Consider the following 236,105-nt stretch of genomic DNA (forward strand, 5'->3'; position numbering starts at 1 on the left):
TCAGCACCCTACAAAAATGCACTTAGAGGTAGTAGGTGATGAAGAGAGTTGCAGAGAAAGTCTGCCTGTGAGAGTAATCCCAGGCAGAGGTAAAGATGGAGGATGCTAACTGGATGGAAGAGAATGATTGCTGGGAGAAAACCATAACAAATTCTCAGCAGGAGGCAAGGGGATGTTCACACCCCTGATCAGTATTTGATCTTCCTCTCCCAAAGAGTTTGTGGTCCTTCACCTAGGATGGACAAGCTGCTTGTGTCCCAGAGGTGTCTTCAGATCCTCAGGCAGCACAGCCCTCCAGCCCAGCTGTCCTGAAGGAGCTAAGAGCCAAACCCTCTGAGAGGGCAAGAGGTGGAGTGGTTGTGAGCACTTCCAGGTATACCTCAGGTTTTGTCCAAAAAACCCAGGTGTCAAGTGTCGTGCTGTTCTGATGCCTACCTTGGTTTTCATGTGCACAGACAGCATCACCACAGCATCACAATGTGTACTCATTCCCTGCCCCATAAGCCAACCAGCACCAAAGCCAAGTTGTGAATAGATGGACCAGTGGCTCAGTCCTGATGTTCTCTGCTTGGAAAAAGTTGCCAGGCTTCTTTGGTGCCACAAATGGTCATGATCCAGCTTGATCCAGCTTGTTCTAGAGGGTAGCGCAGCATGTGTCTGTTCCCAAAAGTATACTCCACCTCTGCTCTGTAGGAACTCAAGGCTAAAGTAAAAAGGGCATATGGGTCTGTGTGCTCAGGAGACAGCTGCGTGATTCAGGGCAGCAGGTCATAAGCAACATTCCTTAATTCATAGGCAGGTACCTTGAGGCCATGATGACTGATGTCTCCTTGGGAGGACAGGATGCTGGCCTGGTCATGTCTGTCCCAGGTTGCATAAGAATGGATGTAATTAACTGAGCTGTGTGGCCATGGGTCTCCAAAGTAATCCAAAATAAGTTGTATATTCCTTATGATTAACACAATCACAAGAACATCATTGGGGCAATGTGTGGGGATGTGAATGCCACCCACTACCCCTCCTACCGTGCTGCTGTGAAAATCTTTTTTGGGTGAACAGTCCCATTCAGTAGGTCCTGGCCCAGAGCAGTATGGCTGAAGGCCAACTTGCACCACTTGGCCAGAAGACACAGTTTATTGTTTTGCATGGAGAAAAAAAAAATGACCAGAAACCCCAAAACTAAAAAAAAGGACAATGTAAATGTACACAAAATCTCCCAAGATAAGTCTAGGTGGCACATTGCATGAATCTCACAGGCATTTGAAACAGCATAGCTACCTCAAGGCAACACTTCACCAAAATCATTATTGTGCTGCCAAGAAGCAGGAAATACTAGCTTGGTACTATCCTATCTACCGACTTAGCTATACTGCTCTTGGAGCTAGTTTTGAACATGGATTCTCTTCTGTCTCTTTCAGACTGTGCACTGGGCTATGTAGGCATAGCCTTGGGTCCTCCTGCCCTGTCTCAAGGGAAAGAAAACATATATGGCAGACTGTGAGATGTTCAGACATTGTGAGTGGGTGAACAGAACGAGGCTCAAGTGAACGTCACTTTAAGCTAGTAATCATTTCTGACTTACAAGGAGCAAACTGAATGCAAATATTGACTACTTAGTGACTTCATTTGATAATGTTACTAAAATTGATGTACAGAATGGACATATCAGATTTTACTAGAAGGAGCCAACAGCAAGCCAAATTCAGTTTATGATCTCTTCATTATAAAACAAAATCCACAAGTACCTTCCCCACTGCTTATTGTTTTTACAGACTATAGCCAAGCTGCCATTAAGCTGTATGTAAGTCTAACAGGGAAGGCTGGCTCTAATTTATGTTGCTATGAATCATCCAGTATGAATCATTCTGCTATTGTATAAATATTTATAATGACAAGGACAGAAATGGCCTTGAGTTACTTCACTATGTTCAGAGAAACTCTATGTATCTGTTGTGGAAACCACGGGGATACGAAGGAACGCACTGGTCAAAGTGGATAAGACTGCCCATTGCAAATGCAGCATGGGCCTGAATCAGACAACCTTCTTTGCAATTTCCTTTCTTCCCTTCTCCACTTTTTTTCTTTTTCACAGGCGATTTCTCTGATAATCCTGCATGCTGGTATTACCAGCAGCACACAAGTGTGTCTAAAACCTTGACGACAGTAATTAATGTATTCCATCAGCACCCATGTTCCACAGCCAGCTGTTTTGTTGTGAAATCTGCCAAGCCCTAGAGGCAGAAAACTGTGCCCCCTCCTTTCACTCCATGCAATGTCTGGTGTAACTTTCACTTAACGATTAGTGGCTTTATTCAATCCATCAGCATAGGGCAGGGGTTACACTACTCTCAGGGGCATCCAGCAAAACCTGATCTGACAGAAAGCACTCTGCTGAAGGAGAAGTGCCTATCGGAAGAGTAGCTGCAGGTGGAGAAATGAGAGAGGAAAGAGGGGAGGCCTTTTAGGGAGAAAAATACCGCTTCTGTTCTGCTTAGTTATCAGAGCATACAATAGGATGCCTGGGAAGAAAGGTCTTGGCTGTCAGAGTAGGCAGATAAGATAGGAGCTATGCTTGATTATTGCAGTGACCACCAAACTGTGCATCTGGGTTTCTGTCTTATTCTATTCCAAGCAGAGTCTGAGAAACCGGTTTTGTACTATCAAGCCCCTATAACTTCGCTGTATGGAAAGCTCCATTGTTAATGGCAATCAAATTAGGAATGGAGTGTTTTTATATACCATACGTATTTGCCAACCTATAAGTAGAAAAGGAACTTCTGATCATCTATAAAGAAAACCACTTGTTTATCCAAGATTTAGAGGAGCTAGAAATGGAAAACCACTTTAAGAAATCCTCTTCGAAAAACCTTTGCACTGACTAATGAGTTTATGAGTCATTAAAGTTACTGCTGTCCTTCTCTGATTCACAGCAAGAATGTGAATACAAATGAGTTTTCCATTACTGTTGTCTCAAGTAAAGGCAAAGGGAACTCAGGTAAAGAGATGGGACTTGAACTTTGCCCTCAAAACAGGTAGGTTTATAACCTTTCTCAAATCAGTAGTATCAAGGCAGTAGCAACAAAGTATTCTCCACCAGGAACATTAAACTTCAAACCTGGCAGACATGAATGTTCCATAAGCTCTCTGTTTTCTCTGGACCCATTTCCCAGCCAAACCTACTCGGAGGCTCTCCATGACTCTGTGTTGGCTGCCTTAGAAGTCCTTCAAATCCACCACCTATTTCCTTCCTGAGCTGCGCTGCAGGCTGCAGTTAATGACAACTGCACTCCAGGTCCCTTGTTTGCAGAAGCCCTCTCTAGCTTAACTCTTGCACCTTTCGTCTTCTCTTTGCACAGTAAGTCTATGTGCTTTATTTCCACCTTTACAACTCTGCTCTTAATTCTCTCTCATCCATGAATCAGGAAGGCTTCTGTGTTACCAACACTGATTTACTGGGTGGATGAAGAAGCCGTGCATCCTTCCACTAGAGCTGCTGTCACTGCATATACACCCGCAACATCTGAAGCAGTTGTCACTGCTCAGCCTCCCAGCTCATGTCAGTGCTACGCTGCCAAATGTTGCCGACAGCAAATGCTTTCTATCCTTGTGAGGCTAGATGTTTTCTTATGCTGTTGTCTCCTTCTCTGAAATATCCTGGACTGTCCACATTTAGGAGCTTTGCTTCTTATCTCCCAGGTTTTTTTTTTATTTTCAGGACTCCTCTCTTTTAGCCAGACTTCGTGTCTTCTTCTTCTCTTTTACCTAACACATGGCAAAGTTAAATTACTTTCATAAAATCATGGGGGAAAAAAGGGAAAGCAATAACTTTCAAATTTCTAGAAGAAAACTGAGCTTGACACTTCACTGTAAAACAACTAGTGATGCTACCATGTGCATGTGTAATTTCTTTCATAGAATTTCCAAAGTTTGCCAGACCAAAGTCCGGAGACCTGGACCAAGTTGACCGAAGAGTGTGCAACCCCATTTGATCCACCAGTCCTTCGCAGAAAAAGCAGAAATCGGCCCTTACCAATCATTACTGTAGGTGACAAATACCTTCAGTAGATAGGTGCGGTATTTAAATATAGGTAAAGACTCCCTCCTGTGGAGCTTATGAACTCTGCAAAACCCTATCAGGTTTTGAAACTGCTCTGCAGGGGAAGCTGTAAGTACTAAACAGCATTCAGGACAGGCATTATTAACTTTGGGGACAAATCCCTAAAAAGATGTAGGCAGTCAGTCTGAGTCGGTGGCATCTAAGTCTAAATTTGTTAGCCTGAAGAAACAGATTCAGCTGCTGTCTACATCAGTGGGCAGCAACAGTGAGGTGGCTATGCATCACTAAACCATTTTCAGAATGAATAACGATGGCTGCGATGCTGTCTGTTGCCACATGCCTGATCTCATGCTTTTTGCACTATTAATGTCATGAGAGGTGCAGGGTCAGGGGCAGCTGGGGGCATCTGTGGCTCGTGGGGGAACTTCTGCCCCACGTTCACGCTTCTGACGACTGCTTGGGCCTTCACAGAGACCCTCTTCCAGTCAACAGGCATGAAGAGCAAAGAGGGCACCTGTGACAGACTGCGTGGATGAAAACTGGGGGTCTGCAGCTCACATTGTAACACTTAAAGTTTCTCAGGTATCTCCATGTGTGTGCAGACCCTGCTCCGGCACAGCCAGCGTGGCTCAGTGCCCACCTCACACCGAAGGTCCCTTCCAGCTCCAGAAACCAGGCACTGCTCCACACCTTTTCCCCGGCACTGGGGCTGACAGGTGTCCCCTCAGGTGGGCTCCACTCCTGCCCCATGGCCAGGGCCACCGAGAGGGGGCTGGCGGGCCTGGCCAGCATGTGGACACCACTGTGGCTGCTCTCTCTCTGGTTCACCCCAGAGCCCTGGGGCTAGGGGAGCCATCATTGCCCGACCATCCCCACCCAGCAGGCCTTGGCAGCCTGTGCGGCAGCCCCAGGCCTGGGCCTTGCCTCTGCCCACTGGGGCTGCCACTGCTCCTCCTGCCTCAGCCACACTGCTGCCCCCTACCCTGCTGTCATGTTGCCCTGGCAGCCTGAGGGCTGTCGCAGGAGGAGAGAAGGATGCTGCCTCCTTGCTGCCCCTGCCTGACTCCTTCCCTCATGCAGGAAAGGCCCAGTCCTCAGTTCCCTGGAGCAGAGACACTCCTCAGGCCACCTGTCCCGCCTTCATCGCCCTCCCTCTGCCATAGCAAAGGGACTGTTTCTGCCTCCATGGCGCAAAGCCCTGAGGGAGTCCCAGCACAGGGCAGCCTGGAGGGGCTCTGGGTGAATCAGCTCACGTCCCTGCAGGGCAATGGACAAGGCTGCCAGCGAGCAGAGGCACAAACACATTGCCTATTGCTGAGCAGACTTTGCCATCAGTTTCTCTTGTGTCACGGTCTTGGTCAGTATTTGAGAAGAAACATGGGATGGCCACAAAGAGCTGGATGGTGGCTGAGGGGAGAAGCCCTTGAAATAGCCATGGCTCAAAGCAAGGCAGGACGTGATGGTGGGAAGCCCCCAGTGGTGCTTGGTACAGTGGGGATGAGCTTGAGGGGAGTTCAAGACCAGTAGCAAGCGCATTTCAGCAGCCCAAAGGACCCAGCTTCTTTAACTCCTTCCTGATCTGAGGCTGGCCATTTAGGCTTCCCAGAGGCAAAGGAGGCCTTTGTGTACTTTATTTCTCCAAGAAGATTTGCAGTCAGCTTTACTATACACCTGCCACCCTGCCAAAAATAATGTAAACAAGGTCCTTCTGTTTAGTCTGTAGCCAAGAAAGTCTCTTATATTTTGAACAACTCTGGCCCTGATGATCAGGGCTTTCTGAATACACCTTTTTTTTTTTCTTTTGCTTCTGCTGCATTTAATGGCTTATATATGGTGTGTTCTCCTGTATTTATGCACAGCCTCATTTCTACAAGTCCAGGGTCAAACTCCAAAGCATGGCTCAAAGGACTGCAATACTACATTTAGGGGTATCTGAGTTTGAAAGTAAAATGTGCTGGATACACTTAACAGCCTTGCAGCAATGTTGGTGCCTCTTGTAAAAAACCTGTGTAGCTCTTTGAAAAGAGAAGGATGCTTTTACTGCTTCCTTCAGCTACCTTCTTTATATGGACATTTATGTGCTGCTGAGGAAGGGATGTGCACCCAGTAGGTAGAAGGCTAAGTTTTCAAACATGATAATTGCTTTTGCTGCAGAGAATTGTGTTAGTATGATTTAGCATTAATTTCACATTTCAAAATTCCTCTATTTTAATTTTTTTTTTTCCTTGAGCAAAAAGCATCTAAACACATCATACAATGGGAAACTTTTTTCACTTGCAAAACTAAGAAACATACAATGGGATTGTGGTCTAACTTTCTAAAAAATTTTACCTCCAGAGCTGAGACCATGCACTGAAATGGGAGATTATAATAAAAGTCCAAACATAACCTTAATGATAGATTTTGCTGTTTTGAAAGCTATAATATAGAGTAACTACTTGTACCAGCCCAGCATTTGGGGGACTTCTTTTGTCTCCAACACTTACGAAAGTTTCCTTTGAGCTAGGAAAAAATCTTTGGGTTCCTTAACTAAATCACCAAAAGAAAAGAAAAAAAGGAATAAAATTACAAGAAAAAAAGGCTTATCGACTCCATCTAGTTCAACGAGCTCCCAAAATAGCAAGAGAACTCTGCCCAACCTCTAATGCTACAAGATTCACTCATTCCCTGACTTGATCTTGTGTTTTTCATTCCAGTCTGGGATAGAAAATTTCACTAGCCCCATCTGGAGCTGCATGTCTTGTCATGTATTGTCTGCTCTTTCTGTACTGGGAACACCTATGATCATAGAATAATAAGAGCAATGAAGAAGACCCAGAGGAGGGAAAGACAGAGAAAAGCATGGTTATGTGGAAAAGCCAGAAGATAGGCGAAGCTGAAGGGATACACAAATTGAGAAGGAGAATACAGGACAAGGAGAAAAGGGGAGGAAGGTGATGAGAGGAATAGAGATGGCCCTCAGAAAGAAAAGGAGATTATGGAGAGGTATTTTACTTTCCCATCCATCTGTTAGAAACAGAGAAAGCCATAGAATTGCACTCTTCATTTCACTGTGTACTCGGTGGAATTCTCCCATCTGGTTTGACATACCAGCTGAATCTACAATCCACCCTGTAGCCTCTACAAATACGTCAATCAAAATGACCTGCTGTGAAAGCTGTGAGAAGGCACTCTTTTGTGTTATCCTCACATGCATGTTAGACCCACACAGAATCCGTGCTGTATCTTATTTTCAATCACAGGACATTGGAAAGCTCCTGCAGATGTTATTTTTGCCATGCAAGTAAAGGAATATTGTGATGTGACTAAACCATGAAAGATGAGGAAAAGCCATGAAATGGGGTCTGGTGTGTGAGCTAGCAGAAGGGGATCAGTCACACATGGGAGGCTCTGACACAGGACAAGCTCAGCACTCTTTTACATGACTCACTGATTCTGGAACCATGGAGACAACCAGCTTTGCAAATATTGCTAGAGAGCTGATGATGAAATGGCTACAGTCAATCCAGATGTTCCTATAAAGAAGCCCTTCAAGAAACTCCTGAAGCATCAGTGATGGCCAAAGAAAACTTCCCCATTATACCACAGAGCAATTTAAACAAGTTTCACCATCCAGCTGCAGGAGCTTTCTCGGGGTTCTGGGCTTTCTTTCTTTTGTACATCTCAGATGTTCTTGGACCCACAAAGTCAGTTCAGTGATTCAATAACAGGTCTAAATCCCTCACCTCACAGGAAGTGGGAGGAATAGCGTCACTGTATTGCAATGTTAAGTTTAGATTTAGTTAAATTCTGAGGAAGCTGCCAGACATATACAGCCTGCTTGGTCTGCCATTACCAAGCTGGGCTTTATCCAGATACCTACAGTTATATATGCCAGTCCTAGAGCTATCTCTTACTTGTGTAAGTAGTACACGCAATAGGTAAATGACAATTGTTCAGGTTTGCACATCACTATTCAAATTATGTAGACCTGGACTCCCTGTTGGTACTGCAGATAACTCGAAACTTTAAGCTATACAAAAGTAATTTGAGGAATTTGCCCTGTAAAATGTCAGAATTTTTTTCTCACCTTATGACCAAGCTTCCAGAGGAGAGACAGAGCCTGATTAAAAGCCCTGTGTTTTCTTAAGATCATTCCATGCTACTACCTTTTCATCTTCTACCATATGCTTCCTTCACATTTCTATTCCCATCAGATAGAGTGGGAGAGAGTCCTATCTTTTCTTTTATTTAAGCAAATAATGCAATTAATTCTAACCCCATGCTGTAAATTGACCTCAAGTGATAAATTCTGGCATTTCTGTGAAGAGTATTTTCACATTTCTGGTACACAGTGGGACATGTGCAATCAGAATTATTCTGTGAGCATGCTGAGGGGGAGGACTGTAGTAGGACATCCATCATCTTGTGGAGCAATGATGATCAATAAATAGAGTGGCAGGGTGGAGACTAACAACAAAATATATAACAAATACATAATAAAGAGGCATTATTTGTACCTCTTTCATAAGACAGGTAGAGTCAGGAGCATAGTTTTCTTGGAAGTCCTTCATACTGACTCAGAGAAAAGCATAAATGCCCAGCAGCCTTACTCCCACCTCCTAATTCTGAACATCAGATGCTGATCCCCTTTCATTAGTATCATACTCCTGGTACGTGGTCTTCTGCAAAAACAAGGTGGCATATAGTTCCATTTAGGGCTCTTCTGTGAAGAAAGGCACATTATTTCAGAATAACCAGAACCTTACCAGACGATGCCTTAGGAAACGTTGCTACTATTTCCTTCTGACAGGTAGTCACAACTTAAATAAATGTGTCTGGGTGGAAAACTGATACAGCAGTGAACACTTGTGTATGATCCCTGGTAGAGTCCTTGGATGCTTCACTGCTTAATTCATTTCAGCTTTAACCACGTTGCTTTACTGGCCCTGCTGAAATTAGTTAAGTATTTAATTGGCCTGCAATTAGATCTTAATCATCCATCTCAAAAGTACAGGGAGACAATTTGAGCCAACCTGATGACTCACTGTCATGCTAAGCAGGTCACACTTGTCCTAAAGGGTGTGTAAGGGGGGGGAGGGAGGGAGTTCACCAGCATGAAGCTAAACTGATCTGTGCTGATCTCAGTCAAGCCTCTGTCCAGCAGTAAATCAGATCCTGTGACACAAATAATCAAAATAGAAATCTGATGTTCAAGTGTCTTTGTGAGCTGTTCATTCTTTAGACAGCAGACTGCTAAAATGATGCCTCATGTAAACTGAGGTGGAAACAGTTTTAGTAAGGCCTACTGTATCAAGCAGATTTTCTGTTCATACTGAGAACATTGAAAGTACCACAGGAGTTGGTTTTGCTGACAAGTCCTGATACAAGGAATGCCAGCTCTCTCACGCATGTTGTGAGAAAACCAAGAGTCTGTGTTTTAGAAGAAATAAAGAAGAAATGAGAAAAGCTGACTGGGGTTCAGTTTGTGCTTTCTGTATTTACGTTGGGTTCTTGAGCATTGGATAAATAGATTTACAAAATCTGAATAAATAAGCAGCTTCTTGACCTCTCCTCCTAGAGGATATTTCACTACAGTATCTTCTCCAGGAGCGTTCCTTGCTACCCTGCTTCACAAAATTCCACTCTCCATTCCCTATCAAGATAACCAAAGTGAAGTTTTAAATAGGGGAAGCGCGGGGCCAGCTACATAGCCTCATACAGGAGAACTGCTCTCCCTTTCCTCTTTTCCTGTCATATGATCAGATGCACAGCCACCACATGCCAAAAATACTAGCATCCCACTTCATGTAAGGGGCACACATGTGGTTGCACAGTGGGGAATAACATTCAGCCATGTGACCAGCTCACTCCTTGTCACTTGATGGAAGGAAGGGCTGTGGGGACTTCAGAAAAGAGGATAGCAAAGAAGAAACTAATAGAAAAATTAATCCAGCCTGCAACACACCTCCAGCCACCTCCAAAAACACTTTCAAGTGACACTTCCTCCTACTGATGGGCAGCTAGAAGGCTGTCTTAGCAGAAAATCCTTGACCATGTCTTTGTCATCACGTGGCTGAACTATAGCAGTGTCATAAACTTTGGGAAGAAGCCTTTATCCCAGCTACATACAGAGGGGAGCAGGCTATCATTTCATCCAAACAGATTTGTGAGACATGATGTCTGATCACCCTGTGCTGTGGGTGTGTAGTCTAAAGATGTGCAAAACCAGAATCAAAGTGTAGGAAATTAGGATCAATATCTTCTTTGCCATCTGCTGCTCTGCATACCTGTCATGCTTTTTGATATAGTCTTCTCAAATAAAAACACATAGCAGTATGTTCTTCTAACTTTTTAAAATAAAGGAAAATTACAATAAATGTGACAATAAATGACAAAAAATGAAGCAAACTTTCCCCTTCCAGCAGCAGCTTCTTCCATTCCTATCTCCACTGTTCTGGACCACTTCCTTTACCCATGCATTCTCTGAGCCATCTCTGGTACTGTCTATGGCATGCCTCCTTGGATTTCCATCCCTTCTGTGCAAGGAAAGTTGATATCTTAATTTACATATTTTTGGGGTAGTTACAGGTCCTATTGAACAAGGTGCAAGGAGCTGTATAAGCAATAAGTGGTATGGCTGATGCTAACAAAGGGGAATGCACCTCGGCAGATCCACTCCTGAAATGCCTCATCTGGGATCAGATCATGTGATGGCCTCAAGCTTAACATAACTAGAGCACAGATAGGAAAGTTTATATATCTGACAATTCATTCAGAATGAATCTTACATAGCAGGCTATGAGGACCAAGACAGAAGCCTAAGCACATACAACTTGCAGGTAACAAGTCTTTGCATCAGATAAGACCCTTCTCCTCCCTCCAGCCTCTTGTCTCCATCATAATTTTATCTGGACAGGGACTATTTTGTGTTCTTTTTATGACACTTAGCATAGAGAGATCTTTGTCCCATCACAGAGGCCTCTGAGGTAATAAGTACAATGATGATAGTGATATACATTGAATAAAATCTATTGTGCTGGTCCCATTACTTTGCATGTCCCTGAACAAGCAATGGGAGATGTTGGGAGCTGCTGCTTTAGCAAAGGGTGATGCAAGGATGATTGTTCCTGTGGGACCTTGTTATTTATACTTTTGCCACCTCAGTTTGGTAAATTTTTGAATTGCATTTCCCTATCAGACCATTGCTTCTTTGAACTTGCAAGTGTCAATCAAGTTCCCTTCAATGAGTTACCTTCCTCTTCATGTCACAGTGTTTCCCTTCTGACCAAAAATTGATCATGGATTCAGGTTGACAGCTGCAACCAAGCCGCTGAGCTGCACTCAGAGTTGTGAGAGAGGAGCATCAGCTGAGCAACTCCCCAGACAACATGTGCTTCAGTGGGGAGAATTCAGCGTAACATGGTTGATGTTTCACAGAACAAACAACATCAGTTCAACAAACCAACCTCATCAATTTGAGGGCATGCATCAATGTTTTTGCTTGGTCAAGATATTAAATAACTAAATAAATATTCACTATTTCTGAATCACTTTTTTTTTTACAGGAGAAGTTTGGTGGTTAAATTTTTGTGTTTTGATTTGGGAACAAAAATGAATGTTGAAATGTTAGGATCTCCCAGAATGTCATGCAATGTAGATAACTGGTGTGTCATACAGAGTCCAATTACAGTTCCTTCTGATGGAAGCTGGGTGCTAGTAACCAATTGATGAGCTCTGCTGAATTTTTCTGAAGTGGAAGAACAGGCATTACGTCTGTTCCTATTACCCGTCACAAGCTGGCTTTGAAGCTTTTGGGCCAACCTGAAACACCAGTCTGTGAACTGCAGCATCTGGGCATAGAGGTGCTTCCTATCCTTCCACTTCTGCTAAAAAAGGTGGTGTCTCGAGAAAAGGACCGAGGCAGAAATGCCAAATAAAAGCAGTATCTTTGGCCATCTCAGCAGACATTCAGTGTACTTCATCGAATGAAGCCCTTGTGCTTGCTCAACTGCTGGACTTGCATTCCAGGAGAGACATCTGATCCCCTCAGGTGAAGGCTATTGCCAAGATATTTCTGTGGTTGGCCTTTGGCTTTGCAACACAGATGTCTTAGCCCTCTGCTCACCTGGCAGTGTGTGCTTTTTTGTTCCCTGACATCTGGCAGAACTCTGTGATATAACTTTGTGTAATATAAGTGCAAAAGAACACTAATAAAAGAGGAATTTGGGTTTGTGTTTGTGTGAACATTCCAGTACTTAGCTTTTAATTTCTGCACAAATGTTTGGACTGAGCTGAGGCAGGGTGCTTCCAATATAAAAATAAAATATACCTGAAAAATTCTAATTAATTCACTGACAGTAAGAATGGCCTCTTGATATTTATAAGCTATCCTGATACACTGAAGTGTTAATGATAATTATCTGCATATAAAATTAACTGAACAGTCAGAGTTTATATCAGTGCTGAATCACTTTTCTATGTGGCACCTTGTGAACCACATTTCTCAACAAATTTTACTGTGATTTTTTACAAAGAAAGTGGAAAAATCTTGATTTGAAGAATACTCACATCTCAGCTGATCAATCAAAACTACCAAAATCAAAAATGAGATTATATGTTCCAAGAAGCTGTATATTTTATCATTTGATTCCATTATATTTTTAAAGAATTGTCTTTTAAAAAGCATTCAGAAGAATAACTTTTGGGGAAAAAAACTAAAATGGGCTACTCATAAGCCATTTGCTACTAACATTTTCCAACTTGAGATCAGACTTATGAGAGCTAATGTAGAGTATATTGAAATATCTTAAAGGACAGTATGACAGAACAGCAAAGTAATATTTCTTTCCTACTGGGACACTTAACCACAAACTGATTGAGTCCAAAGTATTCTCAATGAGCTGATCTTAGAGCTGGGAATGAAACTTCAGGCTTCTGGCTTGAAATCTGCCATTTGAACACTATTAAAATAATGAATACAAATAACGGAGCAACAAATAGTACTGTTTCTGCGCTAGGCATCCCCAGATGATACTTGCACTTAGCAAAAAAAAGGAGACATTTAATTATATGAAGATTTTCTGCAGTACAAATTTCAGCCATTGATAGCATCAGTGTCTGAAGACAGCAGCTGTGCAAGCAGCAGAAAAATTCACTCTGCCTTGATGTCTGATCAGAGTGAATTCTTGAAACATTGTCTTCTGTGAACTGTGTAAGAGGCTGAGATTCCCAAAGAAACAGCTATGTGTCCAGCACTTGACAGCCTGTGTTCCAGAGCACGTATCTTGTGAACAAAGCAAGGTACATGCAGATACTGAGATACCGAGATCCCTCCTGTGGGTGTTTCCCACCAAGCTGGGAAGCTAACTGGCATAGCCCAGGTGTCTCTGTTTCACACAGAAATGCCACCAGCACCTGAACAGACCTAGTGCCTGAAAAAAGGTCATCAATACTCTGAAGAGCCCCATGAATAAAAGAGCAGCACATGACTGTAGACTTTACTTAATAGCATGAGTATTTAAACCTCTGTTTTTTCTGCAGTAAAACTGTTGTTATCTGAACTCTTCATCTTGGTTCCAAATATCTAGGTTTTATCAAATTCACCTATTTTTGAGAAATTACAAAATAACAAAATCCATTTAGAAGAAGACAAGGAATAAAATCCTTCAGGAAAGTAACAGTTCCCTTTAAAAACCTGGAATGAGGCTCTGATCTTCAGTGCCAGATTGTAACAATGGCAAAGGAAAAAGTCATCAAGGAAAATGCTGACTTCATATCACACCTGATGGTAACAAACCCAGCTGCAGTTTCAAGCAGGGGAACAGTACTTCTCCCTCATCACTTTAAACTCTGCTCTGTTTTAAAGTTCCTGCTAAATTTGACAGTTTAAAGGGGCATTTAATGGAATTGCTGCTTGTACCTCATGTTATGCTTTAGCTCTAGAAGGAAAACTTGCCAGTTTTGCTGAAGTCATGCCAGGAGTGTGGCAATGTGTGCTATGCGTGATTAGCCATTTGGGACAGAAGCGAGATGGTCACTTGCACAGACCTTTTATAGCCATCTGAAGATCGAATGACCTGCTGTGGTTCTAATCAGGGCTCAGCTCTGTGGGAACTGCCAAAAGGAAAAGGCCAAAGGAGAGAGAGAATTCAAAGTGCACATCATAACAGCAATCAAGCAGGGCCATAGTTACAGCAAACCACAGAAATGAGCAGGGTAAGAGAATTATCCAACTATCACAGGCACATTAACGCTGGTTGCATTCCAGAGCACTCATTACAGCACTCCAGTGTGGCTCCCTGTACAGGTGGTCAAATAATGCTCATCAAATAAATGATTTGACAAATTTTGCAGAGTTTCAAAAATAAATTATCCAAAAAAGTGTGCTTTTTTAATTATTCCCACAGCTGCGGTCTTGCGAGTCTAGAAATATGTTCAAACTTGCCTCTTTCCCTCAGCTTGCTCACTCTCTACATTTTCTTAATTCATGCTCCCCAGGTGCACTTTCTGAGCAACCCTGTTAAAATAAGTCTCTGGGTGCATATTGCAGCCTTCCTAAGCAATTCAAAATAGCAACGCAGCGTACCTTGTCCAGTTCTCCTGCGCACCCCTAAGTTTTAATAATAAATCAGCATGTCAGTACACATGACAAAGCCCAGAACCTTGAGGGTTTCTCCCAGACAAGTCAGGCATCCAGTTGTACTTCATCAACGCTTCACTGAAGCTAATGGCACTGTGTTGATTTATACTGGGTGAGGATCTGCTCCATCATCACAATGACTCAGGTCAATGCACATTTGAGTAAGAGTCTTGCTTAGCTGCCTGCCTGAGTTTGCTTCTCTGTTGTCTAGTACACTGGAGTTTGTAAACACATACGATCCCACAAATTTCTAATTTCCCCTGATAAACTTGTTTGAAAAAACACACAGAGCATATATTTATTGAATTTAATTGATTTTTTCCCTTTTATTTGTGGAGCCATCAAAATGGCTATTTGTACATGTCCGTGTACACTGACTGCTTCTCCCAAATAACTATAAAATAACAGGTCAGCAAATTTCTCCTTGTTCTTCTGAGTGACTTTGAATGACAACCATGTTTGTACAGCCAAGATTGTGCAGTCACCTCTGAATGCTAGACCTGACTGATTCAGTTCTCCACAGCTCTTGCTTGAAGGCCCTTCAGGTGAGAAATCTGTAGGCCAAAGTAATTCTTTTTTTTTGCTATGGTTAGGAACAGAGACATAATGGCAGGAAGATCATTTATTCCCTAGAAACAAACAATTTAATTTCCTAGCCCTGCTGGACCAACTCCTTCCATAGCATTAAGTGTACGTTTAATTAACAAAAATAAGTCAATGTAGAAACAATTTGAAACTATGCAGATAGATACATTTATTAAATTGTTTGATTTTGATTTACAAGAGGTCCCAGACACCTGGCAGATCAGCTCCTGCTCTTGCTTCTATCCAAAGCTTCCTTCTCTTGAACAGGGAATTGTCAGTCGATAGGGGGAGGATTATGACCACTGGAAGCAGGAGCGTGGCCAGGACCAGGGCCAGGCTGAAGAATTTTGCTGCCTGGTGAAACAAAAGTGAATGTTCACTTTTGCTACTTTTAGGATTAAATGCAAATCCCACCTGCCTGGAAAGGTTTGGCTTTTTTTTAAATAATACTCTTTTTGTGATGCATTCATTTAGAAAATCAAGCCAAACTCAGCATTTCCTCATAGCAAGGGAAGAGGACAAAAGTTTTTATCACTTACTACAAGGGATGTACAAGCATCAGGGTTATTAGCAAAATTATATTGAAACATCATATTTAGAGTCAGAAATTACCACTTCACTGCTATGCACTAAAAAAAGTGTATTCTGCACATGCGAAACACACACGAATACAAGCCTCTCAAAATTTCTCATCTCTTTTTGACTAAATTTGACTTGACGAATCAACAGTGGCTAAGTGAGGACAATGGAGAGATGTGCACTATTTCTTTAAATCCAGAGCAGGGCAATAGTAAGCCTGGAGAGTAGCTTTGGAGATAGATCGATTTTCCTTAATCTAATAAAGTTGAGATGGAGGAGGAGGTGCCTGTACTGATCCATATCATTCTGGCAGTTCAAGCCCCTCACAAATCCTCTATCAAAATGGGTGTTAAGCAATGTTACAGTCTCAGTGGGAAATTAAGTTGTGGATTGTTCTTATGATTAGGACAGGAAGAGTGGTGTGTGCTGATGGAGGCTGTGTTGGTGATTTTAGGCACATGGCCAATATATATTTGTTAGGATCTGGACAAGATGTGCCAGTTCACTCTATAAAAACCCCTGAGCAGTGCAAGTAGTTCAGTAAAGTCAGTGGAAAATTAAGCATAAGGAAAAAAGGGTTCAGAAACAGAAATTAATAAAAATGAACATGTGTATCTAAAATGGAATAAAAATGTTAACAACAGAAGAGCATTTTGACCTGTCTGATTCTGCATGCATTGCAAAGGTTCTTAAAACACAAAATCTTATGCATTTTACCTTTCTTTCTCTTTCCTCAGTTGTGTATTTTTTTACCTTTTTATATCTTGCTACACAGGAGTGGATTCCAACAGCACTTTTATGATCCAAGGACAAGCTTTCAGTTCTATCAGAATATTCAGTCTTTAAAATACAGGAGAGGGAGGGGAAGGGAAAAGGGTCTAGGGGTGAGAGATGCCAGAAGGCACCAGACTGGTTTTTTCCAGATGCAGAATTACCATCTATTTTGATTTTTATAGGCCAGTCTTGAAACACAAAGGGCATCCTTGCATCCTACACGATTGCAATTTGGGACTGTTAGACTTGTAGATCCAAAGGTTGCAGTCCTTTTGGGGGGCTCTCTCATCTTGCTGTTCACACACATGAATTGGTTGGATGTGGGGTAAGTAGGTCTGGGCTCAGGTGTAACTGGCATGCAGTCTCAGGAGTCTCCCTAGAAGCCGAGGGCAGTGCAGCAGTGTTTCTGGTGGTTCTCAGCTAAGTGGTAAGTCACTGCAGGTACAACAGGTGCTGACACAGCTTCACGGCTGTGAAAAACTTTCCTTCCCTGAGCCACATACACAAGTCCTAAGGGAGAACAGAGTTGGAGAGACACTTATTTGGGGCAATGAAGGAGTCAACAGGAAAAGAAGGCAAAAAAACATGTCAAAGGTAAATGAAGCAGAGTAGGTGTGAGCACAGATGCTAGAGAGGTTGTTAGGGAAGAAGACCCCATCAAGATCCTAAAAGGGCTGAAAGACAAGTGAGGAAGAAATGGAAATAAAGGGGAAGAAACTTAGAGAGAGGACTATAAGAAGGCAGTGCTTCATAGAAAATGTGCCATAAGAGCAGCTGAGTGGGTGAATAAGGGCATTGGGCCAGCACTGAAGAGGATGAAAGCAAAAAGAAAACTACACTCAGACCAAAACATCACTGATGCAACCAGTGAAGTCATTCAACATAAGGACTGGGCACCATACGGTGAGGGAGAAAGAGGTGGACAGATAAAAAATTCAGAGAAAGAAATTAGAGAACTTGGAAAAGGAGCAAGGAGGACGTCCATCAACAACAGTCAGCCAGGGTCCTCAGTGCAGTAGTTGAGTCAGTCTTGCCATCAGAAGAGGACTTGGTCTCAGTGACAGGGAGCAGGACCAAAGAGAGCCTGCAAGGTCTAAATGAGCATTTTAACCATCAAGCAGGGATTTGAGAGGAAGAAAACAGAGGGAAGAGGTAAGAGGCATAAAGCTGGACAGACTACATCAAGGAGAAGGAGAGGGTGTAGGGAGAGCCTGGTATTTAGAACCTCCATATTTCTTCCTTGAAACGATGAGAGAATTTATTTTGGAGAGATTTATACTTTGTGGAGGGTAAAGGGGCTGTAGATGACCTGTCTCATGCAAGTTACATTTGAGCCATCGGTGTCAGGTGGCACCGGAAGGGTTAACTTCAAGTCCCACCAAACGGCTGTACAGCTGGTGAAATGCATCTGTCAACAGAACTATTACTGTCATCCCCAGATCAGCACAATGTCCTTGACCCTGGAGGTCAACTGAGAGGCATTAGCTGTTACACAGACAGAGCTGTCATGCTCTGGTGGGAACAGAAAGGTTACAAGACCAATTGGATCAGCCCAAGAAGTAAAACAATCCCTCCTTATCCAATAGTGGCTTAGAGGTGCAGGTGAAGTGCAGTGGGATGGAGTTACTCCAGCGCCTTTTCCCTTTGGAAACCTAGATTTAAACACTCCCTTTCAAACAGGCAGGGAGAGGGACTCTGGTTATCGTCCTTCATAGTCCCCATTTATGCGCATCACAAAGCTGTTGTGTAGTTTGCTGGGTGCAAAGCCTGCACTAGCCATTGATCAGCTCAAGGCTGGAAGGGGATGGAAAGCAGATTTGCAGGGGGGGACCCCAGGGGAGGCGCAGCTGGGGGGAAGTAGGCAGCGTGGGACAGAGGTTGTAGGACTACAACAGTGAAGAGCTGCAGGGCTCTTCACTGTTGAGCCCTGTGAAGAGCTGCAGGACTAAGAAGTTTGTGCTTTTAACCAGAAGAAGACGAACACAGGCATTAAAAATTTCTCCTTTTTGAAGTAACTGGTGGCATTCCCATTGACTTCAGCGATGTTTTTTTATCATTTTGCTTACAGTGCAGTCACAGTAACAGCTTCTTGGTCATAACAGAGCTAAAGGGCTCTTAAAGTCACATTTCTCTGAAGGGATGTGAATTCTTAAAGCTAAGATTTTATTAGTGAACAATTTCATTAAACCTCCTCTGATGATATATATAGACATATAATCCCATGTTGTTCAATTGCCAGGCCTGGCAATTACATCCCAGCTTAGCTGAAGTATTATCTAAATTGCTCTTTTAAACGGGTGATTGGCAGTGGAATGACAGCATTTCCCTCAATACTAGAATATGGCAGTATGGAAGGGAGATGAGAGAGCTATGGAGAGACAGAGGAAGCAGAGAACAAAGGCAGAAAAGGTGAAAGGAAAGGGAAAATAATCAGGTTCTCCATTTTTTTTGTAAATTGATTGTAAACTGTTAATCTGGCAGCACATTGTTCAGCTTGTAGAATTGCCTCCTCTCTTGCTCCTCTAACTTACCCCCCCCAAGTATTTTTTTTCTTTTGAGGCAACCTGTATTAGCAAGACATTTTTGCGTTACCTAATCAGTGACAACTTCCCACTGCATGCCATGCAGGGAGAGGACTCTACCCTTTTGTTTGTCTCTGGGTTCTGCAAATCCTGCAGCGTTCATGAAGTTAGCTCAGTACTCGCAGCAGGTGGAAGCTCCCAGCCCCACAGCAGCTGTGCACAGCCTTAATCTTCAGGTTTTCACACACAGTCCTCAACCTCCCCTGCCCAAGCCTCCTTTCCCTGTTTTTTTTTTTTGTTTAATGCAGAAAGCAGTAACCCTCTGGCCCAGCTAGCCTCCCGCTATCAGATTCCACCGGAGGAATTCTGGGCACGAAGCTTCACAGGGCAAACAGGTCTCCCACCCTCTCTAAATGTCTCCCCCTCCCTCCCTCCCTCTCTGTCGCTGGGAATCCACCCTTATCCACTGCAGCGGGGACGATATTTTTGAATTGTGTTTATTTGTTGGCACCCTGGTGTGAAAGCGCTTCCCATCAACTGCATATTAATCTTGTCAGCAGTTTGTGAACATTTTCCTCCCTCTCTGCCTTAACTAATTTATGACTTTTAGGTCTCTTGCTCCCTTCCATCCCCGCCTCTCACTGTAATTAAAGAGAAATTAATCATCCTGATTTTTGTTAAAGTGACTCCAACCATGTCAAAATGGTAAGAAAGGGACTACTTTAGCCCTAGGAAGAGTGAAGTTAGGAAAGCTGTAAATTGACTTTTAGAAAAACATAGGTAGTGATACAGGTATCTAGCCATTACATGTTCACATGATCTTTGAAACTCCTGGGTCATTTGTGTCTGTACTTTTTCCATTGATCCATAGCCGCTGATTGGAACCTCTGCTGGGTTTTCCTTATCTTGAAATCCCCAGGGACACTGCAAATACCCAAGACTGTATTCTCCATTATCCTGAAATCAGCCTTTTATTCACTATACCCATCAATACATTAATACTGTTACTTGATTACCCAATTAATTCTGTTACTTGATTACCCAAACATGCCTGGGCTTTTTTTGCAATCCCAGACTCCTGGTCCCTATTTCTTGGGTACACAGCCCACAGTGATTTTTATTCAGGGTGGCTTTGGGGAGCTGAATTGAATTTAGTTGCGCTGAGCAGTCTTCTTCAGGAAAAGGCACTATTAAAAGCTCTCTGGCTGATGGGGGCAAGTGCAAATGGTGTGATGCTGTTAACGGGGGCATTGAGTAGTTGGAATTATAGAGGAGGTAACTGAGAGTGCCCACCACACAGGGAGTGCATATCCTGCCCCGCCCCGCCCCCCATCAGAGAGGAAGGAGATCCCCTCATCCCCTTAGCAGGGTGGAACTAGCAGAAACCCTGTTCCTTTTTTTACTCATTTGATGGTCACTTCTGATGAGCTGCTCCAGCCTTTCACTTCCTTGGGCTAGTGAAGATTCACATGTCCACATCAGTGTGGACCCAGATGGGTCGTGGACCCACTACCAGAACACTTAACTATATCTAGGATGGATACTGCCAGCTTGAAATAAGCTCTAGCTGATTAAAAGTGGAGCTGCTTGCTTATATAGCACCCCAGGCTATATTATCATCTTATTTTCCCAGGAACCTGGCTAAATAGCCCAACCAAATGCAGAGCTTTGGGCAATACCTTCTAGTTCCTCTATCATAAGAACCCCAGTTAACTGGAAAACTCAGCACATGCAGCCTCAGCCTTCCAGATCTACAACACAGATGGGCATAATTCAGAGAAGCCCCTGAGCTAAGCCCATCTGTAAGCTAACTAAATGTCCTCTATAGCTGTTTGGCATTCATACGATGGTAGTAACTCTCAGCCTTTACCACCTACATCAGGGTGTGACTTTTGCAGGGACCTAGCCACTGTGCCATTACAATTCATACTGTCATTACTTCAGAAGCAGATCACTGTTATGTGCTAGGAAGGGGGCTATACTTGAAAAAAAATCTGCAGAGATGGGAGTGTGAAGTGAGTACTTGCCTTCTCAATGAGCATATTCCTGAGACCACAGGTCCCCAGGGCCCTGGGATTTGTATCACATGCCTTTGACCCAAAATAGCCAGGACCAACCTGTAGAAAGCATCCCCTCTTCCCTGCATCCTGTCCCCACTGAAGCTAGGGAAGGTGCTTTGACAATCCAGACCCAGAATCTCCAGATCTTATTTTATCTTTCCTCCATCATGTTGTCCAAAATTGCCCAGATCTGTCAGCCTTTTTGGTACACCATATAAATTGTTTATAGGATTGTTGTTTCAGGAAAAGGGTCAGCTATAGGATAGAAGAGAAAGAAGGAGCTTTTATCTGGGTGAAGGAAAGTGGACAGTGGTTCAGATTTATAGTGCTGGGCTGTCAGACTAAGAATACTTTATGATGCTGGCTGATAGACATTTTGTAAGAATTTGATATTGCTAAGTACTTGATCACTGCTGTATTTGCATTTCTATTGTTTTTACAAAGCATTTCACAGTAGGCAAATAGACATCATCCCAAACTGAAAGGCCAATGATTTGGCTGAAAAATTAGCAACTTGCTTCTTGGGGACTGAAAGTAAACTCAGATTTTTCTCTTTGTAGGCCTGTTTTTTCTACCACACAGTGGAGCTGTCTGCTTCAGGCAAACTCTGCCTCTCTTGGAGTGTCAAGAGAAGGATCGTGCTAAGCACTGAAAAGTGCAGCAAGGTGAGTAATCTTCTACTGGTTGAAGACTAGAAATGCAACAGGCAGAAGACATGTGACACTCTAGATGTTTTAAATTCAACTAATTCCATAACTCAGCCTCTTCCTGCATAGATTTGCTTCATGTCCGAATAGTCGTCTCCTCTCTCTGCTAACAGAGCTACGTCCTTCCCTTTTGAGCTCTGATAGTGTCTCTGCTACCAAATTTACATCAGTTGCAAGTGTGCCACTTTGTTATTTATGTCAGCATCATCCTGGTTGGGATTAATAAGGCTTTGTGTACCGCAGGGCTGCAGCTATTTCTCTTATTTATGTTAATGAGTCCTGCATAAAAGATTTTGCCAAAGTCAAAAAAAGTGTAAAATTGATGACATAATCATGGGACAGTCTACAGGAATATTAAGGAGGATTAGGATACTATCAACAAATCAGGTTTTAAGTATTGTTCCGCTGGGCAAGGAGTGTTTTCAATTAATTTGTAATTAAATAAGGGAAGCAATTTAGTGAACTCAGAGAGATATTCCAGCAAACGGTTTATCTCATCAGTCTGAACCTCACATTCCTCCAGAACAGGATCATTGTTTAGATCTTGGGCATGTTATATGATCCAACCTATAGGGGTAATTTAATAAAACACCAATATTTTCCTTCTATTAACCCTCAGTGTCATGCTGAATGGAGAGAGCTGCCTCTGCCTCCCTTCACAGTCCCCATTAGATCTGCACCCTCTCTAACTGGATGGACAGGTGTTATCCCTAAGCAGCCTGGGGCTTTCAAACATAGACAAACCAGACACATTCTCCAGCAAGTTCGCAGCACAGCAGTAATATATGGAGGCATGGAGATGAAGCAAGGGAGGGACAGATAGAGAGGACAGAGAACAATGAAGAGGAAACATACCCGGCTTTCACAGTGGAAAACATAGTGTCACTTTAAGAGATTTCCAACTAAGATGATGGGATTGGCTCATATTTTCTCAAAATGTTCTTTATAAAATCAATTCTTCAATAAGACCCAGAAGTATAAGGTAGTTTAAGAGGACCTGAGAAGAGATGAGCAATCCCAGATGGGGTTCTATGTATGAATATATTCAGGGCAGGCAGAGCAGGGATTTGTTGATTGCTTAAAAGGCTTAGTGCAACAGCTGGGCACATTTTGTGTATGACCAAAAATAAGAGTACAAATGAGCAATGGTGTCCAGATATCTGGCCTTACAGCTATTGTTCTTGGATTTTTTTTTCTCATAGCCAGAGTTATTCCACGGAGCAGATTGAGGCAGGAAGAAAATTATGACATGAGGGAAAAGGAGCCAAGAGAAGAGATTTAGGAGATAATTATGAGGTAGAGTAGGAAAGAAAAACAAAATGAGGTGCAAAGGGAGTATAAGGAGATAGAGTAGGAGACGAAACAGGTACAGAACTGAAGAATAAAGATGTTGGGGACAAGGAATTAGAGAAGGGAGTGAATGAAGTAGGAGAAGACAAGACAAGCAGAGGGGTGAAGAGAGTACTACATCATAACTATGTTGTTAAAGACTTACTGCAACCGCTGATAAAGAAAAAAAGACATAGACACCTTTGGTATAGATTTCTTCCTTTTCAAGTCTCCTTTCACTTAGAGTTCTCCCACCCTCTCTGTCCCTAGCTTGCCCTGGTCATTGTCATATTAATGATAAAACACTTGTCTGGAAAATTGAACTTAAAAAATTAAAAAATAAAAAAATAAAAAAATAAAATTATGGACATTTTTAGTTTTGCTCATATTGAACACATTCTGATAAATTTATTTTAGAAGCTGTAGTGGTACTAAAGTTCAAAAGGAAAATGTGGTCCTTTCAGAAGGAATGTCTTTTGAGTCAGGAGTGTTCCTCTTTTTCTCCTTGTGAAAACTACCAAAGCTTGGCCAAGGTGCAAAGGTCTCATTTTGACATGCACAGGTCAAAGCTGTGCAGCTGAAATCATCAAGGATTTTGTGCATGCTTTGCATGCATAAGAAGTCAAGTAGGTTGCTTCTTATAGACACTGCTTCTAGACTTAATAGTGGTAGGACAGACTCCCTCAGGATTGCGATGAGCTGCAACTGGCACTCAGAAAACATGATGGAGAGGACCTACTGAATGGAAGCGGATGTGGGGGAGAGAGGGCAGGAATAAAACCCAGGTGATACAGAGCAGGAAATTGACTGGAGCGTAGAAATTGCAAACAGGAGTTGTTTGGCTAATGCTCAGGGCAGGGATCTGAGGAAAAGGGAAGGCTATATTCAGAAGAAAAGAAGAGGAGGAATCTGAGGAGGAAAGACTCAGCTTGAGAAGAAGGCTGGAGCCACAGGCTATACTGGAAACCTGCCAGATGAGGAGGTGTGGCAGAAAAGAGATCAGTTCTAGTAGTTGTGTCCAAGGTAAAGGAGTCGATCTAGATAAACCCAGAGGCTGGAGAGGGACTAGAGAGTAAGGAAGGCAGAAAAGAGGGTGAACGCCAAGGGTGAATGAAGAGTCTGAGAAGCTGGAGTGGTATGGGGCAACAGGGATTGTGAGAAATGCAGGTAGGGAGAAATTATTGTAAACTCGGAGTGGCAGAGAAACAGATTGATCAGGGAACAAGTCAACACTGGTGACACAAATCAGAGAAGGGAGTCAGAGACAAGCTGAGTCAAGAAACTGAGGCAGGGATGGGGAGAAGGGATTGAACTACATGTATCTAAGTACGGGGAAAAGCCGGAACTGCAGCAAGGACCAGGGAACAGTGATGGGGCACAAGGATCACAGCTTGTTTGGAGCTGGCAGAGGGGATCCCCTTTGATCACAGTCCCCATCGGAACAGAGTCCACATCTCACCACTCCTTCCCTGCCATGGAGTCTCTCTGAAAGCCAATAGTATGTGGTAGTAAGAATTGTATAACCTCATCTATTTTTAATGGTCATTCACCTACCAAATAGCAAACCTCTGCTGTTACCAGTTATTCCAGTTAGCTCAAGTGACAGGGGCTGCTGAAAGTGATCTTAAGTTATCAGTTGTGGAGTTAAGGATGTCAGTGTGATCCTACATAAATGGTTTATTTTTCCTCGAGTTCACCTTTCCTGTTTGAGGCCTAGGAACATAAACTCAGAAAAATATTTTAAGAGAATACTATTAACCTGTTAAGGTCAAAGACTTTTAAGTTGTTTAAAATAAGGTCAGCATTGTGAGGCATGTATCATGTCCAAAGTATGAGGTTATACTACTGTAAGAATTTAACTCTGTTTTTCTTACTATTTATCCTGTGATGCTATTTTAATTTCTATTTTTTATCTAACAGTAAACTCAATGTCCAGTTTGATTTTTAGTACCCTGAGACACAGTGTTCAGCCTATCTGGAAATGGTTCCAACAAGAATATAATTGTCTGCTCCCTTCTTCAGCTACGCATCCTGCAGAGAAAATGCCTATGACAAGAAACATCTCATACAGCTTTTGGGGGTTCTCTCCTTCTCTAGAAATATCTCCTTTCCCACTCCAGCAGCTGTGGTTCACCCTGTCCCTCTCAAGCTCCTAGAGATAGGTCCCTTTAAGCTATACAGTGGCCTGGGTACTTTAAAGCTAAATACTGCTTGAAGAATCAGATCATATTCTCCAATTCCCATTTAGTAATGGCTCCTTATCTGAGTGTGGTTCAAGCAAGCCCAGCTTCTCTGCCCATACCTGAAACAACCATGTGCTGCTATGTCTAATATGCCTCAGAAACCTGGAAAGAGATTGCTTTCCTTCTGGAGAGACCAGGCAGGACTGGGTTACAGAGCAATGTGAAACTTCAGGCGCACAAGAATTGCCTTGGTTGTGGTGCTGGGATTTTGTATTTATAGGCTGCCCAACTCCAGGCGTGGAACGCAGCCACAGACTTTGCTTGTTTGTCTTTGTTTTGGTTGCACTAAAACCTATAAATTAAACAGAAACCCCAGAAAAGGGTTTCTGAGCTTAACTGCTGCTGAGGTTTTGCCCAGCTGTACAACCTGTGGCTTTCCCTCAGATAATTATGGAAGGACCAGAGGCTTGATCCTCAATCATATATGAATTTTCTCCTCTGCAAAAGGGGAAAAAACAGTTCTTAAGAGGAGCCAAACAAGACCAGAGGATGTACCGTAGGAAACAACAATGCATGGAACCCAAGTTATAGATTAGGCATGGCCTGGCTGGCATAATTTGCTTCCATTACAGATGATAAAGCCAGAAGAAGCCATTGTGATCACCTGCTCCAGCCTCCTGCATAATACAAGGCATAAGACTTGCATAAATTAGCTTATCTTAGAGCTATAGCATCTGTTACAGGAGGAAAAAATATCCAATCTTGCATGGAAGCTTTGCAGAGAAGGGCATTCATCACAATGCTTGCTAACTGTCCCCAGCCATTAGCTGCATTCCACATTAGATATGTGTGGCCTTGTTTCCAGTCTGAACCAGTCTGTCTTCAGCTTCGCCCACTGCATATCATCATGTGTTTGTCCGCTGTACTGAAGAGGCCCAGTCCTCAGTCTGCCGTACCTGTCACGTTTGAATGATAGAATGACTCCACTGAATGGTGTCATCTCAGCAGTGCAGCTCCGTGAAAGACCATGGACTTGAACACCAGTCACGAATGACCCCCCGTCTCCTTATCAAGGTTTGCAGAGCATCGCTGAGAGAAGTCCATTTCTTTTAAAGCCCATGGGGACTTCTAGCGGGAAAGACACGATGACTTTCAAAACACTTAAAATTGTTTATAATCGAACTGGTCACTTATAAATAGCTCTTGCTCATTGTCATGTGGCCAGCTTAATTAAGTAGCACAGAGCGTGTGCGGTCACTCACCTCAGATAGAAAAATCTGTATTGGGCCTTCGCCCTAATGTGAATTTCCTGACCTGACAGATGGGGATTGAGTGTCTGTTTATGCCAAGAGGAGTTTGCTAACATTTTTCCTCTAATTACTAATTATACCAGTGAAAGGGGCTTTACAGCCGGAGTCCTGGAAATGTGAAACTTGATCATCAGAGATTTGCAGGAAAGATGGAAGATTGATGGGTGACATCAAACAGCTGACAAGGAGGCCAGGGCAGCCAGACGGACAGCAGCTGCTCCAAGGGGCTTCAGGGGTTGGAGGGCAGCTGCTCAGGGGGGACAGGGGTGCATGGGGGAGCAGCATGGAGGCGGCTGACCCATTTTAACAGTTCACCCCTCCCCTCAGTCATTTCAGATATGAATGGGTCTAATCTCCCCGGGCTTGAGGCTGTGTGTGAGAGTGCATCAACAGGTGGTAAGGCAAAGCAGCAGGACTGAAGGCAGCTGCCACTGCAGAGGGGCACCAGCTCCAGTTACGGCAGAGGGCTCCACAGGGTGCTGTGAACACTGGACCAAGGAAGAGGAGCTGGAGGATGTAAATCAGGTCCTCTGGAACTCAGGTTTCACAGATCCAAGCCTAAACATCAGTGTGTCCATTCCCTGAGGTCCCAGGAAACTTATTGTCCCACCCAGCTATGGAGTGAGGCCAAGGTCACTGCGACAAGATCCTTACAGGGCAGTTTCCTTCTCTGAAGGAGGCAGGAGTTGCATATTCTCATCAAGCTGCATCAATTCCTGTTTAGGGGTCCAAACCCAAATCATCCTCTGACTTGACAGTGGGATCAGCATACTTTCAGAGCATACTCCGAAAGAAGTTTGGCCCAGGCTGGGCTGTGTTACCCCTACCCTGTTAGCATCTGGCAGGCTGGAGACTGTCACTGCATCGCAGCGCTTGTGCAAGCTCAGTCTCCAGTGGTCCTGCCACGGTGTACTTCACATGGCCTCCAAACCACTGGTTTCCTTGGCATTCTTGGGAATAACAGGGATCAGCTGCCAGAGCTTCCCCTACACACTCCCTTGTCTAAACTGCAGATCTCCTCCCAATTACAGCCACTCTGCCAGTGTGACTGTCCACACAGAGACTCCCATGCTGACAGGAGGCCGCCTTCTACTGGAGGAGTTAAACCACCATCTTGAATGACATTCCCTGAGTGGACATAAGAGTCCTGGTGCTGGCACAGCTACTCCTGCTCCCGGCATTATTGCCTGCTCCCTGGTGCCACCCTGAAGAGGATTAATTATCATGCCATGAGCCCACATCACTATGCCAGCAAACTGCAGCCCGTATCCTGCCCAAACCCACTATTGTAGAAAGCGAGCAGAGGGACCACTGGAAATACATAAATTGGGAGTCTACTGGGGAGTTGAGAGAAAACAGGCTTTCACTGTCCCAGAGCAGTAGGCATCTGGTTGATTTGTGTAATGTTAATTAGAACTTTATTCTTGAAAAGGGCCAAGCAAATGGTGTTTGGTTTTGCATTCCATGAATGTGAAAGAAGCACGCAGCTAAATAGCGAGCAGTCCTTACGAAAATTGCTTTTTGCTGGATGTAAGAGAGCGCACAGCAGCAGTAACATAGGAATGAGCAGATCTGTGATAACAGGAACTTTTTCACCAGTACAGTGAGCTGACTTTCAAACTGATACAGTAAATAGTGCACATGTATTAATACATAAATAAACTCTACTGCCACCTAGCCAATAATCGAGGTAGCTAACTACCACAAGCTCCATCTCAGGTAACAAGCCTGCCTTTCACCAAAGTTGGCAGAATATTATAATAATTATGAGTGTTTTCCAGAGCTCTAGGTCATGAGTGGAAGTTTCAAACAACCAAATGATCACATAGGAAATACTATAGTTTCATGGTTCAGGATGTACACTCTCATCCCACTGTTTCTGGTCCAGGTGGGTAGCCTTCATCTGAAGTGCAGTTGGAGGGATAGCACAGGGGATAACTCTGTAACACATATATTCTCTTCCATGAAGGAGCCTAGTTATCTATTCTACCTAGGAAAGGCTTTGGTCTCCCACACTGATGTTTGCATTTCTATGCTTGTACTTTTCTTCTCATAGATACAAAGTACTGAGCACCAGCTAGCTTCACTGTGTGAAGAAAACTGGTGTAAAGAATCTAGCCTGAGTTTTGCAGCTCCAGCTTTACAAATGCATACAGAACCACACTGAAAATATGGATATTTAACATTACAGCTAGCTTTGTAGTATCTTATTCTATCTTTCTTTCTTCAAATTATGTTTTATACATACTACTGTACAGAAGTATGTACAGTCCTGTATTCTCCGGCGGGGCGGGGGGGGGTGACACGATGACGACATAGGACCAGCCACAGGCTTTTTGAAGCACCCATCATCAAATCCTCATAAATATCCCAGAAAGCAGCTGGGCAAGACATCCCCAGCTTGATTTTTATCAGACTGATAAGCTGTTCTTTTAAAAAGCCTAATGCAAATTATTTCCAGGGCTTCCCTTCTAGGTCAGAAGCCTTTCAAAACTCGATTAAAACATTCTATTTCCCCACTGACTTGAGGATAACAAATGGATGAAAATCTGCACATATTGTTTCCTCCCTTCAACAATTCTTTAAATTCCAAATATATAAGTGGAGGCCTAGAGCCCAGTGTGGGAGGATGGGCAAAAAAATGGGTTAAGGCAGGTCAAGGTATTTCAGTTTAAAAAGACATTAAACACATAGCACAGTCCCTAGTGGTAATATTGCCATGCCCCACGAGTATCATGCCCCACCAGCAATGTATTTGCATGGACAGAACTGGAATTATTTTCTCCCAGCTTCAAATGCCTGCCTTTCAGTGCCTTCTCACCCTTCTCACACTTCCGGCTGCACGGATTGCTTGTTTGTGTGTAGCAGCAGCGATGCAGTGTGCCCCAGGGTTTTCGTTTTGAGCTCTGTCCCTCCTGTGTTCTCTCCATGCCTTCACATCCCCTCTGTAGATAAAATCAGGAACAGGAATGTAGTCATTCTTTCGGAAAAAACACACTGTTCCTGTCTAGTTGATGGAATAATCGATGATGGCATAAATGCAGCCTTGAGGAAAGCCTCTCAAAGGCCAAGCTGCATCATCAATAGTCCTTTCTCACGAACACTCAGGCAAAGAATTTGGTTTATGGCACTATGAAGCTTTCCATCATTTTGCCATATTTCTGAAAAGCAAAAAGGATAGTGCTTTCTACAGGGAACTCCACTGTGCTTGGCAGTAAAACTCTCCAAGTCTCTGATTTGAACAGCTTCCTAGTACGTGTAGTGGATCAACTAACTAATGTTTAATTAAAATCTATTAGAACCACTGGATGAGAAGTGCTGCCAATCATATCTACTACATGTTGCTAATCCACTCATTCTGGGCAGAAAAGAAGGGTCAGCCAGCTCAGTCTGCCCTGTTTTGCCCTATTAGACAGCCCTCTAATTAGACGTGAGTATACCTCCAGTGATCCAGAATGTGTGGCTGAAGGTATGTGAGCCGGGTGCGTAAGCTCAGATCATTCAAGGTATCTGGGGAGCTAACTGCCTACAGATCTGGGCCTCAGCCTGTTGTTCGAAGCATCTAGAATTACTCAAACAGTGATGGCAAGGTCTGAATGAAGTAAGTGTTGAACTTTAGTAGTCAATATTTTCCTTGCTTCAGAACCGATCAGCTTTTCCCACAGCTAGCTTACTGTCCCAAAATAACAGTGATATATTTGCACCAGCTTGGAATCCCAAGTAATAAGCACCAAAAAGGAACATAAAGTGCTGATTGAATCTTTTGTGCAAAAGCTACATTATGATCTCCAAAATAAAATTCCATCACCTGCGAAATGAAAACTACCCTAGGAGTGATTCAGTTTCAGAGTAGCCTTTTATTACACCCAAACTCTCACACTTCTTGGTGGCATAGCTCTGTCTTTCTAGTGTTGTCTAACATTAGACCAGAAGGCGGCCTTTCAATTTCAGTTCATTAATTTTCTGTCCTGGAAAGCAATAGTTGGTGTTGCAGAATCCAAAAAAACGTTCAAATAAATCTTGCAAATGTCAGACTTTTGTGTAAGAGGAAACCAGACAAGTTGCACTTCATTGATCCATGCTGGTAATAATGGCACTCAAGGTTTACTAACGGGAGTCTGCAGTAAAAATAAATAATTCATCAGTGTTTTCTTTAAATTGTTATTGCTTAGTCACCATGGGATTTTGTGGGATGACGAAGAAAAGCAAAGATAATTCAAGGCAAATGGAAGAAGACGTGTTCACCAAAAAAAAGCTTTCTGTTGGCATTTAACATATATTTTAAAGAAAGCTAAGAAGTTCTGCTTTCTTTCATTTTGCTCACAGTCTTACTTTTTCATACCTGATGACAGACAGTCACAATGACTTTGTGATGTTTGTGTACTCAGAATATATCTTTGTAGAAGAGAATTAGGGTTTAGACACCACAGGCGGTACATTGAGCCAAACTGTTGAGCTCAGCTGTTTATATCAAATCTCCCCACATTATTTGCAAATGCTGACTAGTACCACTGTTAAAAATCACTAGATACAAAATAAGTATTAAGGACGGCATGATCTGAAAACGCTGGCACAGGCAGGTCAATACACTGGGAGCATGGCCAGATTTTAGCTAACTAGTGTACCTTTTCCATTGATGGCCCTCAGCATCTTGCAACCCTGCCACAGTAAATGTTTTGCTTTGTCTGAAGTAATGAAATGGAGAGAGATGGAAAAAGGCCTGGATTTCATTATGACTGATGTTAATGTGAATTAAGGAATTTGGCTGATGGGAATTAGTGCTAATACAGTTTGTTAACTAAGAAAAGTGCTAATTAGAAATCCTTTTAAACTTGATCTGTGTAACGATATAATGTAAACACTTGCTGCATTTTATTTGCTTAAAGCTTACTGAACCCATATGAATGGGTGGTCATGGCAGAAGCTGTGCTATGTTGATGCTAAGGTGTTACCGATTGTTCTTTGTAACTTTTATTTATTATACAACACCTGCCTGTAGTAAGTGGACCTTTTACATTAAAGCAGGTGTTAGCATCTGATAGGGATGAAAATATTGTTTACTCTTCCTAAAATTATGTCATTTGCTCTTTAAATAAAGAGTTAGGTTTCTGAGAATTTTAAATTAAATCTGCTCTCCTTCAAATAGCTAGTTTAAGAAATGCAGAAAATCTGACAGAGCCTTGTTTTTGTTGTCATTTGCAGAAACAAAGACAGCACAAATTCTTTCAACTTCCCATATTTGTTAAGACTCACTAAAATCTTGCACATAGGATACATATGCAGACTTTGTGGGGGAGGAAACTGTCTTTTTTTGTGGTTACTTTGCATAACTGCACAGTGTCCATCCAAAGAAGCTGAGGAATAATACACTGTTACAGATAATTCCACAAAGGTAAGCCACCTTTCATAATACTTTCCATCTCTCTTGGTAGGAGGGTGCAAGATGAGGCCCTGGCAGGCAGAGACTGCTCATAGCCTGCTCATCCCCATCAGCTGGTTTTCACTGTGTTTTCCTAATAGCTGGGGCTACTGCACTTGCAGGAGGCACTATACAGGATCATGGCTAGATCCTGATGCCCTCAGGAATAAGTAAATGTTCAAATTGAGTTTCTATAGGATGACTGGCCAAATTACAGGTTGTGAATGCAACTCATTAACTACCACAGTACCCAGCCTTCCCATATTATTTTATTTCACATGGCATCTGGGAAATGGTGGTGGTGGGGTGCTCAACGAAGTGCGAGGGAGGAGGCACTCCAGCACAGCTGATGAGGGAGAGGACCATATCTGCATAAATACTTTTGTTGGAGCACTATGCCAGGAGCTCACTGGTGGTGGGGCTTGGCAGGTGTGTCACAGATTACATGGACCAGCTGCATCTAGAAGCAAGGACTGGCAGGAGAGAGGTGCTGGTCCCTCAAATGTGAGAGATCTGCTCTTGTCACTGCTGGGAGATGCTGTCTTTATGGTGCTACAGTCTGCTGACACAGGCAGGGGTATATGCTGGCCAGGGGTAAGTATTTCAGGGGATTGGGGTCCAGCTTGAATTTTGGAGATGCAGAATGAGAAAAGCCTGTTACATAGGAATGGTGCAGGTGGGAAAGAAAGAAGTGTAGGATGCTGTTCTCGTCTGAGGCAAGGAGCCTATTAGTTAGACTTCAGGTTTATGGAAGAGTAAAGGATTTAGTGATGATAGGGTAAGGCATGACAGTGTTTTAGGATATAGTCCTAGGACTGGGAATTTTAATCGTGGCTGTTCTATAAAGCAGATTTTGGGTACAAGTATGACCGAGAGAGACAGGCACCAAAATAGGGTGGGAAATAGCCATTACTCCATGTACTTCTTTCCAAAGCCTACTTATTGAACTAGATCTACTGGGGAGTGTATGTGCTCAGAGAAATAGACGGGAAAGAAAGGTGGGGGAATTAAAGTTGAAGCAACAGTTTCAGAATAGCATATATTGTTGCAATTTAGTAATTCTGCAATTAGACATTACCCTCAGAAAATTCAGTTAAAAACCATCTGAGTTCACAGAATTAGGATACCAAGGCCAAAGAATTATGGTTCTAGCCATTTAATTACTCCAGATTGCATGTATTTTTATAAATAATCTGTCCTCCTTTAAAAAATAAACAAACCCACCGTGTCTTTCCACCACTTATTATCAATATTTTCAGTGCAAACTCTGGCATACATCTCAGGTCTGTTTACCCTCCATGGTGTTAATGTTTGGTTTTAATGGATTAGAAACATTTTTGGTTTTGCACCAGTAATGGTATAATGTTTCATATTCCATTTATTTAGGCTTTGCTTTGTTTGGCTGTTGAGAAAAGTTAGTGGTTAGTGCTCAGCACTACTGTGTAAGACTCTGTTTCTTGATGGTGGCAGGAGTGAGGAGTGCTACAGAAGCAGATCTACATGGAGGACCCTCTAACCTTAGGGAAACTACTCCTTTTGTGCCAGAAGAAAGCAGGCAATGATACAGGATTTGAAAGTGCAGGAGAATGGGGTGGGAGGTTTGGCTTTCTGCAAGGGTGGGAAAATGTTTTCTTTGGATTTATTTCTTCAGGGTGAAGAATAAAACCTTGTGATCTGTTTTGGAAAGGGGCAGAAATAAAGCCTGAGATATCTGAAGTTGGACTTTTTTGTTGACTGGCAGCACTGAACTGCTTCCAAAATTCAGTTACCTAGAGACAGTAGAACTACAATACCAAATGCAGAGGGAGCCTTTCTTCAAAGGGACTGTTGCACAGCATCCAGCTGGAATTTGGAAGTCATTTCACTGACAGATGATAATGGATTTCACTTTGAGCTTTGCCAGGAATCCTTATACCATCAGCTATAGAGAGGAAAAAGCATTCTCCTCGCACATGCATGCACGTGGGAGAGCAGACTACGAAAGCATCTTTTCCAAAATTAAATGCAGGGCCTTGTAAGTTAGTTTTTCCCGCCCCTCCAGTAAAACAAAGTTGGTGGAGACTCTTAAATGTAAACTTATTTGTATGTATAAAGGAAGTTTGATCTGTTCTGAGTGTTACATTTGTGATAAACAAGAGAGGCTACATACATTTGTAACTCAGCTTGATGGGAAATATTTGAGCGAAGGAAAAAACAATGACTGGCCAGGCCAACGCTAAATGCTAGAGCCAGAGGGAGAAGGCAATATCTACAACTTGCTTTGATTTTGGCCACATTATTAGACGGACAGGCTTAAATAGGTTAGCTCTATTGATTTGTGCATATAGTGGCCTAGCATCAGGCAGGCCTTGCCATGTGGCAGATGGACTTGACTGAATAGTATTGTCTTTACAATTTAGCTGTTCCCATTCTCTCTAACCACCCCTGCATGTTCTCACAGTTCAGCAAGCATCTAGCAACCTTTATCTTATTAGGAAGGCCTGTTACAATCTGAGGAGGAGAGTTTATTTTACTGTTTCATTATGGTTAGAACTTGCTCTAATTAAGAAATTACTGACCTTTGGCGCTAGAAAAATTGTAAGAGCACCATGCCACATTCAGAAGGGGAGTGCATTAATATATTTACGCTCAGCTTAACCTTTGACCCTTTAAGGGTGCATGCACTTATAATTTACTGATATAGAAATAAGCTTTCTAGATCCTAAAGCCAAGACAGATATTTGGTCCACATCCATGAGGCCAATGTAGTCCATATGGGAAGCTTTATGCAAATTATATAAATGAATTTAGAGACTGAGAAACACATTATAAGGAATCATTTGGTGGCCAGTGCAGCAACTGTAGGCAAAGACCTCCTACATCCAGCTTGGTAGGTGAGAGTTCAGGGAGGCTGGGAAACATGCCATAGCTGCCTAATCTGTGTAACTTGTGAGATGGTTGTGTCCTGGGGGGTTGCAAACTTCAAGCAAAAGCTGTTACCAGCCCAGATGCTGCAGTGCTATAAAACTGGAAAGGAAAGCAAGATGAGTTGGAGTTGTTTCGCCTGGAGAAAAGGAGGCTGAGGGGAGACCTTCTCACTCTCTACAGCTACCTGAAAGGAGGTTGTAGCAAGGTGGGGGTTGGTCTCTTCTCCCAGGTAACAAGTGACAGGACGAGAGGAAATGGCCTCAAGTTGCACCAGGGGAGGTTTAGACTGGATATTAGGAAACTTTACTTCACTGAAAGGGTTACCAAGCATTGGAACAGGCTGCCCAGGGAAGTAGTTGAGTCACCATCCCTGGAGGTATTTAAAAGACATTTGGATGAGGTGCTTAGGGACGTGGTGTAGTGGTGGTCTTGGTAGTGTTAGGTTTATGGTTGGACTTGATGATCTTAAAGGTCTTTTCCAACCTATGTGATTCTGTAAGTTTTATGTTCTTCCCCTTCTTCCTTTTCGAGGGGAAAAAGGACTGGACAATCACAGAATCATATGTGATCGCTGTTCTCTTAAAAATGTTCTCTCTCAATGTTCTCTTAAAAAAAAGTGTACATTTTTTTAATACCTTTCTTCTTCTTTTAGAAATATAAGGAATATGAAGGACTGTTTTCCTTAGCAGTGCTGAAGGCCATGTTAGCTGTTCTAGACAACCTTCTGGAAAGTTTTCTAAAATGGAAACAGCTTTCTGAAGCCATAATTCAGGAAGTCTCCCCATTTAAGAAATATTTAAATCTTATGAAAGCAATATAAAGCAATTAAGTGTGTTCTTAAAGACTCAGGCAAAGAGGACTCTCTGCTCACTTCTCAACTGAAGGCGAGAAGTTGATGGTTCTTACTGAAAAGATCATTTTTTCCAAATATTTGTCAAGCATTTAAAATAAGCATTAAAAAAAAAAAAGCAAGCATGATTAAAATTAATTCCCCTCTCAGTCAATCAGGCTTTAATTATTTAAGATCCAAAACCTTTACTAGTTCGTTAGTCACTGTAATCTTTCAGGAAATATCAAGGAGAGAAGACATGACTTTTACAACTAGTAATGCCTTTCCACTCCCCACGCTTTACTGGAGAACAAGTAAGTGCAAATGATCTTTAAGTCACCCTAAAATAAAAGGCAACCAATGTTTCTTCTTCCTGAAGGAGGTAAAGAGTATACCTAATTTTTAAATATTCCTTCTATACTATTATTAAAAGCATGGGCACAGGAACATGTTATTGTGTCTAGCTACTCTGCAGTATTAACCATGCACGATTTCTTACCTTGCTGTGTAAATTTGGAATACACAGGGTTGTTAACCCCTCTCCCAGGGAAAGGCAAGCTACCTTCTATTTAAACAGAGTATTATTCAGAATTGCAAATGTATAGTAAATTCATGGCTTTGTTTATTCCACTCTCATTTGTTCATGTATTCACACACTGTGTTTTCTAATTAGCCAGAAAATAAAAGGCTGACTTTATGATTTTTAGGTTGCCACTCTCCCTGAAAATCTCACCATAAATATTCTTGTCATACACAAAGTCATCACAGATTTGCCTATCAACTCTTGCACTAATGGTAGACCCAATTTCGCTACATGGAAATGTCAAGCTTACATGTGCGCATCCCTTTTTTGTGCAGAAGGTACCCCAAACTGTGTATTGTCTCTCTGGAGCCTTAATTTGCCTATTCTTCTCATCTGTGGCTTATCAGTATAGTTGAATTATATTCATTTTTGGTAATACAAGTTTTAGGATTGCAGCAACTTCATCTTTTAGTTCTCAGAAGGAAGCTGGAGGTTTTCAGATGGCTTGGAGACAACTGGGTGTTTTGTAGTCCAGACCATTTGGAGCAAACAAAGGCTGTAGTTTCCCAATATCTTTTGTCTCTTTTGTCTGTTGGAGGATTTAACCAAGAGGGTTTCAGTGATCTGGTTTACAGCTTGGCCTACAAGCATCTTTGGCATGACAACCGAATGGACAAGGACAAGCAGCCAAACAGGAGACACCTTTAGCTGACTTAATTATTGGAGTACCTATTTTAGGACTACACGCTAGGGCCCTTTGTAATAGGGAATATATACAATTTATTTCTCCCCTTTGTTCGGGAGAGTGGTGGAGGTCATTTTAAATGAACTGGTATAAGTTCCCAGTGATCGGCTGTCCTACTTCACCTTGACTTGCTATTTGGTATAGCATCCAACAGCAGTAAACAGCAAGTTACCTAGATGTGTTTACTAAGATGGTAAACAGCAGAACAAAACTATTTCCTTCAAATAATTGTTATTCACCCAAGCAAACACACAATAGATATAAACAGGCCAGTTCATGGTTCTCACAGCTACTGTTCATGTTCTCAAAGCTGTTTATAGGCTGACATCAGTCTTGCTGGTTTTTAACCTTCTTAATGACTGTGACCACACAGATCCAGGTGTGGGCGTAATTAAGCAGTTGTCATCTCCCACAGACATCATGGTAGTGCATATTTCTAGCCATACCATCAGGACCTGTGTGCACAACCCTCTCCCATTCGCCCTCCTGAAGCTTACATCCAGCCCTGAAAACTGAGTCATGAAAAATCAGAAGGGTGGTTCATAATAAGGCTATTTGGCACCATTGTCTGTGCATTCTGCCCTATACCTCTGTCCTGTTTTGCTGCATCAACTGCTGATCCTGCCCCGTTCCTCCTTCCCGTATTCTCTCAGGGCACCTCAGCAGGCACAGGCTGCATATCCACGATTTTAATGAAGAACAAGGGTATGGTGGGAACGTCACACTGCCTGTTTCTTTGAACAGCTGAAGTCTGATTTTTTTTCTGAACAACAAAAGAAAACCTCAAAAAGGGAAAAATGGACACCAGCCAAGAAACAGGGCGGGGGGAAACGTTTATGGATGTTGGCAAATCTACTGTGCAGCTTTCCCACGTTATAAACTGCATCAGTGTCTGCAAACCCAAAGAAGATACCCTTCTGCAAACTAAGATTATATGAGACTCGCCTGTTACATCCCCTATGAACCTAAATGCCTACTTCTCCACTAAAACTGTGTAGTTAAAGGTGTTTTATTCAGCACATACACTAGTATCATCCCAGAATAAAATTCTGACTAAAGCAATAATGCGCTGCACAGCAGGGCTTTAAGGCTCTGACAAAATTAAAATAAAGATTTGGAGGCTCTGAGCAACCCTGGTCGGTATAAAGGGGTGGGGGAAGGGCAGCATGTGGTTTGGGGTATTTTCACCAAATGTTAAATCACACAGAATATTTCACTCGTCTCCAGTGTGAGATCACGACATGACTCCTCTGTAATGAATTCTTTATCTTGGCAGCTCTCCTGCTTTCTCCCAACTGTGCCTCCCTCTCCCCTTCTGGTCCCAGTGCTGTAACATATGGTAGTATTTGGAGAGTGATTTCGGCCTGGGAGCAGGCCTGGCTGCCCACACCTGTGCACTCCCCCGTCTCGCTGCTCCGCAGGCGGCCGCGCTCAGGTCACGCTCCAGCGCCGCGGCGTGAGTTCACTCCTTCGCCCTCCTACCCGGCCACGCCGAGAGCTGCTGGCGGGCTGGTTTCGTGCAACCTTTTGGATGCGACATTTAATTTGGTGGCTATGTGACCCGCTGCCGTTCCCGCTGAAAGGCCCGACCCCTTCCCACGCGGCCTCGGTGAAGCCTCTCCTTTGGGCAGCCGTGCTGGAGGTGGCTCCAGGTGGCGGCCGCAGCTGCCCGCCCGTGTCGCAAATGACGATGCAAAGCGGCTGAAAGACAGCAAAGCTCCTGCCGACCCACTAAAAGCCCCGCTAGCGCTCTACGGCAGCGGCTAGGCGAGAAGGCGCCGTCGGGGCCCGGGCGGGACACGCACACGCAGCCCTACCGAGCACGGAGGCTCCCGCGGGCGGGCGCAGGGTCCTCCGGCGAAGGGGCCTGGCGGCTGCCTGCGGGCGGGAGACACATGTGATACGAACCGCCCGCCGCCGCCTCGCCGGTTGCCGCGGCGAGGGTGCGGCCGGAAAGCGTCGCCCCGCGGGTAGCCAGTTGCCACGGCGACGCGCGGCCTGCCGCCTGCGCCGCCATGGGCCCGAAGAGGTCCAAGACCGGTGGGGTCGCCTGGACGGGGGCCGCGGCCAAGAGCTGGGAGGCCGCGCTAGCGTCCGCCCACCTCGAGGAGGTGAAGGCAGCCGAGGGGCTGGGCAGGGGAGCAGGGGCCGCGGCCGCCTGGGGCGCAGCGGGGCCGTCAGGCCCCGGGACTTGGGGCCGCGGGCGACCGGGCCCGAGGCGGCCCTCGCCGCTCTTCCGGCCAGGTTGTGGCAGTGTCGCTGCTGGGGCTTCCGCGGGGTCCTCAGGGTCGCCCCGGGGAGGGCTGTGAGTTGCCCGACGTGCGGCGGAGCTGCCCCCCGCCACTGAGCAGCGGCTCAGCGGGTTTCTTGCTTTTCCTCCTCGGCACTTTTCTTTCTGGGGCTCTGGGTGCCAAGTTTCGGCTCGGAGTGAACTTTTTATAAACTGCTGAACAACGAGGTTTGATGGAGGTGCTGACACAGCATTAACTGTAGCGTTGAAAATGTGAGGCTGTAATTTTCTTGCTTGAGTCTGTGCAGCTAAAAGGCACCCCACCCCCCCCCCCCCCTTTACAGCGTGTGAGGATCTAAAGGCATATTTAGGTTTCCAGGTTCTATGTAAGCAATGTAATTCTAATAAATCTTGACTTGCAAGAGAGAATTTGGTTTCAAAATAGGGTAGTAGTTTAGCAAACAATAATATTTATCTAGCATGTGTTTATCTAGTGCTGCTTCTACAAGTGAGACAAATGACTTCCATGGCTTCCTTGTTTGGTGGGTTCCTGTTGTGCCCTAAATTAAAAAAACAAGGGGGGTGGTGTTGCTTTGGTTTTGGTGGTGGTTTTTTTTGTGTTTTTTTTTTTTTTTTTTTTTAACGTGCCAGCAGTTCTGGTTAAGTATGAGGACTTTTGAATTCAGGAAGAAGCTTTTAAATTGGCTAATCAGTTTTCCCAAAAATGGCACAGATGTCCAAAAATCTCTAAAATACTTGCTTTTACTTTTATTTGGTAGTAACCATATAATACAAGTCTAGCCAAACAAAATCACTTCTTGAAGTAAGCTGCTCAGCTAAGGCTGTTTTTTCCCATTTTCCCCTAGAACGTAGACTCTTCAGTAGAGTTTAAAGGTGCTTGAGCCCTTTCTTGCTTGTGAATCTCACCCCTACTTTAGGAGAACCTCCATGAAGCATGAGAAGGGGGTGGAGGTTCAGTCTCCATAACCTACTCAGTTCCTGACCTTTCTCCCGAGCTTACTAGCAAGGTGCCAATTAGTGATTTTATTTTTTTTTTTTACGGTAGTGTTTATTGTGGTTGTGGATATTGTCCAGTGAATTCACTGAACAAAGTGCTTTGTTTACTCTGCTGCTTCTACATGTAATTTGTTACATTTGTTAAGTGCAAACCATTATATTGAAGTACTTCAAAAGGTAGGAAATAAAATGCTCAAAATTTAGGAAATGCCAAAATTAGGATTATTCAGGACCACACATTGAGGCAGATGGAAAGAAATGTTGAATATGTTCACTGAATGGGGCAAGAGTTCTGCAGGAAAAAATATGTGATCACCTAATTAAAGATTATCGTAATGCCTATACCCATGGGGGCTGAATTAAGATTCCTTGGTTTCTTAATTCTGGTATTGTCCAACTGTCTTCTGTTCCAGTTAAGCTAGTTCCACTTTCTCTGTCTCGCTGTTAGCAGGCAGAGTCTTGGGAACGTGGGAAAAACTGTCTCCCTGCTGCGGTCAGCTTGAACTCAGGCTTCTGTGATGTTGGGCAGCCACTGAAATTTCTTATTGCAGGAAAATTCTTATTCAGCTCTTATAGTCATGGGCAGGAACATACTCGGTGCAAAACTGTCAAATGCCAACAAATCTCTTCTGAGCATGTGTGAATCAAGATTCATCAAGTATGGTCGAATGTGGGTATACTTAATGTAAATAAATGTGGTCTGTAAAAGCACATCTTTGACACAAGTATGGCTATGCTGCCAAATTTTAGTTCCTTCCTCTCGAACATGGAGGCAACTGAATATCTTAATTACTTAATCACATAGGGTTTTTTATTAAAGGATAAAAATTATTTTTAAACCCCAAATCTCATTCTGCAAATAGTCTAACCACACTATCCTTGCCCCCCCTGCCCCAGTAATCTTGCAGCATACAAGATTTAAACTCAAATATATAAAGGTCAGGAAGTGAAAGCAGCCTGTAAAAAACAGTGTTGAGTAACTTTAATGTTGTGTGTGTGTCACCAGACACACTGCACAAAATTATTTCTTACTCTTCCTCAATATTGTATGTGATATACCATATGAATCAAATGATTTGGGAGATGACAGGAACTGCTATCAATTAAATAAATTTCTCTCCTGGTAGTTCATGTATAATGAATTTTTAAATCTTTTACTTGTATCAATTTAGAGAATATTCTTTCCCTTTAGTGGAGTCAAAGGGAATTTACTAGAACTGGTTTTAAATTGTACCAGATAGACTGAGCAGTGAAATTTCACATTTTAATGTGTGTTTATGGCTTACAATATTTTATTAGTCTGATCTATGAAAAGGAGTCATTTTACCAGTGGTGTTAAGATTTTATGGACGCATATGCTAACTAAAATATGATTTAAATTGTATTTACTAACCAAATAATTGCTTTTACTAAACACACTGTGAAAACTGGCAAACAGACAACTTAAAAACATGTACAGAGGAAATACGGATTTTGCAGAGCCTCACATTATAGTTTATATACATATTTTTTGTTTCTAACGTGCTACGCAGAAGAACATGGAGCTGCAAATTGTATTTGCCTTCAGGTATTTGTGAAGATATTTTGATTGGGTTCACTGCAAAATTAAATTACAAAATATAAATTAAGATTCTTAGTTATTTTTAAACGTTGCATGCTTTCAGTAGTTAAAGGGCAATATTTGCTAAGTGAAGGGTGAATTCTGGGCAAATACAGCCCTTAACAATTGCAATAATTGTAATCTACTATATCTTCTTATTAGCTACTATAACTAAGCATAGCAACTGTAAGCTGTATTCTGCTCTGACTTTTCATCTGTATGGTTTCTCTCATTTTATTGACATTTTAGGGTCTGAAAATTGGACTGAAATTAAAGCTTGTAAAACCATTAAAAATGTTCTGAATAGGATGGCTCCACTTTTGATTACTTTTCCTACTGCTTCCTCTTTGGAGAGGAATTAACATTCAATTGAGTTTTGATACTCTCTCACCTGCCCAGACTATACACCTTAGACTATACACCTTTGATACTCTCTCACCTGCCTAAAACCTTAGGCTCTTAAAACCAGGATCCATTAGTAATATGGGAGTGTGTCAATCAGCAGATAAGAAAAGTGGACTTGCGGATTTCTTAGCAGTGATGCCCTACACAATCACTACATTAGGGCTACAAAATTGCTGATGAGCAATGTTTCCCAGTAATGCCAGCTGTATTTACTGATTTACAAGCTCCCTCTTTGTTGAAAGCAAAGAATGCTAGAGGTAATATTGCCCTAAATGTTCATAAATCACTAATAAATCTCATTATTTCTGAGGCATTACTTAAAAATCAGGAGATTAAAGAACTCTTGCTGTTTGATGCTGAAGTGTTTGGAGTTTAAGTTTTCAAATGTTTGTCTTCAGCTGTTACAGTTAAATTTGAAATTGTGCTGTAATGAAATGAACCTACTAGTTGTGGCCCTAAGAGGGGGGGGGGAAAACCAACCAACCAACCAAAAAACCTGCATTAAATACCACAAGAATAAGTGATGAGGCAAAATGACAGATACTTAGATTGCCTCGAAAGGGGGTGGGGTGAGATGGCTGTTTGATGCTTTTCCTGGCCGAAGGAAACTGGTCAAAGGAATCTAGAAACTGGTATTGCAAAAATAAACAATATACCTGACTTATTTTAAAATGTCTTCTCTAGAACAGCTGCCCTTTTGTTTTCTCTGCCTCATTTCCTAGACACAAGATATGTTTAAAAAGGAAACAAAATTTTGTGAGCTACATCTGCTTTTTTCTTCAATGTGAATTGAAGTTAGAGATTTTTTTTTTTTAACATATCTATGCTATTCCAATACTACTGTGACAAATAAGATGTGTAGGCTATTTGTACTGTTTTTTAACAGTTGGAAAAAATCACATTACAGGGGGATGCAGTGGAGGCTTGAGAACAAAATCAGGAGATGATGAGACACCTCCTGTGTTTTGTGAAAACAAGGACTTTGGAAAACTGCTAGCTGTTTACATGGAGCTTTTGGAGTTAGGTGGATCTTGTTAGGATTGGAACCTTTTCACCTGAGGGACATACAAGCTTCCCACACAGATGGTTATTTCTAACACTGAGAGAGATTTTGATGCATTTCAACTCTTGACGTGGGCTAAGAGTTTTAAAATGCGCGGGGATAGTGTCATTTGTGACAATGATTGTCACTGGATGTTTTCCAGTGAGGGTGGTCCAGCCTCTCCTTAATTGGGGCTTGTTTTGGATTGTTTAAGGAATATTCTGTTACCAATGCTCCATTTCCAGCTTCAGGGTTTTTTTCATTCATGTTTGAATCAGCCTTGTTGATTCTGTGGGCTATCTACTCCCTGCATTTTGGTCGTCTTCATTCACAGTACGTAGTGCTTGTGTTATACTCTCAATGGCAGCTTCTCTAAACTGTTTCCATGCTTTTCCAGTAGTTATTTTTATGTTTTTCTCTATCCTGTTCTTTAAGCTGGGAACCTCATTTGAGGTAGCCTTAGGGTCACTAATCTATCCATTTCAGATCCTTTCTCAGGTCTCACTTCTACAATAACATTTGAAAGAATTAAACTCAGTAGAGGAGCAGTTGTATATTGAGGGAGAAAATATTTTTAAAGTAACCATATACATTTTACTACTTTTCCTTCTCGTTTTTATGTTGTGATTTTAGGTGGTGAGCTGTAGAAGCAGGGTCTGTTTCTTCTCTATGCTTTCAGTGCCTTGAACATTAAGGATACTGTTATAGTATTGATAATATAAGGGCAATATTGCAAAAATAATAGATTTTTAAGGTCAGAAAAGAGCATAATCAATTAAACACCCTAAACTATGTACTAATGCTGGACATTTGCTGTCCTTATTGACTTCAGTTGTTGTTCTCAATGTTCAGCTTTTCTGAAAGATGATCTTTGAGGGCTTCAGAATTGGTCAGTCTGGAAATAGATGACATGCTGTTAGTGACTCTGAGAGCTCTGGATCGTTATTCCCTGTTAAAGTGTGTGTAGCTATTTCTGGTATTTATCTAGCTCCAGTTCTTAGGTATTGCACCTTTTTTACAAAAGGAATATTTTTTTCTTCACTTTGCTGCTAGGGAGGTATGGGCTATCTCTAGTACTGTTTAAATTTTTACTCAAAAGACCTTTTATCGAGTTGCGTATACTTCTGTAGAATTAAGTTAGGTGGGGTTATAATTTTCACTACCAGTTATCTTGTAGAGGCTCATTCCATGTATTTTATTTTTAATATATTAGCCAATGTTTTGCCTATGCTATAAATATTCACATAGCTCTTCTGTGGAGAAGCTTTAGCAGCTTGTTTCTTTGAAGCAGAGAATTTAGTGGGGGAGAAGATGTGCCACACTGATGTCAAGGGCATGCCTTTTGCTGAGGGCATACCTTTTTCTGAGAATTTTTGGGTAAATCCTAAGTTTTTTTAAAAATTCATTTTTCACAAGCAGGATTTAACCCTGATGTTTTGCTTTGGTGCTTTGTTTCAGGCTGCTGTGAAGGTGGGCACCACAGTGGAAATCAGGAAAATTCTCTCTCTGTTGCTTTTAGTGCCTTCCCAGGGAATGCACAAGTATTGTGAAGGAGAAAGTCTCATTGCTCAAACTCTGAAAGTGCCTGGGAAGTATTAGAGGGGCTAGAGAATAAGAATTTGGAGAAGGAATCTGAGGATGGAGAAAGCTGGAAGTGGGATCAGATAATGAAACTAGGGACCAGCTGGGCAAGGAGACTGAGGATGAGAGCTAGGGGAGCAAGTAACGGATGTGGGAAGCATTAGGAGAAGTGGTAGAACTCAGGTGAGGAACAGAGAGTGGAAACGGAAGAAGTGAGCTAGGGACAGTTGTGACCAAGGGGTGGAAAGATCAAGAAGAGACAGGACTACAAGGAAGATGGGTTTCACAGACATTGTTGCAGGATGATGTTAATCAGTGCTAAGCAGGTGTAATTCGTGGGCACCAAGATACCAGCATGTTTTATGGAGGAAGAAGACATAAGGCAGAGGTTTTAGGGCTCTGATGGAGATTTCTTCTCATATATGAAGAACTGCAGGAAGTTGTGGGAGCAGGCTCTATGTTTCTGCTGGACCATGCTTCCCCTAGCATCTAGGGTAGAACCTGACGTTCCTGAGTCTTGCTGCTCTTGTGCTGTCAGCATCTGTCTGAGAGACTTACTGGGCCTCATTCCTGTCTTTTGGTGGTCCTCACTGAAGAGGACAGTGTAGTCGTATCAGTTGCTCCATTAGCTCATGTTGCAGGTGGATGGCTGTTCTGTCTCTGCTGGCAAGCCCTGGGAACACCAAGGTACTGCCACATGAGGGCATTTCAACTTCAGTTCTGAAAGCCTAGAAAATTATGTGTTGGCACACAAGTATGGACATCTAAATGGTCTCTATTCAAAGAATGGTAACGCTTTTGTGTCCAACTCTTGGCAGCTATCCAGTGACAACTTTAACTTGAATTCAGATTAACTGTGACTCCTGCACATGTGTTTTAATGATAATATTGGAATACCTAGCTCTTGCATAGTGCTGTGCACTGGTAGCTATCTTGGCAACTTTAGGCAGGAGGAGGTATCATCCCCTGTCCTCCCCTCCAACTAGAAAGGGGAAAAAGAAGTGTACTTAGTGCAGTCCCCTCACAGGCCACCGCTTCTTCATTGAACAGTGCCTGCTGCCCCAGGGTCAGCTGGACACTCTCATAAATTCCATCATGTTTGCATGCTCCTAGGGCATCAGTGATATGCTTGCACTCTCCTGCATTTTGTAATTTTAAAAACTTAAGGTTTATTTTGTTCTGCTGTAAAACATTAAGGAAGTTTATGATGTGTGGAACTGTAGGGGCCCTTTTGGATTAGCTATCTGCTCTGTAGCTACTTGCAGTTTCAGAAGACTACACTTAGTGACCCAGGTGATCTTTCCATCTTTTCTGTTTCTCTGAATATTCTGTGGTTAAAAAAATGGGACATGTATGTACAATCACATTGTGCTATATTCATGTGATGTTATGCTTTGTCACCTTAAGAGTATGACAAACTGTTTCCCTCCATGCAAGCATTTGCTAGTTTGAAACTTACGTCAACTGTTGCTTTCTCCCATCCCAAGTCATCAGTTACTCAAATTGCAAACATTTAGGTACACTTTTTTTCAGCTAAGAGAAGGAACGTGTGAAGAAGGGTACAGTAAAACTGGAAAAAGAAACTTCTCCTTTTACCATTTACATCTGACTCTTTTTTTGGAACAGTCCTTTCCCTCACTTTACCATCAACTCAAGTTTGTTCCTCTTTTCCACAAGGACTTTGTACATAATATACATGTATGAGAATATTTTCATCAAAATCCTAAAGTTACCACCCTCTCTTAAATTTGTCTTTGAAATCTTTCTCTGCTGTGATGCACATTGGACTGGTATGTGACTCTGCTTAGCCTGGTCCTGATTAGCGTGACAACCTTGGTCTTACTGAAGCTCTTTCCATATTTACCTTTATGCAGCTTTATTGATATCCTTGCAGTTTACACATGCAGATGTGCAATGAAAAAAAATAATTTGGTGATTCCTGAAGAGTGTACAGCAGAACCATTGGAAGTGCTTATTGTTCAGGTGCCACTGATGCTGATAGAGAATACTCTGGAGGGAGATGTAGATGTGCTGGAGATAGCCACTCACTTTGTGAAAAGGATTCTGGTGGGTTAAAGCAGAAGAAATAGAAAAGAAGAGTAACCAGTAGAAGTTGCTTAAATGACATTATTTTGAAGTTTTGTGGATGTGTATCACTAAATAACATGTTCCAATCTTCTCTTGTTCTGCATTTCTTTAATGCTGAAATAACTTTTTTTTTTTCCATAAAAATACATGTATTTTACTGCGAATGTTTGAAAACTGCTAGTGTTTTTCATTTGGCAATATTGTAGTGAAATATAACTTGCCATTGATAAATTATTTTTCTTAGTTCAGAATACTTAGTGAAACCATGTAAGAACCATGGTATGCATAAATATACCCTCATAAAACATCATACAAATAATGCTACAATTTTGAGAAGATAGTATCTGGGCGTTATCTAATGCCCAGTATGAGGGAGCTGAAATTTGTTTATTTTTTTCTACAGCAAATAATCACAATAATACATATATTCAATGGAAATAATTCATATATTCAAAATTCACTTCTTGTTTGCTCACTGAACTGTCAAATCTGCAAATGACATTTAAAAGTTACTTTATCTTTGTGTGACACTAATGCAGCGTTTGCCTGCGGGGAGGTTTGTAGAGGTTGTTAGTGGGCATTTGTGTTTTCCGTAGCATAATGCTGCCACCTGATGGCAGAAAGAATTGGGACAAAGTAGTATGTGCTTTTTCGGGTTGTATACAGTTTATTTCAGTGTGATTAATATAGTGATGTTGAATATGTCTTAAAGGGAGTAACCATCTCTACAGGATTACTCCTTGAAACTGCAGAGAAGTGCTTTTGTTTGCTTGTGTTTTAATACCTTAAATATTTTGTTTTGGAAAGTAGGATAACTGGAAGCCTAGCATCGCTTTTGTTGTTGGGACAAAAATTGAAGATGAAATCCACACCAAAGCCCTGTCTCTTGCTGTGCAGGTGCCACAGCGGAAGCTCTTCAGTGTGGTAACGCGTGAAGACATTTTCAGACAGGTATTCCAAGAATGGCACTTTTAATAACAAACTAAACCCTAGATCTCACTTCTAGATAGTAACTTCTTTGGTCCGTCATAACTAAAAATTTCATATTCATTTGAATTACTCTGTGGAAGTTTTAAAAATTGCACTAATTCATAGGAGTTAAAAATGCAAAAAGAAAAGCTTATTGTATAAGCTGGTCTGCTCCCTGTAAATAGCGAGGTTTTGTTACAGACTTTTCTTCCAGATGCTGATCACAAAAGTTCCCTCCCTACGATGTAAGTAAGATGATTCCTCACTATTTTGGAGTGTGAGTGTAGTGTTTTCAAAAGGGAATAACAAGTAAAATAACTTGTGTAAACTTAAAATCTTCTCACAGTAGAATGCTTTATTTGCTTGCAGATCAGAGAATCTGGGAATCAAAAGGGAAAAAAGGTTAAGGATGTGCCTATGTACTATGAGGTAGGTTAAAACATGTATTGCAGAGTCGGTGCTCTTTTACACTGAGGTAAATACAGATGTGTAATTGTGTTATGCATACCTGAGTAAGTGTATATCTATTGGATGTAGCTGTTAAAAACACTCAACCATCTAGATACTTAAACTGCTTGCTTTTTGTGATACCAACAGTGTTCTGTTAGATGGCTAATTAAGTGAGGATCAAGATGTCTTTTTAGGGATACGAGTTTTATTATGTTAAGAATATGTTATGTGGTCATATTTTGATGGTGGTGTCACAAATTACAGAAAAACTATTAGACTTTGCTCTCCCAGGTGCTCCCAGCAGTTTAGACTTATACCTTCATTTATGGTAATGCAATCCCATAAATGAAACACCATCTCTGTGTGCTAGTATCCATTATAATCTCAGTTTGATATTAAATTCTAACCCGGTTCCTCTAGTGGGGCATGTCAGCAGGGTTAGGAATCATGCTTAGTACAAAGAGGACTTCCTTCTCCCTACCTTGTTAATGTTTACAGCTTGTGAGAGGTTATAAAATCCTGTGATTAATTAGAAGATTGTTTAAAATTTTCTCAGGTAGAGTTTTATGGCCCTACAGACCAGGAGCATAAAGAATTTTGGATCTCTCTAAAAAGATCTTGTTTGCATTTTAGTTCTGCAATGACTAATAAACTTTTTATGTGTCTCAGGTTTTGGTGGACTTTATAACAGGTCTTTTTAGTTGCAGTCTGTTTTTCAGTAATGCCAGACTACTATCTGAACAAGTCCCTTCAGAATTATTTACCACTGACATGACTGTGAATTTTATGCAATTAACCCTCTTTGTTTAGGACTAGCCTCCCAGGCAAACTCACTCTTATATTACCTGGGATGTAAAACCCCTTCAGTTCTACTGACAGAAGGATTTTGAAGTCTGGCGCTAAGCAGAAGCTTTGAATGATACCTGTATTTAATTACTAAGAGCAATTTTCCGTGTGAAGTGGATACTTATTAAATTCCAGCTGTCAGTGCTGTGTCTCATTAGCTACTTACTTCACTCCTCAAAGACATTTTTTTCCTCCCCTCCTTTAACAGTGAATATAAAATGCCTGTTCTGACCTTTTGCTTGGACTCAGTTTCCGTTCTGGCTGTAGCAAATGAAAAGATCGATCATGTTGCCACAAGCATTAAGATCCTGCCTCTCTGGGCAGAATTTGCTCCTGAGCGTTCACTTAAAGTCCATGTTCAGTTTGTGCATTCAAAGCTTTCACTGCAGTAAGGATAAACAAGTATGAGGTTAGCACAGAACACAGGGTTGTGAAATCTTCTGAGAGGAGCATTTCTACGCTGCACACGGTTCTCTTCTCTGTGGTAGGATTCAACACATTGGCATTTCCACAAGCACATGTTCATTTCTAGGGAGACTGTACATGAGATTCCTGACATTTAATGGTCTTTGAACATAGGACATGTACATGTGTGTGAATTTGGAACTGATGACATGCATAGTAATGTGGTTATTAATGGTATTAATAGTAACATTGTTACCCATGTCATTGGTCTTGCACATTGCATCTACTGAAATGCAGGGGTTTTTAATAAATTTGGTGCCTGCTTTATGTCAAGAAACTTTAACAAACTGCTCTTGGTATATTGCAAGCTAATTATATATCATATTAAAATAAATCCTTTTGTCTATTCTAAATTATTTTCCTTCAGGGTTTCTATCATCTTACCGTGTTGTATTTCCTCTCACTCTTATTGTACAAAGTGAAGAGGATCAGGGCAGGGTTTATGAATATGTAGCTAAAAGATTTCCAAATCCAGGAGAATTATGCGTCTAACACCTTTTCTGTCTCTTAAGTGACTTAATGGGAGTAGGAGTCCTGATTTGTAATTTTGTGCTAATTCCAGCACTTAGTTAAATGATGTTATCTCTCATAAAGATGCCGTGGAAATTTTTTTTTATTTGTATATGGAAGGGAAAATGTTACACTTCCTGTAAAATATCAACAGATTTTATAATGAATCAGATTAATTTTTCATGTACAGTTCTTGCAACAGACAAGACCTAAAACTACAGTATGTTTGAATAAAACATATGCATTTCATAAGCAAGGTATGTATCTTCTATTGTTTAGGTACCTGTTTGTTTTGTCAACTTTCTACTACAGTTGGTAATGTCATGTGTAATTAAGGTGCTTTACCACTACTAAATATTACAGTGTTTTAGTTTCCAAACTTTGAATTTTGAAAATCTATTCAAAATTCATGTGGTTCTCTCAGATAAGCTGAGATACTTGCGATAAAGGGTCATGGAAAGATGAAAAAAGCACAGGTGGCAGGGACCAGAGCAGTTTTATTTGGATGCGGATCCTGGAACACTACCTTCAAAATGTGTCCTTGTGGTTGTGAAGCCAGCAAAACTGAAGTCTTGTAACGGCAGCATCCTTCCCCGCACTGCTCTGACTCATCTCCTGGACAAGTCATCCCATGTAACCAAAAAGGCTTGATTGCAATTAAACATAATAATCTTTATTCCACTATCTGTCAAGACTTAATATATTAATTCTGCTTTCTCACAGCGTAGTTCCTACCTATTGTTGTCAGACTGAAAAATATTGTCAAATCAGGGGCCAAATCTAAATCCTGGCCCATTCTCATGCTGGAATTCTGTAAGACTGGAGCAGAATAAATCAGCTGTAAATAAGTATTTCCCAACTGTTAATCACTGGGTAGATAGCTAACTCTACTGATGTCTGCTCCATTTTGAGGATGGGAGGCAGCATGAGCAGTGTGCACTGCACTCCAGAAATCCTTGCTAGACTTATGATTCCTTGAGGACAGGTACAGGTGAATACAAGTTAGAAAAGCTCCTAGGCATGGCAGAATTTTATTTTTATATATATATATAAATACATAAATAAAATTTTATATATATAATATATACCAAATTTTTTTTTAATATATATATATATATAAACAAACCTAACAAGTAAATTCATCTTCTGCTAGGCTTCGTATAGTATGCTGTGAAAGAGTAGAAGCATACTTTAAGTAGAAAAGATGGACACAACCCAGTGGAAGAGGCCATTACACAAGTGGAGTGAAGTCTGTGATAGCAGCAAATCCCATAACTTGCAGGGGGTGGGGAGAGGAGGTGGCTGGAGAAGGCATTCATATTGGAAAGGAAAAGGTAAATGGACTACCTGGGCTTTCGACCTCAAATGTAGTGGAAGCGTTTGATGTAGTTGAAAGGAAAGTTTCCTGCAAGTGATCGTGGTGGTGGGGGGTTTTTTTTGTTTTTTTTTTTTTTAATCCTGTGCCCTGTCTTTAATGAGGCCTTTTTTCTCCTCTCCATCTTTCCTTCCCCCGTGAGACACAGAGTTTTGAAAATAAATAAGATTTTCCTTCTCCCTTCATCTCTAGTTAAATTGCCCCAATGCTTTCTGTGTTCTTCTCAGTCTCGGCTGAGAAGTGCTTGGTAGTTAAATGCCTTGTATTTTAGGCTTACATCGTTACAGCTTACACAGTTCTGGCTTACAAGAGGAGTTAAATGGGACTTATGTCACTTCTCTGAGAGCTAACTTTTCAGGTCAGGTGTGAAAACTTTGGACTTGTTTTTCAAGTGTAAATGTGATCTGTTTTCCCAAGAGACCATAGTGAATGCTACAAAAATAAATATATACATATGCACAAAGTAAGATCACGAAATTGTTTTGATTCTTCTTTTTTGGTGAGAAAAGCTACTGAAAAGAAAATTTGTAAACAATGTAGCCCAAGAGTTGGCTTTCTTACCAATGCTGCTATCACCAGTTTGTTTTATATTCTGTGAAATTAGTAGATAGATAGATTCGATTGGCAGCAGAGACTATTGTGACCTGTACCACCAGTCACACTATTTTTTTCAATAAAAATCTGTATGTTGAAATTTTTAAAATCATGCTTTTTCTAAATGATTGAAAACAATTGAGAATCTGCTACAACTTAATTTGTTTCTGGGGAGGACTTCTTGTGATAAAAGTTACTTCTAGTTTCAGTGTAAATATATGTTTCAACATATGGCTTACAGCCGTATTTACTAAATTAAATAAAACCTTGCAATTAATCTTCTCTGTGTAGAAACTTTGAGATTGTGTTCAAATAGTCCCTTAATTTTTCTCTTTATTTAGCAATGTGTAATAAATTCCTTACACTGAGAGCTAATTTTGGATTGATAGGTTCACCCTTGACCAATGAGTCCTTCCCAGAGTTACCACTTTACAGATTCTCCATCCTGTAAGTTTGGCCTGTTTTCTTTCTTCTGAGATACAAGTCTTGTAACTTAACAAAATCAAATCGTATTGCTTTCTCGCACTATACTAACTACATTAACCAAATTTCTTTGTATGAATGAGTTTTCCACTACATTCGTTTTATGTCCCATGGTTATTGTGTTTTCTGGAGATCTTATAATTGAAGACTTTGTGTCTTTTCCCAGATCACTGACAAACAGAGTAGTCTCAATATGTTGTATGTTTCAGACCCAACAAGAAACTCACCTGTTTGACGATGACCTTTGTTTGTGTTTTTAAATCTGTCAGTTAATGAGTTTTAATCTTTGTCACTGCTTTATTAACTATAGAATGCTTGTTTCTAAATCAATAGTCAAAGAATACGTAGGGAATTGTGCTTTTCACTGTATCAGAGTTATCTGTTGCAAGTAGAATTACAGTCTTGCCTGAGAAAGCTATTCTCTTTGTGAAAAGACCACTTTTTTTTTTTCCCCAAAAAAATAATAAAATTGAATTGGTAATAATTATTTTACCCTCCTTTTATTTGTTGTTCATTGAATCCTCTGTTAGAACATTAAGGAAATAGTATCAGCTCCTCTGTTATTCTGCAATGATCAGCATTACATCGCCAGTACTTAAAATACATATGTTATTCTAGTTTATCTTTTTTTAAGCATTCATGTGAGATCAGCTTTCTTTCTAGTTTAAAACTGCCCTTGTTCTCCAAGAGTTGCTTAAAGATTATATTCATCATATAAAGCTCCTCAGCTACCTATTTTTAATACTTCTTTGGTTATGTTGCCCAGGTCTACTCGGTTTTGGTATGCCTAGCTTTAAAAGCTGCCTTTTTGCAACTTTCCATCAATACGGTTGGAAATAACTGCTTATTAATTAAGTGATACAACCATGTTCTCTGTTGTTTTTCCAAACAGAGCAGAAAAATCACTGATTAGCCCTACTTTTCCTGCATCTTTATTGACTCTTCTGCTGTTTCCATTTAATACCAGACCAATGCTGGTATAATAATAATGATATTTTTTTCCTGATACAGTTTTTACAAAAAAGTAAATCTGTTATTGTCCATATCTCTTCTGGCATATGTTGTCTTTCCCTTGTTTTTCTTGCTTTTCTTCCTTAAATCTGAAATAGTGGGGACTGTTAAATCAGGCTGTCCAGGATCTTGTTACCCATCTGATTGCACTGAATTATCTCTGTTTGATTCTTGCTTGTGACAAGCAAGGAAACATTAGCTAGCATATTTAAACAGAAGAGAATATAGAATTACAAATTGTTCTGCTTCTTATCATTGTTGGCTGAACAGAGGACCTGTTTGATTTTCCTGTTGACCTGCTTCTAGATCTGCGTGGCAAATGGTTCTGGTACAAAACCTCACTTTCTTTTACCTCCTTCCTAACAGGGAAGGATTATCAACTCAGATACTTCAAACTTCAGGACTGATAAAAGCAGGAGAAGTTCCAGTTTTACTGCCTGAGTCAAGATACGTAACAGTCAACCCATATCGCCAGGCATATTGCGATATCAACCTAGTTGTGCGGTTTCAACAAACAAACCAGAGAGACCTCCAAATTAAATCCTTCTACTGCTAAGCATAATACACACAGTTTTGCCATCAAAATCCAGTTCAGTTGAGTGCTTGCATATAAATCTTAATTCATGCTTTGTACAGCTCATTTTGAGAACTAAAAGATTATTGGTTAGAAATAGAATCTTGCATTGTTTTAAAATTTATTTATAGGGTACATGGGCTTTTTTCTTTGGTTTGTTTTTTTTCCCCTAAGACTGTGCTGTCAGAATCCTTGGGAAATTGTGTAATGTTCACAGTACTTCTTGCCTTAATAGACTGCAGCAGAGACCGAAGGATCTTTGGGTTTTCTAGGTGTAAAGGAAATATTCCTCCCCTGTCACTTCCAACACAAAGTACATAACCCAAGATATTAAGAACTTCTGCAGGATAGTAAAACATAGCAATGAACAAGCTGAAGTGGAAAAATTTGAATTAGTTTAGCCAGGAAACAAGGGATTAAAGCAGGCTTTAAGCATTTCTGTGAATTAATGCTTTGCTACAAGTGTGTAGAATGTAGACTTATGAAGTGAGGGTTGCTGCTGGTAAGGCTATTTGAAGTGCTGATCATGTCATGATGTGAAGGGAAGGTCCACTTTAGACTGGAATTGAGAATGTAGTTCCTGGGATAGGTGCTCTTACCGTATTATGAAAGTTTATATATATAAAAATTATGCGTGTATTTTATTATTATGATTATATTATATAAAATGACATATTATTAGATAATAAATATAATTTAATATGTATTAACAATACATATGTGCATAATTATTCAAAGCTACCTTATTCTATTACTCCCTCACCCCAATGGCACGAATTTCGTTCAAGAAACCAGTTAAGAATAGCTATTCTGTTTCTAAATAACTTTTATGTCCTCTCTTCAGTAGGTCTTAAATAACTCATACCTTTCTAATATCTTATACCTTTCTATTGTCTTATGTAACTTTTTTTTTTAGGTTCTCTCATCATTGTCTCTAACAATATCTTTGGGTAAAAAAAAAAAAAAAAAAGGAGGGCACTCGGGACAAGGAGTATGCATTTATTTTGTGTTAAGGATGTTATAGTAAATTCCTAGGGCAGAAAAATCAAAAGTTTTGGTTTTAGCTTGATGTGAAAACAAAACTCTTAACGTCACAGACATAACGCTTCTGGCAAGGAGTATTTTCACCCAAGAAGGTACAAACTGTTGTGACTCGTGTGGCATTAGGAGGGGAGCAAAGACTGGTTAGTAGCCTGGATATGTGTCACTGAAGAAACATGTTTCAGAAATAACGCTAGTCAGGAGTACTTTTAAGGAAGCCTTTTAGTTTCTTGTAGAAATATATAATTAAAGGTGAAATATTTTTGTGGAAGTGTATAGATTTTGACAAAATACCATCAGAAAGGTTGTGATCAATAACAGGCTTTCTCAAAAGTAGAGACAGTCATATTAAAATCCGGCCTTCTCAGTCTAAAAATGTATGTCAATAGAATTCTATTTTGTAATAAAAGTTAGAAAGTTTTTGTTTTCATTCTGCTGTAGAACAAAATTAATTTTAAAAGTAGTTGTAAAATGGAACAGGTCAGGAGCCAAAACTTGTCTAGTGTCATTGTTTTGATGAGAAGGTTTGACAGTAAAAACAACTTTGGCAGTCATGCTGAATGGTCAGAAGGTTAGAAAGATTTAATTTTATTTTTCATTCCAGTACAGAGCAAAACAAATACAACAGTCTTAAATGTCGTAATAAAATGGAACAGTTCTCCAGTCAGCCTTTGTCAAGTGCTATTGTGTGGATGTAAGTTAAGAGAATTTTATTGCAGAAGAACTTGGCCCTTAGACTGTATAGATATGCAGAGGTTTAATGCTCAAGAAACAGGTGGGAACTATTGTTAAATGAAGATGCCTTTTAGGGAGTTACTGGCTCCAGGGAACGGTAAGGGACTTTAAATCCTGCTGTGGGCACTATCTACTCATCTGTTTTCAGCTCTGTTGTACCTGTTACCAAGCTCTGACCAGGTACATCATAGTACAAAATATAGTATGTTTTGTAAATGATCCCACTGCATGAGGTGGTACATTTACCTGAGATATTTATTGTCTTGTCTTCTGAGGAGAGTTTAACTACTCTGCCCCTTGGGTCCAAGTATTTAGGTCAGTTTACTTAAAGGATGTTAAGGAAAAAATTTGTTAACTTAGGTTTAGCAAGCTTCACAACTCCCATTGGTATTCAGCAATTTGTGAATATCAATATGAATGAGCCTTATGGAAGACTACCAGTGTCTGCGTATCAGCTGAGGTTAGATTTACACCCCTCTTTATTTCACAGGAGACCTTTACAAGCAATTCAGTTTGCTCTGCTGCTAACTGAACAGGGACAATTTATGGCTGTGCAAAATTATTCCAAACGGACACTATCACACCCCAGGCCACAGATCTTTGGCATCTTTAGATGAACTGCAACTTGGGTTATCTGCGTTCCTCCTAGATAATGTTAAGGTATTCCAGGATTTCCTACATCTTGACGATTTTACTAAGAAGTCACTGAGAAAAAGCTACATGAGCTTCTACCTGTCCTGCTCACCTTAATTCTTACTTCATAATGCCTTTCACTGGTGGACTTCTTAGTGCTTGGTGAATTGCTCGGACAGATAATTGCCCTGCTAGCACCAATATCCAAGAGAGTAGAATGTCATTGGCAAATACCTTCTTACAACTTGGCCAAATAGAAAAAAAAGAACATGTCCTGACAAAGAAAAAACATGCACCTGGGTTCATCTGCCTTTCTAGAACAGCAAAGATCTCGCCTAGTTCTGTGTTCTATATGCCAGTCCAGTATTGATGTCTTAATGACCTAGGTCATCCTAGTGGCATTAGAGGCATGTGTGTGATCAGGTAAATAGTTCTAAGCATCGGATAACAGCAAAGGGATTTTTATTTCAAGTATAGGAAACCCATGCCATCTAAAAAGAATAAAACATTACCCAGATTAAAGACATACCACCATGTCTTTGCATCAGCCTTTGCCATTGTCAGAGCATCAGATGCTACTGCATGATCAATAGGGGCATATGTAGTCCTTTGAGTTATCAAATTATATGCCTTCCATATGGGATTTATTTATTCCATGAACTGTTGTTGCTAGGAACCAATCAGTCCTAGAAATTGTAGTTGTTTCAATCAATTTCTAAAGTCTCTCCAGTTCAGTATGCCTTCCCAGGGACCCCTCTAAGGACAATATGTCATGTTAAGAAGTACCAGGATTTCTAAATGCTGAAATTGGGGCAAAAAGTCTTGAGCTCCTGCAGGAAAACAATCTGTGTCTTCTAATTTTTTGTTTCCTAAAATCTGAGAGGTTGGGCTCTATTATTTACATGAGACAATTGAACATGTTCATATTTTCTTTCGTTTCAGAATAGCAACTCTTCTTCATAATCCTAATTCTAGGATTCTAGAAGCAATGCCCTCCACATGTATTGTTATTTTACTCCTGTTAGTTGTAGTTATTTGGCCTGAGGCCCTTCATAAAACCCAAAATTGCTGATTATTTATTTTCTAGGAAAGAAATTGATACCTTTTGAAATTCATCTATCTATTTAAAACCTGCTTTGGAACACTGGTGAGACCTTGGTTTTGCTTTCTAGATTACAAGGTTTCCTGCATGCATGCAACTTGGTATAAAATTTCCTGCTTTTTCTGTGTAGGTTTTGTTGAAATCTCTGTGTAACTAGAGCAAACAGAAATTATGTCTCTAAGAATGTCATCCTTCGATTGGTAGAGGGACTGTCTGGAGTAGCCAAAGGAAAAGCTGTTCTCTGTTTTGTTGCCTTCAAAAATTTCAGGTTACTATAACTGGTTAATTAAGGACAATAGAGTGTAAGACATTTTTCTCGAGTAGAGCAACTAATTGCAGAATCCTTTGTCACCAAAGGAAAAAAAAGTTTAAAAAAATGTCCAAAGCCCTGTTGCAAAGCTGGACCAAGGTGGAAAGATCCTGCCTAGGAGTTATGTGGTGCCAAGCCCATGAGGCCATTGGGACTTCCCGGCCCATGAGTTCTGAGGCAGCTTAGGAAACTCTGGCAAGATGTAGCTAGATGGGTTCTGCCAGCACAAGGGTTGATGAGACAACTTTGCTTCTTAAATCTTTTTGTTCGTGTCTGATTGGGTTCTCTTCCTAGCCAGATGCAATGTTAGAGAAGCGTGACTAAATCCTTTAGCTTTGTAATGTTCATTGTGTGGATCCAGTTGGCCGGAATTACTGGAGGCAATTTACTTCTCAGAAGAATAAAATATTCTACTCTACAATGGAAAGACTTGCTGGGCAGATTCATACCACTGAAATGTAAATATTTCAGGATTTGATCATAGCAATATATCTCTTCTTCTGAGCACAGATCACAGCAGACTGGCCTGTCCTCCCTTTTTAAAAAGGTCTGGGTACTGTAGGAGTTCTTCAGAAATCACTTAAATGCTGTTTCAACTGTCTCCCCCCAATCAGAGTGTTAAAAGGAAACAGATGTCTGAAGGGTCACATGAGAATACCTTCCCTATGCATAAAACTCCTTCTTCCTGAGATAGCAATGCTAGTGGCTGATCTTTGGAATCACTGGATACTCGTATTGTATTTTGTCTTCCCTTGAAGCAGTTCTTATTGGTAGCAGTTAGGTGGTCAGGAAGCCGTAGGAGGTACATCTCCTAGATGGTGAGAGCTCTTGTATGAGCTCTTTAATAAAGCCAAGGTGAAAAGTCATCCTAATTTTTATGTAATGTATTTTCTCATTTTTACTTAAATTAGGTTATTCACCTGTTTGTATTTCCCTTAAAACATTGTTTAAGTACTTGTAACACTAACACACATATGCTATACACATGTCTTAGAAAGTTCTCATTCTGCATTGCTGAGATTAAACCAGTTAAGGCATACCCTCAGGTTGCACATTTTCTGTAGAGGGAGGTTTAAAGAATAGACCTTCTTACAATGGATATTTCTAACTAGGTTTCTGCTAACCAGATCAAGCTGTGTTGTGATTTGGCAAAAAACAGACTCGCTCATGTGAGTGACAACATATTTTTGTAGCACCCAAGAAGCCATTGCTGCTGCTTTGAGAAATGTTCTCACAATAGAAAGGCAGATATTTAGTACACGAACAGTGTACGTATTTGCTCAGTATTGCTCGATATTGAAAGTGTCCTGTTCTTATTTTAGTAGGTTTGTTTGAAAAGGACTCTGAGGGGCAGAAGTAGTCACCAAATCCACTTTATTTTTTTTTTTTAATTCTCTGCAATACGTGTTGGTAGAGTCTTCATTGATTAATGAAGATGATTCATTGGCTTAGCTTAGGTTTTACAGTCTACCTTGTGGATACATAAGCTCTATATGGAGCTCTGTTCAGATATGCAATTGATTTACTGATTTACATGAGTCCTTAAGCTCAGTTTGAATTGTGAGTCATTAATTCACCAGTGAAGGATAATGATTAAGCAAGTGATCTTTTGACATCATAGTTGGGAAGAGGTTCTGAGAGGAAAAATTAAATTAGATGAATGGTGTGATAGTAGAGACTAAATTGCCCTTCAACACACTGCAGGTGTGATCTGAAAGAAGTTGTTTGAGTCAGCTCAGTGCCTTTCTGGTATTCTTTCAAAATGGTTGATAGTAGTATGCTATAGTCAATTAAATGACATCAGCAGATTCAGAAATATTTAATAGTATGTGTAAAGAAGTCGTCTTTGGACAAAAGAAATTTATCAGTATGACACACATGGCTTTTGTTCCATAGTCCGTCTTGAAAGCTGCTTGTGAGGGATTCACGATACTGATGGCAGATTGTAATAAGTGAAAATTGCTTTTTTTTTTCCTGCTTTTATTAGCTTGCTCAGGAAAATACATTTGAACAGTAAATAATAACTTGGTTGGTACATGTAATCCATATAGCCTCTTGACTGATGGCTCTCCTGCTTCAAATGGACTTGAACTGTGTCAGCTACTAAGGGATTTGAATTACTGAGGAGTTCTTCTAGGAACCATTATGTTTCTTTCAAGAAGCGTTATGTGAGTCTGAGGTATATGTGATGGCCTAGATTTCTTACAGTTTCAAGAACAAGAAGGAAGACGGCTTTAGAAAGCTCACACCAGATATGGGAGAACTACACTATGCAATGGGCTGACCACTGTTCATAGCAAGTGATGCTACTGCTTCCAAGTAGTGATAAAGCTGTGAAAGTTGATAGTGCAATTTATCACTTTGAAAGCTTTTCTGATTATCATTTGGCAGCCATAATGGTTCTGTATATTGAAAAGGAGGCATTTCAAAGAAAGATACCATAAAGACTCTGGCTTTAAATGTTTCCCTAACTGTTAAGGCCCGTCTCCTATTTCAATGGCTCTGGCATCTGCCAATAGTATGGTGTCACCTACAAGCACTCATGCAGTGTTTGAATGGCTTGAAATACATGCCCTTTGCACCAGGCAGCTAAATCTCTGCATGGTTCATACTGCCACCATATGAGATCAAATACTGCATCACTGAAGCCTTTCTGCACTTCACAAATGTGACCCCTGCTGTGTGAGGAATGCTGTTTCCTCTTCCTTTAAAGGAAAAAAGGCCCTACCTAACTGAGTTTGTCCATCCAAGTTTCCATGGTTTACTCACATAAGAAAAAGGTCATCACTGGTGGGATGAAGTATAGCCAATCTGAAATGAATCCACCTCATAGTATCCCAGAAAATTCCTTCTGTACTCCTACCAAGTCTTTGTCTTCAGCTTTTTTTATTGAGGCTCTGTGGATTCTTAACTGTTTATGCCAGGTGCCTGCATAACTCACAGGGCCACAAATGAAGTAAGCATGCATAAGTGTAATAAATTTAATTTTTTATCTACTGTGCATGGTTTGATCTATGTTCTGTCTTTAAACTAGCAGTGATGAAGGATTGTTTTTTATTTGCTTATGCATAAAGCAGATTTTACATTGCTGTATGAAAAACTATTTGCTTTCTTTGCATTGCCAAATGTATTGTGCTCATTTTATCTTTGTCTTATTTGTCTAACCTCTCTCCACAGTCTTGGAATTAACAGGAGTTAACTCCTGTTAAATAGAGTTTGGTTTGTACTTCTCTAGTGCTTCACATAAGAAAATTTGTCCTTCCCACCCACTCAGTCATCCAGCTCACTAGAGAACTTGGACAAGTCTCTTCATTTCTGCATTCTCTATCTACAAAATAGGAATAATCATGATGCATTGCTTTTGACTGTTAAAATGCTTTGAACTTCTCAGGAAGAATTGGTTGTAAAAGAGTCTAAGCGTTCCTTCCTTCTTCCATGAACAATAAATCAGCAACTGCCATTGATCTGGGTTACTATATATACACTTTTCAAGAATCCTTCCAGAATCCCTCTGTTTCTCCTCTATTGTGTTTCAAGAAATGTGCAACTCATCTACATTAGGCAATTGGGAAGCATCCCTTTCCATAGGCTATTAACACCACTTCTGGAGGGGAAAAAAAACCCAAAAAGATAATTTTTCTCTCTAAGGGAAATTACTATGATATTTCTACAAAATCTCTTTCTTTCAGAGCACAGCTTTTCTGTAGCTAGCTCTGGGTGACTATTTTTTGTTGGAATAGCTAGTAGTTTCTAGTACGCCTACAGTCTTTGGGAGTTTTTAAGTCTGTTCTTAACATGTCCTTGATTTTCCACTGTGACTCTGAAGTCAATGGGAGTCTTTCCACTAAGCCTTCTATGGTTGGCTTGTTGAAATAGCAACCAGTAAGTAGTCTTACTCTGAATATGAAAGATGTAAAGCAGAACTGATCTTAACCATGATGTATTTTCCTATGTGTATGTTAAGGAGATCATAGGTTTATTAGTGTTGGAGGGGCAGGATTGTTTTGGGAGGGTTTATAAATGCAAATATTTTGGTTGTTTTGTCTCCTTGTTATGTGATTCAGAAAAATATGAATTTTAAGAGATTCCTTTTTCTGTACTTTGCTTTCATTTGTATGAAACAATAATTTGGCATATAATAGTCTGGATTCCATTTTGGCTTTGTTTTACTCAGAGAAGCATTTTTAGTGGCTACGTTTGCTTACCTAGGTTTTATTTGAGAAGTGAAAATTTCTAAGCTGGGCAAGAAACTATGAAAGCTCAAAGCTAATGGTGGTGTTTGCATTAGACAAGACACAGTTCAGTGAGATGCAGTGTGCACCTTCATTGTCTGAATGTTAGCAAGTAAAATTGACACCATATGTGCCCAACTGTAATTGCTCCAAGAGGGGAAAAGAGAAACATGTCAGAACATTTGAGTAACACCTAATTCAGCCCATGGTTATAAATAAAGCTGATGGTTGCTTAAAAACAAAAGTAGGAAAATATTATGGTTATATTATTCCTCAACAGCGCTTCCTACATAGGTGAACTTTATTACAGAGACAACACAAGTGAAAAGAAACTTATAACAACTTTTTATGGTATTTTTATGTTATTTTATTTTTTCGCAGTAAATAAAATGGTTATGAGGCTCCAAGGAAAACGGCCCAGATGTTAGTGAGTTGTATGAAATTTAGTGGAAACAAGCTGTAAAAAACATAGTCATAAAACAGCCTGTCAATGCCACACATCTGGACAATGCAGCTGTATGTTCCCGCTGCTGTCATCACCCTAAGAAAACTCAATAGCCTTATTTCACCCCAATTAGGCTGCATACCAACAGAATCAGAATTACGCAGGGAGGGGGTGTATTTTCCCCAAGACAGACCCTCTCAAATTCCCTTCAAGAGGTTTTTATCTTTCTTTCAGGGCTAGCGCCTCAGACACTAGTCACTTTGTAAACAGTGGTCCAAACTATTCCCCTTGATTTGCTATCTGTTAAATGCTTTTTAATTTATTACTTTATAATAGGTAATTGTTTAATGTTGCTTCTTTGTTTAAAACCTAAAAAAAAAAAGTCATTTTACTGTGAGAACTGTGTGTCTGTTGACCCTTACATAAATCATAGAAGTTTTCTCCATTCTGGTTTTATCTCATACTTTAGCAGCTATAAGTTCATTTGAGGTCTTAGGAACCAAAGAATAGCTATGCATTTTACTGATATGGTTTTTTTCTGAAAGTGTGCCCATTTTGACCCATGCATTGTACAGTGTGAGATAGCACTTCCTCATTTCAGCATGCAAAATATGTGTCAAATACAATATTAAAATTATGTAAGTAATAGTTATTTTGGGGTTTTTTTCCTGCAGGTGATAGAAGTAGCCAAAGCCATTCTGGGTAGTGGTGAAGAAATTCCTGTAACACTAACTGGAAAGCTGTTGAAATTTCAACTGCTTTGTCTCAAACAGAAGGACCTTCAGAGAAGAGAAGCTGAAAAGAAGGTACTATAGTATACCTCAGGGAGGATGCTTAATTAACTTTATGAAGACACTTCCATTCTAGTGCTGTTTGCATAAATTCAGCTTTCTCCTCATGCTTAACTTACTTGATCTGTAATTGAAAAGAAATGTGAATACAAATTTATCTTTTTAAGTTAATTATATTTTGGAGAAGCTCTCAATTACTCAAATGCAGGTGAGAGGGGAAAAAATAGGAAAAGAAAAATTATTGTGCAAGAACTTTTTTCTGGAGTAATAAGCAGTAATATCTTAGCTGATTCTTTGAACTAATAGAAAATAAAGCTAGAAACTGGCTTCAGCTGAATATATCTCTGCTGAAGTAAAGGTAGGAGAGGTTATTACTTGAGAGGTACCAAGGATAGATATAGAGCAGCACTATGGAGAAGTTATTATCATGAATCACTTCTCTGGAGGAAATTTGGAGAAGTTGTCTATTCCATCCTCTGGCACTAAGGCAGGATAAAATATACATAAACTATTCCTGGCAGCTGTTTCTTGAACCTGTTCTTAAAACCTTCCATTGCTGTGCTTTCACTTTTCTACGGCAATCAGTATTACTGCCTCAACTATCTGCAACATAGCCATTTGGAAAAGGTTTCTAACCTTATCAACCCTGCTCTAATTTAAACCTGTTACTGCTTCACTTGTCACTGTGTATGGGGACAATAGTTCTTACTCTCCGTTCTGCAGAAATCTATTACATATTTAACTAAACAAACCCAAATATATGTCATAGTTTCTAGTTTTTGATTATGCTTGTTCCTCTCTTCTGAACTCTCTCCAAATAGTTCATATCTTGAAGTCTGCTTCTCAGAACTGGGTACCACATTTTCCAGTGTTCCCAAAACTCGCTTCCACATATTCTCCAAGATCATCACTACTAGCTCCAAGATTGCCTCAGTCAGATTGCTTATGGGTTCTAGGAGGAATTTCACCAAGCTTGCACAGAATGGCAATCAGATCAGACCTCTAATTGCTTTCTAACATCTGTAATTAAAAAAAAAAAATTCAGTGGTACATTTCAACAACTTAACAGTTGGTCTTTGCTATAGTCCTTTTCCAGCAAACTTTCATGGAGCTGAAGACCATTACCAGAAAGTCATATAGTTGCTGCAATAGTTTACCATGTTAATTGATCAAAAATTATAATGTAAAATGTGATGACATGGAGACCTAAGCAGTCTATGCATGTAAAAGATGCAAGAAGAAAATGGTTTTGTGGATTTTGTGCAATTGAAAAGTCTGTAAATTTCTTTATCAATAATTCTATTTGTGGGAATAGTTGGTGGATGAAGTATAGGACACAAGCACAAGAACATTAAATACTAGGTGATAAATTAAAGTTGTGTCCTGTTCCCATAGAATTCAATTGCAAAATTGATTAGCCAAATGATAACATAAGCCACAGAAATATTTAAAGAGTATGAGGAAAAAAAAATGCATTTTCAGTCTGGAGAGAAATTGAGAGGCTGAAGCTATTGAGCAGATTTTTTTTGTAATGAATGGAGAAAAAAATACTTTTCTGTTAGATATCAGTCAGTGCTGATAAGTAAACTGTAAAACAAGAATTCGAAGTTTAAAGATTAGGCACTTCAATATTAAAATGGAACCTTTAGCTTTGATTTGGCAAGATTACTCTTGTAAGTATAATTTTATTTCCCTGGGGAATCTGAAGATAGTTGGTATTGAAGGTTGAAGAATCTCTGGAACTTATAATTTGTTCTCTGTTTCAGCCAAGCAATCTGAACAAAGTTGTCAGCTCCTCTGGATTATATCTATATCAAAGCGTGACAGGCAAACACAAGAGCAGCAGTTGAAGGACAAAGACAGAGTCAAGAATTGAGAGGGCTCTTGGCTATGAGGATGCTCTGCAGTACAGAACAGGCAGAAACTGGCTTTTAATTTAGAATTCTAACTCTAAATTGTTTGCCATTAAAATTTTTAGTCCTTTCCAACTAACTCGTACAGTACAAGTTCCATTCCCAACAACTTGGGGGTTGAAACCAGGATTTTACTAGCAGAACAGTTCTCAGAAAGCCAACATAACTGTCCGTTGTTTTTTAGAATAGACAGCAATTAATAGAATGGATTGGCAGAAGAAAAACAGGAAGTGAATAAACAAAAAAAACAATTATGAAATTTCTGTATTTCAGTAGGAACAGAAGCTTGTCATAAATTGACAGGTGTACGCATTTAAACTAATATGCAGAAGAGAAGTGTCTCTGAATTAGAAAACTGTTTGAGGTAGTAAGATTCTGTAATACGAAGCTTAAAATAACAAAATTACCGAATGTAAAGCTAATGGAAGATTAGAGACTCCACAAAAAGCTGCACCTTGTAGGGAAAGAGAAATATGACATTGAGGGGAAAAAGAAAGAGTCCTGAAAGGGAGAGGATTTTACTTCCTGCGGTATTAAGGTCAACTAGAGTTCTTTGTTGGAATCTTGGCAAGATCAGAAATGTCTCTGCTTATTTGAGACTTAATTACATAAAGTGATGCAGATGCAACAGATAAAGCTGATTGTGAACTTTGTAGACTGATGATTGTATCATCTGTTTTGATGTGTTCATCAGCTTAGAATCAAAGTACTATCAAAATCTTTGGTTTGAAATGTCCAAAGTGGAATAAATTTGAAAGAAAATAATGAAAGCATCCAAATCCCCCATTTCACAGCACAAATAGTTTTAAGAATCTCTTGAAGGCATTTCTAAATTTTACAGAAAGGGAATACATGAAGAAGGGAAAGCAGGAAAAGATTTTCTGCTTTGGTTTTGAATTTGAACTAAACACAACTTCTACAGCTGGAAAGTCTGCTTTTCCAGGTGAATCTAGGGAAAGCAACTGTGTAGTCAACTGCCTTATCTCATTTGCATGGAGAGCTTTTCTCATTGCTTTAATAGCCTTTAAAGTGACACCAGCAGGATGGTAACAGTAAGTTACGTTAATATTGTTTTATTGTATTTAGTTTAGCTTTACAATCCTTAAATGTCATTCTTGCATAGTTAGTGCATAGTTCTGCTGCTGGGTAGAAATAAGGTGGAGGTTTTCTTGCTCTTACAGCACCTCGCTTTACCGTAATATATTTTGGATTATTTTAATTTTAGACTGGCTCTGAGCTTTCTGGATTTATAGTGTGAGGCTTTGGGATACTTACAATATCTTTTTTCATTCTTTACTCTTAAGTTACTGAACTTAATGTAGGTGGTTTTGTTTGAAAATAATGAGAATGGCTGAGTAATATCCTGTGTGAAATGAGCACAAGACTCTTGGTTCTAGTTTATAGTAGACAGATATTTACATCAAAGATAAATAGTGCTGATACTATTTTACACCATACTCAAGTGTATTAACAGACATGCTAAAGACTTAACAGAAACTGAATTTTTGTCTTATTTCCCTTCAGTCCAGGGAAGGTTTCTGGCTGATGCAAGTGCTGTAGTGGCAGTAACTAAAGCACAGTGATTCTTTACTCGTCTCTCTACCAGTATGCATTTCATTGGTTTTGTAGGTATAATGTCTACCTACCTCTCACAGTTACTTTTTAATGTGAAGTCTTAACACTTAACATTTAACATTTAGTAAGAATGTAATAAACTGAATGGTATGTTTGAGAAGGATAAAGCAGAGTGTTCAAGACAGCTTCACCACATCAACATTATAGTGGCTGAGAGGGAAAAGTATTCAAATAAGAAAATTGAACCACTAAAATTTTACAGCAGTCTGCCCTTTGTTCTGCACAAAGGCTACAATGAGAACTTAGTTTATTCATCTTGTCAGGCAGAAGAAGAGCAACAAAAGGAAAAAGATGGAGGGCAAGAGAAAGCTAAACCTCCCAGCAAGAAGGAGAACCTCGCTAGTGCTAAGACAGCTGAGAAAGAAAGGAAAGGAAAAAAGACAGAAGTAGGCCCTCTGGCACCAGTCACTGTTAAAAAGAACACCCAACTGAAGCGACGGGGAGAAGTGGAAGAGGAAGACAAATACATTGGTATGTAAAAAAATGTTGGTATACTCCTGATAAACTTGCTAGAAATCTTGCAACCTAGCTTCTAACCGAGTACTTTGTTTTGTTGCCTGTTGAAATGTCAAGATTTATTTGGCAATATTAAAGCATTGCCACTTTGCATTTGAACAGGGCACTGTGCTCAGTATTAGGATAGATTATACAGTCTAAGAAATAAAATACAGATGAGGTATATGTAGCATGTCGACATCAAAATGTTTTAGCATGTGTAAGACTAAAAGAAAGTGGCTAAACAAATCCTACAGAAAACCTTTCTTACAGAAAGATTTCGGAATAACTAAATGCATTTGTGTCAGTATCCAAGGGCGGCTTTCTCCTTGTATTATAAAGTATAACAGAGCTGTCTACCATTGTCTGGGGATGAAGCCAGGTTCTGTACAAAGAGCAGTATGATTTCATTTGCTGTAAAAACATGTGGATAGAACTGAGACCTGAAGAAATCTACTCCAGAAATGAGCTATGCAAAGTAAGGAATAATATGCTAACTAGTGCTGAGAAAAATCTTTATTCTTAATACATAGCACCCATGGTTACAAGTTTCACTGGAACAAAGAATGTTGGAGAATGTGCATAGCTCTCCTCATTAGATCACAGTTGTATTTCATTTGGACCATAATATGTTTGAGCTACATCAACATAAACAGGATCTCTCCTGCTGGAGAAGCACTTGCTGATTTTTGAATGCTTTAGTGTACCTGCTATTCCCTAGTTGAACTGCTGCAGGCTTTCCTCACTCTTTCATCAGACCTTTGTCTGCATCTCATTTGAGATCAATGGCACTCTTCAAGCATCTAAAAAAACATCAGTCCAGGTGTTTAGACCAAATCTTGAATCTTAGTGAAGCTGACAAAAGTACACAAGAACAGAACAGTGGCTATCTGTGCATAGCTCCTAATTTTTTCAGATAAGGTTTGCCTGTAACATCATTCTTCTGATAATTTTAAGGTTTTTCAGGGCCTGAAAGAAGTTTTCAAAGAAACATTTATGCCTTTAAAAATCCAAGCTGAAGTCATATACAGAACTCATGTCATCTTACTAAAATTTGTACAGAATGTACTGTACAGAGTGGCCTTGGGTGGTATTAATGTGCTTCCACTAGGCCCCATAGAAATAATTTTACCAGCTCCTATGTTTTTGCTCCCTGCTGCCGTGAGAGGTGGGCAGAAAACATCAGGTACCTGTATAAGATATCCATGCTTTGCTGCCTTGTTAGTCACAGCTAATGAGAAGACAAAGTAAGGAAAATACAAATTGCCTCCAAAAACTGAGCCATGAAAAGTATCCTTGTTTAGTATGCTTAGTAGCTTTATATTATGAACTAGTAGCACTGCTGTTAAACTATGATTTTTATTGACTGGGATTTGTCTCAATCCCAAGGATATTTACAAAATAGCAATAGTTGCAGATTGCCTCAAAGGAGAAGTTGTTGTGGTATTTTGCGCTTGGTCAGTTGTGCTGTATTTAATTTTAGTCATGACTGTACTGAGCTGAAGCCATTCTGAACAATTTACCACATTCATTGTGCATCCACACAGTTGGGCATAATAATAAACAAATTGATTCTGACTCATACAAAAAAAATTGTATTCCATGGATTGATTTGCAGTCTGAAGACAATAAGGAACTACCTAACAACAGAAAAGGTAATCTGACCTTGCTGCTTCCTTTAGTCATGCTGAGGAAGACAGTGAGGAGGAACCTACAGCCCTAAGAAGGGACAGCACCCTGCAAACCCTTCACCCTAGGCTACAGGAAAAACACAACTATTGTTTTATGGAGAGGTAATTGTTTCTTCATTGTTCCTGACAGTTCCACCTACAAGTCCCTACCAAGAGAAAATTAAGTATTGCCAATACGTCTGGACACCATTCTAAATGAACATGAAGTGTGGTGAAACATCTGTGTCAGGAATTTCTATCTTGCCTCAAGAACATGGCAATTAAGGTTCTCAAGGACCTCACGCTTAAGCTTTGTTTTGTGTCTTGGGGCAAAGTAGTGCCAGCTACATTTCTCAGTGTCAAGAACATGTAGATCAATGAAACTTTTCTACCGAGAATGTAATACTCTAAAAATCTTCATGCATATTCCATATTTTACAAGAGTCTGAGCAGAAGACACAAAGAACCTTGGATGATCTTAAAGCTGATACAGTGAAAACTGTTTTCATCACTCCTGGCCACTCTAACGTAGCTATATAAAGAAAAAAAAAAAAGAAAAAAAAACCAACACAAAAGAGAAAAGTGCCACAATTTTTACTGAAGAGTAGTGTGAGCTATTGCTTATATATGACCATGTCTTGAACTCAGAGACAATCTCTATCTGTTTGAAGTAGCTAACAGTCATTTTATCATTCATCCCTAGCACATTATCACCTCTCTGAAAGGGAATATTTCTGCTTTCGAGTAATCTCGAGATTACTTGCATTGATGTCTTTCATCATTTAAGTATGAACTAGTCACTGATTATTAGAACTGACTGATTATTATCAACTTGTCATGATTATTAGCATAATCATAATTTTAACTGTTGAATGGCAGGCAGTCTTTTCAGCATGTATGCATTGGAATTTTTGGATCTCTGTAAGTCACTATGCAGACATCTGTCTTTTTTGTTAGAAATCATTAATGCTTAGTAATTGTATGCGCTCACGCTTTTTCTTCCTGCAGTAACTGAGGCATCAAAATATGTAGTTTAGTTTCAGTACTAGCAGTGATATAATGGACTAGTTTTCTTCTGGTTTTGCTTTTGCTTTATGCAATATATGTACTGGACTGTGGTGGCTGCTTCCTCAGTCAGTCTTTCTCCAAATTCCTAAGTTCTTTTATGTTTACCTAGTGTTACAAGAAGAGGAGAGACAACCATGTTGCCAGCCTGTTGCTCCAGGTGGTAGCAGCATTTGCACAGGCCTGGCTATATACCTGAGCACAGGCAGATGTCAGTGCCAGGCTACCTTTTTTTCCTGACCTTTTTTCTCTCCCTTGAATGAATGAGTCCCATGAGCTGAGGAGTTACCAAAGGACTTTTAAGTGTGTTGTGTTAGTAAGCGTAAGAAAGAATCTTAATACTAAATAGAATATAAAACTGTGTTTTGTTGTTAGTGCAGGATCTGCATTAATTGTATGTGTTCCACAGTCAATGGAGAGCTACAGGAACTTTAGCAGGCAATTTCTGTTGTCTTAGGATAAATAACCATGCTGGATGAATTAAATCACCTGATACCTGTCTGAATACCTGTATTTCTGCATGGGCTGTAAAGGGAATCTATGCAATTTACTTTGAGTCAAGCTTCTAGAGGGCTCATTTTTACTTACATAATGCTTAACCTTTTGCTTCGGTACTAAAACGTTGCTGTGCGTATTTCTACAGAAGTAATAAGCCCAAACAGAGCAGGCACTCAATGAAACATTTCATCTGTAGTTTAGGATGAATTTGGATATGCCCCTTGCCAACTAAAAGGACTAGTGTGAGCTGGTATTACCAGCTGATGAGGGTTTTGACAGGGAGTCTATCTAGCAAACATGAACTTGTTGGGCAGGGAGCAGTCAGCAGTGAGTCAGCTCATACCTGCAGCTAATCCTTCAAAACTATTACAGCTAATATCATCTCACAGCTAAGACACAGTAATTTATTCCGTGTGTGCTCCCTGGCCAGCTTTATGCAGAATGAAATAGGATAGTTTAAACTACCATTAGAGCATGTGAGTATGTCCTGACACTAAACTTCTTAAAGAGAAGCAATTACAGAAATGCTGCTACAACTAGCATTCTGGTTATAATCACCTTCTCCAGTTTTTCTCCTGGTGCTTCTCCAAACAAGTTTTACTTCTGACTTGTATTCTTCCTGCTGACTTCTAGGTGGTTTGCTACAGGAGACTTCAGTCTAATACACATAAAACTTTGAAATTTATGTGTAATTATCCCAATGAGGCTATAAAAGAACTGTTTCTCTGACCTTAATTTGCAGTATCCCTATATAGTCAAGAAAAAAATGAATTTTGTTTAGCTGTTGAATGTCCTTGCTCTAATCTGGCTTTGTTGTGTTTTGAACAGATGATGAACCAGATGATGGTGCCCATCATTACTTTATAATTTTGGATTTCCACAACCCTCAGCTGTTGCCTGTGATGTCTGAGCTTGGGATTAACATTTCAAGTGTAATCAGAATTTCATCTGAGAATTATAAACCGTTGCAGACATACTTGGAAGCAGCCAAACTTCAGGAACAATCTTTACTTTCACCTGAAGGTAATCTGGTCATAAGAACAAAATTTGTGTAGAAAGGAGACTATTTCATATCCAAGTAAAGACTGTTCCTGCTGTGTTTTTCTCCCTCTCTGTGCCTTGTTTGTGCATACTACCTGTGAGCAGCTGTGTTTGCTAGTGCAAAAATAGTATTGCCATTGGTTTGGTCACCAAACCAAATGGTTTTCCAGTGCAAAAACTTGCCTCAGCTCGACAGTGGAAAGAGGAATTGACTAAGCAGGCAGTGGTTGCAGCCATAGTTTTCTGCAGTAGCCACCAAAGAACAACATTTTATCAAATGCGTACTTCTATGAATTGTTAGCCAGGAAGGTATGTTGCTAAGCAAACTTGGCTCATTTGATAATTTCAAAGGAAGTGCACAGCTGGCTACTTTGGGACTGTGGCCCCAGCCAGAGAAGAATATACCACAGAATAACACCCTGCAATTGTACTCAGCTGTCCCCAGGCTGTAACATCTCTCTTGAACTGGGATCCTGGTGAACAGCAAGCTAAATATGAGTCATCAATGAAAGCTAACCATACTGAGCTGTAGTAAAGAGCCAGTAGATCAAGGGAAGTGGTTATTCACAGTTACTTGGCTCTCATGAGACTAGAGTACTGGGCTCCACGGTACAAGACAGACACTAATAAACTTGAGTGAGTCCAACAGACAGCCACCCTATGAGGACTGGCTGAAGGATCTTGGCTTGCTTGATCTGAAGAAGAGAAGGCTTATGGGGCACCTAATAGCATCCTTCTAACACCTCTGAGATGGTTACCAAGAACACAGAACAAGACTCTTCACTGAGGTACTTGGAAGAAGAAATAGAGGTTGTGATCATGAATGGCTTTTGGAAATCCCAGGCCCCAGAGGCAAGGGGAAAGTCTGAAGCAAGGAAGATATACCCTTGGTGGAAGAGGGTCAGGTCAGGGAATACCTAAGCAAACTGGACATACGTAAGTCTATGGGACCTGATGGGATGTACCCATGAACGCTGAGGGAGCTGGCTGGGATGTCATTGTGAAGCCACTCTTAATAATTTTTGAACGATCATGGCAATTGGAAGAGGTGCCTGAGGACTGGAGGAAAACAAGTGTCACTCCTATCTTCAGAAATGGTGGGAAGGAGGACCCAGGGAACTAAAGGCTGCTCAGCCTCACCTCAGTCCCTGGGAAGATTATGGAATAGCTAATCCTGGAAGCAACTTCCAAGCACATGAAGGACAAGTAGTTGGTTCAAGTCAGCATGGATTCACTGAGGGGAAGGAATTCTTAACCAACCTGATAACCTTCTATGATGAAATGACTGGCTTGGTAGATGAGGGGAGAGCAGTGAATATTGCCTGCCTTGACTTCAGTAAGGCCTTTGGCACTGTCTCCTTATAAAGACGCCCATGAAGTATGGGCTGGATAAGCAAACGCTGAGGTGGATTGAAAACTGGCTGAATGGCCTGGCTCTGAGGGTAGTGATCAGTGGTATGAAGCATAGCTGGAGGCCAGTAACTAGTGGTGTACCCCAGGTAGCAATACTGGGTCCAGTCCTGCTCAACATCTTCATTAATGATCAGGATAGTGGGGCAGAATATATCCTCAACAAGTACTCTGATACAAAACTTAGGAGGACTGGCTGCAACATCAGAGGGTTGTGCTGCTGTTCAGAAGGACCTTGACAGGTTGAAGAAATGGGCTGTCAGGAACCTCATAAAATTCAGCAAGGGCAAAGTCCTGCACCTGTGGAGGAATAACCCCATCCACCAGTTCATGGTGGGGGCTGACTGGCTGGAAAGCAGCTTGGCAGAAAAGGACCTGGGGGGATCACTGGTGAATGCCAAGTTGAACATGAGCCAGCAATGTGCCTTTGTAGTAAACAAGGCTAATGGTATCCTCGGCTGTGTCAGGTCAAGGGATTTGATCCTTCCTTTCTACTCAGCAGTGATGAGGCCACACCTGGAGTCCTGTGTTCAGTTCTGGGCTTCCCAGTACAGGAGAGATATGAAGCTACTGGAGAGTCCATCAAATGACCACAAAGATGTTTAAGGGACTGGAGCATCTCTCTCATAAGGAGAGGCTGAGGGAGCTGGAAATGTTTACCCTGGAGAAGAGAAAGCACAGAAGGATCTCATCAGTGTGAGAGCAGTGGAGTTGTACCAGATGCCCTCCAGAGGTCCCTTCCAACATCAACCATTCTCTGATTCTGTAATTTGTAATTAAAATCTGTAAATTTGAATAAATTAAATTCTGTAAATTGAAATAGAAGATTCTGGCAAGGTATAAGGCCGGGGGAATTACCCCAAAGACAATCAAGCATTGCAACAGGTTGCCTGTAGAGGTTGTGGGATCTCTGTCTTTGGAGATTTTCAAGACTGAGCTAGATAAAGCCCTGAGCCTGTTGTCTGAATTTCATGTTGACCATGCTTTGAGTAGGACATTGAGGTCCCTTCCAACCTGAATTATTTTAAATCTAAGTCGAAGTCTGGTGATAAATAAGTGTAGGTGAGAAGACTGAGTTGGTAGCCATAATTGTTCATACATGTGTCTGACTAATAATTATGGTTCTAATTATAACTGTGCATATTGACTTTCTGCAGTGTTCTCTGTGGTGCTTGGAAATCCCTTGTGATGGATTCTGACACTGTTGAGATGGCACAAACAACCCAGTAAATGAGACGAATAGTGTCCTGGGTGTGTTGGGCAGGAGAGAGGTTTATGAGGCTTGTTTATGTTGGAGTGCTGAAGGATGTGAGATGGGATTGTGTGACTCGCTGCCATTCTGACCACTGATGAATACAAACCATTTACTTATGAATGTTGTGAAGGCTGAACAGTGTGTTATTCCTTCCTTCCCATTCGTGTTGACAAAATGAGATACTGCTGTTGCCTCATGGCAAATGCTACAGGTTAGATTGTGTGGGCACTGGAGAATCTGTCCCCAAAGGTGCCAAGGTGAGCTAACAAGAATCACGTAGATTTAACCTTTAAGACTTAGGCAATCACAGAATCAACTGATGGACTCAAAGTAATGTCATGTTTGAATTCGTTTGAGCCATCTTACCTCTGGGAAAAGAATGAGAGGAAAACATAATTTCCAGATTCTTATAGTTTAGAAGTTTTACAAGTTCTTATAGAACTTGTAAAATTTAAAGGTAATGTCTTACTAGAGAATAGTTGAAAGTGCAGAGAGCAGAAAGTATGGGTTTGTTTATTTTCATTTTATTTACAACACCTGCTGGGGGTGAGGGTGTAGGGGCAATTTTCCCCAAATACGTCTGAAGTTATATTATCTTTTCTTTGTCTTGTATGTATAATAGCAGGAAGACTTTAGTAAACTTAGATAATTAGTAAGTAAAATTTGTGAGGAAACTTTTTAAAGGGGAAAAAATGTAAATATAGATGATAGTATCTTGTGTAAGTAGTATTATAGGTAGTAATGCAAGTTTTCCCCATTACTAAGAAAGGATAGGTTGCATAGTAAGAAAACAGCTTGGCTAAACCATGCATTCTTTGTGGACCTCAGATATAAGGAAGCATTTGAGAATTAGAAATAGGTCAGGTCACTAGGAATGAGAATATATGTTTATTATGAGCCTATTGGTACAAAATCAGAAATGCTAAGATACAAAATGGGGTGCAGGAGGAGGACCAAGGGAAATGTTTGTCTGCTGCTCGACAGAGAGGAAGAACTGTCAGGAGGTGATCCTGAGAAGGCTGGCAGTGGTTAATGTTTGGGGGCAGCTTTTGGTACTTCTTGCTGGCATGTGTGTTGTGGGGGAGTTAATCTGTTTTCACTACAAATACCACTGAAGACAGGTGATAGTTATAACTAACCACTATTAATGCTGGTAGCAGAAAGATTCAGCTTCAAATTGTGGAGGAATAGGTAAAATAATTGAGTACTACTTAGGTAAGGTAGAGAACTTTTCAGATTAGCTGATTCAGATTAACTTAAATTGTATTCTGTTTAAAGATGTGCCTGCCATTCTCATTTATATTCAAGAACTCATAAAAAGCAAGTGAGATAGTGGAAAAAGAGCTGTGAGGAAGAGGGAGAGGAACACAAATAGCCAATTGTGTTGGCTGCTTAATTTTTGTATCTGCAAATACACTGGAACAAATTTATAACCACTTAAAAGAAAAATGAGGAGATGAGTAACAGCTAGTGTATGCTGTTCAAGAACAAATCATGTCAGACAAGTTTAATTTCCTTACAAAATGTACTGGCGTTCTCAGCAGAGGATTAGTCTGTGTTATATATTTGGGTTTTAATAAGCCCATTTCACATAGCCCACAGTGAGCAAGGTAGGTCTTGATGAAAATAAATATATAATAGGTGCACTTTCATTCAAAAATCTTGGCCTCTGTAGGGTAACTGTTAAAGGTTTAGTATCAAATAGAAGGATGCATGGAGCGGACTCAAGGGAGTTTGTCCTGGGTCTGGTATTATTTGGTGTTGTCATAGGTATTGGAATAAGGGAGTGTGATTCAAATGCAAAATGTTCTTGGCAGAATGGAGAATAATAATCAGGAAAAAAGACTATTCTGTTTAATATGGGCAATATAGTATGCTTATACAGGAGTAATTAAATGTACAAATAAAGGCTAGGAAACACATGGCTAGATGACAGGTTTGAAAGATAAGCTATCATGCTGATTTTAAAAAATGAACATGTCAGCAATATCACTATGCCACTAAAAAACAAATACCATATCCAGATTATAAATGAGAATATGTCCTAAAAAATACCTGAAATAATCTTATAATGCAACTCAATAGTGAGGTAAGACTTTAAGAAATGTGTGCCAATCAGAAAAATTCCAAATGATTGAAAAGAAAATTATTGGGGATCTATAAAATTTTGCCTATGAGGAAAAGAAATGGAATTGTTATCCTTAAGTTTAAAAAGAGAAGGCTGAATGATGTAGTGGAGAAATGATAAAAGCTTTCAAGTTTGTAAAAGACTAGAACAGAAAATGAAGAGTTTAAATTGTAACAGAGAAAATACAATTTAGCAGGAACAAATTTTCCACAGATGAGGTTAGTGAAGTACTGAAGTAGCCTGAGTAGGAATATTATTGAGTCTTGGAAGCTTTTAAGATTATATTAAGAAAAACATTTGTCAGCAGCAATACAGGTATAGTTAATTGTGCCTTGGAGCAGGCATTAACTCAAGTATTTAATAGTTGAATGACTTACAAAATACATCATGGTTGATCATTTCCATAATGTACAGAGATACTTTTTAGAAGGGAAAACATTAACCTGTAAATGCAATCACGTTAGTGTTTCTGTTGTTCCTGTCACGAATGCACATGAATGCACATGAATCATGGATTAGGAACCACAGCTTTCATGTTCTTTTCCTTCCCAAGAGTTTGCATCCCATAATGGCTTTCATTTTGTGATGCTACCAAGTCAAGCACTCTTAGTACCCTTTCACATGGTTAGTTTTCTGTTCCTCTAATCACTCTAGTAGCTATGCTACTACTAATTCAGCTTTTCTGAGAGCTAATGAGAGAACTCAGACCAGTCTCTCAGTCTGACAAAATGGAATTAATTTTTCTCCATTTCTGCTGGAAATGTGTGACCTGACACATCCTAGTGATTCTAGGATTTCTGTTTTCACAGTGATGATTCAAAATCACTATGCAATGGCTTAGTGTATACTAGATGCTTTTCTTCCACTGTTATATGATGATAACAGATTTTTTTTGTTGCTGTTGTTCCAAAATCATGTAGTGTACTGCTGGGTACTGTCTCATTTCTGTTACTGAAGACTTCAAAGTAATTCAGTTCCTCTGTGGGGTTGTGCCAAATCTCTTCTGTATTGACAGTTTCTCCCAGCTCCTGCACCTTCTTTTGGGATTAGTCATGAAAACTTTAATTCATTCTGAGACAGTTTGCATGATGAAAATATACTTGAGGAAAGAAAAGCCTTAGGACTGCAGGTAAAAGAATTAAGGGGAGAGGCAGTAGTCAAGGGCAGAGCATCTAATGATTGATCCTGGCAAGGAGTGATGTTTCTGTGAATGGGGAAGCCTAAGTGTCATACACATTTCTGTGTGTGTTTTATTATTAAACTATGGGTCAGAGTTAGTAAAATGTTGTTATTCTTCTATTGTAAAACAGGAATGTCTAGCTACAATGCTATTAGCACAGTGCCATTCACCTTTCATTCAAAAATGCAAAGAGATTAATCCATTGACTGAGCAGCCCTAGATGCTGTTACACTGCTGATATGTGCTTTCAAAGCTGAGTTTGTTCGGGAAACATTGTCATGGGTGAGGTATTGTCCTGAATTAGAGGATATCTTTCATGAGCAGATGAAAAACAAAGAGAAAGGATGATCCTGTGACTGAGATGAGCTGTTAGGAGCATAAAAGTGTTTAAGGTCAAGGAACCATCTAGGTCAGTGATCTATCTCCAGAAGTGCTCATAAACTGATGCCCGAGGGAGAGTAAAGGAAAGGAATGGAAGGAAAAGAGTAGTAGGAAAAGCATGTATGAAACTTCTCAATGCATACATCACCGAGACACCAGTTATTTTCAAGTCAGGGGATTTTCCTGATGCTGATGATTTTCCTGATGTTTTGTCTTTTTAGTAAACCTCAGCGGATATAGTTTGTTTTCTAAGTACTTCTTCAGTCTTCCCTTGAACTCATGAGAATGTCTTATACCTACAGAATTTTTTGGCAGAGTTCCCAGGTCTTCTACCCATTTTCTGGAGTCACTTAATGGGACATATCTTCCGAATCATGATAAAACCATTTTATAAGTTAATTGGCAAACATTTCTGATGGCTGCTACAGGAGGCATATATAACTTGGAAAACCTTAAGGAGGACAGCATTTTTGGAAGAATCCACAGCCTCACTGAATTGTTTTGTTTTAAACCCATGGGGCCACTAGAATTACACAAGTGAGGTATTTGGCCTCATACTTAGGTTTTAGAAGTGCTGAGCACCCCTAAGTCCAAATGAAGGCAAGTCACTGCAGGTTTAGTGTCCTTACATCTCTTAAATTAGGCTACAAAAAGTATGGTTGATCTTGTATTCCAGAGTGTGATTGTAAGGTTGGCATTAAGAGAGAACTTTTTTCTTTGTAGCTAGAGGACCTTTCAAAATTGACCATTACTGTGCAGTAAAAATGGAAACCATGCAACTTCTAGGCTCGCTATTCATAGTCATACTGTACCTTAATCTCCTTTTTCCCCAATTTCCACATCAATAAAATTGTGATAATAAGGCTTGCTTATCCTATACTTAAAGAACAAGTTTGTCAAGGTATATGCTGGCAGCTTTGGAAAAGTGCAACCTAGGATTTTACATTTCCTAGGTTTCAAACATTCACTGCTGTTGTTTAGTTTGGGGGGGAGAGGCAGGGGGGTGGTTCTGTTTTTGGGTTTGGTTTGGGTTGGGTTTTTTGGGTTTTTTTGTTTGTTTGTTTTTTTCCTGAAAGAACTATCATGTTTTACTGAGGCTTTATCTTCCTGGACAAAGTTGGGTATCAGATTTTTGCTGAGCCTCTGAGGATGGGAATATTTTATCAGTACTTATGGAAGACTAATATATGATTTGTGCTTTCTGTAAAAGGGAGACATTGTACCATGATTTATCTAACACTTATAAATTTTAGTTGTAGAAGCAGAGAAAAGAAAGAAAGGTGAAGCTATCAAAGACCTGGAAACATTTTGGAAATACCTGGATCCAGTTCTCAACAGTGGAAAGCATGGATCAAGTCTCTTTGATGTTGCCAGACTTCATCACCAAGTTAAGGAGAGTGCCTTTCCCCCTGATTGGTCTGACAAAGAAATGCTGGTCAGTAGATTCTGCTTTCATGATGCATGGTGTGCTTTGGGGTTTGTAATGTTTAAGACCAATTTAGAAATGACAGGAATTTTAGCTTAGTCTTCTATGAAACAGAACCGGAGTAGTTAGTATATTTTGTAATCTTGAAAAAAATTATTTCCTATGTATCCAACAAGTTTATTCAGCATGTATTCATAAGGAGTCCTTTGAATAAAAAAATACCTGACTTGGAGTTTCTTAATATTGTAGGCCACAGCAGCAGTTTTAAAACAGTTTGAGGTATAACATTTATTCAGCATCTTTACATAGACCCAATTTGGATCTCATTAGAGTCAGATGTCAGTATGAAATAACACAAAAATTACATTTTTGTCCTCATAACAGCAGGTCTACTTTCTGTATCTCAGAACCATCACATGAGAACAAATTAAAATGATTACAAGAATGCTTTTTGATATAAAATGTCATTTTAGCATACCCAGTACCACTTGTCCAACCCAAAACATGACCCTGGCTTATTACTCATTAGTCTGCTGAGTCAGGACTATTACCAGGCACTGGAAGAGAAAGTGAACCAATAGAAACTTTTTCCAATCTAGGTTCTCCAGGCTAGTCTGGTAAAAGGGTCCAGTATTTTTCAATCTACAATGGCAGCAGTAAAAAATATAAACTGCTAAAGCAAAATAAAGCAACATGCCATAATTTAACCTGCTGTATTTGTGGTCTATATTATTAGAGTTAAAGGACAGACTACACTCTCCTAACACTTACAGTACATTAAATCCTGTGTATAAACAATCTGGTGAGCTAAGAAGTACCTCTGATCCTGAAGGGATCAGAACCGAGTTTGGCTAAATCCACAGCGGTTTCCAAGGCATTCACTAAAAATGCCTCAATTGTGGAAACGTGTAGGCTTGCTACTTACAACATTTAGTTATCATTATACTCTTGATCTAATCTTAAAACATGAAGCCTGTTTTGGGAAAGAAGTTTTTTAATCTTGTCTGTCTTCCCCATAATCATATCTTATAGGGGACTGTTGCTACTCATGAATATCCTGCGAGCAGCTATATTATAGCTGAAATAAAAGAAAAATGATCTGTCACTGAATTGTTTCAGCAGATTGTAGTTGTAATTTCACATTCTTCTGTATCTCAGAATTCAGCAGAGATCTAAAGAAGTAGGAACATTTGTAAGTTTTTAAAGAAACGGATGGGAAGAATATACGTTTTGAAATCATAAGTGGATAGAGTAAATCTGTTCTAGTGGAATTCCTGGAGAGTCTCTGAGCCCTAGCTTGCTGCGTCTCTGAAGTCCAAGATATACAGAAGGAAAACTCTTGTGACAAATTCTTAGACATTGATAGAAAAATAATAGCTCTTGTGACAAATTGTTAGACATTGATAGAAAAATGATAAAGTATTATATACAGCAAGTAATTGCCACTTTCAGATTTAAAATATTTAGCAATATTTTCAAAAATTTTTTCCTTTATTGAAAAGTCAGTAGTGGTTAGACTCAGAGGACTTTTGACAAGCATCTGTGTCTGTCCTGAGAAGAGGAGAGAGCAAATAAATTGAATCACAAAACTGTAATTATACATATAACGTGGCTAAACTTTGCATGTGTCCCATTGAGTAGAGCCAGGTTGTGTTACTTGTAACTTTGTAAAAATTCAGGTTTTGTTTAAAGATTGTGCCTTCAAAACACTCCGATACTTCAACTGAAATTTTCATGTGCTCTAGTGATCTCTTGTAAGTAATATATGAATGGAAGGGTTTTATACCCATTTTTCAGAAGACTATTGAATAGGAAAAACAAAGGTGCAAGAATATTAACTCTGAAAATTCTGTTTTCACAAATAGAACTTCTCTCCCAAATATCTTCTCTAGTCTTTAAATGTTATGAAAACTGAGACAAGTATTCCATAACTGATCACTGATTTGCAGTACTTGTTTTGAAGTGCCATAAAGAGGGTCTGAGTTGAAGAAAGCAGATGCTTAATACTTCTTAAGGGTCAGTTAATATATTAGTGCTTAATGACAGTTGTGCTTCTTCAGCATGTTTCATTTTAGGAAACTTAATTGAGACATCCAGTGTTGATAGCCACCTCTTAGAGGCAAACTTCTTAATACAAGAGACTTCCCCTACTTTCACAAAAATGAAATAATCACTCAGAAAAGGGCTGTTGAGAGAAATTGTCTAAAAATTATAATAATTTCATCTTTTCCACAATGTCTAAGATGTACAGGGGAAGAATACATCCATTAAAGCCACTGAAACTTGAGTGTGGCATGTGGTCTCACATAGGGCTTTGGTATTTGTACAAAAGCATTTCACATTTAAAATAGCAGTTGGTATTATTCTTTTTATTCTTCCCAAGCCTCAGTGAAAACCACAGTACACCACCTCAAGAACCTTGACTCTTTCCTTGTCAGACTTTTGCAGATACAGCACTCTCCCTTTGGGCATTTGGCTGGTATGCTGACATTCCTTTGCTTACACAACTATGGAATTCAGAGTTCAGTACTTGAGGCTTTCCTTGTTTTAAAAGGGCAACAGAAAGAAAGAAAATAGTATGAGATGATATTGATTAGTTGGTTGGGGGTTTTTTAAGTTATTTTTTATCCTTCTAGGGCAGGAGAATAGTTGACCTTGCAAATATGCTGCAGGTTGATGACCAATAGAAACATGCACATAGGATATAAAACAATTATTTTAAGTTACGTCTCTTGTTCCTTCCCATCCAAAAAAATGACCTAAATTCCAGTTGCAAGAGAGCAGAGCTTGAATGGCTACTGTTAAGACAAGTTAGACTTTATAACAATAAAGCAGTTGGGCAATACTCAGTCCATACTGTGGTGTGGCAGTGTTTAGGCAAATAAAGATGAGGAGGCCTTGTTTTCTCAGAGTTACTCTAAAACATTTTGAATTAGTGGAGAAAACATCCCTTGGAAGATTTTTAAACTGTTGTAGATCCGCTGGTTAGAGAGCTAATGACTCGTGGCTAAGTTACATGACACTTTTGTATGCAAACTTCAACCTTTGTACCTGATTTTCTGTCATAGCTTGCATTTGGCACTGCGCTGTTTGAAAGCATTGCTTGTTTAATGTATGACTGCCTGGACTGGAGAAGACAACATTGTAACTACTTGGAAAACACCAAGTTTATTAATGTGCCTGCATTATCAGAGAGAAAATTGACACAACCACCTGTAACTGAGGCAAGGATCCTTTGTGCTTTACCATGCTTCTTGAAGAGAATAACTAGTTACAGGCTAGAATTGCCTGTCTTTAATTCTGCGCTCTAAAATTTACCTTGGACCATCACTCCATGTGTAATTTTTTGTGAATGAAATTGGGATTTTTGTCTTCAGCATTTAAAACCTATAAAATGGAAAAAAAAATAGCAGAGCATTGGGGAAACAAAAAAAGGAAAATTTGAAGGATCATACAGGTGCTGGCATAAAGTACCACAGGTGTAAAAATGACCAAACTAGCTTCAGATGACACCTTCTTGTGTCTGGAAAAATCACTATGGCTGCACGGAGCTACTGTCTTGTTGCAGATCTGTGAACTATCAAAAAAAGATTATTAGTTCTATCCAAGATAAGTTTCTGTATTTTGTTCATGGTAGACAAAAGCTTAAGTGGGCAGAAGAAAGTGGCTTGTAGGACACAAACTAGTGGCAGGGAAAAAATGGGCTTACTCCATTTATAGCAGTATTATTGAATGCTCATTTAAAGCATTCATAAAACTACATTCTTACTATCTTGTTCCATTCAGTTAGGTGGGATTCGCCTCCCCTAATACCAGCCATTTAAAAGTTTAGCATCTAGTCTAGAGTAAGTAGCAAAAGCTAAATTAAATTAATTTCTCCAATCCTATTTGTCCAATCCTCATTTGTTCCATTGTTTCTGAGGTTTTTTATCTTTATTTTTGTTCTTTAGGTACAACCAGCATCACAGATTACACCTTCAAAGAAAAAAGGGCAAGCAGAAGAAATTCCATCAACAGTAATTTTGTCACAGGGTATGTCTAAAGGATTAAAGCACTGGTCTGTAGCTGTTCACTCAGTCATACCATTCATTCATCTGACAGCACAAATCCTTGAAATTATTTGCACAGTAAGCTGAAGATCTGATTTGATGTTGTGAGAGTAGTTTCTTGGTGAATACATTGTGAGTCTCTGGAAACTGCAGTGGCGATAACTAAGTTCTTTAGAAAATCACTTTTTCTATCTATTCCTAGTCACAGTTAGATTTGAGAGCTCTACAGTAATGAACCTAGTTAGTGTTTTTCAGAAAAATTGTCTGAAGGTTGAACTGGTTTGTAACAGAAGTGGGCATTTCTGAAGAAATCAATCTTAATGTTTTATCTCTTATTATAACAGAGGAAGAAGCTTCTATTTTGGCTACTTCCGTGGACATGAGGTATTACAATGACTTAATGAGTCAGATTCCCGAGGAATACTTTTCTGTACCCTTAATGCTGAACTGCATGTTGGAACAGGTGGGAATATTCTCTTTATAATTCCTGTGGCTAGTTCAGCTTAGACCTGGTATAATGAATTGATCAAAGATCGATAAATCCATCTGTTTCAGCCTAAAATAAAAGACTGTGCTTGAAGGCACCAAGGAGGTTCAATACAAAGGAATCACAACTCAAAAGTGACTTCTTTGGTGTTCTTTCATGTTGTGCACTTACCCTGTATTATTCCAAAATTTTGTTCAATAAAAGTGTTATTCCAAAATTTTTTTTTCAAGACTACAGATCCAATATAATCAAATGAGGAAAAAGATGTAATTTCTTAGCTAAGTCAATAACAAGTTTTCATCTCCTGCAACAATGTTATTGATACTGAACTTTTACTGTTTTACTCAGTATAAAGGTTTTAGGGCAAGCCTAACATAGAAGTGGCGTATATCAATGCTAGTGCTAGACAGATCTGACTTTGGTTGAGTTCAGGCACAATCTATGAGTTAGCAAAGACCCACAGTATGACTTGGAAATCTTCCTTCTTTTAGAAATAAAATTTCAGCACAATCTTATTTTTTTACTTTTTGCAATTTAATCTGAAAATAGACTCAGGCAAAAATACTCAAAATAAGGTCCAGCACCTGATACACAATCAGGTTTTCATTATCCCTGTTCATTAACAATTCTTAACATTTCAAGTCAGAAATATTTTCCTTCTCATCCTTCCAAAAGTGAATAATAGGAGAAAACATTTAATTCTGTTTTCCATAATCTTTGTTTTGGGCAGGAACTAACATGGAGAATTGCATTTTTACTACTTGTAGAAAAAAAAAAACTATGGTTTTCTTTCCTGACAGAATTTATGGATGTGTGTTTAGCTTATAGCAGGATCTGCTTGGTAGTTTTAATGAAGTTAAGCGGCAGTCATACTGTAATGAAAGCTAACATATATCATCTTTGCCAGGTTATTGCAAGTGAAGAAGACCTTACACCACCTAGTCTGGTGGTGCCAGAGCCCCGGGCAGATGGGCTACATCATACTATTGCAGATCATATAGCCTCTGTCCTTCCTTCTCTTTCACTTTCTGAGAGTGAAAAAAAGGTTTGTGTTGTCTTTTGTTCATTTCCTAAAATGATAGATAAATAAATCTCACTGGGGTTTAATACATCTTTCTTTTTTTAACAGAATCTCTATGACTACTTTTCTCCTAAATACAGTGAAAAAAAGACTGTCACGTGCAAGTACCCTCTCTTATTTAACTACCACGATACCCTAGCTCAGCGGTTGCACCTGCTGAAGGTATAGTGCTACCTATCATATATAAATAGTTCTGAAGTCCACAGGCAGTGAATACTCAATGCACTAGAAAGGATGGAGTGGTGTTTTTACAAAGCAGAACAGTATAGCCTAGATTTTTCCTGCTAAGATAGACACACTAACACATGTTTAGTCTGCTTAAGAAGCAATGAGTTACTACTGCTGACAGAGAACACATCACAAACACAAAGCATTATATTGATTTCAGTGATTTGTTTGCATTATTAATAAGAATGTTTAGCCTATGGCATAGATGAGAGATATTACAGAACTCCGTTGATTTACTGTAGTCAAACACTGATGAAACTGTGGAAAATGAGTTACTAACTTGGTAACAGTGATTTAGCACGCAGACTAGATTAAATACTAAGATGTAGAGAAGTATAAGAAAAGATACAGAGTTTGTTAGTGAACACAAGTGTGCTCAGGTTGGCTAAATAGTTGGAGCATAGTGTATACCCAAGACATTGCCAAATTCTAACAAAGGCAGAAAGGTTCAGAGACTGAAAGGTTTGGGATTATTTCAAAGTAACAGTTCCCAGACTTTCTGAACCAAAAAACCACTAGGAATTCCTGAAAATTTTCCAAAGCCAGGGTGCAGTTTTACCATTAAACTTTGAAAATACTCTGAAGGCAATACAAGTGATAATAGAGTTCTAGATTTCACAGCTAAGGTGTATCTGCCTGGCTTCATGAATTACAAATTGTCTGTGGAATACTTTGGCAACCATTGATTAAAACAGTATTCAGAAAAAAATCGAGCTTGACACATTGGAGGTACTCAAGCAGAAGGCAGGACTGAGTAATCACAAAGAGAGATGCTCTTACCAGGCATATGCTTGATGTATATGATGCACTTGCTGCAGAGGAAATCCAGGATATAGCACAATGTTTGAGGAGTGGATAGAGGAAAAAGATTTGGAAGATACGGTCCAAGGAAAAGGTACTGTAAGTGTGTAATATTAAAAAGAGCAAAGCTGAATGATACCAGTAAGTCTCAAAAGATAAATCCTTAAATATATAGGGATGCTGCAGTAACAGACTGATCAACGAGTTTACAGACTTCATTACTATGAGAAGTAGCATGGACCAGCTGAAAGATACACGGAAGGTACCTGCTGCCTGTCTGAATAGATCAGTACATATTTCTGTATTCCAGAATTTTTGAGTCTAGCTAGCACAAGCAAATATCTTCTAACAAGTGTCTTTTATTATGCCATCATTTATTCTCCTATGTATCTCATTTTTTTTCTGCCTCAAATATCTGACGCCATGATTCAATAACACGCTGTGAGCACATGCTCAAATTTAAGTTTATGTCTGACTGACTTAAGCACACGCTTATGTCTTTTGCTATAAAAAGAATCCTTTATTCAAACATCGTTTTTAGAAATCCACTGGTGTGAAAGTTTACTTTAACTCTGGTACTTTGGGTTTTGTTCCAGGTCCAGGAGAACTTAAATCCAGAAAAGATTGAATGTGAAATGATGTATAAACTGCCTCTTACAGAGCTTATCCGTTTCACCCTTCCTTCAACTGAAAACAACACTAAATGCTTGGCCAGAGTTCATGAGCTCATGCATTATTGTACCAGTGGTAAACTGATTTTCTTTTTCATTGATATAACTTTGATTTTTTTCTTCTGGTTGATGATCCTATTAAATAGCAGGAATTTTGGTACAAGGTGTTTTTCAGCTGCCTAAAACCTTTGCAGAATTTCCCATTTTCACATTCTTGCTTATACCTTAGCCTACTCTACAAGTTAGGGCTAACTTTAGACCTCAGTTTCATGGTTAATGGGCAAGGCTATAAAAGTATTAAATATTGCATGACTAAGAGCTGGAAGTATGTTAGAACTCATTTATTTATTTATTTATTTATTCACAAACATAAAATCACTTACTGAATCTGAGGAAAAAAAAATAGTTGTACAAATTGCTATTTTTAGAAGGCATTTTGGGAGACACTGGCATAAGCTGTATGTTTATTTACCAACGCCCTTTTGGTGGAGGAGCACATGTATCTTAGGTAGAAGATTTTTATTGGACAACAAATGGCTTTCAGAATGTATTCTGTGTAAGCTGTTGGTGTTAATAATGAAACGGCTTCTATACTAGTCCCTTTATCAAAGCAAGAATACATTCACTTCTTCAACCATAATCATTTCTGCAGTTACCTTTTTGTGGAGTGTGCCTACCACCATGATGTACACTGTGAAACAATGCCAAAGGCTGCATAAATACCCTTAGGTAGTTTTGAAAGTTTACGCTAGATTACTAAGAAATATAAACATCCAAATCCCTTTGGTTACATTTATGCCATCATATGAGGCACAGGATTTGAAGGTACTTTCCCAGCTATTCAGTCCTGAAATCCCTTGTGTTGGATTAATTTACACTCGCTGCATTGTTTCTAGTTGTTGGTATGTTGATTTTGGACATTAAGCTATTAAGGTATTCTGTATTGCTGTAGCAGTCCAGCTGATGGGTATCAAATTTGATGGTCTTCACTGGACCATACTATACCGCCAAACTCTCCCAACTGTTAACTTAGCTAGCAATGTCTTCACTTTTATTGAGAACGTGATTGATTTGAACAGGAGACAAGAGATCCAACATTTTCAAGATGTGTGACATGCTTGGGTGTTTAACTACCATACAGAGAAAACATTTCAAACTGAAGATACTCTTTGTATGATTTGGGCACTGAACTACCTGTATTAAAATTCAGTCGTCCTCATGATTATCATTATATGGACACCAGTGCATACAACCATGAATAGGAATTATTGCCTTTGCACCTTGCATACTTCTGTATAAATTATGTGTAAAACTTTGTCTGAAGGGAAAAAAACATTTCATACTTGGTTTGAGAAGCTACAGATAATAAAATTTATGATAATGGAAGCCTTTTCATGAACTAAAAATAAAGTCTACTCAGTATTTTAAAATCAACATCATTTATAAAAAGTTAATGAGCCGAAAGGTATTCAGATGTAGAAAACACTTCATTTAAGATGGATTAATAGTTAGGCATATCATTTTGCAATTTGTAAGCATTCAACTTCGAATGCAGTGTAAAATGTAGCTCACATAATTTGATCCAATACCATTAAGGAAATTGTTGTTGGCTTTTGCACAGTTGCCAAGAACAATACACTTACATAGTCTTCTATTTATCTTCTGCTGAGCCATAAGGACATTTTCAGTTAATGATTGTAATTCTTTTCTAGAACTTCTGAGTTGGGCTGAAGTAGAAAGAGCCTTCAGAGTGTTTACTTTTGAAAGCCTGAGACTGACTGGGCTGAGTGACTCTGGTCTCCTGGAGAGCTCTGGATCTATGGTTGGAGGTGATTCTGAAGTGTCTTATATCCCTTGGGATAATCCAGCCCAGTTTGCAAGACATCTGAGACAACTGTTCCTTATGGAAAAGACACTTAGTGGGAAATCTCCAAGAGGCTTTGGTAAAAACCTCTCTGTTTACATTACTCCTGAAGAATTTAAATCCACTATTTATTTTGCCATATCATTTGCTATTTCAAGGCTGTAATTTTTCTTACTTGTACAAATCACTGAAGTTCAAGTATTGTATAGTCTGTACATTGAGTATCTATGTAGGATTACTAGATAAATACAAAAGCTGGCTATTTTGTATGACAACATTAACAGTTTATTTAAGCAACTCTTTAAAATGATATCTGTAGAAAAGTATGTATTAGAAAACTGTTTTATTGCTTATGACATCAAATATATTTTAGAGACATAAAATACTGAAGACATGATTAAATACCTTTCCGAATACAGGCTCTTTTGAGTTACGATGGCAGCCGAGTCTTTACAAACTCAGTAGCAACCAGAGTGAAATCAAAAGTGATGTATAAAGTTAATTAGATGATTACTAGTGAATGAGTATTAGGAAGTGGAAAGGGTATATAACTCCCACATGAGGACTCTAGAAGGTGATATAAAAAGTTGAAAATTAAAAAAAGGTGTGCTATATATTGTAATTACACATCCATACATACTTTTTCCTGCAATTTTTTTTTCTTGCTTCGTTTGCAGTCTGTGCAATTAGTATAACTTTAACAAGTTACTATGTGACATTTGAGCCATTACAACTATCCCATTCATATCAGAATGGGAACATTTTAGATAAAAGGATCAGAGATGGAGATCTCTTGTAGACAATGCAGAGTGAATTTTCTGCACGTTCTACATCTTCTCCTTCTGCAGATTCTAACATACTGAAAAGTTGTTGGCCTGGAGCAGTGTTGGCCAAGAAGCAACTTTAAAAACAAGAGATTCTTTTTCTGGGATGTGAGAAAAATAGAAATTAGGTCAGTTTAAGCTGCTATACCTTTAGATTCATGATGTTGCCCATGCTTTCCTATTATAGACAGCTAGGCAACCAGCTCAGATGAGATCCTTTTTGGAGCAGATGAAATGAATCCTGCTTATCTGCCTCTCTTCCAACTTTTGGGAACCTTTTTTGGGTGTTAGTTCATTTTACTTTTGTGCTAGTCACAATACTAAATATTGCAGTTACAAACATAGCCTCCAACATTTGATCACTTCTGCAACACTAAAACAAATACCAGGAAGATAAAACTTTTGCTTTCAGATTTCTTAAATCTTCTAAAGGCAATCAGTAAACAGGTCTAACTTCCTAGAGAAGCAGAGCCAGATATATGTCTGGAAGTTGAGCTGGTTATGAGCCACTTACGAACAAATACTCTCCAGAATGTTTTCTCCCAGGAAGAGTATTTTTCTTGTATGTGTGAATTTTGATCAAATTTTAGTGACCTCTGCCCTAACTCTAGGCATAAATAATTCTATTAAAAGGAAATTATTTCAAAGAATTAGGAGAGCATAGAAGTTAGTCTCCATGTGATCCTATTCATATCAGGTGCCCATTGTCACAATGATAGTTTATCAGGAATGACTGGTCGTATTCTCGGCAGAAGTAATATGCTGTCAGTAGCTTGTAGAACTCTATACATCCAATTAATTTCAAGTTTAAAATTTTGCATTTTTCAAAAATATGTGAAAATATCAAAATAATTGATTTTTGCCACCTTTTTTATGTAATCTGTGCAAAGGAATGCTTGTTATTGATTCTCTTGTATAGTAAGCAGGAAAATGGTTCTTCATGTATGAGTCTTGAGGACACTTCTTAGAGTATTTTTAATTTTTTTGAACATGCAAGGCCAGCATAGGACAAATAAGAGGATGATTTAAGTGGGTCTTATAGAGAGTCCTTTTTTTTTTTTTTTTTTTTTTTTTTTAATGAGCTGTCTGGCATTCGTTGTCCCTGGATTTTAAAGTGCTCTTTTAGGAAAGAAGTGTGGCAGAGCTGATCATGTATTTATTGGACTAGTGTCATAAAAGGAAGCTTCAACTTGATGGCAATCTCATCAGGGAGGCTAAGGAAATTGCATCATTCCAACCTTAGTGTTTAGGGCTGAAATTTCTAGAACACTTCTTAAAATTCTGCTTTCAATTTCCAGGACATAGAGAAACAAATGGCAAAGATGGAAGAGATGGTCTGGCTGATCCTGTTTTGAACAAAGAATTGGATCTTTTCACTTCTGATATGGCAAGTGTGAGGAATCAGAGGATACTGTTCAGTGCCAGGACATGTTACTGGGGATTCCTTTGCAATGCTGACTGCAAGTGTTAATTTTGTGATGTTTGGCAAATAGTGCCATAAGCACTATGAAATCACTTTCTTCGAGTTTTAAGGTGATGGGTCTTGGTGAAGCTACTAATGACAATTCTATGCTGGTTTCACTGAATATCAGGGGTCAAATACTAGCATGAGAAATTGAGAGAAATTGCCAAACTGTGTCACACTAATAGACTGTGTAGTTTGACATCCTCAGAAACACCTGCCTGCCATACAGCCCTGGATAAATATAGCAATTTTAAAATTACTTCATAGGACATGTTTAAATATTTATAATTGCTTACAGAACTCAAAAACATATAACCTAATAATAAAAATATTTGGATTATGTTTGCCATAAAAAAGCCAAGACCAAAAACTTTTGGGAGTAATTGTGTTTTTTATTAAATAGTGCCATACGGGTCTACACATGTGCAGCATTATGCAATTAACTCTGATGCAACATGGGATGCTGTCTATTAAGTCAACAAGATTACAGTTAATTTAATACAACTGACACTGAAATGTTGATATTCATTATTTTGTTTTGGTGTATTTTGAGGTGAGTCCGAAAAATGATAGCCTAGGACCATTGGAAGAAATAAAAAAGACACAGAGGCGTTGTTTGACAGACTGGAGTTTCGCTGAGCATTTTCAACCCCATGTTCTTCTTCAGGTATCTGAACTGACAATCTTATACATACAGTCACCCCTCAAAATGCTGTACAAAGAATTAGTAGCAGAGTATAGGGTATTTCCTTACTAGATAATTGATTCAGTTTTATCCCTTTTACATTTTTGCCAAAACCCATTGTTCTTTAGCTGCTTTTCAGTTTCTTATGTGAAATTTAGTTTGTAATGGGTTTTTATTTCCTGGTTTGGCTAAATTGCAGCTATCCTTGTTGGTAGTGAGTCTTTTAGCTAAATGTGTGATGGAGACACAATGATCTTGCCCTTAGGGGGTGATCCTCCCTGGCAGTTACGGAACTCATTAGTGCAGTGTATGTGAAAGCATACTTTTCAAATACCTATGCAGTATATGTTTTATGGGCAAGCAGAAAATTTTATTGTAATGGTACTTCACCCTTTCAGAGCTACAAGCTTCATTTCTATAAATCTTGCAAGCTAAAGACTAAAACTCATCTTGCAGAAAGACAGAACAACAAATGTGAAAGATAAGTTCCAGTGTAGATGGCTTAAGTTGGTAGGCATTCTCTTGGGAGGAGTGGATTATTAGTTCCTATGCTGCATTGAGTTTCCTATCCTGCAATTCTTATTTAATCCTGACACATGCTATACATGGGTGAAGGAAATGCTGCTTGGACTTTTTCAGCACCACTTTAGCATCACAACTTTAAAGTCTGCTCATTCATTTTGGTACATAGGGAATTCCTTCTTATGCAACATAAATAGCTAATACTAACTGAACTGGCAATAGTTAGTGAATCTAGTCAAAAGATACTGGTGGAAAATAACTGCAACAGAAAATAACGTTTTATTGCAACAGAAAGTAGCATTTTGTAAGAATATTTCCTTATACTACATGTCACACCTGAACATAATTTTTACACCAGCTGATATTAAGGTTTTCATGTTTAAAGAGAATATTTCTTGATATGGGATTATTTCAGTTTTACCTCAGTTGCACACTTCTGTAAAAATAATAGTTTCAAAGAAGGCTTTCTTCTAGCTATAACTATAAAATAAGTTTCAGCCTGCAGACAATGTAAACACTGAAAATGACGGGGCAGTACAGAACAGAGTGGAATAATGGAGAATACAGTAGATCTCAGAGATGTGCAGGTCTCATAGTATAGCAAATTGAATACCAAGTAGACTTAACTGAGCTAAAAAAAAGTAAATTTGTTTTCTTTTTACCTGATATATGATAGTTCTGCTTTTATTTACTATTTATTTAAGTACTTTATTATTTAAATTTGTTTAAGTATTTATTTAATATTTAATGTATTTGTTTATTATTTAGCTGAACTTTTTCATTCATGGTCAATCTCAGGTGGAGCATTATGACTGCCTCTTCTCAATATGAATAGCGGTGGAGTTTCAATTTCCACCTGCCTGAACACTTCAGATTGTTGTAATCCAAATGCTTTGCGTACATCTTGTAGGAGAGTGAAGTTCTGAAGCACCTGTTTCTAAGAGCCGTGTTCTGTAGCATCTGTACATATGGTACTGTCTGCAGGGAGGATGTACATTTCTCTTTCCTTTTCAGGTTCTTCATACTGCATCCCAAGAGTATAGATGTATTGATTCCTTTTATCATACCCAGGATAACTCTTTGCTGATGGTTCTTCACAATCCTATGAATCAGTATCGTTTGTGCCAAGAGACTTGGGATACTGCATTGCACTCTAATGTTGGATTCAGGTAGTTGATTTTATCTTTCATGTCTCATTCACAGTCATCTTCAATTAAAGCCTACATGGCTGTGCTTGGAACAAAGCTTTGAAATTAAAAGATACCATGATGTAACACATTTATGAGAAAGCAAGTCATGCAGGTGGAAAACAGTGCTGTATCAGAAGAATTCTATTGAGACAACACTTTTCTGAGTGAGGAAAATCATGCAGTAACTGTATGTTCCTTATCACAAACTATAAAAATATATATAATGCATACATACACACAAAGTCATATTAGGGATATCCACATCAAGAAAATTATGTTGAGGACACTTCAGGTGAGGGAGGTTAAAAAGAAAATTCTGTTTAAGAATATAATTATCAGGTTTTTCCACTATGTATACATAAATTGGGCAAGTGTCACTGGGAACATTTTTCGAGAAAAAGCCCTTTATTAATATTAGAATAGTTTTTTCACAGAATACCGTGTTCTTCTTAATTCCTTGTCACTATCTGCTTACCAGTTAAGAGGTATGCAAGTGGTTGATGCGTCCACTATTAGAGCTTTTGTCAGTGGACCTATTCATTTTTGAATACATTTTTGCACTGAAACAGTGATATAAATGATGTGGATCTAACTGCTATTCCAAATAATTGACCAAGAATAGAATATGTGTCCATGTACTGATATGTAAAGAAGCTACAATGACATGGAGAGACAGCTGAGCTATCTTTAACCATGTGACTCTGGTGCTTTATGGATTAATTAGATTTGATTTATCAAATAGAATTTCAAGCAAATGATCCAATGGACACTACCCCCCCACCTCCCCCCCCAACTTGCCTGCAGGCATCCCTTTCTAAGTGCAGTGCCTCATTTATCAGAATATGGGAATCTTTTAACATCAACTTTTGTTGGTACCTATGTATTTGAACAGGTTTGAATGCTAAATAGGCAAAGTGTGCTTTCCTGAAGACATATTTTGTATCTTAGACTCACACAGAGTTCCTTGACTGAGAGCAATCTCAGCTTTCCAGGCACGTGGACTTAAATTATTTGCTGTGAAAAGAGCCTGTTGTGATTAGCAGTGACTGGGACCAGGGCCAGAAGAGATTTACCAGCAGTAACACAAAGTTCCTTGGAGAAAATGCTGGCTGTTTTGTGGTTGTTGGGCAATTCCACTAAATGTCTGGTCAATCAATTTTTTTGTATGTATATAACAGCTAAAATCTTCCCCAAAAGCTAGTGAAAAGATGGTGTGTTCAAGTAAACCTGGGTCTTGCATTCAGATAGACCCAGGCAGAGGGTCAGTGGTCTCAAAGTCTATTACACAAAAGTCTGTTGGAGCCCAGACCTGTTTACTTTGCCAGCTATTCTTACTGGGTTTTGGGGCACTGGACATTAAGGGCCTGATTCAAGTTGCTTAAGCATAAACACCTGGTGTATCCGAGATGTCCACACAGGGCTGACACATACGACATAAGACCTGTACTCTTTTGGAACAGACGCTGGAGACCAGGTCACATACCCTAGTACATCTAACATGTCACTTGGTGTTTACATACACTGAGTAACACCTCATCCCAATGGCATAGTGGTGTTGTGTTGTCTGTAGGAGCAGATAGTGAGGAACCAAGACCTCTTCAGGAAGCGTTTATCCTTGAAACAACAACTCTTCATCGATGGGGTCCTAGAACAATTTGTCTGGTCACCTTGAAAGGGCATTGAAATAGTCAGTTCAAGGCCAGTTGAAAAATGGGAAGAGCTCTTGATACCTGCAAAACAGAAGCTGCTAATTTTGCATCCAAAGAGGGAATTACGCATGTTCTCTGGTAGATGGATTATAATTCAGTTGAGGATGAAATAGCTATATGCTTCCTCCTTCTTACTCTTCCACATACACTGGAAACAAGGCTTAGACATTACAGATAGCTTCTGCTTGGGGCATGACGTCTTTGTTCAGTGACGCTTCATCGGGTTTTGTTTCAAAGCAGCAAGGAGTTCCTAAAGCAACTGGCATGAAAGCTAACAAGAAGGTTTGGCTTTGTTCTTGTTTCGTAGAAATATTCAATGTCACTGCTATGTATGCTACTTAGTATCTTTGAAGAGCTATGGGCTCTCATTTGGTTCTGTTATGTGGTGTCTATATCTGCCTTTTCTCTGCAAAATAATCAGCACAATTTCTGACCTTATTCAACCTGTTTGCTAAAGATCATTTCAGATTTCCAGACAAAGTATCATAAATATTTGCTAGTGCATGTTTCCAGGCAACATAACACTTCTGTGGAAGACAGTCTGTAAATACCTGGAGTGCTTCAAGCTGTTGCCTGCATTAGCTTCCAGATCCTGCTGAGTTGCCAGAAACAGGCACAAACCTGGCTTATTAATTAAGCAGTAGTATTACTGGTTTTTACCTTTGTATGAAATAACTGGCTCCTGATTAGTTTAGTAACAGTTTATTGATTATTTTTTTTTTCCTTTTATTAAAATTACTATCATTCTGATTTTTGGGATATATTTAAGAGTCACAGTTTCACCACACAGGAGTGTTACAAATACACAACAAATGCTGTGCTTGACTATCTCTCTGTTAGGAGTTCTCTACCTGTGTTTATTTGTTACTACTTTATTGTGACATCTTATAGACCACAGACCCACTTTGTAGGGTTGTTCCATAGTTGCTGTCTGGAATATACTTCTGTTACCTGCTAATCAGCTGGTTACAATGGGTCCTGTTACAGCAAATTCTCATGCAAGGGGGAAATTAAATTTCTTATGTTGCAGCAGCTTTTGTTCCTGGAGATCCCAGTTAACCCTTCCTTCTTCTCTATGGATATCAGGTCCTGTAGTTCATGTAGAAAATCTAAAAATTCAGGAATTGTGCTGTTTAAAAGGTAGGCAGCAGGAGGCTGCCCATGAAATCCAATGGATGCTACTGACTAAGGGGATCCAAAGGCAGGTACACATGTAGCTGCAGCGATATGTGTGTGTAAAACATTTCAACTCTGGTTAGGGTAAGTGGCCACTGTAACAGGAAGCCAAATGAATTCAGACATTATCAAAACTATTCTTCTGCTCAAACTTAATCTTAATGACATTTGTTTACTGTTTCATAGTAAACACATTACACAAGTTACTGGAAAAGAATAATCCTTTCTGAGAAATGATTCTGAGTCAGACATTAGCAGCAGTAGTGACATCAGAATACATATTAATAGAATGTGTATTTTTGACTTTGAATGACTGTTTCATTGCCCTAAAATATTTTCCACGTGAATAATCTCTTTTTTATTTATAACGTATATTCATCTTCAAGTTATTCCAGTACTGGCAACTCTAGGTTCCAGCCTAGTTTTGCCTTTTGTTTTCAACACCTTTGTTTTTATAGCTTGTACACTTTTCTTCAGATACAACCAGAGTCACCTCGTCCTTACTGAGTATATGATCAACAGTTTCTCCATGCAAGTTTCCCAAAGCAGGCTCCATATACTTTGCAGGAGCTGGGAGAGACTTGTGTATCTTTAAGCTGTACATGAAATGTATACATTTCCAGTCTGTGTAGATAGCCTACATGTTAATTCTCTTGAACATACAATGTAATGCTACAATAAGAACTTTAAAACTGTCATGAGGTTAAGAATTGTGCTGCCTACATGTTCACAACCAAAAACTGTAATGCATAGAGAGCTTTTGAATACATTTGAATCATCTTGAACTTATAAATGCAAAACATCGTGAAGACACAACAACTGAATCTCATGCATTCTTTAAAAGCCCCATTTAGTTTTGCACATGTGAAGAATTTTACTTTTAAAGAGTTAGGGTAACACTCCAAACAAGGGATTGAGTGGCAACTGCATATAAGACTTCCAGGCTTCATCCTACCTTGGAAGCAGTCGTTTACAATGAACTATTTTAGCAGTCATTTCAGACACCTTTGGAAGATGTGACAATGCAACTACCGATACCAGCTGCAAACTCTGGATCAGTTTGTCATTCAGTGTTCACTTCAACTGTTAATTGTTAATATTCTTAATTTACGCCAGGCTACAGTGCACTGATTCTCTAATCTGGATTTGGATGACAATTTCCAAGCACCTTGCTTGTCACACCAATAAAGAAGAGCTAGAAATTAATTAGAATAATACCTCCTCAGTTGCTGAACAAACAAATGAAGTGTATTCTAAAAGACAATATAAATCAAGAGCAACTAAGAAAATAAGTTATCCTGGTGGTAAAACAGTGAGGAGAATTAGTCTCAACCTTCCTTAAACCGAATGTCTCTGTTTTCTGACTTTCTGGATTTTCTTTGAGGGCAGGCATTCTTTGCAAGACAAGTTTCCAATATCTCTGCAGAAAGGAGAACCAAAATCCCAAACGTAAGATATATTAAGCAAATACCAGCCAGGCAAAAGTACCAGCTCCTATAAAAACTGAACGAAACCCTGTCAAATGCAAGCCTTCTCTCAAAGGTTCTAGAATAATATTTGTATAAGAAACTGAGAAGCCAAGTGATCTTGTTTGACCTGAAATCATATTAAGTGAAAACTGTATTATAGTAGAGGAATGTTGTGCTTTTCAGGAACTATCTTGAGCTGGTGGCCAACTCAATTGAAGACTGGGTGAAAGAGGAAGAAGTCAAATACCAAGAAGAGAAGATGGCTAAGGAAATAGAGTCTCTTAAACTGGAAGAAGCCATGGCAGAAGGACCTTTTGAATTGTCTGCATGTGCTGTCAAAAAAACTGGCTTCCCTGAGAAAGCCAAAAGTGGGTATCTCTTTGTTTTATCCTAGAAAATTCATTCTTCATGTTGAGTGCTGAGACCCAAAGTTATTCAGAGCAGAACTGCATATATTTTTTCATACAGTAACCTTGTTTTGTCATCTGTATAGACTTAAATATGTTTTGAAATTAATTAAATACACATATTTAAATATTCTGCATCATCCTCTGTTATGAAACTGAGACCTTTAATGTCAATTTACATTTACAATAGCTGTGTTTGTTTAGTAGAATTACTTTAAGGATTACATACAAATATGAATCTCTGTTTAGATGACTGAACTTATGAAGAGATGAGCAGTAGTTAAAGTTGGCAACACAGTTCAGGAAAATTCCTTTTTAAAAGGGCAGGATAAAAGCTGGAAGTCAGAAGCTGTGGGCTAGAAGCTAAAACTGGAAACTGGAATTGACTAGACAGCAGAGCAAACTTTAATTACAAGCAACATTTTGGATAGTGAAAATTGTAAGCAGTTCATACAGTAACTGTTGAGCAGGCAGCAAAATCTGAAAACTCCTTTTGACAAAAGAGAACTTTTGTCCAAATTGTCTATTTGTGTATTTAAATGGTATTAACAATGATTTGTTGATATTTAGCCTTTGTTTTGTTCACCTTCTTTGAGAATGCACTTTGAAACCTTCTAGTACTAGTAATTAGCATTTACAAAAATATGAATGTTATTCCTCAACCCAGTTAACATGTCTGATTATAGTTTGGAAACCAAAAGGATGGTTATGACTTCTAAATCATAATTTGTACCTATCTAGCTTTCACAGGAGCTAGACTGAGTCTTGCCCATCTGGTGCCTCATGACAGATATGATTCAGAGAGAAGTTCACTTGCTGGAAAAAGATAATCACCTCTAGATGAGATGCCCAGATGGGCAACAGTGTATTTAGGTGATTTCAATTTCACTGGAAGTGCTGTAACGCACACTGCAATTTTTACTTTTTACTACAAAGTAATCTAAGTAGAAGTTTCTGATAGTGTACTTTACTTTTCTAGCAAGTAAATATTGGGTATCCAAGCATGAAATAAAACCACACACCTAGAGAGATACACCCTTTTCATGAGTCATAGGTCGCTATTAGTAAACAGGGGATATGGTCTATCTTTAGTGAAGGTTTGAAGGTTCAGACGGCATTTATTCACTTTTTTTGACTTGAAAGGTTATAATATCTATGATTCTGGTATTGAGCTTGTTCTGGTGTTTGAGCTGGTTGAAGCACTGGATCTGAATTCTGGAACAGTGGTAGTTGCAAAAATGATAAATACTGCTTATTGTTTATTCAGCATTGCTCATCTGCATAAAAAAAAACTTGTTGCAGGAGCAAAGCCTTCAATAGCAAGAAGCAGAGAGTGAGTCTTTAAATACGTTGATATATTGTTTAGCATATTTGGTCCCCAGTTATGACTATCAAGTAATCCTAGTTGTCAGATAAGTTTCTTCTAACCTGAACAGTGTTTCTATTTTATCTCTAAAAATATTTGACATTTTCTTTATTCTACTTTTATACTTTTACTATTTACAAATTTTTTTTATTTACTTGCATTTCTTTTATTTTTATTTTTCCATTTTTTAAAATTATTCCATTTTTTTATATTTATAAGCTCATTTATTCCCCTTTCATTTCTCAAAGGCAGCATGTCAGGACCTGAGAGCATAACGGAGACTATTCCAGAATCTCAATCCAACAATGAAAAAAGTCCTTTTATCAGAGAAGGCTCTCTAAAGGTGAGGCAAAAATATTTATGTTTCTGAAATGGACTAAATAACACTGCTTTCCCAGGAAGGTAAGCCTTCATTCTTACATAGACTTGTCTCAGTCCTCTTAGTTTTTCTGCTCTTGGCTATTTTTTGTATACTTTCTTTCTTGTTTTCTTTAACTTATTCCTTATTGATTCAGTTATGTTATGTTACTTTCTTAAGGGAAGACTGTTTGGAGTTAACTAGATGTTCCAAAAGCAATTCATAATTGCAGAACTAGGAAATGAGAATTATGGATAATATCCTACTTCTTGTTGAAGTTTTCTGGTTATACAGCTATGAAAACATGAGATCCAAATTCATGGAAGTACTTATGTACCCAACTCCTACTTTCACTATCTACATCTCTTTGAAATTAAGGAATGTAAATATGGTACCTCAGAGTTCTCTTATGACAGAGAATCCCATTTCATAGGCGTAGACCATGTTCATGCACCACAGATGAATTGACTTGCCTAGGTTCACACAGTAAGTTTCTGGCTGAGGTAGGAGTTAAGCACACGTTTTTTAAGTCTTAGCATTGGCGCTGTCCATTACTCTGCACAAATCTAGCTTAATTGATGTTGTACTCCCCTGCTTTTTTGCCTCCTCGCAGCCATAGTACGTCTCATCTTTCTTATAGTGTGTAATGCTCTGCACTTAAAGTACTGATATTGGAATGTAGATATGGAATAGTGTTAACCAATTCCTGGGTACTCAACTTGAGCTGGCACAGCTCAAGTTAGGCTAATGCCTAACTTGTAACTGTGAGTGCTTACCATTTCTTCCACAGAAATGCTTGTGCTTTGGTATGCTTAGAATATAAAATGCTACAAAGCCCTAAATACTCTGGAAAATCTCGGATGTCTCTTGTTGTCTTCCTGATACAAGATTATAATTCTGGCATTGATACCTCATTCCTCTTTCTGTAAAAGAATAAAATCATTTCATGTCACAGTTGCATTTTGGGAATAAACTAATACCAGTGATGCATTCTAATTTGGTGATAAACATTGTGGAAAAGTGCACAAAAAATAATTCTTTTATGACTGAACGTGTAATATACAAATAATCATCTGATATGTCTCCTGTGGTCAAGAATGACTGATCCTGTGGATTGAATGAGTCAGTAATTTTATGCAGAATATAGTCTGTAATATTGTAAAACTGTAGACACGTTTGGAAAACATGTGAGAGTGACTTAGAATATTGGTTCCTTTGAGTTTGTTTACTTGTACTCTTTTCAGCATGCACATATGAAATATCACGTAAAACAAAGAGAACCACAGTCATTTGAATTCCTAACATTTAATGTAGGCTTGGAAGGAGGAGCAGGACCGATTACTAGAGGAAGAACAACTTAAGGAAACAAAAAAAGGAAAAAAAGAAAATTTGGGAGGTAAAAAGAAAGGACAGGAGATAATAATACATGAAGAAAGTAAAGGTTCCAACAAGAAATCTTCCAAAGAGAAGCTTATAGATGAGCCAGCAAAAGCCCCTGAACTTGAGGAGGATCCCAGTGTCACAGAACCACATTCTGAGAAAGTTTATAAGGTAAGGAGTCCTATTATTGCACCACATTAGGAAAGTGCTAACTATTTATATATAGAGTCAAGATTACAGCAAAGCTATTGTCCATTGTGAAATTGGAGTTCAGCGCAAATTAAGCCTAACTAGGTCTTGTTTAACTCCATCATTTTAGCAGCAGATCCTTTCCTAAAAGTTTTGGAAAGCAATTTCTGATGTTTAAGATTATCCTACACAATACTATTTAATTAACTTGGATTGTTTTTAGTGTGTATGACATGAACACAAAGATAAGTTGATCATGGTTTTGTGCACATGGAAAATATATTTATGGGATGAATTTTGCCTAAAAATGTGATTTTCCTGGGAGGGGGTAGGAAAGTGGAACATAAAGACCTGTTCCAACTCCCATATTCAGGGACTGCTAGACCTAGTTGATGCCCATCTATAAGAAGGGCCGGAAGGAGGGTCCGGGGAACTACAGCCTGTTAGTCTGACCTCAGTGCCAGGGAGGAGATCATGGAGCAGATCATCCTGGGTGCCATCACGCAGTACATATGGGACAACCAGGTGATCAGGCCCAGTCAGCATGGGTTTATGAAAGTCAGGTCCTGCTTGACCAACCTGATCTCCTATGACAAAGTGACCTGGTTAATGGATGAGGGAAAGGCTGTGGATGTTGCCTACCTAGACTTTAGTATAGCCTTTGACATGGTTTCCCACAGCATTCTCCTGGAGAAACTGGCTGCTCATGGCTTGGACAGGCATACGCTTCGCTGGGTAAAAAACTGGCTGGATGGCCAGGCCCAAAAGAGTTGTGGTGAATGGAGTTAAATCCAGTTGGCAGCCGGTCACAAGTGGTGTTCCCCAGGGCTTAGTACTGGGGCCAGTTCTGTTTAATATCTTTATCAATGATCTGGACAAGGGGATCAAGTGCACCATCACCACAGGTTATAGTTGTGGGTGACTCCCTTCTGAGGGGAACCGAGGGTCCGATATGCCAGATGGACCCTCCTCTTAGGGAAGTCTGCTGCCTCCCTGGGGCCCGGGTTAAGGATATCACTAGGATACTTCCTAGCCTGCTACGGCCCTCGGACTGTTTACCCTCTACTGCTCTTCCATATGGGGCGCGATGAAGCTGCAACACATAGTCCTAGGGCAGTCAAAAGAGACTTCAGGGCCTTGGGACAGCTAGTAAGAGACTCTGGAGCACAGGTTATTTTCTCCTCTTTCCTTCCAGTTGTGGGCAGTGACACTAGAAGGAACAGAGGTACCCAATCTATTAACACATGGCTCCGTGACTGGTGTCATCGCCACAATTTTAGGTTTTTTGATAATGGGATGGCCTACACAGCACCAGGTTTGCTGGCATCTGATGGGATTCATCTTTCTCAAAGGGGAAAGAGAATCTTTGCTCAGGAGCTTGCGGGGCTCATTGACAGAGCTTTAAACTAGACTCTAAGGGGGAGGGTCATAATATCAGGCTTGCCTGAGAGAAGCTGAGGGACAACGTGCCAAGGTTAGAGGGAGCGCGTGCTAGCGAGGGCACTCAGCCTGTGTCTCTGAGATATGCTGGGTACACTGGTGCGTAGTTGAAGTTGTACAGAGTTGAGCTAGGGGATACTGAGGTAATAGGAGCCAAGAGGGAAACACCAGTGAAACACCTCGAAGCACATAAGGGGTGTTCCTCTATGAAGGAGACATGGACGACAGCCCAGCTGAAATGCCTCTACACCAATGCACGCAGCATGGGCAATAAACAGGAGGAGCTGGCAGCCATTACACACCAGGAAAACTATGATATAGTTGCCATCACGGAAATATGGTGGGATGACTCGCACAACTGGAACACGGTGATGGATGGCTATAAACTCTTCAGGAAGGATAGGCAAGGCAGGAGAGGTGGTGGGGTAGCCCTGTGTGTTAGGGAGTGTTTGGATAGTTTAGAGCTTAATGATGGTGACGATAGGGTTGAGTGTCTGTGGGTAAGAATCAGGGGGAAGGCCAACAAGGCAGTTGTGCAGCAGTGTTGATCTGCTTGAGGGCAGGAAGGCTCTACAGAGGGATCTGGACAGACTGGATCAATGGGCTGAGGCCAATTGCATGAGGTTCAACAAGGCTAAGTGCTAGGTCCTGCACTTGGGCCACAACAACCCCATGCAACGCTACAGGCTTGGGGAAGACTGGCTGGAAAGCTGCCCGGCAGAGAAGGACCTGGGAGTGTTGGTTGACAGCCGCCTGAATATGAGTCAGCAGTGTGCCCAGGTGGCCAAGAAGGCCAATGGCATCCTGGCTTGTATCAGGAATAGAGTGGCCAGCAGGGCTAGGGAAGTGATCGTGCCCCTGTACTCAGCACTACTGAGGCCACACCTCGAATGCTGTGTTCAGTTTTGGGCCCCTCACTACAAGAGAGACATTGAGGTGCTGGAGCGTGTTCAAAGAAGGGCAATGAAGCTGGTGAAGGGTCTAGAGCAGAAATCTTATGAGGATCAGGTGAGGAAACTGGGATTGTTTAGCCTGGAGAAAAGGAGGCTCGGGGAGACCTTCTCACTCTTTACAACTACCTGAAAGGAGGTTGTAGCAAGGTGGGTGTCGGTCTCTTCTCCCAAGTGACAAGCCATAGGACAAGAGGAAATGGCCTCAAGTTGCACCAGGGGAGGTTTAGATTGGATATTAGGAAAAATTTCTTCACTGAAAGGGTTATCAAGTGTTGGAACAGGCTGCCCAGGGAAGTGGTTGAGTCACCATCCCTGGAGTGAAGTGTAGATGTGGTACTTAGGGACATGGTTTAGTGGTGGACTTGGCAGCGCTAGGTTAGCAGTTGGACTTGATGATCTTAAAGGTCTTTTCCAACCTAAACGATTCTATGATTCTGAGATTTGGCTGTCCGCATTGGAAATGAAGTAAAAGGGGTTCACTGTTTCTTCCGTTTCCTGTTTCAAAATTCATGATGTTGGAGTGCCCTAATACAAGCTATTCTGCCTGTTACATTAACAGAGAGATACTTCTTACAGAGGGAGCTCTTCGCTAGTTGTGTCCCAACAGTTTTTAGGCAGTTTGCACTGCTTTATATTTGCAGAGTCTAAGCCTTGCATTCAAAACTTGCGTAGGTCAATATATTTTAGTCTAAACTTGCTTGAGTACAGACTTCAGACTCAGAGATAGGTACCATTTCAGTCTGAACTTATTTGAGTACAGTCACCTAATTTTTGCCGATTTGTGGCTCTTTGGAAGGCACAGAAATCTAAGAATCAGATTTACAGTGCCTGAATTCCAAAATCTAGAGGGTGGAAAGCTGAATCCTTATCTGCCCTTTATCTGATGCCATGTCATTGTACTTTGTCTCTTTGTACTTGGCCAGAATTTTTCTTTCCTTTCCATTATATGTTAAGCCACCAGTCTACTTGCTACTCTTCAGTTTCCATTAAGGCTCCATACCACTGAAGGACCAGATTCTGCTCTCATGTGTAACAAGTTACTTCAATTAGTAACTGATAAATTATTTGGATATGAGAATAACATGCTATGTATTTGCTAAAATTGTTATTACATTAGTTAAATATCTAAGCAAAAAATGTTGACCAGAACAGTGGGATCCTGATGATATGTCCTTCATTTGCCTCTTTAATGGCTTCTGCCTTTCTCATTTACGCATAATCTAAAACTTGTTTTTCTAGTTTCTTGGCTACAATACAGGGGAGGATCTCATTCAAGTATCAGGAACCAGTAAATATCTTTTCCCATCTGATGGAGGACAGATTCAAGTAGAGAAGATAGAGTTTGTAAAAGGTGATTCTTTAATTCTTTATGTGCTGCTTTGACTCAGTTACTAACTGATGGCATAGTTTCTTGATCCATAAATGCCTTTTCACCTCTCAGTAGTAGAAATTCAGTTAAAGACATTGTGAGAGTACCATGTCATTCCATATTAGCCTCTATCACTACTAATGTTTATGTTTTCCTGTAGCGTGTTAACAATTGATAAATAAATAAAATACCAGAAAATTAGAAATGGAGAAAAATCAGTTCATATTTATCTGTTCAATGGCAACTAATGTATGGTATTCCAAGAATGCATGTTCCAATAATTTGTCCAGTCAAATGCAGTATATCTAAGCAACGGGGTTATCCCACAGCCTCTGAGATCATTAGATGTCAGGAAGTTTTTGAATATTTAGTTGAAACTCAGCTAACCTTAATTTTGTCATCTTGGTCTACTACTAAGCAATTCAGTCCACTTCTGAGCAGGGGGGTTTTTTTGTGTGTGCTTTATAGTTGCAGGTGCAGGGGGTTTTTTGGGCACGTGGCAGTTCTGAAGCCTGATTGGAGCAATAATAGTATCCCATTGCTTTGCAGATCTAACTTTGGTAAAGGTGAAAGTGATAAAAGACAACCACAATTTCTTCGTTCATATCACAGACCCCCAGAAAAACTTAGAAGAAATCCAAGTGGAAGAAAGTAACGAAGAACAGAAAATTAGATCAGGTTAGTGGATTGACATCTCTGATATAAATAGTTTGACATATTTAGTAATTGGATGCAAACCTTATCAACTAACGTAAAATAAATTCCTACTGGCGAAGGGTAAATAAGATCAGTGTTCTGTAAATAGAAGTAAAAATCCAGTTGGCTCACCATGTAGAGATCTTACCAAGATGTAGAAGCACAGTACAGGTCAACAGGTGCAAGCCAGTCTCTTTTCCAAAGCAAGGAAATCAATGAAAAGAGTCACCATTCCTTAAGAAAAGAATTTTCTTCTTTAGTGGAGGACTCCTTCAGATCTTAATGTGTCCTGGGAAAGCCTAAGAAGATGCAAACTGAATCACATGCATTGTGACCAGAATAAATGTCTGCCCTTGAAAGGGAAGATTTCCCCCTTGGAATTGGACCTCCTTTTGTGGGTCAGATGACTGTAGCATTAGTGCCTCCTCAAGACCTTTGTTGTGGAAACAGATCTTTCTGCAACTTCTACTGCTGGTTGACATGTTGCTAACACTCAGAAAGCATTGAATCCAAATCCTTTCTGAACCCAGGTGAGAGTGTTTCCAAGAAGGAAGCCAGTCTGTAATGATTTGTCTATATGTTTGCCAAAAGCACTATGGAATTGCCCTCGCTGAACTGAAGAGTATTGGAAAAGTGTAACTTTTGGTAGGTGTGTTAGCTCTTTTAATCTTCATCAGTGTTAGAAAGCATCCTGCTCTTGCTCCTCTCCTTGGCTTTAACTGCCACCACTGATGTAATTGTAGTTTGTCTGAATATAAAATTTGCATCCCTTCCACAGATGAGATGTTTCTTGTCTGCCTTTCTGAAAGTAGTCCTGTATCATTCTGGGGTCTGCCAAATGGTACTTTCAATCACCAGTGCTAGCATCTGAGGCAAGTTGTATTCACTTGGCCCAAGTGAGAGGCTTTCCTCCTGTGTAAACAGGAGTACTGTATAGAAAAGCAGCAAGGAAGTAATCAATCCACTCTGATACTTGGCAGTGGCTGAATGGTACAATGGTGAGCTTTTAGTGGAGTCAAAATGGCAAAACAGCATCCTGCAGGTGGTAGTCACCAATGAACATTGCAATGACAGACAGTAAATAGAGCAGATGAGGTCTCAGCATGTGTGCCTTGTTGATGAAAGAACTGGGAGATGGCTAGGTGTTGGGTGTCTGCCTTAACCTTCTTTTGTAGTCTTCTCTGCTGCTCCTCAGTTTTAGGAAGCTGTTCCCCATACTGGAAATCCCAAGGGTTACCAGCAGAACCTTTCTTTAAGGCAGTAGGAGTTGAACTAGAGGCAAGGTAGGATCCGGTGTCACTGTCTCGGAGGTGTTACCTTGCATAGTTCATGTGGTTTTCAAGGATCAAGTACTCATCACATGACATCTTGTCCTGCACCCCTAAGTGGGCTCGTCTCCTGATCCACTTTCACAAATGCCAGACATATCTTTGGATCTAATTTCTCAACTTTTTCTCCTTTCTTTTACTTTCTCCTCGAGATACAGTCCCTGTGACAATACCTGAGAGACTGACTTTTATTACTGCATAGGCCACATGTGATAGAAATGAGCAGTTCAGCATTCTTGTCAGCCAAGTAGGGAACAGAAACAAGGATCCTTGACTCCAGAACTAGGTTCTCTTGCTGTTTAAATTCACAGAGACTTTTCACTAGTTGTTGCTATTAAACCTATTTTTACACACCTAGCTAATTAGAATGCAATTTCTAGATTAAAAATCACAGCTATATTACACAAAACTGACTATTATATACTACCCTATGAGTGGAATGATAAAGTTTTCCCTGTCCTGTATTAATATATTTTACAGGTTAGTCATCCACATTGAGGTGCCACTGTTCACACCAGTCATTGGTTTGCAGGTCAGGTGGTTCTGGTATGTGTTGCTATCTTTAAAATTCATTCTTTTTTTTTTTTTTAAAGGAAAATTGAAAAATCAAAAGAAAGCTGTGAGCAAGTATGGATCTTTTTCAGCCACCTTGGAAAATGGAATCCAGCTGTCCCTGAGCTATTATGGACCTACAGGGAAGACAGCAGGTAGAGTAAGCAAATATAAGAGGATATTTGAGAACTTTAGGGGGAATTATTTTTTTTCTTTTTTTTTTTTTCCCTCTTCATATGCTCCTTAACCCAATAATTTGTTGCATGCAATTCTGCCTTTCTCAGCAGCTGTTACTACATGGTGGGGAATTTTCAGCAAGGCTCGAGATGAGATTACATTGTCAAGAATATTCTATGATTCAAATTTCAAAATGGAGGGAGGTCTCCGTGCTTTTTTACTTACTGTGAAAACAGAGCAGTGCAGGGAGAAACTGGCAAGTATTGTTATTAAGTAGCCAAGCAAAATCAGCCAATTAATTTGAGCCAAAGAAAATGTGATTTGCTGAGGAGTCTTCTTGGTTTTCCAAGAAATAATATTTTTGTAAACTTATATAGGTGATTATGGAACTTTCATTTTACGTTAAGAGTTGGACTTTAGGTTACAGTTGTGCAGACATAGTGAGGGATTTCTCTCAGCCTTTCAATAAACACATTCACCAACTGGAAGCAATTGCTTCACAAAACCACAGTGAAAATAGTGTCTGCTTTTACCGAGAGCTTTTTGTTTCCATTACATTTGAAAGGCCAATGAAACCATCATACGTATGAAAGTGAAACCCTCCTCTAATCAGAAAATAATCCCAGCATTTTTCAGCTCTTAAAATACGAAAACATTTAATTGAATGCATCTTTGTTTGGACTGTGGTAAACCATTCAACTATACACTCAGTTTTAATTATTCAAATACATTTTGCAAGTTAATTACTAAAAAAGGACTTTCTAAACTTGGTCCAAGAGAGCATCCACAATGTAGTGGACTGTGAAAACCTGTATTTTGGCATGAGACACACGTCTAATTTAACACCTATATGTCAGCTGTGATGTTCAGGCTTTTTCACATCTACCATAAGCATCCTATTCTACATTAAAATAATCCTTGTCATGTTGACCTTTATTGCAGCACTGCTGACTGGCATTCTTTGATTCTTTGCAGTTTTTCTACAATCATTGGTTTATGCCTAATTCCCCTTGTGGGTGTTTGTATCGTAAGTGCTCAGAAAAATTCTGACCAGAAATATTCTGGCTTAGACTATTCTCATATGCTATCCATCCCTAATGTAGAATGGTATGCCATGTAATCCACAGTTTATCTCCACTGATTGGTTAAATTGGGTGCATATTACTCATTTCCCTGCATTACTGAAATAATTTTCTGGAACCTCTCTAATTCTCATTTTTCTTATTGTTTTTCTCTTTTTTTTTTTTTTTTTTCCCCCCCTTATGGTTTTTCTCTTTTTAGCTCTTCTTTTAGGGAAGCTAAGATGACAAAAGGCATCAGGCTGTTTGTCATCTTTATGCATCTTTTTAATTTCCTGGTTAAATGTTAATATTTGTTTAAGTTTTGAATTAATATTTGTTCTCTGTAGTATGACCAAAATCTAACTTCAGACCACCTTAAAACCAGACTCAGAAGTAAGCTCCTCATCGCTTTGTGAATCTGACACTGCTTGAGCACCTGCAGGGCTTTCATCTCTGGGTATTACAGGGCCTTTGCACTTGCTTTTTGTGCCTTGATGAAATCATGAGAGTACAACTCCAAGTGCTAGAAATCTGCATGTGTGTGCAGGAGGAAGGAAACCTTCCTTAATCTGACAGTCCTCTGGAATTTCCCATCTCTCTCAAAGTTTCTAAAGACACTTTCCCTCAGCCTCAACAATCCACTGTTTTTCATTGTTACCCTCAGGCACTATGTTCTCATTTTTCAGGGCAACCAGGGTAAAGGGGTAGGTGACATTTCCTTAGGGGTCAAGAGCCTATAACAGCTTCTATTCCTAAATTCAGCACTCTGGAAAGTAGTGTCATCTGAAACTGATTGTGCTTCACTTCACAGCATGGGTAGCTGTGAGGGATAGCTCCCCTCACTGTATATAAGAACTTGCTTATACCCAGTTTGCAGTGTTCACGTGGATATTTATACTCCCCTGATAAGATGGATTACATTCACTAATGATTTTATTGGACAGTTGCCTCAGAGTCCTTCATTTCAGCTATCCTACTTCTCTGTGAAGCACTAGCTCTGTCAAAGTTTATTAGTCAGCTGTTCCTTCTCACCATTCACCTGGAGATGGGTATGACTACTTGTTTATTCCATGGCCATGCTGTCTAATAAATATGTATCAGAATGGACCCCATGGAGAATTTTAAACTTTCCTATTTTACATAATTAGCTGAGAATTTATCTCTAGCATAACACAAATAAAACAAATTTGTTCACCTTTCCTCAGACTTCCAATAAGCTGTAAAAGCCTCAGAGCATAAATGTCAGTACATGAAAGTAGAGCCACCTAACAAAGCATCAGATTCTCATGCATCAGCTAATGAAAATGGGGATTCCAAAAATCTTTGTGGTGGTATAAATTTCCCTTTCAGACTAAAGGTCATGGATATATTCAGATATCTGTGTGTTTCCCTAATGCTGGCACCAAGACAAAAACTGAGATTGAAGGTTTAAAAACTGAGGTGGAAGGCTTGTTATCCGTGGACTCCTAAATAGGACTTTATCACCAGATGATCTAAGGTTTCTTCTAGCCTTAGTCTTAAATTTTGGGTCACTTTTGCAGTTGCCATAAATCCAGACTCATCCATAAGGCAAATGAACATGCAGGCAGCCTTTCTAGTAGTTTAGAACTTTATTTTTAAGGTGGCCTCTGCATTTTCTTATCTGCAGAGCTAAAACCATCTATGCCAAAACCTTTCTGGAAACAGTGGACATAGTAGCACTTAGGCCTACCTTTTACCTTTTTCAACCAAAAATATACTAACACTTCATCTACATTACAGAAAATGCTATGATCTTACACCGGAATGTTCTGTTAGCATGCTTCCAGATGCATTTCTTTTCTTCTTTGTCTGAATGTGGTCTGGCTTGCAGTTTGTCAATGAGTTATTTAACTTTTCTTTGCCTGATATATCAGTTTTCACATTAAATAATATTGTTCATTGGAAGAAGCAGAATTAAAATGTAGTTTCACCAAAACAAAAAAAAAGGATTTTTTGAAGTCTTCCTAAAGGCATTCTTGAAATGACTGACTTGTCATTAAACGTCATACTTTGTAGAAACTATTAAGCAAATCAAGCTTGCTTTATTTATTTAAAAAAGGTTTTCAAAAGATGGTTTCTGAGATCATGATGTTTTGCTCACGGGTGTTTTCAGTTCTTATCCATATGGGTGTGGTTAAGATGGGGATAATAAGTTGCTCCATCTGGGGTAACAAGTTCTCCAAAACAAACAAGAATTAAATTGTTTAAGTTGTCTGGATGGGAAACAAGGTGCTATTTCATGACTTGTAGGTTTGGGACTTAGGCTGCCTTCAAGCAAGAAAAGATGATTTTAAAAAATCTTTCCAAAAAGCATTAAGGTTAGAGCTGGCTGGGTTTTTCTGATTAAAGAGAAGTGTCAGTTCATTGAAACAAAAATGTTTTACAGAAAATCTTAGTTTGTATTAATTTTATTTTCAAGAAACTGTTTTGGAAGGCAACATGACTACTTCCTGTCAACATGCTTAGGAGGCTACCCTAATGCTTGGCCTTTAAGAATTGGGAGAGTCTTAGCAAGTCTAGATAATCAGAATCTTTCTGAATCATTATAGCAAAATAGAGCTGCATAAGTGCAAAACTGCTGGAGTCAGTCCATGCTGGATCAGCCCATGATAAAGCATAACAACAGTGATCATTTCCTAGAAACTAGACCCAAAATGTCTCCGTCTACCTAAGTATTCTGGAGGTAAAAGAAAATTTTTTAAATTGTATTTTCTATTTTTGAGAGAAAAGTGATGACCTGTGGGGAACAATAGTTTCAAGATGCCTTTTAGGCTGACAGGTAGTCAGTCTATGAAAAGATTTTCTAAATTTCGTATATTCAGTCCCTCTATCTGAAATAATAAACTCCCTCACCGAGGTTGTTATTTCTCAGGTAAAATTTAGTGCACAAAATCTTGTTGAAAAATAAAATGTGGCCATCTACATTTATGAAACTTAATTTCATTAAAAATATTACTTTTCCTTTCCTTAGGTGATAAAACAGATCCTGTCTTAGCAAGAATTCTGAACATCCCTTCTGTTCATATTCCAACCATAATTTCTCCTGTTACATCAGCTTCAGGAAAAAAAGATAAGTCCATCAAACAAAAATCAGGAAAATCTCTGCTATCTACAAAAGCAAGCCATAGCAAAATAAGCCCTCCACCACCTGATGACCTGGTAAAGCAAGAAGAAGGAAAGGTGAGAGAATAGATATTATCCAATGAACACAGAAAAGAAAACAAATTCAAATACATAAACTTATGTAACAGAAACATATATTCTTCTCAGAGGGCTTTGAGTTGTGCCTTAACAAATTCCTAACAATTTATGGTGCTTCTAAGGATATGTTTTACTCTTCCAGTTGTTCTCAGATGTACATATTGGCAGCTGTTAATGAAGCTAGCCTTTACGACTCCATGATGTAAAGCAGTGTGTCTTCCATGGTCCACATACTTTTGTCAGTTTTTGCTTTACAGTTACACCTGTTACATTATTAATAATCTCAGTGACTAGAACTGCTCTAGAAATTAATTTTTAGTTTAACCAAGTAGGAGAACTTTTCTGTGCTTTCCAAAACCTGTATTGGAAAGTCTAACCAACCAGTAAATTAGTGGAGACAGTTTTGCAAAAGCTTGCTCTGCAATTTGGTCTTTTCAGCTCATCACAAGCCAGGGACCAGCAACTTGAGGAAGTTACTTTTGCCTATAACTGAAGTACTTCTATCACAGGACAGTCCTTTGGAAAGGATGGATGACATTCAAAAGCATATTCTGTATTTCTGTTACGAAAGACTTAGCACAGAGTACTACAGGTATTACAGGACTGTGTGCATCAGAAATGCACAGCATTTAATCTTGAACATTTTCCACAAAGCTCTATGAGAAGCTTTTTTGGCATAAAAAATGTGAGTAGGGGAGGCCATATCAGTTCAGAAATGGTTCACAGTTCCCCTCTGCAAAATGACTAACTTAGCTTATTTCAAGTCATTAGCTAACTATTGGCAGAATATTTTAGGCAACCACCAGAGGGTTGTTTGATCCAGTGATCTCACAGACCAGCAAAGGTATGAGTTACAGGAAAGGTTCTCAAAGAAATATGGGAGGAAATATTAGCAGGATGGTGGAAGAGGGTGCAGGAGTTTTCTATTTCGGATGGTTTAACCTCTTTTCTTTTTTGACACTGTTTTCTCCAACCAGCAGTGTCCCAGAAATTAACACAAAATAGAAAGGACAACAGAAATGAACATGAATAGTATTGAGAACAAATTTAGTTACCACCTTCAGTTTAGGAAAGGACAGTCTTCTGAAAATAGGCATAATCAGAACACAAAGCAATGAGGTCCATAAACAGTTCATGTAACACTAGTGCTCTAAAATATACTGCCTTGGAAAATTCTTTAATGATAGTTATGATAAAAAGCTATCCCTTTTAACCTGATCAAGTTACAAAAGAGAAGCATTTCTAGATAATGTGCTTGTTAAATGTGTTTCTTAATATCTTTCCAGACCAACTGCAAAAATATTTAAAGCATATAGCAGTGTGTTTTAATTTTCCCCCTACTTGGTTCCATCTTTAATCAAGTATGGCTGAAATGATGCAGAAAGAACTGCTAATAGAATGTCCTGGTTCTCACCCTGAGCCAAATTTAAGTCCAATCTACTGCATATAATACTTTTCTGACCAATTATTTTCCATTAACCCAGTCATTCCTCCCTCTTATGTTCTGCTTCTTCCACAGGATGGTGGGTGATATGTAGAGAACATGAGTGGCACTGGGTCTGCCATCTTTTCCTGCACTGTTTTCTCTTTTGTCCTTGTCCTGGTTTCAGCCGAGATAGAGTTTTCTTTATAGTGGCTGGTATGGGGCTATGTTTTGGATTTGTGCTGAAAACAGTGTTGATAATACAGAGGTGTTTTAGTTGTTGCTGCACTAGTCAAGGACTTTTCAGCTTCCCATGCTCTGCCAGGTGCAGAAGAAGCTGGGAGGGGACACAGCCAGGACAGCTGACCCAAACTGACCAAAGGGCTATTCCATACCATATGACGTCATGCTCATCAAGCTGGGGAAGAAGAAGGAAGGGGGGGATGTTTGGAGTGATGGCATTTGTCTTCCCAAGTAACCATTACGCGTGATGGAGCCCTGCTTTCCTGGAGATGGCTGAACACCTGCCTGCCCATGGGAAGGAGTGAATGAATTCCTTGCTTTGCTTGCGTGCGCGGCTTTTGCTTTCCCTATTAAACTGTCTTTATCTCAACCCTCGAGTTTTCTTACTTTTGCTCTTCCGATTCTCTTCCCCATCCCACCAGGGGGGAGTGAGCGAGCATCTGTGTGGTGCTTAGTTGCCGGCTGGGGCTAAACCACAACAGTCCTGTTCCTCAGACTTTCTTCTTGGAAAATTAACACTAGTTCATCCAACTGTAGTGGCATGAAACTCTGCTTTAGTTCTTGTTACCATTTTCTAGGGCACTGCCCTGAAAAGAATCACCACGTTCTGGTCTAAAGATATCATTGTCTCTTTTTCAGAACTATGTCTTGAAAAATTGGTCTTTTGTCTACTTTGGATACTTTGGCCACTTCTCTCAAAATCACTCTTGCTATGCACTCACGAGAGGTTTATGAGTTATCTTCTCAGCTCCCTTGGCAAGGGAGGTTGAATGGAGGTCATAATTCTGTTGATAGAGCTGGGCTGAACTGTTTAAAGAGGTAGAGTGGGCAATATTAAATGCAGTGCAGGGTTATTCAGAACAGGAGATAGCTTCCATTAGAGAGCAAATGAGAGGAGAGAGTAATAAGAATAAGACAAGAATGAACACATACTGAGAGCTGCAGGAATAGCCTTGGAAGACTCTCTAAACACGAGATAGCTATGCTGCTTCCATGGTACCTAGTGGATGAAGTAATGCTGTGGCTCTTGTTTCAACGTGGATTCTGTCCATATCCACAAAAAGTCCTGCTGACCTAATTTCAACAAGTTTCGCTAGGTGTTAAGGAGCATGAGCACGGAAAGTGGTGTAGGGAGTTGCCAAACAGCACTCCGCATAATATACAGCAATTGTGTGATATAAATGAACCTTACACAAACAAATTCCCCTACCATTAATATTCTGTTAGGAGGACATCCAAGTTCCTCCTCTTCTTCCAAAAGGCTTTGTACTATTTCATTTAGAATGTCTTCAGTCCATTTTTGGTGTTTTAATAAAAAATCTGAAAGAGAGAGAGTATCCATATTAGTGCATATAGCGCCCAGCTGTCTGAGTCTGCAAGTGTTTTGGAGGACAGGATTAAAATCGGAAGCGAACTTGACAAATTCACATGGACATGGTCTGGAAATTCAGGATGAAATTCAATAAGAATAAATACTAGGTTCTACAGGTACATATAAATAATCAATACATATGTACAGAATGAGTAACAGTTCTATCAATAACAGTTATACAGAGAAAGGTCTGAGAGTTGCAATGGATCACATACTATTCATAAGTCAACAATGCCATCTTGCTGTGAAAAGGGCAAAGACCACATTGAGGTGAATAAACAGGAGTATAGCCTGCTAAATATGTGAAATTATTTTCCATTCAGGGCTGGTAGGGCCTCAGTTGAAGTATTGTGTCCAGTTATGGATGCTGCACTGCAAGAAAAACGTGGACCACGCTGGGGAGTTCTAAGGAAAGCATCAAGAAAGATCAGAGGTCTAGAAAACTTGACTGGTGGGGAAAGATTAGAAGACTTGGTTTGGGTTTGTTTGATCTAGAGTTGAGAGACAGAATAGCATTCTGTAAAGAGCTAAAGGGACGCCATTGTCTCTTATGCTACCCATATAATCAGAAGAAATAATCAGAAGTAAACTAATCTTTTGCAAGAGAGATTTAGGCTAACTAATAGGAAAATGTCAGTAAGGTTAGTCAAGGTAAAGCACTGGAACAGATTGCCAGGAAACCTACTGTCCTGGAAATGTTTAGAATAGGTTATGTTAACAGTTTTCTTTAACAATATAGACATACTTGAATTTTTTTTACTATTAGACAGGAAGAAGTAGATAACAACTGAGGGTTACTTCTACCCTATTCTGTGCCTTCTACTCCATGATCCTGTGACTACGATCTTAGGGTATTGAGGATAGCCTTAATTACCCAGTAATACTGTGTAAAGTAACCATAAAACGTACAGCATCCTTTATGCTGAAAAACAGGTGGCAAAACATCTGCCAATTTTTTCCTGTATTCCTAAAAATCAAGAATAGGGGGTAATACCAGGACAAGTTCTCATCTCTACAAGATGTAACAAAGAGAACTGTCTGCAACCCAAAACTGTTTTCATCCTGTGACTACTGGCATAGTATAGTTCATTGTCACATAGATTTGGGGGGGATGACATCAAAGGGTCCATTGTTGTATTTTTTTCAAATGTTCCAAGGTCTTCAGGCATTCCTTAGGTCAACCTCATCTTTTCTAGTCATCAGAACAGTTTCCATTACAGAGCAGCGCAAAGAGAATTACACATTTTGACTGCTAAACATTCCTTCCTGTCCCCGTCTCAAGTCAGTGCTGTATTTGCAGCAGACTGGAAGTACTGCTTTACTTATCTTTTGTGCTCTTTTAATGATTATAGTTAAAATAACTCATGTGCAACTTCAAGAATTATTTCATGCTGTTCTGCGTCACACTATCCATTTATTGTCATCTCGTCTTGACACTGCACAAGATAGCATAATGACTCAGCAAAATGAATAAAGTTAGGAAGGGTTGTTCTTCAAGGGTTAATAAAGAGGAATGAAAGAAGATAGCATAATCAAAGAAAATAAGCTAATGTTTCCACTTCAAAATCCATAAACTCTCAAAAAATTAAAAATGACTGGTAGAAAGCACTTTTTTTAAAATGTTTTGTTACAACTGAAATCTGTAGTCTAATTTTTTTCTTTATTCTTTTAAAAATGTGGAATAAAACTAGTTCATGTTTTATTCTGTAGGTGGAAATGGAAGAATCAGCTTCCCAAACACAAGTGATGTCAAATGCTCTTACTTTCCCAAGCTTGAACGTCTCCTGTCCCAATGGACTAGTATTAACTTTCCTTGGTGAAAGTTTTGGAGGTTAGTTTTCTGAGCCACTGCAAAGTAAGGAATTTTAAAAGAAGTTACAATTACAGAAGAAAATTATTTCTGCCTTGATGGGTTTAGATGTAACAATATGAATTTTTTAATGTCTCAGATTGCTAAGTCTGTCATACTGTCTATTTAATAGTATTTGCAACATAAATAATGTGTTTTAATTCAAACAAATGTAAAATCTAGAATTGCAAGTTGTTGGGCATAACAGATTGGGGGCAGGGAAGCAACAACCCTAAAAAGCCCTTGGGCATCATGTTGGATAATTAGTTGAATATGTAGGTATATTGGAATACTAAAGAAAAATGAGCAAATTCAATTCATAAATGCATATATATTGAGGAATCTTGAGTGATAACAGGAAGATTGTTATGTTACCTATATCTGCACCTCCTTTGGAATCGTATGTACTGGTCTTAAGTCCCCAGGACAAGATGTTCATATTTTGAAAGATTCAGGGAAGAGTGACAATAATGATTAAAGCATTGGAAGATGTGTCTTATAGTGAGCTTATGTCACCAGAGAACTCAATTTAATTACCAAAGAAAGGGTCAAAGGAGCAACTGGTGCCAGTCTGAAAGTACAAAGGAAACAGAATTTTGGTGATAGCTTGTAAACACAGTATACAAAGGTATTATAAATTTCAGGGGCTTGAAACTGAAAAGTAGTACTTTATACTAGATTTAAGTTATACTTATTTTTTATTGGTAAGAATGATTAACAAAACTAACCCAGGCTGCAATGGACTCTCTGCTACTGGATATTTTACATTCACGTTTTGTTGCCTTTCTAAAGGATATGATCAGTTTCAAACAGGAATTACTTCACATAAGGCCTTTGGCTTATGCCATCCAGTACATACAGAGAAGACTTTCATGATAAGCCTTTCTGCCCTTATCGTTGAATTTCCTTTTGAAGACCAATAGGCTATATAGATACTTACAAGCTTCTGTGCATGACATCCTTCTGCAATTATTCCATTTCCCAGTGTTTTTGCAAACCAGCAGGAGGTTCATCTTTGCATACTGTAAACTGTACTAAATCTTGGATTTTTGTAGTCACACCATTAGGTTTTGAAGCAGACAAATGTGAATTTTGCTGTTGTCATCTGGTCAATTTTAAAAACAGTTACCTACACATGTCATTTAATGCCTATGTACACAACAAATCTGTCCAGCCCAGGCTGTATTGGAGCTATTGAGTATGTGAAAATAGATCAGCACAACTGCAGAGGTGCCCATATCCAGGAATAAACCAGATTTATCACACACACCAAGTACATGCTAGCAGTAATTCCAACATATCCTATGCATGAGCTGTTGCATAAAAAACAGCAGAATCCTTTGCCTTCCTGGCAACTGATGAAACAACATACCTCTTAGAAACCAGCCAAATGGTAAGTCCAGTGTATATAAATTAATAAAAAATTAGAAATGTGTATTAAATAGCATTAATAAATGTAGTATGGTACACAAGGATCCAGCACAAATTTATAATAATGTGAGAGAAGAATGTCTTGATTTTTTTATTCTTCCTCCCTCCCCGCCCCCCCCCCCCGACCTGAATTGCTAGTAAAAGCTTCCCTTGTTTTTCTTCTTGGACATCTCTTTCCTTTTAATATCAAAATCATAGAACCAGGTTGGAAGGGACCTCAAAAGATCATCTGGTCCAACCTTTTGTGGAAAAGGGAGCCTAGATGAGATTATCTAGCACCCTGTCCAATTGTATCTTGAAAACCTACAGCAGTGGAATCTCTACCACGTCCCTGGGGAGGTTGTTCCAGTGAATGACTGGTCTCACTGTAAAAAATTTCTTTCTTATATTGAGATGAAACCTCTCCTGGTACAACTCATACCCATTGTCCCTTGTCTTCTCCATGTGGCTCCTTGTGAAGAGAGAGCCTTTGTCCTCTTTGTAGCTGCCCTTTAAGTACTGGAATACTGTGATGAGGTACCCCCTGAGCCTTCTCCAGGGAGAAGAGACCTAACTCCTTCAGTCTTTCCTCACAGACAGATTCTCCAGGCCTTTGATCATCTCTGTGGCCTTCCTTTGGACCCTCTCCAGTCTGTCCATGTCTTTCTTGAATTGTGGGGGCCAGACTGAACACAGTACTTCCAAGTGCAGCCTGACAAGTGCTGAGTAGAGTGGGATGATCACATCTCTGTCTCTGCTAGTAATGCCCCTGTGGATGCAGCCAGCTTGGTACTTTTGCCAGTTTAGGGTAAATGTGCTCTGATCAACCTGGTATGAAGTAAAGAGGATGCAGAGGATTTTCAAACATACATAGTTTGACAAGGAGCATGAGTTGAAATCTTGAATAGTTGAGGTGAACAGAGCAATTATGGACACAGACATGTAGTTTCTTGACACAACAACCATAATTATGCTCATTAGCACACTCAACACACTCCCATAATTTAATGTAAAACCTTATTTGGTCAAGTAAACAAAATATCTAACTTCAGTTTCTATACAAACTCAAACTTGGTGAAACTCAGTGACTATTTTCACCTTTATGGGCAGTTAGGAAATTCCTCTCACCTAATGTCAGTCTTCCAAAAGTTCAGCATCCGTCATAAATCCATCTTCAAATTTCCCTTGTTTTCATTTGGAAAGACAGACACCTCCACAGGAAGATTCACAGTTTCTGAGTAGAGACTGCTTTGAATTGTTCTTTGAAAAACTGAGTCTTGTCCCTTACTCTGTGGATTACAGAGGAAGCCAAGGAGGGTTAGTCTTACTCACCTAAAGTTGCATACCTTCTGTAGACGCCATGATGCTGGGTGTTTAGCACTGTTTGAATGTGTGCTATGCAGTATTAAGTAATTCAGAATTTGTTTTCAGCTTTGAAAGGTGAAGCCAGTACAGTTGAAGCTGAGAAAGAGATGGTAAATAAAAGCGAGGCCAAAGCAGATGAAGCCCAGGAAGAGGAGGCTGAGAAAGGTGAGACCAAAGGAAATGAAGCAAAGGAGGAAGAGGTTATGGAAAGTGGAGAGAAGGAACATGAGGTTACAGAAGGTGAAATAAAGCATGAAGACACCAAAAGAGAACAGGCCAAGCAGCCTACTCTGGAAATTCTGGTTAGGCAGAGTTATCCCCAAAAGGTAAAGAACTCTCATCTATATACATCTGTGGCAAGGCAAACAGAACAAGAGGTGTCAAGAGTTATCACCAGTCAAGGAACTGTCATAAAGTACATGATGGATGGATCTAGCCAGGTATGTTTAGTAGAATTCATTGAAAGCAGTCTGTGTGTGTGTGATTACCCTTGAACTTGTGCTTGTCAACCGAGATAGAGAAGTGTCCAGTTTGTAGATGAAGGAGTTAAGTAACCACTGAGTTACCCAGTCACGTCAAGACTAAAATGCTCTTGGCTTTGTTCAGAATCAGAACTTAAGGCATATAGGGAGCTTTAATGATGAAAATTTTAGGCATGTGAAGATTTTAGGCAGTTTTGGGATTAGGAAATAGCTGAATATGGTTTTGAGTACTACATTCCCAGGAAACCTAAACATCTGAAGTGTGGATTAGTTGGGCTTTGGGTATTTATGGCAACACAAAAGCATCCATATACTTTTTCAGTCATCTAAACAGTCATATGGGATCCAGAAAAGACCTGAACTATTTTTCAGTCTTGCAGACACCTTTAGTATCCTAAATTTTCATCAAAAAGACTTTATATTCGTAAGTACCTTCTTTGTTTACCTATATTTAGGTTGCCCAGAATTCTGGTACCTTGTAGGTGCTATAGGCTAGATACCATCTTTGCAGATACTGTAATCAATCTACAAGCAACTGTCTTTTTAAGTCTAGGACTCTATGCATAGTTAGCAAACAGATGAAAAGAGGAGGTATCTATTTTGGCTCAGAAACTGCCAGAATAATTCCTTATTTCCTCAAGTTTTTTTTCTAAGTAGACTACAACTCCTAGTACAAGTTCTTTACATTCATTCATTACATTAGATCTTAAATCATTTAGCCAGGATTTCTGAGAAACATATCCATTTCAGAAGTATGCAAAGAAGCTAGCTGCTGTATGTCTATATATTCTCAACATATTCTCAACATTCTCATCCTGACAGAAGAATATAGATCTTATGTGCCCAGCATAATTGTACCATAGTCTTTGTATGAGCAATTTATGAGTGCGTCCTTCTTTATATTAACTTAATGTTTGTGACTCATCAAGAATGTATTGCATATAGATAAGCATTCAAAAAAGAAGAAAAGGTGAATTACCTTACAGTAGCTGTAACTCTTGAGATGTTTTTGTATGTTGTCCATTTGTTTTCCACATTGTACTGTCTTCTCCGTAGAACATCTGTACTTTATTTGTAAATGAATTCAGGGACAATTGTTCCCTGCTACACAGGGAACATGCATATGAAGAGTTGAGTGTAATGGACAATAGATCTTAGAAACCAGGTATAATAAAATAAATAACCATGACTTCTTTTTGTTAGCTGTCTTGATGGCTAAAAAATTAACAGCCATCCTAGACATGTGGAATACCTGAATACAGATCAATATGGTGATACAGATGCATTACCACTGCTACAAAAAAAAAGTCATCAACCTTTGACCACTTAAATAGTCAAAGAATAATCTTTACTGTTTACTTTTATAATGCCTATTTGTTACTACAGTCCCCATTAATTATATATGTGAACTGCAGCAATTAGCAGTCCTTTTTGAGATAGCTTCTTTATTTCTTGTATTCATTCTGAGAGTCTTTTACTTTTTTTCCCTCCATCACCCACAGTATTCTAGTGACTATTGCATTTGTGACACATTCTTTTGAGACTTTCTATTGGTGTTTGAAGTTATTTTAACCTCTAGTATGTCCTTGATTGCTGTAGATTCTGTTTGCTGATGGCACAGTGAGTAGGAGTCCTGATTCTGGCCCTGTCCTACCACCACCTACAACTCCAGATAACATGCAACCATTACCAGAATCAGAGCCTTCACCTGAGACCAGCACGAAGAAAGGTAACATTTCCAGTATTTTGGACAGATTTAAAGTTAGCAGGGCTGATGATACTTAATAAAGGGCATATTTCTGTAGTCTGAAAATTCTGCCAGTGTAAAAATGCAATTTTATCTGTACTCAGCTGCTGCAAACTGCTAATTTGTTACCTTCATATAAAATCATTTCTCTCCTACTCCAGTTTTCTTTTTCTTCTAATGTGCTAGGACTCTAATAAGAAAAAGGGTGTGTAAGAACTACATCAGTAGCAGAGTGATTCAACACAAAGTATTTTAAAAGAAATCCTTGTGACTACAGTAGTGTCAAATCCTTACTTACATGTTACACAGTTTTTAGTCTTGGTATTGAGAAATGCTTCTCTCACAGAGGACTTACTATGTTTTTCTTTCTAATTGAATGTATTCCAAGGCACCTACTATTGGTCATTATTAATTGGTTGTATGGACTTGTGGTCTGTCCCAATATAACCATTCTTACTTTTTTTTTTTTTTTTGGCTGAGAAAGAACCAAATAAAAGTTTACTTCATACCTCAGAGTGTAGTCCAAGATCACTGTTAGTGCTGCTTAGTGCAAAGAATAATTATGACCTGTCATAAAATTAACGTATAGTTTATTGGAAGTATGTGAATAAAAATTGCTGCCAAAGAGAAAAGTCTCTCAAAAAGGAGACTTTCAAGTCATCAAGTCCAGTCCTTGTTCTAAGGATATTCCTTAGGGTAGCTGGAAGGATGTTTGAGAACTTCCCTGACAAACCATCTTCTAATTTTCAGTCTCAGTATCTGTGGCCAGTGTATATACTTTATTCCTTATCCTTTATTTATGATCACTTTTTCCCCCCACCTTTCCTCTCCACTGCTTAGTCTTGACAAATTTATAGTGAAAAGTTTCATCTCTCTTGGGCTCCCCCCCCACCCCAGGATACATAGGCTATAAGCCTTTTAGACTCCTCTCTGGACTATGCTGTTGTCTTTTGCATACACTTAGACTAAGTTCCTTTTCTTGAATATGGGAGACCAGAGTTCTCTATTACATTCTTAAGATCTCTCCATTACCTTTCACAATGGAATCTCCACCCCTTTTCTTCTGATGCGCCATAGAGTTGTGCTTGCCTTTCTTGTCACCGTATTTTCACACTGATAACTTGTAGTCGTTCTGTATGGATGATACCTCCAGGTCTTTCTTTTCTTGTACTGTTACAAACTTGTCTGAAGCATAAATTATTTTTATTCCTTTTTGCATTAAATGTCATTCTAATAGGCTGTATCAAATTCCTATTACTTTAATCTTCAAGCTCATGGGACAGTTTTGGATGCTTTTTTTTTCGGTATTCCATTCAGATTTTCTTCTGCATTGATAGTCCCTTCCGAAGTCATGTCATAATCAGATGTCATTAGCATGCTGCTTACTTTTTCTGTGTCATTAATGAACACATTAAATAAGATTAGTTCAAGAGCACACCTTTGAGTAACAGCACTTGTAGTTTTTCCTCCAGCCTGATAAATAGTTCTTTCAATTCTGTCAAAACCAATACTCACAGAAACTCTTCACTTTATTGATTTTGTCTTTTGCCTTAGAGAATACCAAGTCTGATACAGAAATTTTTGTTTCTGCAGGAAAAGGCAGTGTCAGAAACAGTATATCACACCCAAACAAGGACGAGTTGTTTGAAAATACTGTTAATTCTGAGCAACCTAAGGAGAACCAGGCAGGAACCTGGATAACAACTACTCCATCAGGCATTCGAGCGGGCACTAAGGGAGCAAAGAGAATGGATCTGAAGCCAGTCTTAATCTATCAGGCAACTGACCCAGCTGATGGAACGGTATTTCTATTTTTGTGTTGTTATAGCACTGTCTACTGAACTAAGAGACAGGGCTGCCATCATATAAGTTGTAGGGTTTGTTCTTTGAACATATATCCTACAGGTTGTGTTATTACACTGTTACTAATGCAAAAGCTTTAGATTTTGAAGAAAATGCAAGTCCCCAGTCTCTGAAGTAGATAAAGTTGCAGTACTCTAGCTTCATCAGAGTTTCAGTGCCTTGTTTTACTGTTGTTGCCATTACAAGTATCACAGTGCTAATATAAATGAGTATTCCTTCATTCTTTCAGGTTATGACTGTACGAGACGATGAAGTGATAATTGTCGAGAAGCTGGATGGTAGCAGAGTAGTAGATCATGCTGATGGTACTAGGATCACGACTTTTTATCAAAACTGTGAAGAATTTTTTGTACCAGAGGATAGCGAGGAAACAGGTAAAATCAACAGGGGAGCACTTATCTCTGCTATATCTTGTGAAGCAGATAATTGTCAAAATATACTAAAGAAAGCTCATACCAATAGCCTAGATAGAAATCCACTAGTGCAGTCTAGCCTTAGTTTGTCTGCTTGGTCTTTTTTTCATCAGTAGTCAGTGCAAAAATTACATTGTAGCAAACAAGCAAATTTCCTTCTTTCCATGTATATGCTTGCATGACCCACCTTCACCGTGAGACCACAGTGCCCGAGTTCTGGTATGTTCATTGCCTGCTCTCCACCTACCCTGATACAACAAGCAAGCTGACTTGAGTCTTAACTGAATAGATGTATAAGGACCAGGTCATCCTCATATTCCCTAGAGAGGCCATGAACTCACCAGCCTCGGAGGTATTCAAAATTTGATTGAATATGGCTGTGGAAAATGCCACACCTAGTAGAAGTGAAACTACATTCACCTGAAACAAGTGGGGTAATGGTCATCTGTGTTTCTTCTGGCTGGCAGTATATTCTGTGTGCTTAGTTCAGTTGCTAGATAAGTTCTGTAATTAACGTGAAGCGTATATTTACTGTGTGGATGTCAGGACTGTTGTGTTCAAACACAGTAGAAAGTTCTGGTTGTGGAACACCTCCCTGTGGGATTTTAAAAATCAAAACAATGACCTTGAACTGGTCTGTCTATTCAATGGAAAGGCAATGGCCACATTAACATACCAGTTTGATTTGTTTTCCCTGACTCCCGCTGCTGAAAAGGAATTTCTTCACATGTTAGAGCTTGTATCACATGCATAAAAAATTTCAGTGGTCCAACTTGTATGTTGCAAATATCCAGATCATTACGGTTAGTGCTGTACTTGATAGAGTACTCTCCTGACGACACCAGCCACAGATGGTTACAGACATTTTTTTCTGTTGGATTTTCCTATATTCTGTGCACAGTCCAAAAATTTGAAGGTTGCATATTGTTTACCTAACATAAAATTATGTGATAAAGGATGTTATGAAGTCTGAGGGTCTTTTACTGAGGAGATAAAGGTCCAGCCTTATAAGAGAAAAAGCAAATTGAATCCTATGGATAGACTTTTCCATGGTTCATGTGCTCCTGTCTAGTTGTTCTGTATTAATTCTTAGATGAACCCTCGGAAGCCATCACAAGGAAGGTGAAATGTATACAAGTAGAGAATCCTGAGTTTGCTACTGTTATAACAAATTGTGAGGACGGTACCTGTTGTACCATCTTTGGAGATGGGACATCTATTATAACAAAGCCACAGGGAACATATCAGGTGGGAATTAGTTTTAGTTTGTGACAGTGAAATGTATCTTTGTGTTCCAAGTTCCCTGCCATCAGCATCTCTCACCTTGACTGTTTTAACTCCCTTTTCTATAGCCTTCGCAAATCCTGTGATCCCATCTCTTTTATACTCTGTCAATATTTAGATATTAGAGGTCCCATTTGACTGGAAGCTGGCAAATGTTGTCCCAGTTTTCAAGAAGGGTAAGAAGGAAGACCCTGGTAATTAAAGGCCTGTCAGTCTCACTTCAGTGCCTGGTAAAATTATGGAGAAGGTTATTCTGGGAGTTATTGAAAAACACTTGAGAGACAATACAGTCATCGGTCATAGCCAGCACGGGTTCACGAGGGGAAAGTCCTGCTTAACTACTTTAATTTCCTTTTAAGACAATGTCACCCATCTAGTTGACCAAGGGAAGCCAGTAGATGGGGGCGGGGGGGTTAGCAAAGCTTTTGATACTGTCTCTCACAGTATCCTTCTGGACAAAACATCCAGCACACAGTGAGACAAGTCCATAGTACACTGGGTGAGCGATTGGCTGACGGGTCGGGCTCAAAGAGTTATAGTACATGGGGTTACATCAGGCTGGCAGCCAGTCACCAGTGGGGTTGCCCAGGGCTCAATTTTAGGGCCAGTGCTCTTTAATGTTTTTATAATGATCTGCACGCAGGCATCTAATGTACATTAAATAAGTTTGACAAAGATACTAAACTAGGAGGAGCTGTGGACTCCCTTGAGGGTAGAGAGGCCTTACAGAGAGATATGGATAGACTAGAGAGCTGGGCAATCACCAGCTGTATGGAATTTAACAAGAGCAAGTGCCAGATTCTCCACCTGGGATGGGGTAATCCTGGTTATACATACAAACTGGCGGACGAGAGGCTGAAGAGCAGCCCCACGGAAAGAGATGTGGGGGTTTGGGTGGATGGCGAGTTGAATATGAGTCAACAGTGTGCCCTGGCAGCAAAAAGGGCCAACCATGTCCCGGGGTGCATCAAGCACAGCATAGCTAACTGGTCAAGGGAGGTGATTGTCCCGCTCTACACCACACTGGTGCAGCCCCACCTCAAGTACTGTGTGCAGTTTTGGGCACCTAAATATAAGGACATAAGACTATTAGAGTGTGTCCAGAGGAGGGCTACCAACATGGTGAAAGGTCTTGAGGGCAAGACTTATGAGGAGTGGCTGAGGTGACTTGGTTTGTTCAGCTTGGAGAAGAGAAGGCTGAGGGGTGACCTCATCGCAGTCTACAACTTCCTCAAGAGGGGGCAGCGGAGGGGCGTGTGCTGATCTCCTCTCTCTGGTGATCAGCGATAGGACACGAGGAAATGGAATGATGCTGCATTGGGGGAAGTTCAGACTGGACATTAGGAAAAGGTTCTTCACTGAGAGGGTGGTCAGTCACTGGAACAGGTTCCCCAGGGAAGTGGTCACGGCACCAAGCCTGTCAGAGTTCAAGGAGTATCTGGATGACCCTCTTAGTCGTATGGTTTAATTTTAGGTAGTCCTGCGAGGAGCAGGGAGTTGGACTTGATGATCCTTATGGGTCCCTTTCAACTTGAGGTATTCTATGTTTCTATGATATTTCCTCACAACTGTGTAGTATATTTAAATCACAAGCTTAAATTTCCTGAAGTTAAAGAAAATATTACAGAGACTAACATCAGCCTAATGCCTGGAACTCGTATTCCTTCTTTCTCGCCCTCTAGTCCCTCAAAACTGGATGATTCAGTAGTAAAGGTCTGAGAACTCTCCTCTTGATTTGCATCTGTTCTTCATTTTCATGGTACCTCTAAACTGAAGATTTCACCTTTCAGAACTGAAACTTTTCCCTTCTTACTGTGATAGGTTTTACCCATCAAGACAGGCTCTCTTTTCATTGATGAAGATTGCTCAGCAGTTTATACCCATGAAGTTTACAATTTCATCAGCAAGAAAGAAGAGAAACAAGCAGGGAGATACATTATGAAACACACTTCCAGCACTGTTTGTGAGATGATGGATCCTGAAGGAAATCTTTTCAAGGTAAAATACATGGAAGGAGACAAGTTTCTGCATTTTAAGTAATTTTATCTTGTAAACATCTCTCAAACTCAGCTTTTAGCCTTGTAGTACTTATTCTTAAAGTAGCCTAGCTAGCCAGAAGGAACAGCTCCTGAGTCAGGTCTCTGAAATGTTCTTGAGGATGTGATGGGTTTCCCTTTTTTGATATTTCCCCCTTTATAGAGAGATTGAAATAAAACACGTGGTCTATAGTTTACCTCACCTGTAAAGTTACCTTAATTAGCATGACTTGTCTTATAGCAAAAAATCGTATCTGCAAATGAGGATTAAAAATAAGAGAGGATATTTGCTTTTCAGAAGGTCCGTAGAAACACTCTAATCTGCCTGGTAAGGCAAATATTGTTGTAAAAGAAATGATTCAGTCTTTAAAGTCATACTGATTGTGCTGTGATTCTTTCACACCTAAGAGATATTTTTGAGCTAGATTAGTACTTAGTTTTGAGTTCAGGAAACATCATCTAAGTGTCCGTGACTTACATACTGTTTTCTAATTAAAGGTTCTAATTAAAGATTCTAAATGTGACATCCTTAGAGTATACTTCCTTTTGTTGCAATTATAATCATTACCATTTTCCCAGATTCTTGTGAAAGAGCACTGAGGTTCCACTGGACGTGTGCATTATAATACAGTTTTTAACCTGGTTTCCTAGGCTGAAGAAACAGTGCTTATATAAATCTATAGTATCTGTCAATCTCTCTCTAACAAATTTTGAACTAATCAACAGAGGGCTAGAAATTTCAAAGATACCAAGTTCCTACAAAATCAATGCAATTCAAAGCAGCACAGAAGTTGCTTGGCATCAGCACATCCTGCTTTTTCTCAGCTGATACTTAGGGAACAAAGGAAGGAGGCTGAGGAGGCTATCGGGCAGTTGAAGGTATTGTGGCAGCAGTCATCACAGGGGATATGGGGGGGTGTAGTAAGAAAGGTGAGATTAGTGGTTGGTAGGGATGGCAACCAGGTACAGGTGTAATAGGATTGGTTCTTTCTCTGTCCTAGTCACACCTGAGACTACAGCGAAATGGGTGTGGACTGGGTGTGTCAGATTCATTTCATGGACTGCCCTTTGAATCACTCTGGTTTAAACTGTATCTTCCAACGGTATCTGTCCTTCAACTGACTACACTAAGAATTAGAGGCATTATTATACCTTGTGTACATATGTTAATGGCATGTAAGTTAATAATCACAAGAAGGAAATACTGTAGAAATTCATTCAGTATTATCATAAGATTATCTGAGACCATATTTTTAAAGTGAATAAATGCCTAAAAAGGGACCCCTCTATACATATACACCTATATATATATCTATAGGTATATATAGGTAGATACAAATATATAATCTGTATCTATATCTATATCTCTTCATATATCAATGTGTATATAGATGTGTATATATTTATATATACATATATACACCAGGTATATATAGGTAGATAGATAAATATGTGTGTGTGTATGTATATATATAATTTACATCTCTTCATATGTCAACATGTATGTAAGTGTGTGTGTATATATAGGAATATATATTTATACATACATTCATCTATATACCTATATACATACACACCCCTGGATGTATATATCACATTTTTATATATATACATACATTTATATTTATGTATATAGCTATATATGAGTTTATATGTATGTACTATGTAATTATTAACTAACATTAGCATATAGACATATATGTAATTATGTATATATTTGTGTGTATCTGTGTGTGTAGGTGTATATACATAGATACATATATACCTCACAGAGGTACATCAGTATCTGTCTGAGTATACAGTTACCTGGCTTGACCAGCAAGTATGAAGTTGAAGTATGAAGTTGCCTATCGATGCCTGCAGATATATATGTTGAAGATGGAATGTAAGCATGGATGGCCCCATTTGACAACTAACAATCCTTGAGCATTTATTAAATATCAGCATGTGATATTAGCATTTATGATATGACATGTCTTTCTAGAAAGGTTTGTTTTGCTTTTTTCACTATCTTCTCAGTTTTCTTCTTCATTTCTTTTTTCTGTGAATTCCAGGTTGCTCAACCTGAAATATGTTTTTTCTGTCTCTTTCACTGGGCTAGGTCATATTACAGTTCAGCAGCAAGTTACTGTTTTAAATGTATCATGTAACTCAAGTTATTTTATATAATTTCTATTATAGGTCATGGCTGATGGCAGCACATCTGTGTATGTTCCTAGCATTGGCTCTGACGACAAGGAAGACAGAAGTTCAGCGTCAGCACTCCCAGAAGTTAACAAACCTACCACTTATGATGAGCACGTCCCCAGGTAAACTGTACTGGATTCATAGGTCTACACTTTCTTTCTTCACTACACTGTATTTGTACAGAGTTCGTAGATTTGCGCTTCCTTTGTTCAGTACTCTGTATTTGCACATTTGATGTTGTCATCTTGGAGTTCTGTTTTCTTGTTGTGTGATCACAGTACTTTGTCATTTTTGTCATCCAGAAAAGAATGCAGTTTGAAAGCCATTGGATTTGATCAGTGTGGTGGGTTGACCTTGGCCAGCTGCCAAATGCCCACCCAGCTGCTCCCTCACTCCCCCTCCTCAACAGGACAAGGCGGGAGAATAAGATACAAAAGATCGTGGGTCAAGATAACGATGGGGAGATCACTTTCCAATTACTGTCACAGGCAAAACAGATTCAACTTGGGGAAAATTAGTTTAATTTATTGCTGATTAAAATAGAGTTGGATGGTGAGAAACAAAGATGAAAATTAAAACATCTTCCCCCACCCCCTCTTTTTTCTCAGGCTCAACATCACTGCCTCATTCCTGACCCCCCTACCTCCTCCCCACCCCAGCAGCGCAGGAGATGGGAGGTTGTGATCAGTCAGTAACAGCTCCTTTCTGCTGCTCCTTCCTCCTCATGCTTTTCCCCTGCTCTGTCATGGGTCCTTCCTGTGGGCTGCAGTCCTTTTCATTAAACCTGCTCCAGCATGGGCTGCCGTTCCTTCAGGAAATATCCACCTGCACTAGTGTGGTCCTGTCCACAGGCTGCAGGGGAATACCTGCTCCACCATGGTCTCCTCTACAGGCTGCAGTGTGGATATCTGCTCCACCATGGTCCTCTCCACAGGCTGCAGGGGAATCTCTGCTCTGGCACCAGGAACACCTGTTCCCCCTCCTCCTTCTCTGACCTTGATGTCTGCAGGGCTGTTTCTCATACTTTTTCCCTCACTCATCACTGCCTGTGTGGCATTTTTCCCTTTCTTACACACACTTTCCCCGAGGCGCCACCATCTCGGCTGAGGGGCTCAGCTGTGTCCTGTGGTGGGTCTGCTGGAGCCGGCTGGGACTGTCTGTGTCCAGCACAGTGCAGGCCCTGGTCTCTCCTCACAGAGGCTGCCCTGCAGACCTCGCTGCCAACATCTTGCCTTCTGTGCCTGATACAATCCAATGTGTGTGGCTGGCTGTGTAGGTTCTTCATCATCTACGCGGATGGTTCTGGAACTGAGCTCCTGCGGAGCAGGGATGTACACAAGTATCTTGCTGAAGTCAGTAGTGATCCTGCTGTTGCTGTCTTGCAGGATCCTGTACAAGAACGTCCAGGTAGGAAAATTTTATTTCTTTTCCAACAAACTAATAACAGAAAAAATTACAAAGGTGGAGTCAAAAGTTTCAAAACTCTTATTTGGACAGGAAATTTGAAAATGTTTTTCCCCATGTAGAGAGGTGCCCACACTTCTGGCAGTGAAGTATGGGGAAGAAGGAGCTTGTGGAAAAGCAATTCTCTGGGAAGCAGAGAATTAACTGAATGACACTGTGAAGGGATAAGTGAACAAACAACTGGCATATCTTTATCCACTCTTAGACACGCAAACAAAAGCAATTACCAAATGCATAGATTCTCTGTGTATTTACCATTAAAAAACATTGAATGTATCACAGTCTTCATTAATCATATAGCTCCATTTATCAATGAAGACAGTGATACTCTGATGTTGACCTTTAGTCTGGCTGTTGGAAAGCATAAATATATGTTATTAAGAAGCTGGAAAAATATGACTGAAATAGGGGATGCCAATAGTACGTGGCACCAACCACCTTGTAGTACCAATACAAGAAGTTACATCCTGAAATGATTCGTTATCATAGTAAAGTTAGTTGGAGATATTGTGCTTCTATAAAATGCACTGTGGTGTAACAGGTAGCTCCTAAGAAAATAAACGTATCTTTAAAAAGACAGGAATGTATGGTTGTCCTGGATATGGGGGGATGATGAGGATAGTTTGCTTCAAGCTGTAAAGTACTAACACATTCTTCTAAAAGATTTATATCATAAGCATGAGGAACAGCTTTCCCACCTATTACTCTTATCAGGTTTTGCACATTTTTAAATGCTGTTTCTATTCACAATAATGACCAGTTCCCCATTGTATAAATTGAATGAAATAATTTTGCCATGGGAAAAGGAAAAGAGAAGTGGCACTGAAGGAGACAGAAAGATAGGGAAGGTAGAAAGATCAGGAAGATGGAGAAGATACATACCCAGTGAAAATCCCAGTCAAGAAAACATGCTCACAACCAGCAGTCATTTGTAATAGTAGCACGTCTGCTTTTCCAGACTTCATACTCTACCTTTCTCAATACTGGCTCTATTTGCCTTGACACCAAGGCTCTACAATTTTGTATCATTGTGACAAAGTGGTCATGTCCATTTTGAAGGCCACCTATGGGGTAGATAATAGTAGATTAAGTAGATTTTTGGGTTGGGTTGGAAAAAATATTTTCAAGAACATTAAAATTAATCAGAACAATAAAAAGAGATAATAAATAATCTCTAATTATCCATCCAGTGATTTTGAATCCATACAGTGATTTTGAAGTATAAAATACAGTGAAGAATTATGCATATTCTGAATATGATGGATGAATGGTCTGTTCTTCCTTGTTTGGGATACTCCACACACTATGCAACTGAGCTGTTACCAAGCTGTTACCCAAGCTGTTACCCAGCTGTTACCCAAGACTCAAAGAAAGTAGCATAGGCAGTCTGTTGTTAGACATAGTCTGAGTAATCTGAACTTGTCCAACTATTCCATAACCACCTCAGTGATCCAAACTCATCCAACTATTCTATAATCACCTTAATGATCCGATATTATCTGTAGCCATGAGTATCACATTTTCATGTGGAGTTTTATCACTTGATAATAAAGTTTTTTTATACTTAGGCAGGTATTTTTTTCTGGAGGTTTAAGACACTTGTCCATCATTCTTAGATTTGAACTGATTCTTAGCAAAATGTGTCTTTGAACTAGGTGTTTTAAGTATTACTATCCTCCGCCCTTTGGCTGAAGCATCCCCCTGGATAATGAAGAAAGAACCAGAGAGTATTGTTCCTCCAAATCTTCAGTCAACAACCTGGGACACATTTTCTCCTCTCGAGGTATAATTGTTTCAAAATTGTCTTTTGCTGCTTAAGCAATAGATGTTTGTCACAGGGAGCTCTAAACAATGTGAGCTCTAAACAATGTGACATTGTTAAGTCCAGTTTATTAAGAAGGCAAAGCAGGGGGCAGGCTGTGTCAGCCTTGGGCGTGGTCAACATGGTCACCTTCTACTCTCAGTAAGGTGATATAGCAATTTTAAGGGGAGTTCATCTTGCCAGATGAAGAAGTTTTAGAATAGATAAATTGTGCCCAAGAATCTACTGACTTTAATTGTCCAGATCTATGATGCTATAAGGAGAGCATGTGCTTTTCAGCTGAGACACACATCACCGATATCTGCATTTAGTCAGTAATATAAGTAGCCTCTTGCTCTTTTTGCTTGTTCTTGTCTATGTTCAGAGGAAGATCACAGATCCCTCAGTCAGAACATATATTTGGAGGGGTCTCTGCATTGGATCCAAAGAGCAGACATGCTTGCCAGAACCTGTGCGAAAATGTCCTAATAAACTGCAAATCCGTCAGCTATTCCAGTATCAGCCACTCAGTGATGAACTAAGAGAAAAGCTGCAGCTTTCTGTTAAGGTAGTACAATCACATTTATTCATTCTTCCAGTGAGCAATAGAGCACAGACAAATTGAGTGACATGAATTTGCAGTATATGCCTGAGACAAAAATTCTGCTACTTTTGAAGATCAACAGTTCATACGTAGACAGGTGCTCTAAGACAAGTGTATTTCTGAAGCAGCTCAACTGTTTTCACTCACCTCTTGTGGAACCTGCTCTTCTGTGTAAATACATGGGATCCCATCCAGTACACATCACAGATAGTACACAGAAAGGAAACAAATAGTTTCCTTTCTGACAATATTGATATCTATTACTCTACTTTTACTTTGCTTAGGGTTTGTTTTCCTTCCCAAAGCCTTAAAAACTTAAATCTATAAAGTTGTACAAGAATTTGTAACCCACCGTAATTCTACAGTTAACTTGGTGACCATGTCACTGAGACACACTCTAGTTTTGGTTATGTGTTTGTTTTCATAAATCAGTACAGAATATTTCCAGGTTCAAGTCTGAGTTCTGTCACTCTATCCATGTCTAGCAAATAGCTATGTAGCCTTCTGACAAAGCGTGTGTCCATCCCTCATGAGAGACTGGTTCATAACAAGCTGCAAGCTACACCTCATGTGCAAGTGTTCTGAGATGGAATCTGAAAGTTCTGCAGTTGATCCTTGTCAGCAGCTTCATAGTTCTCAGTTTTTGTATAAAACATTGATTTATTTAATTCACATTGTGAAGATGCTCTTAGAAGAGATTTTAGAGTTAAAAACTCATCATTACTTACCAATTAGAGAATAACAAAATCCATGTGTTCTATAACTTATTCATTTAACATATTTTGATGATGGCTTTACAGACTGAATTTGAAAGTTAACAGCATGTTGTAGCCAGTTAGATTCCTCCCCCCACATTACATTTCAAAGAAGACATGCTTGCAATAGAAAAACATTGACAGCTCTTCAGCCCTGGCATGTCTGGGACATGCCAGTCTATCAGAATTAAATTTTACCCTTTTACAGTCTATAAATATATAAAAATGATTCTTTAATTTGCATACTGATCTTTCAAAGGCAATGCTATAAAAAAAGTTCCACACCAAAATCCCATGGTAAATCTCTCAATTGACCAGATCTGTTGTTGGCTTTTAGAGAAAGAAGAATGCTGTTTGTTACATTGGGAAGGAAGAATTGCAATTATTGTCACTGAGAAAACATTTGTAATAGTTGCGTTAATGTGCAATGGAAATATCCTGATTGCTCATATATCAATATTTAATTAATGGATTTTTCCAGAAAGAGGTATCTTTAGCCAAATAATTCATTTTGTCAGAACTAAATCAAGATCTAAAGAAAAAGGTATTCTTCCTTTCTCCATCTCCTTTAAGATTTAAGAGGTATAAAGGAATGAAAAAGAACTGGAACTGGAAACAGATTGCTTCTGCAAACCTTTTCAATTCATAAAGCTTGGTACTGCATGTAGCTTTCTAGCAGAGTGGTGTGTTAGGACAACCTTCTGTAAGTACCCTTTTTTTCCATCCAGCTGATCTTCTAAAGCATAAAGAAGTGTGGGAAAACAAAAGTGTTATTTTCTGGAGCACTTAGTGTGATTCTGGCAAAGTAAACATCTGTCTAAAAACAGAGCTTCAGATTTTTTTCTGAACCTAATTTTTCAATTATGATGTTGTAAATTTCCTTTTCCCTAACAGAAGGTCAAACAGGAGGCAGATACAGATCACAATGTTTGTTAGAACACTTTTTATTCATTAAGCTGATCTTAATAATATAATTTATTATTATTAATAGCAGCTATTTACTCACCACATTCCTTTATTCACTCACATAGTTTAATCAAACACTTGCATGCGCACTCGTACTTGCCTGGCTGGTGCAACAGTGGGGAGACCAAACCTACCTGCCTACTCAGAAGCAGGAGGTCACACTGATGCACCAGGAGCATCTAGATAGCTGTTGGACGTGGTCCGAGTCACACAGTTCATTGTGGATGCTAACATGTGCTAGTGGCCTGGTAGAGATTCAGCAGGCTCTTGAAGTCCTTAGTATATTAGTTCTTGCAGATTCAGTAGTCTCGCTAGTCTTCAGAGTTGATTAGTCCATGGTAAGCTTTCTCCTGCTACCTTCTCAGCAAGTACTCCTCTCTTTGACCTGTTGGGTTTTTTAAAAACTACTTCTCCATGCAAACCTTTAGATATCTATATAACCCGTTCACACAAATTCACAGAAGGGGCCTTTATGACATTGAGAAGAAGCCTATACGTCCATTACTCCGACAAACTCTTATCTCTATATATGTGCCCCTTAAGTCTACCTCTGCAAAGAAAACATCTGCATCTTTCTTGTTCTTTTTCATTGTTCCACCAGGAATATATAGACAACATTTTAAAGCAGGAAAATGAGCTGGAAGAGATTAATGTAAAAGAGCCAAGAACAGAAGAGGAAAAGGAGAATGCTGCAAGTCTCCTTGAACTGGTTACGGTGACAAAAATACAGTTTTTAACTACTTTTTCCAACAAAACCATTGTATTGCATTGGAAGTGTGAGCCTTAAAACCCAGAATTATCCGTTAATAAAATAGCAAATGTTAGGATAGCACAGTGCCAGCTCTGCTGTAGTTTAATGGTAAAGCAGAGCCACACTCAGCATTCAGCTGGGCTATGGAATGGCACTACTGCCATTTTGGGGAAGCAATGCTCAAAACAGTTCAAGAGTTTGGCTCTACGGAATGATATATTCCCAAAAACACAGGCCAAAAATACTGAAATATGTATATCCCCCAACATTAGGATGAGAATGTTTCCAGTCTGTTGTCATTGCAGCTGGGAGACTTGTATTTCAACCACAGCCACCTCCATAGTAAGAGTTTAAAACTCTGCTTTTGGGATAATCCGAAAACAATCTGGAGGCATATTGTTATTACTGCTGAGTAGCATTTATATTTTTGGAAAATGTACTCTCCTAATTTGCACAGCTAATTAGAGAGTGAAAAGAAAAGGGAGGGGAATAGGGAATGGGAAAGGTGGGAAAACAGGGAAAGAGGCACTTGGGGTAGCAGTCAGGAAACAGTGAGGTTAGTGGAAGATGAGTGGTAAAAAACATTAGAAAAGTTCAAGCAGCAAAAGTGGGTGGGGTGAATTAGGATGAATGAGAGAAGCACTGTTTACATCTCATGTAAAGAGTGATCAGTTTGGTCTATTTCAGTTATTTAAATTATTTGTTTCCTACAGTTTCCTTTCATTTGGTACCTTGCATGATGTGAATTCACACACTAGATTTTTAGTAGTTAAACACTTTTCTTTTTTTAGTCTTATTTAAGAAATACTTTTATTTCCATTTAATCAAATAACAAGCATATAGTGAATTCAAACATACTGAATTAAAAAAACCTGACATTTGAAAAATAAGATCTAGCCATGTTAGTTTGAATGTTCACTACCAGATGATCTATCCACCTTTCGAAAGTGAGTGTATTCTAGCAAATAAACATCATCTTAGCCTTAGAAATCTACCTTTTAAATCTTATCTCAACATGCAAAAACATTAGGCATGAAATCTTTCCAGTTTTAAATGCCATTAATTTCCTTTTCCTAGCTTTCTGGGTAGATGTATAACTTTACTACTATTTTTCGTTACAAGCTTAAAAAAACCCCATGTAATTCTAGAATTCATCTCTGAACTTTTTAGCCAAGTTAGCATTTTCATTTGCTGCAACTAAAGTCTATTTTTTATATTACATGCTTCTGTATATATTCTGACTCAATACTTTCAAGTGACATACAAGTTTTTAAAAAAGAGTAAAGAAATATCTAGCAAAAAAACAGGAAGGAACTTACAACCTTTCTGGAAAGAGGAACACAGAGAAGTGATCTATGAGTAACTCCATCTGCCTTTATCCTCTGGGCAGATATTTATTTCCTTTGATGAGATCCAGGTGCTGAATCTCACATGCTGCTCAGTTCCAATGGACTTGTCCAGTGACTATTGTTGGTTGTACCAGCTACCATACACACATTTCCAAGTACAGATTTCACATTGGACAACTATTTTTCTGAGCAGTAGAGCCTCAGTGTGGACGTGTTGTGACCCAGGAATTGGTGTCACACTCCTCCCAGGTCTCCAGTGTTCCCCAGCTCTGTTACAAGCTTGACTGCCTGGTCACAGAAACACTGGTTTCCACTTAACTGCTTTCAGGGACTGCATAAGAATAAAGGAAACAGCTGAGTTTAGAGTCTCTTACCCCTCAAACACTTTACTGTAAACGAGTCACAAGAGAGCTCCTCAGTAATGAAGCCTACAAATTCCTGAACATATTTCCCATTCTTGTTGTTCTCCTCTTCTTGTTGTGATCATGAGTTTTAGATCTGGTTCAAATCCTTTGCAGAAGGATTTGAGTTTGAATATGAACTGGCTTAGTTGATTTAATAAACAGCAACCATATAAAATACGGAGCCATCTGTGAAGTAGGTCATCAAGAAGGAAACCAATACCTGTTTAGACCAGGGAAATTGTACTTCATTTCCTTTTTCACCAGCTCATGTTTTCTAACACGCTGAAATACCTCCATTCTTGTAGTTGCATTCTCAGGTAACAAGATAACACTTGTTTAGGATAGAAATCCTTTGAACAGGATGCTGTTGTTGTGAGGTCTGTTTCTCACATGGTCACAGTTATTCCTTCTTCATTGCAGTCCTTCCCTAAGTGGGAGAAGTCAACTGAAAATCTCAGTGATAGAGGTAATAAAAATTGAATATCTATCTCTTACAATTGTAAAATATCATAGTAAGTTTTTAAGTCATGTAGTATTATTTTTAAAGAAGAAACATAAAGGTGAATTCATCTATGTGCTATGTACATGCTTCTGTATGATTTTCACAGGTGATTAGAACTTGTTAGCATCAAAGATTCAGTGCCTCTAAAAAACAGTTCCTGTGTTTAGGCATGTGTATTTGGCATTTTGACTCACCTTTTCACATGTATTGAGTTTTCTTAGGTATAAGTATTATGACAGTACTTGGTTACTTTTATACAAGTATCAATTTTTCAGACAAGTTTTTCAAAGCAACTGGATAAGTCCTGGTTATTTATTACACTTGAAAATCTGATCTCAAACGATCATGTGTTTTAGTTACATTAACCTTGCCTGAGGGAAAGATGGAACAATGTATTAGTTTTCCCTTGTGGATTTCTGTTGAAGTTTTCATAAGATACTTGTTAACATTTAGTAATGCTTTCAGTAGGTACAAATAAAAATTAAGATGTTTGTTTCTTTTAAAATCCATAAGCCTTTCCCTAGAAAAATCCATAGTATTCAATCTCATAGTGATGCTAGCCTTTAAAGTGTTATTTTTCTGCCCTTCCTGCCTTATCAAGAGTATTTCTGCATGTTAAAAAAAAGCATACTGTGCAAAGTAAATGGAAACTGCTGGAACAACTGCATACTACACAGTTTCCTGATTTAAAAACATAACTAAAATGGAGGTATACTTGTAACATACCATTATTAATGACAAAGATAGTGTGAAAAAGAAGCTCTTTAAGATAGGCAAAAATAGAAAAAGGAGGAAAATAAAAGTATATTTTATGGTGAAAAAGCTGACAAAAAAACCAAACCAAACAAAACCCCTAATTTTAACATTTGCAATTACATAATTCCCAAAACACTAAGAGATGTTGTCATAATCGAATAGGAACATACCTCTCAAATACTCAGATCTCCTCAATTTTCCTACGGAAGTTTATTTTCAACCAAGGAAATTTCTTTGGACTCACAGGTTAGGTCCAAGGCATGAAGTAAGCAACACATTTTAAAGAAGATGTCAGAGGACAGGGAAACTCTTCAGTAAAGCCCCAAAGCTGGTCACAGTCTTAAATATGGAAAGATTGGCTTTTCTCCATTATACATATTGAACTAGTAGTTCCTTCCATTGATTGGAAGGAGAATATTGATTATGGCTGCTTCACAGCCACAATTAAGTACAACTTAAGTAAGCTGAAAGTAATAAAGGTCCCTGAAAGCCCACATTATTTTCTTCAGCTGGAGATAGAGACCTGGAATGTTGCTCCCCAGTCAGAAAGTGGCTGAATTTCAGCAACTTTTCCTATTCACAGGATTTGATTTGTATATTGAAAGAACATAAAGATATTTCAGGAAATACAGGGTAGAGGTATGAACTTAATCTGCTTCTGGTTCTTTCTACCTTGAATTGAATTAATTTCCTATCTGTTAATGTTCTGAACTTGATTTTGGAATGAATTCTTTCTGCTTCTTCCCTCTCAGTAATAAAGAATGTGTTAGGTTCTCATCAGGTGACAGAAAGATGCATTAAATATATATAATTTTATGGTTTTTATTCATAACACTTAGCAGTGCTTAGCAGAACATGCACATTCAATAATACTCTTTACCTTGCAGCTCACATAACTGAGCTGTATGAACAGGCAGTGGCTTCTCATCGCCAGTGTCACACAGACAAGACAATCACTCCCCAAAGAGAGGACCAACAGCAGAGGTTCAGGTAGGACAGACCAGTGAGAACTGATGCAAATGTAAATAACGCAAAGGATGGAACCAAGCACACAGGCAAGGCAATGTACTTTACTGACTGTCATTAAAGACCTAGATCTCTAGATGTGTATCACAATGTTTTACTTGCTTTTCCTATGATTATTTTGTCCCTCTATGCCTCTTCTTTTCTTATCTCAAAGATACTTTAAAGTTTGTTGGAAAGGGATTTTGAGAGTTTCTTTCATTGAATAATATAACAAAAATGCAGATATGGGCGAATAATTTTGCTGCAAACCATACAGGTCCAAGTCAGGAGTCACCTGAGATGTTAATATAAAATACTCTCATAAAAAGCATTCTCTTTCCAGGGTTATCTTTTAAATATTTTTGTGCTTATAACATCATGCTAGTTTTCTCATTTTCACTACTTTTTTCTTCCCTGATCATTCAGCCCCGAAGGAGTAACACCAGTGTCCAAGTGGCAGAGCAGACTAGAGGAGTACAGGTAATAGTATTAGTAGGACAGGAAGTTAATTATTTTAAGAGCCAACTTAAGTCTGTTTTTGGAAAGATTGTTCCTGATTTCACCAGGTCTTGGGTAATGTTTCAGTGGTTTGCTAGCAAATAATGGGCTGTTTTCTGCAACAGAAATGCTGAATGGATGGTTTGAGTCTGTCTCATTTTTTTCAAAACCTAGGAGTGTTACTGTTAACTTATGCTATTCAAAACAAAGCTGAAGTCAGAAGTCCTGTGTTCTGTTTTCTAGTTCTGCCACCAGCGTGGAAAATAATTTATATTAATATTTTCAAATGCTGATGCTTTAGGTTAAGATTCGGGTATTCCACAAATCCCAGCTGATTTTTCAAATAGAACCCCAGACACGTCTATCACATGGTGGTGTCTCAAAGCTTCTGAAGGCAGAACAGTCCCAGCTCTCTCAGCCTCTCCTCATGTGAAAGATCCTCCAAGCCCTTAATCATGTTTGTGTCCCTTTTCTGGACTTGCTTCTTTAAGTCCATGTCTTTCAATGTATCAGGGAACCCAGAACCGGACACATTACTCCACATGTGGTTTCACTAGTGCTGAATAGAGGGGAAGGTTCACCTCCCTGCCTCCTCGGACCTGCTGAAAACACTCCTCCTCATGCAGCCCAGGATTCTGCTGGTTGTCTTTGCCGCAAGGGCGCATTGTTGGTTCATGTTCAATTTGGTGTCCACCAGGACTCCTAGGTCCTTCTCTGCAGAGCTGCTTTCCAGCGGTGGGCAGGGTGGCTTAAGTCCCCCATGAGGACCAGGAATTACAAACGTGAGACTTCTTCCAGTTGTCTGAAGAAGGCCACATCTACCTCTTCTTCCTGATCAGCTGGTCTATAGCAGACACCCACAACAATGCCATCCATGTTGGCCTGCCCACTAATCCTAACCTATAAGTTCTCAGTTGGCTCAGCGCCCATCCCCAGGCAGAGCTGCATGCTTTCCAGCTGCTCTCTTACAAACAGGGAATTTCCTCTTCTTGCCTTCCTGGCCTGTCCTTCCTAAAGAGCCTATATCCATCTGTCACAGCACACCAGTCATGTGAGCTATCCTATCACTTCTCTGTGATCCCAATGAAGTCATAGCCCTGTGAGTGCACACAGACTTGTAATTCCTCCTGTTTGTTACCTGTGTTGCACGCAGTAGTGTACAGGCATTTCAGAGAGGCACCCAGCTGTGCTGATTCCCCATAATGCCATCCCATAGGCATTTCCTTATTTACATGCATATGCTTGGTGTGACCCCACTTCAGCCCTGTTTTGTTGATTGTGATGTCCCTTATGTTCACATCACCCCAGGCCCTTTACTTGCCTACTATGTCCACCGCTTCCTCACTTGACTGTTGAGGCTTCTCTCCGTCCCCACTTCCGTGAGCGTTTCCTGTGCTTTATAGTGCACTCCATCCATTGTGGAGTGCACTATAAAGTGCAGGATACACTCATGGTTTATACCTCGGAAATGCAGCTGCATTTCTGAGGACATTTTAGGAGGCAAAACATGTGGACAGCAGGTAAACTCATTATCTTTAAGAACCTTAAGATTAGGGTCATCTTAAAAATCAATGCCTTACTAAAGCAAGGCCCATTTGCCACATTTGAACATTCTACTTTGGGAATTACCTGTGTCTCAATTTCCTGTTTGTAAAGTATTTCTCATGGGAGTTCCGAGGCAGGTGCTATAATCTTCAGAGTAGAAGTGCTTTTACAGGAGGAAGTGTGTATGTGTATAAACATAAAAATCTTTGTAATCCTTGAAGTTGTATGTAAGGCTGACCCTCAACTTTAATTCTAATCCCCTTTACTTCACTTGCTTTCAAGTTTTTAAAAAGTTGCCCTTTATCTCCCACTGATGAATGGTGAAGCTGTTTGATGAGTTCAAGAAAAAAATCTATATAGATGGTTTGAAACAGCATATATTGCTAAAAATGTACATTTCACAATCAGATAGATGAATTTTCAGGAGAATTTCTGCTCAGGTGTAAATCAAAAGTCACTGGATTACAATCCACAGATAGGGTAATTCACAAAAGCATTTGGAAAAAAAATACGAGTAATCTCAAAGCCACTCTTAAATGAGAGAAAAATATGATTTTTTTGGAAAGTAAATTTACAGACTCTTATTCTATGGAGATAAATAATTATATTGCTGCATCTTATAATTCTTTAATACCACACAAAAACTTCTCATTTAAACATTGTGCATTAAAATAATTATCATTTGCAGTTCTACAGGAAAGGGCTTTGTGGATCTGATAGAAAGTCAAATTCCTCAGTGTAATCCAAGCATGACTATTTTAATTTAAAGAACTAAAGATATGCATTTCATTTATGTAGAAATAGAAAACCTGATCCATGAACTAGCATTAACAGAGAAAGTTTGTCAGTAACATACATTCATTCACAATGGACTTAAAATAATTATATTGACAGCTATTTAGGTCATTCACTCTTTCTTAGATTAAACAGAATAACTTGAAATGGTGATGAACTAATATTATGATCAGAAACTTGCTTTTTCTTTCTTATTTTTGTGAAAGGTTAAATACCAATTGAAAGCTAAGTTCTCTTCCATACTACTACTTGATTACTTTCTGACTTGCATGAGATTAAAAAAAATTTTATAATTTCAGATTTATATTTTAATATATCATTTTAGCTGTTTTGCATACTACTTAAAGAATAACTTTAAATATGTATATCTGAGTAGCCAGCACCCAGGAACATAATGTGCAATTTTGGCTCTAAAGCCAGTGTCAAAACTCTCAATATGAATAAGAGTGATAATTTCATAGCTGATATTAGAGCCCACAAGCCAGTGAAACTATAGTAATGTAAAACTGGACTAAATCAAACTGAAAACATAACCGGTCTTTACTCTGGTGAATCTTACCTTCAGAAGTTTGAACAGCTTTTTCTGTATCCACAGAGCCATCAAGTTTTTCTGTGATAAAATAAGGAAATTAGATTAATTTTGTATTATAAATTTTAGCAATGCATCCGAAATACCAATTCTCAGATTTAAATATTTGTTGGAAGGTTTGAAAGACACTATTGGCACACTCAGACATGTTCCACAAGATTTAGAGAACTGGAGCATGTTTTGAGGAGGAGCTCTTCGTAGCAGCCAACCCACAGTCGATATGCATTTTGATCAGCTCCTCCATAAATCAGTATCTGAGGAAGACATTTTCTCTGCACAGCAGACCAGCTCGTTCTTGGTCTATCACTGAGAAAATTGCTAATTACAAGAATATCGCTCAATGTGATTAACCAGAAAAAAAATGCCACTTGCCGTTATCCCTTTCATTCCTCAATGTTTCAGACATAATACTGAAAAACTGGGTTAACTCACTTAATGCTTTTTTTCTTTCTTTTCCTTACCAACAATGTTAAAAATTTCTTAGGAAGGAACTTGATGAAGAAAAGAAGTCCTTAATGGCAATAAGAAACAAAATTATTCCTCCGTATTTTGAATCAGAATTTGGCAAGGAGTTTTTCCTGAAAAAGGTAATGTAGCTGAAAACTGGATGAATTTGTGTTAGAATTTCTGTCATACTCCCACAAAGACAGTTGTGGGTTTATATCTCAGCCTCAATTTATCTCAAGAAACCATTACAGAGGACAGTTGTGGCAGAATTAATACTGGGAACTATATGCCCTTGTCAAAGGAAACATATCTTGGAGGTGGTATATGTTTATTGAGTACAGACTTTGTAGATTCCTTACATAAACTCTGGAGAGACTCTGATTCAGAGCAGAAGCTGAACCTTGGGTCTTTTCACTTTACACCTCAAAAACCTCTCTCTACTAACTAGAGAGGGAATTAGGAAGACTAACCCTCCTGGGTTAAAGGTGCCCTTGGGAACTTTCCTGTTGTAATCTCACCTGATAAATGCTGTAAGTGCATGAAGCATACTAAAAATTATACTTTGGAATCTGACATATACTTATATATATTTTTTGTAGTTACCACTTTGGTTCTGCTTATTTGTAGATCTCCTTTGCACCTCCTTTTTTTTTTTCCCCTTCACCCCCCCCCCTTTTTTTTTTTTTTTTTGGGGGGGGTGGGGGGGTGGGGGTGGTGGAATGTGCCTGCTGTTTTTTTCTAAGTGTTTAGTTGGGAGACCTAAGCCCTCTTTCTTACTTTTCTCTAGTTTCTTGATGTGGAAGCACTGTCTAAGGCACTTCCTCCAGTTCAAAAAAAACAAAGTGGGAATTTCCCTCTAGAGATGATCAAAAACCCCAGTAGAGGTAATTTGAGCTCTTCTGTCTGGTAACATTTTAGTATCTTCTTCATTGTTTTAACCAGTTGTCTCATTTCATATTGCAGTTAAATTTAAATTACATTATCTGACCCCATGTATTCCCAGTCATTTTGACACATGAACTGCTTGGACCACAACGGTTATATCTATTCTGATACATGAAACATACCTAGCGGCATTCCCTGACATTGAGATCAACCAGTATGGAGTAGGCTGTGTAAATTCAGTCTCCCAAAACAAAATGGCCTTTTCCCTGGCCAAAACTTGTGTACCTGAGAGTGGTTTTGGTGAGATTGTTAGGTGGCACAGTCAATATCATGCCAGTGTTCTAACAATTTAACAGTATAGATTATCATGTTCTAGTATCTGGGAGTGTTCCTGTTTAATCCACTAATACAAATGTGGTCTATGAGACTTCTATATTTGGTGTGTTTAAAGGAGCCTTTGCAGACATCACTGAATGTGGAAGTGCCATAGGCTTTGGATGCAAAGCTGAAGAATTGTGCTATGAATGAGGGATGGATGGCTGCAAAATGCTCAAGAAAAACTTACATGGAATAAACAATAGTTAGAGGTGGACAAGCAAAAACCGAGGAGGCCAAGTTTAGAAAAAGACTTAGTATGACTGTAGGAGAAAAAATGGGAGATGGAATTCAGAAACTGAGTGGTAAGATGGGCAGCTTGGGGACTGGGGCAAAAGTGATATGGAATAGGAAACATGCAGGCTAAGGATAGTTTGGAGGATATAGGAGGAAAGCAGTGACTGGATGACAGGAAGCAGTGAAAGAGTGAACCATCATCTTAGGTTTGAGCTTTACAGCATTGAGAGGAATACTTCAGTTCTGTTTGAAAAGCAGCCCTGACAAGTTACTGAAATCACATAGTGAGATTAAAAGTCACACAGAGCAGAGAATCATATCAGGAAAGCAGTCCTCCCTGGGGCTTTATCAGACCCCCGCTAATTCCCATATTTCCTCATTTTGCGATCATCATATTGCAATCACCAGAAGACCTGTGTTGGATTGTCCGTTAGCCCTTTATTGGCTTAGTGCTCAGTTAGCCAGAGAACAAGAAATGACTAATCACAAGATAGGCATTTTTGATCTGTGTTGCCCAGTGGAGCAAAATGTCACATGCAGAATTTACCTAGCCTCTCATGGTTATGTAGACAGCTTTCAAAGGCTGTGTAAATTAAAGTGCCAAATACTTTGTGATTTTTTTTTTCCATGCGTTTATGAAAATGATGATGATCATGAAAAATAGTTGTCACAGTATTCCCTTATTTTCCCTTTAGCATCTGAATGTCTCAATACCATGAGTGATTCCTCACCTTCACCTGGCCTTCTGCTGCAGGCTCATTCCAAACAAAATGAAGGTTCCAGCACCACAACAGGTAAAGCTGCCTTCCAGAATGTACTTTGGAGCAGGTTGATATCTATCTTCTTAAAACTTTTGACAAAATATTTACAATAGAAATTTAAATCCACCTATCTCTGTTCAGCATTCTGAATACATCTGAATGCAAGACTGGCAGAAATGGAGAGAGGTATAAAACTAATGGGAGAGATTCCCTCCTTCACCCTAGGAGTCTGCTATAACAATATGGGTATGATGGGGATGGTAGAACTGCAGACAAAGCCAAGAAGTAATTTCTCTACTAAAAAAAAAAATGCATGAGCCAATTTTTCCTGCTCATTAAGGCCTGTAACAGAATACTCTAGAACAGAATTTGCTGTGGTTACATAGTCTTTGCCATTTAAACATCCCCATTCAGTTTTGCTTTCCTTGCTGTGTCTACTGTTGTTCACTCTGTTTATGCATCTGCTTATGGTGACAGCCTTGGATGATCACCACTGGAGAGCCACCAGTCTGCTTTAATTAGCCCCAACCTTTGGCTCTTGCATAATGCCACACCAGCTGAGCTTTGGCAGTGCATACTTGCAAAACCTATCCTTGCATCCTACATTGCAGCTTCCCTTCTCCCCTTCCTTTCCCTTCCACACATACTGGTACCATTTATTCTTAGTAGTGGGGCTCTGCAAGAGCTGTTGCCTTCAAACTTGCTAAATTTCCTCTGTTATTTATGCATAATCCATAGACCTCAGGGCAGATGTACTAATCTGTACTTCCAGAGCCACACGGTAGGTGACAAAAGGAACAGCAGCTTGGGGGGGTGGGAGGGGTGGAGAGAGAGATGCCAAAACTACACTAACTTCTAACGTCAAAGCATAAATTTCGCTTACCTTTAGGCAAAACAAGAAATGCTAGTGTTTTTTCCATAATGTACATGCTTAGCTTTTTTATAAGCTCTGGCCCATTTGCTGTGTAGGTGGGAAGCCCCTCTCTACGTGCATTTCTGTTGTCTAGAAATAAGAGGGGGAGTCTAGAGAAGATGCTGTTCTCAAATAACATTTCTACCTCCTCACGATGACTAACTGACCAGACTTAGCATTCCAGCTAGACAGTTCCTGCAGTCCAAACTGAGAAAAAACAATTCTCTTCAGTACAAAATGTTGATCCAGAGGTTGACCCCTGGTGAGAAGACAGCCACCATAATTGTCTTCTGTTTTCCCTTCAGAAGTTATCAGACTTTACAGTAAGCTAAATATGTCTTAGGCTGTCAAGCAAAAGAAGCTGTATTTAGATCTAAGTTTCTCTGGCCATTCCTATGCTCAGTCTATCTACATTATACAGTGGAGCACATGTCAAAGATGACAAAGTAGCTAAGACCATCTTAAGCCCAGAATCAGAAGCATACAGGTCATGCATATGAATGAATTGTTGCATTCAAGACAATAAATCTCACTCGGAGACAGGGCTTCCTAATTGGTTGTGCTGGCAGAGCTGTACTGCTTTGGGGCCTGGACTGGAATTTGTTGTTGTATGGACATACAGATTTGACTTGACCAGCCTGGGTGTTTCTGCACAACTGTCATTGTGCAGTGCAGGCATGCCTTTGGAATAGTAATGTTCTCGATTTTGATTTTAGTGCTTGGGGGTTTGTACCTCCTCTTTTGTTTTTAATCACTTTCACAGGTGTTTATATCTTCATTGCGAGTTTTCACCGAGATGCTTCCAACTAATTAGTTCTAGTAATTATTTATTTACTAGTTAAATTTTAATTACTCGCTACTATTAGCGGTTTCTTAATGCCTTTCTTGACCTCTTAAATAAAAATGAGACCAATTCTTCTGTCCTTGTGCTAATCAAATGCTTTCATAGAAAATAAAAGTCTTATCTGAACAAGAACTTCAGGATTAGGCTAAAGATAATGCTTCATTTTTCGTGCTTTTGGAAATATTTCCTTCCCAGACCTAAACAAGGCTGCAAGATCACAAGAGACACCCTTTCAACGTAAAGTTCAGAGTTTGCTGGTGAATGCTGCAGGACAGCCAAGAAAAGAGAAAGTGAAATTACCATCATCCCTCCAGGGGAGACAACTAAACTCCATAGCAAATAAAAAGGTAAAATAACATCTCTTTTGTTGATATTAATATCTCCTCTCAGTCATCTCTTTTGCATGAAATACTCATTCTGGAGCAATACCGTAAGGTATTTTGAATCTGTTTACTGAAACAATAGCAGTTACAATTTACGTATAAGTTTACTGGCAATTCTGAAAGTACCTTTCCTCTCAACTGCTAGGACAAACTCATATGCCAAAAGCATAGTTCTGCACCAGGGACCCACATGAAAGCTCTGATATCCAAAAGAGCAGAGCTTCCCCATTCCCCCTGATACATCTCAGTGGCTTAGCATGTCCGAAAACTCAAACCAGTATAAATTTGCAGACAGTATTCAAAGTGCCTCTTTAGTTTTTACTCAAATTAGGGTGTCTTTTTATAATTCTTCAGGATGAGTGGACAGAGGTCAAATGTAGGTTAAATAACTCTGAACCTAACTTGATGGCCACCAACTTTATCCATTGTCTAATATTTTAATTCTGTTTGCAAAGATAGAAGATCCTGTCGCAGGAAAGGTCAACACATCTTCTCTTGCAACAACAAGACAGCATCTTAGTGGCTTCCATCTCATTCCACCCAGAGTGACGCTTGGAGTACTAAAGGAAGGCTGCACCTATGCAGCCACCGTGATCCTGAAGAACGTTGGTGTGAACTTCTCAAGGTTAGTTTGAATTCTTAGTACCTTGGTTTTTAACTGTCCAAATATGCATTGGTTGTTAATTGTCAACCTTCTGATCTGATGAACATGAGATAACAAATTATATTTTTATATTTGGAATCATTCGATAATGACTTGCAGGATATAGAAGAGGAGATAATATTAGAAATACAGCATTATTTCCATATTAGTGTTATTAGGAAGATGGAAACCAGTGAGGAACAGCAGGCCCTGTATGCATAGTCCTGGCCCATTGCAGATTATTTACTGGTTCTTAATTGAACTTCTCAGGTTCAGGGACCAAACTCCTTCATGGTAACCAGTATCATATTTGGCTTTGGGAAATACTGCTGGATGCTGCCAGTCAGACAATCTAAACAGGCACAGCTGTATTCAGGCAGCCATGTGTCTTTAGCTGCACTGAAAAACAGCTTCAGTGATGACACTGGGAACAAGCAGAGGATGAGGATGAAATAAACCATTTATTTATGCACACATTTCCCTTATTCAGTGTCACCCCTGTCAGTGTGTGGGACAAGATAGCACCACACTGTGTTCCAATGTGGTGAGCGTAAGTCCATTTCTAGGTCTGCAGTCCAGCAGATTGTCTCTTGCACTGCATGACAAATCTCAAGAAATTACCAGATTTACCCAGCCACGGTTTAGAGAATATATAAATACACCTTGTGACTGCTTTTTCTTCTGTGGTCTATTTCCCCTTTTGAGTGACTGCACCTATGTTCATTCAGTCCTGCACCAGCACAGTTCCAGTGGTTTTACTTTAGCAAAGTTCAGGCAGGTGTGCTTATGACCCCTGTCCTCCCAGGTGCCATACATGTGACGGAAAAGAGGGCAAAGCATATTCCTCCCACTCAGTTTGCTCAACTGCACTTGCCTTAGCTGTGCTATATGTACTAGGAAACCTATGTATGTATGCTTTATGTACCCAGGAGACTTACCCTGCTGGGATCATCATGATTTCTTGTGAGTACTCAGTCAACTAGGCACTTTAGAAATCTGTTCGAGACCAGCTGAGAGACTACTGTACAGCTCCTTCCATCAGGATGGATGGCAGAGATAATTTTTTTTTTTTTAAATCAGCCTAGTTAGATATGGCCTCAGAGAGACATTTTTTCCTTCAATGCACATTTAAGCATCATGGTGCATGCCAGGATAAATCAGCAGATCACATACCAACATCCTAGAGCTCAAGCTGTGCACATTACATTTTTTTAAAACTTTTTTTTTCATGCCAGGGCACTATATGTTGACAGTAAAGGAAAATACCACCATGATGCTGATAAATCTAGCTTATCTTTTAAGCCTTTTACTAGATGCTTTGAGAGAACAGCTAAGTGACTAGCTGCTGAATGACAGCAGAACATGCTGAGAGCAGAGGTAGGGCCAATGGTGGGCAATTCTGAGCCACGTCTGCCTCAGGCTGAAGCCAAAACTTTTCTGTGACAGGGTCAGTAGTTAACTATGTGCCTTCCACAATGTCCATACCATAGCCTGAATGTGTTGGGACATCCTGACAAAAATCAAGTCATTTCTCATAACAGCCAACACTCCAGAGAAAGTACACGAACTCTGACAGCCAGTTTATAATTCTGCCAGAGCTTTCCATAAGATGGAGCCATATTACTAGGAATGCCTCTTCTACTGCCTTTCCTTTAACAGCTTCTGGTGCAAGTGCATGCTGGTAACTGTTCTTCAGATGAAAATTAAAATCACAGGATAAAGTCCAGAGCCATGAAAAAGTAGAGGTCCTATCTGCTCTAATGATCTTTAGAGATCTTAACAGTAGAAGTTGCATGCATAAAAGGACTGCACAGATTGTGAAACAATCAGTGAGAAATGACGAAGTGAAACTACTGCCTTAGTGGGTACTGTGAAATTAAAGAGGATTATTTACACAAAATTTATACCAGTATCATGCCTTCTGCAATAGAATCGTAGCAAAGGACATTAAATAAAGATCATTAAGGACTTTGGGGTGTGCAACCCACAGGTGTTTGCCAAGAAGATGTAATTTGTACTTCAGCTTCCTTTGTCTATGCAGGCTGAGAATGCTGATGTTTCACATTCTGTGTAAGGACCAGGCAGTGTAACGAGCTCTTTGGAGACTTACTTTGGCCCATTAATCTGCTCCTTTGGGGTTTTTTGTTAGAAACTTGAGCCTTGGCTAGAAGCCCAGGAATACTGCTGTAGCCCACATTGTACATTGTGATGGGACGGATGAACTAAAAAAATCCTGCTGTCATTTGCACAAGCAGAGGAAGAGCAGACGGCCTGCTTCCCAGCATTGCCCTTCTGCCTGCCTGAAACAGTTTCTGGAAAACTAATTCTCTTCTCTTTCTGACAGGTTTCGGGTGAAGCAACCACCTCCGCACACAGGGCTGAGAGTGATGTACACACCAGGACCTGTAGGTTACATGGAAGATCTTTTGGTTTTTGCTAGGCACAGCTGGCCCTCAGGCCATCTAGTAGGGGTCCTCTCGACCAGCTGTCTGGGAATAGAGCTGGCAGGATACATGATTTGTTTATTTGAAGTGATGCTGCTTTCCACTGTCCCTCTGCTGCTTTCAGCCGAGCACGCTGTGCACTGAGTCTCAGACCCTGCACCAGAATGCAGAGGGATAAACATGTTAAGTTCAGTGGAAAGCAGAAGGTCAAGCAGAGGTTAAAGAGAGCTTTTTTGAAGCAAACGGGATACTCTACCACTACCTCTGAGTTTTCCCATCGTTTAGGGCATTTGTTATATCTGCTCTGTCTTATGCCTAGACTTTATCTCCTGTCGTGATACCTTCAAGACTTGAACCTAGTAAAGTCTTGCCTGAACCCTTTCCTCTCCTGCTTGCAACTATTCTCCACCTTAAGTCTTTTATCTAGTAAAGCACCATAGCATGTGAAATCATCTCATTAAGGAGGAAGCTTTCATGCTTCCTGCTTTTGTTCAGTCTCTCTCTTCACCTGCATGTCGTATCTGAACAAATCTTGTGCTGGCCAGTATCCCCACAGCATCTAGGTAATAGCAGGCAATATCCTTGCCAATGCTGTTACAGGCACGGAATCAAGAAGCAATGACTTGTGCAAGGAGGCAGTGCCAGAATGCAAGTTAAACCTCTTAGTCCAGAGCCCTAGCCAAAACCCAGCACTTAAAATGGCTAGAATAATTTCCATTCTCTTTTCCTCTCAGCACATCCATCCCTTTTGTATCTCCTTTTTCTCCCTACCTCTGTGTTCTTTTTAGACTAGACTAGACTGGAATAATTCAGTTGGAAGGGCCCTACAATGATCATCTAGTCCAACTGCCTGACCACCTCAGGGCTGACCAAAATTTAAAGCATGTTATTAAGGGCATTGTCCAAATGCCTCTTAAACACTGGCAGGCATGGGGCATCGACCACCTCTCTTTTTATTCTCTCCCAACTGTCCCAATTCCCCTTTTCTCTCTGGAACCTAAAAGGAAGTTTAAGGGGAGAAAACACAAACATCTGGCAGTTTTCTGTCAAACTGCAATATGAAGAGACACTGTTTCGTACAGACCTTTCTAGTGAAACAGATACTGGGTAACTGGCAAGCACAATCATGTGTGCTGGGCACTAAGTCTTTAATTTAATCAGACAACACAGACTAAGAACCAGCTGCAAGCACTGCTTGCAGGAGTATGAAACATGCGCACCTTACCTGTGAGTAATCCTGTCTCTCCTAGGTGGCAGCAGGCTTGCAGGTTGAACTGGAGATAGAGATTTTTGCCATGGTAACTGGAGGGGAAGATAGTGGTGGCCTTGAAGAAATTTCCCATGATATTGAAATAATAACAGAAACAGAGACTCTTCTCCTGCCTGTGAGAGCAAATATCCTTTGTTGTCTTCCTTCCCACACACACCTTCTAGCATCAACCCTGTTGACCATCTACCTGTAAGGAGCCTTAAGCATCGTTTCCAGTGCAGGCTGCTGAGGTAGCAAGCTTTACTGTCCATTTCAGAAACACAAATGGGTGTTTTCAAAAGCACAACAAATTAGAAATTTAAGATTCTGACCCCAAAAGCAATTTACAGAGTAACAAGGTTTTGAAAAGTGGGGAAAGGACGAATGGTAAGCCCAGAAAGATGTGGCTTTTAAACAATAAATAAAAAGAATAGGAACTCTTTCCCACCACCCCTGATGGAAACCCTTTATAACATTTTTTGAACCTATGGTAGCATCTGATGGTACAGCCTCATGAGCAACAAAATCATGTATCATCCTGGATGCTAAACAGACAAATGAGACAATCCCTGTGTCAGCAGAGACACAAGCACAGAACTGCATGAATGCTGTCAGAAATCAGTCCAGTGTGGGTTCAATGGGCTTTTCACTTGTTTAATTGAGTACAGAGGTAGAGTAAAAGAACTATTATTTCTCCTTCCCTTGTGCTCCAGAAACTATAATTATTTTTTAGATAAAATTACAGGCTCATTTTTTAAGCGCAAGCTCAGAAGGAATGGTGAAGTTCTGTTTGACTTTTAATCAAATTTACACTTAAAAGCCTGGGAGAAGAGGTCTTCTGAAAACCTATAAAAGAAATAGCAAAGGAAGGTGCATCCAAATGCTTATTTATTTATTTATTTATTTTATTTTAAATTACCATACCAGAAACTCCACTCCTGGAAAGGGTCACCCTTACCAAAGAAAGAACTTCAGGGTCTTCTGAGACTGACCAGAGTACTAGTGAACAGCAACTCCATGGAGGCTTTATATGCTCTGGAAGTGACATTGAAACTCCCAAAATTTACTTCATAGTGACGCAAAGAAGTCTTTCATGCCCATTATTGCAGAGCTCAGCTAGACAGGACTGGTGGCATAGCAGCAAAAACACTTCCTGCTCTGTTCCCACTCACCCAGCCCTCAGACCTACAGTTGCAGACCAGCCTCCAAAACACATGCCCTTCCCCACTATTTTACCTGATCTTTAATCATTGAGCTGAGGGTAGTAGTCCAGATTCAAGTTGTTTCACAGCCTTATTTCCAGAATTCATTCCAGCCCCCACACATATTATTTTAATTATATAAATGTACAGAAACAGTTAGATCCTTAACATGCTATTCAACCTGTGTTAACCAATGACATTTATGAGTGCCGCCCACAAGGATACCCCAAGGGTGGGATGGCAGCAACAGTCCGGGCAGTTCCTACAAGCCCCAAGCCACAGTTCCGGATTACGCTACCCCAAAAGCTTTCTAGGTAATTTAAGTACTGCATGCAGTGATACTGGCTGTAAATTAAATCATAGTTGTTTTACCTCCTCTTGGCTTCTGATCCACATCATCAACAAACCTCATGAAACTGACAGCAAAGCTATCATGCACACATCACACACACACAATGACCTGAGACAAGAAAAGGGAAGCACTGGATGACATTAACCAAATGACTCACTGCAAGAGATTTACAGATAACTGCAACTGCTCAGGTCAGGGGACACACTCACAGCAGAGCTTTCCCCAGTCCTGTCCCAAATCCTTCATTTAACTGTCTCCACATTAAACAAGTGATGGAGCCTCCTGGCAGCAGGAGGCTGGATTTATTGCAGTTAAGCCCTAATAAATCAGCCTCTCTTTAACACTCTTCACTTTCTAAAACCAAGTGTTACTGCTGACCCTTTGACACTGACAGCAAGTCCAATAAGGGATGGGAGTCTTACAGATAGATAAGACAGGGCAACCTTAACATAAGTTCAAGCACACACAACCCTCTGCACACATTGTTTCATACAGCACATTTCTGTAACCTTAGAGAATCAGACTCTATACAAAGAATGGATAAGTAAGTCTTCCCTGCCAACAAGAAAGCCTTATTGGGAATTTCTCCTCAAACCACCAGCCAACAACATTTGACATTAGGCTAGTGTTTTCATCTCACCAACATCAACTCAGGTGCTCTACAATTCAATTGATGGTGACAGTTCATAAACAGGAACCCTATGGATGTTTCTTCCCTCCTCAGCTCAAGAGTCCCCATTTGCCTCATATGTGTAACACTGACATCATCTTTTTCTTTCAACTTTAACATCTGTAAGTCTGCCATGTTATCTAACAAGTCAGTAAAGAAATCCCAGCTGTATCTCATTTCCTCTCCTCTGGAGAAAAAGAAAAGCGACCACATCAGTCAGTTCTCAAAAGAAACATAGCCGAGAGACATGCACCTCTGACTGCTGCATCTGCTCTAGGACTGCCCAGAGGTCTTCAAACGTAGCTTTTTTTCCTGTTTAAATATCTTCTTACCTTTTCCAGTGTGGAATTTTACCCCCAGAGTAACAGACAATTATAGTCTAGAAGAACAGAGAATTTAATGCCTTCCAGCTTAGGGGCTTACAACCTGGAGCTCATCAGTGAAGGCTATTTAGACAAATTTCTCTCACTTTGTGTTGAACTGGACGAGAAGTACTCACGCAGTCAGTTCACATTTCAGTGAAACACCCCACTGTCCCCACTCGGTCCACTACAGCCCTGCACTAAGATATAGCTGTTGGATCATTTCTGTACACTAGGTATACACCAGTCTATTTTTTTTCCTGCCAAGTCTTAAGTCCTGGGAATTCTGATCAGTGTCATCTCCCATTAAAAGCTCCAGGTGGAGAGAAATTAACTACATGGTATTCTCTTCCCACATGGCTAATCCAACTAATCATAGGGACTGCTTTCCTAGTTGCCATCGCCATGGTCAAATCTCCCTTCTGTTCTGATAAAGTCTTTTTGCAAATTGATTGATAATTTGTACTGAAGCTGGCTACAGCTACCCCATGCTACCCAAGCAACTGTACCAAATGCCTCTTTGAACATTCCTCCCCACAAAGTCTCCTGGACTCAAAACCATGTCCATCTCAAACATGCCAAGAAACTCTGGACTGACTGGTTTAGTCTCACAAAGCGTCAGAAACACTGACACTCCTAGGTTAAGTCAGTCCTGTATTTGGTTAAATAGTCTTGTTCAGCCATCCAGAATAGAAATAGTTGAGCCTTTGCAGCGGCACGTGACAACTTTTTAGGTTGGTAGCACCTTTCCCAGGTGATTATCACGAGAGCCAATGATTCTCTCCATTGAGACCCAGAAACTTCCCTGCAATATTAGGATCGATCACAAATTTGCCACACCTCCTAGTAGAGACCAACAAGCAAAAATCATTGGTGAAGCATCACCTGACCGAACTCAGTCATATCTCATTTATATTTCCTTAGTTATTTCTCATTTATATTTAAAACATTTCACAAAGATTCTCTTAATATACTCAAAATTAAATACTGCATAGAAAGCTGCCCATGAAAGCCTTCAGTATTCCTAAGTAGGCTGCCCCTCCTGAACTCATGGTCATTTTTATTCCACTCAATTTGTGAAATAAAAAACAAACTCCTTATCTAGTTGAAGCCCGTGTGAGAACCCTTTCTCATGTTGTTCCCTTCCAACAGTAAGCATAGAGGCCAGTTCTACTGAAGCCAGTCCGTAGCAATCACAGTGCTTTGTACAACACTTGCAAAGAGTCTGGACAGAATTACTGGGTTTGCTTCAACAACTGTACAAAGGTAGAGTTGGGGTTTGGTTTTTTTCCTTTCCTTTCATGTTAATTTTCTCTCCTCTTTCACTACAGGTCAGTGCCCTAGAAGATGAAGATCAGCAATACTGAAATACCCAATAGTCCAACGTTATGGAAGCATCCCAATGTAGATTTCTTCATTTATTTAATCAGATTAACGTGAATAAATACTTTGTCTGTCCCCTATTAATGGGAAAGGTGGTCCAAAAGTTGCACAGCCTTCTGACACAGCTGTCTGAAATGCAAACAGTGGAAAGATTACTGTATTTCAACCCCAATGTTTGATACTGTGCACTTCAGAACAGTGCTGAATGGTTCCCAGTAGGTTTATTTTGTTCACAAGAAGTTAGGTTTCTATAACCCATGCTGAGGCACCTGAAATCTTTTTTAAGTACTAAGCATGCAGCAGGTTTCACTGAAGTCAACTGTGATTCTTCGAGAAAGAGCTCCTGATCTGCTCTGGTCTTCCAATTCCTAAGTTTCTGTTCGTTTCACAATCATAGGTTTAACTTTCTGTGTGTTCACCTACCTTTAATTAGCTGCAGACACCAGATGGGGATTATGACTACACAAAGTTACGCTTGCAGAGAGGGACTGACAGAGAGGGATTCTGCTTATATCCTCTTCACTATCAGACATGATCATCTTCAAATGCTCATCTGCACATCTCTCTTCATAGTGGCAGACTGAGCCACTTAGAGATGGCCTTTTTCCTCCCTTTGTTCCTACTTACACAGTAGTGACTAAAAGAAACATCTCAGTCTCTTTGTGAGACACCATATTTGTATACCCAAGTGCACTTCTGCTTTCTTTTTATGAATTAATTGCCAGTGAGGTGCTTTCCTGTGCTGCATCCTTTTTCCAGCATGTGACATTCTGAGAGATGGGGAATTTTCCTTGATACATGCAGATTACTTGTTCTCTTGACACTTTACAGTGACTGAAAATCCCATGATTGGGGATTAAATAATAGTTTTCACCAGTGTGAAATATGAATTACAGTTTTGGACTCTCCCATCCACACTGTTAAGTGAGACAGATATTCTAACGATACACATTTTAAGTTGGCCCTGTATTTGTAAGTGCTTTCCTGCTCAGTTTTGTAAATCCAGGGAATTTCACCTAAGAAAGGGCAAGCTGAGGTACCCAAGGATATCGGAATTCTGGTGTATCAGTGGATTGTTGGCACAGGACAGACCTCTTCCACTTAAAGCATATGCTGAGCTCCCTCAGTAGCCATCCAAGTACTGCATTGGTGTTTTCCACTGCCCCACCAGGCATGACTATTTGTCCATCAGTTCTTTGAGACAGATTTGACCTATTAACCAAGGCTGAAAGCCAGCTCAGGAAGGTGCCAAAACAGATACCCAGCTGTGGACATTGTTTAAGCCCTACCCACAGATGAGAAAACACCGCAAAAAGCAGTACCAAAGTTGATCCAGGATTCTCCAACACCAATGATTTTGCTACTGACTCTGCTGATTTCTGCCCTGATGCTTCAGTTTTCCGTAGGACAGGCAGCAGTCCTACATCAGTCTCCTTGGTAGTGCATTCTGAGCAGTGAGGCAAGCCACTATTGCCAGTACAGACTGGTCACAAGTGATACAAATCAGAGAACCAGAGGGAAAGTTCAATGGGGAAGCCTGTGTCAGCACCTATGGAGAGAGGACAACCACTTTCCACCACCTCAAAGACCTTTACTTCCAAGGATTCTTCCCAAATCCCAGTGACAGCAAACAGAGACAAAGGTGAAGGAATTCCACCTCCTCCAACTTACATCAAAGGAGGCACCTGTCATCTTCATGACGAGATGACTCTGCATCTCAAGTCACTCTTCTATGCCACCAGCTACATCCTTGTCACCAGTCCCTGAGTTCATGTGCAACCTGTGGCCATGGCTTTTCTCCCAGGCCTCCCAGAGGATCATCAAACAGCAGCTCATTACTTAGGTTCCATAATATTTATCTCCCTGGCATTAAGGTAAACAGAGCACATCACACGGAAGCATAGGAGTCAGCCTTCCCCTTCTGGTACCTGGTTTTGGTATCTCTCTCCTCAGTCATCACTGCTGAAGGTGCACTGTTGTGTCACGAGCTACGCCTCCATTTGTATCACTTTTCTTTATTTTCCCAGCAGGCCAGCCCATTTCAGCAGCAGCTTGACATGGATACAAGATGTCAACTGAGGTTACCAACACAATTCCTCATCCTACAGTGCCTCCTCTTCCTCCCACTGCAGTAATCCCTCTTATGAGGGTCTTCTTTGGGAGGAGTAAAGGAATACAATGGAGTAAGATGGAATAGGACAGGACAGGACAGGACAGAGACATGTTTGAGCAGAGCTGTTTGATCACAAGTTTCATCCACATCTGGACAAATATAAAATTATAGAGGCACCCAGAAACAACTGGCAGAGCTGTATGAAGACTGCTATTTCCATAAAGAGTCTGAGACCCATCTCCTGGAACGGGAGCATGAAGTGCTGCTGTAAATTACCCAGACTCTGAAGAAGCAGGTGAACCATCAGCCCCCTGACAAAGTTATTTACTAACAACAGTTGTTCTAAGAGGTGTGGTTATTACACCTGAGGTGCTGCCAAAAGACTGACAAACTGAACTGTTTGCCTTGTGCATAATTGCTAGTAGAAGGGAACCTAAGTCAAAGACTGTAGTCAGTTACAACTGGGATGCAATTAAAAATTCATATGAAGATCAAGTTAGAAAGAAGTCCAGCTTTGAGTACCGAAGTCAGACCTGTAAGTCCAACAGTCAGCAAAGAACCCAGAAGCAGCCCCCACCACATCCACCAAACCTGTGACTACTGGTAAAAAAGACTGCATGTACTACAAACTAAATAACTTACCAACAGCAGCAGAGACTTGCTCACTTTATCCTGCCCCACTGCCCCCACTGTGAAAATAAATCATTTTATCTGATACAGGACAAGTACAACATTGCAACAATTCAGTGCAATTTCTAAAAACTGGAGCAAGTACAATGCAAACAACCCACACTTCTCATGCTCAGTCTGCCAACTCTCTGGAATAGCACAATCCTGGATGGCAGCCCTTTCATTTGCTCCCACAGATTTTGTTCACTGGAAAAAAATCCTTTGAGAAGTGACACACAGGGCAAGGCAGTTGAGGCTTTACTAGAGAAATATCAGGACAAAACTCCATGAACAAAGTTGTCTCATAAAGCATATATAAATATGCCTTTAATAGAGTGCAGCCGTGTTTTTCCCTGTCCCACTAAAAAGCGAGTGGCTGTAGACCAAATTCTCACACTTTGGCAGAAGTCATGTAGCTTTGCCCAGAGGCTCTAAGCACTGCCACAAACCACCAGCAGGTGTCAAAACAGCATAAAATCTTGCCAGCTGCCTTCCCTGGACAGGACATGGTCCCATGAGCAGTCCATGTGCTGGATCCACTCCATTCAGTTAAAACACTGCCAGAATAAGCTGACCTCTTCTGCATGAGAAATCAACTCCATTTCTAACGGGCATTCCACTGGAGGAAAAGCATGTACCTTTGACAGCCACCTCAGAAATAGTTCAAATGCATACATTTGCAGGACACTACGTAGAGTTCATCTGAGAGACAACCATTCTGAGTTGGGGTTATATGCTGGGTGATACCAGATGGGGAGGGGACAGACTTTGTCCCAGTCACCAGGCATCATCACAGATGTTCAGCCACAAGAACACTTCCATGGCCAGCACTGAGGTTACATGACCCCATCCAGGTGCTCTGAGTCTTGGGCAGCAAATGCTAAAGCACTGCGAGAATCATCTTCTCTTTCTTCTTCCTCTTCTTCTTCTTCTCCTCAAAACGGTCAGTAGCATCAGCAAAAAATGTCACCTCATCCTTGGCCTCAATCTCCCTCTTCAGGTACTGGAGCCCTGCCATGTTGAATCCCAGCACATCCTGTAGAGACAGACCAGCACCACACTGTTGGGTACATCTCAAGGTTGTTAGGGGGCAGAGGGTCCCGCACTGGCCACCCTCTACTAAGAAATGATGAAAGGAAGACAATTCACAGATTTAAATAAAGCAACATTATTTAAATATAAACTTCATCTGAGTAGGAGAACAATCAGTCTTTCACTCTGTTCCCCACAGTTCTCTCTTAAGAGCAGCTATAATCCACTGTATTTTCTGAAAGACAAGTTGCTGGCAGGCACCTGAAGTTGCCTCTGGGAAAATGCACAGTCTGCATTATGTGAGAGACTAGTAGCCCACAGAAAAGCCCAAGAGAAATAGAGAGTTTATTTACCTCCTACATATTTAGAAACTAGCAAGCCAAAGCCCAAATACATACATCAAAGAAAACCAAGAGTAAATGAGGGAGGGAGCATGAGCGCAGAATCACCACTGTGTAGTCTCACATCAGGAAGAACATCAGGAAAAGGCAGCCTATGTGCATAGGAGGAAGATGAAATGGGCTCAGACCCCCAACCAACTTTCCCACTGGACACCACAGACAACACATGCTCCCAGACATTGGCCCATCCTTTTATTCCAGATCCTCTGGAAAAGGGGAGGCTGCAACACTCACCCGGGCCTCACTGACTCTGGAGATGGTGGTTTTCTTGAGATTTTCTATCACTGTCACCAGCATGTGATTGCTTGTGATCTGCCCAAAATGTATCCTGGGAAAAAAGCAGGCAGTAATGTATTGCAGCATTGCTCTTAGAAACATCAGACAGCCCCTCTCCTGAGCCTCTGTATGTTCTGGACATAGGACTTTTTTTAAATTAGGCCTCCCCAGACCAGCCTTATATACCAGACATGGGCAGATTTATCTGGAAAAGCTATTCTCTGAAGCTTCTCTTTAACATACAGTTGTTCAAGGGGAGGGTCTTTCTGGGGTACCCTCTAAGGGCATGGGCTCTACAATGACTGTGCCAGTGAACAATTTCAGCCTTGATGCAGGATCTTTCATACTGATGAGATGTGGGGGACCAGGACCAGCAACCCCACCTGGGCATGTCAACACTCTGCATCCAATCAGACCATTCCCGCACACCATTCACTGCGGGCTGCAGTGATTCCTTATCTCCTGCAGAGACCACATCTTTATTCCCAAGGATGCTTTCCAAGAGCTTCAGAACCAGAGACATATGAGAAAGCACAAATTTCCCCACACTCTGCTTACATGCGTTCACAGCAAGCAACATCATCTTTGCAGCTCCAGGAGATGGGGTATATTCCCCAGCTCTGTGCTGTCCCACAGCACAGGAGCAAGGAGTACCTCTCCTTCGTGTAACTAGCGCAAAGTGAGTTCATGACATGCACCAGCACGAGGGGCCCAGAGGAACTGGCAGGCCTACTACTGACCCTGTTCCTACTGAGTTCCTACTGACGAACACCTGTTAGGGCTTCCTCAGATCCAGGTTCTGGACAGCAACAGCAGCTGAACTAAGACTAGCAGATCTGTCTGGGCAGATGAAAGACTCACTTGAGCAGGAAGAGAAGAGCTCGGCACAGGAGTTCAACTTCCAAACCCAGGTGAATATATTCATTGAAGAGTCTGAGCAGGTCAGGGACATAGGAGAATGGCAGCACCAAGAGAGACTCTTCCAGCTCACTGAGGAGAAAGCAAAGGGACAGAAGCATTAGTCTGTCACTGCACTGCTACAGGTGAGCAGGAAACACTTCTGTATAGGAAGGCTCTGGTACAAAAGCTGTGCTAAGTGTTCATCACTGTTGGTCTGTGACTGCCCACAAAGCACAGTGCAGCTGCACAGACTAGAGCCCAGGCCAGCAGACATCTTCTGGCACAGGGAGCAGGCACACAATCTTCCCTCCTCAGCATCCCCAGGCTGCTCTTCAGATACACATGCATACACATACACAGGCTTCACCCAACACTCCCCATGGAAGGAACAATTTCCATTCCCCAATTCCATGCACACTCCAGAAGAGGCTCCCAGGAACAGTAACTCCAGACTCCCCAGCACTGTCCATACCCAGCACGAGAGACCATCCCCGGACCCTGCCAGTCATGGGCCCAGAAATCCAATACTCAATCACAAATGTGTTCAGCGATAAGGCTCTTGGGACTCACCTTGACCTGACCTTCTTGAAAACTTCTAGCACATACGCAGAAGGCTGTAACAGAGGAAAGACACACCAGCTCTGCATATCAAGAGACATTCCAACACAAACATGTGCCTTAAGGTCCATTTCACCCAGTCAAAAAACAGGCAGTCACGTCTTGTGAGATGGACAGATCAAGCGGAATATAACAAAGAGGAAAACCCTTCAGCTTCAATCAGCTGCCAGTCTGGGAAGTTCTCCCTCCACGAAACATAAACCCAGCCTTCTCAGGATACTTTTTAACTGGTGAAGAATATTGTGAAAAGTCTAATTTATATCCAACCAGCTAAATTATCTCATATTCAGTTCAATGAATCTTGTACAAACTGGATAAAAAACTTGGTGAAACAGCCAAATACATACAAAGCCTTACACAAACTCATCTCCCAAAAACTTAATTCCTGCTACTCCTGTTTATCTGCTGAAAGTGTTTGGCAGATGCACAGCTGGGAAGTCTCTCCCAAGAAAGACGATAACAGACTGTCAATGCATAAAGTATTTTTGTTCATGGTCTGACATACTAAATGCTCATCGTGGTCATTTCACCATGTAACAGGACATGTAATAAATGCCGCTGTGTTTTTACCCAGCAGCCTAGCGCTTGGGCATTCTTCCAGGACCTTGGAAACAGGTTCAAATTCCTTCTCTGTACAGTGGGATTCAATCAAACATCACCCACCTCCAAAGAAACTGCTAGCTGCCAAGCCACAGGATTTCATTCACCCCTTTTCAATCTATTCAACTTGCAATTAAATATGCCTATATTCACAGAGGAAGGGAGAGAATGGCTCTGGCTAAGTGCTTACCAATGTCACATGGTGGGAGGCACAGTGAGGCACAATTGGGTTCTCAATTACCCATTCCAGTGGATGCTCAGGTATTTTGTGTTAGATGGCACAGCTGCTCTGGAATATACTATAGCATGGCAACTGCACCCTCCTGGCAGCAGGAAGATGCGTCCTTAGGCACAGGAAAGGTTTGAACTAGCTTTCCCATATCTTGGAGAATACCGTAAACTGATGGCTCATGATAAGGTACAAGATAACGTCATGGCTACCATCAGGGTTATGCTTAACCCTCATGGGGTTAAACTTTTGTAACACACACGCAAGGTATAAAAAAAACTGTGTTCACTTCACACAAGCAAACTGTGTTCACAGTCCCAAACTGTTCACACAAGCAAAAGTACTCAGTTTCCATTTCAAGTTGAACGAAGTAGTCCTCCTTCCCCACAGCAACCCAGCGTTTTGGCTCAGCCAGCAAATCAAACAGCCCCACTCCAGCTGACAATGGCCCGCAGCCTGTGTCCTAGGCATTCCACTTACTGTAATATTTCCATAGGCACGGAGGATGGGATTGACAGGAAAGGGAACCTGGAGACACAGAATGGGTTAGAATGAGGCAGGTGTGTGTGTGTACAAATGCATATTCCCAGAGGAAACTTTAACCCACAGTAAAAGAGAGCTTTTATCAAGTGTCTTCCTGCAATTCCCACACCTCTACCCTCCCCAGAACGTCACTGAAGGCCTCATTTGCAGCCACTAGACAACCTCATTCTCAGATGTATAAGCCTAATTCAAACATGCATGAATTTTCTTCCACTTCTTGTCACTTTTCCCACGTATATCACAGCCCCTTATTTAGCAAGGATTGTTGAGATGAAGGCAAATAATAGGCTTTGGGATGAATTTGCAGCAGCATGCTCTCCCAGGGACTACACAACATCTTACTGTGACTTTAAACATAAAGATTGTTAGAAAGAACACACCACTAACCATGCCCCAGGGCACAGTGCCATCTTATTCTCCAAAAGATTTCAGCAAATCTTTGCTATGTCCAGCTGTCCTGATTTTATCTGCATGCTGAGCCTTTCCACCCAGATGACAGAGCTGGAAGTATACACCCACAGACCTTGGGACTGGTACATTCCTCAGTCTTTTACCTCTTTTCCCACAGCTTTGCATATGGCCTTGTGCTCCGTTAGTTTTGCCATCTCGTCTCTATACAGCTCGATAGCTTCCATGATCCGCTCAGCCTGTGCAGCACAAGAACAGCACATCAGTGACGCTAGACAAGCCAAAGCAAACCCCAAGTCCAACTGGACAAATGGAGGGGGAAGCAGGAGAACTGACACAGAGCATCACAGGACATCTCGCTCAGAAAGGTAACCTCTACTCCAGACTACACCACTACTGTGAGCACATCAATCATGTCCTGAAGATGTCAAACACCATCCACATTCTGCCCACTGCCCTGGGTGCTCTCTGCTGCAGCTTCAATTGTTGCCTTGACATTGAACTACACCCCAAGCAAGCAGCACCCCTTCAAGGCACAAGCCAAGGTCAGGCCATTTTGAGTATTCAGACTGAGGATTTCCTCTGTATTTACAAGAGCACCAGGCTGCTGAAATTTGTGACCATGAAATTACCCACCCCCACACCTTCCTGGTACACCTCCCATGTCAGGCACTGCAGTAAATTTCCACCTGTCACAGATGCCCACAGGACAGAGCAGCCCTTGGGGAAGAGGCGTGATGCCTAGAGAACATCCAGCTGCCTTGTGCTCCTTTGGGCTGCAAACCCCAAAGGGCAAGAGCAGCCCTGTCTGTCCCACACATGACAGGCAGAGAAATCTGCAGCCTAAATATTTACAGGAACATCACACCTCGTTCCCTGGAGAAATTTCAGGAGGAGATAACTCCTGGTGTGTGACTCTCCAGAGTCAGACCCCTCCCTGTTGGCCACGGAGCAGGACAGACTGCTCTTGCAGGCAGAGGCAATTCTGCCATTATGCGACAGCACAGGTTACTCCTCTTCAAACTGATGCTCCAACCCTGTGACAGCCCCCCTCCTTGAGAGACTGATAAAGCACAAAGCAGTGCTGGGGGACCCACACAATCTTACCGCTTTGATGGTTTCAATAGTCTTCTTTCCTGCCAGCCCTGTCTCTCCTTGCGTCTCTCCAGCCACCTACAAAATACAGAGTTTGCAGCTTCCTCCTTCAGCAGCTGAGCAGCCGTTACACGTAGGCACCCTCTGCATCCTATCACGCTCCATGCTAACAAAAGCCATCAGCCCCATTCCCTAAACCGGTCATTTATCTGGGGAAATACAGTAGTTCCCAAGTGCACAGCTCTTCTTCAGGAACAGAGGCACTGTGCTAACACTGAGCTCGGGGAGGCAGGTAAACACAGCTCAGAAAGGTAACCTCTACTCCAGACTACACCACTACTGTGAGCACATCAGTCATGTCCTAAAGATGTCAAACACCATCCACATTCTGCCCACTGCCCTGGGTGCTCTCTGCTGCAGCTTCAATTGTTGCCTTGACATTGAACTACACCCCAAGCAAGCAGCACCCCTTCAAGGCACAAGCCAAGGTCAGGCCATTTTGAGTATTCAGACTGAGGATTTCCTCTGTATTTACAAGAGCACCAGGCTGTTGAAATTTGCGGCCATGAAATTACCTACCCCCACACCTGCAACGGAGACTGAGTAATCCAATCAGTGTCAAAACTGTTGGCAACACAACCCAAGCACCTGAACAAGAGGGATCAGGCTTCGCCACCTGTCCTGCACTACACGGACCTCGAAGCAGCTGTCAGAAGGCAGACCAGCCTTGGTACAGAGCTGGTGTGGACATGAACTGGGGAGACAGGAAGGGCAACAGTACAGCAAGGTGTCACCGTCCACTGCTACTGTGTAGCAGTTCGGCCAGCTCCACACACTCTCCTGAAGTTGTGTGTAGGAAGTACAGAGTCAACTGCATCATGGGGCAACCACAGCTTCACCAGCACTTTCCCCCCTGCACCTCCTCAAAGCAAGAAAATTGCCAGTACTCTCTGACACCTCTTCTATGCCTCTTACACAAATAGTTATTCCAGGCTCTGTACAGGCAGACTGACGCACAGTCGGTGCAACTCACCACAGGCTGCTCTTCCTTCGCCACACTCTCTTCATATTCAGCTTCTCGTTGCTACAGTGGATGAGAACACAACATATTAAAACAGGTAGTCAGGGAGCAAGCAAGGGTACAAGTCCCTTCCAGACTGGGTGGGCAAGGGAGCCTGCAGCTTCATGCAGCCCATTGCAAAACTAGGACAAATCAGCAGAGATCAACAATGCCGGTGCAAAATGCCCACTTGTCACTGGTTCCAACCCCAGGGAGAACTCTGGAATCTCCCAGACAGAAAGAAATCAAGGTGTCTGCTCTGGATGCAGGAACAGCCCTTAGACAACCCACCAAGCTGACACACACAATTCAGCACCAGACCTTTCACCTGGCACACAACACAGAAGAAACAAGCCTAGAAAAGTCCCAGGGTTGTCCTCGTCTGCAAGAGGAAAGAGCCTCCTGTCTGGCATCTCTCACGTGAATAGGGCCCCATCAGTGTGTAATTCACTACTGGTTTATTCATGCCCACGTTGTTACTCAAATTTCACCCAAACCAAACTTTTCTGGCATCTGAAAAAGGAGCTGTCTCTGTCTCTCCTTTTACCACCTTCATCCCTAGCACAGCAACTACTGGGCATCACAATGCTGCCTATGGGTCACCTCAACTCTCTGCAATCAGGCTGGGACAAAAAAAAAACCCAACATTTATTGCAGGATTCTCATCCACTCTGCTTCTGCACATGTTTCTACATCCTTCCCCCACTGTGGTTTGAGAACTGCTTTAAGAAGGGGAGACAGAGCCAGACTCCTCTGAGGGATATAGTGAAAAGACAAGAGTTACAAGTTCTTTCAAGGGAATTTCCAATTGGATACGTGAAAAAAATGCGTCCGCCAACCCCAAGGGTGGTTCACCACTGGAACAGGTGCTCAGACAGCCTGGAAAATCTCCTTCCTTGGAGTCGTTCATGTATCAAGACAAGTCTCTGAGCAGTCTGACATAGCTTTAAGGTTATCCTGCAGTGAGCAAGGGGTTGGACTAGAGACCCCCAGAGTTTCCTTCCTATTGAAGTCCTTCTGTGAGTCTATGATTCCTCACAATACATGCTCAAATGGAGTAGAAGAAGCTTCTTTGAGCATCCCTGAGCTCTGGGGCCTGCTACTGAGATAGAATGGACCTCTCATGGTTGGAAAAGGGGAAACCAAGACAAAATGCATTTAACAGGAGCAGTGCTCTCCATCACTCCACAACAGTCATGTGCTGAACTGCCTCCAAAGCACACTTGAGTTGAAAGGAGCACAAGAGAATAAGAGAAGGTCAAAGACTGTAGCCAGACCTGTAGAAAACCACAGCTATAGAGGAAAGTCTGGGAAGCAAGAGAGAAGCAAAGCAGAGAGCAAGTTAGCCAGGCACCTGCAACACAGTACAGACAGGCAAGCACCTGCAATATCTGCGGTGATTCTCCAGACAGCTCAAGGCAACAGTCCCATCACGCAAAAAGATGCCATTCAACCCTGGGCACCCCAACACCAGGCTGTGGTTAGTAATGAGCAAGTCTGCCAAGTATGCAGCCAGGCTCTTCCACAGTGAAAAATGAGGAATCTGCCTGCTGGGGAGAAAACAGGTCTGGAAGTTGTCTTTGGCAGGAAGGATGCAACTCTCACCATCTCCCTCTCCTCTTCCAAAACAAGTGGCTCCCTCATCCTTTCCCAGAGGCGCAGGGACTTGTCATGGGATGCTGATACCACGTAGTCTCCATTGGGACTGAGTGCCAAACACCACACCTCTTGGTGATGCCCCTGCATGGTAGACAGAAGAGGTAAGACACAAACACCACCCAGCTCCCAGCCCCTGAGGGAAGTGCTGCACATGCAAGGATAATGCTTCCTTTCAACAGTCTCCAAAACTTCCTACCTCCAGCGTCTGGATGTGCTCAAATTTATCTGCATCCCACTGCTTAATCTTGCTGTCCTTCCCAGCTGTGAAGAAGAGATGGGATTTCGCCACAAACTGCAGATACATCACACTGGAAAGGAAAAAGGCTCAAATTCACCCACTTGGGGAACACTGCAGACCTGCCCCCACTCTATGCTGGATAAAAGGGTTATTGCTGGATCACAACCCCTTGGAGAGAAGACAGCCCACAGCCCAGAGATGCTGTAGGATTTGACTGACCTGTCATCATGGGCAAAGAGAGAGCGGTGACAGTCCCCAAAGTCCAAGCCCCAAATCTTCACATTCCTGTCAGCAGAGCCAGTCGCAATTAGAGTCCCATCCTACAGAGCAACAGAGAGAGGAGGGTGTAGGTAGCTGGCTGGCAGCCCCATGAGGAACTACTGCTGAACCAGTGACTAAGCAGTGCTAAGTAGGCAGATACCTGGGCTCCTGAAACATGCCCTCCTGATCCCTTCACCTCCTCTCACCAGGGTGGCCCATGCTTGCGGTACTGGCACAGCCCACTGACAGCACCCTGGCTCTTTTCTGAACCTCTGCAGGCATTTAAGACCTTATCTATGTCGACATTTTTTACTTCCAATGAGCCTCATTCCAAGGACACCCCAGAGCAAGATGCGGGCCAAGAATGAACAGGCATGAAGAGGCTGTTCCACCTCAGCACCTGCTCTCTGCTCCCACTAACAAAGAATGCAGGCTCCTCTCACACAGTTGGTAACTTTAGCAGGGAGCAGGCCATACCTCTTAAAGAGGAGTGTAGGGAACCACCACAGCATGTCAAGACTGCTACTCCATGATCCCTCCCAGTGAGGGGAGGACTGCAGGATAAGGAGAGGCTTGCTGTGTCCCATCAAGAAACTGCTAAGTCAGGAGCAAGGAGGTGACAAGAAAGCATTATCCTAGACAAGACAGCATTATCCTTACTGCCAGCAGAGGTTCTCACAGTTATCCATATCACAGTTCTACCTAACATACAGCCCTAATGATACTTACATAGGAGATGTCCATACACAGCACTGGCAGCTTGTGTCCGTACAGAGAGAGGAAAAACTGAAGCAGAAGAAAGGTGTCTCAGTTAGACATGCTAGGTAGAGATAGGCAAAAATCTCAAGCTCCAGGCTAGTTCTACTGTGCCTCAGAAGCTCTGTCTTTCTAGCACTGCCCCACTTTTACTCTTGCCCTGAACACTGTTAGCAGCAGGGCCATGATGGCAGAACTGAGATGACGGTGGAAGTACCCAAGCAAGCTGAGCTAACTCTGGTGCTAATCACCACTGCCTATGGAGTTTATCTCTGTTTCTTTGCCTGTCTGTCAGTGCTGGTCTGTCTTGTGTCATTCCCCAACATTTACGTGCTAATACACAATTCACAAAACCACCACACGCTGCTCACAAGGAAGATTCTCCTCCCCCAGGCTTTCCCTGTGCTATGCCCTATTTAATGCCATGTGTGACACATCCATCCCCACCCTTACAGTGCCTCGCAGCTCTGGAGTACCACCATGCCCACAGGGTTTAGAGTGAACCTTGCCACCTGCAGGCTCACTACACTTTCCAGATGAAAAATGGATCTTCTCCCCAGTGTGGGCCAGCCATGGTTCTGTCAGGTTAGCTAGCAAACAGGCACCTGAAGTGAGATGCATGGCCTCTCTTTGATTCTTACTAGTGTCCTGCAATAAAGAGACACTTTTCATATGTATTCCTGATCTTTCAGGCTACAATTACATCACTCCCTGCACAGCCTCATAGTCCATTTGGTCATGCACCTTGAGCGTGTCAATGTAGAAAATCTTCACAGTGCAATCCAGTAAGGAGACAGCCAGCAGTTTCTGGTTGGGGCTGTACCGCACACAGAGAACATCTTCATCCAGCTGCAAAATGCGCACATGTTTCACGGAGAGCCTGGCAACAAAAAGAGAAAAAAACAATTGTTATCCCAAACAAACAAATTGGGAAGAGGTATGAATACAACTCCCACATTGCACCCTGGGAAAGCAAGTTAATTCTAACATGCAGCATCTCATTCCTCATTACAACTTGACCAAGACAGGACTGGAAATAAGCACGGCACTGCAGGCTGATAAACTTCACTGCTAAATTTACTGCTTAATGATCTGGAGGCCCATCCTGTGATTAGAAGCTAAACTCGCACACAAGCAAGGGATCAGAATGTGGCAAGTGCCCTTCCCCAGCTAAGCTCAGACCTTCACAAAACAGCACTGAGCTCACACTCTTTGCCACATGTTTCACATACATGTCATGGGCACATCTTACAGTGCACAGCAAAGGCCAAAGCATCCATCAGTGACAGTGGATACTGCAGCTGAATGTAGTCTAGAAAGGTTTATTTTCTCACCTTTTCTGAACACTGCTCTCATCCTTCACAAGCTCAAACTCCCAGAACTTTACACATTTATCAGCACCACCTGTCACAAAGCCACGCTGCAGGGAAAAACAAAAAAATTATTGTGAAACCAGTTTTGCTATAACCCAGAGAAATTCTACAGCAAGGAACTGTCAATACACAAGGAGGTTTTTGAAACGTCCCACATTCCTACAGTATTAATGTAGGATTAATTAATTAATGAAGCAGTACTTGCTCTGTTTGGAGCATGCATTACCCATTGGCTGAGCAACAACAACAATTTGAAAAGCTCTGGCAGGGAGGTCTAAGACAAAGACTCCAAATGTAAATCAAGACACAGGCTGAAACTTTGGGACTGAAAGCAGTCATCTCAGCTGTAGGTAATGCTTGCATTTTGTGGGCAAGTTGACGCTCTCACTGTTACTGGATCACACACACCTTACCACCACCCCACAAGCACAGCCTTCTAAAGGAAGAACAGTTCAACATTATCCCTTTTACATTAAGAACAAGGGTAAAATCTGTCCCAGATGTTTTAATCTGTAGGGTGAATGAATCTCAGGCAGGTTATTACTTGCTATGGTTTTGATTCCGCTAAAAACCACTCCACCTTCTAGCCCAACATGACCATGTAAGAAAAATAAGAAAGGCATACACACAGAAGAAAGTGGAAATTGACAGAAACTAATATGAACCTGAACTGTGGTCATGGAGAAAAACTGATACAAGCAGTAAAAGATACAAACAGTTTTCTACAGCCAGGGTGGTTAGGCCAAACAGAGTGAGTATGTGCATGTAAAATGGAACATTAAAAAAAAAAAAAAATATTTTCAGTAGTACTGACCCATTTCTAGAGGGAAGTATGAGAACTGTTAAACATCAATGCTCAGTAAACGTGGGTTCAGTAAACATTTCTCATCTGTTGTGCTCAGGCAAGAACCACATACCGAAATCACATTAGAAGACAGTGATGAAAAACCACTCCAAAAACTCACAAGGCTATCAAAAAGCAGCTACCTACGTCAGACATTTATAAATCAATGGTTCAGATCCCCCAAATCCAAGACTTTTACAGAGCAGAATGAGGTACTCTCTAAACTGTCAATGTCCATTTTCAGCAACTTCGGAAAAACCGGGGGAGATCCAGGAAGAAACTAATGTAACACCGTAATTCAGACAGAGTAAACAAGCAGGCCTGGTTACTGTGAGCATGGTCAACAGAAGTAACAGGTAATTGCAGTTTCCATCAAAGAAAAGTAAACTGAATATGGAGAAAAGAGCTTATGGAAAATTAATTTGATGGGGATTATCCTTTTCCTTAAGATTAAAGCTCTAGTTGATAACAGTAACAGCATTGCTCATGCAAGGCACACCTTTTGGTATTGTGTTACATTTTCATTACAAAACTAGGATAATATAGTTCAATAGAGCACATACTCCATGGATTAAAGACCAGCTAAGAGGTTTCAAAGCTTAATTTTAAATAAGAAATACCTAATAACTTGACACTATGCTGCTTACAGATTTTATGGATTACTAGAAAAATAACCAATTAAATTTATTTATATAATGTCAGAGTTATTCAATCTATCTGAAAAAGAGTGCCCAAACAGAACCAAAACATTAATTTATACGTTAGGAAGCAATGATCTAAACCTCACATATATGCCTTCTGCAAAGCAGTGCCCCGAAACGGGCTTCGAGGGACACAGTGGATTATTATCTGAATAAACATTCTCACTGCAGAGCTATCGCCAAAAGAGCTAATTAAGTCCTTGGATGGATTCAAAAGGCACTGGTGCATTTGGCACTGGTATAATTCCTATCACACAGTGCACCCAGATCCTGGGGCCACCAGCAAAAAAAGACTACAGTAACTTAAAAAGTACCACAAGAACAATTAAGAGCCTGGAAAACACATTCTGCAGGGACAGAAGTTCAGCCTAACAACCATCAGATAGATGGGGAGGGTGATTTGGTCACTCAAGAAGAGTGCAACACAAAGAAAAAACATCACTATGTTAACGAGATCTTTAATCCAGCAGACAAGCAGCAAATTTAACAAGGAGGATAACCAGCCACTGTAGCAGGTTACGAGGGGCTGAAGCTCTCCACAGCTGGAACGCATCCACAAGGTATGTATTGCTGCACACACGGACTCCGCCAGGGAAGTCCGAGTGTTCTCAATCATGCAGAAGCTGGATGAGGTGATGAGGATGGCCCCACTCAGCCCAAAGACTCATTGCCATGTGACACACAATAGAGAGATTATTCATCAAGCTGTGCATGTATCCACAGTTAAAGTTCTTAGATGCTTCCAGCTGCATCCTCCAGCTCGCAGGATAAGGGGTTCCCATGCTCCCATCAGTACTGCAAACACACTATAGGAAGAAGCTACATGAAAAGACGTGCAACAGATGATGCTTAGAAGGGTGGCTGAGTTACCTGGTCTGGTGAAAGAGCAATGGACCACACTGCCCCGTCATGGGCATTAAGTGTCTCCATCAGACTCCCAGAAGCCAGGTCATACAGCTGCAGCTTCCCTGTCTGCGGAGAGACACACATCACAGAAGACAAATCAGCACCTCCACCTTCACGACACACGATAGCTCCTAGCAGGAGAGCACCCCTGCCACCCATCTCCTGAACAGCCAGCTTCATTAGATGGCTGTTACATACAGATGGCCAAACTCCTGTTCTCCATCAGGGACTTCCCAAAGCTCTCCCCAGCTGTCCAGCTTAAGCCATAGGAGCTACATAAAGAGTCTGAGAACAGAGCAGAACCTGACTGTCAGAGAGGTTTTTACACCTAAAACAGAGTGCTCCAGATCAGGAGATGCAATGCATTTTCTGTAAGGCTGCCTTAATGCCATTTTCAGAACATTTCCAGACTTGGGCAGTCTGGAATGCAGAAGGGACACTATTTACCTTGGTGCCAATGATGACCTGCCGATCTCCTGGGACAAAGAGCGAGCAGAGTGCGTACTCACAGTCCATTGTCCGGATGCACTGCAAGGTCAATCTGTGGACAAAGGCAGAGCCCAAAACCTCTTACCGCACACAAAATCTGGCCTGCTAAGTGAGACAGAGTGGCCTCTGCCCATAGCTGTCTTTTCAGCTAGGGCCAGAAGATACACCACCACCATCCTATGACGCAAATGCTATCCAGCATTACTGCTAAGAACATTTTCCATAAAAACATGCAGTTACATAGTTCGCCATCATGACTTATTGCTGTTATGAGCAAGGACAGAGCTCCTGTTCTCCAACAGCAATTCCTGTCATTCAGAAGAGGAGGGAGGAGTATAAGATAGCACACTCAAAGGAAACAGAGCTTGAAATCGGCACCACTTGGGAAACACTGGGACAACATTCTAGATCAAAACAGCAGCCTACTCAGTCTAATACTAGATCCTTCAGATAAGATGCCAAGAAACCCACACATTCCCTAAAGAACAGGCTGTAGCTAGTTTAGGGTAACAGTTAGTACCTTTTATTAAAAAGGAAAAAAAACCCAACAAGATACAGTCTATACTGGACTGCTATGTACGACCTTTGTGTTTAGAGATTTGTCTTTCCGTGCCTGCCACTAAACTTAGCCTCAGTGCTGCTTTACAGCATCAAACTCCATGAGTTAATTATGCAGTTTTATCTCTATGGCTTCTCAGTTTCCCTAACAAGGAAAGACGTCAAATAGTTTTCTATTTACTTCCTTTACTTCATTCACTATTTTATATTTCTCCATCATCCCCTCTTCCTTATCACTGCCTCTCTGAACACAGCATCCCTGAGTTCTGGGAGACTGACACACATAGGGCAGAGGGGACTGACGTAACTGGATTGTGTACCTGTTCCAAATCTTTACGGACTCTGCAGCTGCTGAGAGAATGGCAATGTTGTCAGAGCTAAAAGCCAATGTCCTGACATCACTGCGGTGACCTCCAATGGTTATCTTGGATGCACGGACAGCCTGTGGGACTTGTGCTGACAGGTCCAGGTTGTACGACTCAATTATGTTATTCTGGAGCAGCAGTACAATCTTCAGCTCTCCTTTTGGAGAGAGAATCAAGTCAAATGACCTGTTTGATTAGACAAAATCAGAGCTGTACAGAGAAGCAATAAGACAAAATGTAGGAGGGATCAAATATCAAGAGCAACTGAGAAAGAGGAATATAGACAGAGGCATGCCACAATCAAAGGGGTGTGCACAAAGGGGACCACTTGTGGAAGAGGTGTGAACAGACTGGAGATCATAGTAGGCCTCTCCCCAGCTCCAAGCTGAATAGATGTCAAGGGGGAAACTTCTTCCATCTCTCCCTATATTGAGCTGGGCAGAGCTCTCCCCACGTAGCTGCATAACGACAGCTCAGCCTCTACAACAGGCTTTCCACTCACTTGATTTTAGAAGAAGCTCTGATGTTAGTGACCCGCTGAATCTCCTCCTGCAGGCTCAGCTCCACACTCCTTTCAGGCTCCTCTTCAGAGTTCTGTCTAGAAATGTCAGATAATGGAGGAGAGTCAAACAACCCAGCACAGCCAAAACAAACTAACACAGGGACAGAGAATAACATAAGGAAACCACTTAGCCTGCCGAAAACAACCACCCTCTTATCCAGCAGTGCTAACTACATTTAAGAACAGCATGAGACAGTGAAGTTCATGCTGGTATGCATCCTACTAGAGAGATCAACTGTCCTAAAAAAGGCAACCTCCTCCAGAGCCAAAGCACTTGAACAAAGCATGTTAGAAAGATGGATACAAAACAGACAACAGAAAGCTGTGTTTGAGTGGGAAATCAGCTTGTGCTTATCTCCTACCACTCACCAAAAGTCCTCAGCCATTGACAAAATGCATCTCCAGATTTATGTGCCCTGTGCATCACTTTCTACTGTGGAGCCACACCTCTCCCCAAGGGCTGTTGTGAGGCACCTGTTAAGTGCCAGGATACCAAGAGACACTTAATACAAAGTAGACATTAATAAAGCTCTCACCTGTGTCTCTGCCTGCTGTAAAACAGGAGATGAGGTATCAGACTCACTCTGACTTCTCAGATGAAACTCTCATTCCCATATGTCCTATCAAGGACTTTATTTTATGCACCAAGCAGCGTAAATATGAATGTCAGGTAGAAGTGAGCAGCTCTGAAAAACCCATTTTATGTTCATTCCTTTGCACACATTAGCTTTTTTTGCAGGGGGAAGACTCAGAAAGAAAGGTTACTTCCTTAGCCTCTGGGAGCAGTGTTGCTCAGACAAGCACCAAGGATGCACAGGAACAGTGACCCCAAAATACAACAGCTAGCACAGACAGAATGACCAGTAGCTTGGAGTTCAACCACTGTGTCATGCTGCTGAAGGGCCTTTCAAACAGTTCTCTGGACACAGACAGCATCCAAATACATCCAAAAGACTGCTTACTTGGCTTTTTTCTTTGCTTTCTTCATTTTCTTTTCCAATTTCTTTTGGACTTCCTCTTCAGAAAGGACAGAGAACACTTCCAGAACAGCATCTGTTCCCTAAAGACAGAGCAAACAAAGTCAAAGGCACACAAAGCCCTGGCTGGCCCTTACAGAAATTACCCAAGGTCCCAACAGCCTCCTCCACAGCTCGATAGCAGAGCCCCCCAGTACTTACATGGCAGGCCAAAATCTGGCCCGTTTGGTCTGTGGCAAGAGTAACTATTCGGTCTCTCCCTTCCCGCATGATGGATCCAACTTTGCTGCACTTTACAAGGCGCTATAGGGAAAGAAGGAGAAGAACTTTGGTCTGAAAGGTCAAGTGATCTTCTCAAGCAAACTCAGAAACCTACTGGCAAGGGAAGTCAAGAGGTGAAAAGGGGGAAATGAACCTACAGGGTCCTGGTAGAACAGCTAGCAAGGATAATCTAGGGACAAAACAAGCATCTGTGTGAGCTACAGGCTTATCTCCTTATGTTTTGTTGCATTTTAGCTGAAAATAATCATTGACAGTCTCAGTGGAAGAATAACTTAACTTTATTGGCAAACCATATCCATTTAAGAGCCAGAGCTGAATTTTTACGCTACAAAGGCAGCAGAGCTCAGTTCCCCTGTCAGAAGACACAGAGAAGGTGAGAACAGAGACTCTTAAATGGGTGGTTGAAGGGAGAGAAATCCTCTGGACAGGAAGTTGGAAAAGTATTTAGCAAGGTCCAGGTATCTACTGTAACTACAAGCAGTCTGAAATCTGAGGAGGACCCCAGAAAGTTCCACCGGAAATACAGATTCAGTAAAGTCTCCACCAGCAGCACAAGTGGGAACGGCTTTCTGCAATTGAATCTTACACCATATTTTGCTATGGTTACTCTGACCTCTCAGTTTCTGCTACTGACCTGCAAACTGTACCATCAGCATTGAACCCAGCAACCTCCAACCAGCTAGTAACTATTTTATTTCCGTGTTGTTCAATGAAAGAGCTCTGTTAGCACTGTCGAACTTTAAACACTTGCTAGTTCCCCCCAAACAGAAAGCAAAGAAAAAGCTTTCAGTGGACAATAACATGTGTATGCGTTTTGGCACACATACTTCTGCTGATATTCTGCAGGTAGATGGGGCAGCAACTGCTGCTGAGGAAAATGTTATGAAGCAAGACAAGAATACCACATTTTCCCTAACAGGCTAAATATGACACTCAGGGTATAAACACAATACAGAGGAGCAATGTGTGAGTGACTCTCAAAATCCTGCTGGCTCTGCAAGCAGCACCATGCAAATGGGGTTACATACACCATCCCACAGACAGCATGGAAAACTGAGATTACTTCCTCAGGATGCTCATCCATCTCTAGGGTCTCATCCTCTTCAGTGTTTTCTTCTGCTCCAGGTGAAGATCCTTTGCTTTTCTTGGATTCTGGCTCATCAGAGTCTTCTACCTGTTCATGGACAAAAAAACCATAAGAAATACCTTAAACCACAAGAGCTACGGTGTTCTGCTTCCTGTCTTACTTACACTTCACTTCCCCGGAAGAACAAGTGGTTAGTGTACACCTCAACAAAGGAGTGGCCTACAGCATGCCTGTAGGCACCAAACACTCCACGTCCTCCACTGCTTATCATCCACCCAACAAGATTGTCTTCTCTAGCCATAAGCCAGAAGGCAAGAAGTTGTGACGCACTCTGGAAACTTTGTTGTGGAAGTGCTTGCAACTTCACTTGTGTTGTGGGTTAAACCCAGTTGGCAACTAAGCACCACACAGCTGCTCACTCACCCTACCCACCCCCCACCCCTGCTGGGATGGGGGACAGAATCGGAAAAAAAAAAGTAAAACCCATGGGTTGAGATAAAGATAGTTTAACAGGACAGCAGAGGAAGAGAATATAATAATAATAATAATAATAATGATAAAAGAATGTACAAAACAAGTGATGCACAATGCAACTGCTTGCCACCTGCTGACCGATGCCTAGCCTGTCCCCGAGCAGCAATCGCTGCTCCCCGGCCAGCTCCCCCCAGTTTATATACTGAGCATGACGTCATATGGTATGGAATAGCCCTTTGGTCAGTTTGGGTCAGCTGTCCTGGCTGTGCCCCCTCCCAGCTTCTTCTGCACCTGGCAGACCATGGGAAGCTGAAAAGTCCTTGACTAGTATAAGCACTACTTAGCAACAACTAAAACATCAGTGTGTTATCACATTACTCTCATGCTAAACCCAAAACACAGCATTATACCAGCTACTAGGAAGACAATAAACTCTATCCCAGCCAAAACCAGGACAACTTGAAAGCTCAAAACACAGAAAACAGCAAAGTCTATCCCAAGAGCAGCTCTGGACCCCTCAGACAGCAAAGACATTGCTTTGGCTCTGTTTCCCAGAACGTCAATCAGATTTAACATATTCCAGACCCATCTTAGTCCAAAGACAAGCAGCTGGACAAGACTATGAGGGGTTACAGAGGGAATATCTTACCTCCTGGATGTAAGTGATATCCCACACCCTCAGCTCACTGTCAGCACTCCCAGTGATCAGACGCTTCTCTTCAGATATCAAAGCCATCCCCCAAACCTGTCCAGAGGCACAATGTGAGGAACTGGCTTATGGCTCCTTTAACTATCATCAACAGCAGAGCATCTTTAATTGATTTATTTAAATGGCAACCAAGAAGAGACTAGAGCTAGCCAGGATCTCCTCCAGGGACACCTGTATTGGAACTGTCACCCACTGCATGTTGATGACAGCTCCTGGAAAGTTTAGAAGTTTCTCATTTGCTCATCTCTAAAGCCTAATGACAAGCAAAATATACCACAGTGCCAGTTTACAACTCCTGAGAGCAGGGAAAGCACCAAGTGAGCCATGACATGTAACCCAAAGTCCCTCCACCCCAACAGCTCCACACACATCCTCTTTACCTCAGTACGGTGTCCAACCAGAGTTTTGAAGCAGTGCTGTGTGTCCAGATCCCACCATTTCACCAATGTGTCTTTGCCACTGGAACAAAGAACAAAAACTCAAGACATGAGGAAAGACTGCCAGAGCTCATGTGCTTAGAAAAGTGGTAGAAATACAAAACAGCTAGAACATGCCACAACATATCACAGAGCAGCTGCTCAGACATTGAATTTCACAAGCTAAGCAAGGACAAAGTATAGCAATACAAAGGTGCTGCAAAAAGGTATCTAGTAAGTTACTGAAAACTGCTTCCTCCTCTGGATTCGGCTGCAAGCCCCAGTGTCACACAGCCTCCTTTCTCGCTTATTTAGGGTGAGAACAGTAAGTGCAAAGTGCTGATCAATTAAATACTTGAGCAAGAGTATCTTCTGTCAACTGTTTATTATTAAAGGGACACAGCCAACTAGCAGCTCGTGTTGAATAACTAAAAACCAACTCAAAAAAACACCTATTATCTTTTAATTCATGCCTATAATTATAGCCTACTAGGAAGCAATTTTTCTGTCACATTGCTGTGTGAATTACACATACAGAAGGTAAGCCTGCTTAATTCTTCAAGAAAAACAGCAAAAATGGTTACATACATAATGAACATATTATCGCTATTCCTTGTTACAATAATTCTAGTTGCTATATTTACCAGCAAATCAAACCCTTTTCCAAACACTATTTTTAAGGATAGCCATTTCAGTTCCACTTAACACATTTGGATTCAGGCACCGGACTTTTGAAATACGCAGACATGACAAAATCATATTCTAAGATACTGGTGGGTCCGAGATATCATGAGTCGAGAAGGAAAATACAAATGGCTGTAGCATCTAGGATGTCTAAATTGCAAGTAAAACCATGCCTGCTTTCCTGATCAACCACTACACTTAGCCTGGCTCACCTCGTGACCAATAGGTTCTTCTCCTTCAAGAAAAGGACTTGAGTGACAGCATCCTTGTGTCCTCTCAGCCGGTACAGACCGCTCTCATTGATGACATCCCACATGATGACATCTGTATCCTGGAACAGACAGAGTGTCTCCAAGGGACTGGCATTTGTCTCTGCAAAATGTCTACCTCTGCTATGAGACAGAAAAGGTTACCTGAGAGCCAGCTTTCTCACTCTGAATTCGAATGTTAGGGATGATTAATGCAAGTGACATTCCTTCCCCCAAGGTGCATTCAGACCAACAGATGCACCTCTGCCCTGCCTTTTGCTATTCCTGACCTCAGAAGCTTCTCCACCTTTAACAGCTCTTCTAGTATCCCACTCCTGCCCTGCAGTCCCCGCTGCTCTCCCAGGCCTGGGCTCCCCAACTCCATCACTGTCTTAGAGCCCTAACTCCTCTCATTGCCATCCTCTAGCTACAGGCAGAGGCCACATAACCCACTTAAAATACCAAAGACTTTAGTGCAGGTCAGCCTTCTCCACAGAGCACCTCTATGAAGGGCTGTCCTCCAGATGTGCAGCTCTCACCTTTGAACCAGATACCAGCCGGCCACCCAGATGGTCATACTGCAGGGCTGTAACTGCAGCCTTGTGTCCATTGAAAGTGATATTTGCTTCTCCACTTAGGAGGCTGAAGACACGGATTGATCCATCTTCATACCCAACAGCCAAGTGCAGCCCATCTGGAGAGGGGCAGAGGCAACTGACCTCCTGCTTGAGACCCTTAAGGATAAGAACCTGCAATTGTTAGGAGACAAAACACGTATAATGTTGATAAATGGCACGTCAGAGCCAGATACTTACACAGCAGAAAGAATATACTCTGCTCTTCTACAGAACTTCCAAGTGAGCACTTCTGACACTTCAGAAGTTCATTTTTCAGCTTCCTGCACCGAATACAGTGTCACTAGCCTCATTTTATAAGGCAGACAGCAGTTAGAAGGGAAGTAATTTCTCATAATCAAACAGGAAACTGGTGCAGAATGTGGCCTGGAACTCAGAAGCCCAAATTTCTGCCCCTGCATTTTAAATGCCAGAAAGCGAGGAACACTGTTTGAGAATAAAATGTGAAAGCTTTTTTCTGACCCATCCTCTCTTGCTTGGCCTGTCTCAGGACAGAACTGCTTTTCCACAGACTGCACAAGAACTTGAGAATGATAAAAACATCTCCAAAACAACATGCCAGCAGTCACCACTCTAGGGGCTGTAAAGCAAATCCTGAATTCAGTTTGCAGTGGATAGTAGTACTTACAATGATTTCAGAATCTGACAGGAGGAAACAAGTGGCAAAGTCCTTAAAGTCACCCCTCACAAACCCCCTATGGGATACAACTTTCACATGGGAAGCCCAGTTCCACAGCTGAAACACAAACTCCACGACATCCCTGTTTCATCCCAGAACTTTCACACAGCGCTGCTGCTGGTCGCCAGGTAAAAAGGCAACAGGTTTCCAGTCACTGTGGCAGCAACTACTCTTCCCCAAATGAGGTACCAAAGGCAAATCCTAAAGGATCAACAGTGAGATTCAGCCAGGGCGCACCCAGAGCTGCAGACTCGCACCACAAGCAAAGCTCAAGGAGTGCTCAGACTGCAGAAAAGGGGGAAAACCGTGGAGGTGACACTTCCCTTAAAACGTTGCCCACTAACATAAACAGCTTTGCTTCAGATGGTTCAAAAGCGCCGCACACTACACCCCCCGCTCCTCATCAGCCCCCCCCGCGCCCTGCCACCGCAGCCCCAGGGAAGGCCCCGCTCTCACCTTCTCTCCTTTCCGCGTGTCCCACACGAAGACGTGCTCGCAGGCCGGCACGGCCACGCAGCGGCCCCGCTCGCCGCGCAGCGCCACGAAGGCCGCATTGCCCCTGGCACTGGCCACCAGCCCGAAGAGCGCGGCCGGCCCGTACCGCAGGTACTGCCGGGTGAGGCCCATGGCGGCGCCGAGGGGAGAGCCGGGCTGCGGAGGGAAGGTGCTGAGGAAACCCCGTCTCGCCCAGCCCGGCCGCTGGAACCTGCCGCCACGCGTGCCGAGCGCCTGCCCCCTCACTCCCGAGGCCGGAAGTACGTCCGAGTGAGCGGGGACAGCCTTCGCCGGAAGTGAGGCGTGAAGCCGGCGGCCGGGCAGCCCGGGGCTGGGCAACCCGAAGCGGGGCTACTCCCGGAAGCGGAAGCGTGGGGCGGCCGCTCCGCTTTTCTGGGTGATGTCGCCAAGCCGGCGCCGACCGAGACCGTCTGGCCAGGCGGCGCTAGTAGCGGTAGCGCGGCCTGCCCGTGAGTTGCTGTGCGGCTGCTCCGGGAGAGAGGCGGCTGCCGCTGCTGCCGGCAGTTCGCGCGGATAGGAGCCGAGTGGAGCGGGGGGGGGGTGAGTCGCTGACCGCTCGCCAGCCTCACCCCGGCGGTGCAGGTTACCGGCAGCCCGGGTGCGGGCGGTGGGTTGCAAGAGGCAGGAGAGACAGCGACCTCCCGTCGGGCAAGGGCGCGATAGCCCGCCTGGGGGCTTCGGGCGCCTCGAGTCCCGCCCGCAGCGCTTTGTTCCGCGTTCCGAGCCTGTCATCCCCGCAGGGCCGCCTCTGCCACGGGAGGCCCCCGGGTGCAACACATGTGGGGGGGAATATCCAGGAGGAGCTTATGTGCACCCCTTTTCTTTTGTCTGCCTCTTACTTGTGCCCCTATTTTTGGCTGTTCATCAGAGGGAAGACGCCGTCGTAGATGAGCTTTTGGTTGGAGCCGCTCTGCTCCTACCTTCTTGTTCATTGCATTTCTCCCAGCTCTTCATGGCAAAATTCTTATTTAGATGCTCTTACGGCCATCTTTGTCCTAGTGGCGGCCTTTATTACCCCTCAGTTTGAGTTGGATGTTTGAGGTTTTTTTTCCTAGCTAATGAATGTACTTCATAATTCACATTTCAGAGTTAGCACTTGTGGATGCTGTCTTTTAAAAATTATTATCAATTATGAACCTGTGAAAAAGGTTAAATAGTAGGTGTGTATGTGGCAAACTGAAGTTACTGTTTGTGCTGGCTTAATTCACTAGTATGGTTTAGTAGTTAAAATAAAACTGTAGTAGCCTAGGTATTATGTGCTGGCAATTGAACAGTATGTTTCGGCATATTTGAGTCTTAAGCTAGCAACCAGTGTCATCTCAGCCTTTTAAAAAAAAAAAGGTCAGGTGGCAGAGTTCAGTCTGCAAGTTCATTGGGTCAGTGTTCAAACTTACAACTTTACTCTCTTTCTTGCAAAACCTATTTGGGTGAAGGGGTTTTGTGCCTAAGTGCATGACTGTAAGAACTAAGCAACTGTAAGTCTTATTTGCAGTGCTTCAGAATTCACTGAACTGCAAGAGTTGTACAATTTGGGGGGAGGGAGGATGTTTTCATTGGTTCGTTTGTAAGGGTTTTCTTGCTTTTAGGGTTTTTGGTTTTTTGGGGTTGTGGTGGTTTGGGGGTGGTGTATTCTTTTTTTTTTTTTTTTTTTTAAAGTATGACCCAGGGCTGGTCAGTTTGGTCCAGGGCTGGACCAAAATCTCTGAAGGAATAGATTATACATACCCTGCTACAAATTTGCTTTTTGTTTCGATAAAGAAATAATAATTTTCAGAAAGACTAAGGTCCTTTCTACACTTGGGAATTTGCGTTCAGCATTTTCAAAATGCAAGATCACAAGCCAGTTGGACCAATTTAATAGAGAAGGTGACTTCATCTTGCACTATGGGAAAAGGTTTGTCTTACTGCAAGTATTTGCGTTGCCTTTTTGCATACAGGTAACAAAACAGAAAGAGAGAGCGGTTGAGTTGGAAATCTGTTTTTTTGTTTTCTGCTAGCTCTAATTGCACTGCAGTCTTGTGAAAGGTCTGGCTCCACAGGAATTACTTTTAGTGGACAGCTGGTGACCTGGATTGATTTTCTTCCTTTAAAGCACCTGGAAGACTCCAGTGAGAATTGGAGTGTGACAAGTTACCAGAGGAAAGGAGTTGTTGTTACCATTCCATGGATCCCTTGGGTGCTCCTTCCCAGTTTGTGGATGTTGACAGTCTGCCAGGCTGGACTGATGCCTATGAGGCTAAGCAGCTGGACTGTCACCAAAATCCTGTTGAAAAAGCTCAAGTTGATGTTAGATCACCTTTTCCATACAGGAAAGACATCAATGCGAAAATAATCTTATGGTAAGTTCCATATGGCTCTGGTGTGTTTGTTATCGCTTCTCCATTTACTGCAGGATCCCATTGCCTCATATAACAATTGCTGTGGTAGAGTAAAGCCTTCGAGCCTTCTTTTCTTGAATCAAACATTACAGATCTGGGAAGAAAATTATCTTTGTTCACTGTAAATCTACACATCTGAGATTTGTATCATCATAGGTTTTAAATTGCATGTTCATAGGCATTCCTTAATGCAGCAGACTGGAGCTGTACTTCCTACTGTCATACTGTATGCTTAATATCAAAACCTAATCAGGCACTTTGATACAATTTTCTAAATTTTTAAAAAATATACTTGCTGTCTACTAGCTTTTTTCTTTCTTTGCTGGCTTTATTCTGCTTTCACTTTCCTGGTTTAGATCAGTATTTCTTTCGTGTGGTTCTTGTGGCTTGCTTTGGGCTCTTCTCCCCCCCCCCCCCTTCTGTGTTCTGTCTCCATGGTTTTCTACCAAAATCTATTGATAAAGTACAGTGTGCTGAGGTGAACTTACTCCATCAGGTTTTTCTTTTCTGTAATTCAGATTACTGCTCTCTAGATGAGTAACTCTTTGTTAATATGAAGAGAGAAGGAGTTCTCAGGGACGCAGATTCAGGGATCAGCCTGAACCTCTTTCTGGTTCATACATGCAGGAAATGGGACTGTTCTTGGATTTCCTGAACCTGATTAAGTAAAGAAAGAGAAAAGTAAAAGGTTGAACATCTCTTATGACTTGGGCTTGGGTATAATAAATGTGTGCAATTTAAACTGTTATTTGAATCCCCCCCTGTGCATGGGAATCTTTATTTCCCTTCCTATGCTCTTTGATCCCAAAATCTCTAATGGCAGCTGCTGTGACAAAAAGCAGGTCAGAGTTCTGCTACTCCATTGTCTCTTGTGCATCTCTGCTTTGTTTATGTTCTGCATGTCTCATCCTTGAACAGCAGAATGAACATGATCAAATTCTGTGTTCACAATTTCAGAACAAAAGCAATGAAAACTTGTCTAGCCACAGTGTTACTCTAGATCTTCAGTGGTCTGAGGAAGAGTAGCAGCAGCAGCAAGGTGCCCTGAATAGTGTGTATGCAAACTGAATAGAAGTACATAAAAAAAATTGTTAAAGTTTTGAAAGTAATGTACCACAAGGACTGTCTTATCTTCAAGAGAGAATACATGTTTTTTTTGAAACACACTACGCTCCATCAGTTTAGCACGCTGCTTTGCGTGTTCTGCTAGTTAAACTGTCCTACGTACAACTACAATACTGTCTTTTCTACATACATCACTAAGTTACTGTTAGGGCTGGGAGTTTTTAAGGAAATGACAGGTTGTATGCGATCTTTATTCATCAGTTAGAGGCAAAGGATGATTCTGCATGGTGAGCGTGTCAGGGTACGCTACGCTATGTGGGCACTGGAGTACCGTTAATGCTTTTCCTTTAACTTGGCATTTCCTTGCTTGTCAGCATTTATTTGAGAATATCCTGCTTAATCTTACATTTAGCCTGCAATAAGCTGCTTCCTTGTTTTCTCAGGAAAGGAGATGTAGCATTATTGAACTGCACAGCCATAGTAAATACCAGTAATGAGTCTCTCACTGATAAGAATCCAGTATCTGAAAGTATATTCATGCATGCTGGGCCTGACCTGAGGGATGAACTCCAGAAGCTCAAAGGTAAGTGGCTGGAGACATTTTTATCTTAATGAAATCTACTGTGCTTGCATAGTACAAAGCATCAGGATTTGGGTATAAACTAAAATCAAGGAATAGTTGTTCCCCCCCCCCAACATCTAGTGTTAACGTGAAACACATGGAGGAAATGCATTGTAGTCTCTTCTCTTTTTGCCATTCAGGTTACAGATCATTGAAAATCTGTGACAGATATTTGAGTTGCTGAGCCCTTACTTTGCGATACAATAATTCCCATTGTTATCTGAAGCCACTTAGAGTAGTTAGCTTATCAGAGCTTTTACTCGAGGGGCCAGTCTTGTACATCTTCAGGTTTTGCTCTTATCCTGTTCAGTGTGTATATGCTGTGGAAGACAGGAAAACTGAAGTTCACCATGGCAGAAATTAAGTAGGTTCTAATACTCTGTGTATCCTCTTTCAGGCTATTAATATACACACACAGTCTTTCAGGAAACTATGGCAATAATGGATTGATAAAACACTGCATGTCTAAATAAAGTCTTAGTGACTAGTTAAATTGTTCAGTTAATTTGCCTCTTCTGTACAACAAAAGGCTTTATTAGAAAGTTACAAGATCATCCCTAATGGAAGGCTATTCTGGAAATGGATGAGATTTGCTTTACCTAGATTCTTTATTAACAGGGCTTGTGGCTGATAATGAAATTTACAAATGCTCAGCTTTATTTCCAGTCCCTGTTAGATGAAGACGTTCCTTATTTTGTGTGTGAGGAACGAAAAGTTTATAGTTATCCAAGGTTATACAGAGGTCTGATATAGTTTGTAGATGAGAATTCACATTTCTACTAAGTATGGTACTGAGCTGAATTTTGAGACCCAACTGATCCCTGAGTAGTACTGCTCACTCTATTGGGTAACAGCTCTATCTCCTTATTGTGTAGTAACAAAACTGATAGAAGAGCCATAATATTTCTAATACAAACTCTCAGTAGCTTAAATTACAATTGAGTAGGCATCCTCTGTTGTTATAAAATCATATTTTGCTGATTCAGCTTGCTTTTTGTGAGTAACCTGGAAGTAAAATGGGAGGAGGGGTAACTATTTTATAGGAGAGGGAAAAGTCAGTGTGTGTTTCAGGTGGAAACAACTGTTAAAATACAGCAGATGTTATAGAATAGTTAGAGGTGGGACAACATTCCAAGGAGTCCTTAAAATTTGAGATCTGTCACCTCTGTATGGAGTTATTTGTAAAAGTTGGGCTTATTCTTAAATTCCCCTTTACCATGCTGAGTTATATGTAGTTTTGCATCCTCCCCCCCATGATGATACTGATGTCTCCTCTCTGTAATGCATTCTGCAGGTTCACGACTCCCTGTACATGACAGTTTCCTTTTAATCTTGTGACAAGAGCTTTTCAGAAATCAGTTCTTGTGTGACGCTCTACTGGTGTGTTGCATGGGGGAGGAAAAAGAGGCTGGGTTACACCTTTGGCTTCTGTGCACCCTTAATATGTTTGTCACGGTAGCAGAAGTGGAAGGGAGCTTAGTTAAGAAATTAGTTTGATTCTTTTGTCACCTCTGCCTCCTTTTTGCACTCTTTCCCATTTAACTTTGAACTTTTTTCATAGGAGAATGTTCTTGGGAAGAAGTGAAAATGTATGGTCTTTGCTCTAAAGCTGTAAAATGAGTGCAGTGGTGATTTTCAGTTAGTCCTCTCCTGCTTTATAATCCTACTGCTTGGTATATATTCATATTTCATAGACTCCAAGAAGAATCATGATCTTAAAGCATGTGATGTGCTGACCTTTCAAAGGCCTGTGCTTTCTTTAAGGCTCAGCTAACTTGTGCGTTCCTGGGAACAGTATGTAGTTTTGATTAACACAGAAATAGTACAGCCAAGGGGCCAGGCTTGCAAATGAAGTGCTATTGATATATGCTTGCCTATCAACACATACTTGTTGCAGGCTAATAAAGACCTTCTGTAATAGCAATACATAGTAGTCTTCCAACTCCAGTGAGACTATCTCTCCACTGCACACTTTATATGGAGGATTCAGACTTTCCATTTTAAACTTGGAGAGAAGCTGTTCTAATGTTTGAAATCTCATCGGATAAACAAATAAGATCTTGACTTTGTTCCCAGTTTTGCCACAAACCTTGACCTGTGCAGCTCACTCTACTCGCTCACCTCTAGATAACCTGTATCTTAAAATAGGAATGGTACTTGCTACTCAGTTTTCTAAATTTTGTAGAGATCTCCAAGTAGAAGGCATTGGGAAGTACTAAGTGTGATCTAAGTGTAGTTAGAGATTACTGATGCTACATCTGGTTGTCTGAATGTATTAGTTTCCTTACTGAATTCACAACTATACCTCGGTCAAACTTGCTTCATTCTTTTTCATGAGACAGTTTTTCCTACAGGCCTTTGCTTGCTCTATTCAAGCTGTGTGACTTGGATGGACCATGCAGGAAGAATAGTAACTTGATATGTGATATATTAAGTGTTTCAGTTTTAGCTTCCACTTTTTCCATGTTGTGCTTATTTAGTTGCTATCTTGAGCTGAGATGTCTTAGAGGATGTGCAGTAATTCAGAAGAGTATGCTTAGTTTTAGTATGCTGTTATATTCCTTCTGATTAACCCAGAAGAAACAAGGTGGAGGTCTATAGAAGCTAATGATGTGATTTATTGGATCAAAACATTTACAAGACGTTGGCTTAAACACAATGTGGTGTTGCCATTAAAAAGACATGCTTAAAGTTTTGAGTAAGAGAGATTTTCAACCTGGAATGTCTCTTGCCATAAAATATGCTTTCATGCATGCTGATAACCTGCCTGAGCACCACAAGGAAGAGAGTGGAGTGGGAGAGGTGAATGCTCCTATTCAGTGGGCAGCTTCATGATTGACTTAAGCCAAGCTACTGCAGTGCTGCTGCCAGAAGGGTGGTTGCAGCTGCTTGTTCACATCTCATTCCTTTTCATGGGCACCAGCAACCTGTAAGATCAGGTTGAAAGCTAATTCAGTGAAAATGCTAGTTTTCAGCCAGATCAGAAAGCTGAAGTGCAGCTGTACAAGCAGAAGGAAGAAGGTGGAAAATGCTTGTCTTTGACAGTAGGGAAAGAGAAAGACTAGAAGTACTTCTTAAGCTGTCCAGAACTGGAGAGGACTAGATTTGGGTGAAGAAGGGGAGAGTTAGCAGACTTTTCTTCCAGGTACCAAAGAAAAAACACAGTAGCTGTTCCTGGATTTTTCATTATCAGAAATGTATTGACAAACTGAAGGGAATACAGGGGTTTATGGATGTCATTGAGGGTTCTGACAAACTGATTTCCCTTGTGAAAATTTACGGGAATTAAGTATCGGTAACTTGCAAGGGATAGCCAAAGAGCAGTCAAAACCCAAAAGAGATAAAGACATAAAGTATCTAGCATGCAGTAAATGATCCTAGAGTATGTAGTTGGAGGGTGCTGTGAACAGAACAATTAAATGTGTTGCTTGAACTTTCTTGCCTTGAGACTAGACACCTGGTCTGTCAAGAAAGTATGATCTCCATGAGAATCATACTTCTGTCTTGTGGACACAAAGAAACTTGCAAAACAAAGAAAGCTACCTTGTTCTGGGAGCATAGATGAAAGAAGTGCTTGATCTATTTATTTTTAATAGCTTTGCCAACAGCTGGTGGGTTTAATTAAGGAGACTTGTAGTCCTTTTATCCAAAAAGCAATCTCCCCAAACCAACTTATTAAATTCAGAAGGACTTTTTATTGCTGGTTGTATAGCATATTTGTGCATCAGTTCTCTGCACATTGTTAAATCATTTCTCCCTTTGGCTCTGTATATAGCATAGTAAGCACTGCAGTTAAGATGGCATTTCTAGCAGTTTCTGGTTTGTCCTTATATACATAGTTTTAAAATTGAGAGGAATGAGCACAGCTCTCACCTCCTCAACCTGACTAGGTGATACTAAGCAGCTGTTATGAGATAGACATCGAATATTAAGGATAGCATTCTAAAACACTGACTTCTATATATGGAGTTGTCTTACCCTGGAGGAATTCAAGGGCTTGAATACTTCTAGCTTTCTTATCATGACGTTGGCATTTATCCTTGTGTTTATTTTTTTTCAGGGTGCAGAACAGGTGAGGCTAAACTCACCAAAGGATTTAATTTGGCTGCACGTTTCATCATTCACACAGTGGGACCCAAATACAAAAGCCGGTATCGCACAGCAGCCGAGAGTTCTCTATACAGCTGTTACCGCAATGTCCTGCAGCTTGCAAAGTAAGCACATGACAACTTACATGAGGATTTGCCATCCATGGCACATCTGTTCTAGGTACTCGGGTCTGCACAGAGGCCAAATGGCTGTGAATATCTTCTCATGTATGCTGGATTTGGTTACGGACATGAGAACATTAGTGGCTTCATGGTATACTTCATGCCTTTTGTTACCTGTTTTGTGGTATAGATAAAATGTGTAGAGAGATCTGAGCTGGTTCAAGTCCTGAAACAGTGTAGCTAGAGCTGTGCAGCTTTCAGTTACTCTGAGGGGAAGCAGCATTGATAATTGCATTGGGTTCTGTGCTGTGAAAAGCTTTAAATTAGCTTGCTCAAGCAGCAACTTCATGTGTGTCTGCAGCCACATAGACATACCTACAGGCAGATCTGACTGCTGTATCAGTTCATGTATTTGGCCTCTCTGCCTTCGTACAACAGCCATCTAAAATTCCGAGTCAGGGTGCAAGGTTGTTTCTAAATCCACAGTTGCTGCAGATGGGTTTGTAGTTTTTACTCTTTCATCAGTGGTATCTTCTACTTCCTCTTGGCTAACGGGCTTTTTTCTTTCTATTTTTCTGTCGTCTTTCCTGTATTCTGTTATTCTCCTGTGACTGCTGTTGTAATGGTAGCAGTCACAAAAAATATCTGAACAAGAGCAATGTCAGAAAATATACTTAATTTCTTAGGGTTGGGAAGATCAGTTCTTCCAAGTCTGGACTATGCATTACAGTGCAGTAGTAACTGTTTCATAATCAAGATTACAGCTAAGGTTTCTAGTATGTGCCAGTTTTGTTCTGCCTCAGAAGTAACAAGCAAAGTCAGGTCTGGATTGAAACATGTTAAAAACAATTAAAAACTCTAATAATTCTGCTTACTGAATTCTGAGTGCCTTTCAGTCAATCTATTCTCTAGAGTAACTTTTGACTCTTGTTAAATTTTTTACCAACTCTGAACTTGCTCAAACTCCTCTGACTGTTGGCAACACCTCTGCTTTACTCTTCTAAAAATGTGGTGCTCAGATGGAAGCATCTTGCTGATCTTACAGTATGTATCACTCCAAGCCAATAATCATACCTAGGATTGAGTCAGCCACCTTGGTCTGTGTCCAGATCTCTAACAAAACAAGTGATAGGTCAGGTGGAGGAACAGGAGAATGTTTGCAATAAAGAGCACCTTCTTTTCCCCTCCTTCTCCTCACTGTCAATCCTATACAGGAAGGAAAGTATTTTGGAAAGGATTGAAGGGAGCTTGAGGGAAGAAATTCTTCATTCAGGATATGAGAAATTGCAGGAACAACATAGCTGAGGTAGAAGGAGAAATCTGAGAACAAACACAAGAGGAAACAGTGTGGAATCACTAATGGTTCCCTCCTTCTCTGCTTAATGATGGTATGTATGCATCTTGCCAGGAAAGAATCCTTCTGCACAAACCTGAATGAGGATTGCTGCTGCCTAGAGGCAGGAAAAAAAGTACTGGTGTTATCTACTGTACTGACAGACATTTGTTCTCATCTGACCTTCTATTCATTTGTTTTTCTTTTTCTGGATTTCAGGGAACAGGCAATGTGCTCTGTAGGATTTTGTGTCATTAACTCTCTGAAAAGATGCTACCCCTTGGAGGATGCAACCCACATAGCACTGCGTAAGTTTGTTGGAAAGCAACATAAACTGGATGGCAGTATTCAGCAGATCGCTTACCTCTGACAGACTGCTGTTGATATGGGGAAGCCCTTTTTCTAGGGGGCTGTAGTTTGTTAGAGGCTGTAAAAAGGCGAAGCCTTCCATGGTTGGTCAGGAAATGGAGGATAAAAACAAATGATACTTTCTCTGAGCAGTCATCAGTAAAGATCCATGGGAATCTGTGCTGGAACTTGTAGTCTTCAATATGTTCATTAATAACCTGGAAAAGATGCTGAACAGTGAGGTGAGAGAGTTTGCTGGTAATAGAAAATTGTTCAGAATAGCAAAGATGAGGCCTTATTGTGAATAGTTGTAGATGGACCTCAAGCAACAGAGTGAATTTCATCTGGCATTTTAGCGTCATCAGCATATCCAAATATAAAGTGATATTCTTCCCCCACTGACCTACCCCTATACGCTTCTGCCTTCACATGCAAAATGATGGGCTAATCCTAGGGAGCAAAATCTTGAGATTATAATAGTTCCATGAAAACAACAGCTCACTGGAGTTCAAAACGACAAGCTAAGGAAGACACAACTAAATTAAGAATGTTATGCTATAAATTTGTGTTTTGTCCACCCTTTAAAGCTGCACATTCAAAAATAATATAGTAGAACTAGAAGTTGAGGAGGTCAACAAGAATAGGGAAAGGCAAGAAACAGCTAAGTAAGCTAAAGTCTTTTTCAGACTAGAATACACGGAACTTGAAGGGAGTGTAATAGATGTCTATAAACTCATGAGTGGTATGGTAATGGTGAATAGGAATCAGCTGTTCACTGTCTCCCAAAATAAGAACCTTCAGACAATGTTAGTATGAGTCAGGTTCAGAACAACCAAGGGGAAATAGTTCTTTATGCTTACACTATTTGTTTTATGGAACTTCTTACCAAAAAGCATTGTAGGTGCTAAAAGTTTTCAAACTTGTTTGGGTTCGAGGAAACTATATTAAAGAAGAAAAAAAAAGGTTACTAAAAACAAATCAGAAAAGTTCCTAGGCTGAAAATACCTAAAGAATAGAAAAGTGCTCAGAAAAGAATATTATGTACTTGCCTGGTTTTTACTTTTCCCTTTTCTCTTTTTTGACTTTTTCATTTCTGTTGGCCTCCTCCTGTCTGCTTTCCACCACCCAGTCCCTGGGCCTTCCTGCATGGTACTCCTGCACAATAGGAAAGTTGTTGCAGGTGGAAGGAGTGGGTTTTCCTCTTGCTGTGCAAGCTGACTGGAGAAATCTTTCTTACCCTCTGCTTAGCAGAGGTGCTGACACTGCAGAAACAGATTTGTCCATTGTTTTCTCTGCTATCTGCCTGTTGAGTGAGACATCTGAAAACATCTGCTCACAGAGGTTCAGAGAACTGTTTGCTGTGGAACTGCACAACTGCATTTGTCCTGTAAAGTAGTATTGCAGGTCAACCCAATTACACATGAATTTCTGTACAGGAAGTATTTGAAAATAGCTCTTTTTTTTTTCCTTCTGAACGGCTGTTTCTTGAAGAACTCTCACTAATGTATTCTTTGTACAGTAGACTTCTTTCCTTTATTGCTCTCTTCTGTTGTCTCTGTAGGGCTATATGCTACTTGATAAAATACTGCTAGACCAACGTATTTGTTTGGACACTTTCTCTCTTGGCAGTCTGACAGGAAAGCACTTGAAAATCCTGACGTGTCAACATTATTGCGGCTCAAGGACCTCATCTGTACATGTACAAGGACATGTCTGACTGGGAGCTTGGTTACAAAACACTTCCCCCTCCCCCGCAGTTGCAAATGTTTAGGAACTTGGCTGTATCCCTGGATTATGCTAAAGCTTTGGGAGAGTCCAAAAAAAGTAATAAAGGAAATAAATTCTCTCATGATTTACAAAAATAATTTTTATATTCGTCTTTGGCATAGCTGACCCTAGAGGTTTTGTGTGGCTGACTCTGTCTTGTACTAGCTTCTGCCATGGCTTGCTTATCATCTTGCTTTCCTGATAACTTAGGGCACAATGACTTGTTCTAGGAATATCTGGTTTTGCCAATTTGCACAGGACACTGTAAAGGAAGGATTTCTTTGATTTTGCAGGACCATAGAATCACATACCACAGACTGAGGAATACCTAGTAAGCTAAAATCAGAGAGACTTTTCTCTCTAAAGTGAGAAGCAGGAGAGAGAGTGGAGATGGAACTTCCAATATGGCCAACAACCCATTTGGTGTGTTAAGCTACCACTTAATCCACACTTGCATACAGCCTCTGGAACTATCTTGTATGAGGAGAAAGATGTGTCTCTCTATTCTGCACTCTGACTTCCTCACTTGTAGTCGTGTGTGTAAATGTCTCCTCCTCTTTTGCTAACTACATTTAATCTTCCTTGCAGGCACAGTTAGAAGGTTCCTGGAGATTCATGGAGAGACTCTGGAGAAGGTGGTGTTTGCAGTCTCTGAGCTTGAAGAGGTATCTCCTTGATGTTCATTCCACCAAAATTCATGGGCATATTTGATCTTCTCTGCAGCAGTGTTAAGTCCTGCGTTGTAGAGCTGGATTTAGATTTCCCCTTCAAATCACATAGGCTTTTGGTCTCTCAGCATCCTTCTGTCTCCTACTAGCATAGCATCTTTTCCAGTACTGTTTATGCTCTTAGCAGTCTCTATGGACATGTTCAGAATCTTTCCACTTCTGGATTCCATGTTCCTGAGCCATGCACAGGAACCAATACTAGAGGTTATAGCATGCAATTGTGCTGGATGGCATCTGCCAGCCGGAAGGTGAATTCCTCATAAGATTTCCTCCTTACACAATGCTGCTTCCCTTGTGCTTTAAAAAGGCCAGTTTAGCATGCCCACAAGATCACCTGCAAACATCTTAAATATTGCTTGCTGGCTTGTTGAAATAACAAGCTTGACATTTCATAATCTGTGTTCAGACAGATGCTAGCAGTTTGAACATTGACTTCTCTTGTATATCAGACTTGCTAATGGCTGTTCCTGGGCAGAATACCCACACTGTGTTCAGGTTCTGTGGTATCTGGATGAGGAAAATACTGACTTGTTGGGGGTTTAAAACTGCTAATCAGTTGGAGAGAACACATGAAGTGTTGCAATGTTCAGTAGAGATTTTCACTATTTTCCTCCATGTGGGGAGGGTTTCTCTTGGTTGATTGTTGCTTTTTCTTTTTTCCTAGTCAGATCACTAAAGGTGATCTGCGTAGTGGTGCATTTTAATATAAGCAGCCTTCTCTGGAGTCTGTTATCCATGCATATTGTAACTTCATTACAAAGCTAAAGTATCTGCAATCTACCTGAGTTCATGCAGGTTAAAGCAGAGTCCTCGCAAGGTCATTTTTCAGTGTGGCAAAAAAAAAGTTAACCTTTATCAAGGTTATCTGCCTTTATTGCCAGGTAGCAGCCCAAAATAAGCCATTGAGGGAGATGGTACTCTGCCTCCAAACCTCTGAGAAGATCCCTGCTACAAGAGCAGCTGTTACTTAACTGAAGAGCAACGATGCGTGATAGACCTTCACGCATTTTTCTTATTTGTAGGCCACTTACCAGAAGTTGCTGCCTCTGTATTTTCCAAGATCCTTGGAAGAAGAGATACAATCCTTGCCTTACCTCCCTGCAGATATTGGCAATGCAGAAGGGGAGCCTGTAGTACCAGAGCGGCAGATCAGGATTACTGAAAAGCCAGGTGTTCCGGATGGTGAGTTCTTAACTGAACCTTGAATAAGTATCTCTGTGCGAAAGTCAATGGCAAAACAGAAAAGGCCCATGGGAAGCAGAGAGATGTTTTCCCACCTCATGCGAGGCAGGCTGTGATGAAGAACGTTACCAAGCTGCCTTGTTGGCTTCCTGCGTTCCACAGCAGTAACTTCTGCTTTCTACCTCATTGTGTAGAGTGGTGTGGTTAGAGGATGTGGTAGAGCTGTTATTCTGTCTTTTCTTTCTTGGGGGAGAGGTGGGGTAGTTCATTCCCTTTGCAAATTTTCTCCCAAGGTGATTAGGAACTTTGCAGGTTTTTTGCAGAATCTTATGCATCCCCTAACTGAAGAAGACAATTATTGTTAATGGCTATCATATATTAGCAAAACGTTGCTTGTATATTAGCAAATGTTATCTCAAATGATAAGATTCTGTTGATGCAGCATGTGCATCAAACTACTAGATGCTCAGTGAAAACTAGCAGAAACTCCCTAAAAGATAGAGGAACTAGATCAACCCAGAGATCAGCGTTTGGGAAACAGCTGTCAAAGCTCAGTGAAAAGAAGTCTGTTTGTAAAGAGGTTGCCTAGATGTCAGGGTTGAGGAGGTGAGATACGAGTAGCAAAACAATTTAATGTATAAATGGGCATAGCTTGCACGCTCTGCCTTACTTATTAAGGAGTGCTGTGAAAGTTTTACGCTTCTTCAGGCGAAGCCTTAAACCATCAAAAAGCAGATAACTTGGAATGGGTTTCAAAGGTTTTCGGCTTTTACATGGCCAGTTGGGATAAGGCTGAATATGCAATGGGGATACAAACAACTTAATTTTCCTGTTCACAGTTTGATACCTGATATACCCTACTCCTGCTGATCAGACTCCACTCTTTTTGTTTGGTTGGTTTTCTTCCTTGTCCAAACTGCTGGTCAGAGTGGTATTTGCAGCTGTGGCTGATCAGTATGAGGCATTCAACCACTAGCTAACAATTTGTGAAATTACTGGCTTTGCATATGTGGGAGCGAATGGGTATAGCAGAATCCTGCACTTTTTATCCCATTGCTACTATAGCATGTCACACTAAAACTGGGAAACTCAATTCCCATCGAGGTTGCCCAGAAGAGGTAGTGCTAGAAGCCTTAGCGATATTCCTTGATGACATCAAGTTCAGTGGAGCATTCTGGTATTGTCACCAGCAAGCGAGCCCATGCTCTTGTGCTTCATCACACAGTCATGCTGTAAACAATACTATAAAAGTATTCAAACTTGGGTTACCACCAGCTCTACAGCATCTGTTCAAGCAGTGTCAATGATATAAAAAGAAGTGAGCCCTTTCTACAGAGCAGCTTCTAAACTGAGTAAAGCTGCAGCATCTGTCCTTCTGCATATTTATTTTTCCCCCCTATGACAAGTAGGACAACTGTAAAGCCGTCTTTCTCTCCACACCTTATTTTCTGAGAGTTAACCATTATCCCTTTGTTACAAGCTGATGACTAGGACTTGCCCAGTTAGTTTCCAGGCAACCCAACATTTTAAGGGAGTCCGTAGTTACCAATCACATGCCATAGTCTGTCAGTGGTACTAGTGAGATATCAGAGCCACATCATGGTATATTGTGGTTTTTTGTGTTAGTTTGTAGCATGACGACTGGGTTGGCTCACTGAGATATATAGCAATTCATCAGCAGCATTGCTGTCTTGTACACAGCTTGAACATTTTACACTACCTTTGTTTCTACTGCAGATGCTTCAGATGAAGAGGGTCTGGAGGCAGATTTGTCTTTCATTGGTTCCCATGCTTTTGCCCGCATGGAGGGAGACGTTGATAAACAGAGACGCCTCATCCTTCAGGGACAGTTGTCAGAGGCAGCACTTCAAAAACAGCATCAGAGGAAGTGAGAATTTCCTTGTCTGTGTGAATGTTTTGTGTTAGTTAGCTGTTCAGAGGACCAACCCTTACGATGATTTTGTTATCTGTAAAGCCTAATCTTCTGGCAAGGAAATACAGATAAAGCCTGGTGCCATCCTGGATCGCTGTGGTAGCCTCTTTGGCCTGAAGGGAGAAGGAAAGGGGCAGTAGGAGGAAAAGGGAAGCTAGTGATGAACCCACCAGCATACCCAGTGCATCCGACCAGCTACCTTATCTCTTTGCCACAAGATGTCACTGTTTTGTCACTGCTTTTTGTAGTGGGGTCACCTGCTTTCAATACTGCCCACTTGCTCCTGAGGCTCTGGGCAGATAGCGAAACATTTTTCTTCTGTCTTTCAAAACAAAGATAAATAAATAGATGCTGAGGCTTTTTTCCTCTTCCCCCCCGCTAACCCTAATGTGCGTGATCACTTCCTTAGAAGCCAGTTCCATGCTGGAGTCCACTTGAGGCATGATGCTTGGCTTGTTTTGTCAGATAAGGCACTAAGTTGTTCACCATTCAAAGGGGGGGGGGGGGAATCCATATGTGACACTGGTTGCTGTGCAGTTGTGCTCGACTTCTAGACTTTTTCAAGAAATGTTCTTTTTTTTCCCGTTTTTTTAAACACAAACACTGAGGTATTTAAATGGAAAAAAACTCTGAAATCTTTTCAGCCCAAATGCAATGCCACTATAGTTACTAGTGCATATTCATTGCCCTAGTGAAAATCACTAGGTATGTAACTAAGACAATCAAATTTTTTCCCCCAACGCTTCTTTCTTTAACAACTTGATAGTTGCTCCATAGGTCAGAAAACCACAACGTTAGAGAGAGGGCTCAGTCAGAAAGAGCTTGTTTTGTCCTTCCCTTCTCCTATACTTCTTCAGGCTTCTAATACTAATCCAAAGGGGGATTAGATCTGACTAGATGTTTTTAACTTTCTAGTTATAATCGCTGGCTGTGTCAGGCAAGAGCTGAAGACCTCTCTGATATTGCTTCTCTTAAAGCCTTGTACCAGACAGGTAAGTTCAGGATACCAATGACTGATGTATATTGTCTTAAAGTAAAAATACAAAATAAAAATGTAATATTTGCTTTGGACTTAAGTATACAATAAGTCATGTTATTAAGCTAGAAGCCTGGCCAAGAACTAGGCAACATCTCTGTAGTAAAGCAGGAATTCTCTCTTGATTGGCTTTGAAAGACTATGTGGTAAACTCCCAAACTGCTCTGCCTTAACCGTCTGAGGATACATGCATATCCTGAATTATCTGTAGCTTTAGATGTAAATCAGTACTGTTGGATTAAGCCAAAGCATAAGGTGCTCTGTATGAGATAATTCAGACCAAAAGAAAAAATATCTCCACCCTTTTGTTACAAAGAAATGAATGTTGCTTTCAGATGATTAGTGTAGAGAATAAGCAGTTATCAAAGCAACTTTTAATACAGCTTTCCTGAAAAAAAAGGCTTGCTTTATTTCCTTCAGGTTTGGTATGTGTTGCTCTCCTCCGTATGTGTCTCCTAGTACTAATAGCTGAGTACCATGGGCAGCGCATCTTGCAACCTTGAGTTCAGTAGATGGGGAGATCAGAGAGAGATTTAACAACTCAGTGGAGAGTTCAGTGGAAGAAAATAGCTGCAAGGTCCTTGCAGCCTGGGAAGCAGAGATGGGGAACCTGTACTCTTCAGTTCACTTTTACTCTTTAGGTAGCATCATACTTGGATGTGAAAACTTGCCATAGTCCCAGTGGCTTGTTGCTGCTTTGCACCACGACAGGAAGAAACAGGCAAGTAGTCAGGTTCTCAAAAGCATAGCTGTTTTTCTGCAGAGAAAGCCTGTTCAGCACTTTGGCTGATATCTTTGGCCCCCTGAAAATCCAGATACTTACCTTGATCTTTGTGCAAATACCAAGGCTGTGTGATACCTTCTACTCAGTAGCTGCAATTTTAAAGTCTTTGGTTTGCCTTAGACAAGGCTCTGTGGGCTGCAGGAGGTCCATAAGGCGTGCTCTGGGAATCTGTGCATTAGATTTCAGAGCTTGATTTCTAGGAAGAAGTTTGCTTTGGTGGTAGAACTGCAAGTGAAGGTTTTGTTGTGGTGTTTTGGTTTTTTTTTTTTTTTTTTAAATAAAAGCCATGTTATTACTTGAGATTTAGGTAAATGTGGAGTACACAGGCAACATAAAATTGCAGTCCATAAGACTTAAGTTTCTTGGATGTGATGCACCCTTTTTTGGATCAGAATAGCTACTAGTATAGTAAGAACAGTAACTCTAAGCTTATTTCCTCTGCTGTTAAGATAGAAACCAGATGCATTGCAAAAATTCTGAGCTGTGGCTGGTTCTCCCTGGTTTGAAAGGGACCAACTCTAAAAGCTGGCATGACTGAGAGAAATTGAGACATATTTTTCTTTCTTTTGTAGGTGTAGATAATTGTGGCCGCACAGTGATGGTGGTGGTTGGAAGGAATATCCCCGTAACATTGATAGACATGGAAAAGGTAGGGCTTTGTAAAACTAGAGTTGTGTAGGTTGAATATGAGTGTTCAGGATGTAAGAGTCTGATTATAAGGGTAATTCAGTGTTAATACTAGAAACATTATCTGTAGAGGACTTAAGAGGTCAAATGGAAACTATTTTTATAGGCAGATATAAATGTATTCCCTTATAAAGCTTTGTGTGTGTTGGGCTGGCTTTTTTCAAGGAGGAACTGGACTATTTTTAGAAAAACAGGCCTAACGTGGACTCCTTTTTCTTCTCAAGAAGAAAGAGACTTGCCCTGCTTCTATAACTGCCAAGACATGAAGAGTGAAATGTAATGAGTCAGATTAGTTTTCATGGAGCAAGAATTTATCTCCATCTGTGAGGTCAGCTAGACAAAAAAGACATCTAAGTTATTACAGTCAAGTTGAAGACTTGGAATGTTCACCTCCTTTTGTAGCTGAAATATAATGCCACCCAGCCTCATGATTCCTGATTTGTGAATGAATTAAAGGAAGCATATTAAGATGTAATGCAACTGTGAAAGAGTTCTTTGCAAAGAAAAATTTCATTTCTTTCTCTCTCAGGCTCTTCTGTATTTCATCCATGTCATGGATCATATTGCAGTGAAGGAATATGTCCTGGTGTACTTCCATACGCTCACAAATGATTACAATCAACTAGACTCTAATTTCTTGAAGAAACTCTATGATGTTGTTGATGCCAAGTGAGTGTCAATAGGAAAAGAACCCCTTCTTGTCTTCCTCTGTGCTATGCACAGTGTTTGTCATTACCTGTATCTGGTGTCCCATTTATTTTTGAGACAGTTTTTCTGGGACAAAGACCTAAATAAATAACAAAGGCAAGAGGAAGGAAGATATGTTTTCTTTCCTTCTCAGAACCATCTATCAAACCAGGAAGTTCTGTGCTCTGCAGTCTCCCTTCTGGAGCTGTTAGAGAGGCGTACTGGGTGTATTGTCTGTCTCTATCCAGAGCCTGGTATTGTTAAAAGTATGTTGCTAGTTGTGAGGGAAGAGGCTTGGGTAACATTGGTAATCGTAATTTGTCCATAACTTTCGCCGTCCACATAAAAGACTGCAGGCTATTATGTCTTTACCTGAAAAATAATAATTCTGCTTTTTTTTCCCCTTTACATTTACTTTTCTGGTATCTGTGCTTATATTAGATGTAACTTTGTAAAATTACATCACAGGCACTTAAGCAAAGTTTTCTATGTTTTGACTATTACGTTGTGTAGGTGATCTTAATTAGAAGTCACTTTTAAAGAGTTTTTCTTTCTTTAAACCAGGTACAAGAGGAACTTGAAGGCACTGTATTTTGTCCACCCAACATTTCGTTCAAAGGTGAGGTATATAGTACAAAAGAAAAGAATATTTTGTGTGTTGGTGGGGCAGCATGTAAGACCGTAGTATGAGGAACATGGAGGTATATAGAAGACTTCCAAAATTAGGCAGTATCTTCTGGATCCATGGTGAGAACTTGAAATTCATGCCGATCTTTGATCTAGCTGTAGTCTTCCAACCTTAGTGATAATCTGAACCCCAATGCAGTGCAGCTATCTGTGCCTCGTTTTGCATGTGCTCTTAACAGAGAGAGGTGGAAGCTTTCAATCTCGCTTCTCTCAAAGAGAAACATTTTGTCGTTTTTCCTGCTGTCTGTTTGGCAGGGTGACAAACCATGACCAGAAACTCCTAGAATTCTTTTTTGTGTAGTTTGTTTTGTGAATGTTTCACTTTTTCTGTCTCCGCAAGAGGTATTGCATGTGGGCTGCATATCACTTAAGAGCTGCCCTGGTAAGGGCAAAGGGTGGTGTGTCAAGCAGCAAAGCGATTAGTCAGGATTATAGAGTATCAAAGAAAGATGGGAAGAATGCCTCTGTGACATGGAGTGCAGGAAAGTCCTGTAAAGCCTTCAGGAGATGAAAAACTGAACTCGATCAAACAGTAAGATATTATCCTTGACTATAATCTGTGTGGGGCAACAGAAGATGGAGCTCGCTCCCTTCTGTACTTCATACACACTACTCATATTGCAGCAGTATGAGCACTTCAGATAAACTAAGTGTCAGCAGCAGCCCTTCCTAAAATTTTTGTTTGTCCTATTAAAACAGTTAGAAATGTGATCCTCCATGTTCACATCAGATTAACCTCTGTTTATTCTGCTTTTTGCTGACATTGATCAAATTTGAGAAAATTATACGCCTGCAAAAAATGTCTGTTTGCACATGTTCAGCAAGCATTTCTTTGCTAAATTTTCGTGTGCACAGCTGGGACAGCATAAGACTTAGAGCTTCCTTGTTTTTATGTAGATGAGGCTGAGTCTTCCCAACAGCATACCTTCCAGTTTCTGTCAGGATATTAATTATTCCCACAGGGTACAGATCTGAGGTCTGAGTCCTAGAATTAGCTTCCAGCTCTGCTCCTGAAAATGTAGGAGCTGGCATAGGACATTACTAAAGTCACAAAGTTGAGTGGAAAAGTTGAAGCTAGGAAGTACTAGTGTTTTAGATTCCCAGCAGCACTTTATCCCCCTCCTCTCTTACCATGCATTTCTATTCAGTTGAGAAATGGTTTTTTGTTGGAGGATGAGAATTCATGTTCACCAGTCCATTACCATGTTCTCTGTCCCTTTGGGAACTGCAGTGGGACTCGACAGATGTGTGGGGCAAGCAGATAGTTGGTGGGAAGCGGGGAGGGTGAGAGACGTAGAGTGCTCTAACTTGCTGGAAATGGAGTTGGTTTGTATCCTATTCTAGCAGCGCAGCTGGAGGCAAAAGAGGATGTGTGTCCATGTCTTTCTGCCAAGCCTTTTCTCTAACTGAAAGGCAAGTGGGATTGCTGCTCGCTGTTGCAGAGACATCAGCTTATGAAACATGATGGGGAATATGCAGCAGAAAGTCCTGGTGGAGAAGGTGGCTGCTAAGAGGAAATTATTTTTCTCTCCCCTCCTTCTTTGGCTATTTTAGGGTGGTTGTCCCTGTGGAAGATTGCTAGCCCAGAAGCCTCAAATCTCTTAATGTTTGGCACATTCAAATCCCTACGTGGAGCATTGACTTCCTTCCCTAAAATAGTGGAAAATACCCCATGTCTAAAATGTAGGAGGAAGGCTTGTGCATTCATGCAGCTTCCCAAACCCGTCACCATTGTACATGTATCTCATTCTTGAATCTCTGATATAAATGGTCCATTTTACTGCAGTATTGAATCCTGGCACAGTGGATGTCTGCTGTCTGTTAGAGTCGCATTGCTTATTTCTGGGCTAAAAGGGATCAAGAGGCTTTTCATCATGCCTCTTGGAAACTCATGTGCCCCTAGAAAACAAGCATAGTTCTGAAAGTGCTTCATAGTGCCAGGGATGATTGTTTGGTTTCTAGGTGTGCAACTTTTAAATTATGTGTATTCTGAGGATAATTGCCTGTCTAGAATACATGGTTTTCAGTATGCAGGGAGGAGGGTTCAGCAGTTGTCCTAAAACACAGAGTAACTGAAGCAGGGTGTGTCACTGCACAATCTGTTTTTATTCATGCTTCTATGTGAGCATTCTTGTGATCTGTGAAGGACTTGATTCTCTTGTAGTGCTGCTGAAATGTAACTGTTCTTATGATGAAATCACATCATAGGCAACAGTAGTTTTTTAGGCTGGCAGCAACTCTTGCAGCGTGAACACTTCACCACCAGGATTTAGATTAAGATACCCTTGAAGTACAAGTTCCTTCATACTCTTGCATGTAAATGTACTTGTTATTGCTATATTTGCTGATATATAAATAAAGGGCTCTTTGGGGCATTTTTGTGTGAAGCCTTTTGGCTCCCCTCTTTGGAGAGCTCTTCAAACAAAGCTTTATAGAGCTTGGTGTGTTCTGAGTGAAGTGTCAGTGGCTGGATCTGAAACAATCTCACCCAGAGAAGTTCTGTTTTCATAAATTTAGTAACTTGGCTGTGAAATCAAGAATATTTCAAAACCGAAACATACTAGAATACTCAAATTAGATATTCATAATCATAATAATCTTTATATTGATCATGAAAAATTTTTGTCTTTTTTTCTGTAACAGTCATAAAAGCAGTTTCTGGAGATCAGATGCCAATAAAAAGGTTGTTGCAAATCACTTAGGCTTTTTCTACACAAGATCCTTCCAATTGTAATAAAATTTCCCTGATTTTAGTAAGTGTTTCTTTGGGGTATGACCCAGTTAAGAGATTGGTGACACAATTTATCTGTGTTTTGCTTTTTTTTTGAGGGAAAGACATCTGATACTTTAACCTTGTGGTTTTCTAGCTTGGCAGAGTGACTCTGATAGCCTTTTATTCAGATTCAGAACTGCAGTACAAGAAAAACAAAGCAAAACTTCAGCAGATGACAAGATTTTAAATGTTTTTGACTGCTCTGGTATAAATTATTCTACTTTCAGTGTATTAACAGGGATTTGGTTTAAGTTAAAGTTCTCTGTCCTCTTACTGATAAGGAAATGGCTGCTCTCGTATTACTGTTTCTATAACCTGTGATTATTGAGACTGGAGAGAATAGAAAAATTCTCTAGAAACATGTTTCTGGCCCCCTCCCTTTTTTCTGTTACTGGGTAAAATGTGTCAAACTGCAATGGCTTGTATACTGAGAAGGGGGGGGGGAATAAAAATCACTTTTCCCAGTATCAGTTTTCATGATGGCTGCAAAAATATTCCCTATTAGACTTTTATACATTAAACATCTGTAGCAATTATGTTTAATGATTGTCATTCATAATACACATTGGAACGCATGCTACTTTGGTACAGGATTGAGAGAGTATTTTTCACTCATTAAACTGTCATCCAGTGTCACTCATAAGAGGTCTTGTTAGAAAAACATAGTAAATAATGGATGCCAGTAATAGTCTGTTTCCCTGCTTTATGCTAACATAAATCTCTAATTCATCCCTTAAAATAATGAGCTGATCTTAAATGTTCTGTCCTGTTCTTTACCTCCTTTTCTCTCTTTCGTTGTTACTTTCTCATGAAAATATGCTGTTTTGAGGAGGCAGCATAGTTATTCCAGGACAGTTTTCAGGCATTGACTTTTTCTTTAAATGTTGTATTCAGGCAGATCATTTTTATTGACCTAATGTTTTAGTTTATTTGAAGCTCCCACTTTCCTCGAGGCTTTTCTTGTGGTTTTGCTTCTTTTCTGTTAACTTACTGCGGTCAAAGTACAACTATCAAACAGAATCACAGAATGGTTGAGGTTGGAAGGGACGTCTAGAGACCATCTGGTCCAGCCCCCCTGCTCAAGCAGGGTCAGCAAGCACTGGTTGCCCAGGACCATATGAGTGGTCCCTAATATGAGCATTTGTGATCTGTAGAACAGTAACCTCTGGTTCTCACAAGTGTTTTTCTTTCCCTTCAGACTGCCAGGAAAAGACTAGATAAGAAATGAACAAAAAGTAATATAGTGCTTAATTTTGGAGAAGGTGGGTTGAAAAGTAAAAGTTTGTGCAGTCAATCTAAACAGTAATATTTAATAACTTGTAGAAATATCAATGGTGTCTTACTGGCCTTTGCAAAACAAAAATTCCTTATCCTGTTTACATCCAAAAGAGAGACAGGTGTGTATACTTAAAGTAAAATCTTGTAGAATAAGTTGATAAGGCTTATTCTTGTAGAATAAGATGATACAGTTTTGATAAGAAATGTGGTAAAACAGAAGGACATGCTTACTCATGCAGCGAACCCAAAGCAGAGGGGAGACTTCCATAGGACCTTTGAACAGCTGAAAGTCTGTCTGTCTCTCTCCCTCGAATTGCCTTTTCTTTGAAAACTTGAAGGCAAAGGGTTAAAAATGCTTCTGTCAGAGTCAAATAGATCGTATTCTGAGCTGGCTAAACTGGAAGTGAAAATGTGCCACTATACAAATGTTTTTTTGAAGACAAATAGCAGAATAGCTGTCACTCTTGTACAGTAGAAAGGGATCTTAAACTGGCAGTTGGAGAGGAGTGAGCGTGGAGTCAGAAAACACTAGCTTGAAAGCTCTCAAGACAGTGCTTGCTAGCGGTCAGTAGTGTGTACTTCCTGACCTTGTTGTGTTATTGTCATGATATTAGCATTTCAAGTTTAACTCAAGCCTTTTTAACTATGGAGTATTATGTTGAACTCGAAGGTTTTGAAACAGCACCATCTTCATTTGTTTATGTTGGGGTTTATTTTCAGGTCTCGGCATGGTTTTTCACAACCTTTACAGTCTCAGGGCTAAAGGACAAAATCCACTATGTGGAAAGCCTTCAGCAGTTATTCACAGCCATACCCCCAGAACAGATTGATCTCCCCCCTTTCGTCCTCGAGTATGATGCCAGGGTAAGTGACTTCATGTGGCAAGCATCAGTCTTTGCTCCAAAGTGTAGTTCTTGTGCATGTCCCATTCTGCTCTGCAAGAGCTTTAAAGGGGCTGACTTCCACATCTTAACAATGGGGAGAAGAAAGGGAGGGTTCCTGGAGAGTCTAGTTTTTCTTCTGTGAGTAACAATTTTCTTAATTTTTTTTCTACATCAGTCCAAGTAGAGGGCTTGGCCAAGAAGCAGACTCCTTTCCCATTAGAGCAGTCTCCTATGCGCATAAAAGGCATACTACCTTTCTTCAGCCAAGAACTGTAATATAACATACTAAGAGCCTGTGGACAAGATAAAATTCATGTTATATACCTGCTATATATCTTACACTGACTGCAAAGAAAAGCAAAGCTGTCTGTGTTTCATCTTCCCTGCCCCACATATCAACAAGCATGCAGGAAGGAAAAAATAAAGTTGGGAAAAATGGAACTGTAGCAGGGTGCCTTGCCTTTAGTATTGGTCCCTCTTCCTCCTCTCTTCTCCATCCCGGGTCTCTAACCAAGTAGTGGAATGAATATGGCTTGTATTGGTCAAATCATTCCAGAGGATGTGCTGTAACTCCAAAGTAACAGCCAGAGCTGTGTGTCTGCATAGGCAACTTTGTCTTGAACTGTGTGACTGGCTATGCTAGCATTTGTGGCTTCCTTGCATCACAGCTTTGGCTTAATGGCAAAATTTTAACCTGCACTTTTTGCTTAAAACAGAGGCAAAACCAAGGCCTGGTTTTGCCTGGTTACCAGCACAGTCCTCTCCTGGGTGAATTATGGCAGTCACTGTACTCATGGAAGACAAAGCTAGGAGTACCTGTTTATTTCTGCCTCTGTGTCATCATCCATTCACCAAGGTGTATGAGGGAAGACATGTTCAACTGCTCATTCTGTTCTCATTGCAGGAAAATGGGCCTTACTATTCTTCTTATCCTCCATCCCCTGACTTGTGATCTGCAGTCCTGCAATGCTGCTGGTTTCCCATGGATCCAATGACCTGATGCCTGCCAAAACTTGTGCATTTGCCCATGTACAGAATTCAGAGAGAGGGTTTTCCTCCCCCAGCTCTGGTATTTTTTTACTGATGAGATATTTTCAAGCACTCAAGCAATCAGAGAACTTTATGCCACTGTGAACTGTACAACTATTTCAAATATATTTATCCAATGGAAAAGTTGATTTAAAGATCACTAGGTGCATTTTATTTTGGGGGGTTTTTTTTAAGCTGTTACATTTATTTCTGGATAGACTTTCTCTTTTCTGGGAAATCCATCAAAAGCACTTGACCAACTATAGTCATCTTCCAGCTCAGTTGAATACCCATTTCTGACTGGTCTGTGCAGTACCAGCCTGACACATTGCTTATCATATGGTCTCTGTGCTTCACATCTGACTACCTTCCCTTTCTGTTAGTACTGATTACTTTGGTCTTGACCCAGCAAAAGTATCTGGAATTGGGAATGCCATGTCTGCAGGCTGAACAAAGCACTACAGCCAAGCTAAGTTTACTGCAAGACTTAGTACCATAAATGATAGGTGAGCTAGGAGCCTTGATAAAGTCCCTGTCAGTTATCATTGGATGATGTGACACGTCAGGATGCCACTACCCTCCCAGTAAGAATAAAATTGAAAAGCATTTGCGGTTTCTTTTCTCTAACTATAGTTGTTTATGTTCTCCTTTGATATGGCCAGATGTGTTTGTATGATAAATGAATGCCGTCTGCCTGAAGTGTGTATGGAGGGAAGAGGGAAACAGTGACTCCAACCCAACCTCTTGTGGCAGAGGTTGTTTCTTAGAGATATCAGTGTTGCTTTTATTTCCTGTTACGCTGACACTCACTGATTTTTGACAGACACAATACATGTAAGAGAGCTCAGCCACAGGTTACTTATGGAACTGGATGTGAAAAATTTTTCAGCCTGCCAATGGAAAGCTAAAAGAGGAGGGAGAAGGCTTCCTTGTAAAACATAATCAGGGATGGCAGTCCTAAATACAGAAGGATGGAATCCCTGGTAGGAAGAATGTCACAACAGTACTGAATATGAAATGATGGTGTGATTTTCATGTCTTCATTCTAGCTGCTTTCCTGCCCTGACTTGTATCTGCTACTCTCTCTTTACCAAACTTTAGTTTTCCTTGTTCTGCCGCTTCTGCAATAACTACCTTTTTTAAGCAAAAGTCATTGTGAGATATCTTAGAAGGTGGTTATTCACACCCATTGACTTGATTGGAAATAGAGATATCTTTCCTGTTTAAAGATACTGTAAATTGTTGGGATAAAAGGAAAAAAATCCTCCCTTGGTCTTGGTCATCTAATTGCATGTCACAGTTTGTGTTTGCAGTCTGAGAGTTTGAGCTTTTGTAAGTTAGGAGTGCAGTGGAAGATGGGCCATACTGAATTTCCTTTCTTTCCTACCTTGGCCTCCTGGCTTAATGTTGTGTTTATACTCCACATATCCTCAGCATGTTGGTATGTCAGTTACAGATGAAGATAATCACTTGGCTGGGGTTTAACAGTGATGCTTATACAACATATAAAAAACAAGTGGTTTTGCTTTTTAAGTGTCCCCCAGGGTCCTTATGTGATTCCATTGTCAGGTCCAAGGTGCTGCTAAAAGCTGGAAACTGTAGCACAATGGAAGACCACCTTGGTGTTAATATTTGGGAGAGTTGCACCTTATGCTTAGTTCACATGTGATTCTTTCAGCACTTTTCTGGTGGTTTTTGAGAGAAGGAAAGAGCAGCAGTCTATACAGAAGCAGCTACTATGTGTCCCTGCCTCCTCTTTTCACCTAGCTGTTTACAGCTGCCCTTGTCTAGTGACTTTTATAGCCAGCAATGAATTTTCCATGCTTCTCTAAGGATTTGTATAGTTTTCCATGCCCAGTAACCACCTGCTGTTTTTCACACCCATGGCATTTTCAGTGGGGCTGTTGCAGAATAGCCAGCGTCCACTTAATAAGCAGATTAAAGGTGATTCAGAGCATATTGTGAAAAATGAACTCTTAGCTTCACAGTTTTTTAGGTGGTTTCTGTCCCTTGAGCTCACAGATGGCTCAGAGTCATAAAACCTAAACAGTTCTTCTTAGGACTCAGTCTGCACGTTTTTCAAACCCTAGTCCAGTCATTTTAAGAAATGACTTGGCTCAGTGAAGTGCAAATCTGCCTCCGGAGCATTTGCAAAGCAAAAACGAGATCTTGGCACTGTGCATCTTATTGTGTATGTTTTTCCCTTGAAAGACTTTGCTTTAAACTTTTTTTTCTTACCCAAGTCTCGCAGATCTCAGTGGCAAGACAGACCTGCATTGTGCTGCAAAAATCCTGCATTTTCCAGTGTGTCTGGAGTTGTGGCAATTTACCAATTTATTTTTTAATGGAGACTTTTAAATGTAATGTGCCAGTGAAAAAAACCCAAACCATTGAAGTGCTCTGGATATTAATTGCTATTAAAATGTTTGTTTCATTCTAATATGCAAAAAAATTGCGTTAAAGCCGCTGAACTGCATTTGGTTTAAGCTGAGATAAATGCTGGCATGCCCTAGTTAAGGGTGGATACTACCCTTTCCTCTTGAAGAGGCCAGGGAGGCAGTCTGTGTATGTCATAACGCTGTGTGCATTTTAACACCCCTACCCAGTGCAGTCACTGCAGAATTAAAAGTTCTGATGAAGGTTTTATTGCCTTGCTTAAAGCTATTTCACACCATCTGCAGGCTCAAAAGGGGGGTCTCCATAGGGAAGTGTATTAGTGTAATTATGAGTCATTATTACCACTGTAACTCCCTGTGTGATGTTGACAGTGACATAGTTGTTGTCAGTAAAATTCAGATATGGTGCTTAGGCACTCACTAGCCACTCCTCTTCTGAAAGCATCCTGTATTCCCTTGCTGACACTGCGATTAGGTGTCTTAAGAGCCAGAGTCTGCCAAGCTGATGTCTGACCATGGGCAGGTGACCCAAAGTATCTTGGCTTAACTGTTGTCATTTGGCCAAGCCAGAATTTGAAGCAATTGCCAATGCAGTGAAAGGTAAAGTATCTAGTGGCTGTTCCTCTTCCTTCTGTTGTGTTTTGTGCTTGTTTCTTAATTGGATGCTGTTGGGAATAGGGAATAGCAAAAAATTGTGGGCAAAGTCGGAATGTCAGCTTTCTACAGGCCATTGAGCCGGTATGAATTTGCCGTGTACACTTGAAGCTGAGCTGCTCTTTTCCTGTGTTCTCCTGCTTACAAGATCCTAGAATGAAGACAGAGCTGCTGAGTTTCTCTGGCATCTTCTCTTCCCCAGCAGTAGCCTAAAACCTTGGTTTTTCTATCATATATGCCTCTGTTGCCTCAGCTTTGTGCTGAATTAGGCCTTCTCCCTAGTCTGTCCCTGAGCACTTATGTGGCTGTAGTGCTGTAGAGGATTAGCATCCTACTGCTGAGACCAGACACTCCATGTGAAATTAATTTAGATGGTTCTGCTACTCAACAAGCTGATATCAGCCCTTCTCCTTTGTCAAACTGAAAAAACAAGAGCAAAAGAGTTATCCCCTTTCCTTGGCCTTTCTGGGATGAATCTCCTGGTACGTCTGTGACCAAGCAACTGAATTAATAGTCCCAATCTGAAACTTGTTTGCACCTCTAAGCATATTACAGAAATTCCTGAATATGCTGATTCTGGCTAAATAGGAACTGATCCCAGTGAATTCTGTTAGCAAGTGCAGTCTTGGGAGAGTAAGGGAAGTGTTTCAGCTGCGTTTGGGGAAGAGGGTAAGTAGTAGTCTGCCTGGAACAACTCAATTTGTGATCCTCCAGTGCCAAGGAGAGTGAACACCAATACCTAGCCTGTACTCCTCCTAAGGCAACTGGCCCACTGGATTTTCTTCAGTGTCTCATGGAAAGAATCAGTCCCGAGTTAGAGGGATAAATGACTGAATATATAGATCAGCAATGGGCAGCCTCTGCACTAGGGTAAGAGGAGGATGTGGATGAGCTAAAGCAGCCCTGAGCCACACTGGAGCAGTGGGAGGTGAGTGAACCTGCTGCTGCAAGGTGCTGTTTCCTTCCAAAGTTGAATGAGAGGAAGATGTTTTATGCCTCAGTATTGGGACGCAGAGCCCTCTTAGCTCGTACGCTTAAAACTAAAGCAAAGTATGTGGGGTGGGGGGGAGGGTGTTCCTCCTCTGGTCCCAGAGTTGATGGAGCTCTTTCCTCCAGGAGAATGGTGGAAAGTGCTGTGTAAAGGTTAAGGACTGCAGAGATTAAAACGCTACAGCCCCAGGCCCTTTGCAGCATGGCCTCTGCCTCCTTTGAATACCAGGTGGATTTCTGATAAGCAGTCAACTACTTGACACTACAGTCCCTCTAAAATATTTTTAAATGGCAAAACCATTCACAACATGTATAAATGAAAAAATGCCAAGATTCCTAATGCAATTTAGACATAGCTATGGGGGAGGTGGCTTTGCTTGGAAGGACATTATGTACAAAAATGATGGGAAGGGGATTGTATCAGATGATCCACAGCAGCCTGTCTGCCAGCACAGCATCTGGTTTTAATCGGCTAATCAGATCCTGTTTGAAGCTTTTCTCAGCTGTGCTTTCCTTGAAAACCAGATTCCTTGTCCAAATGAGGCAGGACTGCTTGTGATTACAGCATGGTTAGCACAAGAGCAGCAAAACTCAATGTAGCACATGCTCAACACGTTCACCAAAATGTTACAAGAAGAAGCCCTTACTCCAAGGAAGCAGGCAGATCCTCTTCTCCTTCTACTGGAGGAGTCTTATTCTCCCCTTTTATTGGGGGTGAGGAGAAAAAGGAAGATTAAGTGCCCACCCCTGTGCTGTGGAAGGAGGACTGCCTGAGGCATCGAGCAACAGTTCAGTGTCCTCCTCTAACACTGATGCTTCTGGGTGGAACTGGTTTTAGGAGTGAGATCTGGCTTTGTACCAGGGAGTCAGTAATGGCATGCGTAGCCTGAGCCAGGTCCTGGAGAGATGATCTGGAGAGACTGTACCTGGACTAGAGACCCAAGCCAGCATACACACCAAATCTGCATTGTGTCTGTTAGTCAGCGTGGTCCTGACTCATCTCTGCCTGGTGCCTGCAGCTGAATTGCTATCCGAGTATGTGATTTTCAGATCACCCATTAAGGAAGCTGTGGGAAAATGTGGTGGGCTTAATCTCAGTCCTTTGGGAAGGTCCTGTAACTCTGAGAACAGACATGAATAGCAAACACTCAGAAAAAAGGCTCAGCATGATTATTTTGCTCTTGCTGAGTTGTTTGGGTTTTTTTCAGAAAGCAATAAAAAGCAATTTTTTAAGTAGTTGATAAGGAGAATGACTGATTTAATTGTTGACCTTTTAATGAAGCCCTGGAGTGACGTACTCACCACCTCTGCTGGGACCAACTGTGTGGCCTGTTGCAGAGCAGTAGATGTCCTGTGTTGTGCATCTTCTCCCCGTAAAAACCGGAGCAGTGAGCCACCACGTGCCTGCTGGATCAAACACGAGGGAAATGGCAGAAGCATGCAAGAGAAAGTGTGCGGTTTGGGGCAGGTGGATCCACAGCAAATGAACCTACTCTTTTCAGTAGCAGCCAGGAGCGATGACAGGCTAAGTGCAACTAAACTCTGCCCCCAGAGTCGCATACATCCTATGCGGATTCTGGAGTTCCTAGAAGTCTTTGGGCTACCTTCCTCAGCAAGCTGCAAGGACTTGGAGATAAGCCAGCAATAGGAGATCCCAAAAGAGAGTCACTGAACCAGCCTGGCAAGTGCTCACCCAAGCACAGAAGAGTGGAAAAAGAAACCTCAGACCTTGGGGTCACTTGAATCTGCCACCACCAGTAAGTAAAGCCTAATCAGACCAGCCCGTCAAACCCTTTGAGTCTGCAAGAGAGGGGGGAAACTGACAGAAAACTGCTGGGCATAGCTGAAAATCTCCCTGAAAGTGTTCTGCATTGCATGCTGGGGCAATCCCCCTTTTCTGTTCCCAGTGGACTTCAGAGGGCTTTTCCAAAGGTGGCTGGTTAGTATGACATTTCAGGAACATGAGCTTCTCTGATTTGTTATGAAAACACATCCAGAAGTTTGTACACACAGTCAGTATGAAATGTGAACTTGGTAAGATGTTACTGAGCAGAGACCAGCTGGTGGTCAACAGCGTGGTCAGAACGGTAACGTTAAACAAGAATTTCTGTAAGTCCAGAGCTAAGACCACGAAGAAAGACCACTAAGCAGAAGAGCTGCTCTGTTATGAGACCAGACAAGAACATTGTATACCTGCATTTCAAAAATGTTAACATATTTTACGGTAATGGTAGGATAGCTTCTTTTGGCAGATCCCAATTAAGTAGTTACATTAAAGGGAAACACTCCATGTCCTATCTCAGTAGCTTTGTTTGCACTTGAGCATCTCTTTGAGCTTAACTCTGTTACAGCAGTATACCAAAGCACTTTCGAGGGACTGATCCAGGAATATTTTTTAAAAAAATAAAATTTTAAACCCCAACAACTGACGACCCCAAAGAACAATAGGTAGAAATGGTCTGCAGCCTGGCTGGTGCAGTAGCAGCCATCAGTGGGACCTGCTGATGTGCCAGCCCAGGACAGCAGAGCCTAGGGGTGTGGGATGGGTACTCAGTACAAGAGTGTACCGAGACCCGAGGAAGATGGCGGAGTTTGTGCAAATGGAGTGGCTGTGAGCAAGATGCCCTTTTAGACATTTTCAGAGCTATTGATGCAGTTAGGCACATTCTCCTCTGCATCACTTTTAAATGTTTCACTCCATTGGCTGTGGTCGTCATTATAATTAGTGAGCAAAAGCAGTTAAATAGTCATTACAGAAGCAACAGTGCAGAAATATTTCACAATTAGCAATGAGCCTTCAAAGTGAGTCACTAAAAACAGGCTCTTGGGCTGCCCCCTGCAAAACCCATTGCTCCCTCCTGCCCCATCCTCCAGTGGCCCATTTCCAAGAGGCTCAAAGTGCAACAGAACACCTGGGTTGGAAAGGCATGTCGGTGTTTGCTGTTGGATACAAGTTGTTTTACTGATCCAGATATGCAGCAAGCAGTAGAACTAGAAACAGTCCTTACACCTGTGAAAAATACACTGCAGAGTCAGCAGCAAGGAGGACTACTTTATTAGCCTGGTCTTGCACGTGCCCCCTGCCTGCTCATCAGCTGGCCTGAGGAAATACACTGCAACCCTGGAGCAACCAGCAAGGACAACAGAGGCAACAAGCAGTTCCAGTGGCACGTCATCCCATAGCACGGTTTGGTGTAGTTTTAAACCATAATCATTAAATTAAGCATGTTGACTCCAGACACTTCTTGAGGTTTTGGGGTTTTGGCTTGGGTTTTTTTGGGTGGGGAGGAACAAAGCTGTTTAGGACCCCCTGGACTCTTCAGTCATTCTTTGATGCGTTACGGGGTCCGTGAATGGAGTATGTGCCCACACCTAGGCACCACGGGAGAGATGGGTGCTGTGCCCATGGCAGCACTGCACAGCTGGGAGCTCACACTGCTCTGAGCCCTCCACCTCCAGCTGCCAGCAACCCATGCAGTCTAAACAGCGTGGGGTTTGCTGTGTCTGGCAAATCCCAAGAGAGGAGCAGCTGTAGCAGCTCCAGGACAGCGGCAGAGGGACGTGCACATGAATCCAGAGAGAAATACTCTTTTCTCTTGGCACTATAACAAGCCCTAATGAGAAGCAGTCCACCCGAGCTTTTGAAGAATGAACTCACCAGGAGACTCCTCTGCTCTGATCAGCCTCCAACCTTCTCATCCGCTTAGGAGAAATAATAAACTGGGACATAAGAGTTATTTTCATATGCACAGTTGAGTAACCTCACATAGGGAGGACTGGCAGGATGGACAGGGGTGATGTTGGGGCTGCTTGCCCCAGGACCAGGCAACACAACAAGGAGCCTGCGGAGCCTGCAGAAACTCTCCTGGTCCCTTTGGGGAGATGTGGGAGGGGGGCAGAAAAGAGGGAACAGGGTGCTTTGTTTCCCAGGGCCCAAAAGGCTGTATTTATTTATTTTTTAACCTGGGCTCATGTGAGCTGCCATGCTCTGACCTGCCATTGTGTCCCGGGACAGATACCTGCCTGCCTGCAGTGTTGGGCAGGCACAGTGCCAGCACCACTGCTACGGCATAGCCAGACAGGTCCTGGGCAGCTTCTTGGGACTGCCCAGAAACCAGACAGAAAGCACACGGTCTTCTTCAACCAAAGAATAAACTTTAAGAATGTTACTTGATGGCCCAAACTGTGATACTCACGGGATTTCTTTTTTTTTTTTTCCTTTCTCTTAACTTTTAAATATTTCACTTTTTTAAACCTTATATTTTCTTCCTTCAGCATTTGCTTTCCTGCTGGCAGACACCTTTTTGAAAGGTCACATCCAGTCAACTTCCTCCCATCCTATTCTAGCCACTTTCCAAGCCAAGTAAGGCAGATTTGACTTTCTATTCTGGGGGAAAAAAAAAAAAATTGTCACAAAACCATTTGTTTACCCAAGGACACCAGTTGCCAGGAGCGGCAGCACAGTGAATGGGGAACCGTGGTCCTGAACTCGGTCCCTCATCCTGCCTTTGGCACCAAGCTGGCTGGGTGTGGGGAGCCGTGGTACCTACCGGGAACAGGCTTTGGCACGGCTGGGCCTCGGGGCTGGCGGCCCCAGGGCTGAGGCGGAGGGAAGCCGAGCAGCTGCCACTGCAGCACTGCTCTGGGAGGGCAGTGCTGATAGGGGCGACCCTGAGCCTGGCTGTGCCTGCTCACCAGCCTCACATCTCTGTGCTGTAGCGAGGCACTGAGCTGCGGTGGGAACAGGCTACACAGGCCCTGTGGTGGCCAGGCTTTTTGCAGATTTCTGCTCAAGCTGTTCAGCCCATGGCATGCAAATACAATTTCCTCTTTTTTCCAAGACCATTTAAGCAGCAATACAGCTAGCTCCTTTTTTCCCCCCAAAGTTTTAGCAGCAAAAGCTCCATTAGTGTTTTGCAAAAGCTCCTTGGCCAGGTAAAGCCAGCAGTCAAACAGGCAGAAGGCTTTTCGAAGCAAGTTTCAATCTTTCCCAAGATACAAACCGTATCAGTTAAGCCAAAGTGTCCTCCCTGGGCAGAAAAAGGGCTCGTGCTGTGAAGTGAGTCAGCCCTTTGCAACATAACTCCCAGGGGCAAAGACATGGCGATGACAGTTGCTTATGGTCTCCTAAAAGTCACAGGCAATTTGTGGCTTTGTGCGAGTTTTATTACTTGTAGGGCTTTCTGGTCTATACAAAACTTAAGATCGTCAAGAAGGGGATGGGGGTTTAGGTTTTTTTAGACATGATTTTTTTTTTTAATCCTGAATTGGGTTCTCTTTCTTTGCATGAGCTGCTTTCCCTAGTGTCTCTTGCTCTCCCTCCTGTTTCCTGCAGGAAGACAGTTAGATAAGGATAATCAGAGTTGGAAGCCTTCTCCATTGCTAGCTGAAGCAGTGACCGCTCTTTGAATTTTCACATAAAACACTTCTTCCAACCACTTGCCACACATCTGGAGACAAATGGCTGCTAAAAGGAACCAACATAAAACATGTATGTTTTGAATCGGTTGATTGACTAAAATATTTTTGCCTGTTGGTTGCTCTTGTTTTTCCCCCTTGCTTGGGTTGTGTCAAATCCATCTTCTATACCACTGGTACTGGGCGAAGTCTTCCAGGAAAAAGAGAGCAATCAGGACCTAATTTCCTAAATAAAAAAAAAAAAAACAAACAAAAAGAAGAAACCCAAGTCTGCCAATGTTGCAGATATTTGTGTCTGCTTATAAAGAAAGAACCAAAAACCATCCCCCAAACAAAACAACTGTTGTCCCTCCTCCCCCTCGCAAGATGGGCTAGAAAGCCAACTCTCCTTTCTGCTTTAATGCTGCTTTTCAAAGGAAAAGGAAGTTTTCAAGTTGGAGGCAGAATGAAATGGTCTAATTGATGCCAGCAATTTGCATTGAGATTTCTAAAAAGCTTTAGCCCACCATTTTAGAGAAGTGCAGACCCATAGGGCTTATACCCCTACCTGGCAAATCACCAGAGGCAATAAATAAAGGAGAAGCAAAGACACATTTAGAAAATCATAAACCCACTGACTGTAGCCAGGGGATGCCTGCTGCAGAGCAAATGACAACATCTCACAAACCCAATGGGATGTTCAGCCAAGTCAGCCAAAAAGTGGCTAAAAGGGAATGAACTGACATTTATTTGGACTTCCAAAGGTTTTTAATAAGGTTTTTTGTAAGTTAATCTGCAGACTATCTGCAGACTAATGTACAGTGTATGGCTATAGGGTCGTGCGTTTTTTTTTTTTCTCTTTCTAGCCATTCTGCCTGGTGGTGTTTAACCTAAAGGTTATTAAAATAGATATTGAAACCTTCCTTACTAGTACAAGGCCATATGGACTTTACTCGTTGGTTCCTGACCCGATTATTTAAGGAACAGCAAAACCCCGTGCACCCTGCCTCCTGCGGTACAAGGAGAGAAGTGCTGCTGCAGCTCAAGACCAGGCAAAGGGGTAGAAACACAGGCGGGAATATTTGGCTTCCAGGGCAGTGATTAAGATTAGCGAGCCTAAAGATGGGGTCAATTTGGTTTAGGCTGGTAATGAACAGTCTCAGGCATGGCTGGAGGGACACCCACCTTTTCATGAAAGCACTGCATGTAGTTTCTCTTTGACACCCGAGCATCTCCCGTGCTGCCGCGACTGTACCAACCTCTTCCAGCCCAGCAGCAGCACGTAGCAGCTCAGTAGACCCCTTTTATAAAGTATTTTTGGCCCACTTTTTAACTGATCGTCCTAACTGCCCAGGCCAGCAGCTGCTGGGAACGGACTCCACTGGCGCTCAGCGCTTTTGCGTGATGAGCAGATGCTGCAGGCTGTATGAGGGACTATCACTTCTGGTTTGTGTGCAACAGTGCAGCTGAAGCACCTGCCTGAGCAAAACCCACCTGGCAGGCTCTGCCACAGGAGCGATACTGGCAGCAACCGGTGGAGCTGGCATGTTCAGAGGTGGCTGGTGGTTGCCCAGCTGGTGCCACGGCCCGAGCAGTGCAGGCACAGCCCAGGATGCTGGTGCTCAGAAAAGGGGTTGGTACAGTTCCCACCTCCCTGGGGACACAGCGTCTGCAGCAACACAAAACACTACATGACTTTTGAGCTACAGCACAAGCTCAGGGCTTGTTTTTCCTCCACTTTCTGGGATAAACACCCAGGTCACACAAGCCTGGGGACACGCGCTGCGGCAGCGAGTGTTGCCAGCAGCTGGATGCACATGCAAGGGTCTCTCCAAAAAGGCTGCAGCTGGGGAAAGGGTCCCATCCTGGCATGGAGCCTCACCTCACTGTCTCCTCAAGGTCTTTTCAGGATCTTTTCCTCCAGGACAAAACATCAACAGCCTTGCGCACAGCTGATGTTTAGTCTAAGCTTGCTGCTGTGTCTCCAGTGTGCTGCTGCCCACAGGGATCACCGGCTCTCAGGCATTTTGCATGGCGGAGCTTGCAGGCAGCAACTGAGCTGCAGGGTTACTGCATGCCATTAGCACTAGTGCTGGCTCCCCTGCAAAGTCAAGAGGCAGCTCCTGGGGTCCCGTGTGCTGGCCCAGCTGGAGGACTGGCACCCGGCATGGGGCAGAGCAGCCAAGAGGCTCAGCCAGCACTGTGAACTGTATCATCAGATGCACCATGGCTGCCATCCACAGCTGCCAAATGCTCTGAAAAGCTCTGATTTCTCTTCAGAGTCCCTTCCCATTGCGAAACAGAGGGGTCAGAGAAGTGAGCACGTTACTCACTCCGTCCACTGCACTGTACTGCTCAGACATGGGGGCACAAATACTCCTGGCATCACAGAGACCTTTTGGTAGGACCATGAGTTGGGCTGTTCTGCATTCCCAAAGGAGCAAGTGCCTCCGGGGACCACATGCAGAGATATTTCAGATTGGTTACTGGGGTGGACTATGAACAGCTCAGAAACTTCCTAAACTGGTAACTAGGTCCATCCACGCCCACAGATTGCTCATCCAGGGTGGACAGGAACATTTCCACCTGGCCACCCACCAGCCCCAGGCTCCCTGGGTGGGATGGGGATGAGCACGACCAGAGCAGGGTGTGGGTAGCACTGGGCGCACAGAGGACTGGATTCAGGTTTGGGAAACAGCACAGCCAGGCCACTAAAGAGCTGTGCATGAAGCAGGTGCTGCATGAGCCATGGACCCCATTGCAGGCCACCACTCCGGCAGTGGGCACCCAGCCAGCGCTGGCATGGTTGCTCAGTCCATCACCAGGCTGACTCAGAGATACAGTAGCACATGCAGGATTTTGCTGGTGTGTGGCATTTCAGTTGCAAGTCAACCACCAGCTCCTCAGAGAGCTGGAAGGTTTGAAGGCATCGTATGCCACCTCTGCTTACAGACCCTCACCCAACTCAGGCAGCTGCCTGGGTGCAGGTCCCCTCCGCCTGCCTCCATCAAACCCTGTGGCTGCAGGTGACCACACTGACTACGATGGATGGAGACAGAGCAGAGCCCTGCTGTGACGGGCTCTCTGCTGGCTGTGGCCCCCATCTACCCACCAGTGCTCAGGTCAGAGCACAAAACCAGGGGCAGGAGTGGTTTTGTGGGGTGTAGGAGCACAGGAAAGCGGTGGGACTGTCGTGGATGGAGTAAGAGTGCACTTCACTCGTAAGAGAGAAGCAAAAATATACTTTATTGATATAGAACAGGGAGTTAACAAAGTTCAATGGTAAATGTGACAGTGGTTTAACAAGATTCGATGGCAAGGTACACTTGATTATTTACTGCATAGAGGACAGGGTCAGACAAAACTGTCGGCAAGACCCTCCCAATGAGTCATGAGGTTCAGAAAGGACCCCTTTGCTTTCTAAACTCCTTCTCAGAGACAAGTCTAGGTGCAGCTGGATCCAATCCTAGTCCCAGACTTGGTCAACAGTTTATGTCTAAAGGATTATATATGCACAATCAATCCTTTATATCACTTAGCTAAGATTTCAAAGTTCAGCACGCTATTACTCACTTACCAAGGATCTGTTACAGCAAGGAATCTCAGCCTTGAGGAGTAACCTTGAGAGGCGTCCCTACTTAAGGGGAGGTCCTGGCGTGCAGCCTGCTGCTGTGCAGGAGAGCTCAACGGGCCCTGGGCTGTCCACTACTTAAGGAGTACGATGATTGACTTATAGTCATATTTGCATACCAGCAAGAGATTTGGATCACTGCTCCAGACAGCCCTTGGCTACTTTGTTGCCATCCATCCCCAAAGTCCAGCATAAGCTGGATACAGCCATCAGGACCCCCACCGGCAGTCACTGCGTACGTGGGGCGGGGGGAGCACACTGCCACAGGGACGCATTTCTTATCTCAGGGGCACAGAGGCAGCTCCGCTTCCCATGCAGGCACGAGTGGAGAGGTGGAGGAGGAGGATGGGGACCAAAGCATCTTGCAGAAAGGAGGTAACCACAGGGCCCCTCCCCAGGTAGCCACACACACCCCAGGAAACACCTGCTTTGGGCTTCAGTCAGGAGCCTGAGCTGCCGTGCGTGTGCAGGACAACGTGGCTGGTTTCTCTCTCCTTTTCTCCCTCCCCTGTTCAGTACGTTATCAGCACCTGGGACACTGCAAAAGCTTTTGTGCAGGCTGCACCTGGCCCTCCAACTTTGTCCCGTTTTAGCTGCCATGTCCTCTCATAGAGCTGCTGTTCTGAGTCAGAAAAAGGCACTGAGAGAGCAGCTATTTCCAGCCACAAGCCCTGCTGTACCACCACCCAGGCTCAAAAGTAGCCAGCTCGGCTGACAAAGCAGGTCAGGAGAGGGATGTGCTTCATAGGACGCTGACAGCCCCCAAGTGTCCTGGCTTTGGTGTAACCAGGAGGCCTGTTTCTGAAAGTTTTCCCTTTTGGCTCCAGCTCCCCAGGAAACCTGCCCTCTCTTCCAGGGCAATGGCACAGCCACAATGGCCAGGGTACCTGCCGCCCATGCTGCTGCTGCACCAACAGGAAAGCCAAGCATGCGTGATGCCTCCAAAAGAGGGGGTCTTTTTCTGAGGCTGCTGATGTTCTGGTGGTCCCTACTTGAGCACAAGCCAGCTTTTGCCTAGGTCCAGTCCTAGGAGAACTCTAAGCCTGGCCTTAGGTTCAGAGGTTCCCTTTTCCATTTTCTCAGGCCGTATCCAACACACAGCTACCTCATCCCAAGCCATGCCCAAGCCTACAGAGACCTACAGGTGGCTCTCCTCATGCAGCCTGCCTGGGACAGCCAGGGAGCACCAGCTCATCTCTTACGGCAGCTCCCTAGGGGCTCGGAGGGGCAGCAATTTATTGGCTGCAGTCATACGCACAGACCCTGTTAGCACTAGTGGGCACTCAGCAAGCCAAGCTGCGCCAGGGAGGGGATGCCAGGCAGCTGCAACCCTCCTCATAATGTCTTCCAGGGGCTGACAGAGAGACTGGAGCCACCTCAGCCTATGGCATGCTTCACCAAGCCAATGTTTCCACCATCTGAGAGCTGTGGCCAGATCTGTCAGAGAGGCCAAGGTGGGCTGAATCTGGCCAGTAGCTGCATTGCAAAGCAATGTTACTCATCCCCTCGCTGAAGAAGCAATGGGCTGGATGCAACTCAAATCTCAGTGTTTATAAGAACTCCAGCTGCCTAGCTTCTTGTTCTGCAGGTGAGGAGGAACCTCCAGGCTCCAGACCTGTATTTCAATCCACCCCACCTTCCCCAGGCACTGCAGTCTCCTGTGATACAGGGAGCTGGCTTCCTTGCTGGAGCTCCATCTCTGCTGGCTCCTTCTGCAGAGCAGGAGGAACCTCCAGGCTCCAGACCTGTATTTCAATCCACCCCACCTTCCCCAGGCACTGCAGTCTCCTGTGATACAGGGAGCTGGCTTCCTTGCTGGAGCTCCATCTCTGCTGGCTCCTTCTGCAGAGCAGGAGGAGGGGTTGTGCAGAAGAGGGGCACAGCCCCTTAACTGTTCGTGCATGAGCCAGCTGTGAGGCTGCTCCGAACTGCCAGCTGAGATCACACTTGGCTGTTTTGGTAGCAGCACGTGAGCTAGCAATGGAAATGGGGAGGAGGTGGGGGCTGGCTGCAGCAACTCTGCCAGAGGTAAGAAACTTGCACAGCACTGGGACGTGCCACCATGCAGGGCACGGTAAGACTCTTGTCCTGCATAGCAACAAGGCTGCCTGTGACGGGCTGTTTTGCTACCCATAGTCTAAATCGGGCCCTGTGGCCAGCACCAGCTTCACTGCTGAGAAGGCAAGGTAAGGGGAAGTGAAAGCCACAGGGACCGCGACACCTGCTCTGCCTTGCTGTTTCGCTTGTCTCTCTCTCAGGAAACCTTGAGTTGCTATATTTGAGCACTGATTATATCCCTGGGTCTGTTCTTATCCTTGTTTGTGAAGTTTGACTGAGTTCACACACTCCCATGTACACAATGTGCCACCCTCTGGCTGCCAAGGAGTGCTCACAGCTGGCCGGTATCCTCCCACACCACAGGGACATGGGCTCCTGGGGAGGATGCAAATGCTGTCCCCGGGCTTTCTGCACCACTGACTTGCCGGCGCACACATGGAACTGGAGAGGAGCTGCTGACAGCCCAGGCTGGGCACAGGCATGTGATCCAATCTCCGCCCATGCTGCATGGCGAGAGGTCCCCAGAGATGGAGGGTATTGGCCCTTTTCCTGCAGAGCAGAGCACCCCTCTAGAAAAGTCAGGAAAGCTGCAGCAGAGGATTTGCAATTAAAGAGGGAGAGGACAAGGCTGAAGTCAGCCCAGATGCAGGGGTTGGGAAGGGAAGGCTAATGCGGGGGGAGAGAGGCATGGGGAAGCAAACAGAGGCCATAAGGGTTGGGGTCTGTGGGAGAGGAGGGAGAAGAAAGGAAGGCCACCAAGCCCCAGGCCATCCTGGGTGGCTGGGCTCCTGAATTCCCTATTGTCCCCCATCAGCAGCATCTTCTTGTTCCTGAAAGGTGATAACAATTATTTTTCCACTCTAAGAGACCTGCCAGCCTGGGGAGGATTGTTCCACACCGTGACTCCTCATCTCTTCAATCCCATCGCATGGCAGCTTTTCCTCTCCAACTATTTTTCTACCATTGAAGGGACCTCCTAGGAGTCAAAGGGCACTCAAACCCACTTAGGCTTTCAAGCCAAGTCCCAAGTCCCTTCACCCTTTTTCTCCCCAGGGACACACTGGAGGGAGGCAGCTGAGGTGAGCAGTTGAGTCCTCTTTGACTGGGTGCACATACCCCAGACAGAGCTTTTACGGGCAGCCTGAGAAAGGTCATCTGTGTATCCACCTCCTTCCTCCTGTTGACATTTCCATGGTCAGGCTGATCTAGTCCTTATCTCTCTACCCTTAGTTACATATTCTCCCTTCTGATATTTTCTGTCTTTTACACACTGATATCACACTCTTCCATACAAAGGTCTACACGAGAACCATACAGCACGGCCTACCCATTATTTTTCCACCACAAGTCAAGGGGATTGCAAGTTACATGTTGAAGTACCGCCAAAACACTGCTCCAAGCTAATACTTGGTCTCTGGCCCCAGAGAGCAAGCAGACTAAAACAGGGCAGGGAACTCACACTGTTACACCAGAAGAGAAGGGGGAATCTGCTAGTCAAAACCAACAGCCAGGTAAGCGTTGCCTTTTAAATGTTCTCAGCTGGCTGGAAACAAGTGCCTAGCAGTTTTTGACTGAGCATGAGGTGGGAGCTGAGGTGGAAAAGCTTTTCTTCTCCTATTTGTTCTATTATAGTCCTAGACCTCAGTTATCTTTTCTGTGCGGGTGCCTACTAAACAGGATTTGCCTTGAGACTTTGCTTGTCTGTGCTTTTAGAGGAAGAAGCGAAGGAATCCTTGCAAGCCCATGCTGCAGGGAAGAGTATTTCACAGTAAGTGCAGAGGTGAGCCTGAAGGGACACCAAAAAGGTCCCGGAGAAAGGGACTTTACTGTGTGACTATTTCAATTTTCTTCTCTTTCCTTCTCTTTTCATGTCTCCACCAATAAAACTGGGATTAAGATACTTCCTTCTGTCATGCCAAAAGGCAAATTAATTGATCCTTATAAGACTCTCATGGTGAAAGGATCCACATGAAATGGTATTAACGATTTGTGACTGAGGGACTGGTATAATGTATAGCCATAGCCATAGCTGTGAGTAAGTGTATGCACAGCATTTGTCTAGGTAGCAGGTACAAGAAAAGCCTTGAGAAGGTTGGAAATGAGCGTTCATCTTCCCTTCAGACTTCTAATCACAGGAGAATGTGAGGATGACCTGCAAGCTCAGGAGAAGTTTCTTTACAGACATACTTTGAATGGGAAGTCTCCAACATCAGCCCTTCCATTAGCTGCAGGCTGGTACTTGCTCAGCAAGCAAAGACCCAGCTTCAGTCACTTGCTACCTGATCAGTGCCCTCCCTGAGCTGAAGAAGGCAGCTGTCTTCAGAAAGACCGGTGGGAAGAGGTCTTGGAGAATAAGGGCTCCCTCTAAAGCCTTCCATTCAGACCGGGATCGCAAGGAACGCGGCAGCTCAGCTCGCTGAACTCCCCACCTTCTCGCTCCCTAGCTAACCATCCCTGCAGCGTCTCTGCCTCATTTTTCTGAGATTTCTCCATCAGGAGAGGAAGGTCTTAAGAGAGTTAATTAACTCGAGGATGTGGCGACACCCCAGGTTTGTTCCCCCCACACACGCACCTTGCAGACCCCACAGGCAACGCTAGCTTTCCCGGGGTGCTCCCCGGCCCCCGGCAGGTGCCCCCGGGGAGCGGCGGGCCCTTCCCCGCCGAGAGCCGAGCGGCCGCCGGGCGGGCGGGGCCCGGGCGCTGTCCGCGGTGCTGAGCGCGCCGCCGCCGCCGCCGCTCCCCGGGGCTGTCGGGGGGGACCGGGGGGCACCGCCGGGCAAAAGGGAAGTGTCTGCTCCTTGGGCGAAGCCGGGTGACAAGGGGAAAAACAAAACAAAACAAAACAAAACAAAACAAAAAACCCCCAACCAAACAAAAAAGAAACCCTAACCAAAAAAACCCAACTAACAAACAAAAAACCAACACAAGAATTGGAATTAAACATTGGAAAATGAGTTTAAGGCATTACTTTCTCCACCCCGTACCAGCTATGGGTTATCATCAGCTTCCAACCCTAAAGTAAAAAATTATTACGACCCAGTCCTCTGTGTACTTCACGACATACTCAATGCATATTCTGAACCAAATTCCCAAGCCACTGAAGGAGAGGGCACCTTGCTGCACTTTGCAGCAGCCTGAAAAGCAGGGGGAAAGTGTAGAGGTTGAGGAGTTTCAGAAAAACGCTTCTGTAAGGATACATAGTTAATTGCCCTTACAGCCTTCGACAAGCCAGCTGCTTTACAGACATTTACCATTACAGTCCTTCCAGGTCCCTCTCTGACCTGGAATGAATACAGATCATAAAATGAGACACATGGCAGGGCTGGACCATTTATCGCTGGCCCAAACAGGCACGTGCAGCTGCTGAGCAGATGTGTGTATGTATAAAAGGTGGCAGAGAGTAACAGAAAATGACTGAGGGATTCACCCAAAGAACACAGCAGACATGCACAAGTGGAATGAGTCACTACTCATTCATTAAGGCAATTAATCCGAGACAAAACAGAGAGGGGAATGACTTCTCTGAGCCTAAAAGTGGGCATTTAAATACCTGCCTCTCTTCTCTCTCTTACCTGTAGAGCCCATGTTTCTCCAAAATGAGGAATTAAAAACAAAAGTTTTCCTTGTTAGTAATATTTATTTAGGGTGAGGTGAACTGGGTTTGGAGGTAGCAGGAACTGTTTTAGAAACTTCAGGGGATAAAGTTTAATGGCTAAGTTGGGCAGGAGTTAAATTCACAGGACATACATTCCCACTTCTACAGACAGGACCATGGATCTGAACATCAGTGATCAGTAACTTTGTTTTGTTTCCTCTTTACAAAGGCCTGCATCATCAGTGATGTTTAGTACCCATAGCACTAAACACATAGGAAGAAATCTTTTCAATACTCTTTGAAGAGAAAAGTTCAAGAACAAATTATGTCATGTATATTTCCTAATGGGAACACTGCCCTTACAGCCTTGAGTTACATTCTCCGAAGCACTGTGTCAGTCTAAAATACTGGCAGCATGTACTTGAAGCATTTTCAAAGACTCTTGCCTTACAAAATTTTAGAACAAGGTTTTCTGTGCTCCAAATCCATTTTATTTCTCAAGCAGACAGAGAACGCCAAGTGTGTAAAGCAAAGTCTCTCTCATGTACCAGCCTCATTGCTCAGTGCAGTGATCTACCATGTTCCATTTCTTCTATGTAGGGCAGGGAATGCAGGAAGTGAGAAGAGGATGAGAGATTACATCAGAAGAAAAAGTTCAAGGAGTCCACCATGGTTTTAAGCTTTGAGGCTGAGGTGACTGAAATTCAATGAACTACAGTAACACACTCCCCCTCCCAACACACGTCATGCCTCACCTTCCCCCTTTCCCAGAACCAAAACCTTGCTGTAGGAACAAAAGAAAAAAAAGACTCTCAGATATAAAGATGGTTCTAGAAAGCTCTTCTGCAAAGCTGTAATTATTTAAAGCTGTCTACGTAAAACTGTTCTAAGGAGAACTTCCCGATGTTTTTTTAATACCATGTAAAAAGTAGAAAGCATGCACAGTCACCTTTTCACTACCATAAAGGAAGACTTCTTTTTTAGAAATGTGCCTTGGTTGAGCTGTCTGGATTCACAGAATCACAGAATGGTTGAGGTTGGAAGGGACCTCTGGAGATCATCTGGCCCAAGGTCCCTGCTCAAGCAGGGCCACTTAGACCCGGTTGCCCAGGATCATGTCCAGATGGCTTTTGAATAGCTCCAATTGTACAAGCCACATTCAAAACTGGAATCATCATACTGGGCAGCAAATACTGCACCAACACTGCATGTGAAAGTCTGGCCTCTGTCAAGACACTTGTGAGGGTCCTCAGATGTCATGCTTTCTTTCAGGAGGGTCCATCTGAAAGACATTGTAACAAGTTGGGTGCCAGTCTCTTTTCCCAAGTAACAAGTGATAGGACGAGAGGAAACGGCCTCAAGTTGCGCCAGGGAAGGTTTAGATTGGATCTTAGGAAAAACTTCTTCACCGAAAGGGTTGTCAAACATTGCAATAGGCTGCCTAGGGAAGTGGTTGAGCCACCATCCCTGGAGATATTTAAAAGACATGTAGATGTGGTGCTTAGGGACATGGTTTAGTGGTGGAGTTGGCAGTGCTAGGTTAATGGTTGGACTTGATGATCTTAAGGGTCTTTTCCAACCTAAATGATTCTACGATTCAAGAGACCAGCCACTCTATGAAGACAGAGTGGCTGGTCTCTTGAGGACTCCTACTGTCCTATTAAAGGATTGTTAGAGAAAAATTATTTTTGTCTTGATGAAGGTCTGTTCCCCTTAGGGTGGCTTTAAAGAAGGAAAAAGTTGGCTTACACTCAGCAGAAGCACCATGCACCTTGTGACGATTCCTGGGACTGGTGAGGCTGGCCTGCTGTTGGATGCACCCTAATTGCCACTACTAAATGGGACAGGAGTAAATGGGAGTGGGCTACTGTGGGTGAACACCTACAGCCAAGCAAGCCTATGGAAGGGTTCTCGGAGTTGACACCAGGCTTCCTGTTGTCAGCCACATGGAGCATGTGATCTCAAATTTGCGTGGGTTTACTGGACTGTTCCTGAGTGCTAACTAGGCCTGGATGGGGGCTTATGCATTTGCTAGCCAAGACTGGAGAGGGCCAGTCATAGCTACTGGACCCCTTATGCTGGTGCCACAAGATGAAGTGGCATATCTTGTATCATCCTCCTCAACTCAGTTCCAGATCCTCTCATATGGCTGTATCTAGTGGGGACTGCTCTGCTGTGCTGCAGGAAGTTCATTGCCCCTGCCCGCAGCCAAAACAACACCCTCAGAAAGCTCATGGCAGAAAAAGAAGGGAAATCTTTCCAATTCTTATCTTTTAAAGTCAGTATGATGCTTCCCCTTGGACCTCACTTCATATTATCTTCAAAAGCTTATGGGAAAGAGTCCCCTGTTCACCTCACATGCCAGGACCACTCCCTCACATGTACAAGGCATTTCTTGCACTAACCTGAAAAACTGGAGTCAGAGATGAGGATTTATGTGGTTTTTCCTAGATCCCCTCTTACAATATTGGAACAGAGGCTGAATGTTTTCATTCTTCTGGAATTTACCCAGTATTTCAAGATTTAACATTAATATCAGCAGACCAGAATGCTCTCCAGCCAACTCCTCTCGCAAGTTGCTGTTTTCTAATAATTTTCCCCTATTGCTAATGGGCTCAAGAGTAGTTTGTCATCTAAGCAGAACACCCTCCCTTCCAAACATTCATCAGAAAAAATTATTAAACACTTCCATCTTTTTAAATCTTTATTAACAGACTTACTTCAAAAAAATGTGCCCTCAGCACAGCAAGTTTTGTTCCAAAACTGAAACACCTTCCCATTACCTTTAAGGAAAATGTATCTAGTTGGTTTTCAGCATCCCCTCCCCAGTTTTTTGTACATCAGAAGTCTTTCATCAAATGCCACCTATTACTGCTTTTTCCCCCGTATCTAATATTCTGCAGATCTTCTACTTGCTGCCTTCATTGTAGTTCAGTACAATGGCTTTTAGCTAAACCTATCGCTTCTCTTGAATGTGGAAATATAGCTCTTTAGCTATCTAATACATTCTTCCCGAAGAATTTTCCCTATTTGAAAACATTTTTTTCCTCCACAAAGTTTTCTTCCCATCTGTTTTACTCAGAATTTCCTCCTGTTGGGATATGAGGCTTTTAGAGACACCACACACCAGCAGGAACACCCTGTTTCACATCCTAAAGGCTATCACTTGGATAGTCCAAGACCAGCTTCCAGACCCCTGAACCCCTCCTGGCTAAATCAGTCTCATCTGTATGGTCACCAACTGCTTCTCAGTACTGACTGGTTTTCTCCTCTTGGGTCCTAAATGTTTTGGAGTAATTTTGGAGTCATTTTCACTTGGAAACAGGGGAGTCCTTGAAGTCCGCGGGGCCGACAATGACTTCACCCAACTGTGGACCAAAAATAATTGGAGAAAAATGGTTAAGAGCATGGGTTAAACATGCTCGAAAGATGTGAATCGTTCTCTGATAAAGCTCTGATCTCTGAGTCAGACTTTCCTCCTGAACCCTCTGCTCCTGCCAGTGCAGCATGGCTTCCTGGCACATGCACAGACGTGGAAAAAACAAAAGCCAAGACGAGCGGGTCACTCAGCTTTAGGGTAGAGTGGAAGACAGACAGTGCAAAGACTTCTCTTCCCTGCAGGAGACGTCTCCACCCTGCTCCCTGGAAATAACCCCTAGGCTTGCTCCAATGCATCTTTTTTTAGAAAAGAATTTATATAAATGATCTTTCGTGAAAGAAAAATATTGTTGTGAGCCTGTGCAATATTTCATCATGAATTTTTTAAAGAAAAAATGGTCTTCACAGTGGAGCATAAGAAGCAAAACATCAGCCTGAATAACAGTCATACCTACATTTTGCTGTCCTTATCACCAATGACCGGAATCTCCAGGTGATATCTGGGAGCCAGGCTACAACTGGCACCTACCCAAAGAAAAATTAAAATGGCAACTATGTAATAAAAGTAAGATGTTAGTTCTTTAAGAATATTTTCAGTAATAAGAGTCCTTTGAGCTTTAAAAACTGTTCTTTAAATGTTTGTTTACAACATTTATACCTTATTTTCTCAGTGCTTCAGTTCTCTGCTAACTATACTTTGAGAATGAAGATTTGGTTAAAGTCTAGGTAATGTGCCAGCACTCCGGCATGTCTGGATTCTCAAGAATCTATTGCTACGGAAATAAAAAGGAAATTAAACCACTGGAAAAATAAAAAAAGGATGTTAGGTTGCTATGGAGCCTGATTAAATTTGGAGTTAAGGTTTAACTTACCACTTAATTCACATCATTTGGAGGTAAGATTTAACTTGACCCTTAATTCACATCATTATGCAGTGAATACGGCAGGAGATTGAAGGGCCCCATACTGCTGCTCAGTGCTCAGCGGTGCCCTGGGGTCCTCTCTGAAATGGCCCATGCATAGAAATCCTCTTCTCAAGATGCAGAGCAGGCACCGCCAGCTTCCAGACAGCTCTGGCCACCCGAACCTTAAACGTCTTTCTGCAGGTTTTTCAGTCCTCTGATGTAATTTTTAAAAGTAGTGTCACTTCAATGAGTATAAAATTCAGTCATTTAGGTCAGACTGTTTCAAACAGTTCCATGAGCCAGTGCTATTACACTGCAGCCTATTTGTGATATATTACAATGTAATATATATATAGCAATGAACCACCTCCTCTGAGATGGTCCCTCTGACAAATTAAACATTGTATGTAAACTACCAAGCATGCCTGAAACCACCTCAAGAACAGTCAACATAAAGAAACCAGGTTTAAATTGCTTTTTCTGCAGTTTTTCTCTTATTCAAGTACAGACCAGTATAATGCATTATAGCAGTACTACTACTACTTTTCCATGAAGTCTATGATCTGGAGGTTTTCTCAGCAGCGGACATAAACTCTCTGAAAATGAGCTCATGTTAAAATGCTGCAAGTCAGTCAAAGGATCCCTGAGATGAACTGTAGCCCCTTTTGCTACTCATCTATTCTTTATTAGCAGTAAGTAAAATCAGTAATCAGATAGTAAGCACCTTCAAAGTAAAAGCTGCAGTTCTGGAATTAAAAGTTCTAACTTCACAAGCAGTTTTACAGTTAAAGGCAAGACCACTTCTGTCAAATATCACATTGCTAGTTGATGAACTCTTATCTATGGAAGAAATTTCCTTTTTTTAACTAAACCCATGTTTTCAACTGGTACTTCAATTACAACAAAAATTCAAGTTCTGGTCAACTGAAACTCCTGACCGTAGTTGCAGTTATACCCATACAGCAATCTTTTATTTCTAACCAGACAACAACAATCTGGCTGAGAATACTGAAGGCCAGAGTTCACGCCGTAACTGCTGAGGAGAGCCACATGTGTAATAAACGATAACAGAACAGCACGTTTACCACCATGATTTTATATTGCAATTGAGTATCGCAAGAAGTTACAAATTACATGTATAGAGCATCCCAAACACAAGCATAACACAACCCCTCTGCAAGTTCTGCTGGCATGCTGCTGCAGTTTTAAATCGGACATGCCTATGAGAAGAATGTACACCTCTACTTCAAAACTGCGGTTCCGCAGTTCATCTGTGTGGTTTTTTAAACACCCACATCCTTCTATTTGATTTCTGAAGTGTCCCAGTGCCATCCACGCCCCGGTTCCCTTCCCACCCCATCAATATGCAGGGCTTCCAAAATATCTACTCCTGGCCCTGCCAGCAAGTCCCTGTGTTACCTAAGTGTGCTGCTTCCCCTCCTCAGGGCTCATTTTTTGGTCCAGGAAATGGTAGTAAATAGGAAACCTCTTTCTATCAGAGAAGTGCTGCAAGGAAGGAGGTTAACCACCAATTTGAAGCATGCACATACTTAGCTGGAATACTACTCCACATTCAAAGTTTCCTCTGCTCCAAAACAGACGCTGTTTTTTACAAGCAACATTTCTCTGGAGTAACTCCACAAATTTGCTGCCAGAGGCTGAGCCCCATCCACACATGTTGTTCCCACCGATCAAATAGGGCTGCAGAAACTTACTGCAGCACAGCTGGGCAGCAGGACAGCTGTAACGCAGGAGCCCTAGTCACTCAGGAGCCCTAGTCACTCAGGTCTGCCAGGCTGTTAGCAAATCCCTCATAGCATTTGATGAACTCCCACAGGTGTTGCAGGGAATTTGGGCGGTGGGATTGATGGCAGGCTCTTTTCCCAAAAATAACTTACTTTCCCCCAGTCTTACGAAAAGCTGCCTAAGAGGAGAAAGTGGAAGGGAGCTCATGAGGTCTAGAGAGCTACATCAGTCCTGGCAATTAGTCAGGGCTACACATTTGGGGAGCCCCACATGAGCAGTAAAACAGACAGGCAGATGGTTGTGATGACTAACAGATGTGATGGCAAGAGCAGAAACATGGAGCTCTTCGCTTCAGTCATCATGCCCCAGGGATACTTGTCACCACAGTGTTTTAGACATGGGGGTGCAGAGGAAAGGACTGAGAAACTGCTGTTAAGCACTGACAGAATATAAGCTTCCTTTGCTGTATCTATCCTGTATTTGCAAAAGAAAAAAATTACTCCCAAAATAACCTGCGTCCAGTACCTTTGTGGACTTTGTGCTGACGCTGGTTTTAAACCACCTGCAGGTTTCAAAGTACCCACAACAACCTCGTGTACCCTTCAGTATGCAAGAACAATGCAAAACTGTGACCACTTCTGTCTTCTCCAGGCACTACACAACACTTAAGTCAGTAAGGTAGCAAATAATGAAGAAGGCGAGTTACTCTGTCCATCTACATTGTGACTATTTGCCCATAGGATTCAGACAAAATGTTTTTCTAATACCACCAAATGCAAAATACTACATCTGGAAACCAGGAGCACAGATGTTGTCAATACCAGATGGGAGAGGCTGCCTCGAGAAGCAGCAGATGGACTTTGAAATCACCACAAATAACTGACTCAGCATGAGCACTCAGCATGCCATAATGCCATGGTAAAAACAGTGGGCACAGTTTGTGGACACAAATATCAAGAGGTTGGGAAGCAATCTTAGCACTATTTTTTTATCTGTGGTATATAGAGCACTGTGCTAGCAACTGGTGCTGGGTCATGAGATGCACAGGAACCACAAAGTTCCAAAAGAAAAGGTTTCCAGCTTCTGAATCCAATATATACAACATAAAGCTTCAAGTGCTCATTTTCCATAGTTCATCCAGGAGCTGAAGGGATTAGTGGATAGCACAAGACAGTCTGAGACTTTTCAGCCTTGTTGATAAGGATGCAGCAATCCATAGGTCAAAAATGAAGTTCAAAGACCAATGTGGAAATGCAAATGAATTTCTCAGTAATGACCACAATCAAATATTAGAACAGGTTCTCCAAGTACACGATTAATTGCCACTACTGATCACCTTTAGGGCAAGATTGAATAACTTTCCAGGAGGCACACCGAGATACAGCTTTCAGAATAAGTTAGTCAGATAAGCAATAGAGAGGGGGTGGAGATGGGAATTGTTGCAGGTGGACGGTCAATTCTGAAGCGAGAAGGGCATCACAAAGGGACCAGCCTGTGGGTGTAATTCACGTGCCACACATCTGACACACTCAGAAGACTTGCCTTGCTGCATGGGGACAGTGACTGAATCAAAAGCCTCATACTTCAACCATTCTCTTGCAGGGCAGAAAATTTTCCCTTTGCTTGAGGTGCTATCAGTATAATCCCTGGATAGCACAAGTTTCACTGTTTTCTGAAGCATTTGCTACACGAACAGGTAGAATAAAGCTCACATATGTTTCAGGGGTATAAAAGCACATGAACTGCCTGGTTATGTCATTCACATCCTAAAACACAGACCACAATAAACCACATAACCTCAGAAGGGAAATTTTCCAGCTTTGACAGTGTGACCACCTCTACAGCACCAAATTGTCACTTGCCTGCTAGGAATACACCAGGACAGATTATTTCCCCAAAGCAGTTCAGGCCTTGGACATTTATTGGGAGTCTCCTGAAGTATGCAGGCTAGCTACAGGGGCTTCTCAGTGACAAGAGGTTATTGCTACAGATTAGACTGGCCAGCTTCCTTATGCTCTGTCTTGGCCAGACCTCTCCAAGAGTTTACACTTCTCCATCCTCCAAGCAGTGAGGTGGCATGGATTGTCCCCTGCTCTACTTATGAGTGATGAAGACTCAGCACAGCATTTTGCAGGATCAGCCAGCCTAGGCAACTAGTTCCTGCTGGTTTACTAAACCACCCAGCTAAGAGTCAATGTGATAACACGGGAGTAGGTAGTATAGCTTTCCTTAACATACATGTGAACTACCAGTTTAGGATCTAACAGCTGCCTTGCACACAGTTCTTGGCAAGACTCTCTTTTTCCAGTATGACGACTCAACTCTTTCCTACTAGGAAAATTACTAAGGTTTGGCAGGTTAACTACTCCCTTTGCCAGGCAGTCTTGCCTATAGGATACGGAGCTCATCTTTTTCTCATTGAGATGAAGCAGAAGAGATTGCAGCACAGCTACTGCAGCAAAACATGACCACTATGTCTAACACCCACACTCAAGTGTTATGTTACACCCTTTGATATATCTCCATTTTAAGTTGCTGGAAAAACAAATGCTATTTTATTGCTGAAAATAGCAACTTCATGTATTTAGTGTATCAGTGAACTAAATATACTAATATGTAGTAAGCAATATTCAAAATAAGCAGGCATGCAAAGAAAATCTTTGTTTCTCACACAGGAGCATCTACTCTGTGTAAGGGCACATTGAATACTCTGATTTCAAAAATATTAAATATTCCCTCATGGAAGGAAGGAGGGAGGGAAATAAGTACATCTGCCAGAACAACGGCAACAGTTTAGAATACCATTTGTCTAATGCCTCTGACACCCCATCACAAGACTGAGCTCATCTTGCACAGCATGGATAGGGTTGGGTTCTAGCAGTACAACGGAACAGGACACTTGTATTTTCCCTAACAATACAACAGCAATAGAACAAGAACATCATTCTTCTTTAGGTCCTCTCGGTTTTTACCGTTATGTAAGTTCCTGATGGAACTGAAAGAGTACATACCACGACTTGCTTAAGCATGCTATTTCGCTGTTTCAGTATCTGACCCTGCAAAGCTAAGTTTGGTATTCTAGAAACTTAAGGATGTTACACAAAATAACTCTGAAGCTTTATGATGAGATAAACTGAGGAGTTGAGGTGAAGGAGTTTCAGGTGACAAGCAGATGGTTTATGTTGTCCAGCTGCATTATCAGTTCTCCATTTAAGTTCAGAGGGAAGCAATTACATCTTGAAAAGGGACAACACAAGCTTCATGATTACTTCCATGGAATCACACTGCCTCTGCTAATCTCCACAGAAGTTTGTACTGCAGGTGTTACACGGTCCTGAAGACTGGAATTTCTCCAGCATTACTTAACTGAGAGGCAAGAGCTTGTCTGAGCTCTGGAGGGGATTAGAAGCAAGCATGCTTTTTACAGCCCATTTATTTTTTGATCCTAGAGCAGGAGGAGCAGCAAGTAGACTGCCA

At 41.2% G+C, this 236,105-nt stretch overlaps 3 protein-coding genes across 4 annotated transcripts; 2 read left to right on the forward strand and 1 right to left on the reverse strand.

Moving 5' to 3' along the window:
- Positions 1-39,165: 39,165 nt before the first annotated feature.
- On the forward strand, positions 39,166-154,654 carry SPAG17 (sperm associated antigen 17). Its single transcript, XM_072851530.1, has 47 exons — positions 39,166-39,261; positions 47,924-48,064; positions 48,452-48,511; positions 63,563-63,694; positions 67,491-67,698; positions 71,784-71,978; positions 79,604-79,785; positions 82,845-83,000; positions 83,727-83,808; positions 84,170-84,288; positions 85,220-85,357; positions 85,442-85,555; positions 87,019-87,169; positions 88,806-89,036; positions 91,080-91,168; positions 91,800-91,913; positions 93,468-93,622; positions 98,181-98,365; positions 100,019-100,113; positions 101,443-101,679; positions 105,330-105,441; positions 106,009-106,137; positions 108,077-108,190; positions 112,266-112,474; positions 117,244-117,364; positions 120,224-120,597; positions 122,239-122,368; positions 123,980-124,188; positions 124,479-124,623; positions 125,756-125,910; positions 127,768-127,944; positions 130,164-130,291; positions 131,446-131,576; positions 133,289-133,416; positions 133,820-134,002; positions 136,361-136,474; positions 138,684-138,729; positions 140,409-140,511; positions 140,953-141,006; positions 144,438-144,540; positions 145,188-145,278; positions 146,593-146,691; positions 148,611-148,762; positions 149,254-149,423; positions 151,786-151,846; positions 153,136-153,280; positions 154,518-154,654. Exons 1-47 carry the CDS (start codon positions 39,166-39,168, stop codon positions 154,652-154,654), a joined length of 6,600 nt encoding a protein of 2,199 aa, XP_072707631.1.
- WDR3 (WD repeat domain 3) lies at positions 153,946-182,697 on the reverse strand. Its single transcript, XM_072880852.1, has 26 exons — positions 182,407-182,697; positions 181,176-181,385; positions 180,601-180,719; positions 179,669-179,747; positions 179,229-179,324; positions 178,082-178,192; positions 176,938-177,039; positions 176,722-176,819; positions 175,700-175,795; positions 175,153-175,383; positions 174,233-174,326; positions 173,750-173,851; positions 171,296-171,381; positions 170,706-170,841; positions 169,935-169,991; positions 169,164-169,264; positions 168,903-169,014; positions 168,653-168,787; positions 167,021-167,071; positions 166,000-166,065; positions 165,039-165,131; positions 164,422-164,469; positions 163,065-163,108; positions 162,456-162,584; positions 161,553-161,646; positions 153,946-160,921 (listed from the first exon to the last, which is right to left on the reverse strand). The coding sequence occupies exons 1-26, from the start codon at positions 182,575-182,577 to the stop codon at positions 160,766-160,768; spliced, it is 2,817 nt and encodes a 938-aa protein (XP_072736953.1). The 5' UTR covers positions 182,578-182,697; the 3' UTR covers positions 153,946-160,765.
- Positions 182,698-182,773: 76 nt separating this feature from the next.
- GDAP2 (ganglioside induced differentiation associated protein 2) lies at positions 182,774-209,113 on the forward strand. 2 transcript variants are annotated; one of them, XM_072880876.1, is made up of 14 exons: positions 182,774-182,915; positions 184,559-184,805; positions 186,353-186,492; positions 190,592-190,745; positions 192,295-192,383; positions 194,779-194,855; positions 195,941-196,100; positions 197,838-197,988; positions 198,949-199,025; positions 200,426-200,502; positions 201,070-201,209; positions 201,792-201,846; positions 206,686-206,829; positions 207,754-209,113. In XM_072880876.1, exons 2-14 carry the CDS (start codon positions 184,630-184,632, stop codon positions 207,799-207,801), a joined length of 1,488 nt encoding a protein of 495 aa, XP_072736977.1. In that variant the 5' UTR covers positions 182,774-182,915; positions 184,559-184,629; the 3' UTR covers positions 207,802-209,113. The 2 variants fall into 2 exon arrangements, with proteins under 2 accessions (XP_072736977.1, XP_072736967.1); XM_072880866.1 differs by having other exon boundaries at positions 182,790-183,006; positions 207,754-209,111.
- The last annotated feature ends 26,992 nt before the right edge of the window (positions 209,114-236,105 follow it).

The sequence above is a fragment of the Ciconia boyciana genome, chromosome 1 (genome assembly GCF_034638445.1).
Source record: "Ciconia boyciana chromosome 1, ASM3463844v1, whole genome shotgun sequence".
NCBI classification, from domain to species: Eukaryota; Metazoa; Chordata; class Aves; order Ciconiiformes; family Ciconiidae; genus Ciconia; species Ciconia boyciana.

Coding starts and splice junctions, on each gene's coding strand:
- SPAG17 (XM_072851530.1), top strand. CDS start 39,166: ATGGGCCCGAAGAGGTCCAAGACCGGTGGGGTCGCCTGGACGGGGGCC. Junction 63,695..67,490: donor GAAGAGAAGCTGAAAAGAAG/GTACTATAGTAT, acceptor TCATCTTGTCAG/GCAGAAGAAGAGCAACAAAA. Junction 151,847..153,135: donor TGATGTACACACCAGGACCT/GTAGGTTACATG, acceptor TGTCTCTCCTAG/GTGGCAGCAGGCTTGCAGGT.
- WDR3 (XM_072880852.1), bottom strand. CDS start 182,577: ATGGGCCTCACCCGGCAGTACCTGCGGTACGGGCCGGCCGCGCTCTTC. Junction 174,327..175,152: donor TCCGTAAAGATTTGGAACAG/GTACACAATCCA, acceptor CTTTGTCCACAG/ATTGACCTTGCAGTGCATCC. Junction 170,842..171,295: donor GAGAGCAGTGTTCAGAAAAG/GTGAGAAAATAA, acceptor TTTTGTTGCCAG/GCTCTCCGTGAAACATGTGC.
- GDAP2 (XM_072880876.1), top strand. CDS start 184,630: ATGGATCCCTTGGGTGCTCCTTCCCAGTTTGTGGATGTTGACAGTCTG. Junction 201,210..201,791: donor TATGATGTTGTTGATGCCAA/GTGAGTGTCAAT, acceptor TCTTTAAACCAG/GTACAAGAGGAACTTGAAGG. Junction 206,830..207,753: donor TCCTCGAGTATGATGCCAGG/GTAAGTGACTTC, acceptor TTCTCATTGCAG/GAAAATGGGCCTTACTATTC.